The sequence below is a fragment of the Eubalaena glacialis genome, chromosome 19 (assembly GCF_028564815.1).
Source record: "Eubalaena glacialis isolate mEubGla1 chromosome 19, mEubGla1.1.hap2.+ XY, whole genome shotgun sequence".
NCBI classification, from domain to species: Eukaryota; Metazoa; Chordata; class Mammalia; order Artiodactyla; family Balaenidae; genus Eubalaena; species Eubalaena glacialis.
This window is the reverse complement of record NC_083734.1, coordinates 27,045,859-27,333,068: the sequence shown is the minus strand read 5'-3', so window position 1 is coordinate 27,333,068 and position 287,210 is coordinate 27,045,859. Positions and strand designations below refer to the sequence as shown.

The window sequence follows — 287,210 nt, the reverse complement described above, 5'->3', positions numbered from 1 at the left end:
ATAGACTGAGAAATGATGAGCTCCATCACAGACGTCCTGTAGGAGACCAGCTGCCGTATTAACGGGGCTTCTCAGAGGGGGACACAACCCCACCTGCTTCACCGGGAACATACAGATGCCCAGGGAAACAGTGGCACTTCTGTGGCTTCTGATGGGGCTGTCACTTTTTATTAAGTAATCTCTGCCTTTCAAATCACCGCATGTTTTCTTCCCAAAGGTCTGGGTTGCTGTGTGGGCCCAGCACACAGCAGGCTCCCGATAAATATTAAACAGTGGATGCTGGCGATGTCTCCAGATGTCATGGTAGGGAAAAACTTGTCACCCAGACCCCACTCTAGGACTATGGCATGGTCACCATGGCTGGAAAACAGGAAATTTGAGGTATGAAGTTTCAAGCGTTCTTCTAAGGCAGGAAAATGAGGCAGGAGAGATAGTGAATATTAGCAAGAGCCTATTAGAGAGACGAAAATGCTAAAGCTGGAAGATGCACAGTTCTGGTGAAGATGGGAAACAGACATGCTCACACGGAGGCTTTTTCAAAAACAGTGTGTCACTATTGATCAAAATGCTAATATCCATACCCAGCAATGCCTGGAATCCACCCTACAGCAATATGACTGACGTATGCGAGGTGGTAGGCATAGGGTGTTCATGGCAACACCGTTCATAAAACCTGAGAAACAACCTTACCTGTCCATCATTAGAGAAATCAGTGGTTCATCCGTGCAATGGGACACTCTGCAGTTATTTCAAAATAATGAAGGGAATCTATACCTACTGATGTGGAAAGACCTTTAAGACATTGTTTGTTAAGAGGGAAAAAGAACTGGTCAAAAAGTAATACATAAGCATGATAGCATATACATTTTTTTAAAAACCCTAGATACCGAAATATGGGTGCATGAGCAAATATATGTATGTAAATGCAGACAGTGGTTACCTTGGGAGGGTTTAGGCAAAAGGAATGTTGGGGGAGGAGATCTTTAACATGTCACTTTTTAATTTTTATAATGCAAACATCTGTATTACTCACATAGTTTAAAAATTAAAATACAAATTTGACAAACATCAATGTTTTTAAAACATGTTTCAGAGTCCCAGCAATGCCTCTCTCTTGGTGTCTGACTTCAGGCAAAGTACCCCATTTCTCCACTGGGGACTGGAGGTAGTAACAGTACCTACCCCTCGGGGTTGTTGAAAGATTTAGATGAGATACACATAAAGAGCTCAGCTCCTGACACGTACTCAGCCTCAATGGAGAGTAGCCGTTAGCGTCATAAGCCACAGGTTTCTCTGATGGGAGAGAGCAACAGAGGAGCCCAAACTGCCTCTTGAGCAAAGTCTCAAAGTCTCCAGGAGCTGGGGACATCGCCAAGCTGAGGAAAAAGGGTTCACCGACTTCCTCTTTGTCTCCTGGCCAACAGGTCTGAGTGATTCTCCTTAGCCCCCTGTCTTCCAAACTCAAGCGATGCAACAGGAGTTGAAAGGCTGGGTCCCCAGGCCAGTGTTAGCTAAGGGTTCCCATTGGCCTTTGGCAATGATGAAGTAGGTGACAGCCAGGGTACCTCTCTTTTCAAGGGCTTTTAGGGCAACTTAGGTCCACGGCCCTCAAGGGGCTTCACTCTCATTTAGTGTGTCTTCCTGTCCCCGAAAGAATATTATCTTGGAAAAGCCACCATGAGAGCCATCAACTGAGCAGACAGAAGGAGTTGACTCTCATAGTTTGTGCTTATTAGAAGTATGTTGAAGGACTGAGTGAAATACAGAGAGAAAGTCCTACGATTCACCCCTAAGAAAACAGGTGTGGCCCTGGCTCTCCTCACAGCAGGCCCCTCGGAGTGGACGGGGAGAGAGGTGTACGGCAGCCCCTAGGATTGCCACTGTATTCGGAGGCAATGATCCAGAAAAGGCAACAGTTCTTCTAGAGAACTGGCTCGGGCAGAATGTGACTCTGGGTCTCTAGGCCAGCACTGTTCAAGAGAAGTACAGTGAGACCCATACATGTGATTTACAATCATTTAGTCATGATAAAAGAAATGTTCACATATTAAGATACAGGAAAGTCATCCTGGCTTCTGCACTTAACTTGAATTTGATGCTAACTAAAATAGCCTGTTTGTGGCCTATCAAACATACATTGTATATCTGCTTTAATTATTAAAGAAAAATGCACACTGACCAGAAGTAAATAATGTCCACGTTAAAAATACAAATTAAATGCCCCTCTTCCTGGGATGCCCGTGCTGGTCCTCCTTTGATGATAAGACTTCCCTCCCAGGTGCCAAGGCCATACTGACTTGCTCTGTACGTGCTGGTCTGTTTTTTTTGAAACCTTGAAGAAATGTATCACTGACTTGTTTAATGTTCTTTGTTCTGACAAGATACAAAACAGTGCTGAAAATCATGCTTCTCCGGAGCAGTTTCCCAGAGTAATCTGGGAAGCTGCCTTCCAGGCTGTGGTCCTCAATTTGGCTCAGATCAAAGTTTTTTCTAGTCTTATTATTGATTGTTTATCGTAGCCATACTATGAAAAGGAAAAAGATCCAGGTGAAATTAATTTTACTAATATATCTTATTTAGCCCAACATATATAAAATACTATTTCATTGTAGAGTCTATAGATAGTGTCTACTATTAACAATAGTGAACTGTATATTTGAAAGTTGCTAAGAGAATAGATCTTAAAAGTTCTCATCACAAGAAAAAAAATGTGTCACTATGTGTGGTAATGGATGTTAACTAGACTTACTGTGGTGATCATTTCACAATAAATATGTATATCAAATCATTATGTTGTATACCAAAGATTAATACAGTGTTAACGTCGATTATAACTCGATGAAAAAAATGTTTACTAAAAAACGATTGAGATATTTTATATTCTCCTTTTTCATACTAAGTCTGCAAAAATTTGCTGTGTATTTTCTTCTCACAGCACATCTCAACTAGGACTAAGCACAATTCAAGCGCTGGATAGCTGATGGCTGGTGGCTGCCATACCGGACAGCACAGACCCCAGGCCAGTTCAGTGCCCCTCAAGCGTCTGGCTGCACTCTCAGTGTGCGTGTGTGTTGAGGTGCGGGGAGGTGGCGGTATGGACCAGGAAGCTCAGAAAATAAATCCGTGCGATTTGGTGGGTGGAAGGCACCTTCATGTAAGGCCAGCCAGCAACAGAAGGCCAGGCCAGGCACTGGGTGCGCCCATAGCTTTAGAAACGGATGCAAATGAGCCACGAAGAGCTGCAGCCACACCATGGGACAGAGAGAACCCGTGAAGGAGCAGAGAAGCAGCCCAGGGGGTTTGAGGCTGTGTCAGCCCTAAAGAAGGCCTGGCCAGCTCGCTGGGCAAGAGCAACTTCCAAATGCCAGCAAGGGGCTCTTCCTTGAGTCAGAGGACCCAGCCCTGTGAGTCCTTGAGCTTTGCTAGGGAAGGACACTGCTGGGTTTGCTTCTTTTCCTGCGTCTAGGCCACCACCTACAGCACAAGCCTTTATTTGGTCATTCTGAGCCCAAGTGAACACTGCAAGCTTGAGACAGCAATGCAAAGTGAATTGGCATTTAAGAGACAGCCACCACAGGGAGCTTAGCTACAAATCTCTGCCCCGCCACTTACTAGCATGTGACTCAAGGAAAGTTGCTCTCTGAGCCCCTGGTTATAAAACGAGGAGGCTAATTGTGCCTATTGCCAACAGGGCAGTTGTCACATTGTGGGAAATGGCACAAGTCAAGTCTTCCACAAACTGCCTGGCACACAGAATGTCCTCCACCAATGGCAGCTACATGCAGGCAATCTGCAGTTTCCTGCATTATCCACTTGACCTTGGAGCTGCAGGCAGCCTTTGCAGTCAGCTGGCTGAGAAACAGGAAGAAGGGAGGCCCACTGACTTGCCTAAGCTCCCACAGCTAACCCCTGGCTCCCTTTCTCCCAGCCAGTGCGTTTTCCATGACTTGTTAGAGGACATTTCTGTGGCGTGTGTAAGGTGGGATTCTTCTTGCTTTCTCTTTAGTTTTTCAGTCCTGGTTGTTGCTGTTTGTTTTGGCGTCTAGCCAAGAGTTAGGGCAGAGCTTTAAGAAGCTGATATCTCCCCATCATTTCTGTTGGTCAAGGTCACCCTCAGAGGGACCCAGACTGCTCAGGGAGGCCTGAGGGGACCCAGGGTGCTGGCTGAGCAGCTCAAAAGCCAAGACTGTACAAAGAGTACAGTCTCCACAGGTATGTGGAGTGAGGTCTTAGTCGACAGAAAGGTGGGAAGAGATGCCGGGGTGGGGACGTTTGCAGGATGCTGGGCTGGGCTGGGCTGCTCGGCCTCCTGGTCCGGAAGGCCTTGTGGGCCACTGCTTGCTTTGAGGACTCTGTGAGAGCCCAGAAGCCCCGCATCTTCATACCGTCCTGTCCAGAAGAGGGCGGGGTCCTCACTTCCAGGGGCAGGGAGTAGGCAGGCCATAGGCAGTGAGGCCACTACAGCATACCCTTATGAGGCCAGGAAGAACGTGTTATCTTCCCCTGAATCTGTGTCCTGGAAGCAGCCTAGAAAGTCATCTGGTCCAGACATTTTGTTTTGCAGGAGACAAAACCGGGGCAGAAAGAGGCTAAGAAATATGCTCAAAGTCACACAGCCAGAGAGCAGCTGCACAGGTTTTATGCAGCTGATTAAAGAAGGTGGTGGGTGGAGGTGCAGAAGGAAGAGGCCAAGCACAAGGGGGAGGGAAGAAAATGCTTCTTCAGGGGAAGGGGCTGCAGGGGCCTGCTCGTGCCACCAGCACAGGGAAGTGGCCCAAGCTCTTGTCCGGCTCATTCAGAACAGTGGGATTGTCAACAAGATGGATGTCTGACTGGAGAGGATTCTGGAGTCTCTTACACAGACCAGGAGGCCAGATCCCACAGGGCAGACTCCAGAGGTCCATCTTCAGTGAAAACAGTTCAATGATTACTAGTTACATATCAGTTAACTTTGGGGAAACAACAGTCTTAAGTGCTCATACAACTCCCTTCCTTGGAGAGAGGACTTACATCCCCAAGTCATCTGGGGAGGATGGACTCATACAAATTAGATTGCAGTGGGTGGGACTCAGATTGGAAGAGAAGTAGACAGCCTCAGATGTCACAACTGAGATGCCCAGGGGTCCCAAGAATCAGCAGTCTGTTCCTCCAGGGCTTCAAGGACAGGGCAGGCAAGGGTCTTTGGAGAAAGTTTGAAGGCTGCAGACCTTAGGATAGATCTGATGGCCTCTTAGAGTTTCTCTTATCCCGAAGAGTGTTTGTCGAATGGCTGAATGACTCAGTTACTAGAAGACCATCACTGATCCATTCTTCTCAGCCAAGATTCACAGAACCAAGGCCAGGGCCTGCCACTGGGCTGGCAGGTCCCTTCCAGCTTGGAACTTGCCTAGCACTGGGGGCAAGGGAGTGAGGGGGGAGTGGGACTCCACAGCCTCTTCCCAGCACTCTGTCTTCCTCTCCACCTGAAGGGAGAGGGGGTGATGGCTCTGAGCAACCCTCACAGCCGTACAGCGAGAGGGTTAATTAATGTGGCTGACATGCTCAGAGATCTCTAAATGAGGGCGTTAGCCCAGGGCCACCATTATTAGAGTGAATGATGGCTATTAGTATTACACTATTGTTATTATGTTTGCTCTCTCAACCCTTAAATCACACTCCATCTCGCGATCGCTTGCGCATTTTATGTAATTATAGCTTATATAGGTAACAAATGGATATTTCTGCCAGCCTGGGAGAGAGCCTTCTGCATACATTAATTTGCTTGATTAGTTCTCTATTCCGTAGGCTTTGTTCCTCCAAGCCCCCCTTTCCTGCCCAGCTTCGGGAAAAATTAATGAGTTTTAACACCTTGCAAAAGTGGGCTGTACCACGGGAATACCTCCAGTGTACTTTGGCTTTTAAATCCACACATTCAGAGGCTTCCTAAAGGTTAGGCAAAGGTTAACAAACAATTAATATGTTGAAACAGTGTGCTAAGTCTGTTTACCCAATCTTTGCGATCTAAAGGCCATTAGCCATCAGCCTCAACATCTTAGATTGATCTCTCTCTTTCCTAACCCACCCCCACTCTGTCCACTGGATGATCTGGGTGAAAAAGAAAGAAAAAATCTGAACTGAGAGCACCAAATATCTCTGGAAATTTGGAGTTGTGCTGCTACCTAAGGTTCAAATTTTCGGGGGTCCTGATAGACTTGATTAAGTGAGCTGAAATTTTTGAGAAGACAATGCAAGTGGGAGGCACCTCTGCCTTTTTAACAAAGAGCAGAATGTGAGTTAGTCTTATAAACAACGCCATGCTGAGTTCCTGTGTGGATCTCCTCCCTTGTTTACAGGGAGAAGGACGTGGAGGAGAGGTGTGAGGTAGCATCCACGTTGGGAGACTAGTAGGAAAGTGGCCTTCCTGCCACTCTGTCCTCTAAGGAGAAAACACTGCAGAGTAGTCAGGGTCCAGAATGTTCCTTCCTTAGGAGGCAAGAGGAAGAGGGTAAGGGACAGTCAAATGTAATCCAGGTGGTCGCCCTAGGGGTCTCCTAATTCCACAAAGAAACTCATTGCTCCCACGTTTAGGATGCTGTTGTTGATGATGATGATAATGATAACCATGACACCAGTGAAGACAATAACCTTGATCGGCAAGATTTATCATTGGAATCTAGGGTCCATGAGAAAAGCGACATATTGTCCATTCCAGCCTAGCCCCTTGAAAAGAAGCTGTTTTGCCCACACAATCCACCCTTAACCTGGGCTCAACAGAAACAGTCTCCCATGTTGACCTAGACCCCTTCTGCTTTGCCTGTTCCCAGCTTCTCTGCTTGCCAATCACCTTGTCCCCCTACCTAAAACCCCTTTATGGATGCATTCCTACACACAGAGTACCAGCATTGGCCCTTGGGGTGCTTTCTTAGATGTGACATTTGTTCTGGGGATCTGGCCTCTGGGGAGCTGGTGTCTCCAAAGGACCCAAAAAAGAAACACCCAAAGGACACCAGGTTACAACTGTTCCAGTCAATCACGACCTAGCTGGCCCCTTAGCCCTCTCCCCCATTCTTCCTCCACACTGGTGAGGCAGAGGCGGTCCACCAAGTGGGGGAGGAGAAGGGCCAGGAAGAAAACAGAGAAGGGACTGACCCCACTCTGTGCCCACAGGACAAGCTTAGGGAGGGGAGAAGTCACCAGCTGCATGAGAGTTTGCTATAAGCCTGGACTTGACATTTGATTACTGGAAGAAATGAGACTCTTCATTAATACCTGGGAGTATCCAAAAAGCAAAAGAAAAGGAAAAGGAATCCACAGAGCCAGTGCAGGGGCAGTGGGGGAAGAAGAAAGTTGCTTTCTGCTTTCACCCCACCAAGCCCAGCTCATTCCATCACCTGGTGATTCCATATTTTCCATTTTTTTATACTTAACTAGGCTGGACTTAGAGGGTGAAAAATAAATTCTGTGTTTTAAAAGGAAAGAAAAGAACTTTGCCCTCTAAATTTCAAAGTGTTAAGATTGATGAGAAAGTGTCCAGAGAGGAGCCCAGATGGACCAGGAGAGGAAGGAGATGAGATGTGCTCTTGCAGAAGTAGGTTTCTCTGAGGTTTTGTGTCTAAATAAGCCTACAGAATTCAGCAAAGACAAGTAAAGTGGCAAGCTCTGAGTATACGCGAGCCACCCTGAACCGTGGGATCCAGGTGTGTGGTCAGAATAGCCGGCATTTTAGAATACTAAAATACTCTTCTAGCATAAACACATTCTTTCTGGCAAATTCCTTAGAAATGCACACTCAGCCTGCTCCCAGGTTCCTCAGAAGAGAGCTCTCAAGGAGAGAACTCTTCGTAGCCAGAATGACTTGTTCATGAACCCCAAGACGCCCAGGTCTTCTGACTACAAGTCAAGGTCTCCAAGGCCATGTTTCATGTCCAAAGAAAGAAAATAGTTTTATTGTTTAAAGAAATGTCAGGATGATGATGGGAAGGAAAAAAAATAGAGACGCAGTTCCATGCCCTCTGAGTCATTCAAGTGTTTTATGCATTGATTTTATCCTTAAAAATAGAGGGGGGAATTAGGTTACGTTTGAGGGGGAACTACTGAAACCGTAAGCACTGGCTTGCCCAGCCGCCAGCTCCCGATGGAGTGTATGTATTGATCGAGGGGGCGGCAGATGGGGGAAAAGATACTGTGAAGACTGATCCAAGGCCACTGGCTCTGCAGAGGTTGCCCGTGGGGCTCAGTACACGTGTTACCTGGGCCTGTTCATGCAGCGATTGTCCTTGGGAAAGAGCAGGCCAGCTCCAAGCTGCCTGGACCTGGTGGATGGAACCACTCAGCCTCACTCCTGCCCATGAAAGAGACATCCCCCTTGCTGCTGATGGCGAGGAGTGGGCCCATGCTCCGTGGACCTCTACTCCCCTCCTGAGCCTGAAAGCCCAATTCAGGAGACACAGTCCCCCCTGTTGGATGCTGATGGTTTAACTTGAGCTCCTTCCATCCTAGATTTTACTCTCAGTTTGGGAGGATAAGAGAGGGAGACTTTCTGCAAAGGTGATGCTTCCCACTCATAAGTGGAAACGAGCATTTCAGCCTCCTGCACCCCAGGTTGGTGCAAGAAGGAGGGTGGGCAGATCACCTGCAAGGAGATGGGGAAAGATGCCACCACACCTTCGCCAAGAAGTGCTTCTGCCGCCAGACCCTGCCTGTACTGATAGACAGACTACTCACCAGAAGGGTTAGCTGTCACCAGCGCCCCAGCCACTCCCGAGGGGTGCACATCCAAGCCTGAACCTTGGCGTGTGGATGTGCCTTCACTATGCTCTCTTTCCCCTTCCCTGTGGCTGGAACCATGGCAGCCCAGCCTCAACCCTGTAGCCAGAACCAAGGCCTGATGGCAGGAACTTGGGTCCCTCTGACTGTGTGGAAGGCTCACCTCAAACTGTGACATCACAGAGACGTAAACTCCTATCTTATACAAGCCACTCAATTACCACTGGGTCTCTTGGTTACAGCAGCCAAGCCTTGCTTCTAACCAATACACCCCTCACGCTGATCACCCAGGAGTGCGGCAGCTCTTGCCCCCTTCACACATCCTGGGAGGAAGGACAAGAGAAAGGTCTCTTGGAGGCAGAAACCACAACACAGGGAAGCGTTTTCTCTGACACATAACCTAAGTGAGACCAGAGGCGAAGAATCAAACCCCAAACCCCTCTTATTTCTCCTCCGTTCTTAATTATAATCCCATTTGTGAGCCAAACCCTGTCATTCTGTCTCCCTTAATGGCTAGTTTCTATTCTGGGACTCTCTCCACCCTATCATCTTTTGCAATATTCAGGAGCTCAGGCGATGAAGGGGGAAGGCCGCTCCCTGACTGCCGTCCTTCTCTATCTTTTTAAATATTTCAGTTGCTCCCCATCCTTATTTTTGCATTTCGATTTCCTGCGGTACAGGATATTTATCTTGGTCGCTCAATCAAGTTTTGCCCAGCTTTCCTCCCTTATCTTTCCTGCTCCGGGCTGACTGAAAATACCTACATTATCTCTGCAGCTGAGGTGCCAACTGGAGGGAAATCTACAGATGGTCTTGATAGGGAGACATCTGGGGGAATCTGGGAAGTGCTGCACTTGTCAGAGGACAAGGGCAGAGTGTGTGACCTTGGCAGGGACTTTCTCTCAAGGTCAACCAACCTCCCTGCGCAGGCCTCTCCCAAAGGCGTTGCTGAGGATTCCCCTCCCGTGTGGTTCAGTTCGGAACCAAACCTTCCATCGAGTCTTTGTCCTCCCCCGGAATGGGTTTACTGATGCCCTCACCCCCTCACCTAGCCTCAGATGGCCTTGACCATGAGTTCCTTGGCCTTGAGTTCCTGAGCCTCAGAGGTCCCACAGATGATACCAAGCCTCCATTTTTTTTTAATTTTTAATATCTGACAGTTTCTTTTTTTTTTTTCATTTTTGGCTGCACTGGGTCTTCATTGCTGGGCGCGGGCTTTCTCTAGTTGCGGCGAGCAGGGGCTACTCCTCGTTGCGGTGCATGGCTTTCTCATTGCGGTGGCTTCTCTCGTTGCAGAGCACAGGCTCTAGGAGTGCGGGCTTCAGTAGTTGTGGCATGCGTGCTCAGTAGTTGTGGCTCGCAGGCTCTAGAACGCAGGCTCTGTAGCTGTGGCACACAGGCTTTGTTGCTCCGCGGCATGTGGGATCTTCCTGGACCAGGGATCAAACCTGTGTCTCCTGCATTGGCAGGTGGATTCTTAACCACTGCACCACCAGGGAAGTCCCCAAGTCGCCATTTTTACATTAATGGGAGATAAGTAGATCTCTCCCAATGGAATCCTAAAACCATGATTTGAGGGAACAGTTCTATCTTTGCTGTCTGGAATCCCGAGGCTCTTCAACTGGAGAATCTCTCCTTTGACTATGCTGGTCCCCCTCAGGAAGACCAGAGCATAGACGTGATGAAAGATGCAAATCTGTTCTTTTAAAGGTGATAGCCTGATCCCGCAACACATCTCTGAGTAGCCGGCCTTACTGAACCACTCTAAGCCCTCACAGGCTTGGTGACATATGGACTTTGCGTGTTGCTCATGTGATGGGAAAGTGCATGCATGTGCCTCAAGTGGGCCTCAGGCTGGGTCAGATCAGATCAGACTTAATTTCCACCAAACAGTAACCTCGATTTTGGTTGCTGGACAGTGGAAAGGAAGAAGGGTGCAAGTCATTGTCAAGCAGTCTTACTGACGGTCAGTCAACCCAGGTGGATCTGTAACACATAAGCAAAGGTCCTTTGTTTCAGGTTCATGGTGTATCATCTGATCTTTTCAGGGTCTACAGATAATTTTGGGTCCAGCTCCTCAGAGGACACAAGGCCTCCAGCCTCAGCTCTTGGCTTTTTGTGGCCACCCTCTCAAAGCTGATAAGGAAAACCTTTCCATCCCCCTTGAGGCTCTTTCTTCTCCTTTTAGCCCATTGCCCTCCCCCTCCTTCTGGGTTCCACTTCTGTTCAGTCCCTGGCATGTGTTTCAATCACTGGATTCCACTGCATTTGATGACTCTGGGACCGAGAGACAGGGTACGAGACACAAGCTTGGATCCTGGCAGATGGACTCTGCTTAGCAAATCTCTTGTGTGTTATAAGAGCAGCTCTGGTTTCTTCTCCGAGGCTTTAACACTTAGGAACTGCATTTATCTTCCTGTAAGAGAGACCTGATCAATGTGGCCTAAACAAGATAGAGATTTATATTTCTCTCGTGTTATTAAAAAAAAAAAAAAAAAGCATCAAAAATGAGGCAGCCCAGAGCTGATCTGGTAGCTTCCAGGCTCCTTCTAGGCTTCTGTTCCACCATCCTCAGCACATGGCTTCCCCAGGCAGCTTCACTGCGGCTGCTGGAGCTCCAGGCATCATGTTTGCATTCCAGGCACCAGGAAAGAGAAATAGCCAAAGAGCTTCCACTTACATCCCATTGACCACACGTAGCTGTGAGGGAGACTGGAAACTCATTTGTCAGCTGGACATATTGTCCAGGATCCTGATACTAAGGAAGATTAGAATGGAGAGAGAATAGAGGGTCTGCTACAGAGACGGTCAGAGCAGTGGTCAATAGAGGAGGTGCTGGAATCAGATGCCACAAGTTCAAATGCTTTGCTCCAGCTGTGAGAGCCTCGGCAAGTTACCTAATCTCTTTGTCTTTCTCTGTCCTCCTGTATATAATGGGAGTAACCGTAGTACGTTAGTAATACTATTACTGTTTGATTACTCGGAGTCAACAGTGCTCTGGTGCATGGGAAGTGCTGGTTATTATTATTCCTCTGCCTGTAGTTACATTACTGATGCTCCGACTGTTACCCTGCCTGGTATGCACCTTGCCTGTCCGACCACAGAGAAGGAATTGTGCTTGGGGTCAGCTGAGAGTGAGGGGGTAGAAAACTCTGAAATGCATCTCTTTAATTTCTCATTTCCAGGGCCGAAGGAACTCAAGGCACCCTTCACTCGCCTCTCTCTCCTCCCACTAGTAGGGCAGAGGTGCAGGGAATACAAGGAAGTCAGGCAGAAGGATGCCTCCCCACCCTTTCTATGCATCTCGAGCCCTAAGTTCAGTATTAAAAATGTCAGCCCCCCACCTAGTCAGAGTCAAGCCCTTAATCGTGCATAAGCCCATTCTGGGGGCTTGGGGCATCCATCTGACCCTTGCTCCAAGGAATTTACAGTCTAGAACAGGGGTCAGCAAACTACTGCCTGTGGGCCAAATCCAGCCCAACAACTGTTTTGATAAATAAAGTTTTATTGGTACAGAGCCAACATAGCATTTCATCTTCCATATCATCTGTGGCTGCTTTTGCATTACGACAGCAGAGCTGAGTAGCTGCAACAGACACACATACCCCACAAGCCTAAAATTCTTACTATCTGGACTTTTCCAGAAAAAGTTTGCCAACCTCTACCCTAGGAGGAGAAAAGAAACATATTTGTAAAGATACCAGCACGTGTACATAATCAAATATACTTTGAATCAATGTACGTAAAGATACAGAAATGGGCCTGGAAGAACTCAAAGCCAACAGCTAGAACTGGGTACCTACATGGAGACCAGGGCCAGAGCAGAATGAGGATATGGTCCAAGACAACATTAGTCTGATCTGTAACATTTTGTTTTACGAGGAGAATAGACTTGGGTAGTTAAAAACTAATTTTTAACAGAGTACGTTGACGGCTGGAAAGAGTGTGCCATGTTTAACACTCAGAGATTCTTAATAAAGTATAAATTAATATAGCACTTTTGGAAATCAATTTGGCAAAATATATCAAGAGCCGTAAACGTGCTCGTATTCTTGGCCTCATAATTTCACTTCTGGGAATCCATCCTAAGGCTATAAATTAAAATGTCGAAAATCTTTATGCACAAATGTGGGCTGACTTATAGTAGCAAAAGGCTAGAGCCATTTAGTCAGTCATATCAGAGTTAAACAAATTATGATACAGCTGTATGATAGAATATTATATAGTAATTAAAATGATGTTCACAAAGAGTTTATAAGTAACTTGGGGAAATGGGAATTGAATGAATAGGACACAAACTTGAGTATAGTTTCATCACAGCTGTATTAAAAAAAAAATCAACATTACCACCTGGGCATTCCCAAATGGCAGAGTAGTTGTCTTTGGAGGAGTGGATGATTCACGTTTCTCTTCTTTATGCTCACATATATGTCTTTTTATTCTAGAACGTGTTGGTTTTATTTTCATTATGGGGACATGTATATCATCTTAAGCTACTGGGGCTTTTGAAAGGTTCATTGTGAGCCAAGTGGATCAGAGCTTCCATGGGACCAGAGGGGAGGAAGTGGGAGTTAATCACCTCGCTTCTGTAGAGTCAGGAAAGCAAAGGAGAGGAAGGAGAGAGATTTACACTCCACTCCACCAAACGGACAGGTCAAAAGCGCGCCCTGTGGACGCAGCTCAACCAGATGCCACCTTCCCCTGCCCCGTCCTCTGCTGCTGAGGGCCTGGTGGGTGGGGGCTTAAGCCTCTTCCCACTCCATGGGCTGAGGTTTCCATTTCTTCCAGGAAGAGGAGTCAAGCTCATCAGCATCACCTCCATGGGTACCAGCAGAGAGGGAGGCAGAGGATGGACAGAAAACCTCGGTGGGGAAGGGGAGGGCCTATTCGTTTTCCTTCAAGGGGCCTCTACGGCACAGAGATCCCTGCCTTCTGGATGTTTTCCTCTGGTTCAGACCCTCTGCCCAGTTCTGAGACTCCCAGGCACACTCCTCCTAGTGTTCTGTTTTCTCTCAGTGGTAACCACATCTGTTTGGGCCTCCCTGCCCTTATCCTAAAAAAAAGATAGGAAAATAACACCAAAGCTGAGTCCTCAGTCCATGCGCAGTTTTAGGAGGGCTCCAAGGGACAAGGTCTTCTTCTCTTTTTTTTTTAACATCTTTATTGGAGTATAATTGCTTTACTATGGTGTGTTAGTTCTGCTTTTTTTTTTTTTTTTTTTTATTAATTTGTTTTTATTTTTGGCTGTATTGGGTCTTTGTTGCTGCTCATGGGCTTTCTCCAGTAGAGGCAAGCGGGGGCTACTCTTTGCTGCGGTACGCGGGCCTCTCGTTGTCTTGGCTTCTCTTGTTGCAGAGCACAGGCTCTAGAGCGCAGGCTCAGTTGCTCCGCGGCATGTGGGATCTTCCCGGGCCAGGGCTCGAACTGGTGTCCCCTGCATTGGCAGGCGGATTCTTAACCACTGCGCCACCAGGAAAGCCCAGTTTCTGCTTTATAACAAAGTGAATCAGCTACACATATACATATAATCTCCATATCTCCTCCCTCTTGCGTCTCCCTCCCACCCTCCCTATCCCACCCCTCTAGGTGGGACCAGGTCTTCTTGAAGGCAGAAAATTAGGCACCCATACGGGAAACCCCTCAGAAAACACTTATAACCTGGGTCCCTCCTGCAAATTACAATCCCCCTGCTTTGGAATCAGATGAAACAGGCCTCAAATCCTAGCTTTCCCTGACTTAGCTACATGACCTTGGGCAAGAGATCTACACTCTGGGCCCCAATTGCTTTGTCTGTAGATTAGGGTAGGGGATGATCTTCCAATGAGTGTTGTTGTAAACATCACAAATAATTTTTTTTAATGTGTCCCAGGCAATCATTGGCACATAGTGGGTGCTCATAAAAGATCATTCTTATTTATCAAATTACATTTTCTAGGTACCCTGAAGATGTGAGGGGGCAGTTCCCTGGACTTAGGTACTAATCTAGAAAGGATGGTTAGTCCTGTACCTTTTCCAAAGCAAAAAAGAATCATGAATTCGTTTAATAATATCCAATGTACTCAGCCTTCAAGAAGCAACTCGAGGGGCTTCCCTGGTGGCGCAGTGGTTAAGAATCCGCTTGCCAACGCAGGGGACACAGGTTTGATCCCTGGTCTGGGATGATCCCACATGCCGCAGAGCAACTAAGCCCGTGCGCCACAACTACTGAGCCTGCGCTCTAGAGCCCACGAGCCACAACTACTGAGCCCACATGCCACAACTACTGATGCCCACGTGCCACAACTACTGAAGCCTGCACTCTAGAGCCCGTGCTCCGCAACAAGAAAAGCCCGCGCACCACAAGGAAGAGTAGCCCCCGCTCGCCGCAACTAGAGAAAGCCCGCGCACAGCAACAAAGACCCAACGCAGCCAAAAATAAATAAATAAATTTATATATTAAAATAACACATTATTAAAAAAAAAGAAGCAACTCGAATGATGCAGGCCTGCATCCCACCTCCCACCTCCCCCACTGCCCCAGCACAGCCCTTCCTGAGCACAAGGGTCTGAAACACTCCCTCTCTCCCCTGGACCAGGAGAGCAATTACCATCAGAGCCATTCATTTGGTAATTAATCACCTAGGGACCTGTGACATCTACTGTGGCTGGAAGTGTTGCTCACCCCGTTCCCTGGTGCTGCACTTCCCACATGTCTGTATCTCCTCTCTTCAACTAGACTACAAGCCCCTCAAAGACGAGGCTGCTTCCTCTACGTCTTGCTCTGTTTCTCTCTTCAGTCGGAATTGATACTTATCTGTCGCACACTGGATTTTTGTGTTTCTTTAGGTTTAGCCCACAGAAAGTACAGCTGTACTTGGCTGGTGCAGGGTGGAATATTTGCAGCTCTAAACACATAAGAACAGCTCTGCGATGGGCTACTTCCACAGGGGAAACGCCAGGAATCTGCAGGTAGGGGCTTTCTATGCCCCTCCAAGCGTGGCTCCCTGATTCTGAGGCAGAAGGCGAGGGTGAGGTTGGCGGGGCACAAAGCCAGTGCTGCCGGATCAAGGGCTAGATTTGTGTCTGGGGCGATGCCAGGGCACAGCTTGCTTCCTGCCACCCACAGCTGCTTCTGCGGGTCCCGGGGAGCGGCTGCCCCAGGGAAGCCGGACTTAATCAGTAAGCGTGGGGGGAAAGGGGCCACGCGGCCAAGCCAAATCTGGAATCGTTCAGAAAAGGAAGCGTCCGGTTCCTCCTCCTCCTCCCTCTCGTCTCTGCTCCCTGGTCTGGGCTCGTGGGTCCCAGAGGGGGCTGAGGAGTGCCACCCTCAGCGGGAGCAGCTGTGTCACCACCTTCCTCTGCGTCTGGGACGCCTCTGGTCAGGGCAGGAGCTGTCACGTGCAGCTGACAGCTGTGGTCGCACCAGGGCTCAGGCGCCCACCACATGGCTTCCTTTTTCATTCTGGCCCTCCCCTGGTCTGGCTGCTCCTCCCCTGCCACCAGGGCAGCAAATGGCCAGTGGGGTCCTTGGAGACGTGGCGGAGGAGGGTGGGGAAGGGTTAACAGCACCTGCTCCCTGGTCACCCTTCTTCCTGTGACATTCACTTCAAAGTCACAGGAGGGTGTCTCCCTTTCTTTGTTGCATCCCTGCAGATAGGGCAATCTGTCTTTCCCAACTGGGAATTCATACTTCAGCGGTGCTGGTGGTGGGATCTCAGAAAGGAACCTGGGAAAGAAAGGGGGTATTTGTTGAGTGCCAGCCAAGTATCAGAGGGACACCACCCCAGGCTGGACAAGACACCCATTAGCTGGAGTCCAGGGCAGAGCTGAGGACCTCAGCGTGCCGGCCCCCTCCTCTCCGCCCTCACTCCTTTAACATCAACACCGCCCAGCCAAGGGCCAGCACCTCCCACCTCCATCCCACCCCTGCCCCAGGACCCTTCACCGGGGCAGAGGTTTTTCAAGAATCTCCCCAAAGAGGTTCTTCCTGATCCTGTGAAATGGCTTATAGCAGCAGCAGTGAAGGAGCCGCGGAGGAGGAAAGCCCGGCTGGTCGGGGACGGTGGGTTTTCCTCTCCGCAGCTCCGCAGTCTGGAGCGGTGGCCCGTTTTGTTCACCTCTCGTGACGGGAGAGCGCCCCCTGCTGCCCGAGCCCAGCCGGTGTCGCACAGCCCGGAGCGCGTTAGCACCGAGAAGGGCTGCATCCGGGCAGAGCGGGTCATCCGGGGAGCTGCACAGCAGGCCTGGCAGAAGGAGGATGCCAGCTTTTTGTACCAACGTCCGCCTGTAGCGGCCAAGGCCTGGACCAGCCCTTCTTGGGCGGCAGTTCTCTAGGGCAGCGTGATTAAGAGTATGGGATCTGGTTCAGAGCGTGGCGCGGCGACGCACTGCCTGCCGACCCCGGACATGTGGTTTAACCTCTAAAACTTCAGTTCCTTCGTCATTAAACTGAGATAATCAATAGTGTGTATATCACAGAGATGTTTAAGGAGATAATTAATGTAAAGCACATAGTCAGCTTTCAATAACCGTAACTATTATTATTGATTCAGCTGACACCTCTACAACTACGTGATAAGAGAATAACTGACAAGATCCCATGGACAAAAGCCAGGGGATTTGGGGGGGGGGTTTTTTGTTTTGTTTTTTTCAAAGCATTTTCATCATTAAATGGATCTGATCTAGCTCCATGGGCATATTTGAGGGAAACAACTTTGCCTAAAGGGGAAATAAATGCCAGAGACATTCGCAGGAACATCAACCACAAACAATTACTAAACACATTGATCAACGCTCCAAGCTGTGCAATAAAGAAACAGGAAAAAAGTTATGTTTGGGGAGACTCTGACCTGCATTGTCAATTTTTTCCTCCTGGCTGGATTATATCCACTAACTACAAACATGCTAAAACATCTCCCACAGAGAAAAAAAACCTGACTCCACACCCGCCCCGAAGCTAGGCCCCCCCCCCCAAATTTTTCCTTCCTGATATAGACAAACTTCTGGAAGTGCGCTCAGTGGCTCTACTTCCTCTCCTTCTGTTAGCTCTTGAACCCATTCAATCAGGTGTTGTGCCCACCGCTCACTCCACTTTATCTGCCCTTGTCCTGGTCACCAGTGACCCTCATACGGCTCAACAAGTGGCCCATCCTCATCACTCCACCCATTAGTAACATTGCCATAGTTGATGGACCACTCCCTGCCCCTTGGAACACTTCCTTCCTTCCACCACCCCTGGTTCTCCTACCTCCCTAGCCAGTCCTTCTCAGTTGTCTTTGGCTGGATGCTCATCTTCTCAGCCTCTAAATGTTGGGACTTCCTGGGCTCAGTGTCATTATTTACACTTACTCTCTAGGGAACAGCTACCAGCCCCTTGCTTTAACTACTATACACTGGTGATGTCCACCTTTATGTTCCCTCTCCCTGAACTCCAGATCTGCACAGCCAGTGGTCTCTTCACCATCTCCACTTGGAGGTTCTGTAGTCACCTAACTTGCTATGTCCAAGTGGAACTCTTGATCCCCTCTTCTCCCTCTTTCCCATCTGAATAAATGGCAACTTCATGCTTTTAGTTGCTCAGGAGAAACACTGTGGCCATCCTTGTGGTCTCTCTTTCATCCATCAGCAAATGCAGTCCGTTTCACCTCTGAATGTATCCAGATGTATCCAGAATCTGACCCCTTCTTGAATTCTCCCCTGCTAACTCCATTCCAAGCCACAATCATCTCCTGGCTGGTGTCCCAGTTTCTACTCCAAATATTTCCACATAGCAGCGGACAGAGTCTTTTAAAACAAAAGTTAAATCATGTCGCTCCTTTGCTGAAAACTCTCCAAAGTTCTCCCTCCTCACTAAGAATAGAATACAATGGTCCACGGGGCTGCACGTGACCATGCCCCTGGCTTCTCTTCTGACTTCATCTCCTTCCCCGGGTTCACTTCACTTGGACCACACTGGCCTCTTGGCTATTGCTGGAGTATGAGGAGCATGGTTCTGCCTCAAGGCCTTTACACTTACTGTTCTCTCTCCCTGGAAGGCTCTGACCCCAGGCCACCAGAGAGCGCCTTCCCTCACTTCATTCAGCCCCTGCTCATCTTAGCAGAGAGGCCTTCCCCGATGACTCTAAATAAGACAGAAACCCCACCCACCCCTTCCTCCTTACTTTGATGTATTCATTGCCTTTATCACCACTTGACATATAAATTTAATAGCTGTTTTCTGTTTCCTCCAACTAGATGCTAGCTCCATGGAGCAAGGACTTCGTTTTGTTCGCTGCTATATCCCCACTTCCTAGTTCAGTGGCTGGCACATAATACCTGCTCAGTAAATATGTGTTGACTGCAGAAATGAATTCGTCCACACCAGCTACCCCTCCCTGTGATTAGGAGGCAAAAGACCCAAGGTTAACCTCAGCCCTGATTCCAGAGATAGATTCACGGCCCTGGGCTTTGTCTGTCACCAGTAACCTACTAGAGAGGCTTTTATCTAGAACAGGAGCAATAACACCTTGGTCTTCTCAGTCTCAAACATATTGATTATGTAAGGCTCAAAGATTCTAAGACAATATGGCCTCTTTCACTTCTGAGTTGGTCAATTAGATTTCATTTTTTTCCCTTTTTTCCATCCTAAGAACAGGGACAAACGTGTGAAATAATCCACCCCGGATTTTCTTCTGCTGTATCATGTCATCAGGCTCTGTCCTTCATTGTCCCAATGATACACTCAAAGAACTGAACATTTTGGATAATGCCAACTGGCTTACCTTCTCTGGCTTCAAATTTAATTCCTCTCCTTGGCTTTGACCTTATACTTTCATTCAACAAACCTGTGGCCATATAGACAACTATATAAAAGACAATTACCATTAATGTGTGAAACACTAAATATAGAGTTTTACAAGGTGCAAGGAAGCCTAGAGGAAGATTACTGAGGGGGCTGTGGGTGCTGGGGAAGGGGGTGATATAAAAGGTGGATCGGGATGGGGGCTGAAGTGGCTCATCAGTTGGGAAGTCAATGCAATAGTGCAGTCAAGCCACGGGCAGGGCAGGGGTGGGAGGTGGAGCTGCTGCTGCAGGATGGACCGGACGGAAGAGAGATCACAAGAGTAACGGGAGGGGAGGCAGAGGCGCGAGTCCAGGGAGGTTTCCAGGTTTGGGGCCTGGATGACTGGACAGCCAGGAAGATGGTCTGGCAGCCCTTCCTCCTTCCTCTCCCACACCTTCAGGCTCCATTTAATTGTCTTCTGTTTATGCACAGACCCAACTTATAAGCCTCATCACATACCCATTCTGTACCTCAGTTTCCTCATCCATAAGTGGGGAAAATAGTCATTTCCACGTAAGTTTGTAGTGAGGAATAAACAGTTAATCCACGTAAAGGGTTTTGGAAGGATCTGGGACATAATGAGCACTCAGGGAATGTTTGCGACAGTCACCATCATCATCGTTATCATTGCCATCATCACTGTCAACAGCATCACTGTTGCTGGTCTCCCAACCTCCTACCCTGAACCACTGTGCTCTTTTCTATCTCAAGGAGCCATCACTATGTTCTTGGACCTTCTTCTCTAGACCGATGCACAGTCTAACATCTTTTTCCAGCTTCATTTTTCTGGCATTTTCAAGACGCCCAAATTTCTGTCCTGGAGAAACTTTTTGCCACAACTTTCACTCATTCTCAAAGTAAGTTGAATTAAAGTTAAGGATCCCTCCCTCAGCCCCACAGCATTCCCTTCATTCTGCAGCCACGGCCACTCTCCTTCTCCCCTGGGCAGAACGAAACAATATAATCAGGACAGAAACTTCATACCCGGGACAGGCGGGCAGGCGGGTGCTGCCAACCACCTGACGGCTCCGGTTGAAACCTGCCTGTTTGTTTTTCTGCTGTCTAAATGCTCACAGATGTCTGTCTGCTTTCCTCTGTTATGTGCCTTCCAAAAGAGGGGGAAGATCAGATACTTGTAAATATTTTAATCTCTCTTTTTTCTTTCTCTCTTCGTATCAAAAGAAGCAGGGGGTGGTGAGGGGATGTGTTCCTCCTTCCGGGTGGAGTTGAAGTTGGCAAAACCTGAAAACAACTTCATTTCCTATCCTTGGGGGATAGGAATGGTGAATTAGCTGACCAGGGAATTAAGAGTGAGCTCTTAACCCCTTCCTCCTGCTCTATAGACTCTGAGAAGCATTAGAAGAAACGCAAACTAGGGAATCACCAGCATGGACCCAGACTGAAGTAAGGCCCGGGCAGGGTCCAGCATGGGCAGGTGGTTTCTGAATTGCTGCAGGAACTTTAGATAAGGGAATTGCCCTGAGGAGGAAAGGGCAGAATGACCACTGGTGGCCTAAGATGAGACTGGGAGAAGGACAAGGACAGACTACAAGCATATATGCAACACGAGGCTGCTTCACAGCATCTTTCAGAAAGAACCAGAAGGCTTAAAATAGGCAGGGATATTGTCACAGGTGTCAGAACCTTTAAAGTTTATATCTGAGCAGGAAAATATTTATTCTAGAAGGTGTGGTATATGGGACAAAGTCACTCCAGATTTAAAGACTCAAATCAGGACTCCTGTGGGAGTGTAAATTCATGCAAAATCTTCTTTTTTTTTTCATGCAAAATCTTTGGAAAGCAAATTGGCTAAATGATTCAAGAGCCATAAAAATATTCAACATCTTTGACTCAGAAATCCCATTTCTGGGGTTGGATCCTAAGGAAATTGCTCCAAATACAGAAAAAAAAAAAAAAAAGATGTTTGCTATGGTGTTATTTATAATAGCAAAAACAAAACAGCAAAAACGGAAGCATCCCGTCTGCCCATTTACAGGGGAAGAGTGAGAGAAATCTTCTGGAGGAACCATCTGGCAGCATGCCTCTTATGAAAAGCACATGATAACATGGAAGCATTTTATAACAAGGTTGGAAATGACAGTTACATAGAAAATTGTGTAGACTAGACTTTCGACCATCATCACAAAATGATGGGGACTGTGGATTTTTTTTAAAAAACTAGTGGAATAAAATAGACAAAAATGTATTTATGCTTGTGATTTGGTTATGGGACCATGACTAGTTTTTTTCCTTTTTTTTTTTTTTTTTTTTGGTCTGTTTTTTTCCCCAAGAGTTTTTAAAGGAGTGTTTCATTTTTAAAATGGAAAATAATTATTGGTCTTCAAGTGAGAAAACCCATCAAGAGTTTTGGCCTTACCATCTAAATGAAAAGCTTCACATGGAAGCCATCTTTCCAGAATTTTTTTCATTCCATTGTTAGTGATGTTAAATTCTGCCACTCCAGGCATATTAACGCATCTTTACTCCCTCAAAATGCCCACATTGCCTTACCTTCCACCTCCAAGCAGGGAGGATATTGGGTGGGGCAGAAGCAATTATGGTGTACACAGTGCAATATGGACCTGCTTACAAAAAAAGACCCAGAAGAAGTTAAGATAAAATCTTGCACTGGGTGACCTGATTTGCCTGAAACACCGCATTCTCCTGGTCAGATCCTGCAGAAGTACCACCTTCTGTGTTTCAGGCTAGCAGCCTGCAGATATGGGGGAACGGCAGAAATGGAGAAGGAGGAGGGTCTGAGTATGGGAAATCATTCCCTTCAGGCCTGCGGAAACAGTCCAAGACCTGTGTACCAGGAGCAGCAGGAGGAACCTGGGCTGGGCTCCCAACATTACTCAGAAGACCCCTCCCAGCAGCTGCTGCAGAAAAGAGAAACACAGTCAGAAAAGTCTGGCACTCACCACCTTGAATCCTAAAGACACTGAGATGCTGGCAGGGAATCACTCGGCCGTTATGAGACAGGGAGCCCCAGCGGTGCCACGTGAGCCCCTGCTCTGAGTTCCTGTTTGGAACAGGACCAAGGCTGAGACCCTCGGTCAAAGAAGAATCATCAAGTCACCCAGGGGCCCCGGGGTGAGTGGGCTCCTGGCAGGGGGGATTGTTGCTTAAAGGGCACTTTTTTGCATCCTGCTTGAGATAGCCTGTAAGACTTGCCTCTTCATTATGACTGTCCTATTTGTGAAAGTGAAAGGAACTTGTTAATAAATGCATAAGGAAATAAACAAAAAGGGTGCCACCCTCAAAAGGCCCTCACTTTGTCAGAATCACCTCTGGTTTGGCAGCTTCCACATGGCTTGGAGGGTCTTGGGTCTTTGAACTCTCTGACTTTCTCCCTGCCCACATCCCTCCCATCCTGAACACCCATCCCACCTCTGTTCATGTACCTTTTGTTCAGCCAATCAAAGAGCTGGAATTTTTTTTAAAACAAACTTATAAGGAAACATTTCAGAGTATAATCAACCCTATGTACCCTTTTCCCAGATTCAATAGTTATCAACTCATGGCCAATCTTATTTCATCTGCAGTCCCACCATTTCCTCCTTCTCCATCAATTATTTTGAAGCAAATTCAAAATGTGACATCATTTCATCCATAAAGAGTTCATCTCTAAAAGATAAAGTCTTTTCGAAACCATTGTCACTACACCATGCTCAACCTAAAAAAGTTAACAATAATTCTTCAAGATCATCAAATAATCAAGACAGTGTTTAATTTTTCCTGATTATATCATACTTTTTTTGTCTGTTTGAATCAGGATCCAAATAAGGTCCTTATAATTGTGACTGATTGTCATGTCTCAAGACAAGAGCTGAATTCTGAACTCTGAAACCACAAAATCCAAATTTGGGACAGGTAGCAGATGACGTTCTTAAAGGGTGCCAGTCATCAAAGCCAAGCATTCATTCATTAACTCATTCAACAAATATTTATCAAGGACCTCAGGTGTACCAGGCCTGTGCACTCCACTAGGATACAGTGGTGGCTATGATCATTTCTAGAATCTGCACCATAGAGGGAGTCTGGTGAAGAAGGCAGACATTGGTCAAATGTTTGTTAAAATACCACAAGTAAATGTGGTATTGAAAAGGTTGAGAAGTGCTATGAGGAAAGGTCCTACAGGCACCAGTAACCTGGAATTTAAATAATTCTAAAGGACAGAATTAAGATCAACAGATGAAGTGTTGGGGAACCAGATTTGGGCACAGTAGAGGGAAGAATTCAAAAATCACTGAGCACGAAAAGAAGCAAGAATATGCAGTCCAGAGTGAAGAGCAAAACCACGTACCAGAAACAGATCCAGAAATGACACAGATGATAGAATTAGTAGGCAGGGTGCTAAAATAGCTATTACTCAATATGTTCAAGAAGGTAGATGAAAACATGATCATGATAAGGATGGACATGGAAAAAAATTTTTTTTAAAAGACCCAGGTCAAACTTTGCTAACACTAAGCAAAAGAAAGCAGGAGTTGCTATAAAATATCAAAGTGTATTTCAGAGATAAGAGAAGCGTCATTTTATAATGATAAAGGAGTAAATTCATCAAGAGAACATAATATTCATAAAATATTGTATTGGCCAGAAAGTTCGTTCGGGCTTTTCTGGAACACGAAAAATCCGAACGAGCTTTTTGACCAACCCAATATTTATACACCAAATAACAGAGCTTCAAGACACATGAAGCATAATGTCATTATTCACAGGCAACATAATTGGGTACATAGAAAATCCAAAAATATATAGAGAAGAAGTATTAAAATTAATAAACAATTTACCAAAGTCACTGAATAAAGGATCAATATACAATCTTTTCTACTTTAGCCATTCTGATGGGTGTATAGTGATATCACATTGTAGGTTTTTTTGTTTTTTTAATTTATTTATTTTTGGCTGTGCTGGGTCTTCGTTTCTGTGCGAGGGCTTTCTCTAGTTGGGGCGAGCGGGGGCCACTCTTCATCGCGGTGCGCGGGCCTCTCACTGTCGCGGCCTCTCTTGTTGCGGAGCACGGGCTCCAGACGCGCAGGCTCAGTAGCTGTGGCTCACGGGCTTAGTTGCTCCGCGGCATGTGGGATCCTCCCAGACCAGGGCTCGAACCCGTGTCCCCTGCATCGGCAGGCAGATTCTCAACCACTGCGCCACCAGGGAAGCCCCACATTGTAGTTTTCATTTGCATTTCCAGGGTGACATCTTAATATATTTATTGACTATTCAGAAATTTCCTGTACAAGTCCTGTGCCCATTTTTCTACTGGGTTGTCTGTCTTTTTTCTTTATTGATTTGTAGCGTTCCTTATGTATTCTGTATATGAGTCCTTTGATAGATATACATATGGCAAATATTTTCTTCCACTCTCTGTGGTTTGCCTTTTCACTTTTGGTCCAGTTGTAAATTTACTACATCTTTTTGCTTTGCTTTGTGATTCTGGAACTGAACTCTGAAGATGAGATTTCTCCTTTGACAGCTGGTTTGATGATATGCTTTGTCAGTGGAAGAGACTAGAGGCTCGTTGCAAGGCTGGAAGAAGAGGTACTTTATGCCTTCTGTTGTTCTATTTTCACATGGAGCTGCAAATGGAGCAGTGTACATGGGTCCCGGCAGTTAACCACAGCAGTGGGCTGCCCTTGTAGTTCAGGGAGAAGTACTCTCCAGCCATTTCCTTTGCTGCTGCTATAGCAGACAGGGCATTCCCGTGGCAGCCATGCCTCCTCCTCAGAGGTTTGGATCTCACCCTCTCAGGGCTCCCCTTCTAAGTTTTAAGCTCTTTTCTTTTTCACTTTTCCCTTGGACCCAGGTTAGTAGCTGCTTCCTGTAGTTACTACCTTTATTATATCTTAGCATTCTCCTTACCTTTTAAAATAGTGAACCACCCTTTTCCTTTTCTATATATTTTATTTTTATATTAAATTTTCCTGTTCATGTTGTTGGTATAATTTGTCTCCCGACTGGATTCTGACTTACACTCTCCTGATAATAGCATTTGGTGAATAAAAGTTCTTAATCTTAATGTGCTTTGACAGCTTTGTTGACAATCAATTGGTCCAACATGTGTTGGTCTAGTTCTGAACTTTCCATTATGTTCCATTGATCTACATAGCTGTCTTTATACCAGTACTACACTGCCTTGATTCTGGTGGCTATATACTAAGGTGTGAAATCAGATAGTATTAGTTTTACAACTTCATTCTTTTTCAAATTTGTTGTGGCTATTTTAGGTCCTTTGAATTTTCATATAAATTTTAGAAACAGCTTGCCAATTTCTATAAAAATGTCTTCTGGGATTTTAATTGGGATTGTGTTGAATCTATCGATCATTCTGGGTTGAATTAACATCTTAACAATATTGAGTCTTCTGATCCAAGCCCGATGAACTCGGGCTGCCATAAAAAAACACCATACACTGGGTGGCTTAAACAACAGAAATTTCTCACAGTTCTGGAGGCTGGGAAGCCCAAGGTGCCAATTATGTAGTTTCATTCTGAGGCCTTTTCTCTTAGCTTATAGACAGCTGTCATCTGGCTATATGCTTACATGACTTCTTTCTGCATATACCAGAGAGAGAGAGAGAGAGAGTGCGCTCTGGTGTCTCTTCTCATGTGGACACTAATCCTATCAGATCAGGGCTCTCTAAGCTTATGACCTCATTTAATCTTGACTACCTCCTAGGAGGTCCCATCTACAAATACAGTCACATTGGGGGTTAGAGCTTCAACATATGGATTTGGAGGGTGGGGGGTGGGGGGAAACAATTTAGTCCATAGCAAACATCATATATCTTCCATTTATTTAATTCTTCTTTGATCTCTCTCAACAATTTAAAAAATTTTTCAGTGTCTGCACATCTTTTGTTAAATATATCCCTATGTATTTAATAGTTTTGATGCTATTATAGATTATGTTTTTAAAGATTTCAGTTTCCAATTGTTTGTTGCTAGTATATAAACATACAATTTGGGAATTCCCTGGCAGTCCAGTGGTTAGGACTCGACACTTTTACTGCCGTGGCCCTAGGTGCAATCCCTGGTTGGGGAACTAAAATCCTGCAAGTTGCGCACCGCAGACGAAAAAAACCCATACAATTTATAATATTTTTTTATATAATAGACCTCGTATCCTGAAACCTTCCTAAACTCACTTATTAGTTCTCACAGCTTTTCTTAGGATTTTCTATATAAAAATCAGGTCATCTGTGAGCAAGGATGGCTTTATTTCTACTTTTCCATCTGTATGCATGTTTTTCTTTTTGTTTGTTTGGTTTCCCTTATTGCACATGCTAGAACCTCCAGTACAATGTTGAACAGATGTGGTGAGAGAATTCATCCTTGCCTTTTTCCCTATATTAGGGAGAAAGTATTCAATATTTTACCATTAAGTATGATGTTAGCTATAGGTTTTTCTTAGGTGCCTTTTACCATGTTGAGGAAGTTTCCTTCTGTTCATAGTTACTTTTTTTTTCTTCTTTTTCTTTTTAATGATATCGTTTATTGCTACAATAATGCTGTGTAACAAGGAACCACAGAACCTCAGTGATATACAACAATGCTCATTGCTCACCTGTGTGGGGTCAGATGGAGGCCAGCTAGGCAACCCTGCTGGTCTTAGTGAGGCTCATTCACACACTTGGGAGTAGTTGCCTATTGGCTAATCTAGACTGGCCTTGGCTTGTTCCAGACTTTTTTTTTTAATTGAAGTATAGATGATTTACAATGTTGTGTTAGTTTCAGGTGTACAGCAAAGTGATTCACTTTTATATATATATATAAACTGTGTATGTGTGTGTGTGTACTCTTTTTCAGTTTCTTTTACATTATAGGCTATTACAAGATATTGAATATAGTTCCCTGTGCTATACAGTAGGTCCTTTTTGCTTAGTTTATATATAGCAGTGTGTATTTGTTAATCCCAAACTCTAATTTATCCCTCTCTCCTATTCATAGTTTCTTAAGAATATCTATCATAAATGGGGAATTTTTGTCAAATGCATTTTTCTATTGAGATGATTGTATAGTTTTTCTCCTTTACTCTGTTAATAAGGTTAATTACATTAATTGATTTTAAAATATTAAACCAACCATGAGTCCCTGGGATAAACCCCAGTAGGTCATGATGTATTATTCTTTTTATATGTTTCTGGATTTGATTTCTTAAAGTTTTTGTTTTGTTAAGAATTTTTGCATCGATATTCATGAGGGATACTGTTCTATAGTTTTCTTTCCTTGTAATGTCTTTGGTTTGGGTATCAGGTGCTATCTTAAGATGAGTTATGAAGTCTTCTCTATTTTGGAGAAAAATTGTATAACATTGGTATTATTTCTTCCCTACGTTTGATATAATTCACCAATTAAGCCATGTGGGCCTTGAGTTTTCTTTATAGAAAGGTTTCTCAAATTATAACTTAAATTTCTTTAATAGAAATAAGGTTATTTGGATTTTCTATTTCTTTTTGAGTCAGTTTTGGTAATTTGCGTCTTTAAAGAAGTTTGTAAATCTCTCTTTTGTTGTTGAATTTCTTGGTGTAAATCTGTTTATATTATTTCCTTTTTATCCTTTACTGTCTCTAGGCTGTATAGTGATGTCCCCTCTTTCATTCTTGGTATCAGTAACTTGTGTCTTCTCAGTTTTTTTCTTGATCATTCTAGCTAGAGGTTTACCACTTTTATTCATTATTTTTTGAAATAGCTTTTATTTCCATTCATTTTCTCTACCATTTATTTTCTATGGCATTTATTTCTGCACTCATCTTTATAATTTCTTCCTTCCACTTATTTTGAGTTTATTTTGCTTTTCTTTTTCTTCTTCTTAAAGTGGAGACGTAAGTCATTCATTTTAAACCTTTCTTCTTTTCTAATATAAGCCTTTAAAACTCTAAGTTTTTCTCTAAGCTTTGTTACAATTGCATTCCAGATATTCTATATTGCTTTCATTATCATTCACTTCAAAATAGATGTGATTTCTTCTTTGACCTAAAAATTATCTAATTGTTGTTTAATTATCAAATATTGGGGTGATATTTTAGATATCTCCGTATTATTGAAATCTGTTTTTTTGTTTGTTTTTTAATTATTTGTTTTTTTTTTAAATTTTTATTTATTTATTTATTTATGGCTGTGTTGGGTCTTCGTTTCTGTGCGAGGGCTTTCTCTAGTTGCGGCAAGTGGGGACCACTCTTCATCGCGGTGCACGGGCCTCTTACTATCGTGGCCTCTCTTTTTGCGGAGCACAGGCTCCAGACGCGCAGGCTCAGTAGTTGTGGCTCACGGGCCTAGTTGCTCCGCGGCATGTGGGATCTTCCCAGACCAGGGCTCGAACCCGTGTCCCCTGCATTGGCAGGCAGATTCTCAACCACTGCGCCACCAGGGAAGCCCTTGAAATCTGTTTTAATTCCACTGTGGTCGGAGAACACATTCTACATCATGTCAATCCCTTTAAGGGTATTGATTCTTATTTATGGCCCAGTACATGGTCTATCTTGGTGAAGATCCCTGTGCACCTGAAAAGATGATCCATTCTGCCATTGTTCAGGACAGTGTTCTAGAAATATGAATTGACAGTGGTTGGCGGTGTTGCTCAAGTTTCTAGAGCATTACTGATTTTCTATTTTTTCTATCAACTACTGATCATTGCCAATTATTAGTTCTGTAAGTTTTTGGTTCATATATTTTGAAACTGTTATGAGATGCCTTCAGATTTAGAATTGTTAATGTCTTCTGTTTTTAAACTATGTTTTCCCCATACAGCTAAAGCAAAAAACAAAAGACAATAACCAAAAATAGTTGTCACATTTTTTCATAAATTCCAATTTTTAAATAAATAGTCATAGAACTGAGTAAAAACAGAGAAGAATCAAAATCAAGCATAACCCCACCTCTAGAGAGATAAAGCAACATGATCATTTTAGAACATCTTTCAATACATTTTCCATGAATATGATAATATCTTTTTATAACCAAATAATCATGAACATTTTTCTATATCATTATTATTCTTCACTGTTATTTTTAGCAGCTGTATAATATTCCATATGGATGACCATAATGAAATTTACTTCACATTACATTTACATTAATCTCTTTAATTTTAATCTTATAGCTATCCATTCATTGGAATGTCCTTTCCAACTTTTTTCCCTTTGTTCTATTGCCTTTCCTCTCAGTTTAGGGTAATCCACAGATTTACTTGGATAAGTTCACCATCTGCCTGTAAGATATAGATATAAATGTTTCACAACACAGGCTCCAGGTGGAGCCCTGTGGTCTGCCCCTAGAGCTAGTCCTCCAACTAACAGCCATTCATTCCATACTCTTCTGAAATGTTTCTTCAACCAACACTGCATCCACCCAAGTGTACTATCACCTTGTTCCTCCAACACCATTCTAAATACCTTGTTGTGGGAAGCTAATTCATTTCACTGGTTTTTTGTTAAGGTTGTGCCCTTAGAGAGCCGTTTGCATACCACACTTTTTGGCATCTGTTACGGACTCCATTGAAACTGATACCTTTCACCAGCTCCGCATGCCCACCGCCCCCTCCGTGTACTTTGCTGCAAACGGCTTGCACTGATGAATTTCAGAAGATTGACCTTGGGCACTAAAGCAGCTTCATTCTGGGAATTTTACATTTTCCCCTGGGCAGCCTCTAGCCAATAGCTAACTGATCTGAGAACATAAAAGCCCAGCTCTTGGGCTTCCCTGGTGGCACAGTGGTTAAGAATCCGCCTGCCAATGCAGGGGACATGGGTTCAAGCCCTGGTCCAGGAAGATCCCGTATGCCACGGAGCAACTAAGCCCGTGCGCCACAACTACTGAGCCTGTGCTCTAGAGCCCACAAGCCACAACTACTGAACCCACGTGCCACAGCTACTGAAGCCTGTGCGCCTGGAGCCTGTGCTCCACAACAAGAGAAGCCACCGCAATGAGAAGCCTGTGCACCTCAACAAAGAGTAGCCCCTGCTCGCCGCAACTAGAGAAAGCCCGCGCACAGCAATGAAGACCCAACGCAGCCAAAAATAAATAAATTAAATAAATAATTTTTTTTTTAATTCAAAAAAAAAAAAAGCTCAGCTCTTTTGATTCAAGGTGGTAAGCTCTGAGTTCCCCGTGGGATCAGGCTGAGTTTGGGACCTGAAATCTGACTTTCACTTGGTTTCCCCCCCTTTCCTATTCTGCTTCTCCTGTTCCCCTACAGGTTTCTCCTGAGAGCAGTCCCTTTATAAATCACTTGCACCCAAATCTGTGGCTCAGGGTCTTCTTTTAGTAGAACCCAACCAAAGACAGCATGCAAATGCCACCCAAAGCATTACTCGAAGTAAGTTCCCCCCAACCAGCTCTCACCCACACTACTAACCCCCACCTTACAAACCCCAAAAAACTGGTGTGCTGAACTTCAAAACAACTTGACATCTGACATCTATGCTTGTACTAAAAGAATCGTAGGGGGTTTTATTCCCTTTATAGAAGAATTCACAGTGGAGTTCTAAATATAGGGAATTCCACTTGTGTGTTTAAAATAAAATTACAAAATTTTACCAAAAAAATTGACCTAGAGCAACTTTTACGGAAAAAATGTATCCTATATAAAGCAGTGCCCCGTATAGCAACCCAATAATTGAGACTGAAAGCCCTCTCTGTGAAAGTGGCTTTCTCCTGGGGCCCCCCGGTAAGTTTCTGACTCTTTTCCTTAACCCTCTCCGTGGTACACTGAAGGGAGTTGCCATGGTGACCGTAGGCCAGTGACCTCCAGAGTAGCTCAGATTCACAAGAAAGGGCTTCTGCCGGCTTTACTAAGAAGCAGGGATCTGAGATGCAAATGGCATTCTCCTTGATCAATTGGGACAGAGATTTAACGAGTTTAGCCTTGGAGACCTGAGGAAAGTGCTCAAACAACTTCAGAGGTACCTGAGCTGACGCTGGGCTCACCCTGCTACCCAGGGATAGAAGAGTTAGCAATACACATTGTCCAGAGCCTAGTTCAGACAGATGTGTGCACTCAAAGGAAGGCATCCTCAGGGAAGCAGGGCTGGGACTGAATGGTTCTAATTAATTTATTATTGGAGTTCACTGGTACAAAGAGAGGGTCACTACATATGTAAATGATGCTGTTTTAAATCCCAGGATCTAAACGCACTTAACCAAGGAAATGAAAGCTATCTCACGTTTGTTAAATTAGCTCATTTGAATAGAAGAGAAGCCAAGGAGGGACAAATAGGCCCGCACTCAGGAACCTGCCTGCATGAATCATTCCTCACCCCCTTAACAGAGACCCTGCTGATCTCTCTCCTTAGTACTTTAAAAAAAAATGTTATTAATATTTGCAATTACGAAAAGAGTATGTGCTCATTGTAAGGAGGCTTCCATACCTTTCCTGGCGATGATTTAAACAGACACGGCCATTCCCCATTTTCTCCCCAACTCCCCCACAGGCTGTAACACTGCTCCTGCCTCTTAACCTTATTTCACGGTATCATGGGGATGCCTCCATGTCAAATATATGGATCTAATTCATTCTTCAATACCTCCATAATATTCTATACTAGTCTGTCCTATAATTTTCTATAATACTATAATTTATTCAACATTCACCTATTGACGGACAATTCTGATTTTATCCAGCTTTTGTTACTATAAATATAGTAACAATCTTGTACATTTCCCCAACTACAAGTGGAGCATATTTTCAAATGTTTATCAGCCATTGGTGTTCTCTCATCTGTAAAATGCTTGCTCCCGTCCTTTGTCCATTTTTTTTTTAAGTTTTGTCTTTTCCTTATCAGGTATGTATTAAGGATATTATTTATTGTCTGTCATAGGTATTATTATTAGCCTTCTGACTTAGTGAGACTTGATCATTTTTGTCCCTTTCTTGTCAGTTTCACTTGTGAATGTCAGCTTTTACCATTTTTTCCAAGCTCATGGGCAAAGGTGTGGGACTAGGAAAAAGCATGTCATGACTACAGACCAGAGAGGAGACTCAAGCGACCAGAGCAGTGAGCCTGTGCTGGGAGGCTGGGGAAACCAAGCTGGACAACATTTAGCATCTATAATACTCACATCTGATAGAGACAGAGAGATGAGTAGTTTTTCCAGAATTCAATCAATTTCTGTTCTGCTTTAAATATTCCTCCTTCTCTTAGAATAGGACGCTTTTCCCAGATCCCTTTATCTAGCTCACTCCTACTCATCCTTCAAAACTCCACCCAGACATCACCTCCTCTGAAAAGCCTTCCTTGATCCACCCACAAGCTGACCCAGAAGCCCCTCCTATGTGTGATTCTGTTCTAGCTCTTGTCGGACCACATCATAACCTGTCAATCTCCCCCTCTAGACTGAGTGCCCCTTTAGAGCAGGACTCCCTTTGGAGCTCACGTCCATCCCCAGGGTCTGGTACCTTTGTGAGTGCCCCATTTGTTCAAAGAATGGCTTGAACAAATTTAGCAAACTTTTCTTCACTACCACCATTCCAGGTGCTATGGGAGTGACAGAAGAATTATAACACATGATCCCTGATCTCAGAGTGACTGAAATCTAGCTGAGACATAAGAACGCACTAAAATTGAGATAATAGCATGTGAAAGTGATCACACTTAGGTGGAACATTGTGTAATTGAGACTATAAGTGTTTTAGAAGCCCTGGGCTGGGGTGAGAGGGTGCAGGGAAGAGTCAGGGAGGACCTGGCACTTGATCTGGATTTTGACGGGTTGGGGGGATTGGGGTAGGGAGTAAGAAGAAGCAAGGGCAACCAGGTAGGGGCAGCAATGGGCAAAGGTGTAAACTGGGAAAGTGTACTTGGTGATTATGAAACAGTGCAGATGCTAAAGTGACCAGGGCAGAGAGTTTGTGCTGGGAGGAGGAGGAAAACAAGTAGGATAGTATCTAGCTTCCCAGAAAGGAATTTCTGGATTATTATGAATATACATGCTGCCTCCCCCAGTCTTGCTGGCTGATTATGGCTCTCTGCCATGTACTCTAAAGATGTGGTCACGTGTCTCTCTCACTAAATGGTAAGCTCCTGGTTTGGACCATGGTTTGCAGAATAATGGCCCCCCACCAAAAGATGTCCATGTCCTAGACCCCAAACCTATGAATATGGTGCATTACCTGGCAAAGGCGAATTGAGGCGGCAGATGGAATTAAGGTTGCTAATCAGCTGACCTTGAAACAAGGAGAATATCCTAGATTATCACATGAGTCCTTAGAAGAGGTCCAGGGAGGCAGGAGAGGAGGGTCAGAAGGAGCTGGGACCACGGAAGAAGGTCAGAGAGACACAAGGTGAGAAGGATTCAGCCCAGTGTTGCTGGCTTTGAAGATGGAGGAAGGAGGGCAGGCTCTCTAAGGTGGAAAAGGAAAGGAAACTAACTCTCTCTAGTGCTTCCAGAAAGAAACACAACCCTACTGACATCTTGATTCTACTCAGTGAGACCCATTCCAGACTTCCCACTCCAGAACTGTAAGATATGTATTGTTTAAGCCACTAAGTTGGAGATAATTTGTTGCAGCAGCAATAGGAAACTAACTCTAGAGGGACCGTGTCTTATCTGTATTTACATACACACATAACCTGGCTCTGTTTACTGTGGTGCCCAGAAAATGTTTACTTAATGCAACTGCATAAAGAATTCCTCTTGATGCCTGACTCCTGTCCCTCCCAGAAAACACAAAGCAAACTCTATCAACAACACCCCTGGGCTCAGAGCCACTTGCTCTAAGCCCATTTGTTCCTCAGCACAGATTTTGTTTTTGCTATTATAAATAACACCAGAGCAAACATCTTTCTTCTGTTTTGAAATAATTTGCTTATCCTAAGCAGAATTCCTGAGTCAGATGATGGACATTTTTTATGGCTCTTGACCCATTTTTAACCAACTTACTTTCCCGAGAGTTCCAGCTAATTTACACGTCCACTTGTACTTAAACACCACCCTCTACCACAACTGGACCCAGCGGGGCCCTCATGCACAGCCTCCTACCTGCACATTAAACTTGTTCCTGCTCTGATATCAACTGTATAAGTTCTTGCCCCAGAGACTCAAGGGGGCCTCCCACACCGAGCAGAGATCCTGGCCATTTTGCTATGGTGGCAAGAGTGACTTCTCAGCAGCCATGAGAAACACTCCTTAGGGATAATGCTGGTCCAAGAGGGAGGAACTGGACACATCCTTAGCTTATTTTTAGTCAGCAATGACAACAAAAGATTTTTTTAAGAGTTACAAGAAATGATCTGCCTGTGTTTGGGAAGCTGGTAATTTTCCAATGTCCCCAAATAGGTAGACTGGGAATTGCAGCTGACTGACCCAGAGGGAGAAGCTAGTTGATTTAAAGGTCTGGTTCTTTTTTCCCCTTTGCAACCTACTGGGTGTTGTGTTTGGGGTTTGATTTTGTTTTTAACAAGTCTTTTGTTGACTCTGCTAATAAAAGCATCACGGAAGCAAGAACAAAATTAGTCATTTTTCCACCCACTTCCATCCACAGGACAGGAACAGACCTGCAGGCTGCATCTTCCCTTAGGAATGACTATCTCCCAGCTTTAGGGAAGAAAAAAATCCCGTAAAACAAATTTTGCTTGCCTCTGCTTCCTCACTCACAAAAGTCTTCCTGGGCTTGGGTGTGGATATAGCATTCAAGCCTGGGGAGGCCACCAGGGAGGGGCGGGGCCACCAAGGCCTCCTAGAGAGTTTAGAATCAGAGGCTCCCGGGAAGGGGGCCATTCCTGTCTCTGGCTCTATGAGGTGGGCAGGCCACCTGGTGGCTCTCCCCTCCCTTTTCTGTTCGCCCTCTGCTCTTTGCATCCCACTCGGCTGTTATCTCTGGTGTGTCTATGTGAAATAGGGCCCTTGAAGCCTGGCCTACGAAGGCAGATGACTGTCCAACTGCACCAGAGCCACAGCCTGGGACTGTGTCAGGCCCAAAAGTACCTTGGTTTTGCCTGCATGTGCTTGATCCAAAGAATGGGAAAAACCTTTGGAGTCTGGAGATCTCCATTGTAGTCTCGGCCCCTCCCCAGGCTCCCCTCGTGACTTTGGGCCTCAGGTTGCCTCTCTGTGAAATGGCCAGATAACCCTGCTTCCCAGGGAGCAAGCACATGCCCTGGGAGAAAAGAGCAGCAAATGTTTATAAATCCATCACTGTTGTGGCTGCGGAAACAGCTGACAGAGCAAAGCCCGGGGTCCCAGACCCTCCCTGGGGCCTCTTCCTCCCACTGCCCCCAGCCGGCACCCCAACAGAGCGGCCGACCTCCAGCCTCAGGTGGGCCCCAGGCCACTTCCCAGGCCGTGAATTTCCTCTGGCACTTTGAGGCTTCCCCAGGAGGATTCATGAGACCGCAGCAGGAAATGAGGAACATATTTTTAAATCAGAAGGGGAAGCAATGCCTTTGTGTCAGATAAGTGGCCTGGATCCAGGGCTGAGAGACAGTGGCGCATTTCCCCTTGCAGGCAGCAGGTGCTCTTCTAGATGTGGTTATGGCAACAAAATAAATGATGGATAATTGCTTTTGTGACAACTTGCCAATTAAATTAGACTCAGCAGAATAACATAATGACAATTTGTTATGCTCCGGTGGGCACTAACATACCAATCATAATTAAATGCTATGACTGAAATAGAATATCGCTCCACGCAGGAATATATAACCCCAATTCCCTCTCCGCGAAACATTATAGGTTGAGGCTTGATTTTAATTTCGGGAAGATAATGGCATTAGCGCATATCCGAGTGGGTGTGTGGAGAGGCCTGCGGTGAGGAGAGATGGGCCTCAGTGGGAAGACTGGGCCTGTGAGGAGACGCCCTGGGGGCTGCACTCCAAGGTCAAGGGGAAGAGGGGAGGGGCCCCCGGTTGTGAAAACAGTGCTTCAGGGCTGGGGCTGTGCCTGGCTCTGTCGGCCCAGCTGGGGAGGCCACTGCGATGACTCTGCAGTGACAGGGGCTGCGCTGCAGCATCTCCAAGCCCCACTCCAGAATGTTCCAGGGGCGGGTTCTTGAATGAGAAGCCCAAGCTCACAACACTTCGTGATAAAGGCGCGTGGAAGACGTGCCAGGTATGGACCTGGTCCTCTTCATCCATAAGGCATTTTCTCCTTCACAACCCTTAACTAAAATGAGGAGCCAGCCTCAGAGAGGAGGGTTTTACTCAAAATCCCAGTTTGTCCATCCAAACGCAGATTGTCTGCCTTCAAAGCCCCTTCCTCTATGTCTCCAACATGCTCCTCTCTCCACACACTTGCGGGCTGCACAAGGCAGTTAGGTCAAGAAACACAAGGGAAGGAAACTTGGGGGAGAAATAGAAAAGCTGGCTGAGTGGAGATGAGATGTCTGCTCAGCCCACCCACCCTGGCATGTACAGCCCCACCCTCCTCGTTACAGCTGATTGGGCCACGAGGGGACAGCTGACCCAACGTGGGCCAATCACAGTCTCCCTCTGGGAACTTTGCAATTGGACTACTTCAGTTCCATAAAATGGTCATACATGTATACATCTGTCTCACTCCCTTTGAGCACTATAACAGAACACCATAGACCAGTGGCTTATAAACAACAGAAACTTATTTCTCACAGTTCTAGAGGCTGGGAAGTCCAAGATCAAGGTGCTGGTAGATTTGGTGTCTGGTGAGACGCGCTTCCTGGTTCATTGCCATCTTCTGGATCTTCTGCCTCACATGGCAGAAGGGGCAAGGGCGCTCTCTGGGGTCTTTTTTATGAGGGTACTAATCCCATCCAGGAGGGCTCCACCCTCATGACCTAGTCACCTCCCAAACTTCCTGCCTCCAAATAGCACCGTTTTGGGGATTAGGATTTCAACGGATGAATTTTGGGGGACACAAACTTTTTTCAGTCTATAGCAACCTTGACTTTTTTTTTTTTTTTTTTTTTGACTGCGTTGGGTCTTCATTGATGCACGCAGGATTTCTCTAGTTGCGGTAAGCGGGGGCTACTCTTTGTTGCGGTGCGTGGCCTTCTCATTGCAGTGGCTTCTCTTTGTTGTGGAGTATGGGCTCTAGGCACATGTGCTTCAGTAGTTGTGGCACATGGGCTCTAGAGCACAGGCTCAGTAGTTTCGGCACACGGGCTAGGTTGCTCCACGGCATGTGGGATCTTTCCAGGCCAGGGCTCGAACCCGTGTCCCCTGCACTGGCAGGCAGATTCTTAACCACTGTGCCACCAGGGAAGTCCCAGCAACCTTGATTTTTATAAGAGCTTTGCTATATTATAATATACATACAGTTCATGCAGCACTTAAAGGCTATAACTCAACTATCAAAAATTTGACCTAAACTGGATATTCTGATAGTAATAAGTATTAATTATGTATTCCAATTTTAATATCTTTATTGATGTATTAATCCCAAACCATTCCATCAAAGATTGGAGGTGGCTTTTTTAAATCAAGTAACAATGATTTCATTTGCTTTTTTAACTTTTATAAGGGGGTTTTGTAGAGATAAAAAGGATGGTTGAGGTTTCTCTCTTCCTCTCTTAAAAATCTTTACTGAGGTTTCTTTTACCGTAATAATGTAAAAACAAATTATACACTACTGAAATGTTAAAAATCAAAATCCACCCCCATGAAGCCTACTCCTCAAGGATGACCACTGACATCAAGTTAGTGTGTCTCCTTTCTTCCCTGCCTGCACCATCCTTTGAGCGTGAACGTGGACCTGATGTACTGGGTAGACCAAAAATTTCGTTCGGGTTTAAACCGGAACGAACTTTTTGGCCCACCCAATACTTATGGATACAGTGATAGGATATTTGGGATTTGCTTCAAATAACCCATGGGTTGGGGAGGCAAGTGAATGGGATGGAAAAAGAATAACCAAGAGGTGAAAATTGTTGCAACAATGCTTTGGGACTAGAGGCATTCATTACACTCTACTTTCTATGTGCTTGAAAATTTCTACAGTAATAGCTTAAATTTTAAACTATTCTTTTACTTTTTTAACTATTTTAAAAATGGATTCATACTTTATGTAATAATTTTTAATTTGCTTTTTCCTTTAACTAACTACTTGTTGTGGACATTACTCCAAATCTGTACAACATAGATCAGCCCTATTCTTCTTAGTAGTTTTCCACTGTATGGATATTCCACAATTTATCTAACCTCTCTTACCCTGAATGGTTATCTGCAGTGTTTTTCTATAACAATTAATGCTAACTGAACCTACTTAGCCATATATCTTGTCTCTCTTGAAGGAGGGTTTCCGTATGATAAATTTCTAAAAGTGTAGTTTCTGGGTCAAAGGGCAAATGTATTTTATATTTGACTGATATTGCCAAATGCTTCTTTAAAAATGTTACATCAGCAAAAATCGACAAGTAAGACTATATCAAATGTAAACCTTCTGCACAGCAAAAGAAATGATCAGCAAAGGGAAAAAGCAACCTACAGAATGGGGGCAAAATTTTGCAAACCAAGTATCAGATAAGGTGTTAATATCCAAAATCTATAAAGAACTCATACTACTCAATAACAGAAAAACAAACAGTCTGGGACTTCCCTGGTGGTCCAGTGGTTAAGAATCCGCCTTCCAATGCAGGAGACGTGGGTTCGATCCCTGGTTGGGGAACTCAGATCCCACATGCCACGGGGCAACTAAGCCCACGTGCTGCAACTACTGCGCCCGTGTATTCTAGAGCCGGAGTGCCACAACTAGAGAGAAGCCCACGCGCGGCAACGAAGAGCCCACGCGTCACAACAAAAGATTCCACATTCCGAAATTAAGACCTGACACAGCCAAGTAAATAAATACTTTTTTTTTTTAAATCTGGTTTTAAAATGAGGAGAGGAACTAAATAGACATTCTTCTAGAGAAGACATACAAATGGTACAAGAAAAGGTGCTCAACATCACTAATCTTCAGGGAAATAAAAATCAAAACTACAATGAGATATCACCTCACATCTGTGAGAATGGTTATCTTCAAGAAGACAAAAAAATAACAATTGTTGGCAAGGTTGTGGAGAAAAGGGAACCTTTACACTGTTGGTAGGAATGTAAATTGGTTCAGTCACTATGGAAAACAATAGGGATGTTCCTCAAAAAATTAAAAATAAAACTAATGTAAGATCTAGGAATCCCACCTCTGGGTATTTATCCAAAGGAAATGAAAACAGGTCATTGAAGAGACATAAGCACTTCCATGTTTATTGCGGGGGGTGGGGGGAAGTTTTAGCAAGTTTCAATTTCAACTATGTATGCCTTTGTATCTGTATCCTGTCTTGCTAACACAGAGTGTTAGCAATCTCGTTAACTTTTGCCAATTCTGACAGGGAAAATAGACCTTATTTTGCTTTGATTTGTGTTGTTTTCATTGTTTCTGAGGTGCGGCATTTTTTCTTTATGTGCCTCATGTATTCCTTCTTCAGTGAATTGCCAGTTCACAGCGCTAGCTCATTTGTCCATGGTATTTCTCTTTCTTACTGATTTGTAGCAGCTCTTTGTATATGATAGATGTTAACCTTCTGTCTAGCGTATATGTTTAAAATATTTTCTTCCATCCTTTAACTTTTGTTTGTGGTATTTTTCACCTTACAGAAGTTGTTGTCACTGTTTCTTTTATGCAGTCAGAACTGTCACTCTTTCCCTTTTGTCTGCTGAATTTCGTGTCATGTTCAAAAAGGCCCTATATTTTCTTCTAGTACTTTTATAGTTTTAATTTTTATTTTTAGATTTTTAATTCGTGTGGGATCATTTTTGAGTATGGTGCCAGACAGACAACTAAATTAAAATTTTCCCTGAAATTCATAACCTATTCCCAGCACTGTCTATCTAATAATTCACCCTTTACTCATAGATGTGAAATGCTTTGTCATATACTTAATACCCATACACAGGGTTTTTTTCTGAACTCTGTTGTACTCCCTTGGTCTAATTGCTTATTTACACCTGTATCATGCTGTTTTAATTATTGTTGCCCTAATACATTTGATAGTTAGTAGGTATATCACATTCTTATATTTCAAATTTCATTGGCTATTCTCATGCATTTATCCTTCCTGATGAATTTTATTTTCAAGTTGTTAAGTTAATAATAAAAACTGCAATGGTATCTGATTAGAGTTGCCTTAACTATATGATTGGGAAGGATGCTCTAAGAAGCTCTGGGTAAAAAAGAAAAACAAAAACTATCCATCGATGCCCACACATTCCCAGGATGCCATGGCTGGAATCCAGCAGGTTCAGTATCAGTCCCAGAATGATCCTGCCCCATACCCATGTCCTCTTCCACTCAGCCTGCACTGTATTCAACTCTTGCTTTTTTTCCTGTTGGGTTCCAACTCTGATTTCTACTTGTATGTGAGTTATGTGTTTCTCTGGCCTTCCAACCACCTCTTGTTCTCCTAGCATGTTATGGTCGTTCTATAATCTGCATTCTCTTGCAGGTGAGTGGTCCCACCCACTGAAGCTGGCCTGTAGGGTCAGGATTAGACAATGCCATCAATGTCATAATAACGGAAGGAAACTGAAATGTTCTGTTCTTCCTTCCTTTGACTTTGTTTCCATAACGCAGAGATCATGGGGTAATGACCATGGGCTTAGACAAAGAAAGTCATAGAATAATTGGCACGTTGGAAAGGTGCTCTGAATTTTTTAGCAGTAATTACAGGTAACACCTTCTCCTAGTGTCCACCCTTCCCTGTCCCCTGCCGAGAAGTAGAAAGGAAATATTCTAGAATTATGTTGTCCAACATTCCACCAGTTCCAGAAAGAGGCTGACTTCATGGTGACTGGGAATTTTATTCTGATCAACCTGAAATTTTTACCATTTCCTGATATTAGATTTCCATGGGCGTTTGACAGGCCAGGACTAGGGTAAGGCAAGCGCCAAATCTGCGCTTGTATAATCTTGAGAGTGAGTGACTCAAGTCTGGGCCCCATGCGCCTCACTTGCCTCACCCTAGTGCTAGTCCTGGAATTTGATTCCTGGGGTGGATACTGTGGTCCTCTGCCCAGAACCCCCATGCTCACATTCCAGCAGTTGGAGCTATCAGTTGATGAGGGCTCGCAGCTGTATCCCTCACTGGGAATTCCTCTGGCCACACAGAACTGTCTTGCTCAAAATTACATCCCAGGGGATATATGTATAGCTGATATATATATGCATAGCTGATTCACTTTGCTGTACAGTAGAAACTAAGACAATATTGTAAAGCAACTATACTCCAATAAACATTAAAAAAAAAAATTACATCCCTTCCAGGGGGCAGCCTGTGGCCAAGGCCAAGGGATGTGAGCCCTGCCTCCTTGTTCCTGAAGAACTATCCCAGCTGCGGAGCCTCAGTTTCCACCACCTAGCAGGGAGCATAATGCCTGGTAGGCCTCATCGGGTTCTGGAGATACCATAGCCCATGCTTCACCAGGTAACACAGAAGTCTGCCAGCTTAGAGTGGGAACCAGGGCAGGAAAGGGCTCTGATCAAGTTCGGGCAACCCTGCCTCTTGCGCTGTACAACCCGGCAGGCTCCATGGAACCAGAGGATCTGCGGTAGGAAAAGACGCCACGTGGAGTTTCTGGCAAGCCCCAGGAAGAGAATAATATTATAGACGCCTACGGTTCTGAAGCAAGACAGGACATCTGCAGGAAGAACTACACGCCAGTTCAAAAGCAGTTCCCAGATGCTACAGAACCTGGGAGAGATGACTTTCCAACCAAGTGACACCAAGTGATCAGACAGGCAACCAGAGATGCCCATCGTGAACTTGGTTTTGTCAGATCCACCCAGTCACAGGCAGGCCCAGCAGCGATCCATCATAAGATGGAAGTGGTACATTCAGGATCAGCACGAGTGAGCTTCAGGAACTGGTAGCCCAGACCCCATGTCGTGCACCAGTGTCGCCCCAGCTCCAGGCCTAAGGCTGCATGGGGCTCCTGTATGGCCAGCTGACAGAGGAGGAAAAGAGCCGAGCCAAGTTCATACATGGGTCAGCTCAGTGTATGTCAGTGTGAACCACGGCTGCTGGTTCTCAGTGGAGGCAGAGAAGGATACGTTTGACACCAAGATGATCCACCAGGGCACTTCTTGGTGTTATACCCAATTTTAATGATAAATGGCAGCCAAGGCGTGAAATGAGAGTGGTAACCAAAGCCCCTCAGAATCCTCAGGAATGAGAGTCTGGGTCATCCCACCAAGCAAGCCACTTAGACCAGCAGAGATGCTGGCCAAGAGTAAGAAGAATCTAGTACAGGTGGTGGAGAAGGGGGCATTTGAGTATCAGTTAGAGTCTTGAGATCAAATGCAGTATCAGGGGCTGCAGTTTGCCCCATTAAGCCTTCTCTTGTCAGTTTCCCTATGAAACAACCCACAGTCCTAGAGAAACCATCAGAGATGGGGCAAACTTATTATGAAAAGCAAGTGGGTCTGAGCAGCTCAATGGATGATCTGTCACGAATACTGTCCGCCAAGATCCCCCTCTTCAGGGCCACCCGCCCATCTCCCAGCTGCTGAGAATATGGGCTGCTTATGGCTCAGAGCTTCATCCCTCACTGGAAATTGCTTTACCCAAGGTACATCCTCTCCCTGGGATGGCCCTGGCCAATGACTGGCTGATGGGGGGAAGCAAAGGCCCAGCCCCCTTCCCTAGGGACAACTCTGAAGGACAATCTCATTTGCAGAGCTCCCCATACAATTAGCTGAGGTCTCTAAGGCAACCACATTGGGGGCCTGGTCCTGCCTGCCTTGCCCCCTTATAGGTATATCTCCTGAGAACGCGCCTAACTAATATTTCGCATGCAGCTCTCCATCTCAGAGTCTGCTTACAGGGGACCCAACCTAAGACATCACCCAAGTGCATGCTGAGATATTGGAAAACTCAAATGATGCTGACTTAGTTCTTTGAAACAAGGAACCCCAACAGTTTCACAGCGACCTACTGATCAATAGTTAAGCCTTGGATCAATCTTTAGGTTGGTTGTTTGCAACCTGTCCCCTCTCACTGGGGTTTAAGGAAATTATCAAAAATAGGAGAATGCAGCCTGAACCACACTTTATTGGTGACTTCCACTGCTGTGCCCTTCTTCCTCACTTGAAATCATATGACTCGGGAAAAATTTGACTAATAATAGTAAAGCCTTCAACAAGACAAGGACAAACCCAGGGACCTCTGTCAAGGAACACAACCAAGCTTGTCGTTCCAAAGGCAAGGGCAGGGAGATTAGCATTTAGGATGTCTACAGGGGGTTCAGTGCCATACAGGAATATTTTTAGTAAATGACAGAGAAAAAGGTAGAAAACAGGATGATTGACAAACAACTCAATTTTTAATCTGGACATCTTTAATAAATTTCTGCAATGCAGGATTATCAATCTTATCTCACCTGGATTTCTACCCTTCACAAGGAGATGGCCTTGATTTTAGAGGCCAGAATAAGTGGTTCTTTATCAAAAGGTTCCCTGTAAACGGCCAAGCCTGAGCAGCCCTGAGCCGGTCCCCAGGAGCCAAGTCTCATCAGCTTTTCATGGTAAGAGAGTTTTTCTGAGTAGTTACACATAGGGAATCAGTCTCTTTACGTAAAGCCTTCCTAGATTTAAATGCAAGCAAAATGCAAATGCCAGCTTCCCCTGGTGTGGTAGTGCTATTCCAGGAAGTTAAAGTCACAATGGCAAGTTTCCTGGGTCAGCAGAGTACAAAGCTCTTTCCATCCTGGATCTCTTGACTCTTTAAACACCTTGAAGCAGATGCAGTGCTATTATTATCCCCATTTTGCAGATGAGCAAACTGAGGCTCTGGGAAATTAACTAATTTGCCCAAGATTACAAAATGTTGTTAATTGTCAGAACTGGAGCTTCAACCCAGTCTGTCTGAGGTGGAGCCCATGTTTTTAACTCTGATTCCTAAGGATTTTTAGCAATGTCATCTATACATCATAGCCACTTACATTTCAGATTTTAACACTTACATATCAAATTTAATAGTATATTTTCTATGATAATTTTAAAAGGTGAGGTTGTATACCCCCCTTTATTGTGGGAGAGGGCTGTGGTATATTGTTGGTTGTCTATTTTCAAGATTTTTCAGTTAATTTGTCTGTAAGTATTTCTTACTTCCAAACAAATAAAAATTCAAATTATATATTTTTTAAGTCACAAATAAGAGCCAAAGCGAAGTTCTATATTTGACATTCTTTATTGAAAATAAACATACTGAGAATAAGACAATGTCCTTCCTAGTTTTCCTGGTACCAAGCTAAGTGAGATCTCCATACTGAATTCTGCTGCCCAGAATTTCAAGACTTCTTTGAGGGACGAGGGTTGAGGGTGGAATGGGAGGGGAGAGCGGTGGATAGACAGCTGAGTATTTGTCCTATAACAACTTCTCATTTATTTTCTTCTGTTCTCTAAGAGATCTTCAAGCTCATGTTTTATTTATTTAAACATAATAAGGAAGAAAAGTCATTTATTGTCTGTAGTCTGATGGTTTCAATAACTAAAGTCTTTATAGATCTGTTTCTATTGTCTGTTTTTGCTGGGTCTCACGGGGTCGAGTTTCCTTGTGTGCCTGGTTCTCATCGACCATAGTCCAGTATTTTTTAAATTATTTATAGGAGTAATATGAGGCCAGATGTCCAGAGATCTGCTTCTGTAATGTGTTGGAGCCATAGCACTCTGGGCCCACCTTTTTTTTTTTTGATGTGGACCTTTTTTTTTTTTTTTGTCTTTGTTGAATCTGTTACAATATTGCTTCTGTTTTTTATGGTTTTGGTATTTTTTCTTTTGGCCACGAGGCATGTGGGATCTTAGCTCCCGGACCAGGGATTGAACCTGCACCCCCTGCATTGGAAGGCGAAGTCTTAACCCCTGGACATCCAGGGAAGTCCCAAGGGCCCACCTTAAACCACATCCAAGGCTGAGATTTCCTGGACCTGGACAATCTGGGTAATTGGAACCTGGGTTGTAATTCTGCGTGAAGGCTGCTCCACTTCCAGGTCACCTCCCCCAGGGGTATAGCCCTGGGGGTGCCCACATACTGTGGAGAGGGCTGCCTTCCGGCCTCCATCGCCCTCTCTCTTCCAGTAGCTGTAGGGCCATCAGGATCAGTAACCCTCAGGGTGAAAGCAGCGTCTGTGCTCATTCACCTCTCTGGTTCCTATTCTTCCATCTCTGTCAACCTAGTCATTCTTACTCTCCTATCAGCAATTTAATACTATTTAAGAATATTTCAAAAAATATTTTATGCATCTATTGTAGTTGTCTCCTGGGAGAGCTGGGCCAAATAGTTTCACCTACTATTGCTAGAAGTCTCATCCTACAAGCTTTTCAAGAAATAACCAACTCAGACCAAATTTGAGGCCCTACTAATACCGAATGTTTGATTTGTGTCTTAAAATAAAATAATTACTTTTTCAACAAATGCATCTTGAATTGTGCTCACTGAGGTCTGTGGTCCACAGAGCGCTGGTTTAGGGTTCTCAAAGGAAGCGGGGGGGGGGGTCTAGAAGTGGGAGGGGAGAGGGTAAGAGTCACCTGCAGCACCAGGCCCACCGGCTCTGCCCCCGAGCAGCTGTACAACCTTGGCCGGTAATGCCGGCTCTTGGCTGGTTTCCTCATCTGGAAAATGAGAAGAAGAAGAATAATGCCTGTCTCACAATGTTGTCGTATGGATTAAATGAGATTAAATAACACATGCAAAGCCTTTAGCACAATGTTAAGTGTCCGATAAACATGATTATTATTATTATCCCTGAGATGCTAATGTTCTCAGACACATGCACACACATACTCGCCAGACTGCCCTCTTCCCCACACGTGCACACAGACTGAGTCGAGAACCACTGCCTTAATGATGATTTGAATAAATCACTCAATTCCAACGGACTGCTTGCTAAGAACGTCATTCTGAAGGCCTTAAAGGCAGGCCTCCTGGATTTTATCTCCCCTTAACTCATTCTGTGGCCTACAAATTGAAAGGACGACAGTAACTCAGATGTGGAAAGGGCCTGGAGATTCCCCCCAATAAAAGGTACCCCTGCAGCCACGTGGCAAGTTGTGCTGTTGTGATAAAGCGGAGGGCTGTTTGAAAATAATCAAAAATTCTCTCAGGAAGCCCAATTATATTTTTACATCAAGAATCAAAATGCTGGTGCTGTAGACTTCAACCTATCATTCACAAACCTTTTATCCTGTAATTAAGCCAGATCTGCTGCTGGGCTAATTCTTCCCTGAATGACACCACCCTTTGAGCCAGGCCGTATGTCGGCAGAAGACTTCACTCTGATGATCTATTACACCAATACATCACCGCGGTGAGCTGCCTCCTTAATGATTTATCTATAACACATCATCAAAGTGAGGCACGCTCATAATATATTGCTCAATAAGTCTGCGGTGGCCAAGGGGGGAAGCCACAAACAGCGGCCGAGTCCATGGCCTTACATGGTTGGTGTCAGTGCACGGGGCCCACGCTGGGCACTCCCTTCCTAAACAAATGTTTATGTAGGTGGGAGGGCTTCCACACCAATAGGCTTTTAAAACATGAAGAACCATGACCTTAAGAAAGTCCTATAAATCCAAAACAGAAAAGCCCCTCAGTGGGTAGTGAGATCTACCCTCCTAAGCCTGTCAAATAAGTAGAAAGCATTTTCCTTAAGCTCTTACTTAGTAGAAGGCCAGGGCCACTGCACTGCACAACTCCAGGGGGCGCCGTTCACAAGGCAGTCTGTGCAAATGGTGTCCCCTGGGGTTGTGCGACGTGCAGCCTGAGCCACCCTACGCAGCAGCCCTGTTGGAGGCCTTGGTTAAGAGCAGAGACTCTGGCATCACTGCCTCCTTTGAATCAAGGGTCTGGGAATAATGGTTGTATTTCATGGGGTTGCTATGAGATTGAACAAGATAATGTAACCAGGGCACCTATTATGTAGTGAGCACTGAACATATATTAGCCACAACTGATAGCAACCTTAACAAATCCCGAGAGCCAGGACACCTGCAGGACCAGGGCTGGGATAGCAGGCAGCCCCTGTGTATTGTGACCTCCATTCTGTGGGGTCCTGTCTAATTCTTATGTATTTAGATCCTGCTTCATTCAAAAGAAAAAAGGAGGGCGAATGGACAAAAGAATGCTTACGGAAAGTATGCGAGGATAAAAATGAGCAGATGGGGACATTTGGACAAAGGGAAAGAAAGATCAAGCAAAGTTTAAGCAAAAGTAGTACACAAAACACCAGCAAGAATGGGCCAGGGTGGGAGAAATGGGCACACTCGCCTACTCAGCACAACTGTTCTAGAAGAGCAATTTGGCAAGATGGTTAAGGACATTCCTACAGAAAAAAGTGGGGGAACATCATGCAATCATTTGCTAGCATCCCCCAACGCGTGCCAGTGTTTCATGTCAAAACAGGACTCAGAAGAAGCTGCTCTGTGAGGACCCATCTTCATAGCCGGCGTCTGGAACCTTTCCAGAGAAACAGGTCTGTGATAAGCAAGAGGGAAGCAGGCAGACTCTGGGGGCTGGTGCCTGGAGGCACATGAGATAGCATCAACTCTGGGCAGGGCCCTCCCTCACGCTCCTGCTGCCGGCGGCGCTGGGACCCTCTACAGCCTTCGAGCTGGAGCAGCTGTGGCCCCGGATCAGAAGCATCCGCCCTTTGCCTGGCGCAGCTCAGGATCCCTCCGACTTCTCGTACCCTGGGTCCATTCAGCTGTCTGTTGAAACCTTTGGTTCTTATCCCCATTTCACAAAGTAGAGAATCGAGGTAGTTGACGGAACAAGAAATACAGACATAAGCATTTTACGTAATTGTGATATTGTGATTTGTAACAAGAAATATGTATTGGTCTCTGCCCCCGGCTCCTGACACAGGGCTCTTGAAACCCCTGTAAGTTCCAGGGTGATAGGAGTGTTTTTTGTTCCAATGAGGTGACTCTAGGTGGGCTCTTAGACAGCTGCTGGATGAGGGCTGGTCACCAGAAAGACCAAGCCAAGATTAGACGCTTGGAATTTTTAGCCCCGCCCCCCATTCTCCTGAGGAGGGAGAAGAGCTGAAAATGGAGTTAATGATTGATAATGCCTATATGATGAAGCTTCTGTAAAATCCCAAAAGTATGGTGTTCGGAATGCTTCCAGGTTGGTGAACATGTGGAGGTGCTGGGAGTGTGGCGCCCTGGGGAGGGTATGGAAGATCCACGTCCCTTCCCCATACCGTGTCCTAGGCATCTCCTCCATCTGGCCGTTCATCTGATCCTTTGTCACATATAAACTGGTAAGTGTTAAGTAAGTGTTTCCCTGAGTTCTGTGAGTCTCCCTAGCAAATTAATGAAACCCAAGGAGGGGGCCGTTGGAAGCTCTGATCTACAGCTGGTTGGTCCGAAGCACAGATGATGACCTGGGCTTGTGACTGGCATCCGAAGTATGTGTGTGTGTATGCGGGGTGAGGGTGGGCAGTCTTATAAGACTGGGAGGCTGGGCTCTTAACCTGTGGGATCTGATGCTACCTCTGGGTAGATAGTGTCAGAACTGAATTAAATTGTAGGATACTCAGCTGGTGTCTCAGAGAATCGCTTGTTGTGGGGGGAAACCTCCACCTATTTGGTGACCAGAAGTGAAGTGTTTTATGTGAGTAGTGAAGTAGTGAAGGAAAACTGTTTTATGTGAATAGTGAAGAAGAAACACCCAGGGGGGAAGAACTGGGTTTTTCCCTACATAGGAATGTGGAAAACTGAGTTTTTCCCCTACAGTAATGCTCCAAAGATAGAGGAACCATATTAGTTTCCTAGGGCTGCCATAACAAACTGCCACAAATTGAGTGGCCTAGAACACCAGGAATTTATTCTTTCACAGTTCTGGAGGCCAGAAGTCTGAGATCAAGTTGCCTGCAGGGCCATGCTCCCTCTGAGGGCTGGAAGGGAGAATCCCTCCTTGCCTCTTCCAGCTCCTGGTGGTTGCCGGCAAAACTCAGCACTCTTTGGCTTGTGGTTGCATCTCTCCAATCTCTGCCTCCGTCCTCACATGGCTGTCTTCCCTCTTTGTGTGTGTCTGTTTCCAAATATCCCTCTCCTTACAAGGGTGCCAGCCATTGGGTTTAGGGCTCACTCTAATGCAGTATAACCGCATGTTAATTTGATTACATCTGCAAAGACCTTATTGCCAAATAAGGTCACATTCACAGGCACCGGAAATTAGGACTTCAACATACCTTTTTGTGGGGGGAACACAATTCAACCCAAAGTAGAACCTTAGTAGGTGTTACTATACAGAAGAACTAGGTGGAAATACACCCCAACGGAAGGAAGAGAGAATCTAAGTTAGCTCAACCCTCATCTATCATAGCAGGAAGCCCAGACACTGTGACTGCAGTTGGTAAACAAGAAGTGGTGGTATAAACTATGATTTCTGGGAAGGTAATCACCAGAGGCACTAAAGCCGGAAGTAGTTAACAGTGGTTGGCCCCAGGGACAGACCTGGGGTAGGAGGAGGCTAAGAGCCTATTCAGGGAACTCTGGGGAAATCTGAATATGGACTGGGTATTAGGTGATATTAAATTAATTTTTTTGGCTGCACCGCGTGGCATGTGGGATCTTAGTTCCCCGACCGGGGATCGAACCCGCACCACCTCCAGTGGAAGCGCAGAGTCTTAACCACTGGACCACCAGGGAAGTCCCTAAATTACTTTCAATTACCATCTTATTAGGCTTAATGATGGTATTGTGTTGATGTAAGAAAAGGTCTTTTTTTCAGAGAAGCAGGCTGAAGCCTTGGGTGAGGGAGGTCATGTCTGGACTTGCTTTAAAATACTTCAGAAAAAATATCGGCACGCAAATATGGCAAAATATTAATAAGGGTTAAGTCTACACGATGAACATATGGAGGATCATTACACTATTTTCTCTACCTTTACGAGTGCTTCCATAATCAAAATTGAAAAAGTGAAAAGATTTTAAATAAGTATTTAGTAAGTCTTGGAATGTGCTTGCTCGCCCCATCTTTGTGGCTCTTCTCGGACCCACAGACCCAAAGAATAGGCCTTCTGAGGTCTTGTAGTTCAACCCCTTATTTTCCAGATGGCTGAAAAGGTTTAATGACTTTCCAAAGTCACAGACAATTAGTGGATGAGCGGGGGCCGGGCCGGGGTCTCCAGGAGCCTCAGCCTGTGCTCCATCTACTGTCTCAAGTCTTCTCCTGTGTCGGTTTTGGGCTTAAGGGAGCTATTTTTAAATGTCAGTAAGAAGTGGCAGCACACTCAGTTCTTTCTGTTTCGTCTTGTGTTGTGTTGTTAAGGCAGACATCGCCTGTGAGTTCTCATACATACGAAATTTTGACTATACCCTGAAAGTTTTATTCTCTTCAACGTGACAGTAAAGTACATTCAAGTCCTTTAGATCTTAAAGTAACCCCTTTGGGGTTTGGCAACGCATGCTAGTTGAGCAGTAAGCATCTGTCATCTATCTTTCATTAGTATTAATTATAAGTGGCCAACAGCTCAGGGGAACAAAGTCCTGTGGATGTCAGTTTCCTAAATTCGACCTTCTTGACTTTACAGGTTTTCAAAGTGGTTCTTTTCAGAAGCCAGTCTGAATTTGATTTTGATTACTTCAGCAATCAAAAGGGAAGGAATAAACAGGTCCAACCTTAAGAACATGCTGGATTGGAGGTTAGGTTGCCCAGGCCAGGAGAGACCCGGCTGGAATGCTGTAGGACTATGGAATATTCTGGTGCCCTTTATCTGCCTGGAGCTCAGGTTACCAGACCATTCCTAGTCACCTGGCCTGTCTCCCAGGGCCCCTTCCTCTTCTCACACATCGAAAATTGGGAAAGTGAGGGATGGGGCAATGTTGCCAAAGACAAGTTTGCTTTCTTAGGATTTAATTTGGAATTTTTCTGACATTAAGCCTCTTGTTCTAACCTCAGGGGCCCCATGAGTGTGGCTGGACAGCGAAACCGGGAGCCAGGGCTCAGGCACAGTCACTGAGGTAAGCCAGGCACTGGGCTTGGACCCTTCCTCTGCCCGGTCTGAACTGGAGACCCTGCTTCGCTGTGAGAGGTGACAGCCCAAGGCTGGCAGCAGTGACAGCACAAGCCCACTGTTCCTTGAATGATACCCTCAGGGGGCTGCTGGAAGCCTTGAGGAGCCAAAGTGACACATATGCCATGGCAGGGGGATGGATCCCAGCAGGAAGCCGGGCCTTGGGAAGAGGATGAGCTCCAGCAGGGCGAGGAGGCCGTGACCCTGCCATGAGCTGGAGCAGGGCCGTTTCACCTCACTTGGCAGGAGCCGGGGGAAGCTGGTGATAAAGCCCAGGATCCTCCTCTCCCCGTGTTTAATATTCTAGAGATAATCCTGAGCACGTCTAGAGTTTAAACTGAGCACCCTGGGAGGGGGTTTGAGGAACAGTGGGCATTTCCTGCAGAATTCTTTAGCAGGAGAGACGGGACCATCATCCTCTCCGGCTGCTCTGCACCTTTCCTGAGGCCACAGTCTCCGGCTCTGCTCTCCTGGGAGAAGCCCAGCCCTGCGGCTCCACACCCATTTCCATCTTCCCACACCTTTATCTCGCGTAACTGTAGAAGGCTTGAGAGTTTACAAAGTTCTGCCACACCAGCATCTTGTTGGCATTCTGCCCCCCAAAGCATCCTTGGTGCCAATACGATTATCCCCACGATAGAGATGGGGAAGCATTCCTTTGTTCATTCGTTCACTCAACAAATACGCTTTCAAGGACCTATTAGGCTCGACCCTGTGCTGGGACTGAATGTGGCTTAGAAGGGTTAAGTGACCTGCCCAAAGCCGCAGTCACACAGGGAGCCATCAGGATTTGAACACAATTCTTTTGACTGAGACCTCGAGAGGAAAGAAGGCAGAGAGCTCTTCCTCCCAATGCACCTGGGTGGCACCCTAAGCCCTGTGCTCCTCTGACCTAGCATCCCGGGTGACCAGAGGCAGAGGGGTCCCACGACCCACCTGCAGACCAGCCAGGGTCAAATGGAGGGAGAGGGGCACTGGACAGGGGGAAGGACAATGAACAGATCTTTCTGGCTCTCCGGACCGCACTCCCATCCGACCCACCATTTCAGCCCTGGCACCCACGACCTCCTGCCCTTCACTGGGAGGAGGACCAGAGGGAGTTCCAGAAACTCCTGCCCCAGTTGCTGAGCAGCCCCGGGTCCCAGAAACAATGTCTCTGAGGTTTCCTTCTGCTGGGCCTCTAGGTGTGACCCTCTGGCTTCCCTCCGCAATCTGGGGTGCAGGGGGGAGAAAGAAAGGAGAAAAGTTTAACACAAGGAGGGCAGGGGAGCAATAATGAAGAAGGAAAGAAGGGACAGAATGAATGCTATTAAGACACCGGTTTCTACACACACACACACAAACACACACACACGTACACACACACTATCTGCCGAAGAAATAACTAAAGAAAAGCAAGTTTTTCAGTGAAACCTACCAGCATTGGGTAAGTTCCAATAGTGGACAAGTTCGCAGGATGGTGTTTGGTTTCCTCCTTTGTCTTTTTTGATTGATTGATTGATTGGGTGCTAGAAGGCTGGAAGACGATAAAGGAGATGGTAGCTATTAGGGGGGAAGGGTTGAGAAAAGATAAATGGTTAAACAAGCGGCTGGTGAAAAGGTACACGACACCATTGTTTGGTTTCTTCTGCATTTTGGTCTAAAGCACATTCGTCTTCACCCAGTGGGAATCAACAGTTGCTGAGGCCTTCAAGCAGGGAGAGCGAAGACACATCTGATTTGTTCACGCTCATTTGCTCACAACTCCAAGACGTAGATGTGAGTATTCCTGTTTTACAGATAAGGAAATTGAGGCACAAGCTATTCATTCACTCACTCCCCTAATGTCACAAGACAAAGCGATCTATCTGGGTTTCAAACCTGGGTCTGTCTCTCCAAAGGCCTGGGTTTTTTCCACTGCTCCGCGCTGCCCCCCTGCCTGCACCGTTCTCTCCCTCCATCCTCCGCAGCAAATTCGCAGATGTGTCACTGACTGGAGAAGGTTAGAGAACACTGCTCTGGGCAGGGTCCCCAGGGGCTCAGCACCAGTTAGGTCCTTCCCCTTCTGCTATGATGCAGAGTGCTGGGTCCCCCGCCCCCTACGCGGTAAGTCTGTCATTTGCCCTGAGCCCCATCCGCAACCATCTCTACCCTATCCCAGGCACCCCAGGACCTCAGCTTCCTAAATCTCAGGCAGAACACCATTTTACAAGGACACTCGCCAACCTTGAAAGGCAAGGTACCCCGAGGCAAGGAAATGAAATGATTGTGGCCGATCAGCATGAGAGTGCAGCGCCATCTAGCGGTGCTGGGGCCAAGGTCCCAGGCGGTGACATTTTCAAACAATCAATATCTCATTATTAACCATAATCACAACCTGATGTTTACTTTTGGAGAAATGTTCAGCAGCAAGGGATGCAAGTGCACTTTTCTGCATGTTTCAAGAGGTCTTCGATCCTAAATGCCACAATGACTATTAAACAGTGTCCTGCCCATGAGCAAACAGGAGGGAGCCGAGATTGATTGTACATCTTTTCATCTAAGCTGCTCACCAAAAACAAAGCATCCATTGAAGCGACTGACCTTTCACTAACTGCTGGAAAGAAAATGCTTGATAAATAATAAATAGACCACTACTGGATGTTACTTAGAATCATCTTTTAATTAAAAGAACTGAGCAACTAGAAGGTCAGGTGACTGACATTTAAGTTCCAGTCCAGGAAACGCATCAATCAAGGGTAAAACTATACCCCAAATGTAATTTCATTGTCAGCTAACATTTAACGAAAATCCCTTCTCTGTAATCTGCCCCGATGGTGGGGGGTAGGGGGTGGGCCATGGAGGCGGCATTTGTAGGGAACATAGCACTTAACTTCCGGCCTCCTTTGCCTTCCCCTAGCAACCTTTTCATTTCCATGCTGCAGCAATAAACACTTGTCTGGTTCAGCGCCTCCACAGAAACTGCTCCAGTGCTGGCCTCATCCAATCGGAGACCCACTTGCCACACTGAGCGCTACCCTAGGAGTGACAGGAAAACCATTTCCTGCCTTTTCCACAGGAGGGCATGTGCCCTTCCTCCATCAGCTAAGGTGACCTCAACCAAGCTGCTCACTGAACATGCTCAGGCATCCATCTCATCGAGCACCATCAAAGGCTCAAAACGCATGATTAACCCAGCCAGCCGGTCCTCCACCTTGTGGCTGTTCTGGAATAGCACGCAGGAACACAGGGACCAGGAACAAAGTAATAACCTTGCCCCCTCCCACCCCCACCCCCCAAACACACACGACTCACCTTTCCTTGTTCCTAGCTCCACAGTGTCAGCCTGCTTCCATTATCGGAACCACACCATGTCACATGCCCCAGGTCCCAGGTAGTCAGGGAAACAGACAGCCTGGTTCTGAGCAAGGCTTGGTCAGAGCTGAGAGCCTAGAAGGATGGATAAGGCCGCACAAGGCTAGCGTGCCTCATCTGGATGCCCAAGAACAGAGGCAGGCACCAGTGCTAGCCTCAGAGAAAATCTTATCATCCCACCTGAATGACTTTGTTTAAAAAAAGAATCTGTTGAATGTTTTCAAGTGGCAAGCCATCATTGATTTAGGGGGAAGGGTATCATTCTACCAAAATCAGGAATCCTTTGGAGGCACAGGTTTTCTGTAATACCACTTTCACTATCAGGAAAACAGGACATTAAATATTATATAGACAGTCCCCGACTTAACGATGGTTTGACTGACGATTTTTAGGCTTTACAATGGTGCGAAAACACGCATTCAGTAGACACCGCACTTTGATTTTGGAATTTTGATCTTCTCCCAACCTAGCAATATGCACTGTGATACTCTTTTGTGATGCTGGGCAGGGCAGCTCCCAGTCAACCATGAAATCACGAGGGTAAACAACTGATACACTGACAACCATTCCGTCTTTCACTTTCAGTACAGTACTCAAAAAATTACATGAGATATTTGATACTTTATATAAAAATAGGCTTTGTGTTAGATGATTTTGCCCAAGTGTAGGCTAATGGAAGTGTTCTGAGCATGTTTAAGGTAGGTTGGGCTAAGCTCTTATGTTCAGTAGCTTAGGTGCATTAAATGCATTTTTAACTTATGATATTTTCAACTTATGATGTGTTTATTGGGACTTAACCCCATCGTTAAGTTGAGGAAGACTACACAAAATTACAAAAAGACTTGTGCTTGCCTTTTAAGGACACACAATCAAGGATCGGTTCTACCCAACAAAAGCAAAAGGAGAACTCTGTAAAACCTGGTGAATCTGGGACCACTTAAACAAGCCTCTCTATTTAAATGATGGATGATGCAGGACCTGTTTCATCTGCTGACTTTCTTGTTCCCCCGTCCTGGCTCAGTCACCACACCCTGTGTCTCTCTACCCTCCCCCTGGAGAGCTCATTCATTCTCCTGGCTCCAACCCTTACCTGTGCTAAGGTTTCCTCCGCATCTCCCAGACACCCAACCCATCTCTGTCTGCCACTTGAACATTGAACCATGACCTCTAACTCAGTATGTTGAGAACTGAAGTTCTCTTCCCCACCTTGCTGTCTGTTAGTGATACCGCTATTCTTCTGGTCACTCAGGTTTGCAACCTTGAAATCCCTGCCTTCAAGTGGGATGGCTACAGAGACCAAAGTCTTTCTGACATGTCTCTTCTTCCCTCCCTCCCTGCCCACTCCCCCAACCCTATTCTTTATGTCACATCTGGGTGAACCTTCCTCTGACCTGACAGTTTTCACTATGCGTTACTTCCTTGCTCAAACTTCCTTATACCCACTCAAGTCCTCTGTGTAGTTATCGAGGCCACCATGATCTGATCCCATCCTATCTGCTCAAACCTGTTTTCCACTGCTCCTCAAGAGAGTAATAAAGGCACCTGTCACATGCTACAAGTGAGTTTTGCATTCATTATCTCAAGTAATTCTCACAGTACTAACTGGAAGCCAAAGAGGCAAACGTCATCCCTATTTTGTAGTCAGAGAGACGGTGACAGGCACAAGGTCACACCAGTAAAACCTGGAACAACCAGAACTAGAACCCAGACCTTCAGACTTGTCTGGTGCAAACTTCACTGTCACCTGGACACATGCCTTCCTTGGCTTCAGCTCAGCAAACCCACATGGAGGGTCTACTCCTGGTTTAATGATTTAGTGCATACAAATAAGAATTTCTGCTGTTGTTCACACTCTCAACAGGGAGAGGATAGCTACCTCTGGCACGGAAGACCAGGGTCAACCAGGCAGGAGTACAAATAGTGGACCCAGGGTGCCGACTGCAGTGAGCGCAGCCTGGAAGTGTCTCGACAGGGACTTGAGACTCAATTTGGATGTTGGGAAATCTTGTGAGCAGAGACAGCTTTTGAAAGGGCTGTGAAGGTATGGTTTCTAAAGACTGCGGTGGCAGGGAGGTGCTCCGGGCAAAAGAAACAGCACGCACACTTCACGTCCCACCTGCCCTTCAAGGCTCTCCAGGCAGTGGTCCTAGGCTAGTCCAGGGCTGATCCCTCTCCCCGACTCTCTACACTTCCGTAATTTAAAAGGATTCCTGTTCATCTTGTTTTGAAAGTCACTCGTATCTTCCCAACTAGATTTTAAGTTCCTTAAAGCCAAGAATGAGGTCACACTTCCGTTCTCTCCAAACACTATAGGGACCTGGTGATGGCTTTTGCCCACACTGACCATGGGAAGAGTTCTGAATTCCCCAAGGAAGCTTCACACCTTTGACAATGTTTTTTTTCTTTTGAAAGATTTCCCATCCTGGCTTTCTCAGAAGCCTAGACTTTGGTCACCCACCCCCCTAGCAGCTGCCAGCGGGGAGGGGGGTGGCTGTTCAGGGATCCTTCTATTTGAGGCGCTGGGGCTCCTGGGTTCTCTCTCTGGCTCGGGGTGGGGGACAGGGAAGGCGGGAGCACGCTCCCAACCCAGCCGCAGCACACAGACCTCTCCTCGTATCGTGCAGCCCAACCCAGCTCTGTGTGAACTGGCACCCGCCACCCAGCCGCTCACAATGACGTTCCCTTTGACTATGTTTTGATCACTGAGGTTCAGCCTCAAGGTTTGCTACGCATCCATATGAAGGATCTCTGAGACATTAACTGGAAAACAAGGTACAGAACAGTATACATTGTGTCCCCCTGTACACACTCAAAATTATTTCTGCAAAGAAAGGTGACAGTGGTGGCCTCAGGGAAGGGAAAATGGGAGGGCCAGGGGACAGGAGTGGAAAGGAGATTGATTCTTTCACCTTTAAATTTTGAACCATGAGCATGTATAACTTCTTCTTTAATTATGCAACAAATAATTTTTTTAAACGTCTTCATTACTCTGACAAAGAAACCACCTTTTAAATCCCAGAAAGATAAGGTTTCTGAGAATGAGGGAGCCACGATCGTTCCTCTGAGACAGAGCCAACTCTACCACCTGCCGAAGTCTTCCTCCCAAGGCCAGGCCCGGTATCCGGCACCCAGTGGTTGCCTAATGTCGAATGGATGTAATTTACTTCCCCATCTAAATGTAAAGCATTCCCTAAACAAGAGGAATTGTACAACAGTGATAAAGGTGGGGGGGAGAAGCAGCATGGCTGAGAATGGCTTTTGCCTCATGTACTCACTGACCTTCCATTACCTGAGCACCATGTGCAAGGTGTACAGTCTGTGGGGTGTGGGCCCCACCCTTGACATGCCAGGAGACAGAAGAGACTGCACACAGGAACAGGGGGGAAAAGTTACACAAGTTTTAAAGTAAGAAGTTTCTGGAGCAGCAAATTACTGATAGCTGAAAACTAATAGCTGAAGGGTGTTTTATTTATTCAGTAAAAGATAAGGAAATGAAGAAAGCAGGAGAGTCGGTAAAAACTCGTAAACACACCCTGACACCAGGGAGGAAGGTGGACGCCGGTGAAGAGCGTCATCCCTCTTGGCAACCCAGTTACCTACAGAGAAGTCATCTGAATTCAGTCTTCAGCGGGATGTAATCATTCACTCGACAAATCTTTCCTGAGCAGCCTACCACCTGCAGGTCTACGCTAACCACCTCCAGCACTCAATCCATGAGATTAAAGTTATAGTTTTGGCCTTGGTCCATCATCAAGGATAGGTCCTCATTCTCACTGCAAAGCACAAGTCAGCCTGGCCTCTCAAGCAAAAAGTACAAAGATTAGCTGCAGACACAGCTGGCCAGGGAACCACACCTGATGTGCAGGTAAAAGTCTGATGGATCAAGGAAGAGAAACATACCAGAGAATCAAATGTGAACACAAAACTCCAAGCAAACCTACTCAGAATGGGTCCCATTCAAACAATACTTCCAAAGGCGTCCTCATGCTATTTACAATTTTAAAGTAAATTTACTTTATAAGCACCAAGGAATTCTTTGTTTAATACCGCCCTAACATAAAAGTTCACATAACTGCTTCTTCAAACCATGATACAGAGCTTTATGACAACCTAGAAGTGGGAACCAAAAGAAGGCAAACATGATGCCTTAGAGATCAAGAAACATTTACACAGTTCAACTGTTAAAAATAGTACAACATTCATGTAGTGAATCCAGTTTGGATGTCAGTATACACAGCATACAAGTTCTTCAGGGAGGTGAGAGGCCTGTCGACTGTTCTCCAGATGCCCCCAAATGCTGGGCCTGTGGATCTTCTTTCAGAGACTGGTTCTCCAACGCAGTCTGGGGCTCGACACCCATGGGTTCAGATTTCCAGGAAATGTGACTACCATCCTGTTGCTTAAAAGACCAGATATAAGTACGTCACACAGATGTTATGACTTTCACTCAATTAATCAGCTGAAGCTATATGACTAGCACATTCTATCACTGACTCAAAAATCTAACATTAATATCTCAGGTCAAATTTGATTACAACAAATAATAAACATGATAAAAGTCTCTACAGAACCACGATTTTAAAAGCCCTCATGACAACTCACTTGTTCCAAGCAACAATCCTTACCACAAAATTCTAGTCTATTCAATCTAACAGTATTTGACCTGGAGCCACGGTTGGGGAAAGAAAACCAAGCCTTCCTTTAACCTCTGACAAACAGACAACCAATCCTAGTAACAGTTTTGCTAATAAAATACTCACAGTCCTTGCTTCTCCTACTCGTCTTAAAATGACACCTTCTGCCAATAAAGCCTTCCCTGCTTCCACAAATAACTTCTCTTCATCTGTTTCTCCAAGTTTCTGTAGCTCAATGTACTTCTCCACAAACCTAGAATTCCAAGCAGTCACATCTTCAGTCTGTATATTGAGAGTTGTCAAGACATGCTATTACACAGTCCCGAGCATTCCCTTAAGAGAACTTCCTGGGGAGTCTGGGATTGACACGTACACACTGCTCTATTTAAAACAGATAACCAACAAGGACCTATGGTTTAAAAAAAGAAAAAAGAGTTAATTTTAAAAAAAAAGAGATCTTCCTATAGGAACATCTTTTTCCTCAAGTGGAATGCAATAAAACTCCTCAAATTGACAATTAAATCCTAAAAAAAGAAAGGTAACCAAAGACTTGTGGAATGGCTTACCGTTGACAGGTAGACTTGAAGTTTGGATTGAACAGATCAAAAGCTTTTTGACCAGATCCATAGGTTGAATAAAATTTCCTAGAAAGTACAAAACAACACAATATAAATCTCCAGTTATAGATCATGGCCAAGAATGGAGGGAAGAATAACTGCTGGGCCCTGAGGAATTGAGTATAACGTGACCTACAGACCTTTTTTGTTCGTTTTAAATAAGCAATGCATGCACATGGTAAATACATCAAATGTTACAGAAAGGTATCCAGTGAAAAGTAACACTCCTCCTCACCTCTTTACCCTAAACTCCCAGTTCCCCTCCCCTGAAGCAACACTAACCCGTTTCTTGTGTATCCACCCAGGAATGTTCTATCACTATACAACCAAACACGCATCTATCATTCCCTGTCCCCAGCCACACTGTTTAACCCCAAGGATAGTAAACACATCTTGCCTTTTTACTTAATATTTCTCAGAGATCATTTCAAATCAGGGCACGTAGATTGTTTCTAGTCCTTTGCTACTTTAGACAGTGTTGCAATGATTACCTTTATCTATATTTCTTAGTGTACTGTGCAAACATGCCTGTGGAATAATTTCATAAAAATGGTATTGCTGGGTCCAGGTATGTGCCTTTGTAATCTGGCCTTGCAAATTGCCAGAATGCTTGCCAAAGGGGCTGTGCCAACTTACACCCACACCGGGAAGGCAGGAGAACGCCTATTTCTCCATACCCGCACCTAATTACATCTTCCGACTTTTTGATCTTTGTCCATTTGACAGGTGAAATATTATAATTCACTGTAGTTTCCCTTTTCTTATGAAACAGGTTGAACATCTTTTCATGTTTAAAAGCAAATGAATTTCCTTTTCTGTGACCTGTCCACGTTCTTTGCCTATTTTTCCTTTTGGTCTTTCTCTTATTGACTCATAAGCAAACTTTATAGCAATATAAACAGGAAATTAGCCCTCTGTCATACATGTTGCAAAATTTTTTCCCAGTATGTCACCTGACTTTTGATTTTGCTTATGGCAGTTTTTGTGTGCTGAAATTTTAATATTTTCTTCTATGGCTTCTGGGTTTTTATATCATGCTTAGGTAGGCTTTTATCACTGAGATTATTTTTTAAATTATCCCATAGTTTCTTCTAGAACTTTTACGACTTCACTGTTTACATTTAGGTTTTGATAAACCTGAAATTTATTTTGTTGTTGTAAGTTCTTAAAAGTATCAAAAACACCAAAAAAAAAAAAAAAAGGCCAAAAAGATAAAGGTTCAAAAAACTATTTAAGTATAAGGTATTATTATTTTGGCCTTAACAGCAATAAAAGAGGAAGCAGTAAAATATTCCACATTCTCCAGTGACCATCACCCAGTTCCACTGCTACGCACACAGTAGAAGCACAAATGATTTTAATGTGTAAATGACCTTGAAAGCCGAGAGCATGCAATGGACCTGAGCAGAAAAGTACTGAAAAAGTATTTACTGCCCCAAAGATCTCTGAAAATTTACAAGTAGAGCCAGAACATACTCGTTCTCCTACCTCAAAGGAGTGTTGTAGGAGAAAAAAAAAGATTCCTCAAGTGAGAGGTGCCTGGACCTCAATAGAGAAAATGACTTTATAAATTGTTTTCTTACATCCAGGAATAGGGGTAAGAATAAGGTATATGTATTAATTTCAATTAGGCACAATCTCTGATCTTAACATTTAAAGAGAAAAGAAACTGTACACACTCTGGATACTAAAAACTAACTGACATCCGTATTTGAGGGAAAGGGCTTTGTCAGTGAATTCCCAGTAAGTTGACCTTGAGCCTCATTGTTCTCATGACTAAAATGGAGACGAGGATACCGACCTTGCTTGAAGGGTTGAAGTACGACCTAAATGAGATAACGTTGGTTAAGGGCTTAGCACGCTGCCAGCCACCAAACAGATGTGCAGAAACAGGTAGCTATCATTGCAATGATCAGTCAGTTGCTGGGCTCCAGATTCTACTTCTCCGAACTTCTGCTTCTCTCACATGGGGGAGGGGCTCTGATTCCCTAATCCGGCTAGATAGACAAGACCGGCTCCACAGAGCAAGCCCAGACTCAATTCCTACTTAAGTTGCCAGACTGCTGGCTAAACCTTTCCTTCTCAAGTTCTGCAGCCTCCAGTCCACCATACGGGCCCGGCACTCACGCTCTAATCCGATCCTCGTGGTAGAAGATGTCCTGGATGTGAGCTTTAGCTTTGCCGTATCGCAAGCGGGGCCTTCGGAAGACCGGCTCCCTCAGTGGGGGGAAGGCATTATATATGTCAAACCAGAGGGGCTTCTCCTTCAACACACCAGCCCGAATCAGGTCCCGCGTCCTGAAGGAAGGGTAAAGAACGAAGGTCAGAGGGCTTCCCTGGTGGCACAGTGGTTAAGAATCCGCCTGCCAATGCAGGAGACACCGGTTCGAGCCCTGGTCCGGGAAGATCCCACATGCCACGGAGCAACTAAGCCCGTGTGCCACAACTACTGAGCCTGCGAGCCACAACTACTGAGCCCACATGCCACACTACTGAAGCCCGGGCGCCTAGAGCCCGTGCTCCGCCAACAAGAGAAGCCATCGCAATGAGAAGCCCGCGCACCACAACGAAGAGTAGCCCCCGCTCGCTGCAACTAGAAAAAAACCAGCGCACAGCAAGAAGACCCACTGCAGCCAAAAATAAATAAACTAATTAATTTTTAAAAAAAGAACCAAGGTCAGTCAGAGAATCAGTGTAGCCGCAGCATGGGACACCGGCGGGGTCACAGAGTCCGGAAGACAACCGGAAGGAGGGCAGAGCAGGAGGTCCCCTACCTACAGGTAAGATGTTTCCATACTCCAAACCAACCTAACAGTGCTCGGGAGTTAATCCTTCCACCTTCTTATGTGCGTCCCACCCCCCTCGCCCTATCCCCGTCCCGTCAAGGAAAATGCAAAGACGGTCCCGCCAGGCCCATCAGCCCCTTCCTCCCATCCTCTTCCTAGAGACCTCCACTCGGGGAGCGGAGAGGTGCGATCTTGAACGTGAGAGCTAAGAAATTCAAGGGGTGACGCAGTCAAGCACAATTCTTCAGAAACAGGAGAGAGCACAAGAGAGGCCTGGCCGGACTCAGACCCACCCAAGAAAGGGCATAAAAAGGGGAGGCGCCCTCGGCCCACCCCGGCTCCGAGCACGCACCGCGAAAAAATGCTCCCCACGGTTTCCAGGCGGCTCCCCGCCATGCCTGGCGCCTCGGATCCCGTGCGGCTCCTCGTACCGGAACCGGAAGCGCCCGCAACAGGAAAAGTGACTGTAAGTCGCGGGCCGAGCCGCGGATCTCTGGGCTACCGCCCCGGCCCCAACGGGAGGGCGGAGCCAGGCAGAAGCAAAGGATGGCCGCATCGGCACGCCATAGGCTACATGCCATGTTCAGACAGGAGCACTCGATAGCCGAGCCTCCAGGGAGAGAGCGAGCCAAAGCCCGGCAGAAGCAATAAATGACCGATCCAGGGGAGGGGTTAATTGTGGTGGTTGCTTTACCCTTTCTAGCCTTACTGAGCCCACTCCGCCCGAGAAGACCGGGCCGTGCGGAGGGAAGATGATGGGGAGGGAGGAGGGAGGCGCAGCCTACGTCCTGGGAGAGCCAACTAGTCTAGGAATTCGTAAGGCAGAGATAAGAGGTCACCAGCTCTAGGTCCGGGCTGCACCTAATTTTGGTTGGAGTCAAAGACTGCGCGGAAGGAAACTGAGGCCCGGGGAGGAACGTCACCTGCCCAGGGTCACCCTAGAGCCCAAGCCTCCGTCCTCCGTCTCCTACTGTTTAGCGCTCCCCACTAAACCCTTTGGCCCTGGAGCGCCACCTGCATGCGCTCTAATAGGGATGCTGCGGGCAGCTAGTGTTTTCTCCCCGGGAGGCGTCGCTAGCTAGCTGTTCCTTAGAGCTTGAAAAGTGAAAGTGTCCGGAACAAACAAATTCCGGGAAGGAAACTCAAAAATCTGGGGAAGTATCCTCTCAGGATAACCTTTTGGCCCAACAGTCATACTTTGGGTAAAGTACCCCATAGAAATTAAAACACAATTTCATGAGGATATTTGTGCAGAGATCGTCATTGCAGCATTGTTTGTAATGCACCCTCCCATCCATCGAATGGGGAGATGGCTGGAAAATTATGCTTCATATAATCTATGGAGTCCTATGCAGCTATTGAAATGAACGAGCTAGATCCATACGTATTGACCTAGATGAATGCCCACGACTTATTGTTAAATGAAAAAGGAAATTGCAGAGAAGCGTCTGTAATCGAAAGAAAAAAGAAATCTTTTAGACGTGTTTGTATGAGGATAGAAACTATGTGGAAAGGCACCCACGGCTGTGAACATTGATCATCTCCAGTGAGATTACAGGAGGGGAAGGGAGAATTTTTTTTCTTTATGTATCCCTCAGAGTTTGACCTGTGAAGAGTTTGTATTCATTTTTGAACTGTTTAATCCAGTGAAATGTTCTGAATCACATACACACACAATATCTTCCGGGAGCCCATTATCTTTGTCATCAAGAAAGAGTGTCAAGTCATCCCAGAGTCCTTCCTGCTCTCTGGGAGGCTGGTGAGGTGGAGGGGGGGATGTCTGATGAGCAGTTAACGCTTGCTTGTGTTCTCTCACCGAATCCACACACACACCCACAACTGGCTGTTGTTATCCCCATTATAGATGAGAATGTGAGGCCACAGGAGGTTAAGTAACTTGTCTGATAGGTAACTGACAGAGCCAGGCTTCCAGCCCCACCTAGGCACTTTCTAAGACCCCCACAATGCCTCCTCAGCCACGCCTCCGGCTGGAGACTGATGGGCTGAGAAGTCAGGCAGAACTGGCCCCAGGGGCAGGGGACAGGGTGATCTGAGGCCAAGGGCTGAGAGGTGGGTTTCACTGCTGCCTCAGGACCCTCTGGAGCAGGGAAGAGAGAGCACAGCTCCGGCCGCTGGGCCGAGCGTGGAGTCCTAGGCAGGTCTACAAGACTTTGCTCTAGGGAGAGCAAACATACTCGCAGCTAAATATAGTCTTCCCAGGCTTCAAAACAAGTTTCTAATTCCGTCCAAGTAAGAGCTAGCTGCCAGCCCAGACCACAGACACACTTCCCTTCTCCCACTCGGGCCTGCCCTGTAGGCCACTGCTGTTACCCAGTTACCGCTGCTAAAGAATTAGAAGGGCTTATTCCAAGTTCAGGGAGGGGAGCCAAAGACCCAAACGCTCGATGGGGGAGGAATTGCAAGGTGGCAGTTTTCTCTCTAGATCTTCTTGGGGAAGTCCCTTCCTCTTCTGAGCCTTTCAAGTTTCCCCTCCAGCATCCTATTTCATGCTTCTGTGACTGAGAACGGAACGTTGGTGGGTAGTGTAAGGAACCATGGAGATGTGGGAGCAAAGATGGATTGGGAACCCTCAACCTGCAACAGGACGTTGCATCCCAGGGAGCATTCATTCATCACGTAGGAGGGAGCTGGGGGCCGGCAGAATGGACAGTAGCGGTTTTCTGTCTTCTCACCCGGGCCTCTCAAAGCTGCAAGAAGCTGATGCACTCATGCCATGCACCGCACCAGGGACCTGGATTATCTCCTTCAATAGTTCAGCTACCTGAGGCCATAGATCATGTCCTGACAATCTTACAGATAAAGGAATAGAGCTTGTAAACTCTCCAGAAGGTCATATTCCTTCCACAATACCGCTTGGCCCCATTTTGTCCCACTGCATCACACTGTAGATGTGCCCACTAATCCTGTCATCTTGGGCACTTACGTAACTTTTCAAGCCTCTCTTTCCCCATGTAACATCTGGCGGTGTCTGCTCATTGCCAGAGTAAAAGCGATCATTCATGTAAAGCACGCATCACAGTGCCTATCACATAGTAAGTGCTTGTAACAGGCAAGTCTAGTGGCTGTTACAGCATCACTTCTGCTGTTGTGTCCTGTAATCCACTGATTGCCACCTGAGACTGCAACATTTTGATGATATTTCATAGATCGCCTTAATGTTTTATTTTCTTGCTAAATGATCCATTCATCCCACAAACATTTCGGCACCTACCTGACCCTGTGCTGAGTCCTGGAGAAGCTGGCTGTCCAGAGGGGGAGACAGAGAGGCAAATGCATATGTGATAAGTTACATGCTGAATAGCTTATTGACTATTGGGTAGCTAGGGCTGCCGTAACAAAATACCACAGACTGAATGGCTTAAACAACAGAAATCTATTGTCTCACAGTTCTGGAGGCTGGAAGTCAGACAGAGATCAAGGTGTTGGCAGGGCTAGTTTCTTCAGAGGCCTCTCTCCCCGGTTTGTAGATGGCTGTCTTCTCCCTGTGTCTTCACACGGTCTTCCCTCTGTGTGTGTCCATGTCCTCTTCTTATGACTCCAGTCATATTGGATTTGGGCCCAAACTAATGACCTCATTTTTACTTAAATACCTCTTTAAAGATGCTATCTCCAAACACAGTCACGTCCTGAGGTACTGGGGGTTAGGACCTCAATGTATGGATTTTGGAGGGACACCATTCAACCCACAACATTGATCAATAAGAACTGGCAGTGAATAGCTTCCATTTGCCTGCCCAGAGCCACACCCACTCTGTGCCCTTCTTCACCCAGCTCTGCTTCCGCCCCCGGAGGCTGACTTCTAGGACTGCATCCTCCAGCCCCTTGCCCTCTGTTTCACCAATGGGAGGCATTGGCCGGGGACTGGGAAGAAGGAGGAGACAGAAGTCATTCCCACCCCTCCTCCCTATACAATCCAGGACCGTAAAGTCTTAGATCCGCAGAGCGGCCTCTTCACACCCAGCTCTCTCCCCAGGTTCCAGTCTCCTCCCTTCTCTTCAGGCCTAGAGACGGCCAACTGTGCCTCTCTGTACCACCCGTAGGGTCTAGGCCAACCCTTGCGGCTTCCCTACAGTCTGCCCACATCTTTGTAATTAGTGCCCAGGAGTTTGTCTGACAAAAAGAACAAGAGCATCTCCAATAGCAGAAGAGCTTTGGCAAGTGAACCCCCCAGCATGCTGATGAAATCACGAATACTGCTACTCACCTTTGGCAGAGAGCCAGGATCAGAGAGCAGTTAGATGTTGCTTTAAAAGGGGAGGAAAGCAGTAATGTATATTCAATCGACAGGACAGGGCCCAGGAAGAGGAAGGGCACGGAGGGGGGGTCTTCAAGGAAGAGGCAGGAGTGCCCCCTCTCACCTCCATGCTGTTTGTCCCCTGGCCCAGACCCTCCCTCCTTGGAGGCCCACACCTCCACTTCCTTTCAACAGTCAGTCGGGAGGGCGCTTCAGCCCCGGCACACACTCAGCCAGACTGCACGCATGTGCCCCTGGGACCTGCTCGCTCCCTCAGCTTCTCTCTCTCACTTTGCGGGCCTGCTGTTGTAACTGTCTGCTTGTCCGAGTCTGTCTAGCTGGGCCTCTTTGAGGCAGCAACCAGGACTCTTATCTCTGCCTCCCCACACCCAGCCTGGTGCTTGGCCCAGAGCTGGCTCATAGAAAGAATTTTCTAGTGGAACAGCATGGAGAAATAAAACCAAGTTAGAGCAAATGAGGATGCAGTGACCTCAGCCCTCCTTTGCTGCCTTCCTTCCTGGAGGCCTTCCCTGGATACACCCATACGGAGAAAGCTGTGGTTGAATGGAAGCAATCCTCCACCCCATCAGGCCCCTGGTCACTTCCCGTTCTGGCTGTCCTCTGTGCCTCACTGATAGGATAGATCCCTTTTATAAACCTCTGAGCCTCAGCTTGTCTTCTGTGAAATGGGCATCATCATAGCACCCACCACATAGCCTTGTTAATACCTATAGTTAACCAGTGAGTTAACCAGTGTAGTTAATACCAGTGGGTTAATACTTGTAGAGTGCTCAGAACTGTGCCTGGTGTATAGTAATTGCTCAATAAATAGGAGTAATGATGATAACAATTTCTGACCATTCCATGCCTAAGAGCAACAGATCACAATGTATTCAATCACACCTACAATTAAATCTCATCTAACAATTTTCAAGGCATTTTCTTTCTTTCTTTCTTTCTTTTTTCAGGGATTGAACGCAGGCCCTCAGCAGCGAAAATGTGGAGTCCTATCCACTGGACCACCAGGGAATTCCCTCAAGGCATTTTCACATGGCTGCCCATTCATTTCTTCAGCAAACAGCAGCCTTGCCCCCAAGGAGAATCCAGTTCAGGCAGAGGAGAGAGAAGCACTTTGTGCCTACCTGCCCTGGGTGGTCTGTATCACTGTGGCTCCTGTTGTAGCCAAGGAAACAGCTAGGTCTGGCCTTTTGTTATCAGAATTAAAGTCCAGTGGGAACCACGCTGTGGAGTTTTCCCAGCAGAAGATGAGACCCTTGCAGGCACACATTTCAGGGCTGGGGTAGGCCCTTCTTTTCTTGGGGGAGGCAGAGCCCTCCATCTTTAATGTGTACCTGAAGCTCATGGGGTTCTTGGAAAATGCAGATTCTGACCCAGTAGTTCTGGGGTGAGGGCTGAAACTGCATTCTAAAAAAACTTCCAGGCTGACGCCAACACTGCTGGTCTGCAGATAGAGTAATTGACTCACCCAAGCTTGCCACGGGCTTTCCTGGTTTTAGCATTGAAAGTTCCACATCCGAGGAAACCACTCAGTCCTGGAAAACCAGAACAGTTGGTCACCGTATCCACAGACCACGCTTTGAATGGCAAGGTCAGAGCAAGGCAGGCTCGTGCTGAGTTTGTACTGAGCTTCACAACTCCTCCCTGCAGAGTCCCTGGAATAATCCTCCTGGCCTGATAAAGAACTGTGACTCTTTATAGAAATGACAGGCCAGGTAGATGCTGGTTTTGTGGGGCCTGAAGCTTATGTAATCTCAATGGCCCTTTTAAGAAAAAAGGTACAAAAATATCCTTGCTTTGCAAATTTTACCAAACAGAAGACCATGTGAACAGAGTGAACTTCCTCTGTCTGGCTTCAGGCCACACAGGTGCTCGGGTCTTCCTTCGGGGAACATGGTGTTTGGGCCTCTCGTTGACCAGCAACTGCCGCTTCTGAGAGATCACCACCAGGTGGCAGTAGATCTACACAGCCCCCTTCAACACCCCACCCCCCCCCACCCCACCCCACCATCAACTCCAGAAACTTCCAAATATTTCTCCAGCTGGTCTAGCCAACTAATCCAATGAATATTAATCTATGCTGTGATAATGGGCAAAAGGGGTTCATGTGCGTCTCTCAGTAGCATATTTGCCATTTAATGGAAACGCTAAGAGATTGTTTTTAAAATCAGATAAAGTATGCTAATAGGTGACTTCCGGGCATGCTGTTGAAGATGTTGTTAAGCAGGTGGACCTTTCCGTGCTCTACAAATTGCATTTATGCAGGGGTTCTAAGTCTTATCACCTGTTCCCCCCACCCCAATATATAGCTTAGTGTTTAGGCACCAGCTCTGGAGTTCAGCTGCCTGGGTTCAAATTCAGGTACTACTGCTTACTGACGGTGATACTGAGTAAGGACCTTAACATCTCTGGGCCTCAGTTTCCTGATCTGGGAAATGGAAGTATAAATACTGATTTCATATAATAGTTGTGGGATAAAATAATGTTTGTAAAGCACCCCAGAAAAGTGACTGACATACAGTAAGCACTGATAAGCAGCTCTCAGCATCATCATCCCACACCTTACCTGCCTGCTTCAAACCAAGTTCTCCTGTGTTTCCTCCAACCTCAACCCCTTACCAGTTGCTTCAGGAGAACAGAGGGAGGGTTGAGACCCCAGCATGGTAATAACCAGGCCAGTTCTTCTGGGCACAGCATTCCCCAGACCCATGAGCTCCTCTCAAGCTGGGACTGAGCCCTGAGGTCACTAAAGCATACAAAGGGGGAGGGGCATTGGCTGGACCAGACTTCAGTTAGCCCAGCTCAGCATTTTTGCAGAAGATAAATCTGCAAGTATCACCTCGTGGATACCAAGAGCCCAGGACTTGCAGATGAGCATGGTGTGAGGGTGGATGGCTGAGGCAGTCACCTGACCCAGCCTGACTCCTTCCTGGGTCCTCTACACACTGTTCAACTGGGAGGGACTCATCATGGAGCAGGGGCTTCATCTTCTGCACTCCGGTTGCACCTGGTAAGCTTTCTTTGCCTTCTTTCCCCACACCCACCTCTCTGGTTCCAGTCACCTTCAGCCTCATCTACACTAATAGGCATAATAGTGAGTGGTGCTCAAACTTTGCCGCATATTAGAATCACCTGAGGAGCTTTTAATAAATTTTATTTATTTATGTATATATGTATGTATGTATTGGCTGCGTCGGGTCTTCCTTGCTGTGCGCGGGCTTTCTCTAGTTGTGGCGAGCGGGGGCTACTCTTCGTTGTGGTGCGCAGGCTTCTCATTGCGGTGGCTTCTTTTGTTGCGGAGCACGTGCTCTAGACGCACAGGCTTCAGTAGTTGTGGCGCGTGGGCTCAGTAGTTGTGGCTTGTGGGCTCTAGAGTGCAGGCTCAGTAGTTGTGGCGCACGGGCTTAGTTGCTCCGTGGCATGTGGGATCTTCCCAGACCAGGGCTCGAACCCGTGTCTCCTGCATTGGCAGGCGGATTCTTAACCACTGCGCCATCAGGGAAGCCCACCTGAGGAGCTTTTACAATCTGATTCCCAGGCTAAATCCCAAATCAATTAAACCAGAATCTCTGGGAATGGGACCCAAGCATCAGAGATGATTCCAGTGTGCAGCAAGTTTGAGAACCAGTGTTTCTCAAGCCTTACTGTGCATACAAGACAACTGAGGAGTTTTTTTTAATGCATATTCTGGTTCAGTAGGTCTGGAGCAGAGCCGGAAATTCTGTTTCTAACAAGCTCCCGGATGATATAGATGCTGCTGGTCTGCAGACCAAACTTTGAGTAGCAAGGTAGTAGAACTGTGGTTCTCAAACGTATCTGAATCATCTGGAAGGCTTGTTCAAATACACCCCAGGTTCGGATTCAGGAGGTCTGGAGTAGGGCCTGGTAACATGCATTTCTAATAAGCTCACGAGTGATGCCAATGCTGCTGGTCTCCCTAGAGCACACTTTGAGCAGCAGGGGTATAGAGGATGGAGCACAGGTTTTGAAGTCAGGCAGCCCTGGCCCCTTTTCTGACTTCACACCTTGCTAGCTGTTAGGTAAGTTACTTAACCTTTCTGAATTGTCATTTCATCACCTGTAAAGTGGCCATTATTGGGCAAGATTAATTGGGCTAATATGAAACACCTAACAGACTGCTTAGTGTATTGGTCCTCAAACTTGATTGCAAACTTGAGTGTGAACTTGAATTACCTGAGGCGCTTTCAAAGAAACCAACCTATAACTGCTGATTCAATTGGTGTAGGGTACTGAGCATCAAGACTTTTTATAAACTACTCTGGTCATTCTACTCTGCAGCCAGTACTAGGTACTGACCTAGCACCATGGCTCCCGAACTTCAGTGCATAGCAGAAGCACAGACTGCTGGGCTGCACCCCCAGAGTTTCTGACTCAGTTTGGGGTGGGGTTGAGAATTGGCATTTCTAACAAGGTCCCAGGTGCTGGTGCTATGCTGGCGGTGGGGGGATTTACACTGATCAACAGCTATCAGTAAAGAATGCACAGAGCAGGGGTGAGAGGATAATCTTGGGTTGCTGAGGTCCAAACACCAGGTCTGGAGCATCACCAGCTGTCCAGGTATGTCAATTTACAAGCCCACCTCGGTCTACCTGGGCTGGGGGCAGGGCAGGGGTGGGGGCAGAACATTTTTGTAGGGGAGGCAGGAAGAACCTGCATTGTTTATCCAGAAGGAGAAAGGCCACTGAACTCAAACATAGCATGGGGAGGGGGGGGACTTCCCTGGCGGTCCAGTGGCTAAGACTCCATGCTCCCAATGCAAGGGGCCCAGCTTCGATCCCTGGTCAGGGAACTAGATCCCACATGCTGCAACTAAGAGTTCACATGCCGCAACTAAAGATCCCTCATGCCACCACGAAGATCCCGCGTGCCGTGACTAAGACCCGGTGCAGCCAAATAAATGATAAAATAAATAAATAAATAAATATTCAAAACAAAAACAAACAAAAAAACATGGCATCAGGGGAAGAGCAGTGACTTGGCCTGGGTGACTGGAGCCCAGAAACAAGTTGTGTGGGTTGAAGCCACAAGGAGGCCCACAGCTCAACACCAGGAAGAACTTTTTAACCTTGAAAACCGCCCTGTCTGAAAAGGGCACCAGCCTCCTCCTTTGGCAGTGAGCTCCCTGGCGCGGGAGGTAGTTCACCGAAGCCTGGGAGTAGGGAAAGCGAGAGAGGTTTGAACTGGAAGATGTCTGCGGGCCCTTTGAAGCCTGAGACTGCACATCCCCGCAGCTCCAGGCGAGACGTTATTCCGGCAGCTTTCTGTTTATTTAGGAAGGTGACCGGCTGGAGCTCTCGCAACAGACTGGTGTTTCCCTGGCCTGTCAGCAAGCGGTTTACTTTCCCCGGCAAACAGGAAGGCGGGCAGCGCCAGCAGGTGGGCGAGGCTGCGGTGCGACACAGGTGCCACCTGAGGGGCGCTGCGGGGATGCCGAGCCCCGGGGCCCCGCGTGCACTGCGGCTGGGCCAGGCAGGCGGCCCGCGGGCGCGGGGTGCCGGGGGAAGGGGGAGGAGAAGAGGAGGGTCAGCCCACGCGCCGCCACGTCAGAGCACCAAGAGAACACCAAGTCTTTATTACACGAATTCCTATGAAACTGCTCCAAGAAAAAACCCACACGTAGGAGAAAAAACAAAAACAAGAAAACTGACAAAGCCACACACACGGACGGGGGGTGGGTGGGGGGGGCGACTGGCGCTCCCCCTCTTCTGTGCCCGGTCATCAGGGGCCCTTGGGGGGGGGCGGTGGGGATGGGAGGGCGGCAGCACTTCCGCACTCGCTCGGGATGCTGAGCCGGGCCAGGGTCCCCCTCCGGCACCGCGGGGAGCCCGCCACCCCCTCATTATCTCGAGGTGGCCCGCCAGGCTTGGCGCCTGCTCCCAACGCCCCACCGCTGTGCCGCTGGGCTGGCTCCCCGCTCGGGCCCTAGCCTCGTGCCTGCCCAGGCTCCCCGGTTCTCCCGAGGTCAGCGCCTTCCCATCTCCAGCTGGGCCACAGAAGCCGGGCTGCCCCTCCCTTCCTCCCTCCCTCCCGTTGGCAGTGGTTGGTGCCGGGTCAGGTTCGTAGGACCCTTGTTTTCCTCCTGGCCATTTGCCTTCTCACTCTTGGCAAGGGGCACCCAGCAAGCCCTTCTGCCCCAGGGGCTCTGGCCCGGCTGGCAGCCTCTCCTTCTTGTCCCTCAGCCCTGCACCTGCTCAGGGTTACTAAAGAACTGGCCGCTGCCCACCCTTAATGACAGCAGAACTTCTAGGCCAACTGGGGAGTCAGAGCCCCTGGAGCCCCCAGTGTCGTGGAACTACAGGATCCCATCCAGAACTGACTTTTGTCTTCTGTCAGAGTAAAGACTACCCCTGCCTAGCTAGAATCCGCCAGCTCTGGGGTGGCCAGCCTCCCCATCCCTGCTGGGGGCCCTTGCCAGCCCCTAACAGAGGCAGCCCGAGGGGCCCAGGCAGGGTACTCAGCAGATACCTCTCTGCCGTGGCCCATCACTCCTCAGAGCGGGCCCGAGTGACTGCCCAGGGCTCTCTCACCCAGAGCTCCGTGCAGGGGTGTGCCAAGGACCAGCACCCCTGGGGAAAGACTGAGATGCAGAAGGCCATGGGAATAAAGGACCCTAGGTGCCCGAAGGGAGCTGGGGATGGGGTAGGGGATCAGGCAGTGTCTGTGGCCCAACAGGAGAGACCAGGGCAAGACGGGGGCAGGGGCTCCACCTTCAGGCCAACGAGCCTCTGGTAGGATCACCCTCCCCTTTTGGGTACTCCAACGTTTGACAGTTTTCTGGGTGGTTTTTTTTTTTTTTAAGAAGAGGGGTTAGATCCTACATTTCCACTCGTTCCCCATAGAACAGCCTGGCTACAAAAGGGACTGTGGTTGGCTGTTGCCTCCACCCTCAGGCCCTTCCTCCAATGACAGCATGCAACTCCGAAGTTCTAAGTCCCTTGGGAAGTGGCAGTGGCAGTGGCTGGGCTGGACTGTGGCCGGAGAACCACTGGGCCTCAGAACTCAAGCACCATCCATCCGGCTGCAGCTGGGCTCTTCAGCGGAGGGCCGGTTTGCTCTCTGGCTGCCTCTACCGGGTCAGATGGTCTCCGGCGAGGAGAAACTGCTGCATCTGGCAGGAAAAAGGGATGGGAGAAGTCTTTTTCAGTGGAGCCCAGGGGTCTTTCCTCACCACTGGTTCCTGGAGAGATGGTTCTGGGCAGAAGCTTCTAAAGACAGGAGCCTTCTCCTTCCCCCAGGGACTCTATGTCAGCCTTGGAACTCTGCCTGCGGTCACACCCACCAGTCCAAGCTCCTAGAAACATTCCAACTTGCAAAACACCAGGGACTGTGGCAGCTAGAGATGGAGTGGGGGGGTGAAGCAGCTGTCTGTGAAGGGCTGAGAGGTGTGCCTGGGTGCCTGGCCTGTTCTGTGATACAGCGGTAGCCCAGCTGAGCTACACCAAGGGCACCTGTAGGGGCAGAAAAGTAAAATGGGATCAGAATTTGGTGGGATCCCCACACCAAGCTGAGGAGCCTTCACTTGGAAGACCCATTCAGAGAGCAAGGGAGAAATGGAACTGGTGTGGTGTCCTGGTGATGGGTGAACAGAGCAGGGGCAGTGAAGAGACCAGCAGCTGTTAACCAGGTGATGAGAGTCTGCCAGGGCAGTGATGCAAGGAATAAGGAAGAGAAATGAACTGGGGAAATCAGAAGTGGGACTGTCTAGCTTTCAGTGAGTTGACAGCCAGGGCTAGAAAGACCATCGTGGGCACAGCTGGGGCTATGGAGTGGATCTGGAGAACTAAGATGGAGATTCAGATTTGGGAGCCAACTGCGCATAAGTATTGCTGATGCTGTAAGAGAGGCTGGTGGCACCGCTAGGGAGAGGGAGTAAGGAGACTTTGAAGAGGGTCAAGCCCAGACCTACGGGGAGAGCGGGGATTGAGGGAGTGGAAGGAGCAACGGGAGCCCAAAAGCGCACAGAGAATCCACGGCAGAGCGAAAGGGGAGCCAGGATTCCTGGGGCCACAGGAGCCAAGGGAGGGCAGTTTCAGGGGAGGCGATGGGCATGGCGTGCAGAGATAGCACCAGAGGGTGCGGAACAGGAAAAGGCCCAGGACCTGGCAGGTGATCTTGAGTCAATCTGGGGGTGGGGGGGCGGCCAGCTGGCAATGGGTGAAGGAGGATGCACTTTTCTGCAAACTGGGTGATGATGGAAAATATTGAGGACTCTTGGTTTTTAAGATGAGACGAGGAGGATGTAGACTTGAGGAAGGAGCTGGAAAGGGAAAAGCTGGAAGATTCAGGAAAGAAAGAAATGATGGGGAAGGTCCCGATAAGGGGTGGCTTTGGGCCAGCACGTTTCCCGGGGGACCAGTGGGAAGGAGGTGGCAGAGACACTGCATGGGAGGCGGGGGTCCTCCCCCCGGCTGGCTTTATTTCAGCATTCCGGATACCTGGGAAGCATGGGTGCAGCAACATGGGTGAGGAGAGCCTGAGAGAACAGAAGAGGTCTGGAAGGGCCTGGTGGAGGGTGGCGAGTCAACCAGAGGTGACGTGAAGGCCAGCCGCCCAGGCTGAGGGGAGAGGGCGCCTGTACTCCTCCTGGCTGTGTCCTCCCCACCCTGGTTTCTCCCCTCCACTACAGCTACCCTGAGGGTAGCAAGTATCTCTCCATAGCCTGAAACAGGGCCATACCTGCCACACCGTGAGCTCAAGAAAGCCCTGTAGATAGCTGACCACTGGGACCAGGACAGCGGCTGGGGGCAGGGTAGGCAGGCAGCTTCCTGATGGGGGAGGGGCTGGAAGAGGGGCAGGTTCCCCTGAGCCCTGGAGGAGGTGTTGACATTCCCTGTTTCTTCCCCAGGGATGCACAGGGAAAGAGGAGGAAAAGCAGCCTGGAGGCCCATGGCTCCAGCCAGAAACAGAGCTGTCTTGAGAGGGGCCATTCCCTCATCTTCCCCACCACCAAAACCCAAGAGGCAATGGCAGAGTTCTGTGTGGACATGGCCGGGTGAGGCCATCTCAGTTTTTCTTAAATTGTTCTTAGTGTGCTGTGCGTATCCTGGACTCTCTTCTCAACTGTGCTGTAAACTATTCAAGGTCAAAGCTGATTTTTCTTTTCCTGTTCCTAGCATCTGGCATAGGCAGGTGTGATTATCTTTTGTCAAATGAATAAATAATGCAAAACACGAGTTGCCCCATGCACACGTCCCCCGCCATAACAACAAGGGAAAAAACCCCGGACCTGCGCCATCTAGTTGCCTGAGCCTGATGCCTCTGGACCACGGGGAAGACAGCTGGGGTGTGGGGCAGGGCAGTCCTGCGCCTTACCTCTTACTGTCCTTCCCTTAGTGCTTCCTCCACCTTGGGCACCTCCTGTCGCCTTCCCCGGAAGTCTTCGTCTGAAAAGCAGAGGAAAGCACCTCACCCTCCACCCTGCAGGGCCTCACTCAGGCACTCCCCCAGGCTGAGCAAGGCAGCTGACCCAACTCTCTCCACCCTTGTTCGCCGGGGCACAAGCTGATCCCCGGGGGCGATGCGTGGGTCTGGGGAGGGGCAACTGGGCCTGGTGCGGGGTTAGGACCCCTGGCTGCTGCTGTCTCTATCGATGAGCTCTGAGGCCTTGGACAAGTTCTTCCCTCAGTTTCCTCATCTATAAAATGAGATGGGGAAGTTGGACTGTCCAGATGACCTCCAAGGCCCTTCTAGCCCTTGTTTCTGGATGTCTCCTGACCATCAAAGGGCTCCTCTGCTCTGAGGCCTGAGGATGAGGGTTCAGCTGTGGGCCTGGGAAGGTCTGAGGCAGTGTCTGCTGGCCCACATGCCTTTGGGAGGGACTGAATGAACGCTGAAAGGCCTCTGGGCCCCAGACACTGAAACTGTCCAGCGCTTGGTTCTCAAGGGGAGGCCCTTCCATGTGGATGGGCCTGTCTGTCCCCTCACACCCCAGAGAATATTCCCCAGAAACAGCACTCGGCACTTTGTGCTCCAGGTAAAGATTTAGGTGGAGGTGTGGCTGGGCCCCTTTTCAGGAGTGGAAGGGAGAGGCAATATGGACCAAGTCGGGGGGGGGGAACCCATTTCCTTGGGTCACCTGCCCACCAACCCTGATATGTCCCCCAGGTTGGGTGTCCCCTCCTTTACAGTCTGGGCTCACCTGTGAAATACCCAAGCCCTCCTCTTGGAGGACCACCCATCACAGGCAACTCAGAGCCCCGACTTCCCTGCCCTCCCCGCCTCACCACAAGTGTGGCCCTCCACGTCATCCAGGAGATTGGCTGTTGATGCCGCAGCCCCCAGTCTGCCGGGCCATTCAGGAAAACTGTCCCAGGGATGGGTGGGCACTCCCTGTCCCTGGACTTCTACCCCCGCTCCAAGCTCAGGAGGCCTTCACCGCACCAGCCTTATCCCCCCAACCTCCCCAATACCTCCCGCAGGCTCCTTTTCTTGGGGTCAGCTGAGCAGCCAGGCCCTGACTCTCTCACTCAGCTCCCATCTCTGGGGACAGAGAAGGAACTTTCTCCCTGTTCTCCTTTGGCTGCTCAGCTTCTATAATAATATCCTGGGCCCTGTTTGACAAGCATGGATGGAAGTCTGGGTAAAATTGTGGAAAACCATATTTTTACTGGAGGAACTAAGAGTGAGAAGGCAGGGCCAACACATGAAATGAGGAGGTGGAAAGGTCTGTGGATCAATTCAACTTAAGAAATTAGGGGTGCTTCCCTGGTGGCACAGTGGTTAAGAATCCGCCTGCCAAAGCAGGGGACACAGGTTCGGGCCCTGGTCCAGGAAGATCCCACATGCCGTGGGGCAGCTAAGCCCGTGCGCCATAACTGCTGAGCCTGCGCTCTGGAGCCCGCAAGCCACAACTACTGAAGCCCCCATGCCTAAAGCCCATGCTCCGCAACGAGAGAAGCCACCGCAGTGAGAAGCCTGCGCACCACAACGAAGAGTGGCCCCCGCTCTCCGCGACTAGACAAAAACCCGCGTGCAGCAGCGAAGACCCAACGCAGCCAAAAATGAATAAAATAAAATAAATAAATTTATAAAAAAAAAAAAAAGAAAGAAATTAGGAAAAGGTTTGCTGATTTCCATGGAAGGACGAAGTTTTCTCTCAAGATGCAGATTACCCCAAACAAAAAGTTAAAAAGTGGTAGGACAACTTCTGAGCCTACAGGGGGCCTACACTGGCCTGTTCCCCATGCCTGGTGATGGGGGTCAACATTGGCGTCAAGAGATAGGGCAGCGCCAGGCTGGCAGCAGGGCCCACGGCAGGAGAGGGGAGAGTCACACGGCCCGGTCCCACTCCGGGGGAGGATGCAGCCTCAGGGAGTCCAGCCCAGGGTTTTCAGCACCCTTAGCATCCACCGCTGCCACCCAGTGCCAGGCTGGAAAGGATACGACTGATGCTTCAACAAGTGTTTCCTCTTTGACTTCCTCATCTTGGTCTTCTCCGAGAAGGCCCTGGCCAGTTCAAACAGCTTCCTCCGGGTGGCTAGGGGCAGAGAGACCTGTGAGCCGGCAGCCAGAGCAGCAGGTAGCTGCCCCCCAGGACTGGGGCAGGTGGGCAGGCTGGTGGGGGAGGGGAAGAGGTGACAGCAATCGCAGACCGGGGTCAGGCTGGTGCCCTGGCAGAGTGAGGCTGCCACCCTGGGTCGGCCAGCAGAGGCAGCACAGGCCACCGAGAGCCTGGCCAGGGACCGCAGCCAGCAGCTGAGATCCGGGTATTCCTCCTTCCCCAGCTGTGACAGACGGCTTCGCATCTCGGCTTTCTTCCTGCCACCTCCCCTTCTCCCCTCTCCACCTCCAGGGTTGGTTCTGGGATTTCCATGACTAATCCGAGATTTTCTCTGAAATGGAGCCTGAAAGGATGGCAGCCTCATTCATGCATGGTTGTGTGTCTGGGGGGTGGGGTGGAGGGGAAGGCGCGACCCGGCTGGCAGGACTTTGTGGGAAGGGGCCACTGACCCGGTGGACCGCCCACCCACAGAACGTGGACTTAGCTTGGGCCTCCCCACTCAGGCCCGGCCCGGCCAAGCCCCCTCAAGCCACAGAGAATGTGAACTCTAAAACGGCGGGGGGCAGGGGGGCGCGGTGTCCGGCACATTATTATTTTTCTGCAGACAGATGGCTCAAGAGGATTTAAAACTTAATTTGTATCCAGACTCAGCTGCACAGGGAAGTGAGGCAGGAAAGCTGAGGGAGCCAGCCCGTGATTAAAATGTCACTTTGGTTCACCAAGAGTCAGCTGCATTAAAATTCCGGGTGGCTCCCTCCCTCCCAGGAGGCCACAGGCCTGTCTTAGAAGAGCTGGGGAGGGGGCGTGGGCTGGACTCACATTTTCCCATGTGTTTCAACTTGTCCCTGAATAAGGCATCTTCAGACACAGCGGGGTTGTTGTCGCTGGTTCCTGGAAGGGGGAAGACACCTCTGAGGGCCAGTGGCTGCCCAAGGCCCGGGGAGGTGGGTCAGGGCTGCCCCCACAGGACAGGGGCTCAGCCCCACCCTTCCACTTGAGGAAGGGAGCAAAGAGAAGGCTTCTGCCCTAACCGGGAGGGAGCTTAACGCAAGGAGGACACCGGGGTTCAAGGAGCATTTCTTTCCCCACCCAAGCCTCACTCTCCCCTTTTCTGTAAAAAGGGTCAGCAGTGGTCTGGTCTGTACGTGTGGAGGGCCAGCTCCCGCAGGCTCCCAACTGTCCGCTCCTCTGACCACTCTGCATTCCGGGAAGGCCCTTTGGTGGCTTGAAATCAGCCATGATGGGAGTGTTTACACCGCGGAAGCTACCAAATGCTAAGCACTGGGGCTCCCCCTGCACCCCGACAGGCTGTTAAACATTCACCAGCACGTGGCCAGCCTGCCTGCGCCCTGACGTGGTGCGCCGAGTCTCCCCGTTCACTCAGCACCCACTTGGGTCCCTCACTGCCCTTCTAAAGCTCCCACGCTAATCCCGAGTCACCTTGCCTGCTAAGTCCCTGTGAGTCACTCTGATCCACCTCAGCGGTCCCGGGTGTCTATGGTTAATTTGGGATCAAGGACAAGAGGCTGCTGTTAAACCCCCAGATGCATATCTGGTGGGACCTAAGCTCCCAGCCTGTCGCTTATGAATCAGTTTGACAGGATTTTCTCTCTTCAAGCTGGGATCAGCTGAGCTCCCCATCCTTCTGCCCCCCTCCCCCATTCTACCACGCGATGTAAGATCTGTTTCGGGCAAGAGCTGCGGATTCTTCCTCTGAGGCGGGCAGCCTGTGTGTGTGTGGCAGGCACTGGCTGACCAGGGGCCACTGTGCACACACACAGGCAGAGTCCAGATGTCGAGCAGGGAACCGGGGCCTTCAGGGTGTCCCCAGCTCCAGCTTGACCCTCGTCCGTGCAGCCCAGCAGCCTGCTGTCCACCCCTGGCCCTCCTTCAGCCACTGACGCAATTCTTGCTTCTCACCACCTTGGACGTGAAGCTTCCAATTCTATTCCTCCAACACTAAGGCAGAACCTGACCCGTGGCAGATATTCCCCAGCTACTGAATGAATGAATGAATGAATGAACTCTTCCCAGATTGATCCTGCCCTTCCCCGCCAACACGTTTTTGCCATAATTAACAAGTGTGTCCTCAGCCTTGCTGCTTCATTCTGCCTGTTTCTTGGATGCATCTCCAGTGTTCGTTCCCAGTAAAACCATAAGCTCCCCCGGGGCAGTGACCCAGTCTCTGAGTCCCTTGCCACCCCACCTCCGACACCCCGTGGGACATTACGTGGTGTGGTGTGTCCCCTTCTTGCCTGTGCTCCAGGCACCTCCAAGGAGTTCAGCCAGCCCGTTGGCCAATCCCGGGTGTGGGCTGCAGCAGCTGCTGGGTTGGTAAGAACCCGGGGCTGCTGAGTGGAGGGGCCATCTCCCTCTTGGCGAGTATGGAGAAGAAGGAGAAACCTCCCCACCAGCCTGTTTCCTCAGCCTACCCCCAAACTCCAAATATGCAAACCACAGCTGGGGTGTGAGCCCCCTACACCCTCCAGGCCTCTCTCTTAGGAAGGTAAGGTTACCTGGGACAGGAGCGGGAAAGTCAAAGTCATTTCCCACAGCTACGCTGCTGGATGTAGATTTCTGGGACTCGTATTTCAGTCGATCTGGAAAAGGACCACATTCTGGTCGGGGAAGTTAGCTCCCACCCAGGGGCAGCCTGCGCTGAGATGCAGGAGGTTGCTAGAGGCCAAACCCCCAGAATCACACACACACACATGCACACACACGCACACACGAAATATGTGCACACACGACGCCTACGGCCTCTCAAAGAACCAGAACCCTCAAAGATACAGAAACTATTGCCCTGACAACCACGTGCAGTGTCAGAATGCTAAAATTAGAAGGTCCCTGGGAAATCGGATAGTCCAGCCCTTCATTTAAAAGGAAAGACCCCGAGACCCCCAGCACCTTTAATGCAGAGCTGGGACCAGCCTTGGGCCTCCTGTGTCTCAGGCCAGACTTTTCCCTGCACACTGTGCTCCCTCCCCCAAAACACAGTCAGACACACACACGCACACACACACACACCCCTCTCCCACAGGCCCCTCGCTGTACCCCCATCAAACACTCCCACCCTGAAGGGGGAAGGCAGCCAGGCTGGGGGGGAGTAGAGTGCTGGGCCCAAGGACAACTCAAACACCCAAAAAACTCAAGAGCCCCTGCTCTAACGTCCTCTGCTCAGGGAGGCACCCTCTCTGGCACCCACGGACCCAATCACTCTATTCCTGGAGCTCCAGACACATGGTGCCGAAGCCAGTGCCTGGCACAGAGCAGACAGGCAGGGGAGCAAGGGAAGGGCACCCCTCTCTCTCTCTGAGTTCCAGAAGAGGGAAGGGGTGGCTGGGGACTCAGGTCCCTGTTGGCAGAATTCTGGGGCTCCCACCAGAATAACTCAACAGCACAGAGGCCACCCCGACCTCCAGATCAGTGCCTCTCCTGAGCCCCAAGGCTAAAGCCCACATCAGCCCCTCCTTAGCCACGGAGCAGCGGCCGCGACGCCCCACCCGGGGCACCACCTCTCTCCAGGGCGAGGAGGAAATCGCGGTTGCGCTGCAGCTCCTTCATGAACTCCTCGTTCTGCAGGAAGAGCGCGATCCTCTCGTCCTCCAGGTATTGCTTCCAGCGGTTCTCCTGGTCCCGGGGTCCGGGCCCGGCCGTGAGGGGCCGGCCTCCCTCTGTGCTCGCAGGCTTGGAGCCCCCGGAGTTAGCCTGAGGAAGGGAGCGAGCATGTGGACCGCCTACTCACAAGGACGCGCGCTGCACAAACATCCACGCGCACCTGGGGGTACACGTGTCCTTCCCAGGATGCTGTGGCCACACCCTGCGGCCAGCACCTCCTATCTAACTTAACAGGCCAGAGCCCTCTCTGCTGAGGAAGCAGCAAGGGCTTAAAAACTACTCCCCACCGCCTCCACCTTGGACCCCCCGCCTTCCTTCATCAAAACCTGAATAGTCCTGAAGAGTGATCTGCGAACTGCTCAGGGACCCCAAACTCAAAGCTCTCCCTGTCTAAGCTGTCTCAGGGGAGACCGCTTGCAAAGGGCCAGCCTCTGGGGAGAAGCACCCTGGCCCTTTCCCAGGGGAGGGAAGGAAGGTGCTCTGGTCCTCTGTCGTTAACAGCTCCCCACCCCCCGCCCCTGCCCACCTCCTTCCAGCCTGGGGTGATGGCTGCAGCCAGGGAGCGTCCTCAGGGCTGTCACCTCCCCGGGTGGAAGAGGAAACCTCCAGGCCCAGACAGGAAATGAGGCTTTTGGTTCAGTGTTCTTTTCCTACAAACCTGGCCAGGGCAACAGAAATAGCTCCACCTGGGCTTAAACAGCGGGGAGTGACGCTGGCTGGCATGAACGGTGTGGGCAAGCAGAGCTGCTGCACAGGCCAGGGGCGGGGGAACCCTCCGTTACCTGTATGCTGTCCAGCTGCTGGGGCAGGATGCGGAGAAAGTCTTCAGGGAGGTTGCCTAGCAGTGGGGGGTTCCAGTTCCGATAGCGCCTCTGGCCGGAAGGGGGCGCGGAGCCCAGCACGTCGATGCTGCAGGGTGAGAGGTGACGATGAGGAGGGAACAGTCAGGCCCAAACACAGGCGTCCTGGCCCATCACACCAAGATCCCGCTCAGACTGGCACTCCTGCTGCAGAGCCTCCTGTGGCCTCCGCCGCCTCTGGCACAAAGCCCCAGCACGCTAGCTCCCCTTCTCAACCAGGCTTCGGCTGAGCCCCAGCCTCGGGGCCTGGGCTCCGCTGCACTGGATGTTCAACTACTCAGCGCCTTCAAGGCCTCTGGGCCTAGAGAGCTCTGTGTTGCCGGCGCTCATGTTCAGCGTTGCGGATTTTGACATGGATGGCGGTCATGGCCCTTCATGCTTCCATCCCTAGCACCTAGCATGACGCGAGCTCCTCCTGGCTGCTGAGTGCCAGGCGTGCTCCGAGTGAACAGACACAGAGCTGCCAGCAGCCCAGCCCGCCCCAGTGCTGGTTTGCTAGGGTTGGAGGACATGGGGACACCAGGATCCCCAGAAGGTAAGCGGATCTAGGCTCCAGTTCTGGCGCAGCCACAAGCCAGCCACGCGGTCCTGGGTGAGACCCTGTCCCCTCTGGGGCTCAGTCTCCTACAAGCTGCTGTCTCCCTGCCCAGGTGCGTGGGAGCCCCTCGGGAGGCTGTCTTGAACAACGTGCTGAAAAGGCACATGGAGGTGTGGGATTGGAAGGGTCCTTGTTCCAAGTGGCTCTGGGGAACCGCTCTCCTGGGCCAAGGCAGAGGCCAACGGCGAGGCGGAGAGGAAAGGAAGCAGACCATGGCACGTGGCCTCCCTGACCCCCAGCCTCCCGCCCTGCCGTCCTGGCCTGAGGGCGGCCTGGGGCCTGGCCAGGAGCTCCCCACAGCTCCTCGGCAGCCTGCAGCGTGGCAACCGCAGGACACGTGTTCTGCTGAATCAGGGAAATGACACACAGAGAAGGCAGCCGAGGGCCGGGAGCCACTCTCTCTCGGGCCTGGCTCTGATTTGGTCTCAAGCTCCAGGAATCCCGCCCGCCCCCTCACTGGAGGGGAGCTTTTCCGGGCTGCCCCTGACTATGGAAATAACTTCCTTTCCTTTTCTATTTTGGGCGGGTGGCCTGGCGGCCGAGGGGGAAGGGGGGGGGGCGGCAGCAGACAGGATAACAAGCCGCTAAATGCCTGGTGGGAGCTCAGCGCTCAGACAGGAGCCAAGGAACCCCAGGGCCCCTCTCGCTGTACAGATGCAGGAATGGTCCAGAGAAGAGCCTGCATTAGAGCCCGGGACTCCCATTCCTGGGCGCCTTTCCTTCTCCATCACTCATCCACCTCCTATCACTGTTGGCGGCTTCATTTTTCTCCAAGGGCCAGAGAGTCAAGGGGGTGGATACCCCATCCCTCTGGAACCAGAGGACCTTCTTTGGTCGACCCCGGCACCCTTCCTCCAGCTTCAGGGTCTTCATCTGGGACATGGGTGCCCACCCCAACTCAATCACACCCACAGCTACCCAGGAAAGCCATGGAGAGAGAGCCCCGGAGTTGCAGCTGGACCCCTCTAGCCATTTGTTACTGAGAACCCAAGTCGGGAGGGGGACGAGGAGCAGGAGGCTGAGTGTCCCTCGCTGCTGGGCCCACGGTCCTGGAGGCGGGGCAGGCCAGCCCCCTGCCCTGGCACCGGCTGAGATGAGGTCAGCCCACAGCTGTGAGAGCCAGGGGGACCCTGAGCACAGGCGGCCCAGGCAACTCCACTGTGGTCAGAAAGGAATGTCAGAAATGAGCTGAGAGGCAAATAAAAAACTTCCAAGGCTGTAATTTCAACGGAAGAACAGCAGGTGGCCTGTGAGGAGGGGCGCCTCTGGGCTTCAGAGCCTGTCTTTCATTCAGGAAAGGACAGGCTGGGCGAGGGGAAGGAGAGAGAAGGCTGGGGAGGCTCTCCTGGCCCAGAGCCTCTGCCTCTGGACCCCAGAACTAGAACTGCATGCCCCATCAGACCCACAGGTTTACCCAAAGAATATCAGAGCCCAGAAGGATTTCAGCAACAAGCCTTCCAGGCAAGATTTTTGGTAAAGACTAGACATGGAGGCCCAGATGGGGTCAGGCCTGTCCTGGAACACACAGATCATCCTGCGAAAACCTGGGCCCAGGAATCCTGGCATTCCAGGCACGCTCCCCTGGGATCAGCCTGCCTCTCTGTGCCCCGGCAGGGCCAGCTCCCCAACCCGCTTCCATCTTCACTCTCAAAGGCACCCCAGGGACTGGAGGTGGCAGAAGGGAGCCAGGCCATTCCTGCCCCCAACCCCCCCACTCAAATCTGATTGCCCCCAGCAGCCAGAGAGAGATTCCTCAAGCACTAACCTTACCCCGTCACTCTCCAGCTTAAACCCCTGGCTGGAGGATAAGGTCAAAGCTCCTTGGAGGACCCTCAAGGGCTTCCATGATCTTCTCACCCCTCCAGCCTCACCCAGCCATTCCATACTTCCTGGAGTTCCCTCAGATGGTGGCCTCTTTCCTGCCTCCAGGCCCTTGCACATGCTGTTTCCTCTGCCTGGAACGCCCTACTGTCCTCCGCTTTACCAGGTCACTGCTTGGACATCAGTTCCTCTAGGCTGCCTTCCCTGTACCCTGCCGCGCGTCTGTGCCTCCCCCAGACCCTGATCTCCTTGGGAGGTCAAGGCGGGGCTGTATTCATCTCTGTATCACACATGGTTCAGCACCTGCATGCTTCAGGTGACTCCATAAACACTGGAAATGCATGCCCTGGATGGAGAGACTGAATGAGGCCCTGGAAATGGGCTGGGGGTGGATCTGGGCCTAGCAGGGCCATCCCGGGGCAAAGGGGCATGTGCTCAGAGGCTGGCCCTGCCTCTTCTGAGCACTGGCCTCTGAGGGCAGCCTTACCCCTGGTCTCAATGTTCACTGTCAGAGCTGACCCCAGAGGCCCACTGTGCAGCCAGGGGCAGGAGGGAGCAGTAAAGCACTGGTGACAGGTCTGGTTCATACCCGGCATTGTGCTAAGGGCCCCCCACACAATATCTCATTCAACCCTCACAAGAGTGCTGAGGCGGGGATTAGTATTCCCATTTCACAGATGAGGCAAATGAAGCTCAGAGAAGTTAAGCAGTGAGCCAAAGGCACCTCAAGAATCAGAAGTTAGGCAGCTAAAGGAGGCGGGGTGGGGAGAACACTCTGCCTCTGTCCGACTTCACAACTAAGTTCTCTTCCCTGTATCCACCCCCAGGCCAGCAAAGCCTTCATTTCCGGGTCAGGCCCCTGAACCTGAGGCAAGGGCAGTAACTTGTCCAAAGGTGTGAGCAAGACCTCCTGAGCCTTGGTCTAGTGCTGAGGTCATTTTGCCCCCAACTGGGGCTCCCATCACTGGGCTACACTACCCCTGCCCTACTTCACCCCACCATACCCAGAGGAGGGGAGGGAGGATGCAGCCAGGATATCCATGCCAGGTTTACAATGGGATTCTGTCTCTTATGGGCTTAGTTTTCCCTTCTGAAAAAATAGGTAGAACTATTCTGCCTAATAGAAACTGAACTTTTTGCAAAAGCATCTTGGGATATTAAAAAAATGTCAAAGGAAAATCATTTAGCCCTGGGCATCATGACCCATCCTGGCTGCAAGTCCTGCCAAGATCTCACCCAGACCTATCCACTTACCCCCTGCTTTGCCCCATTACAGCCTCTGGTATCACTTGTGATGGAGGACCTCAGCTCTGCTCCTGTCCCTGACTCGAAACAATGCTTCCTCCTCCCCCTGAGCTGCAATCACAGAGGTTTTCTCATTAGGGGGATGACAGGACACAGCAGGGAAGAGCATTTGTTGGCTTTGGAGTCAGAAATGACCTGGCTTCAAATCCCAGCTCTGTAGTCTTAGGGAAGTTATGAAACCTCTCTGAGGCTCAGTTTCCTCATCTGTAAAATGAGGATGACAACAGTGCCTACCTCACAAATTGTTGGACGGTTTGAATGCGACAGCGTAGGTAAAGAACCTTGTCAGTTTCAGGCATTTGAAGGGCACTTAGTAAATGGTAGGTGTTATTATTATCTATACCTGTATGATCACAGAGTTCTCCACCACCACTGTCTGGGGCTCCCAAGATCCCCAGAAGGGAAGGTCCACTGGAACAAGTTCCCCATCCTATCCTGTCCCCCCACCCCTCCCCACCCCAGGCCTGAGATATTCTCAGGACCAGCAGCTCCAGGACAAAGAGGCACCTGGGCTCCAACGGCCCTCCTCAAACACAGAGCCCAGAAAAACAAGCACTTCAGAGACCCAGGGACCCAGCTGGCAACCAGCTTCATTTTAAACTTCCAAATTACAGAGTCCCTGATCTGGACGAAGTCTCCAGGGACCTAACTCTTCTGCTTCCAATTATCGAATTACCCCAGAAAAAGAGACTTACTTGCTCCCATTGCTTAAAAATCCCCACAACATCCCTAGAACAGGGATAGCAAATAGATATCCATTCCATCAATTACTGATGACTGTCTGGGAGTGCTGTTTTGAGGAGGATTCTGGGGTTGTCTCAACTTAGCAGGAAAGAGCACCGTGATCAATTAGTAATGTTTGCCATGGGCTCAGGAGGGGAAGTGTCAGTACACATTACATGTGCTTGTCATCCCCCACTCTACATCTCCCTTGACTATAAACTACCAGAAAGCAAAGGCTGAGCGTCGTTTATCTCTATGTCCTGTCCGGTGTTCAGCATAGCACCTAGTCTGGAGCAGGAATTTAGTGGATGTCTGCTCTTGCAATCCTTACAGTTTGAAAGTTCTCTTTGGTATCTAGCTAAAATGCCTCTTGCTGCAGTAGAAGCCTGTTCTTGGTGGAATAGAATACTGAAGGGTCCAGTCAAGTTTCCCACTGTGTTTGTACACAATCCCAACCCCTGATCCCCTTCCCCATTGCCTTGCGTTCTGAGAGGAGACGGATTCTTACCGGGGAGGTGGAGTCGGGGGAGCCAGAGGGTAAGGCCTGTCGAACATGTGCATGTGGTAGGCTGGAGGGGAGTACACAGGCGGGGGCTCCTCATCAGAGCTATCAGGTTCCAAGGTCCTCTCCAAAATCTGTATCAGAGACGACAAAGAAGGAATATTAACAATCCTTCCTTGAATTTAAATAACATTTAGACAAAATCAAGTGTGGGCGAGGATGTGTAGTAAGGGAACTCTGCTGCTGCTGGTGGGAGTGTAAAGTGATATAACCAGCACTCTGCAAAACCATTTGGTTTCCTGTACTAACGCTCAGCACATGGGCTACTCCTGAGCCCACGATTCCAACATACACAGCAGACGTGAAAGCACTTCTCCCCAGAGGAACACTCCATGCAGCATTAGCCATCCAAGTAAGGTTCAAAACCAGGCAAAACATGGGACTTCCCTGGTGACACAGTGGTCAGGACTCCACGCTCCCAATGCAGGGGGCCTGGGTTCGATCTAGATCCCACATGCATGCCGCAACTAAGAGCTCACAGGCAACAACTAAGGAGCCCAAGTGTCTCAACTAAGGAGCAGGCGAGCCGCAACTAAGGAGCCTGCCTGTCGTGACTAAGACCCGGCGCAACCAAATAAATAAATAAATAAATAAATATTTGGGGGGAAAACCAGGCAAAACAAATTCACTGGGATTGCAGTTGGAGCAGTGTGACCTTTGCGGGTGGGGAAGGCTGAGAAGGGGCACAAGGGGGATTCCAGGCTCTGTTGATGTTTCTTGATCCAGGTGCTGATGAAACTTCACCAAGCTGCGTATTTGTGACTCATGGACTCTTCTGTCCCTGTGTTACTTCTGATAAATAACTTTAACATCGTTCCTACCCTCTCTCAAAGTACTTCCACATCGATTATCTCACCTTAAGCTCAAACAACTTGGCAAAGTAGGCTATGGATCATTACCCCCATTTTACAGATGAGGAAACTGAGGCCCAGGCTGACTGATTAACATGGCAAGAGCCACACAGTTTCTAGAACTGAGTCTTTAACTTAGATGTGGTCTCTACAGCAAGAGTGCCTCCTTCAGACACAATGCCTGCACACCCAGGTGAGATTCTCAGGGCAGACAGCAGCAAAGGGAGAGCCCAGGCTCTTTCTTGGCCTCCTCTCCTCATCCAGGAGCCAGAAAAAGGGGCAGGAGAGGCCAAGGCTGGGCAAAGGCCAGGCTTCCTGCCATATGGACTGACCTGAACCCTTCTGCAAAGGCGTCTGGAGCAGGAGGAAGCCATCAACCTGGAGAGCCCAGGTCACACAACCCCACCCCCACACCCTCCTCTCCAGCTCTGTGCCCATCTCCTCCAAGACCAAAGAACGTGGGAAGGGCTCAGAGGCTGTCAACTGGCCCAAAAATTGAACCCCAAGTGAATTTGCAGAAATCACTGCTAAGATGCCTCTGCACATCTCTGCCCGAGCCCAGCCATGCCCAGGCAGGCACCCAGTCTCAAAGGGACACCACAGCGGGTGGGCAGGTGGGTGAGTGAGCGCACACACACACACACACACACACACACACACACACACACACACTGCCGTGCTTTGGAAGGCAGCTGTGCTCTCCACTATACCACCAGCACACACACACTGCCATGCTTTGTACACACACAGCCAGCCTGACCCAAGGAGGCCTCCTGCTCTGGAATGCACTAACGTTCTTTCCTTTGAGGCAGAAAGTACTTAAACAGATGCTTTTGCAGAAAAAGAAGAATGCAGCTGCTTCTCGGGCCACTGCTCTCCTTACCCCAGATTTCCACAAGAAAAAGAGAGAGAGAACAGAGTCAACTCCAGCCCTGCTCACTGGCACACACCTGCACAACCTCCGGTGCCCGGCACACAACCGCTCTAAGGGACAGGGTTCCACGCTGGGGCCTGTAGGCCGAGACCCTCCCCCTCAGTGGCTGGCCTGGACCGTCCCCCTCACCGAAGCCGGTCTGCGCGAGACGGGCGAGGAGGGGAAGGCTCAGGAGGAATTGCTCCCAGAAGGAAGCCGCTTGGGGATGCTCTGACTGGGGCCCATAGCAGCCGCCCCTCGGGCTCAGAGAGATCGGGCCTCCACAGCCACGCAGGGGGACTTTCCTCCCCTCTCAGCCGCTCCTGGTCCTCAGCGCGGCCTCCTGGGGCTACAGGAGCCAGACGCTCATCAGAGGCTCCTGGAGCAGAATGAGGAAACACCAAGGAGGCAGACAGCAGGCCAGGCACGCTCCGGAAAGGCTGATCCCCAGTCTCCAGGGAGAAGTAACCCCAGCCATGTTTCTGGTCTCCCCACCCCGCCCGCCCCGCCCCGCCCCCTCCCCCACCAGCCACAGTGAGGCTGTTCTTCTGGCTCTAAAGGTGCTGAAGTTTTTGGTTCTGTGGCTTCCTGGCTTAACTCCATGTGGGTGATGGATGCCTGCCAGGTGCTCTGGGGGCCAAGGTCTGGGCCATTTATCTGACAGGAGATATTTCTCTGTGGCAAGGATACCCCTCGGGCCAGCCCACCATCCATCAGCCCCCAGAGAGGGGTCTTTCTCCAGTCAGCAGTTATTGTCATCCCAGCTGCTACTCATAAATTTTCCACAGCACTTTCCGCGGGCTCAGGAACCGCCTGCCGATGGGCCCACGCAGAGCTCCAAAGATGGGGGGTTGGGGAAACAGCCAAGGAGGGGTGCTGAGAAGGGGCTCAATCTGGAAAGCAAGATTCTTGGGAAAACAGAAGCGCACACAGTGCAGGCCCATCTAGGGCATCAGGCAAGCTTTGCGGAGGGTCACAGGGCTGTGGGTGCCACGAACAGAGAAGGAAATATGATCCTACCTGCCAGACGGTCAGAACAAATGAGACTGTGGAAGGGGTCAGCGTTTGCAGAGAACTTTCCTTCCAGCTCACGCTTAAAGGATGTATCTGCACACACATACACACACCTCCCTTTCACAAAGAAGATCTGGTTTTTCCAAAACTCCCTCCACTGGCTAATCCAGGCAGAGCCAAGGAGTGCTCTCCCAGGGAAAGAGACTAAAGAAAGCCGTGCAAAGACAGCAGCAACATTTATTCATTCAACAAATACTCCCCGAGTGCCTGCTATGTGCAGTGACTGTCCTGGGTGCTGCACGTGACACAGGGATGAGCCAGATGCCATTGCCCACAGAACTTCTCCTCCATCCGGAGGGAGAACTCCCAGGCAGCAGCCCTATAGGAGGAAGAGCAAGCGGGCTTTGCCCTACAGGATGACTCTGACTAACGGAGAATGGCCACCTGCAGGGCTGTGTTGAGAAGGACTCTGAGACCACATCTGGGTCTAGGTTTCCCACTGTAAATGGGGGTAATAATAACGCCACCTCACAAAGTTTATGAAGATTTGAAGAGATGATACACCTAAAGCATGTAGGATGGTGCCTGGCCCAGGCTGGGACTCAGTGAAGAACAGAGCTGAATCCGATCTGCTGGGTCCTTCTGTCCTGTCCGTGGCTGCATGTCCCAGATGCCCCTGTGGGCAGTGACCCTCTCGTTGAAAGACTCTGAGTGCCCCTTCTGCACCCAGCACTGCAGGTCCTGCTGAGACTGGGGGCTCAGACATCTACTGAGCTCTTGGAGGGGCCGAGGAGGCCTGGCCACACCCAGCAAGTGGGCCTTGATGCAGTGGGGTGGTCCCTTCGCCCTCAGCCACCTTCCTGGAGAGAGGAGGGAACTGCTTGGGTATCGCTCGCGCCTCGGTCAGAGGAATTGAACTCGCAAGCTCTCTTGCACGGGTCCCTGTGCTCCAGAACACACCACACTCTTTCTCAGCCGCAAGGCCTCCTGGTCTCTGCTCACTCTAGGATCCTGACAGAAGGTCCCGCTGCCAGTTCCCTAACGACTCCTGCTCTATTTCACCTCTGAGCCTTTGCACAAGCCGTTCCCTCTGCCCACACACCTTTCCCTCACTCTTCACTCTTCCTCTGGGAAGCCATCCCTTCCTCTCTGCTGCGGTTCAGAAAATACAGACCAGACAGCTCCAGCCCGTAAGTGGGGTTCGGGACGTTGGGGTGGGGGCCAGGTGTCTACATTGTGAACAGGCTCCTTCATTCTGATGACCCCTGACCCAGGGTCTAGTACCGTGCCTGGCACAGCCCCGGCGTAGTGCTCAGTGTTGTTTAGTGACCGCATGATTTTTGCCCATAAAATAAGGCCACGGGCTGACTTGGGTACGTTTCCCTGGGAGAAATAAGGCTGCTTGCTAGGTAGAACCCAGACAGGAGTATAACCCAAGTCCTCTAAGAGGTTCAAACAGTTGTTGGAGCTCCTGGGGGCCGTGCCCCTACCTCCGGGGGGATGCTGTCCTCCGAGTCCGAGCTGTCCTCGTAGACGCTGCCGCCACCCGCCTCCAGGTTCATCTGCAGCAGCTGGTCGATGGTGGCGTCCACGGCGCCGCTGTTGGCACGCAGCACGCACTCGATGATGTCGTAATCCATGTTGGGGAACATGGTCTTGAAGTCGTCCATGGCCTGGTTGAACTCGAGGCGGCGCACCTGGCGGGCGGGCCGGCTGTTGTTGAGCTCCTGCGAGGCGGCCGCGCTGCCCCCAGCCCCGCGCGCCGCCGCCGCCGAGCCGCCCCCGCCGCCGCCGCCGCCGCCGCCGCCGCCGCTGCTCCGGCGGAACAGGCTGGTCATCTTGCCGAGCCGCTGGGGTAAAATGTTTCCCGCCGGCGCCGAGCCCCTTCCCCCGGGTCCCTGTGCCGTCGCCGCTCGCTCGGCGTCTTCGGGAAGCTCAGTCCCGCGACGGGCGGGGTCCCCGGGTCAGGCGACAAGGGCGCGGCATCCGGGCCTGGGCCGTGCGGGGTTGGGCGGCTGGTCATCCACACCCCGGGAGCATCCTGGGTCCGGCTCCACGGACCATCCCACCTGAAACCGAGGGAGACAAGAGTCAGGGGCAGAATGCAACGAACTCGGGCGACCCCTGCCAAGCCCACGGGAGAACAGCTTCTTTCTGCTTTCTCTCCAGCTGCGGTCACAGCTCTTTACCAGTTAGCAAGGGGCTTACATCCTGACACCACGATGAGGTAGGTGCTATTATCCCCCTTATGCAGAGGCACAGACCTGAGAAAGTGGATGAGGCGGGGATTTGAACCCAGCACGATGACCCCTGAGCCACTGGTCTCGACCACTACGCACACTGCCAAGGACTCCTAGAGACTTGACTGGGGCAGGAGGGGCTCTGTATAGGCAATGTCCTCCCCCTCTGGTCTCCAGCCCCATCCAGTCTCTGCTTTCCTTAGCTCCCTCACCTCAGGGCGCCACCATCATGGCATCCACTTGTGCAGAGCTCCAGTAAATGTGCAACAGAACACAGTGCAGCCCACTCAGAACCAGGCCTGTAAATCACTTCCAAGGTAGCACTTCTGCTAGTGCAGGTAACTGAGAGTTGAATGTGTCTAAAAACATCAAGTTCTGACTTTCTCATGCTTATCCCAGGATGTACGGTAATTTTGCTAATTGTAGAAAAGCGGCGGCTTTATTTTAAGGGACTGTTCCAGCAAAGGATATTCTTAAGTCCTTTTCTAGTACTCGGGGTCATCATCTTAACAGATGATAGAGAAAAGCTGGTGTGAGCAAATCAGCATGATGATCTTCCTTGCCATGATCTCCACAGTTAACTGATGATGAAAGGAAGACCAGACCAGAGGGTGTGGAAGGTGCAGTGGAAGCGCCCTCCCTCACCCTGAGGCCAGAAGACACATCACTACCACCGATTCCTTCTGTCCCTAAAGGTTAGTCCCCTCACAGGTAAAAATGGGGCTTCATACTGTCCCCCAGTGCCTTCCAGTGTCACCATGCTGAGATTCTTATCTCCTTCAAACCTCCACCTCCTTCGAGGGATGTGGAAATTGTCCGGGGTTCATGCTCTGGAGCTTGCTGGGTGGGTGTCTGCCTAGTCCCAGGGAGGCGGGCTGTGTTCAAGGGCAGGAAACTAGGAGCACATGGGCCCCATGCAGCCTCCGGACACTGATGTTACAAAACTATAATCCCCTCCCACCCCCAGAGAAAACCTCTTAACACTGGAATATCTACATGCAGATACATTTTTCTATGCACATACTACCATATGTATGAATTCATTTTACTGAAATGTGATCAGACCATAAATTCTACTATGCAACTTCCTTTCTTCCACTTAATGATTGATTGTAGCCATCGTCTCATGTCAGAACATAGAGATCTCCTTCGTGGTCTTTAATGCCTGAGTAGTATTCTGATGACTGGGTGAAGTATGATTTATTATCCAACCTCCTCCACCCCATCGCTTCCCAGATGAGCGAGTCACAGCTCAGAGAGGCCAAAGCCAGTGCACAAGGAAGCACAGAGGAGTGACCTCAAATGATCAGTCCAAGAAATGTGTTATGAGGATGAACACGGGAGGGGAGTCAAGTGTGACGTGGCCTCCCACAGCTGGCTTTAGACACCCCAACTCCCCTCACCCACACCTTCCACCCGCCCTTACACACTGTAAGGTCAGAGGATGCTGCCAAAACACCCTCCAAAGTGGGGCTCCACCCTGGTGTCTGCCTTTGTCCTGCATTCTGGAAACTTGCCCTGAGGCTTCTAACAAGGACCTCAGGGCCAGGAGGCCCCAGAAGCCGGGCCCTGGGCTGCAATCTGCTGTCCTGGTGTCGTCACACATGGGGGTCAGTGCCTTGTGCTAACGCCTCTGGAGTCGGCCACCTTCACCACCTTCGCCCTCCCCCTCGAGTAATTTCGTAAGAGAGATTGAGGGACCTGGCCCTCACTTTGCCAAGGGCAGCCCCTTGGAGAAAGAGGCCAGGACCTGATCCACCCCTGACAGAGGAAGAAGGAAGATGATGGGATCCACGTTTTCCCCATTAACAGCCCTCTTTACAGGTCCCTCGGGCTCCGGGCCTGAGTGTCGGGAAGCCCCCAAGAAACCTTCTTGCCCTCCTACGATTTAAGTAAGTGCCTGATTCAGCCCCAGGCTGCAACTCCCGCTCTACCACTCCAGCTGTGGGACCTGGTACCCGTCCCCTGTCCTCTCTGTGCCCAATCCCTCACCTATACGAATGGGGCTTCCATGAGAATTAAACAGGATAATCCTCAGCACAGTGCCTGGAACGTGGTTAGCTGCGTGACTGTTGTTCCCACTGCCCCACAAGGCCGGCAGAGAGCCAGGGGCAGTTGGTATGCCAGCCAAGCTGCTCCTGGAGTGGATGGGGCGGGGGATTCTAGGCAATCCTTCCCCAGCATCTGGATATCAACCCCCGAAATTCTGTCAGCCCTCGGCACGGTGATACTGATCCTCACAGCCCCAGGGGAGGCTGGGCCGCAGCAGCTGCTTCCATTTACCCCAGGTGCAAAGCCTTGAAAAAGAGCACGTTGTGTGTCTGCCGCGACATGAAAACGGCCGACAACTCTACAGCCTGCTCCACATTACAGATGAAGAGACGAGACCCAGGACCAGAGGAGATGCCCAGGACACAGAGCAGGAGCGGTAAAGCCTTGACTTTTCCATCAGGGAGCGTTTCTGTGGATGAGGAGAAAGTGGCTCAGAAACGGTAATGGGAAACAGGATTCAGTGTAGAGAAATGCCATTTTCATAGGACTCTGCAAGGACCCACGGACTCCCAAAGCCAGGCTGCCTACAATTAACACCAGGAGGGGCCGCTGTGAGGGCCCCCACTTCTCAGAGGACCATCTCCCCAGCCCTCGCTGAGCTCAAGTGCAGTGGCTGAGGCCAGGGCTGAGGTTTGGCCAGCGTGGCTGGGAGCAGGGAGAAGGACTGTCCTCAGGGTCAGAGTCATCCGTGCCAGGCTGCCTTCTACAACCGGCACAGCTCGAATGAAAAAAAATTTAAAACACATGAAAAAATGAAGCAGGCAGCTTAGGTGTACGAGCTTGTGCCAGGCGCTTTCACATTTAATCTTTTTTTACAACTCCAGAGATAGATGTTATTGTCCCTACTTTATAGCTGTGGAAACCAGTTCAGAGAAGTTAGGTAACTTGTACAAAGTCACACAGCCAGTGTGTAGAGAAGCCACAATTAGGAACCCATTTCCTAAGAGCCAAAAATGCCAAGTCAGGTTTGCAGGGCTAGGAGCCGGGGAACCTCAGAAAGGCTCAGGAGACGGCACAGCCTGGCTGACATTCCAGCAGAGGAAATGTGACCCAGATGGCACTGGGGGAGGGAGGGCAGGGAGGGGGTCTGTTGGCTCTGCCCCAGAACTGGCTCTGTGACCTTGGGGAAATCACTCCTCTGCCTCTCTGAACCCTGGCTGCTGGGCACTGGCAGGGAAACAGAGGGAGATAACCCCTGACTTCTGAAAAAGGAAGTGAATCGAACCTGCTGAGCCCATTAGACATCTTGGAGGCAGACTCAGAGGCTCTCCTGAACTCACAGGTTGTGAGCAACCTGGGGATTGGGAAGCAGAAACCCCACACCTGTCCTCCCCCAGGTCCCAGGGAGCCAGGCCTTCCGCCTCCCCAGAAAGGAATCCAGGCCTGGCAGGGGCGGCAGACAGCCAAGCTTCCCTCCAAGCGTGCGTAGACAGCCAAGGCCTGAGTCACTCCCGGCCTGGCCCAGGGAGGTGGGCCAGCTGCCCGAGAGTTGGAGAGTCATTCTCCCGGCTTTGCCCAAGGTCATCCCAGCCAGTCTCCTGCAGAGCCAGGTAGGGCCCACATGGGGGATGTGAGAGCCCAGGAGTCAGAATGGATTCCCATTCTGCCTGGGCCTGGTAAGGCTGTGTGACTTGGAGAAATTATTTCATTTCTCTGAACCTCAGCTTCCTTGTCTGTCAAAGTTGGGATCATACCTACGTGGAAGAGGTGTTGTGATAGAATTTATACGGGTGCCTCAGCATAGGAAGCACCCAACGAGACAGGTTGGTGCGGTCTCCGGCCCAGGTCTTGGCCCTTTTCCTGAGCTATACTCAAACCTTGAGTGATCTTATCCAGTCCCACGGCTTTAATACTGTCTACACGCCGAATATTGGCTCCCACATGTCTCTCGCCCTGAGGTCTCCCGGGAACACGCCCTTCAACTCCACACTTGCACAGCCGACCTGCTGCCCCCACGTGGATGTCCAACAGCAGCTCCAACGTAACTTATCAGGCGGATAAGTAAAGAAAGGAAGGAAAGAAGCTGGAGCGCAGCAACTGTGGGTTCCCTTCCCCTCTCTTCCTTCTCCGGCTCATATTAACGGTGGGGACGGGGTGCTTTCTTCATTTCCAAAGCCCTGTCTTCTCTGCATTCTCATTTAGTCCTCACAACAAACCTATCATTTATACAGGGTGTGCATTATTACCCCGCTTCACAGACGAAGCGACCAAGGCCAAGGCTGCTCAGTGACACGGTTAAGGTGCCTGAGCCCCCTGCCACCTGGCCTGAGGGCCTCCTCCCTGGCACACAAGGCTGGTCTGCTGGTCTTCTTTCCAAGCCAGCGACAGCTCCAGCGGGCAGGAGGTCGACCCCCTCCAACACCTGAATTGATACTCTGCTGCCTCCCAAGAGGACCAGGACTCAACCCCAAAAGGTGGGGATTAGAAGAGGAGGCCTCAGGAGGAGGTATGGGGCTGGGAGGCCAGAGGTCCCAATTGCCAGCACTTTTCTGCACGCCCCCCCCATCCCCATTCTTCTGGAGTGACTACCCGAGGCCAGCTCTGTCCCTGCACACCCCAGGCTCCCTCCTCTGAAAACTCCCAGGGACAGGGACAGACCGGGTCTTGTGATCTATCTGTAATTGCTGTGATCACAGCCTGCAGAGGGACTCGCTGTTCCTTCTTGCATAATAAGATCTGGGCCCAGCCCAATGGCACTACCATTCCAGGCCACTAGGTGGTGTCCCAGGGCTCAGGCCACAGCTGCTCCCAGGAAAGGGCATACAGATCAGCTTCTCTCCAAGAACTCAGAAATCAGCCCCACCCCCACTCTCGGGCTGACTAAAAGGAAGAGGAGCCACCCAGCCACTCCAGGGATCTTAGAATCCAAGACTGGAAGAGTTTCAAAATAATTTATTCCCAAGGTGCGAAATACAAGGCACACACGCCACTAATTTATATCCTGTGTCCTTGGCAGGCATCACTAATCCATCTAGGTATTGTCCTATGGAACCCACACAGCCTCAGAAGCCTTTTCAACCCAGCGCTCTGGGCAAGCCACTACCAAGTGATTAGAACTGGCAAGCAAGATACACCCTGCTTGCCAGCCCTTTCATTTCCCGTATGAGAAGACCAGGCCCAGGCTTATTTTGTCTCATTAGGAATCCAGGCTGCAAAAGCCAGCAGGGCCAGAATGAGGTCATATGACCCCTGGGATGCTTGTGTAACCATGGTTAAGTCCTGGGGAAACCTCAAGTGGGTAATGGCAGTGTTAATGGAGAGGCTGCTGGGCCTGGGGCAGCTGCATCCTTGTCCAATTGTCACCTCAGACGCGATGGGGGCAGGGCACAGGGAAGTCTGCCTGAGCTTCTTGGCTTCTGAGCTGGAGGAGGCCCCACAAGGGGAGAAAGGAGGGCGGGACAAGAGACAGAGAGAGGCTGTCAGGGTCTGTGTGTGTGTGTGTGTCCGAGTGTGTAAGTGTGTGTGTATGCGCGTGAGCACCCAGCGGGGGAGGGGGGGCGGGGGGCAGCCCTGACAGAGGCGCCTTGTCCTCTGGTCCCCGCACAGTCTTGTTTTCTTCCCAAGCTATTAATGTCACTGCAGCTTCAAAAGCCGGGTGACCTTTAAATGCCGAGCCTCCTGCTCCAGACCAAGGCGAGGAAACGGCTTAATGGAAACTCAAACGGCCACAGCTGCTGGGGCCGCAACAAAGCCAGCCTCATTCCCGAGGCACCGGGAGCTGCTGGGCAGCCACACCTGTGCCCACTCCCGGGGAGGTGGGTGTCAGGAAGGGCAGAGAGGACCCTCGGGCACGGCCATTGGGAAAAGGAGGCCTTATTGGACCTAAGAGAAGAGGAGGAGGAGGAAGAGAGGGAGAGGCAGACTCAGTTCTGCCATGCCCGGCTGTGTGACCTTGGGTTAGCCACTTACCTCTCTGGGCCATCCCCCATCAATTAGTCCAATCTAAGGCTGGGGCAGAAAAGAAATCCACCTACCCCAGTAATATCTTTTAGAAATCTACAGAAGAAAAAAACTGAAAAAAGATATTTTCTTTCCTAATTTTTCTCTCTCTTGCTTCAACTTCTGTGGGCAGGTCTATAGCTGATGGGGGCTGTTGGGTGTGGATTAGGGCAAGAAGTTTCAAAGGAAGTTAATAAGGTCCCCACCCTATGAAAGGACTGGCCCCAGAGCTTCAGTTCTAAGGACACCATTGTTCATCTTTGTTCCTGAGGCCCAGACATTGGGCTTGGCTGCTGTAAAAGGGCTGAGAAGTCAACTCTGCCTTCCAGTTGAAAAGAGCCAAGATGAAGCTCCTCAGGCATGAGTAACATGTCATTTGTTCGGCTCATCTTGGTAGAATGATGGTAATAATAGCAATAGTGATAACATAACACTTATCGCCTGCTTCTTTATGTACCAACCACTATTCCAAGTGCCTTATGCATGTTAATAACTCTTTTCATCCTCTCTACAGCCCTAAGCGGTACATATTACCAATGCTATTTCCACTTTATAGATAGAAAAATGAGGCACAGAGGAGTCGAGGAATTTGTTCAAGGTCACACAGCTAAGCGGCCAAACTGATCTGACTCCAGATCTGACACTCTTAATCCGTCAGGCCTGACCCCCTTTCTGCATTCCCGAAGCTGAGCACAGAGCCAGGCACACAGCAAGAACTCAGTAACTGTGAACTGAATTGACTCCTAACGGGGCAGAGTTGCCCCTGGAGAGGCTGTGGGTGCCTGGTGCTCATGTCCAGGGAAGAAGGGAGGAGGAAGGAGTCTAGGCAAAGCCTACCAGAAGAAAAGACAGAACCATGGCAGTTTCCTTACAAATACCTTTTCTCTACTCCGCCAAGGTTGTCAGTTGCCTGGGCAACCAACTGTTTTCCATCTCTACCTGAACTGGTTGGGACTATTTCCACAACAATCCCTCTGTCCATCAACAAGCGTTACCAGCTCAGCCAAGACACTCAACCCAGGCGCCTGGGAGGAGATCAGACCTCAGATGACAGAGGGGAAGCTGCTCCCCGCTGCCCCACCCAGGGGCTGCAGCCTTGAGGAGCCCCTCTGGGCTGGCAGGAATGTGTTTGTACCTGGGACCAAGCGCAATGGCCCAAACTGGGAGAAGGGGGCACTGGCAGCTCAGGTGCAAGGCAGTGAGGCTGGGCTGGCTCCAGGCATGAGCTCTTGCTGGCCCAGGTCCAGCTCCTTGGGAAAGAGGGGCAAGCTGCCCCTCCCCGGGCATGTCCTTCAGGCAGTTAAGCTGAAGGCCCCTCCACAGGCTGGGCCTGCATGGTCTGGTGCTGAGCCCTGAAGTCTGGGCAGAAACAGGAGATTTCTCTGGGCCCCTGGGACAGGTGGTCAGTCAGTGATGCCACATAATTCAGTATCTGAGCATGCCCAGGGAGTCCAGGCCAAGGAACCAAGATTAGGGAGGGGTGCTCAGAGCAGAGGAGGGTCCTGGGAACAGAAGTCCCAACTCCTGTCCCCTTACCCCACACTAGCACACACTTTGCACCCACCCACTGATCCATGAATTCCACTTCTATGGAATTCATATAACATATTTAATGGAACACTATACGATGGTAAACAAAAATGAGGCATCTCTGTATGTCTCTATGCCCAAGACCTATTGCTTAGGGGAACAATGCAAGGCGCAGAAAAGTAAGTATAGTCTCTATACTATAGTGCATTATGGTATGTGTATGTCTACATATGGAGAGGGTGAGGGAAAGGGCTCTGAAAGGATTCATAAGAAACTGATAATATAGGCTTCCCCTGGGGAGAATTAGGTCATAAGAGACAGATCAAGGAAACTTTTCTCTGTAAATCCTTTTGTATCTTTTAAATTTTGATTCATGTTCATTAATTTAAAAATTATAAAATAAGCAGATAACCTATAAAGAATATCAAAATCATAGCTCTGCCAGTGATTTTCTATGTTCTCTTTGCATATGCATATTATCTACAATTGACATGAATTACTTTTTAATAATAGTCATAGCAAATATCTATGAGCACATACTATGTGCCACACACTTTCTAAGCACGTGGCATGATCTCATCAAAGCCCCACAGTAAAGCAAGTATCATACTCATTTTGCAGACGAGGAAACTAAGACTCAGAGAGTTTAAATAACTTATGTAGGGTCACACAGTCAGTGACAGAGCCAAAACGTGAATCCAAACAATCTGTCCCCAGAGTCCATGCTCTTCTTAACCTCCGTCTTATACTGTTCTCTGATTTTAAAAAACCAAATCAAACCAAACCAAAAAAAACTGAATGATGATAGAAAAGAATCTTAAAAGCACAGAGCCTCCAGGGCTTTAAAACTTTTGTAATCCTTCGAATCCCAACTCCATCCTTCCTACCCGGACTATTTGGCAAGCCCTCCCCAGTCCTGCCTCGCATGTGCTTCCAGAGCCTCAGCCTCAGGGCCAGGGCCCCGCCTAGCTCCTGGTAGGGTTGCAGGGTACACAAAGGTTCCCGGTGGGCAAGGTGATGGCTGATGCCACAGCTGTTTCAGAGGTCAGACCACAGTGTGGAGGGCCCACCGGAGCCGCGCAGTGGGGCGGGGGTCTAGCCAGGAAGCTCCCCGTGGAGGGGAAACCACAAGTTGGTTTTTACCAGCGCTGTGTCTGGGGTAAGAGCGCAGCGGTTAAGGGTGGGCTTGAGCTCCGGGCTAACCCCGGCTTCCATCCTGATCACTGCTGCTTGGGTGAGTGGAACATCTCTGAGTGCGTTTCCTCATGTGTAGAACGGGGACACCTGTATCTCCTCAGACAGGTTCCTGAGGGGGATCACGTTCTCTCAGTCGGGGCAGCTGTCAGTAAGACTGCCTGTGTCTAGAGCCTGGCCCAGGAGTCAGGCCTGGGGTTATGATCTTTTTTTTTTTTTTTTTGGCTGCGTTGGGTCTTCGTTGCTGCGCGTGGGCTTTCTCTAGTTGCAGCGAGCGGAGGCTACTCTTCGTTGCAGTGCGCGGGCTTCTCATTGCGGTGGCTTCTCTTGTTGCGGAGCACGGGCTCTAGGCGCGCAGGCTTCAGTAGTTGTGGCACGTGGGCTCAGTAGTTGTGGCTCGCGGGCTCTAGAGCGCAGGCTCAGTAGTTGTGGCGCACGGGCTTAGTTGCTGTGTGGCATGTGGATCTTCCCGGACCAGGGCTCGAACCCATGTCCCCTGCATTGGCAGGCGGATTCTTAACCACTGCGCCACCAGGGAAGCCCCTCGGGTTATGATCTTGAATCTGGCCCTGAGCGGGGAGAGTGTGCAGCATGAAGGCTCTTCTCAGGGGCCTCCAGGACCTCAGGCTGTCGTGCTCTGGGACCCCTGCGTGGAGCTCCCGCTGCTGCTGGGGGCTGGGCTTGTATGACAGGGGCCTGCCCCCGGGGAGGGGCTCCGGGCTGGGCAGCAGGAGCACAGGCTCACCGAGTGCCCTTCTCAGAAGTGCTTCCTATAGCAGCTGGGGAATGCAGGCCCCAGGCTGGGGAGCAGGGGCTTGGGGAGGGGCCCAGCTTCAAACAGCAGGAGGCAGCTGCAGCCCAAGGGCCATCACCCCCCTCAGGCAGGCAGCCGGGACACCATCAGAAATTCCACCCGGCCCAGACAGCAGATGGGATTGTTTAGAGCCACTTACCAGGCCCGCTACTCTCCCCAGCCACAGGCTGCTCCCTCCCCCGCGCCCCTCCTCTGCCACCGCTGGGCTAGGCATCCCTCCCCACCTGTGGCCCTCCCTCACCCACGCTGCTCAACTCCAGTACCCACGTGCCCACACATGCCCTCAGGAAGAAACCCCATGCTCTCCCTGCCAGATGGTGTGTGTTGCCTGAGGTCAGAGCTCAGTGGCCACAGAGCTGGGATCTGAACCCAGATTGGGGCCTCCTGGGCCAGTGCCCTGCCCCCGTGTGGGCGTGCACCCCAGCGCAGCGACTCACAGCTCATGCGCCTGCGTGTGCCACATACACCAGCTCCCTCAAGGCCTTCACCGCACGGCGGGTGCCACAGATGCCGCAGGCCCTCACAGCCAGGGGCCACGCTCCCCTCCTTTAGATTTTCCTGAACCCTTCCGCCCAGCCCAGGCACTCAGTCCACTCCTCTCTTCACCCAACTTGGAAGCTGTGTTCTTCCAGCCAGACTGTCCTACACACACGCTAACGTGCACTAACCGCACCCTCAGCCTTCCCACGGCCCACCCTGCAAGCCCCTCCCTTCGCTAGGCTGACAGCAGGGCCAGATGAGGCCCTGATCCCTCTCTCTCTTCCCCAAATGTGCCCAGAATGGTTTTTACAGCGTCAGGTGCATCAGTGGTGAGGGGTGAGGTCAGGCTGACCTGATTTGCAGCAAATCTGGCCAGAACCAGAACCGGGAAGCGGCACACCCTGGCCAAGGCATCAGCTTCCTGGTTCCCTGCAGAACCAACTCCCGGAAGGGAGTGCAAGGAGGGCTGCAGGCCCGCTGGGGCTGGTAGCCCTGGCCCTCAAATCTGACAGTCAGGGGAAGGGGCAGGAGCTCCTGGCGGTCCCAGAACCAGCCTTCTTTGCCTCCAGGGGGCCTCAGTCTCCATCCCTAGAAAATGGAGAGAAAGAGTCCCTATTCAGTCTGAAATTCCCCATCACTGAAACCTCCCAGAGATGCAAGGACATAAGTTGGGGTGGGGGACGGATCAGAGCCAGAGAAAGGCACCACCAAGCTAGGTACAAACCATGATGACACCTCTGCAGAAGGGGGTGGCTGCATCCCAGTCCCACAGGGCTGGAAGGACCTGTACCCTTTCTTTAGCTACAGAACCAGAACCCTTGTCCTCAAATGACATCCTCAGCAGAAATCCATTCCATAAAGACATTAAGCAGAGGCCTGCCCTCCCCTCCCTCCCCCAGCAATTAGTAATCAGAGAACCTGCCATTTACTGAGTGCTGGGCTGTGTTTCCCGTGCATTGTGTTAATCCTCACGATAATCTAGTACTGCAGATTATTACCTTCTACCATTATCAGAGCCATTTTACAGATAGGGACAAGGAGTCGTCGTGTGTGACCTAAAGGTCGTCCAGGGCTGCACCACATCCAAATTGCATGGCCTCACAGGAAAGAAACCAGCGTGCTGTCAAGTCTTCTGACACACCAGTTTCTTGCAACCTGCTTTAAAGCCTAGGTTTAACCAGAGCCGTTTGCATCTCTGCCTGTTCCCCGCACTGCTACCGGCCTGCTCACGTGGCTTTGGGAAGTGCAAATGTGCTTTTCTATCAGTCTAAAAGCAAGTGCCCTTTGCATTATAGCAGTGTATCTCAGAGGATGGTGGAGACCACCTTCACCAGACTCCTCTGAGGGGTTTGCTAAGGACACATATTCTTCACCCCACTATGAAATCAGAATTTCTGGGGATACAGCCTGGGAATCTGTATGTTAACAAGTTCCCCAGATCTTTTGAATGTCCAGTAAAGTGTGAGGACCACTACCTTACAGAGCGATGCAGTTTGGAGCCCCAGATTCTGACTTTAGCTCCATCACTGACCAGCCAAGTGACCTTGAGCAAGTCATTTTGCTGCCTGAGCCTTCAGGTACCCATCTGAAAAATGGGCAAGGAGGACTAAATGATCTTCAAGATCCCTTTCATTCTTGGCATCCTCTGTGTCTGCCCTGAGTCCCCAGATGGTCCACAGCTGTCTGAGCTGAGTTTCATGGACTGTTCAGTCCCTGGAGCATCCGATGTACACCGTAGGCACACATTAAAAAGAATTCCTAGCTGGCTGATTTAGGGAGATCGGCAAAAATACCTTTTCTCTGGCTCCAAGCCCTGAACAAATGGCTTTTGGATTATCCATGACACCTCCCTACTCCCCTGAATATCCATTTTTTTCATTCCAGCCTGAGCCAATCAGGATTCTGTAAACATTAGGCCCACACACCTGGGCTTAATCAACAGTCATCAAACAAATGCTCTGCCAAATCACCCCACAAGCCCAAACTTGTAGCCGCTCTGTCCCTCCCGGGGAAGCCGCCAGCCGGGGATGTGTGGACCCTGCACTCCCTTCCTTCCAGTGTGGGATGGGCACGAGGGCTGGGTCGGAGAGAGGCTGTAGCCGGAATGGCCCCAGCCTACAAGTGGGTTGCAAGTCACCCAGACTTAAGGGGTATGAGGCAACAATGGGGACAGTCCAGCAATTGCTGGGACCTTTCCAAAGCAGCTGGACACTCCTTAGTCCCACGGCTCCTTGATGAGCACCGTTAAAACATGAGGTATTCAGCTAGTGCTCAAGCACTTCTTGCTGGTGGCAAACAGGACTGACTCGTCCTTCAAGGTTTATGAATCTTTGCCAGAGGAGCCGTGGTGCTTTTCAGACCCACAGCCCACAGACACGGGGTGAATTCGGATTCATGCTCCCTTTGTGTGGCACAAAGGGGGGAACCCGTGTGCATGTGCAAAATAACCAAAGAGGAAAGACCGACAGGAAAGGCAGGAGTGAAGACCCAGCTTCCACAGTGGGAAACATCTGTGAATTGTAGCCAAGGTCTGCTGATCCCAGCCGTTTAAAAATCCTGAAATAGATCATTCTCTCACTCTGAACGTGATGACTTTCCTCAAATGACTGTGCTTTACATGTGCACAGCACTTGACAGTTTCCAGTGCCGGGGGCGAGTTCCACAAGCCAGGCTCTAGGCTGGGCCTGTTCCCCGAGAGCAGGGGCTCAGCTGGCACCATGCTGGGCACTTCACCTCCATGGAATCCTAGCAACAACCCTATGAGGTAGGAGGTGTTATCTTGCAGATGGGGAAACTAAGGCACAGAGGAATTAAATAACAAGCGGCTAAGTCAGGATTCTACCCCAAAGCCCATGTTCCCAACCACTCACTGCACTGTCACCCCACTTGTAATGGGGAGCCTCTGATCTCTGCATGGGGCACAGAGGGAAACTGAGGCTCCAGAAGGGTTGGGAACGTGGGGTCACCCTGGGGCAGGAGAGAAGCGGCTGCATGGATTGGCCAGGAGCAGGGAGATAGAAAAGAAGGGGGTGCACCCCAGCTCAGAGCTGAGCAGGCCGGTCCTGCCATCCGCCTCCTCTGCCACAGGGGTCCCAGGGCCAACAGGACCCTGCCAGGGTCCAGCTCCCACCCCCAGCAGGGTCCCCCTGTCCGTCCCTGGGCTCTTCAAGTTGGGTTTCCATCCCAACTACAGCGGGCAGCAGCTGAGTGAGTCAGGCCCAGCAGGAGGAAGTGGCCACACTTGAAAATCATTAACATGCAGGGCTGAGCTCAAGCCTTTGTTCTTGAGCAAGGACTGTAGCATTTCACTTTCAGGAAGGAGCTGGGAGGGTGGGGCAGGATCAGAATTGCATAACCAAATGCACAGGCTCAGACACACAGAGGTCCCACGTGGAAAGTCTGCTTAGACAGCCCCTGCGGAAAAGTACAAGCAGACCCACGACCCTCACATACGGCAGGTCCACACAGAGAGCACAGGCCAACTCATCCCCTCTGCTTTTTAAATCAGAGAGGCCTTTCAACAGGGGTAAATCAGGGCTATGTGGTCAATCGGCTTCTAAGTCAGGGACGCCAAGCAAAGGGAGGATGCAGACAGGCAGCAGAGGGACGGTGGGAACTCAGGCCTCCGACCCCGGCCCGACCACAGCAGGAGCCCCAGGTCGGAGAGGGACAGTTCGCCCTACGTCTGGCTGGCAGGGGCAGCCCCAGCTCTGGGCGACTGCCTTCCTACATGTCCCTCTTCCCAAAACACAGCATCCCTCTTCCAACCATGTGCCCCCCACACCCACCCTGCCCATGTCTCCCAGATGCAAGGAAAGCACAGCAAACAGCCCTCATGGGCACCCCCAGCCGTGAGTGTCCAGGTGAACGTTTCAGGGCTGTAGCTCTTCCGTGAAAGAGTCACATCTCAGCCACCAGCAGTGGTGGGAAAGGCTGTGAAGTGAATTAGTTAATTCTGGAACAGGGTGGATGAAGGTTGGGGAGGTGAGAGGGAGGGAAGGGAGAAAAGTCAGTCAACAAGGAGAAACCTGTTTTTAAAAATGTAATACAGGGGCTTCCCTGGTGGTGCAGTGGTTGAGAATCCACCTGCCAAGGCAGGGGACACGGGTTCGAGCCCTGGTCCGGGAAGATCCCATATGCCATGGAGCAACTAAGCCCGTGCGCCACAACTACTGAGCCTGTGCTCTAGAGCCCGTGAGCCACAGCTACTGAGCCCGAGTGCCACAACTACTGAAGCCCGCATGCCTAGAGCCTGTGCTCCGCCACAAGAGAAGCCGCCGCAGTGAGAAGCCCGCGCACAGCAACGAAGACCCAACACAGCCAAAAATAAATAAATAAAAAATAAATTTATTAAAAAAAAATGTAATACAGGGAATTCCCTGGCGGTCCAGTGGTTAGGACTCTGAACTCTCACTGCCAAGGACGCGGGTTCAGTTCCTGGTTGGGGAACTAAGATCCCGCAAGTCGCGCAGCATGGCCAAAAAGAAAAAAAATGTAATACAAACAAGAAAACAGCTTTGAGCGAGTCCCACGGCCCTTGGAACAGGACCGTCCCTAGATCCCAGGGAACAGACCCCCTGCTCCCCTCCCCACCTCACAGGGGTCAGTCAGAGGCTAAGGTTTTACCCTGCTCCCCTCCTGCACCTCATTAGAGCTTAACCTCCAGGCCTTCAAGGAAATTGGTAGAAATGAGACCCTTGTCCTTTGTCAGTTAGGGCCCTCTCACACTCTTGGACAACCCCCTGTTCCCTTTGGGGGTGGCAGAGAGAAGTGGAAAGGAAAGTGGACTTATTTAGGGAAGCTGCCGGGGCTCCCAGAGTTGTGGGACGTCTGGCAGGGGCAGGCCACCCACCAGGTCCAGCTCACCCCCCTCAAAGCCTCTCTGTTTGTAAAGGGCTTTCGGGGACAGGAAGCAATAAACAGAGTCAAGCGTCCAAGATGCAGGGGCTGATTATGCAGTTTGTGGATTTTCCAGGCCTCTTTGTACTCTCCCACCAGCTGCCTGGGGCTCTGCAGAAAAAGGTGCTGGCAAAAGATAGGCTGGTCCTTGGCTTGAAAGGTGGCCTCTTGCCAGGCCTAAGCTGGGTCTTTCCAAGTGTGTGAGGGCACAGCACGCCTTGATGGTCCCACAGGCTCCTTCTCAGAGCCCCGAAAGAGAAACCCCGCCCGCCCCATGCTGCGAGAGTCTGGACTCTCTCTCCAGCAGCAGCTCACCTCTCTGCCCAGCTCTAAGTTACTTCCTCACTTCAAAGGAGGCTGATTCCCAGAATTCCCAGAGGGGAGGGTGTACCACGCCAGGCTGCAGCTCAATAAGGCCAGGTGGGTGGCCCTCCTTCACAAAACACAGCTCAGCTAGTTTAGCTGCCCCAAGCGTAGAGCAACTTGGGAAAAGCTGAGACTGATGGGGAAGGTGGTTCTGGGCTGCATGGCCTCCCAAGTGCCAAGGTCAGCTCTGGCAGCCAACGTGTGCGAAGCTGTGAGTGCATAGGGTTTGTGAGAATTGTCTCTCACTACCCAGGAACCGATACATGACACAAGGTGCATCCACAGAACAGAGAGGCACACAGTTGAGAACTTCAGGTGCAACATGGGATGACATGGAAGAAAACCAAGTGGCAGGGCCAGGTGTCCCGTCCACTACTTTTGCTGAAATGTCTGAGTGTATGCTTGTATATTTGGAGATGTACAGGGAGGGGTCCAAGTGGATACACACCAAACACTAAGTAGCAGTTGTCTAAAAGGGAGGGTTGCATCGTTACTTCATGTACCTCTGCATCCTTTGAAGTTTTTATAACAAACATGCATTGTTTTTGTAGTTAAAAATTAAGAATTATTTTAAAAGGTACACTGCGACATAAAATGTATGGCTGCTGTGGAAAACAGTTTGGTAGTTCCTTGAAAAGTTAAACACAGAATTACCATACGATCCAGTAGTTCCACTCCCAGGTATATTCCCAAAAGAATTGAAGGCAGAGATGCAGATATTTGAACACCAGTGTTCATAGCAACATTATCACTATAGGGACTTCCCTGGTGGCACAGTGGTTAAGAATCCGCCTGCCAATGCAGAGGACATAGGTTCGAGCCCTGGCCCAGGAAGATCCCACATGCCACGGAGCAACTAAGCCCGTGTGCCACAACTACTGAGCCTGTGCTCTAGAGCCCGTGAGCCACAACTACTGAGCCAGCGGGCCACAGCTACTGAAGCCCGCGTGCCTAGAGCCCGTGCTCCGCAACAAGAGAAGCCACCGCAAGGAGAAGCCCGCGCACCGCAATGAAGGGTAGCTCCCGCTCACCGCAACTAGAGAAAGCCCCCGCGCGGCAACAAAGACCCAACACAGCCAAAAATAAATAAAATAAAAAAAACAAAACAAAAACAAAAAACATTATCACTATAGCCCAAAGGTAGAAACAACCCAAGTGTCTGTCACCGGATGAATGGATGAACAAAAAGTAGTCTACACATATGGAACCATGGAATATTATTCAGCCCCAAAAAGGAATGAAATTCTGATACATGCTATAACGTGGATGAACCCTGAAAACATGCTAAGTGATATAAGCCGGACACAAAAGGACAGACACTGTATGATTCCACTTTTATGAGGTACCTAGAATAGGCAAATTCTTAGAGACAGAAATTACAGCAGTTTCCCAGGGACTGAGGGGACAGGGGAATGGAGAGAGATTGTTTCATGGGCACAGAGTTCCTGTTTGGGATGATGAACAAGTTCTGGAAATGGACAGTGGCTGCATGACACTGTATGTATACTTAATGCCACTGAATTGCCACTTAAAAATAGTTAAAATGGTCAATTTTATGTTATGTTCATTTTATCACAGTGAAAATAAAGACACAAATCAGGCAGGATGAGGCACTGGGTTGTAGAAGAGACTGCGACTCACCGGGCAGAAGGGGGCTCTCCTTGGGCTATGCAGAGAGAGGGCCACCAGCACACAGGAAAACCTGCCTGCACAGAGGGGCTCTTTCCCATCTGCATGGAGTGGGCCAGGGGACAATGGCAGCCCTGTTGATGAGGAATGTTCACATGGTCTGCAGAGTCACACATGCCACGGGGATGGCCGTGCAGGGATACTTTGTGGGACATTTGTAATGGTTGAGTTATGATACACTAGGAAACAGCTATTAGAAAAGGTTAGTGTGCCAGAACACGCAGCGTACATCTTGAGAGCCTCAGATAGAAGGAGCCGGGAGAGGAGAGATGGCTGGCCTGCACTGCAGGGCGAAAGGAAGAGGAGGAGAGAGACAGGATGGGCAGAGGTCTGTCCTGGAGGGCGCTCCGGCAGGCAGAAACCACTTCTTCATTCGTTCATTCAACAAACATCACAGAGCACCCCCAGGTGCTAGCCAGTGGGCAAGTGAGGGCGAGAGGGGGATGAGAGGACCGACTCAGCTGGTGAAGACCTTAATGCACCTTCACCCCACCACCCACCTGGCTCAAAAAATATACCCATATATAAAACAAGAAATTAAAAGCTGTTCCTCGTCCCCACCTTCTTGAAAAAGGCAAAAATCCCTCTTACCTGAGCTGTTCAATCCAGAACAGGAAATAAGATCAAAACTGCCAGCGTGGGCTCCCCCCCAACCCCCCGCCGCCCCCCGGGGCCTGGGCCTTATTCACAGGAGAGGGCCTGTCCGCCAGTTACCAGGCATCCACCCTTACCGGATTCTTTCTTCCTAAAGGGGAGGAGCAGAGAGGAGCACGGGCACGCCGGGGCGGGAGACCAGAGTTTGCGTCCTGTGACCGATGAATCCAGACTCAGATGCACGGTTTCCTGAGGTCTCACACCCCTTACCTCCACGTGTGCAAGGACACAGAGAAGCCACGCATGGGGGCACGTTCACGGTCAATGACAGCTCTGCCTCACTCGAGATAAGAATATTTAAACAGCGGACTTTGTTATAAAAGGACATTGGGACTTCCCTGGTGGCGCAGTGGTTAAGAATCCGCCTGCCAATACAGGGGACACGGGTTCGAGTCCTGGTCCGGGAAGATCCCACATGCCGCGGAGCTACTAAGCCCGTGAGCCACAACTACTGAGCCTGCGAGCCACAACTACTGAAGCCCGTGCGCCTAGAGCCCGTGCTCCTCAACAAGAGAAGCCACCACGATGAGAAGCCTGCACACCGCAATGAAGAGTAGCCCCCACTCGCCACAACTAGAGAAAGCCCGCGCGCAGCAACGAAGACCCAACGCAGCCAAAAATTAATTAATTAATTAATTATTTTAAAAAAGGACATTGTATCCAGGGCCTTCCTGAAATGTGTAATGTGTGTATGTGTGCGCAGAGGCAAGAGGGGAGCAGGCAGTATAGCCTTCTCAGACACCCGCTCCTTCCAGAACTGTACTGCCCAAGAAGGTAGCCACTAGTCACGTGTGGCCAGATAAATTTAAATTTTAATTATTTAAAATTAAATAAAATTTAAAATCGGTTCCTCGGTCACGCGACCACATTTCAAGTGTTCAATGGCCATCACGTTGAACAGCACATATATTAGAACATTTCCAACATCACAGGAAGATCTATCAGACAGTGCTGTTCCAGAACCTAAGGGGAGCCCTCCTCCTCAGCAGCATGAAGTCCTGGTGTACCGTAATTGGGGGGCTTCGTTACAATGATCTGGGGGGGACCAAGGACTGTGGACAATTGATCCCCAACAGAAAAGTCCTTCCACAACCTTCTGGGAAGGGCAGGTAAGTGCAAAGACCCCCTTCTCCTGGGCAGGCAGAGCTAGGGTGAGTACTAGGCCCACTCCCCACTGGTGTCCTTGGCCTCATCCAAGATCAAAGCTTTGGCCCGGTTCCCATGGTGAAACTTGACACCCAGGCAGGGAGAAGCAGGAATCCAGCTAGGAGCCCAAGTCTGGTTTCAGAACCAGCAGGGCCCTGGGCTCAAGGACCTGATTCAGAAAAGTCTCTCCCGCTTGCCCTGCCAGGACGAAGGGGGTGCTTAGCATCGGCAGGGCTCATCCATTGTCCCCTCTCCTGGGTGTGCCCCATGGTGGCCCTTGCATTGCCTCCTTGGGCTTCTGGGAAGGAGTCAGAGGAAAAGGGCAGCTGAGGCAGGGTGTGTGGTGATGGGGTATGGGAGGGATAGTGCTTATTAAAGAAAAAAAAAACATTTGTTTCCAGGAACCCAATGCACCAGACTAAGGAAATGAATGAAAAGGGAGTCTGAAAGCACACAGAAGCCTGGGTGCTTGAGCCTGTATCTTTGAACTAACCAGAGAGAGAGAAATTGTCAAGGCACCTCCTGCCCCTGCAACACACACACCACACACAATGATAGAAATGGCTGAGACAGCTTCACTCCTGACTTAACTGATCTCCTCAAGAATTTCCCCATTTGAGTCAAAGGGGAATCCCTGTTCTCCCCCCAGGCTGTCTCAGCTTGGCCCTGAAAGTCAACCAAAATGAGCTGTAAATCTGCAGTTTTTCCTGCAAGCTGCAGATGGGGGGCTAGGGGCTGGGAGGTGGGTGAGCAGACAACCCACAAAGGGTGGGAACAGTTGGAAATGAAGCCCAAGGGAGGACCGGTGAACAGGGGTTCTGGTCCTGACTCTGCCACACAGATCCTTGAGCAAGCTTTTTCCTTTCAACCTTTTTTAAAAAATAAAACAGATACAGAAAACTGCACAAAATACATGTAAGTTTAATGAATTATCATAAGGCAAACACCTTTCAACCACTCATGTCAAGAAATGAAACTCTGCCAGGTGCTCCAAAACCCTCTCCACGTGCCACAAACTGTTTGCATGGTAATCACTTCCTTGCATTTCTTAACCCTCAAATGTGCATGCCTGAACACTATACTTAAGTCTTGCACATTGTCTTTAAAGTCTATTTTAATCTACAGGTTCCCCCTTCATCCCTTTTTTTCCTTGTAATTTATGAGCTGAACAACCCAGGCTGTTTAACTTCTGACTTCCCTACTATCTGAAGTTCATGGAACAAGTTTCCTTTTCTCCCTGAGCCTTAGTTACTGCTTCCTTACCAGTGCCACCCTGCCCATCTTATGGCGCTCCTGTCAACAACAGAAAGAGCCAGCCTCAAAGCACATCAGGAAATGCTTATGATATTTTGTTAAGCAAAGGATGCAGGATGCAAACGGATACATATGGTATGCTTTCAACTACATAAAGGAAAGATGCATAGGAAAAAGGAGCACAAGGAAATACTCCAATATATCAATAGTTGTCCTGGATGGTGGTGGAATTCTGTACCCCCCTTTTTCTTTCTTGTATTTTCCACAATTAGCATATAACAGTGTGATAGGCGACAAATCATTTTTAAACATTTTCAAGAAACGAGTGCTCTGAAAGTGTGGCACGAGATCAAATGTGTCACCAGGCTTGTCTTCTCTCCTGTCATAGGACCACTTGGCTTTGCTCTCTGCTCCCACGGCCACCACCAACCCAGCTGGGATCCTCAGCATCCCAAGCCTGCTTCCCTTGATGCCTCCTGGCTGGTCAGCCTGTCTCCTTCCTGTCTCTTCTCTGTGCTGCCAACAGAAGAACTCATCTAAAACGCGCCAGGTCACTTCCCAGCTCCTCAGTCTCTTGTGTAAAGATCAGACCCCTTCCTTTTTCTGCCTCAGCTGTCACCACACTCAGTGAGCATCAGGGTCACCTGCAGGGCTTGTCAAACACACACTGCTGGGCTCTACCCCCAATGCCACTGGTTCAGGGACCACAGAGCACAGCCGTCTGCACCTCTCCTCTGTCCTCATAAACAAGGCCTGTCCCGCTTTCAAGAGCCTCTCGGGTTCCCCTTTTCCATGAGGCAGTCTCTGGAAACTTCGGCCAGTATTGATCCCCCTCTGCTCTTCCAGATCGGCCACAGCACTCAAAGCGGTCTGGTGGCCTGGAAGAAGGGAGAGAGCACTGAGTGGCCGTAATGACGGGCAAGGTGGCACCTCATCATTTGCTGTCTCCCTCTATCAGACCAGCTCCTCAGGGCAGACTCAGGGAGGGACGCTTCTTCAGCGCCCCCATGCCACCCAGGGGGTGTTCTGCATGTACCAGGCAAACTGGGTCTGTTTCATTCACAGACACCCCAGTGACATTTACACATGGGCTTCTAATTATTCACTCATTCATTCACTGGCAGGCAAAAAACACTTAGGGAGGACCTACTGTATGCCAGGATACACAAGATAAAAATCTCTTTTCACAAAGAACAAGATTTACAATAGCGTGGGTTACAGCAGAAAGGGCTCTGTGAGGAGCCCTTCCAACTGCAGCCCCGGAGACCACTGCACACACACAACCCTGGCCTGAGAGGCAGGTGTTGGTGCCGCCAGTAAGCACACACAGGTGTGGACGCGCCCTTGTGCAGCCACGGGAAAGGCTTGGCTGCCGGTCACAGGCTTCGTTGTCCCCCAGCTAAGCCACCCTGGAGTCGGGGACAGGATTTATGGGTAGATATTGTTAGGAGAACAGATGTCCAGGCAGGCGGGCAGAGCAACTGGGAACAATGGTCGTGATTGTGCCAGCCTGGAACCCAGCGGAGGGAGGCAAGAAGACACTACAGTGTCTGAGGAGCAGACTCCCTACCCCGCTTCTTCAAACACCCGGGGCTCGGGACCCTTAGGCCCTCTGCCCAGCAAGACATTCAGCAGGCTGAAGACACCGTGGACTCTGTAAGGCAGGTTCTGGCTTCTCCATGACCTTGGACAACGTTTACTTCCTTGTGCCCCAGTTTCACTATCTAATAATACCTTTTTAAAAAGTAGTAAAGCCGGGCTTCCCTGGTGGCGCAGTGGTTGAGAATCTGCCTGCCAATGCAGGAGACACGGCTTCGAGCCCTGGTCTGGGAAGATCCCACATGCCGCGGAGCAACTGAGCCCGTGCGCCACAACTACTGAGCCTGCGCGTCTGGAGCCTGTGCTCAGCAACAGGAGAGGCCGCGACAGTGAGAGGCCCGCGCACCGCGATGAAGAGCGGCCCCCACTCGTCGCAACTAGAGAAAGCTCTTGCACAGAAACGAAGACCCAACACAGCCAAAAATAAATATAAATAAATAAATAAATTTATTTAAAAAAAAAAAAAAAAAAAGTAGTAAAGCCAAAAAACAAGATGATAGAGATCACCGGAAGAATAAAAGGAGAGATTAAAAACAAACAACAACAATGCCACTTTGTAAAAGTAAGAGGAAGTGCAAGGAGATCGGGCAGGGAAGATCCATCAGCACCTCAGTGTGGAAACCCTAAAGGTACTCGGGCATCCCTGAAGCCAGGATTCTCAGGTGGAGGGGTGCAGCAGGATCTCAGGGAGCTTCTGAAAGGCAAAGGTCCAGAGCCCTCTACTGAACCAGAATCTCCTGAGGTGCACACAATCCTCGTCCCCCAAACCCCAAGCAAGTCAAAGAGGCTCAGGGGTATTCTGGGCCCCTCCCAGTGTATCTGGGATAGATACACTATCTCAGAGGTGAGTGGCAAATCATTATCTCAAAGGGGGGGGGGAGGGACAGTGGCTGCAGGGAAAACATCAAGGGAGCTCAGAGACAAGCTGGAGGCGAGAAGGAATGTCAATATTGAGGTGCCCTTCCTTTCTGCTCCCCACTCCAGAAATCTGGTCCTGGAGAGGAGATAACCTCCTCTTCGCACAGGTTGACCAGTCCTCCAGGGACCTGCTGCTTCAGCCACGCGTGGCCAAGTCCTGGGCTGCTCCTTCCTCTGGCCACCATACCATCCCAGCACTTTTCCCTAGTCCTGCACTCTTAACGCCTCGGCCCTAACAGCCTCACCCTGACCAACTGCAATTTTAGGATTCAGAACACAGACCTCCTCCTCCAGGAAGCCTTCCCAGATGCACTCCTTGGCTCTCCCCCACATGGCCTGGGCCTGTTAGATTCTTGCTGCACCATCAAAATGGCAGCACTAGTCACATGATATCAAAGTTACCAATGTGCCAGTTGGTGGCCCTGACAGAGCAGGCATTTTTTGGTCTCATTCAGCTCTCTGTCCCCAATGCCTAGTTCAGTGCCCAGCATAAAGCAGGTAAGCAATATGTACAGGCAGACCTCGTTTCATTGCCATTCACGTTATTGCACTTCACAGATGCTGAGTTTTTTACAAATTGAAGGTTTGTGGCAACCCTGCAACGAGCAAGTCTATTGGTGCCATTTTTCCAACAGCACTTGCTCAGTTTGTGTCTCGGTGTCACATTTTGGTAATTCTCACCATATTTCAAACTTTTTCATTATTATTATATTTGAGATGGTGATCTGTGATCAGTGATCTTTGATGTTACTACTGTGACTGGCTGAAGGCTCAGATGATGGTTAGCATTTTTTTCTCAGTGAAGTATTTTTTAATTAGGGCACGTACATTGTTTTTTTTTAAGACATAATGCTATTACAGACTTAATAGACCACAGTATAGTGTAAACATAATTTTTATATGCACTAGGAAACCAAAAAACGTGTGTGACTCACTTTGCTGCAATATTCACTTTATTGCGGCGGTCTGGAACCGAACCTACAACATCTCCGAGGTCTGCCTGTATATTTATGCTGATCAGGAGAAAGGGAGGGGAGGAAATTTTAAATCAAACAACGGCACACTTTTCAAAACTCTAGGGAAATTATAGCAAATATTTTCTTTAGCGCTGCCTATGTGCCACAGAGAAGCCTGAGACACAGGGAGGGAAGGGCGGCCACGGTGGCAGAGCTGGGTGAGAACCCAGGCAGTTTGGCTCCAGAGTCGCTGCTCTCAACCACTCTGCCGTGGTACCTGTGGTTCAAAGGGAAAAGAAAAAAGAGTAAAACCTGGAAAAAATAGCTCCCTCTGCAGTCCTTGCTCCTGTGGCTTGGGGGGTCACCCTTCGGACAAAGCAGAGATTCAGGCTGCTGTCCACGGGCCAATTGGTGAAGGCCTCTCTCTGTGAGGTACCAGGGACCCTGCTGCAGCCCCTGGGAGAGCCCGGGAGTTAGCAGTCCCAACTGGGAGCTCCCGGAGGTCAGTTTAGAAACAGGGACAGGGATGGTGCCATCCAGGGCCTTTTTGCTCTGGGCCGGTGAGAGGATGTCCCACCAGCCCAGGGGGCTTCATTCAGGAGCGGCTATGAGGAAAAGCAGGGACCCTGGGTGGTATAAAAGTAGGCAGGAAAGAAAATGCATTCAGAGTTAACCGGAATGATGGAAAATGGACCATATGCCAGGCACTTGGTGACGTGTGTCCCCACGGGATTTAATTTTCACACCAACCCAGTGAGGCAGCTGCCACTCTCCCTGTCCTACCAACAGGAAACTCGGGCATTGTTCTGCTGGAACAAGAGAGAGCAGGGAGGCGACCCTCCCAAATCAGGTGTGTTTGGCCAAGGCTGAGTAGAGCTGTATGGGTCTTTGGGTAAAGCATTAACGCTACTTGCTCTCTGTTCTCTTTCTTAAAGACAGGCCAAATAAAATGGGATTTAGGTGAGACTCCAGAAGAAACTTTCTTGACTGTAAAGAGGTGTTAGAAAGAGCACTTCCCAGGAGAGACCCCCGAACAGTGCATCACTCCAGCCAGTGCCTGTTCTGCAGCAGGAGACTGGACCGCCTGACCTCTATCACCACGAGAGCATCACCTGACACACTCGGAGTTCCCCGCAGACATCTCGGCTCCAGCTCCAGTCTCAAGGGAGGCTTTTGGACAACACAAATCTGAGGTTAAACACATCCTTTGCTAAATTTGACAAGCAGATGGGTGGAGAGTTCCGTATTGAAATGAAGCGTGGAGGTGGCGTATTTGATCAGTGAGTAAAGCTGGCACGAGCGTGGTACTGAGTGATAAAAGCCTACTGTTTCGCCTGTTGGATAACATAGCTTGTCAAGCCAGCAGTGACCGAGATGACCACAGGAAGTGTGGCTGGCAGCCCGCTCAGGCAGAAAACTGCTCAGGAAGCCGGGTCCTGCATGGGCCATCCTCGCCTACTCGCTACTGAGCTGCTGGGAGGTCCGTGAGGACACAGAGCAGATCTGCTGTTGCCCTGCCCTGGGCTGCTCGGGCCAACACTTTTGCCTTGGCCTGGAACAGCAGTCTCCCTGCCGTGATCAGCCCGGGAATGCAGGACACCCTGGGCAGGAGGAGGGGGCACCTGGGGGCCTGGATCACATGCAAAATGCTCAGTCTAGTCTAAAGAGAGGCTCCCAATTCTGAAGTTTCATTTCAAACCAGGCAACTCACTGGTTTGAGTCAAACACAGAATTTACTATTTACCACAGAACAATCATATGACAATGATTTTGCAGTTTACCCAGATGTGGGGCTTCCTTAAGGTAAAAGGGGTCACAGTATCAAAGAGGTTCAAAATGTCTCCACCCTCCCCGGAGAAACCGAGGCCTGGAAAGGTTAAAGGCCTCGTGCAAAGTTCCTGCCAGAGGATCAGCAGGTGCCAGCTCTCCCACCAGCCTCCCGCCCCAAGTGGTCAGCAGCTGCCTCTGCGAGTACAGGGTGGGGGGGCCTGAGGGGGCTGAGTGTCTATAAACCATGGCGCACTCGCTCCACCCATGGCCTCATGACGCACAAGGCTCCACCACACAGGCCGGGCCCAGGCACGGGTCCCCAGCTGGAGGACTGACTATGGCTCCCCCAACCTGGGAGCTCCAGGCCACTGCAAGTCTTCCTGTGCGGTCCCCACCTTCCCCTTTGATCCCAAAGAGGGGAAGAGGGTGGAGAGCAAAGAAAAATCCCCAGTCGGCAGGCATCAATTTGCCCAAAGCAAAGGCAACATAAAGGCTGCGCCTGTTTCCATGGAGACGCGATGGGCGAAGCAAGGGAACAAAACAGAGCGAGAAACACAAACCATCACCACCTTCTGGGCCAGTGTGATCCATGTTGTCAGGCCAGAGCCCTGACAGGAAGACATCGGAAGGATTACAGGTAACCAGAACAGCAGCAGCCAAACCGGGAGCCCTTTCCGTAGGTAGAGAGGGAGGCAGCGCCCACCCCCCCAGCTCCCAGCCTACAAATTAGCCTGGCCCCCACTCTTGAGAAAGACCCTGAACAAAAAAAACCCAAACCGAAGTCCAAAGTGAATCATTATTCACTTTACAAAAGGATTCTTTGCTTGACAAAGGGATTCCTTGAAAGGGCCAGAGCCCAAGGTAGACTGGAGCTTTGCTTTGTTTCATTGTTTACTTCTGTGGGCTAGAGGAGGAGGAGGAGAAGGGAGTAACTTCCAGCTGAAAGTTTGTTAGAAAAGATGACAAAATTCCTAAGGGGAAGGCATAGAGGGGTGGAGACAAGACTGTGCTTCTAAAACATTAGCCGGGAGAGGCCCTCGAGAAATCGAGCCAGGGCAGCTTTCAAACAGAAGGCAAGAGAGCCGAGTGCCTGTGGCCCGTCCCCCAGGAAGGGCACAGCACAGGAGGCGGGCAGCAGAGTTTCCAACAGGTCCCCACGGGGTGGACCCCAGAGCCATCAGGCTGCGAGGAAAAGCAGGGAGCAGTAAGGGGCAGCCTTGTGCCCTGGGGCAGCAGGAAGGCAGGAGGCCAGCAGCAGGCTCAGCAGGTGGCAGGGGTGTCACCCTTTATCAGGTGACATTTATGAAGCATCTCTTTGCATGTGCTTGCCATCCTGGGGAGGGATGCCCTGCCCTTGGAGAGTCTCAACCAGGCCTTCACTCCACTCGGTCTTTTTCATAATTCCTACGAGGAACAAGAAACAAGCGTAGCAACAGCAAGAATATTTCCTGAGCATGCTAACTAGCCATTGTCTCCTGTATCCCCTCAACCACCCCATGAGGGAGACATTATTCTCATTCCCATTTACCCATGTGGAGACAGGCACAGAGAGGTAAGTAACTTGCCCAAGGTCACACAGCTAGTAAGTAGCAAAGCCAGGATTCAGATACAAGTCTGCCCAACTTCAAAGCCTGTGAACACTAGGCTAAATGCCTGCCACATCAGCCCATTTCACAGACAGAGATGCCGAGGAGGAGAGAATGCAAGCGAGTTGCACTGAAGCGGGGGATGGACTCTGAGGACCAGCTCTCCTGACACACCCAAGGCTTGTTTGACTTGTGATACCTCCGCTGGGAAGGCCAGCCAGCTTTCTTGGTGGGGTACGTGGACCGCTCTGTGGCCATTAAGTCACTCACCGGGTCTGGGCCTCAGTTTACCTCTCTGCCATTCATCAGTATAGTGTAAGTCCCCCACTACCTCGCTGAGAGAGAGGAATGGGGAAGAAACGTGGGGCAAGGTCCAGGGTTGTCACCAGGGAGCCCACGGGAGGAACAGGCTCAGTCCCAGCTCCAAAGATTCACAGAGGTCCACAGGCTCTGGGTTGAGCAATGTGACGTTCACAGAGCAAAAGCCTAGGCAGCATCTCCAGGAGGCATCTGGTTCAATGGTCTGCCCACCAAGGTACACCTGGGAAACTCGGGGACTTCCTGACATGGTTGGCCTTCAGGGAATCAATTTCCAAAACCTCCACTTCCCCATGGTGTCCTTCCACATACCAATGTGCTGGGAACGATCAGAGCCCACCAGCTCTCTTTCGAGGTGGCCCTCCTCAACACTTCCCCAAAGAAAGGCCCATTCCCCCAGCCACCCAACTTTACCCTGGTGCTTTGCCCTGGTAAAAGCCACCAAACAAAGGGACAACTCAAGAATGCAGCACTCCTGGGAGGAGTCTCCTGAGGATGGACATTGAGAAGGGAGCTGGCCTTATTTTACCAAGACCTTCTCTAGCTTATCTACCCATCTGTTTATTTTAGAATTAGGAAGGAAGGAAGCTGACACAGGGACACCTGTTTAACACATTTATTTGAATCAAAAAATGGAGTCAGAGTTTTTCCAACACAAAGCATGATTTGGCTGACGGTCTAACAACGAGGTCCAGCTTTGCCAGTTAGGAATTACGGCAGATATTTTCCATAACTGTGTGGGCTGAGTTTGCCGTTCTAGGCTTTGACAAAATAAGCCTGGAAATACGCTCTGCTTAAAGTTATGAGAAAAAAATTTTATATGTGAATTTTTAAATGTGTAAGGAGATACAGTTTTTCAAAATTCTTTTGGCAGGTGTGGGAGCAAAAAAAGTTTGAAGCCTGTGTCTTTACTTCCCTGGAGCCACACTCAGAGGCTGTAGCTTCCACACCACCCACTGGGCCATGAGGGTAATAGGTTCTCAAGAGAAGGCAGCTGCAGTGCATATGACAAGCATTCGACCTGGACCCAGGGTGTAAGTTTATTTCTGCTACTTCTTAGCTGTGTGGATCTGGTTAAGTCACCCAAACTCCCTGAGACTCAGCTTCCCCATAAGCAAATGGGAATAATACCATATGAGACATATTAAAAATCCTGATGTGGGGCTTCCCTGGTGGCGCAGTAGTTAAGAATCCACCTGCCAATGCAGGGGACATGGGTTCGAGCCCTGGTCCGGGAAGATCCCACATGCTGCAGAGCAACTAAGCCCATGCGCCACAACTACTGAGCCTGCGCTCTAGAGCCCGCGAGCCACAACTACTGAAGCCCGTGCGCCTAGAGCCTGTGCTCCGCAACAAGAGAAGCCACTGCAATGAGAAGCTCGCGCACCACAATGAAGAGTAGCCCCCGCTCTCCGCAACTAGAGAAAAGCCCGCGCGCAGCAACGAAGACCCAACACAGCCAAAAAAACCTGATGTGATGATGATAACATTAAGTGAATAACGGAGAAGTGCACGGCACGGACAGCACCAAATAGCAGCCAACCAGCAAGTGTTTTCTGTTTGGCTTGGACAACTTGATGGTCTCTGTCTCCAGATGATACTAATAACTGATATTTACTGAGCACTTACTATGTGCCAGGCACTGGACTAGGTGCTTCACAGGCCCCAGTTCATTTTGTCTTCACATCAATCCTATCAGTAAGGTGTCATTCTTATTCCTCGATTTATAAGCACAGAAAGCTTACACACTTGCCCAGCTCAGTCGGCTAGAGATTAAAGGCCCAGTGGGTCTGTTCAGTTCCAGAGCCCATGCTCTAAACCCTCCCTATTCAAAGTGCGGCCTCCGACTAGCAGCATCTGCACCAACTGGGACCTTATTAGAAATGCAGGATCCCAGGGCCTACTCCATACCTACTGAATCAGAATCTGCATTCTAGCAAAATCTAGGTTGATTCCCATGCACATCCCCGTTGAAGAACCCCTGCTCCAGACCACCAGTCCAGCTGATTTACAACCTGGTTTTATCTTGCTGAAGGTAATAATAGAATGTTTGCTTTCTCCACACGTGCACACACACAGCTGGCAAGTAAAGCAAGCAAGGTGGTTAGGGGTTACAATAATCCATCAGTGACACATGCAAAAGGCATATTTTAAAAAGGGCTGGGAGGACTCACGTCAAACACTCATCAGTGGTTACCTCTGAGGAGTGGTATGGGATGGGGAGAAGGGGTGGTGGAAGGGGGGGGCCATTTGTTTATTTTTTTCGTTTTTAATATTTATTTATTTATTTGGCAGCACCGAGTCTTAGTTGCGGCACGCGGGATCTTTAGTTACGGCATGTGGACTCTTAGTCGCAGCATGTGGGATCTAGCTCCCTGACCAGGGATCGAACCCGGGCCCCCTGCCTTGGGAGCATGGAGTCTTAGCCTCTGGACCACCAGGGAAGTCCCAGGCCATTTGTATTATTTGAAATTTTTAATAAAAAGAATGGAGTTGTTTATTGGTTACACAATTTTTCAAAAAAAGCATGACAGTTCCCCGGAAGGCCAGGAAGGGGGTCCCTAGGGAAGTGTTGGTAGAAGAAAAGGGTTGCTGGGCTTGTAGTCATAAGACCTGGATTCAAGGCCAGGCTCTGCCCCTAATTTGCCTCGGGACAGCAGGGCTCTCACTTGGCATCTGTGGGCCTGTGTTTCCCCCACTATAAAGGGGGGTTGCCCCACGCACCCTTCCAAGCCCCACAGCATGGGTGCAGGGACCAACCGCACAGCGAAATGCACCAGAGGCCCGTGTGAAGGGCAGGGTGCTGTGTTTCTTGAAAGGAAAAGCGACGAAAGAAAGCAGTGAAACATTCCCCCTCACTCATTCCATTCCCCAAACACAGACAGTCCATGACTTTATAAGGAAGACACACACAGCAACCTGGATTTAGAGTCCGTGGGAGCCCCAGGCTGATTTTCAAATCCTTATTCGAACTTAAAAGTTAGGTTTGGACGTGGTTCAAAGCACAGAAAGAAAGGGCTGTTTCTCAGCATCTTGCCCATTCTCTTTGCTCCTCTCCGGGTTTCTCTGCAGGCTCAGGACTCGGGGATGCTGTGTTGGGGCACAGATGCTCCCCTCTGCTGTGCTTTCCATGCCTCCCCACACACGGCCCCGGCCCCGGCGCTGCCTCCCAGCTGCTCTGAGGGTCCACAGTTCGGCTCACTCTGGCCGATGCCTTAGGTTCCCCACTTTTATCTTAGAACTGGAAAGAGCAGCAAGTCCTCCCCTAGCTTGTCTCGGGGGAGGGGTGGAGTCTGGGTCCACAGGGATAAAGGCACTCGCTCAAACCCACAAAGCTAGCTTAAAATAAATAGAGCTGGGTCGGGTTCTCTATGACCTTTGGAAATACCTCCTTTTCCTTAAGATTTTTCCATCATTCCTTTGCAACTTGTCCCCTCATTCTGAGAGACGCACAAATCTGAAGACTAAAAGCTGCTGTGCTTTTCCTCAAACTGAATGATCCTAAAACCACACAGTCTGAAGGTATCATTGAAACTGAGCCAGAAAAGAATCCCGTCAGATTTTCCAATGAGAACCAGGCCCTTCGAAACCATTATGAGCTTCAGCTACAGTGAAGTAATGGCAAAAGAAGCCTCCAGGCAGGCAGTTCCAGCCCCAACATACTTACGTGGCCTTAGGCACCTAACTTCACCACTCCGAGCCTCAGTTTTCTCATATGCAAGACAGTGAGAGAACCGGCACCTTTCGGGTTTAAAAAGAAGATTCTAGATAAGAATAAAGCCTTTCATGCAGAGTAGGAGCTCAGTAAATAGCAACTATTACCATCATGATCATCTCGTTCAGGAACATCCATTCCAAAGACAGGGATCTGTCTAAATCAGTTCTCCACTCCAGTCACACATTAGAATCACCTAAGGGAAGTTTTTTCCTTTTATAAAAATACCCGTGCCCAGATCTTATCCCCAGTGATTCTGATTCAGTGGAGTGGATTAGGCCTGAGGGAGTCCGTACATTTTTTCCAGCTCTCCAGGTGATTGTAATGTGCACCTGTGATTGAGAACTGTGCTCTAAATCCTTGCTTCTCAACCTTTAATGTGCACACGAATCTCCTAGGGGTCTTGCTAAAATGCAAGTTCTGTCTCAGCAGGGTTAGCATAAGGCCTGAGATTCTGCATTTTCAACTAGCCCCCAGGTGATGCCAGTGCTATGGTTCATGGCCTCAGGAGGAATGGCACCCAAAACTCAAGGTCTTGGGCAGATGGCTGGCAAGTTTGTAAGATTCTTCTCTGGAAGTCTCAAAGGCCGGCTCTGTCTAGCCAGGCTAGAGCTCACTGCCTCCTGGAAGTAGACAGCCAACTATATGCCCTCAGACTGGGGCACAAGGACCCAGAACCAGAGCTTGTCCTCTGATGACTCTCTCTTTGGCTTCATGTTGTTGTTTTTTGGCGGTGGTGGGTGAGGGGGAGGGGTGGTCTAGCAAGAGCCTGCAGACAAGCGTGGCCACAAAGGCACACTAGCAAGTTAATCATGACACCGCACCCTGCATTCCCGTGGAGTTGCCTTCTCAACACCGTCTAAGACAAAAAAGCCAGAAGGAAAGGGTCCTAGTTACTTTCACTCAGATTGGCGGGGTGTAGGAGGGAGGGCATGGCCCGACCTGGCACCATGTCCCATCCAGGAGGAGCTGAAAACAACTGCACCTCTGGTCAGCCTGCCTCCTCTGATCAGCCAAGCAGGAAAGCTTCCTGCCTGGAGCTGGCTAGGTAAGTGCACAGCTGAAGGGACTCCAGGGAAACATGAGCTGGGAAGGGGCTGGACGGGCAAGTCCCTCCGGCTTTGAGGGTGGTGCATTTTGTGACCCTAAACAACATCAACAACACTGACTGGGCACCTATTATGTGCCAAAGAATTTTACAGAAATACGCTAATTTGATCCTCACATCAACTTTGCAAGTCAGGCATCACTGCTTTCATTGTACAGATGAGGAGACTGAGGCTCAGTGGATAAGTAATGGAACTTACAGAGGACAGAGTCAGGATCGGAAGCCACGCTCAAAACTCTTAAATCTCTCGATGCCTCAACTTACCCTTTCACAAGAAAGGGAAAAGGGTATAAATCAACAGAACTGAAAGTGGCTTTGGGTCTCCAAGAACAAAGGCTGATGCTTGTTAGCATTGTTATTAATCATTATCCTCAACAGAAGTGTAGTTAAGAGATACTGGGAGAAAAGGTTGGTGTCTGTCCTGACGTTCAGGTGGCTAAGCCCAGACCCCTGTAGTCCCCAGGCTCTCGAGGGGAGGATGAAATGCACCTGACGACTCCAGGGTGAGTACAGGAGCCTTCAGGGGAAGGCCCAGCTGTGGGATACAGCTAGGGTCCAAAAACCCAACAGCTCAAGGAAGGAGACAGAGCTGAGTCACAGCTGCATGTTCCTGGCACCTGGGCCACCATGCCAGGCCCAAGGCTGGAAATGAAACTCAACTTATGCGCCCATGGGTCCTGAGGACCAACCTGAACCTGTGCCCCATCGCCTCACGCCTGCGTAAGTCACGGAGGCTTCCTGAAACAGCCAGGGGCCGTTCAAGGACTACGGCACCAAGGGCCAAAGAGGCCATGCTGGGAGCCTCTGTCCCATCGGGCCCCAGGCCCCTCCTCCCAGGACCCTGGCAGCTCTGGATTAATATTACACCCATACAACCCCGACAGTGGCTCCTGACCATCCAGCTCCGTGAAGTTCTGAGGCTTAAAGTAAAGACAAGCTGGAGGTGGGGGGGAACAACAACAGGGAATGCACAAGGAAGTAACAGTGTAGCCACTGAAAATGTTTTAAAACCACACCATTTCATTAAGAATGTTCATTCTACAGTGTTACATGAAAAAGCCACACACAGAAGTATGTAATCAGTAAGATTACAACTAATTTTTTTAAGAATCTATGCATATTAAAATAAAGAACAGAGGGAAATACAATCAAGTGTTATTGGAGGCACTATTTAAATGATCAGAATGATCATTTTTGTTGGAAATTGAGCATTTTCCAGTTTTTCTGGAATGTAATATAGAATGTAAACTACACAGGGGCCAAAGGAGCACATTCTTTTTTTTTTTTTTTTAATTGAAGGACAGTTGATTTACAAGAGGAGCACATTCTGACTAAAGTCCGTGTGTCTGAGGAGTCAGGATGAAGACGTGCGGAGAAGGCATAGCCCAGGCGAGGCAGCTCACAGCAATGAGACAGAACAGGCACGTCTGCAGTCCAAGGCCACGGGGCTATGGTGCTCAGACCTGGGCCAGTGGGGGACCCTTCCCAAGGGGCTGGAATTCTCCAGGGAACATAACAAAAAGCCCCTTAACCCTTAAAGTGCTCTAAAGGACTGGTGAAAGGTGCCTACTGAAATAGTGCAGTCAGGTGCTCTGCCCCAGGGTGGGGGCAGCAGACAGCTGCCACTGCAGGCTCCAGTGTCCCTCGAGACTCCCGGCCGACGAGGATTCCTGCCTGTGCTGCAAAGCCCCACCAGCACAAGGACAGAAGAGAGCCAAGCTTCACCATACGGGGCTCAGGAGCCTCCTGGGAATGCCAGCGGGAAGGGGAATGGCAGGTCCCTAAGCCCTGTGCAAATGTGAAGGAGGGAAGAGGTTTAAAGTGAAGGAACGGCACCAGCTGTCGCCAAAACAACACTAATTACAAGGGCTGTGCCGCCTGAACCAGGCCGGGTTCTGCAAGCAAAGACCCTTCCAGGGGCCCGGCAGTCACCCAGCCGCCTGTGCTTTGCTGCCTTGTGACTGGGCTGCAGGCCTGTCACCCAACTGGGCAGGGAAGCCCAGGTCCAGAAAGCGGCTTCCACAGGTCCTGCTTACTGAGACGTCCCAATCACAGGGTCAGTTGCCTGGGCTGCGGGCCAGGGCCAGGAGACACTGGAATGTGGACAGGACTAGAGAAGCTCCTTCTCTGGAGATTTTTTTTTTTTTTAATTTTTGGCTGCGTTGGGTCTTCGTTGCTGCTCGCGGGCTTTCTCTAGTTGCAGCGAGCAGGGGTTACTCTTCATTGCAGTGTGCGGGCTTTTCATTGCGGTGGCTTCTCTTGCTGCAGAGCACGGGCTCTAGGCGCGCAGGCTTCAGTAGTTGTGGCTCGCGGGCTCTAGAGCGCAGGCTCAGTAGTTGTGGCGCATGGGCTTAGCTGCTCCGTGGCATGTGGGATCTTCCCGGACCAGGGCTCGAACCCATGTCCCCTGCATTGGCAGGAGGATTCTTAACCACTGCGCCACCAGGGAAGCCCTCTGGAGCTTTTAAAGACCTAAGTATCTGGAATAGCAACAGTAAAATAGGAAAAAATTGATGTCCTTGTCCCTTGAAGCTGGGGAAGGGGCAGAGTCAAGTGGAGAGACCAGAAATGCCAGTTCTCAGGGGGCCCTCACTCGCAGCTCACAGCTCATCACAGCAAGGAGCTCAAGTTCACCATCACTGACGGGGGAGGCGGGGGGGCGGGGGGGCGGGGGGGGCGGGCCCTGGATGTCCTCCTGCTCAAGCCGTTTCTGCTGAGACCCTGGGGTGGACTGAAAAAGGCCCACACTCAGGAAGCCAAGGAGGTAGGAAGGGCCCGGGTCCAGACCCGGGTTTTGTCCCTGTTCTGTGGCTTCCTAGCCATGGGGCTGGTGCCAAGCCACTTCACTCCCCTAAATTAGGTGTAAGCGGTACCCATCCTCGCTACTGCATCAAAACGTGTGCGGATCCACGAGAAACGCATGCGATGGTATTTCTAAGACTATCAAATTCTAAACAAATGGAAGGTGTCATTATGACTAGTGGGGCGTCATTATAAAGTGGGGGCGTTTTGCTCCTCTCTCATGACAACATGCAAATTCGAAGCAAAAACAGACACATGCATTTTTTTTCACACCCTTCACCCACACACCCTAAAACAGGACTGGATGGGGCTGCCTCAGGAACATAGGAGGGGAAAGGGAAAGGGAGAAAAGAGTAAACAAAACCAGCGAGACTAGGGAAGAAGTAAGAAGGTTAGAACCCAGATTCTGGCCTCCTGGGAACAAGCCCCGCGTCCCTGGGAAAGAGGCCGAGATGAAAGAGAGGCGCAGCTGGGGGAAAACAGGCCGTGAGAACAGGATGCGATTGTTCACCAGGACAGGCTGAGCAGCCACCCCGGCTTTGTGCGTTGATGTAATTAAGGCCCGGTAGGTGGGGGCCGAGGTTTGGAATCCTTTAGCTCCTCGCTATTCTCCCGGGACAGCTGAGCCCGAATTTGGGGCTGGAACTGGGGGTGGCTCCGCTAAAAGGAGGCAGCGGCCCAGGCGGCCAGAGGCGAAGCCCTCATTCCTGCCTGAGAGGCACTTCCTTCTCCCCAGTACTGTCCCCGGGAGTTCCCTGAAGGCCGGCCTCTGCCCTGACCCCAGTTAACACTCCCACTAATTGCTGGGGCTGCAAGAGCCCAAAAGCCCAGGGAGCAAAAGAGCCAGAGTTAATTAAGGAGAGAAAAAAAAGTCTGCTTCTCTGTTCTTCCTTCCCCTCCTCCCTGCTCCTCTGGGTCAGGCGTCTAGTTTCAGGGAAGCTCCAGAGGCAGGGATCTTCAGCCTGGAGCCAAAACCAACAATGGCACATGGAAATTACTGAACGGGAGCAGCTGGGCCGCGAGGGCTTCTAGGAGCCTTGCTCCAAAGCTGTCCAACTTTCCAAATTTCTCAGAGGTATGTCAGGGGGCCACTCCCCACCCATCCAAAGGAAAGCCTCATGGTCTCAGTCCAAATACTGTTTGCTCTCAAATAAGCACAGCACAAGTTCTTGCTACTAAGGTGGGATTCCTCCAGAGGGCAACGGGGCATTCTGTAAGCTAAACAGTAATAATGCAACACAGGCATTTGACAAATATTACCTCATCTAATTTCACAACTACCCTATGAGGTAAGTAATATCCTTGTCCCGACTTTAGAGATGGGGAAACTGAGGCTTAGAGGAGATAATTAATTTACCCAAGTTCAACAAGCCAGCAAGCAGCAGAGGAACGATTCAGACCCCCGCACTCTGACTCCAAAACCTGCCACTTGGATATTCTAGTACACTAGTAACAAGCCTTGTGGAGCTTCTTAGCCAAGGGTCCTTGAGGTTTCGATGAGGTCCAGGGATCTCCCCCCGGCGACATCAAATGCACAGTTTAATGTGTTTGGGTGTGCATACACTCTTCAGGGTGAAGGAGGATGTCAAAGTTCTCTTTAGATTATCAGAGGGGTCTGGAACCCAAAAAGAGGTTAACAAACATGGGCCAGTGAGGTGATACCCCAATCAATGCTTGCTAAATTGACTCCAGAACACAGATCTTCTAACTTGAGTCCTCTACTTTTTCACTTCACCTCCTTGTTCTGATGAAACATCCAAGAGGGAAGCTGAATTTCTCCACAAAGAGACGATGCACTGGCAGTTTAGAATTAGGCAACTTAGCACTGAAAATCCACCCGGCCTGCTTGGGAGAGGGTATCCAAGAGATACACTGTCGGGGAGGAGAGGGAAGAGTTAACAGTCCGGCCCTGCGGGTGAAAGGGATTTCCTACCCACTGCTTATTACTTCTTTCCACTGCTGCAAAACAAGTTCCAACATTGTCCCAATTCTGATCCTTGGTTTTGCCTGGATTCACATAGAGGAAAATACATTACCAGCGGCCCCAAACTATCAGAACTTCACAGGGGGAAGAAAGTCTCTGTTCCAAACTAATTTGCTACACTTTTAAAGACAGTTGTCTATCTAAAAGCAATGGTATTCCTTAACTGGAGCCAATGTCCTCATTTTCAGATGCTCCAAGACAGCAAACAGTAACAATGCTGCTGCTACCCACAGCTGACAGCCAGTATTATCAAGCACGCATTCTGTGCTTCACCCACGCTTACCTCATTTAACCCTAACTCCAACCCTATGAGGCAGAGGCATTATTATTTCTGACTTACAGATGACAAAATTAAGACTCAGAGAGGCTAAACAGCTGCCCAAGAACACACAGCAAGTTAAGTGACAGAACCAGGATTCAAACCCAAGTCTATCTGACCCAAGGATGGGGCCCTAGACCAGGGCCACTTAAAGCAGGTCTGCAGACCATTCAGAAACTGTTAGTCATGGGTCCTTGGCAAGATAAGCACAGGAAAAGAGAGTAAGGATTTAGAGACGTTTCTAGCAATTTGATATTGCTACCACATTCAAGCATGCGACGGCAGACTTGCCTCTTTGAACAGGGAAAGCATATAGACCAGTTAAGACTTGTGCAGAGGGTCATGCTCATCGGGCCACATATCCGTCCCCAAAAGAATGAAATAAACCACCTGTCCTTCACCTCAGAGTTTGAGAAGCACTGTCCTAAAGCGCTCTGCAAAGACGGGCATCTATGCCACTCAAATGAGGCCACCCCCTCAGCTGCCCCCCTCAGCGAGCAGTCTTCTAGCAAGGCACTCCTCAGGCTTTTACGTGCCCACAAACCACCTGGGCATCTTGTTAAAATGCAGACTGACTTGGGCAGCCCAAGGTGGGGCCCAAGACTCTCCATTTCTAACCAGGTGCCGTGGGTGCTGCTGGTCTGGGGACCCGACTTCGAGGAGCAAGTTTCTAACTGCACATCATACAGGGGCAGATAAGGCTGTTTCCAGAAACTCCACCGGACAAAGCCAGCCAGAGCCCAGCAAAGGGCCCAAGAACAGGCCCTCACCACGGGACTGGCTGTGAGGGGGCAGAAGGCCCTGCATGGGACCGGGTTCCCATCACAGGCAGCCCTAGCAACACACCTTTCCCACCCCAACCTGAGCCTGGGACACCAGGGGCCCTTTTTTCCGGAGTTGCAGAAACAAGGCCTTAAGGGCAGAGAAGAGCGGCTCTGAAGCATTTGCTACCTATAACCAGACCCGAGAAGAGGAGGTATTCTGATTAAACTGTGCTTCCTGCCTCAGCTCTGCTCATGCCACCCTGCAGCTGGATCTCGGACAGTGATGCCCTGGGAGGATTACCACACACGTGTGTTTGGGTCATCCCAGGAGGGCAGAAATGGCTCCTCAGTGGCCACTCCCGTGGCCAGAAAGGGCCACGAGCAGGGGAACTCCAAGGGGAAATGGTTCCCACTTCCTTCAGGTTACCTGTCCTATTCCCTGGAAGTTCTTGACCGTAGAGACTTTCCTCCTTATTACCAATCTCTCTCTCCTAATTTAACTTATGGCCCAAGGACTGAAGGACTATGTACTTATTAAAGGGGCAATTCACAGTAAAATGCTCAGATCTCCCACTCATTCAGGGATTCACTCTTTCATTCAAAAATATTTATGGGGCAACTGCCACGTGTCAGGTACCATGATGGACGCGAAAGACGAGGGACACTTCCTCACTCTTCTCTAAGAAGTAGGGAATAAATGACCGAAGGGGCCATGAAGCCAAGCCATTAACTAAGGCAAGGGGCACTGCGTCTTCCTGGAGCCAGAGGGAAGGCGAGCTTCTGCACAGTAGCTTTCACATACGCATGGACTTAGGGAAAGTCAGTGCGAGCGTGGGGCTGGGCACTTGAGGCCGATGGTACCTGACAGGGGCTCCTTGACTTGACTCACAACAGGGTGCGGAAAGGCCTGAGGGTTACTGACACACACAGCAAACACAGTCAGAGGGGCTTGACATCCGAACCAAAAGTGTCTGGACAAGACACAGACCCAACTCTGGGGAAAATCAGGCTGAAAAACCAACTCCGGATCTCAGCTGACTCTCATGAAACCACGAGGCTCCTTCTTTTTTGCGAAAGCAAACAACATTCTTCTACCTCCAAACCCTGCCATGTGCTATTTCCCTACAAGATGCTCTCACCAGTGTCAGTAGTACTACCACCCCTAAATGTGATAGCCAAAAACGTCCCCAGACACTGCCAATGTCTCCCAGGGGACAAAATCATCCCCATTTGCGAACACTGTACTGGAGGAATGGCCGGAAACCCTGGCTGTGCATGAGAAACACCTGGGGAGCTTCTAAAACTCACCCATGCCTGGGTCCCACCCCATACACATTCTGATTCTGGTCTAAGATTCTATACGTAAACAAGAATGTCTGTCAGTCTACAGGCCCTAATGTTGCTTTAATGTGCTGGCTGACTCATCCATTAGACTGACTCTCTCCAGAAGCATGAACCACATCTTTTCTTCCCCTCTCTCCACAAAGCTCCAGACAATGCTCCATGCAGTGTCTATTTTATGCTAATCAGAAGAGTCTGGAAAGTTCTTGAGCCCTCTCCACCCCCACTTCAAAGAAAGAAGCCACTTCAAATGGCACCATCTCCCCCAGATGCAATAGTAGATGACAAGAAGAATCTACAACCTCCAAACCTCAAAAGCAGGAGGGGACAGAGGAGATGGGGACCGATGAGAACGCAGCCACCTGATTTTGGTCTCAGTGTCCAACCTCTGAATGAGTCCCCCTTCATGCTTTCCTGTGGATGTGAGGACCATTTGCTAAATGGCCAAGGCGCCCACTTATTGATCCCCCACTTTTCTTGACCAGAATGGGGGCAGCAGCAGCAGTAGAAGCTCCAGTCTACCTGATTGAACGCTGTTTTCCTCAGGCTGACGGTGACTTGAAAATAAATGCAGGCCCAGAATCAGCTACTTTCTGAGCTGGAAAGGTTAGGATCTTTCCCCACACCTCGCTCAAGGATCCCCAGGGGGATCTGGAGAGCTGATTGACAGAGGCCTGGCCAGTGTTAACAGTTAACTGATGTAGTCAAGTTCATGTCCTGCCTCCCCATCTCCCCACACCTGAGGCTGCCCCTGCTGGCCACCTCTTCGGACAAGGCCAAAGAGGGATGGAGTGTCAAGGGAGAAGATCTGGCTATTAACCCCTAGCCGCCCAAAGTGGAAATGCATTCATCATTCACACATTCATTAACAAATGTATAGAGAATACCTTAAAAGTGATATAGGTGCTTAGAGAGCAGACATGCCATTCTTCCCAATTTTTATACTTGAGTTAAAGACAAAATGAAGGGAGGGAAATCCAGCGGCCAAGCTCCCCCAAAGACAGCAAAGGCTATTCAAGCTCCCAAGATCAGCTTTCTCACTAAAATTCACTGGCTAATACATAAGAATATAAATTGCCATTTGGTTACATTACACTTAATGAATGACTTAGTATTTTCTCTGATATTTTCTCATTTGGTATTCATTGCCCAAAGGATGAGTGAGTCTTAAAGATCTGCTTCAGGTAGCCCTAGCTAGCTTGCTAAAATCCGTCTAGGGCAGGGGTCCGCAACCCCTGGGCCGCGGATCGGTAGCCATCCGCGACCTGTTAGGCACCAGGCGGCACAGCAGGAGGTGAGCGGCGGGCGAGACGGCGGAGCTTCATCTGCGGCTCCCCATCGCTCGCACGACCGCCTGAACCATCCCCCAACCGTCTGTGGAAAAACTGCCTTCCACGAAACTGGTCCCTGGTGCCAAAAAGGTTGGGGACCGCTGGTCTAGGACACCGAGGCCTTCCATTCTAGGAGGCCAGCAGGATAGTGATTTTTTTTTTTTTCCAAGCTTCCTTCCCTCCCCTCAATTACACACAGACACACACACCCTGTTGCCTGGAGACTGAACACATTCCTCATGCTTACGTTTCTTTTCATTCTCCAGAAGCAGGAGCTGTGGAAACTGGGGCCTCCAGGAAACAAGCCTGGGGCGGGGGAGGGGGGGACCCGGAGTGACACTTCCTCACCAACAGGCCACCCCCTCCCCGCTGCCCCCCTTTCCTCCCCGGGTCTGAAAAGCCCGCTGGCTGGAACTGAAGGGCTCCCACAGGGAACAAGGCCCCCTTTGAAAGCCCGTGTTGACCGCAGCCCGGCCGGGGTTGCCATGGCCACGGTCCTCCTGGCAGCCCGGAGCCGGCGCAGCACCAGGACACCCGTCCTGACCCCCTCCCCGGGGACCCCGCGGGACCCCGACATTCCCTCTCCTGCACCCCGCAGCTGCTGGAAGCGCCGATTTTCCTCAAATCAGAAAACATCCTCCTAAAGGGGACGAAAGGGGATTAAGGCTCCACTCGGAGCAGGCCGGCGGCGCCTCCCTCCGGGCCCTGCCTCCCCGCCCGGCCGTCCGCTCACGGGGACAGGGACCCGCACGACCTCTTTCTGTCATTCATTCTCGCCGTGCCCGGGGCCCAGCGGCCGGGGAGGTCGGGAGGGGCCGGCTCGGGCTCGGCCTCGGCCTGAAGCCGCGGGCCGCCGGGACCCCGGGCCTGACGGCGGCAGCCGGGCAGCTCCAGCCTCGCCAGGCCCACGTTCCTCCCGGTCCCTCCCACCACCACCCCCCGCCCCGCCTCCGAGAAGCCAGAGGGAGCGGGGCCTCTGAATAATTCAGCCCTCAAATTGCTCTGTGGTCGGAAGGGTTTCTTCATTTATTTTTTAACTCTCCAGGATCTGCAGTTTCACCACGGGAAGCACTTTAATCCCAAACCTGGATCTGGTTTGAGACCCAGGGCCTCCCAGGACTGCAGGGAAGGGGTCACTGAACTTCCAGAATCCAGCCAACCGCCCACGCAGCGCCAGGGCTGGGAAGCGGCTTCAGGTCGGGAGGAGGGCGCAGGCCTCCAGGGAGGAACTGAATTACTAGAAAGCCCTGAGCATCAGCCCCCTAGACTGCCCCTAGTGGGCGATGCCCAGCCCCCTCCAGCTTCCCACCCTCCCTCCCCACAGTCCTCTTGTTCACTCTGACTCAAGAGACCTGGAGCACACAGTGTTACCACACGGCCACAGGTCCCTGGCATCGGCCAGCTTTGGCTTCTGTTAATCATATTAGCTAATATTTTACTGAGCTTTCATTTCATATAACCCTCACAATAACCTAATGAGGTAGGTACTATGCATATCCTCATTTCACAAGTGAGGACACAGACTGGAGGAGGTTAGGAAATGTCCCCGGGTCATATAGCTAGCAAGTGAAGAAGGCAGATTCACACACCCAGCTGTCTCATTCCAGACTCCAAGCCTGAATCCCCATGTTACATGGCCTATGCATATGCTGCACACAGCATCCTCAAGGAGCAGAACTAACTCAGCCCAAAGAGGTGAAGAGCCTTGCTCATGGTCACACAGCCCACTGGGGCAGTGTCGGACGAGGACTGAAATGCCATAATCTGGGCTAACATCCTTTTCACAATCACAGTTTCAACTACCGAGGCATCCATATTTACACAGGTGAAAGCACACTCAAAGTACTCCCTCTTTTACAATGTTACGGTCTAATGGCCTATAAACGTAGCTTGACCCCTGGCAATGCCCCATGCTAGTCCTGTCCACTCCCTCCAGTCTCTGCTCCATGACCTTCCAACAAACAGCTCCCCTGCCTCCACCAAAACTTAAATCCTCTCTCACAGCATTATAATCTCTCCCATCCCCCTTCAGGGCAGTGCGATCTCCAAGATTCCTAACGAGAAATCCCACACCACCCCGCCAGCTCATATTTATGCAGCACTTTATGGTTCTCAAAGCTCTCTTACAGACATTATCCAATCAACTCGACAACCCTTGAACTAGGTAAGCACCAGCACCTTTCTGAGGACTGCCCCCACCCCCATTCACAGGGGAAAGCCCCCCAGCCAGGTGGTACCATATGACCATGTGTTCCTGATCACTGCTTGGACCAGCAGGAGACAGCTGACACAAAGGAACAATCAGATTCTTTCCTCAGGAATTTGAATCAAGGTTCTGAGATACAATTCAGTCTGATGGTTACTGGAAGGAGGATGGGTATATTTGGGGGCCGAGGACCCATGACATCTGGCACACATCCACAGACGCAGTGGCATCCTGCAGTTCCAGGCACTTGGGAGGCCAGCCATATTTGCTGCCCTTGATTCCTCCATTCCCCTGTGGCTTCAAATAGCTCAAGCTGGTTTCTGTTACTTGCAATCAGTAGAGTCTGAACTAACAGATGGGTGGATAATTATCCTCCTTTTGCAGATGAGGAAAGAGGCTCACAAAGGTGGAGTGACTAAATGAATATCACATGACCAAAATGTAGTAAAGGAGAGGTTAAAATCCCTGTGATGTGACGCTCCTTCAGTGCCATCTCTTGCCTCCTTCCCTGGATTAAAGAAAGTGGCAGGTGCTCCCTTCTCGTTAGTGTTAAAAAAAAAAAAAAAATGATAACTGAGGATAAGTGATTAGGCTGGAGGCACTCCAGTGGATTAAAGCCAGAGACAAGAAATACAAAATCCTCTCCTTTGAAACCATGAAGACAACCCTTTGCCCCTCTACATTTCCCAGCCTCCTTTGCAGTTAGGTTGGAGCCATGTGACTAGTTCTGGCCAAATTAAATGCACACAGAAGTAACAGGTGTCAGTTCCTTGCTAAGGCAGTTAAAAGCCAGGGGCTGGGGAACTGTGATGGCCCCATATTCCAGATGGTGTGGCTACAGGTGGGGGAGGGCTGTCTAACCCACGTCAGACTTTCCATGAGCACAAATGAACCCTAGATGGTGTCAAGCCACTGGGATGTCAGGGTTTGATTATTACTGCAGCACAGTCTAGCTTCTCTCCTGGCTGAAACACACGAATCATTCAACTGGGGACCTTCAGCACATTTCTCTGGTCTGCAGGATGCTGTATTTGTTTGTCTAACATTCATTTGTTCAACAAATATTTCTAGAACACCAAGACTAGATGCTGTAACATGTACATACAGCCAAGAGCACAGTAGTGAAAAAGACCCAATCCCTCTCCTCAAGATGCTCCCTATCTGGTGACCCACAGGCCCTACCTTGGGACTAAAAGGCACAGTCCTACAGGTGTGAAAGCAGGACCTCCCACCCAGCCACTGGCTAAACTGAGCCCCAAGAAAAGGTAAGCTTCCAGGAGGCAAAGACAGCTTGTCCCAGCGACTCCAGGAGGGTAGCAGCCAAGACTGAGTTCGCACCAGGTTTTCATACCCTGGGCTCTACCAGCTCCCCTCCTGCCAGCCATGCGGCCACACACAAGTGCCTCCCTTGCCCTGGGCACAGAACAGAGGGGAGAAGGCATCAAGGAGCAGTCATCAAGAGAGCAAGTGGCTGGTAGAAAACAGCAGCAAAAGACACAGCTCATCTGCCCTCACCCTCCTCGGCAGCAAGAGTTATCTCCTCTGCGAATTACACCCCTGCTTAATTTATTTTAGCCCCCAAAGTCCCCAACAGCTGAGCTTTTTTCCCCTGACCCCATGTAGTTGAGGGCCAACCAGAGAAATCATCACTCTGTCTCTTTCTGCCAAAAGCTAGATGAGGAGAGCAGTGAGGCAGGTAGGGCCACCACATACAGTTGTGCAGGCTGTTCACTGCACAAGGTGCCCATCCAAAGGGGCAAATGGGGCTGGAATCCAGCCTATGCTCTGCTTACCAAGCTGCATACACTGGAGAAAGGGTCCCTTCTTCTAATTCACACAAAGGTGTCTGCTCTATGCCACGGCCCCAGAAGCACTGGAGCAGGGGCTTCTCCACACGGAGCGAAGAAGTTTGGTGATGGGTCGGTGGGAATGTACTGTACTAGCCTAAGTTTGGAGTATATTTGAAAATTTTTACTATAAAGTTTAAAAAAAAAACCACATCCCACTCAGTAAGTGGCTGTATTACTTAGGCATGTTACTTTACCCCGTAGCCCTCAGCCTTGGTTCCCACATCTAAAAAGACAATAATCCCTGGCTCATAGTTTGGTACAGGACTAAATTAAATGACTGAAGTGAAATGCTTGAAACGAGTGAGTCCTCTTACACATGGGAGCTGTTAACAGTAGCTACTGCTGATGGCTGGGGCAAGAAGGAAAACGAGGCAAAATGGGGGCAGCGGGGCCTTGCGGAGAAAAGCAACCGCTCTGGGGAAAGTTCGCCATGAAGCCAGAGGGTGTCTGAAAACACAGTCGCCTATTACCATTCCTAAACTGGGCTTCCAGGGGGCTGATCTGAGGGAGTTTTCTTGCAATCCCTCCCTCCCAGGTAGACTTCGAATTCCTCTGGGGACTCCAGCCTCCGCTCACAATCCAAATGACAGTCCACAGAAAGGTCACAAAGAGTGGCTCAGAAAAGGATGTGCCCCCCAGCTTCCTCGCAAACTCAGAGACAAACAGGGCAGCTTCCGGGTGAGGCGGGGCAGGCAGGGAGTACTCACACCTGGAAAGCTCCTATCTGAGTTCTAAAGAGAACAAGAGGTCCCCAAAGATGTCCCAGGGGAGTCAGGCGTTAGCACAGGGAGGGCTCCACCCCCCTTCATGGGGTGGAGTCCAAGTGGCCATTCACGTCCCTAAAGGTCAAAAACTATGTTTGCACTGTCTAGTTGTATGTGATGAATTTTTACATTATTATCTTCAAAATTATCACTGCTATGTATGAATTTCACCAGTGGTTTGCCATTTAAAAATGACACACCCCCCAATTTACTTCCCCTTAAGGCCTATTCCTTCCCCAGAGCCTCATGGGGATGGAGAGGGCTGGAGGTGGCAGTGGCACAAAGCTGGGAGCCCTTCCCAAAGCCCCTGGAGGGATCTCACCCTTGGCTCGAGCCACCAAGACCCTGTGTGTCGGCCCGGCCTCTACCTTGGGATACCCACACAGAAGGCCTCTGGTTTCAGTCAAATGCCATCTCACTCACTCGTGCTTTCTTTTCTTTCTTCTTTTGCAAGATGAAAGCTAATAGGATGATTCATTCTCTTAAGTCAACTCATGAGAAGAAAGGAAGTCACCCAAGTTCCCAATTCTCTCTCCTTTGAACACCAGCCACTCCATGGCTCACCCCCATATGCATTTCACAGAAATGCAATAACAAAGAAGAATTTCCACTAAAAAGCCCATCCTTCACCTTGCCTTTCATGTCTCAAGAATTTGCTATCTGTATCCATGGCAGTTAATTCTAAGTTTCTGAAGCTGTCACAGCTGAGGGCTGAGTTGGGATGTAAAGACAGGCTTCCAAATAAAATGTGATAGGAGAGCAAAGAGACACATGGCCCTTAAATCCACAGCGCAGCCCCTCACGGCAGAGAGTAAAAATCCACCCAGAAAATGTCCTTCTCTGTCCCTGTCGGCTCTCTTCAGCTCTGTCCCAAACTTAGAAACAGCTGTTTCCCTATAACTCCAAAAAAAGCTCTCATATGCTCCATCTCCTCATTCTTTCCAACACTGTGATCTGTACACTTAATCTACCTCTAGGCTCAGCTTATCCCTCCCTCAGCTTGTCAAATAAGAAGAGGAACAGTCAAGGAGTAAGAAGTATAACATGACAGCAAAGCCCTCTTGGAAACACCGTCTACAGACTCAGCAGCCTGGCTTTCTGAGTTCAGATCCCAGCTCCTCAGTTACCTAATTGTGTGACCTTGGGCACGCTGACTTAACCCTCTGAGCCTCCGTCTCCTCATATGGAAAGTGGTAAATAATACTATACTCATACGGGGCTGAGTAAATAAATATATACTCTTAAAATGTATAGGAAGGTGATTGGCATGCAATAAATACGTAATAAAAATGTTGTCATTATTAGACCATCACAACCATCTAGTGCAATAGGGATTATTATTAAGAGCTCTAGTTAACAGATGTGTTCAAAAGCCATTTGTTGCCAGGGTACAATAATAGATTAACCTCAAGAAAAGTACAAATTAAGAAATTAAGTGATCTGCTCAGAACAACACAGATGACACAGTCCATACATGGCAGAGCTCAGCCTGGATCTCTCATCTTGGACTCCAAATCGCACACTCAGAAATTTCACACTTTAACACGCTCCCTTCCTCAGGCGTGGAAATTTGAGAAGTCCCATGGATCAGCATGAAAAACAGATTTCAATTCTATAAGCCCCAGAGAGTGGCAGGATCTCAAGGGAATGTTGCAGGATTTGCCAAACGAAATTAATTTCCATTTGTTTTCATATTCCAAGAAAATATACCAAAACGGCCTTATACCACCTCACCAAAGGTGTCAAAAGACCCCTCAAGGCCAAGGATCACAACCATCTCAACAATAGTTCAGGCTCCCTCGGGAGGCTCCCAGGCTGTCAGCAATTTGCAAAAAAGGTCAGCGCAAATCATTTGGGAAGGCATTTGTGCAGGCCTGGCCTAAGACATGTAGACTTCCACCAAGCCCGTAGTTTTTCAAAACATGCACTGTCTTCACCCTTGATAAATAGCAGCCAGGCTACAGAAATATTTCCATTACACCCAAAAGCCTGCTTGCCACCACAACTCATTGAAATGGATGTTTCCAATTTGAGGAGAGCTCAACAAAAATATCGAGAAACACCCCAACCTTTCCAGCAGAGGTAACCATTCTGGCATTTAGGAAACCTCTGAACACTAGTAAAGGATGTTTGTGGACACAGATTATTTGGGAAACATATGCCCTCATGCCCAAAGTCTAACTATATCTAATACATGGATTGAGCCCATTTCTTCCAGCTCTATTATGAACGTTCATTCATTAGAAGATTTCTACACAAGTACTTTCATCAGTGCTCTTTGTGTATTTCAAGACTGTGATGAAATCATCTTATGGCCATGCTGGAGAGAACTAGGAATAAAAAGAGTTTAGCACTGGAGCCCTGGCTCTACCACTAACTAGCCACGTGATTTCATGAAATGATGATAATAACAATAATAACAACAATAACAGCAGTAGCAGCAGCTAACATTTATTGAGAACTTACGATCTGCCAAGCACGTGCTAAGGGCTTAATAAGTGATCCTCATTAGCAACCATTAGGGGATATTATTAGTCCCATCGTATGGGTCAGGAAACTAAGACTCAGAGAGCTTGAGTAACTTGCCCCAAGAACACAGCAGCAACTAGCAAGGGTGGATTCAAACACAGGCAGTCTGACTTGCAGTTCTTAACTACATACCATAGTTCTTTTCAAGGTGCTTAATGACCCAGGACCACAAATTCCTCTAGGAGCCATCTGGATGATCTTCGAAATCCTTTCTGGCTTTGAAATTCAGTGATTCTCTCTTTTAGAAATAAAATGTATTTATAACTTCGAGGAATAAAATGCAATGATGCTCTAGCACTGCTAAGGTGGGATGAAACATCTGTGTCTGCCTCACCCAGATCCGGTCAGGGGAGGAAAAGTGCTGATTTTCTAGGATAATGATGCCCTGTGAAACCACCAGACTGGCCCCAAACCGTCTCAGGAAAAATGACAGCTTGAAGACAGCGTCTTAGAAGACGCTCCAACTTGCAAAGGTCTGCAAGTTCTCAACTATCGGCTCTCAAACCTTCATTTGTCTTTTTTTTTTTTTTAAGGAAACTCAAATGCAAGAAGATGCAAGTTTTAAGGATACTGGTACAAGGTGTGTGTAGGCCTCGTGGCACACTTACACCTGGCTTACCTCTCAGCTCTGCACCTGCTCATGGAAAACCCACCTCATCCAGGTAATCCGTGTTTTACAGCTTCCCTACAACCTCCCAGCTCAGTAGTCCTGTAATTGTGCGGGGTTTTGCCCTGTGCACACCTGCTGATATCTTCCTTCATACGCTGTCTCCCAGCCCATAGACACATACATGCTCAATGGCCGCCTTCCCCGACTCCATCTCTGATTCATCTTCCTCCTCTCCCTGCTAAGCACAGGAGTTCCCTGCCCACCCACCTTGCCACTAGTGGCAGCCAATGGTGAGACTCTCCCAGCTCACTTCTCTCACTCGCCCTAGCTCCCGCGCGCGTGCTCCCTCTCTCTCTCTCACTCAGCTCCTGGTACAGCCTGAAACCGAAACTAATCTCAGACCTGTACGAAGGGAAATCATTTCCTACGCCTGATCACCCTACACGACCACAAAGAATCTTCTCCTCAGAGCTCCAGATCTAGCGTGTTGGTCGCCGGGAAAAACAGAGTTCTGCAGGTGCCTGCTAAAACTCGATGCTTCCTTAACGAACACGCAGGAGGAAGCAAGAGATCCTCCACAGGGTTTTCTGCTGCTGCTGCTTTTCTTTAATTTGCACAAGTTAATTTATATTCACCCCAGGAAGTAAAGTTCACCACCCAGTATTTTAAATTCATTTTCCAGCATCGGTTCATGTTTGGCTCATTCTTAAGCAGACTCTCTTCTGAGAGCAAGCCTTGCTCCCTTTGGAGATCTCTGCAGCCATCTTGCTTGCTATGCAGCTTAGATGGCTAGACCACATGCTTTTCCTAAATTCGAAAAATGCAGCCTTCACTTTCATGCTGGGAACAAAAACAACAACTACAACAAACAAACAACAAGAGCAAGTCATCATAAATGAACATAATGTCTGCCCTTGAAACCCTTTCAAAGAATTATACATTTTGAGAAAAATCCCAAACTGTTCTGTTCATCATTCTTGCCCCCAGCATGCTTTTGGATGCCTTTCTCTGTTGCTGGGGGCATCGTGTAATGATTCAGTTGTTGGCTTGGGCAAAACAGAATTGAAATGGTAAATGCACTGGCCCAACGAGTGTTTTGGTAAAAGAGTAATAACTTGTGGATCGTCTGCTATTTACTCTTCATTCAACAAAGTTTACTGAAGGCCCCGTAGGTATGCCTGAAGCTCATCTAGGTGCTGGGCCAGGAGGGTGAATAAGACGACCGCTAGCTCCGACTGGGCCATTCTCAGAAACATCTTGTGAGTAGGAGCTGAAGCTTTTCTCTAGTGCCAACAGCCAGACAAGCGGTCAACTACTGGCAGGTCTCCTGCAGCCCTCTTCACGAGGCGTGGACTCCATCCAGTAGGGCTGCGGAGTGCCCCCAGAATGCATCCCCTCTGACAGGGATTGACACAGGGCAGCACACAGCTGTTGGGCAGATGTGGTTTGTGTCTTGGCTCATTAATTAATGAATGAGCCACTTAGGGTGATGGGCATTCTTCAGTCACTTCAATGGTAAAATGAGGGGTGAGGCCAGATTTGAGCAACATTCTAGCTCAAAAATGCCAGCTCCTTTTCCCGTCCCGCTGCTGAGCTGACACAGATCTCGAGGGGCCGCTACTTCATCTTCCCGTCTCCAGATGAAACCTCTTAAACCACAAAGACAAATGGAACTTGTTCCCATTTCTAAAGACCTTCGGGGATGGCCATTCCCCTCTGCTCCTGTGAGTCACTTGTTCTCACATCTCACATCCTATCTGCAACACTGTCCTGAGACCTTACTCGAGTCCTTCCTCTGCAGTTTACATTCATTTGCCTCTGGTTCTGCTTCTAAGTACGGAGAGACAAGAGCGAATCACTGTATTCTGAGCAACAACTCTTACAAGATTTTTATTTCTTCTTCAGCATGTTCACTGCAGGCAGTATAGGAGGTGACTTTAAAAACCACAAAAGCATCAAGGTAGCCAAATTAGGCAAGGGTGTTGCAGGATCCAGAAAATTCGACCCTCGGTTTTACTCAGAATTCACAGAGTGGGAGAGCGATATATTCTGTGGTCAGATCAAAAGCCCATGGGGCAGCAGCCACCTTTACCCTCACTCAGCTCAAGTGCCCCCTCCTGCAGGAAGCCCTCCCTGTCCCAGCTCCTCTTCTGGCTGGAAAAGCATCCCCTTCTTCAGCGCTTCGCCTCAGTGCAGCATTTGCCATGGCAGCTGGAGTTCTAGGCTGACATGTTTATCCCCCCAACTAGACTATAGCCATCTCCCAGGCAGGGGTCATGTCTTAGTGACCTTTGTACTCAGGGTCAGGCCCCAGGAGAGTGTCTGGCACTTAGCCAGTGGTTCTCAGCAGGCTGTGCTAGGCTGAACCCTCCAGGCACGTCCCAATGATACTTGAATGTTGCATTATCATCCCTTCACCAAGAGCACGTAACCCCTCCAATCCCCCCACCCAGCATCCCCACCTCTCAGCCCTTGGCTCAGTAGGGGTCTCTCTGAGACTTTCTCTAAAGATGTAAGCTCTCTAGCCAGGCCTCTTGGGTTCAAATCCTGGCTCTGCCAGTCTCTAGCCATGTGACCTTGGTCAAGTTATTTAACCTCTTTATATCTCCGTTTCTTCACTGAAAAATAGATATAATATCTCATAGGATCTTGTGAGGATGAAATGAGCTGATCCACGAGAAGCACTTGGAACAGGGTCTGACCCACAGCAAGTGCTCAGTGAGAGCTGGAATTATTATTTCCCAAACCTATGGCTTCACAGAACCCCTGACCTGCCCCTGGCAGCTTCCACTCTTGACTGACATTGGGCCTGCCCTCCCCCCACTAGACCCCTTCCTCCAGGCCCCTTCTGCCCGTTCCTCCAGGACCAATATTAGCATTAATATAAAAAGCCATTCGGGCTTCCCTCGTGGTGCAGTGGTTAAGAATCCACCTGCCAATGCAGGGGACATGGGTTCGAGCCCTGGTCCGGGAAGATCCCACATGCTGCGGAGCAACTAAGCCCGTGCACCACAACTACTGAAGCCGGTGTGCCTAGAGCCCGTGCTCCGCAACAAGAGAAGCCATGGCAATGAGAAGCCCGTGCACCTCAACGAAGAGTAGCCCCCACTCGCCACAACTAGAGAAAGCCCACACGCAGCAATGAAGACCCAATGCAGCCAAAAATAAATAAATAAAATAAAGAAAGAAAAGAAAAAAAGTTAAAAAAAAGAAAAGACTTTTAAAAAATAAATAAATAAATAAATAAATAATAAAAAGCCATTCAACCCTTTTTACTGATTATGATCCTCCCCCCACCCCACCCTCACCAGCTTAGAGGGCAAATTCTCCAAAGAGAAGGGAGAAGAGTTGGTTCCACAGCAGGGCTACGAACGCCGAGTCATTCTGCCCCCAACTATGTTTCTCTGTCATCCCTTGACATTTCAGCTCCTCATCTCCCCTCTGCTCAAAATTTAAGCCTCACCCTACCCCATCCCACCCCTCCAAAAGCCAGCCTCAGCCTCTAGTTCTTACCAAAGATCTTCCTTAGCAATAAGAAACCTCAGAACATTAGCACCCAAGTGAAGAAATAATGATAATAATAATAATAGCAGCTTCTGTCTGGCATAGATCTCCTTTCATTTTTTCCAAAGCTGAGAAACCGAAGCATCTACAAAGTCATAGAGTAAGATGGAGAGCTGGAATTGCAACTGGGAATATGTATGTAACTTCAGATCCTGCATTCTAAACCACTAAGCTATTATGGAAATGGGCACAGAGTGGCTGGATTGCCTCCTGGGGGTGGAGGTTAGAGGGATTTGGAAAGTTTTCATCCCACCGATCATTCCTCAGTGCATTTCATATTTTATGAAAAGGGAGTTTATGTTGACAGGCATTGTTACTCTATTTATCATTTATGACCTGTTTTAAAGATAAGAGCTATAGCTGCATTATTAGGAGTCCATTATATTACTCTGACACATCAGAGATGCCTACTGGGAGGTTAAAAGCAGAGAGCATCAGAGAAGAACTGAGTGAGCCGACACAACCAGCATCCTAAACTCACCAACCTGTGGCAGCCGGTGTAGCGGCCAACAGACAAGCCCTGGCCACCGATGAATGTGAATCTCTAGTCACCACAATGGGACCCTTACATCCCACCAACACAACTTCCAAGTTCCAAGTCAGGGACCACTGGACCACAGTGTCTCCAAAGCCCTTCATGGTTCTCGCTTCCTGTTAAGTCTAAGAGCCAACAAAATGGAGACATCACCTCCTCCAGGCCACCTTGTATAGTCAGAGGTGATCCCTGTCTGACTCCCAGCTTCTTGCCCCCAAGGATCCAGAATACACCTGCCTATGTTGCTTATCGCCAGGATCGGGGAAATCCATCAGGGCAAAGTAAATGTAGGAAGCTCTGAAGGAACAAACTAGTCTGAGTGCTACTACATGCTCAACACTGCTTGCTAGGCAAAGAAAAATCTGAACTACCATTGTCTGGGGGCACTTGAACCTAAGAAGGGCTTCTCAATACCAAGCAGAGAAGTCACAGACAGCAGACCCTACTAAAGGCTCTTCCAGATCCCCAACAAGTATAAATGCTACCAACACCTGAGCAGCAGCCCAGGGCCCAGTGAGCTTTGGCTAAGAAAGAAAAGGCAGACCAGGTCTCCTTGGGGGTGCACTGGGGATGGTGACAGCCATTCCCTCTGGCCCCGACTTGCCTAGTCCAGAAGGATCTACAGAACCTACAATACCTCGATCCTGGCCTTGAACAACTCTGCCCAAAGACCTCCTCAAAAGGAGGATTGTCTTTCACACTTACACTCTCCACTGAAGCACCTTCTCCCACCTCAACCCCGTGGCCCCAAGAATGAGCTGGGGCTATTAAAGCACCTGGCTCCTATTCCGTTGAAACACCAGAATATCCATCCCTCACCCTAGTCCCTGTATTTACCTCTAATTCAACAGTTCTGTGGCCCTGGCCCAGTTAGTGCCCAGAGCCTTCTCACCACATAGACAGCAAAATCAGCCCCTGGAGAAGGGCCACCCCATCGGCCCCCATCCTCTGGCTAGCTGTAGGGAGCTGGGATCTGGTCCAGAGTTTCCAGGTCTCCATGGCCACAGCCCAAAGTAGCATCGGAACGTCATGAGAAAAGCCCTCTTGAGAGGTCTGCTCTCCGTACCCTGGAACTATTCACTGGCCCGACACAAAGGAGGGAACTGTTCTGAATGGCCTAGGCTGGACCACAGACTCTAGATCAGGGGTCTCAACAGGGGCCCCAGTTCCACGGGGCACAGTGACCTTCTGACACCGCATACAAAATGTGTCCTTACACACATGCACGTGTCAGAGGGAGGGAGGGGGGAGTTAGAGTTGTCACCAGATTCTCAAAGGGACCCATAACCCCAACTCTGGCCCCAAGCCCCTCCCCCCCCCACCCCATCATATCATCATCCCTAGACCATCCTAGCTGCCCAAGGTCTCTCTCCTATTTAAGGATGTGCCCAGGCCCGAGGCCCCACTCCTGATCCCCTGTCTCCTGCTCTTTCCAGCTGCAGAAAGTGAACTGGGGTGGGGTCCCACACACACCCTCCAGCTTCCTGGTGACCTGAGCCAGGTTTCTCTCTCCAGCCCAGGGATGCCATCCTCCATTCAAACTGAGGTTCCAAAGGCCTCGACTGCCAACAACAGAGAGGGACCCATTTCACACTTGATCCCAAGGGGGCCAAATCTCATGGTGAGACAACTTCCTTCATGAGAGAATTCCTGGTGTCCCTCACCTCCTTCAGGCACACCTGGCCAGCTCCACCCAGGCTGTAAAGATGAGCATGCCTGGCAAAGAAAAGGAATGAGAGGCCCAAGCACCTCCCTGAGTCCCTTCTCCCGAGCCGGGTGGCTCAGGGTGCTGCAGGATAACTAACAGGAAGGGTTCCTCCCCGTGCTCAGCGATGCTCCTGCCTGAGGGTCAGGTGGGGAGTGAGAAGGTCTTGTATCCTATATCACCTCTAGGACGACTTAATAAATTCCCAGTCACCCTCCACTCTCACCACAAAAAGGAAAATCTAAAACCTCCCTCCGCTTAAATCAAATTCCTCTCCAGGAATTTCATTTCAGTATAAATTTCTTGGAACTAAAACTTCTTTTAACGGGAAAAGAAACGGACAAGCCCGTGCTAGGTGTAAGACAACAATGCAACCAGAAAATGAAGAGGAAATAAAGAATTAGCGCCGACACCAACCCCCTGGAGCTTAGCGCCCCGGGCATTTAGGACCGGAGGTGGGGGGGGGGGGAGCAGGGGCGGGGACAGTGCCTGGTGAACTTTCCCTGGCCGAGCCACGAGAGATGCAGCTCCCAGGGGACCGGGTGGAACCAGAAAAAGCTGAGCCGACCTGTGACATCGGCGGGGACAGGAAGCGAACCTCCCCTTTTCCTAAAAGGAGCTCTGGCCCCGGCAGGCGCCCCCCGCACCACCCCCCCCTCCAGCCAGCCGTCGCCGAGCAGCCAGCGCCCCACCAACCCCGGCCCGGGCCAAGCGGGGAGGGGCGCCCACACACACAAGGGGGAGCGGCCGTGGAAGGGGCTCCGGGCGGCGCCGGCTCGCCGAGGCCTCGCTCGCTTTCCCCGCGCTGCCCGCCCGCGACCACCCCTCTCCCCGCGCGCCCCGCTCCCAGCCCCCAGGTGCCCGCTCGCCCCGCGCGCCCGCGGCCCGGGAGGAGGCGGCGGCTCGGGAAGGATGCGGGGCCGGACCCGCCGCACGAGGCTGGGGCGGCGCGGGCTCCCGGCAGCCGCGGCGGCCGCCCAGGGAATCAAACTCGCGCCCGCCAGGCCCTCCCGGCGGCGCCTCGGCGACCGGGCCCGGGAAGGTGGGGCCGGGCCGGGTGGGGGCCGCGCGCGGGCCGGGCGGCGCCGGCGGGGAGCGAAGGGAGGTCTTACCGAGCAGCCGCGCGCGCGTCCGCTCCCCGCGGGGCGGAGGGGCCGGGGGCTGGGGGAGGGGCGCGATCCCGCGGCGGCGGCGGCGGCGGCGGCGGGCCGGGCGCGGCGGCGCGGCTGGGGCGCGGGAGGCGGGGAAAGCGAGGCGCGGCCGGCTTCCTAGCGGCGGGCGGCGCGAAATGCAGCTGTCCCTGCGCGGCCGCCGCGGGGCCGCAAGTGGGGCTGCGCGGGGAGGAGCGGGACTGCGGGCCGAGCGCGGGCCGGGCGGCGGCCCCCAGACCCTCTCCGATGCAGACCCCTCGGAGACAGGAGGGAAGCGGTATCGGGGTCCGCCAGTAACGCAGTCGCGGGGGCCGGGGGCTGCCAGGCCAAGACGAGGCGGATCCCCGCCGGACCCCCGCAGCAGCCGCGGGGACTCCCGGGTGGCGGGCCGGAAGGCGTGAGCGGGGAGTCTCGGTCCCGGGCAGAGTGGGTGCGGGGCGTCCTGCCCCACCCTGATCAGGGAGCGACGCCAGGAGGGAGACCAGAGACCCCGGCTGGGGGCGGGGGAGACCTAAGAGCCGGACTGCCCGAGAGGGTGCAGAATTTGGACGCGCATCTGGGACCTGGGACAGCTGTAGTGGAGGGGAGGGAGGCCCCCCGGGAGTAAGGGCTCAGGAAAGTAAACAAAATAAAAGGCTGAGGTCAAAGGAGATGGTGGGGAGGAGGTCAAGAAATCAAAGTAGTACCCATTCACACCATCAGATACCACCTGCCATCTCCCCATCTCCTCTCAAACATACCAGGTCACTTCAGGGGCGTCTGAGTCCTGAGATCTCCCACAGAAGAGCTTGTTTAATAAATGGGAAATCAACTTTGGCTCTTCTTTTCCACATGGTTTAGTTTCAGACTCCAACTGGGGGCTGGGTAGGGTGGGTCAGGTGGTGGGCGACCTGCCAAGCATCCAGCTTTGAAGAGGAGCTACCTAAGGAAGGGATCTGAGGCTGACGAAGGCCAGAATGCAGTTCCAGCACTGCCCCCAGACAGCTTGCCAAGGCCTGCACCCTCCTCCTGGATAAGCGTGCCTTAGAGACCCACTTGCCCATCTGGGTACAGATCTTAGGGAACAGCTCCCTCTCCCCTCCTCCCCTGAGGGCTTGCAGTCCCTTAGCCGGCTGAGACAAATCAACGTGCTCAGCCACAGAGACATCTGAAGGTAAAACCCACAAGCCAGAGTGCCCCAGACACCCATGTGTTTCCATCATTTGCATGTAGAGGGTAAGCTTCTTCAGCAGGTTGGGAACCTGGGAGAGGGAGAAACCTCAGAACCACACCATCTGCGGAGGCCCAGCAGTAACTAGCGTGCGGAGTTGAGCTCCAGGGCCAGTTTCCCAACCCCCTCCCGGGGATCTCCTCTCTCCCACCCACCCGTCCCCAGGCCCCTTCACTTGGTGGTACATTCAGTTTTGGGGGCCCTTGAAACTCCAGGAGGTGGTCCCTAGACCCCAGGTTAAAGACCCTTAATCTGGAGGGACTGACCCATGCCTCCGTGCTGACTCCTGTCTCCTTTCCCAAAGTGGTAACCGAGAGCTCAGGATTTATCCTCCTCACTTGATTATGTTACACTTGCCCACAGTGCAGTTCATCTGTCACTTTTCTGCTTACTTGCAAGATCCCTCTGCAGTTCCTCTCCCTGTCACCTTGGCATTTTGGAGCTGGGAGAATGCACCTGCAAACTTGGAGATTTCGCTGTTTACACTGGGAGGCCAGTGCTCACAAAATCTTTTCATGTATTACTCATATAGTCATCAAATGAAACCGATCACCGTAATGGACGCTCTTTCTTGACGAACACTTCTTAGGCGTTGGTAATATTCTCTTCCTCTCCGGGCTGTCTTCCTGGAAGCTTTTCCTCAGACTCCTTCCCTGCCTCTCACACCCCACTGGGTAACCTCGCTTGCTCCCACCACTGCATCTGAGCTGAATGCTCCCCAGGACCCCAGGCCAGCCCACCCTTCTGGGCTCCAGCCCCTCACACCCAGCTGCCTACAGAGGCTTTCCACCTGCAGGTCCCTTGGACACCCCAAATGCAAGGAGGCAAGAGGTCCGGAGCATTTCCTTCCCAAGCCTCCCCCACCCCAACCCAGGCTTCATAGCTGCAAACCTCAGTCCGAAGTGTCCCTTCCCCTGCAATCTATTGGTTATAGAGTCCTGTTCCTTCCTCCTCACTCTCCCCATCCTTTGTTTCCCTGGCTCTACCCTGGTTCGGGCCCCTCTTGTCTCTGCTCATCTCAGAGCTTGAGATGTCCCTTTGCTTTCAAGCCCAACGCTCCTGCCTGCCTCAGGAAACTCTACCAGTCCTTTCTTTCCTGCCCCCCACCCCCGCAGCCCGCCCCGCTTCATACCCACAAACACTACAGAATGTGCCCTGGTAAGACACCCTTACCCCAACCCTGCCCTACCCTCAGGCCATTGCCCTATTTCTCTCTTGCCCACTGATCAGGAGGCTTCCTCTAAGAAGAAACCAACCTTATATCCTCTCTCTGCTTCCTCAGTCCCCATTCAATCCTCGAAATCCAGCTTTCTTCCCCATCATAACAGAGACACCTTTCCATAGGAGGCACCAGCAGCTCCCAGTCATTTCAACCCACCGGCCTCCTCCCCACCTCACCCTTGGGCCTGCTTGTCACCTGGCATGCCGTTAACTCCTCCTTGAGGGGACTCTCACCCCCAAGGCCTCCTATCCTCTTGATTTTCCTACAAACTCCTTCATTTTTTTCTCCTTTTGGCCACGCCACACGGCTTGTGGGATTTTAGTTCCCCAACCAGGGATTGAACCCGGGCCCTCGGCAGTGAGAGCGCCGAGTCCTAACCACTGGACTGCCAGGGAATTCCCACCAACTCCTTCATTACTTCAGCTCTGCCTGCCTCAGGGGCTTTGCCAGGGCACAGTCCTCTTCACTTTTCCATAAATCCTGCAATTCCCAGGGTGCTCTCACGGAGGGAAGAGAGCAGAGTGGGTACCAAGCCCTGACCGCGCCACCTGCTGCTGCGTGACTCTGGGCAGGTTACTTAACTCCCTCTGTGCCTGTTTCCTGATTTGTATTTGGAGCTCACAACAGTGCCTACTTCAAAAGATTGTGCTGAGAATTAAACAAATTCACACGCGAAGTGCCCAGAACAGTGCCTTGCACCTTAAATGTTCAATAAGTGCTGGTATTGGTATAATAGTGTATTGATGGCCCATTCCTGCACCCGCCCCCTCTCTTGAACTCCTGATTGGACAAGCTGCACCACAACTGCCTCGCCTTCAGCATGGCTGGTCTGGAGCCCTTCATCTCTGCATCTCCTGTGCCAGAATTCTCTGTCCTGGGAGAGGGCACATCCCCTTCACTCAAGCCACCAACTTCACACACTGCCTTTCTCCTCTCCCACGTTCACACCCCTAAGTAAACTTGGGCTTACTACTTCCTGAATTTCTCTGGACTCTTTCCCCTCTGCATTCCCAGTGCTCAGGCCACCAAGTCCCCTGCCTTTCAATCCGTCCTCCTCAATGCTTGCAGTTATTTTCTAAAGCATAGACTGGTGATGTCTCTGCCTTGTTGAAAAGATGTGGGTGACTCCCCAGGGCTGGGAGAATGAAATTTAAATGCCTTAGGGAGGCCCTTCCCCCAACAGGACGTTTCCCTTGGGGGGTTCCCCAGCCCAGGACAAATGGCAGGCCTGAATGGTGACAAGAACGTGTGGCTGAGGTTTTGGAAGCAACCACATGGTCCCAGCCATCAGGGGACCCCTCCCCTCCTCGAACCACCAAAGGCAGTTTAACAAGGCCCAAAGTGGGAAAGAAAGTGGGGTAAACATCCAGATAATCTGCGTCATCCTATCCCTTTCTCCATCTTCACTGATTTGACTAAGAAACTCAGAGGAAACTTTTAAAGAATTGGTAATTTCACTTTGGGGTTTTGAAAGAACACATGGGTGAAGCGTGGAAACAGTGGCCCCCCAAAATGAGTAAATGACTCCCTTCTAGGACAGTAACTAAATGGATGCCTGTGGGATTGCCAGTCTGACTCCCACCTGAGAGAAGGATTCCCTGGGACCCTTACCCTTTCCCAGAATGCCCCTGCCAATGTCACGCCTGTGGCACTTCCTTTGAACCCCCTTGCCCTTGCGTAACAAACTGTTCCCATGCCGTCCCTTTGTCCATCCTGCCAGCCTCTATAAAGCGCATGGTATTGTAGTTGGTCTCTGAACGAGCTCCTGGGAGGTAGGGGGTGTCTTCTGTCTCAGTGCCCGCACCTCGCAGCCCGAGGCCTGGCTGGCCCCGTGAGTGAGTAAATATTTGCCAAAGAACTGACTTCTGACAGGTGGTGAGACATGCCTGGTTTTGCCCTTACAAAAACCATGTGTCTTCCCTTCATTGGTAACTGTTTGTAAGGCTCCAGGGGTCCTGCCTTTCTGTTCAGAGGCTGTCAGCTTGTCCTGTACAAGGTGGTGGGGTGGAGATTAGGTGTAGATAAATGGAACTCTGTGCAACCATTAAAGTTGTTTTTAAAGCATATTAAATGTCTATTAAAATATTCAAAATATGTTATGGGAAAGGAAGGCTACAAAACAGTATATGCAATGTGAGGCTATTTTAGTAATTTTTATTTAGTTAGTTATAAACATAGAAAAAAACATGCCAACATGTTAACAACTGTTGGATGAGGGTTTTATAGATAACTTTTACTGTTAGTGTTTTTCATATTTTCCCAGATTTTCCAAACTTCCTACACTGAACATACATTCCTTTATAATCATATATACACACACACACACACACACACACACACACACACACACATATATATATATATATATATATATATATATATATATATATATATATAGCTTTCAAGATCATTATGTGTGAGGACTTCCCTGGCAGGCCAGTGGTTAAGACTCCACACTTCCAACTGCAGCTGGCACGGGTTCGATCCCTGGCAGAACCCTGGCGGGGGAACTCAGATCCCATGTGCTTAGCAGTGTGGCCCCCCCCAAAAAAAAAAATCATTATATATGACTGCAAAGAGGAAAGTTAAATATAAGTAACTTTCCTCCATAACTTTGTCTAACTTAGATTATTTCAATCCAGTTGCATGACCATTTTTGTTGACTTCCCGTGTACTCATACTGAGACCCCAAAGATGAACAATATGTAGCCCCTCTTCACCCCCCCTCCAGATCTAAGGGCAAGGTGGATATAGAGCAGCTAGCAAAATAATACAAGGCAGAGTGTGACACTTACTAAAATCAAGGTGTAAGCAGAGGGCTCTGGGGCTGCCCAGGAAGGAAAAGGTTAATTCTCATGGAGGACCGGTCAGAGAGAGCACCTTTGAAGAGTTGGCTTTTGCGCTGTGCAAAAGAGGCAGGAGATGAAAAAGATTTTAACTGGGGATAAGGGCATTCCCATCTGGGGGCACAGCATAAGCAAAGGCACGGAGGAGGGAATGTTGAGGCATATTTGGATGTGGGTAAATATCCACTGTGGCCAGAGTGCTGGGTGGGTGGTGGGTAACATAGCAAAATGAGGCTGGAAAGGTGAGGAGGGCGTGACAGTGGATGGTCCGGAACACCACACTAAAGAATCTGCGGAGCAGGCACAAGCTTGAATTTAAAAATAGAATATTAACATTTATTTTTATTTTCTTGACAATACCAAGAGTTTGAGGCAGTGAGGTCCCCTGGTCCCGCACCAGACCAGCTCCTGGGGAAAGCCAGCCTGGAGTTAAACATTCACAGAGGTTAAATGTTCAATCCCAGCTTGAAGCAGCAGATTCCTTCTTCCTCCTAAACTCCCTCTAAACCCCCTAAGTATAGCATAGTGGCTAAGCGCCCAGACCTTCGTGCCAGTCAGACCAGGGTACAAATAAATCTCAGCTGTATCCGTTTACAAGCTGGGTGACCTTGGGCGAATTACTTAACCTCTCTGAGTCCCTCATCTCTAAAATGATGATAAGAATATCACCTTTCTCCCCACTAGGTTAAAAATAATAATAATAAATGATAAATTTTCTTGAACGTTTACAATGTCTAGCCCTGTTTTAAGTATTTTTGCACATTTTAGCTCATTTAGCCTTCAGAAAAACACCAAGGGGCAGGCGTTATTACCATTTCTATTTTACAGATGTGGAAACTGAGACACAGGGAGGTCAAAAGTGTTCCCAAGGTCCAGCAATAAGTGATAGAACCAAGACACAGACCCAGCCTGTGACTCCAGAGCCCATGCACTTCACTATACCCCTGGAGATAACAATTATAATAATTATAAATTAAACCCATAATACCAGTTAACATTTACATTGTTAACTCATTTACTCCTCAACGGCCCTGTGCTAGGTACTACCATTAGGCCCTGTTTACAGACTAGGAAACTGAGGCACAGAGAGATTAAGTAACTTGCCCAAGTTTCTTCGCAGAGGCAGAAGAGGAATTCAGGTGGTCTGGCTGCAAAGTCTGTTCCTTGTCACTCTAATACACTTAATGAATGGTGCCTGTTTTACTTATTGTCATTCTTTTAATTCCAAGGAGGTCTGCCTGCGATCAGTTTCATCCAGATGTTCAGATCTGATTCTCTCCAGTGATGAAGATCCATGGAGGAGGTTGGGGGTGGGGCAGGATGCATATTCCTGGGGGACTTGGGAAGCAGGGCCACAGGTGGAGAAGGAGCCTTTGGACCTTGCAGTTCTGGGGAGGGCTCCTTCGTGCTTCGGGCGAGGGAACCTCTGTTGCACCAGTAAATGGCCAGGAAAGGAAGGAGAGGGAGCTGGCACTACTTCCTCAGCCCCTGAGCCAGGCTCTGGGCACTAGGAGAAATGGCAAAAATGTCTTATTCTTCAGCGGAAGAGCCTCCCTGGGGTTATACCACAGCTAGTTCCAGGGTGGTGGGTGGAGGACCCTAAAGGGCTGAGTGACATCTTTGAGGGAGATTTCACTCACCAGGTGTCTCTTTTTTTTTTTTTTTTTAAGGAATTCCTTTATTTTTATTATTTATTTATTTATTTATTTATTTATTTATGGCTGTGTTGGATCTTCGTTTCTGTGCAAGGGCTTTCTCTAGTTGTGGCGAGCGGGGGCCACTCTTCATCACGGTGCGCGGGCCTCTCACTATCGCGGCCTCTCTTGTTGCGGAGCACAGGCTCCAGACGCGCAAACTCAGTAACTGTGGCTCACAGACCCAGCTGTTCCGCGGCATGTGGGATCTTCGCAGACCAGGGCTCGAACCCGTGTCCTCTGCATTGGCAGGCAGATTCTCAACCACTGCGCCACCAGGGAAGCCCGCAGATGTCTCTTTAAAAAGGAAGATAGAAACCTCTCCCCAAGGGGCAGGACTGAGCCCCTTGGGGCAAGACAACCCTAACAGGACTGGGTTCCTAGGGTCCAGACCTTCAGCCCAGGTCCCACACTTGAGGCTGCAAGGCCTGCTCCCTTTGGGGTAGGGGGAGGTAGAGCCCAGGGCTCAGTTCAGCTCCATTCCCTAGTCAGGGAACTGTCACCTGGTGGTGGCTGGTCAAAGGAGCAGCACAGCTGGTGTGACAGCATTAAGGGGCACAGCTGCCACTGCAGGGCTGCTTCCCCAGAAAGCGGAGCTGAGAATTAAAGGAGCAGCAGGATACACTAATTCATTTACTTATGTCTTCATGGATTCTTCCTTTCCTTCAAGAGCTTATAATTTTTTTTTTTTTTTTTTTTTTTTTGGCTGCGCTGCACAGCTTGCAGGATCTTAGTTCCCGGACCAGGGTTTGAACCCGGGCCATGGCAGTGAAAGCGCCAAGTCCTAGCCACTGGACCACCAGGGAATTCCCAAGAGCTTATAATTTATTATTATCATTATTTATTTTTATGCTTAGATTGTTCCAGATTTGGCCATTTGCTGGCTCCTGTGTTCTTTTGATACATTCCCATCTTCTTTGACACATTCCCATCCTGACTTTCTTGTGCAGAGATGCTTCCACCATCACCATAAAGACTGGATCAGACCTTCAATAGATGCTAAATCTAGAGGGAAATTTTGATGAGGAGCAGGATATTTGAATGGTCTTAAAGTGTTTCCCCACAGACTTCTTATTAGTTGCAAGGGGGAAAACAGTGATTATATGATGGAGAAACTAGGCAATGTCTTGACTGAGTGATCTAAAGTAACATCACCTATGAGGCACAGAGGGCCGTCATGTGCCTCTAGATATGACATCCTGAGGACACATTGCCTCAGCAGTATTCCAGCTGAGAATGCATAATCTCAATTTAATCACGGAGAACATCAAACACAAAATGAAGAATGTTATATTTAAAAAAAAAAAGCAGGGGTCTGTAATTCTTTTAAAAAAGCCAGCTATATAAATGGTCCAGATTTAGGGAGACTAAAGAAACACAGCAACTAAACGCAACAAACACCTGACCCTAGACTAGGCCTTGTCCTGGGCGTGAAGATGCTCTCAAGGACATAATCAGATCATAATTGGAATATGGATGGTAAATTAAATAAAAGTATTATATAAGTGTAAATGTAGAAAGTTAATAACTCGACTGTGGTGTAAGAGCTTATCTTTATTTTTAGGAAATATACACAGAAGTACTTAAGGGTAAGGTCCATGATGTATAAAAAAACCATGGAATGGTTCAGAAAAAAAAAATTATATAGAAAGAGAGAGCCCATATGTGATTAAGCAAGGGATAAAACGTTAGCAATAGGTGAATGTGGGTAAAGAGTATACGGATGTCTCTTGCACTATTTTCATTTTTGCAACTTTTTGTAAGTTTGAAATTATTTCCAAATAAAAAGTTTTTCGTAACTCTTCCAGGTTCACTTTCCCTGTTTTCCCTGCCCAAGCCCTGCAATCAGCTTTTTCTCCAGAGGAGCTAGTGAGCAGGAATATTTAACCACATTAAAAAAAAAAAAAAAAAAAGTGAATGAGAAGGAAAAGCATTCCTACCATATGGAACAGCATGACAGAAGGCAAGGAAATGTGAAATATAAGTGTAGATGATAGAAAGGATCGGTGCTGGGAAAATGGCTCTTCTGTAAAGCTAACCCAGCAAACGGCATCCCGGGATAAGCCGCATCCCACGATAAGCCGTAGCCTCACCCCGAGAGGCAAAACACAGCTCTCCTGCAGCTTCTGTCCATTCACCGGCACGTGTGTGATTTGGAAATGGAATACAATAAACTGACAGATTCGGCCATCCTTCAGGGGGCCAACACTATATTGGGAAGCACATCATAGAACTTAATTTTATCTATTTACATAGAATGTGCACGACTATTGTGCAGAGTGTAGAAAGTGAAGCAGCATTGGAGTAAACTTCAGCGGGAGTGGAGCAATGCTCCCTGTGAATGAGCACCCGCACTCGACCAATCAGAACGCAGGAGACATCAACCAATCTCGGCTCCGCAATGCTCTAGTCGGGGCGGGGCTGACACGCCCAGAGTTGTTTGTTTGCTTCCGCTCTAACCCTAGTCTACCCTGGGCGGGGTCGGGGGCGCGGACCGCGGAGACGAGGCAGGCGAAGTAGATTTGGCCAAACGGTGGAGGGCATCGGATGTTAGGCCTGGCAGTTTGGGCACCGTAGTAAGTTGACTGACCCAGCGCTGACAAAACCCACATTTGTCGCGCGCTCTGCGGGGCTCCTCTCTCAGAGCGCCGAGTCCAGGACGCCTTCGGGAAAACAGGTGGAGCTGATGAGGGCTGATTTCGGAGCGAGCAGGTCTGAGAAGTATGTCAGGCTTCTCTCCCACATCCTGCCTGGGTAGGTGGTGGCGCTCCCTTTCCTCTTGGGAAGGAAGGAGGTCAGGTCCGTGCCAGGCTAGCAGCAAGCTATAAGAACTAACTCTGTCAGGATGGTGAGATTGCAGAGGGAAACTGTACAGGCGACTTCTCTGGATATAGTGCATGTTGGGGAATGCTGTGAGATGGAACGACTTCTCTGATAGGCACATATCCTGACATTTTCCATGTCTCCCAACCTGGTGACTATTACCTCGGTGTAACTTGAGCCCTCCCTGCCACATATTGGGCAGCCTTCAATTAGCTGCTGGTCAGATGTGTCTCCCATCTGAATTTCTCCTTCCCGAGATGAGGTTCTGGCTCCCATGCTGGATGCCGATCCTCAGAATCTCAGCGTCTGAGATGGGGAAGCCATGAAGGAAGGCAATCAGCTCCTTTGCTCTTTTGGAGAACGCAGTTGGTGCCTCTGAGGGAATTGATGTTGCTGTTACTACATAGGGTATAGGAGGACCAGGTAGAGGGGGGTGGGTATATTGAATCTGAGGCTCCTTCGTCTATATCAGGCTCTGTACTAAGCACTTTACATGAATTAGATCTTCAAAAACTTTACTAGGTTGGAACTATTATCATCCTTGCTTTACAGCTGAGGAAACTGAGGCCAGAGAGTTTACGTATCTTGCCGGAGGACACACAGTTCCAACTGGCATAGCCTGGATTTACACCCCAGCCTGTCAGATTCCAAGCCCCTGCTCTTAATTGCAACCCTGTATTACAGCACCTCCCAGCTGTCCCTTATGCCAGGTCTTGCCCTGCTCTGGATCTTCTGGGGGCCTCACTTACCTGTTGCTGCTGTTTCTGGCCTTGGTACTTGGTGCCTTGTGTTTCGGGCTTCCTGAACATTGGGACTCATTGATACAAGGGCAAGTCAGCAGCAGGTTGCCGTGGTCCCACTAATTTGGAACCAGAGATTTAGGGGATGTGGCAAAACATTTGGAATATACAGTCCGACTTAGGAACTAGCCTCCCTTCTGCGGGGCCCTGGACTACCTCCACGTTATTTGGGTATCTCCCAATTCTGCCTGTATACCAAGGAGGAATGAACCAACTGCCTAAAAGTTACAGGGAAGGCTTCGGAGGGAACAACATTTTAATTAGACTTTGAAGGATATCTAGTGGTTCACAACAGAGAAAATGTGTTGGAGGGTTGCTTGGGGGAGGACATTCTAGGCCTAAGGGACAGAACATACAAAGGTTCTATCTCCTTCCTCTTTCCACAACTCCACCCTCTCCCCAGTCTTCTCCCTCAGACATCCTTGACAGCCACAGTTTTCTGGTGTTGGCAAAGTGGCAGAACTTCAGTTGTGTGGGACAGGCCACCCTGGAGTCTAGGCCTACTCTCTTGGGATGAAGCGCTAGGATTTCAGGAAGGGGGAACCCCTACCTCCTCAGCTGGAAGTGGCTCCTGGGTCCCCACCACAGGTGGGGATTCCCTACTAATCACCTGAATCTTGCCTGTTTCTTCAGCTACTGGTTTTGTTCTTTTTCTGGCTAAGAAGAGCATGTCTTCTTTTCTGCCCATTGACTGGAGCTGAAATCATCACAGCTGGCTTAGACTAGCAGCCTGTCTCAGGGTCCTCTGAGTAATCATGTCCAGCGCGGGGCAGATGCATGGAAAGGGGAGGGGGACAGGGTGGAGATGACACCACAGGAAGCACAAAGACAATTTCTCCAAAGTCTCTCTCTCTCCCCCTTCCCTGGGCCTCTTTCTAACCTCCAAATTCCCCCTTTCCCTTCTCTCCCTCACCTCATAAGCAAAGCTGATTTCTCTCTGGCTCCTTTCCCACCATTAACAAAGCTAGGAATTTCTTGGCTCACGACCAAGGGCCTTGGGGATCCAGGCTCCTTCAAGCCTGATCTCTGAGTGGATTTAGGCTGACTCTGTAAGAACCGTGGCTTTGGTGGCCCCCAATTGCCCCTGAGCTTGACAAAGACTTAGCTTCCTGTCCCCGTCTCTGAGGCTGGCTCCCCTCTCCATGAGCAGCCTCTGGAATTGGCACATTACTCCTCCCAGCCTTGGACCTGGGCACTGACTGCCAGACAGAGCTGCTGGACCAGTCACTAGAAGGGCATGTCCCTTCCATTTCCCTTGGTCTCCTCGTCCTCTCTAGCTGCTGTGCCAAAGGAATCGCTCACTGGCAGAATGAGAAGTTGTCCTCAAATGTCCATCGTTAGCCTATTAGTTCTTGCCCAGGCTCTTTATAGGTGTATTTAGGAAAAAATGACATTCAGGTGAAAGGGCTGACACAGCCAAATGCAGGTGGACCTCACTTTGAGAAAACTCCATAAACAATATAAATTTACCAAAACACCCAAGAGAATTCTTCTTGCATGGTTGGCAGTTATATACATCAGAAAGGATTTACTCCAATAAGAAGAGTGACTTTAAGTTCTTCTTCTTCTATGTACTCTTCAAAGAGATATTTAAAAGTTGGGAAGGAGGTGGGATGTCAACTTAAAGATCATCAAGAATGAAGAAAATTTCTGAAACTATGATGCAAGTCAGTGGTGATACGGAATCTGAAGTGTGAAACTCCATTCCCTTACCATGACAGGGCAGTTTTTGTAAAGGAAAGAATACTTGACCCTCATGGTCCAAGGCCAAGATGTGGGTCAAGTGCCTGTCTTGGGAAGAAGAGAGCTAACTAGTCAACCCCTGATGGGCTGGTCCAAGGGGAGGGCTAGATCACACAAAGATCCAAAGCAGAGCCCTTGACCCTCCCTCCATTCCTTTCTTGGGAACTACATGGGCCTTTGATTGCCCAAAAGTGAGCAGCCAAGAGAAGCTGGAGTCTAGATCAATGCACAAACTCAGTCAGTATTCAGCCGTGAACCATAATGCACTGATCTGCCTGGCCCCTACTTTTACAAGACAGGGAGAGATTATCCAGTAATCTGCCAGGGTCAGATCAGTTGTGGGGGAGATTTATAGGCCCAAATGGGGACAGATGGCATTCTTTCAGGCTACAAGACTCTTTAGAGAGGAAAGAGTGCAGGACTGAAGGCCAGATTTATTAAGCCTGGGAGGGGAAAGTGATTACCATTCCATGCAACGATACTTGAGGATACTACAGGGAAAACCGCCACCATCCCCTCTACATCCCGAACCCAGGTCTCTCCAGAGAGGACCAAACAGCAGGGCCCCTTGAGAAGAGTGGAAACACCTGGACAGCCAGGACTGTTAACTAGCAACTCAGTGAAATAACACTTCCCATTCCAGACAAAAGCAACCTAAGGAACTCTTCCTCCAGCTGTTTTCACTGAGTCAATAAAGAGACGAAAGCAATTATCAGAGGAAGTTTAGAAAGCCTCAATTATATATGAAACAGATGGAGGTATCCAAAACTTTTAAAACTGGTGTCAGATCCATCTTGATGTGCTGTCTGGTGGTACTGTCACTCGGGTACTTGTCATCTCTTAGCCTCCTTGGAGGCAGCAACCACGTCTTAATCACCTTTGTGTGCCCTTCAGTGCCTAACAGTGCCTGGCACATTGTTGGTACTCAGTAGACATCTGATGAATCTAGTTGAACATAAATGGGTAGGCAACCTGGCCTAAAACCCTTTTCAAGTAAAGAAACTGGATTTAGAGCATGCAAAGAAATGTTTGAAACCCACCTGCTCTGGGCTTTACTCAAGCTGACTGGCGGAGGTTACTTCTCTTACTGCAGCCAGTCTGGTGCATTTCCACTCTCCCTTCTCAGTGGTCAAACCGGCCTGACGTTAGTCCTTCCCTCTCTCTCCAGCCCAATATCAAGACGTGTACACCTGGAGAAGCAGTGCTTCAAAAATGTCTCTATCATCATGGTGAAATGGTGAAGCTTCTGAGGTATTAAGCAATCCATCATAACATTTGTGACCGGTTAACTTTAATTTGTCAAAATAAATCTGCAGTTTTTGCATGTTAGTAATACAGTGCTGGTATTGACAGGAAAAATCATCCATCTGCTTACATAGAAACCTTCGTTTAGGAGCACACCTTAGGAGGGAAATGGATACACAATAAAAGGCAAATGTAGGCCAAGCAGCGAGCCCTAGAGCGTAACAGGCTGGATGTCAGATTTGACAATGATCTAATACAACTGTTTAGCTGCCAATCTGATAAAGGGGAAGCTCTCAACCAGGTTACAACCAGAAGAGAAAAACAAACTCTCTGCTTTTCTCGTGAGCGGTGGCCGTCGTGCCTTCAACACTTGGTTGAATCAGTTCATCAGCATCAAAACTCAATTCCAGTTCCAAGACAGGAGAATTTCACCACACAACCTACTCGGCCCCTGCTTTCAGTGGCCCACTGCCACCCCCAGCCTGCCAACTCTCTCCCTCCCAAAAGAAGACACGACATGGGTTTATTATTGCAGACAAGCTTAAGTGAATAAAGAATGCATACAAAATATCATTTTAACTGAAGTCATACAATGAAGTCTCACTCCTGTTTATTATACAATGAATTGATAAAGCAATCATTCCTAGTATATATCTTTTTTTTTTTTTTTTAAAGAACTAATACTTTCAGGGTTCTGACGACCACACTCTAGCCTGGGGGTAGGGTCCACACCTGCCCCCACTGAGGACTGCTCCTTGGGCCATTGTGGAGGAAGCCGGGGCCATCTCAATCATAGAGGATTGTGATTGCCAGCCCAGCCACAGAGAGATGGCAGGTCCCAGCAGGCAGAGCCAGAACCCGGTCCTGGGGCTGCATGCCAGGAAACGTTGGCTTCCTCCAAATGTGGCCACGACCTGCCCAATCGAGGCCTCAGCAGGGCCACGCATGGGCCTTCCCTACACGAGTCCTTCCAGTAGTCCACACATAATGCTCTACATATTAAAAACAAACCATTTTGGTACTGTGGATAGGAACAGTTGTAACAAAGTCATAGCTACATATTTTTCTCTACATTTTGTTTATTGAGACAAACTAATTAAAAGGCACAAACATAGGGCATGTTTACATGGACATTATAACAAACATATACATTAAAAGTGTAGGAATGTGTTGCCTTCCTGCTAAACAGAAAGTTCCTAAGCTTTTATATATACAAAAGTTGTACAATTTAATGTCCTAAAGTACAAAAGATCATTTATAAAATTATTTTACACTAAGTACTATTTATTTCATTTTTTTACTACGTAGTTCAACCCCCTCGAACTGTTTTGTATAATGACACACAGATACCTGTCCCTGATGTAGGAAGTCTGCCTCAGATGCAAGGTATTTTGATGCCTGAACTGACACAGTGGGGTATAAATGGAAGTCATCCAGTTTGATAGTCAGTCCTGCAAACATTCTGCAAGATTAACACAACTAATGTCCATTTCTCTTAACTTCAAGATTAAAAAAAGGAAAAAAAACCAAAAACATATTGCAACTTAAAAAAAAATAAATCACAGCATCTTGGTTTTAGTAACTTTTTTTCAAAACACAATGTTTTAAAAACATTAATGTGTGGCATGATGGTGTAAAGAGTATCTGTCTCCCTAGCTTTTGGTTTCTACTTTATGTACAGAGATAAAACATCCTGCTAAGAAATAAAAAGCACATGTCTTAACGTGCACAATCATTGCTGGATTTCTGCAGGGAGTGCAGACAGCTGTCTCCCTGAAAACCCGACAAAGCTGATACAAGTGTTTTCTCAAAGGAAAAAAAGTGATGTCCATATTTACAAAGTTGAACAAATCTGCACAATACTTGATTAAGAAACAGAAGGAGAAATTAAAAAAAAGATACACTCTGCTTGTTCTGAAGGGGCATACTACCTAGTTAGTGGTTAGAATAAAAACTGTATACAATTTAATATAAGACATAAACTCTAGTGAGCAACTAACACATCTTTCCCTGTTGAAATATCAACAGACTCTGATTGGGAGAGAGAGGGGCATATCACATCCCAGTGCCTCCAGCGTCTTCCAATTAAAGCAATATATTTTAACTGTTCCAAAGTACTCCTTGACCCCTAGATAGGAGTCCCATTGGCCTCCGTTTGTTAGGAGTCTGCCAGTCCGCACACTTGACTTCTCCTCTGTCAGCTGCGGCCTTTTCTTACCAAAACACAATGTGTATATTTTGTTTGTTTTTTTTTTAAAATTTTTTTAAAAAAGTCAACTACAATGCTATATTCCATCAGGATTAGTATGCTGAGCAATATTTACATCTCCAAATATCAGGTCACAATCCCTATTATATGTTGAAGATAGAATGATAAATTATCATATGCTTTGCATATCAGAGCTGGTATCACCTTTCCCATAGGGAATGCTGCCTGAAATTAACATATTCCCAAAGGTAAAATGCATATTCTCTGAAATGCATTTTATTATGACAATGCATGTATTTACTCATAAAAACAATAAACACAGACAATTTTACACTAGCTCTCAATCCATGGATTTAGAACAGGTTAAGATCAGCCATCCACCTTGTATATATGGGGAGAAGAGTTCTGCTAGTGTTCAGAATAAAATGATTTCTTGGGATCAGAAACAGTAATGCTGCTTTTTAATTTTGAAATGGGTTTTGTTTTTTTATGATTGGTTTTAATTCCGGCGTTTCATCTTGCCAACTACTATCCTGTTTAAGCAATGCTGTCAGCTAAAAGGAATTTCTGATTAAACTAAAGTGGTCCAGTGATAAGTGACATACACACCCTACTTTGAACAATCCCAGCCAAATTGGAGAATAATGCTACTACACTATTATTAACTAATGTAATAAATCTCCCAATTTCATGGTTTACTTTTTGCTTTAATAAACTAAAAGTTGCTGGTAAATATTTACTTTAACCCATATTTTGATTTTATAATACTGTTTACCAAGGTGGTGATGTAGGCAAAGCTTGGGGTAAGAAAGGCATGCTCTCTACAGGCCTCATTGCTATATTGAGAGGGGCAGCTAGAGTCATAGGCGTGGGCAGGTTCATTGGAGACGTGATGGTGACAGGGTGTGCTATATTCACTGGGGCAGTGACGGGGGTGGGGAGGTTGACTGGGGTAGTGAGTGTTAATGGAGAGGTCATGGATAATGGACTGGTTATAGTCACAGGGTGCCCTATGTTCATTGGGCTGGTTATGTTAACTGCACTTGAAACATTTACTGGACTTCTCATGCTCATTGCAGCTGCCACTGTGACTGGGTTTGACATAGTCCCAGACGACACAGAGGACGTTATATTGAATGGAGTAGTGAGAGTCACAGGTGTCGTAGCAGCCGTGGAGGTTTGGCACAGGTTAGCAGCTTCTAAAATAAGAAGACAAAATGGCCTTTAGATTCTCAAAACAGTGAACACAGTTCAGTTTCTGAATCAACTTCTTTTAATTAAAAAGGACAAACATTTAATAAATTAAATTATAGTTTTCTACCCTGTGGTCAACAGGAAGGGAGGATCCTTCTGAGCACAAGACTGGGGGCCAGGAATCCCAGCATGACAGCAGATCTCTTTTCTGATGCTGTGCCTTTCACAAGACTGAGGCAACTGGCTTAGCCTTGGTGCTTTTGGTTTGGAGTTTAGATTTACTTACCTACCTCACAGTGATGCTTGAAGATCAGGTAATTTCTGCAAGGCACTCTGAGGGGCAGAGATATCAAGTAGGGCTAAGTATTCTCACTACCACTTCCATGTAGTTCCTCTGAATTCTAAAGACTTTCCCGGGAAGAACCAAGCACCCACAGGCCAGGCTAGAAGAGCTTGTTTACACAGAGCTGGGCAGATGGTTACACAATAACAGATCATCAGAAAAATCTTCTCACAAGGCACACTGTAACTAGCAGACAGAGGTGTGTGTCCTCGATGCTATGTACTCTAAAGCCTTCTCACAGGTGAAGCCACATTCTGTTAAGGTTTTAAAAATCCATTAAGTAGGGATGGATAAACAAGCTGTTTTAATATCATCTGTTTATTTTGGTCTTAGGAAAATCATTTTAGTTAAATAATCCTGTTGTTTCTGGTTGTTTCTTAACGCTGTTTAGAATGAACAAGTATCCCTCAGTAGGTTTATGTTCTCCTCCCCGCTCCCGTTTCTTCTTCTCTTTCTGAGGCTAACATAACCACCTACTTTATGCCTGGTGTCATTTAACTGTACGTATTCCACACACCACCAGCCATACCAAGGGGGACTAGCCAGGCTAGGAGACCCTGCAGTGAGTTGGGGGACCGTGGTCCTTGTTATCAGCAAAGCCTGGGCACTTCTTAAGGAAAACTTCCCTCAGAGGTGACACCCCTTACACCACCCCTCAACAAAATTCAGCACCACCTGCTGGTGTGTCAGAAAAGTGCAGTAAGAAGACAGACGGGGGTGCTGGCTGTGACTTGGCTGTCAAAACGGAGAAATGCATTTGAGACTGAAGATGGAGGTCTGCCCGCATGCCACGCATGGTCAAATCACCTCAGGTGGACCCCTGAGTCAATGAGCAGCCCTTCCTTGATCAGCATAATGTAACCTTGGCATTGTTCCATACTCTATATCAGGGATTCCCAAACCTGGCTGATGATCAAAATCATTTTTATCTAGGGAGGTTTTTTGAAAAAAACTGCTTCCCAGGAAATTCAATTGTGAGATTTAGATGGAACCTGGGAAATTTATCTATCTAAAAAGCTCCGGAGATGATGATCTGATTGTCATCCAGGTTTGGAAACTTATATTACCTTATTTAAGCCCAATATTTAAAAGGGACGTGCTGATTCAAGTTCAGGTTTTCAGGTCAGGAGTCTCTTCTCCCCCCAGACGTGACATTTACTAACATGAACACAGAAGTTTCTAACAACAGTGGTCGTTTCCAAAGAGATTCATGCAACAAATGGGAATACAATAGCATTTTGTTTCATGCAGATCAGAAGATGAGCTAAACAACTGAGTCTTATTGTGCAAGCACACTGAAATACAATACCAAACAGAAGAGTGCAGAAGAAAAGAATGAGGGAGAAAACCAACTCACTTCTGAGGTGATGGTAGCATGCTAAAAATATTCTCCTCCTGTTTTCACCAAGTAAGCTTTCACTTACTTGGTGGGTGTGCCATCTCCCCACCTCCCCTTCGTTTTCTTTTTAATCTAACCCTATCCCTTTCTGTAACTTAAACACTTTTACTTCTTCTCTGAGCAAAACATCCTTCATAATATGCTTTCAACCCACTACGCAATTATCACGGCACATACACACATATAAATTTTTCTCCCCTACCCGCCATTCTCCACCCCTTCTCTTATCACAAAACATTTTATCAAAATAATGACAAATATTCATCTGGAAGACAGGAATAAGCAGCACCTGAGGCAAAGTGGAAAGCCTATCTGAGCTGCTCCATTCTTTTCCTCCAATGCCAGTAGATACATGGAAAAGCTATTCCTTTTATCTTTTTCCAAGTACAGGATGTTTAGAAGGGATCTGAGGAAGGGAATAGCTGCACTACATGAACGCAAAGGATGGAAGAAACTACACAGCAAAGGAATTACAGCAGAGCCTACATGCAGGGGATTCCTTATGAATTTAAAATAAAACAGTAAGACATGACAAGGGTGGGGAAGGAAAAACGGAATTTAGGAATCTGCCCTGTGGCTGATGATACACTGACAAAATGATTTAACTGAAATGGCTGCACAGTAGTCCAGAAGCCAAAGCTACAACTACTAAGTTAAAAAACGGTGCTGAAAACTGATACTCCAACCGCTTCTTTATAAGATATATATGAGAGAAAAGCAAACCATTCCCAGTTTTAGTAACAATTACAGCAAAGTCACTAACAACTGAAGTACATACATGTTAAGCTAATGCCAGCCCCAGTGACAGACTGAATTAGATTAAGGGTGAGACCGAGAAAAAAAAGACATCAGCATTACAGAGTCTGAAATATGTAATAAATAATACAATTCAGAAAGAACACTAAAGAGCAGAAAATAACACAGTTGTAAGAAAATGAACTTATATACACATGAGGATATTTCATCTACCTTTAAGAGTGGGACTATTTTAGAAACACAAAAAGGAGCCTTTAATGCACGGAGGTTGACATAAAAATGAACATAAAAAGGAACTCTGAGCGTACATAGCAAAGGACCAAATTTGGCTACAAATGTGTAACAAAATTAAGTCAAAAGAAAGAACCTGACAAGAAGTACTAAGAATTTTTATTTCCTAGTAAAAAAAACTTATTTGGAAGCTTGGAAGCTTTGTTGCTAATAACTTTACCAGGTATTTCCTAGCATAAAAGCATTTCCACGAAGCTGAATTCTCTAAGCTGTGGCTGTTTTACTTTGTTACTTGCACACTAGATAAAAACACTAGCCAGGCTGTGAGCACTGGACGCCTCGTCTTACCTTTCTTTCTTGCTTTGACAGCTTCTTCCCACAGTCTCAGCGTCTCTACCTGCTTCCCTGGCCAGCTCGTCACATGCTGCTGCTGCTGCTGCTGCTGCTTCTGGCTGCTGGTCTCTTCACTCATGCACGCTGCTCCAAAGACAAAGACAGAAACGCTAGATTTACCTGGAAAAAGTGTGGCTATTTTTTCAAAATCCGAACTTAGATACTTTGACTCCTCATGCCTCTATGATCTTTATCATTTGACCGGATAGTTTTTTACTACAGTACATCTTTTGTGCTGCTGTGTCTCTACGGGTCAAAATAGATAAATTTTAAAAATCCAGAGAGTTAGGGAAAACCAACATAAAAGAATTCTTTGCTACATTAAAAAGCAAGTATCTTTTAGAATGGAACTTGGGTAATATTAGCATGGAATAATTAATGCTCATCAAAATATGTAACATACTTAGTTACCTGACCACAAGGATGTACATTAAAAGTAAATTTCTGTAAAGTTAACAAAGTTTGACATGCTAGATAATAAACCCAATGTACTTACAAAGAAGCAAAAACGAATGAGATTGAAACACATTAACCGAATGAGATTGAAACACATTAACCGTTCTTTCCCATTCACTTTTGGCCACCTATTCTGAGAATCTCATGTTTCTGCTGCATGAAGTACATATATAATAGAATACAGAATTAGGAAAACACTTTCTTCTGGTGGTTAGGGAGAACTTAGAAAAAAGCCTGGGTAAATGCAAGTATTGAATTTTATCCACAAGTCCCTGGAACATTCTATCTTTTCAACTCTGAATTTAAGGTAAGCAAAGCATTTAAACATTCAAATGGGTACGTTATCCCTTTTCTCTATAGATTTGGGTTTGAGAAGTAAAATTATGTAACACTGCTTTTATCTTTAGGTTGTGAAGGACATGTTATTAATACTATCCGGAGTTAGGGGGCACTCGTGCCTGAGAATCTTCCTAACATTAAATAACAACAGTTAAAACTGCCTGGCATAAGATGCAGCTTCCTAGTATGGCTTCTGCTGCCACAATCCTAACACACTAAAGCTTTTTATTCAAACCCCATAGAAGAAGGGACACACTGAAAAATAGCTGCAGGGAAACTGCGCTCTTCTAACATGGATGTTATTAGTAGACAGTACAGGATTAAAAGCAAAATTAGTGGAGAGTTTATCATTGTTGCCTGTATACATGTACGTAAAGTGTATTTCCAACACTAATATACACCGTCCATTGATGCGTGTTTGCATACTTTAGCAACAGGAGGAAACAAGTAAGGTGAACATTAATATAGTCCTGAGAACACATGTGAAAATATCTTCAATATATTATAAAAAAAAATCTAGATTCCATCAATCTGAAACACAAAAGAAATACAATTTGAAGTGTCACCTACTTTTACTGATGCCTTGTTTACATGTATTACAGTTGATACTTTGGCTCTGCCCGTGTGTCTTTAAGTGGCTGGTGATGTATGCTGCGCTCAGGAGCTTCCCACAGATGTTACAGGATACCTTGCCTTCGTGGCGTACCATGTGTGTCCGCAGTCTGTCTTTGGTGGCAAAGGCAGCAGTGCACGTCTGCATGAGGGAGGAAAACTTTTTTTAAATATAGACTATCCTGTTCTACTCATTTTAAAGTACGTTATATTCTAGGTATTACCCTACTCATGTCAGCAAGCAGACTGAGTTAGCTGAATTTTAATTGCATGTGTTACCTAGAATTGTACTCACAATAAAACACCTGGTGAATTTTGGATGCTTACATTTTGAGGAGAAGAAAAAAAATATCAAGAGTAGTGAAAAGATGTGAGCTGTAGAGTCAGTTAAACCCGGATTTAAATCCAGCTCCCTGACTCACTAAACAATGTAATATTCAGCAAGTTAGCTAACCTATCTGAACTTATTTCATCTGTAAAATGAAAATAATACCTACCTCACAAAATTACTGGTGAATTAAGAGCCTGGCCCAAGGCCTCATGGCAGGTAATCACTCAATGGCACTAGCTTCCTTCCTCCAATTGGATTTTTCTTAGAATTCAAATCACTTACTTAATAAAATCAGTCATTAACAAATTTAACTAAAAGGAGCACAAAAAGACTTCCAGCAAAAAACCAGAATTACTGACGCCTAACACGGTCATTTCATTTAGCAAGATTCTTAACCTTTTCATTACCACAACTTATGTCATTAGAGAATGCTCCAATCTGGCGATAGCAGACAAAAATCCAGTAAGTGGGTAACATTTGGGAGAAAATTCATATTTTCTTTGATTACGGTTAAAACAACCTCAATCATCAGCCCAGAAGTTAATTTAAAACACTTCATTCATTTATTCATTTCAAATAAACAACGACCTTTGCAAGACAATAAATTTTTTTTCTTATAACAATAAATACTGTTGCCCAAGGAAAATGAAATGTAGCTTAACAAAAACAACATTTACATTTTTAAATGATCTTGCCTCACAGAAACAGAAGCTGTCATTTATATTTTATAAAACCAGAATTCAAATGAACCACATTTACTCAAGTCAGTGATTTTAAGACTATTCAAGAAAGGTGAGATTTGACTGGCTCAGACCTTCTGGATAATGTGCATTAAGTGCTACACTAAGGATAAGTCATTTTAACTCTTACTTGGCATTTGAAGGGTCTTTCTGTTGAATGGACATGTTTTACGTGACAGCTTAAGTGGTCAGGCCTGTGAAAGAGAGAGTTTCAACAGAAGATGTAATGGAACACACATAGAGAAATGCTACTTACTGTGATGTTTACATGCTTGACAGATATGGGTGGGGGACATTTTAAAGAAAGCTAGCAGAATTACCAACTCCCCCACCCCCCAGTGCAAGCCTCCTTACCTCTCTTACCATAAACAAAAGTCTTAGTCCTTTACCTGTTAATTTTCTCTCCTAGTCAACATCAAATCATATTAGGTCTCGATTCTTTACAATTACAAAATACCCAAAGTTTAGTCCTAACACTTGCCAGAGACAACTGCTACTACATTAACTTTAAAAGCCTTTAAAAATGAAAATTAGTGAAATGTTAGTAACCACAGAAAAATGGAAAAAAACGTTCTTAAAAGTTTTAAGAGATTCCAAGGTCATCCCAACTTCCAGGATATGTTTCTTTGATTTGTGCAGTGAATCTCATGTCCAGCCACCCAAATGAATTGAAAACTAATGGTTTTGCAGTGATAAGAAGTACTGATGTGCCGAAAGAAGGCCTGAGTCCACCAAGGCACTTCTTAAATGAAATAATAAGTTAATCACTATGTCACCACTTGTCAGCCACACCAAACTGGGGTTAGACCTGGAGGTGTAATACTTTATCTGTCACCAATCTCCTCTAATAACACAGGCCTGCAAATATCTATTCTCACATAAACCTTCTAGATCACACAGAGATCGTACTGACACCATAATGAAAAAAAAGCAAAGCAAAATGCAGTACCTCGAGAAGCCTTTCCCACAAACACTGCAAGTATAGGGTTTGGTGATGCCTCCTTCGTGAGACCTCACATGGTAAGTCATCCGGTCCTTCCTCTTGAAGCGCTGATTACAAATAGGACACTCGAAGGGCTTTTCGTCCGAATGGGAGAGCTTGTGCCGATTGAGGTGGTACACATCTCGGAAGGCCTTCCCACACATCTCACAAGCATGGTTCTTCTTGACAGGCTTACTGGGTTTCTTGACAGACTGCGTCACGGGCATAGCTGTGGTGCTGGCACTGCTGCTGGGGTTGGTGCCCGAGGAAGATGTAGTGACTGTTGACAAGATGCCTGCAATGGTTGAGACCAACGAAGTTCGGCTGCTGTCCCCAGCGATGGTGGAGATAAGGGGAACCACCGTGGTGGGGGTTTTCTTTGGCCGGGACACCAACTTGATGCCTGTGTGGCAGGACTCGTGGCGCCTCAGGTGATAGCTGTCCCTGAAAGCTTTACTGCAGTAAGTGCACACAAAGGAAGTTTTGGGTTTTTCTTTTTTAATCCCAATGGCATCCTTTAATGTTTCTGGAGCAGCCTGAGGTTTCTGAGTTATTGGTATTGGAAGCAATGGTTTCTGATCAGGGGGCTCCACAGCAGAGCTCAGGAGGGGCAGCAAGCTGTTCTGTGCTGCCTGCTGTTGGTGATGGGAGGCTTCGTGGGCCTAAAACCAAACATTTACACTTCAGAAATTCAGCCTCTCACAATGACCTTCAAAATTCAACATGCTTCAGACAATAGAGACCAGACAATAGAGACCAGAAGAAACAATCAAGGAGCCTGTAAGCTACTCTCTGCAGCAGAGATCCAGCAACCACCTAGCTACTCTCAGAGCTCCCAATACAAAGCATTAAAATCAATGCACAGACACAAAACTTCTGCGAGTAAGTTGCTGACAGTGATCTTGCTTTCAAACAGCTGACTAAACTACACACCACCCTGGTTCATAAGGGACATACCAGCTGATGAAATGAGTCTGCATTAGTCTGTCAGTGCTGAAACCAAGTTTAAATAACTTGTCAAAAAAATTACACTCCAGACTTAACTATTTAACAGTACCTTACTGCAGTAATGCACAAGCCACACACTCACACACATACACATATAAACATGTAATCATCTACTTGTCTATTTTACCTAGGAAAATAGATGTCTCTCCCCTTCCATCAGAAACTCTCAGTGACCGAGGAAAGAGGCTGTTGCTAAGTAATACAAGGAATCTAGGTCTCTGAATACATATGCTAGTGGTTAAGTTTACTTTTAAAGTTTTCACTTAACTCTACTAAAAGATTTGGTTGAAATGGAATCTGCTATTAATCATCCTGGAAGGCATCTGTGAAGGCAGCCCCCAGCAAACACCTGTCAATTGTTTCTCAGTTCATTTAATCTTACACTAGAAGTCTGCATCCTTTAGCAACACTAGTTGTTCAAACCCTAAACTCAGACTAATAAGAGAAAACAAACAAACTATAAATAATTTAAATTCCTTTCATTTTCATCTTCTTCTAGCAGTTGTAGGGCTAGTTAAAGTATTGGACATTTGCTGTTATAAAGTGCTTTTCCACTCCAAAACTGGGAGCTGGACACTTTGGAAATTTTCTTTAGCTGCACTGAAACCAAAATTTCATTGTGGGTCAGGTTCTTGGTATTTATGAGTAGCTACTCACTTGGTTTTGATTCTTCCAAAATTCTCCATACCTCTATACTGATAAACATTTAGAAAATTATGGGAAAAAATTCCTGAAATAGTTCTTCCTAATATGTTGTATTTGATCAACATTATTTTTGAAACTCTTGACAGTGAGCTCGAGCCCCTATGCTTGAGTTTTGTCATCCTAAAAGGATACATGCACTCAGAGGTAAGAGTTCTAAATATTTTAAGCATACACTGTCCTAGGAATGGCCCATCCCATCATCTCAGACACTCTAGACACTTATTTACCCTTTTCACTCTATAATCTAAGTTCTACATTACACTCCATTAAGTTAAAAAATACGGAGACAGACACACACACACAGAGCTCCTCTCCTGACAAATAAGAACATTACCACACACAGCTCCATGTTTACTTGATAGCAGCACAACAGCTAAGCCTAGAACCAGACTTCCCTAAATCATCAGGAGGTGTCATATCCAGAGTTAACCACTTTTAATTTAATAATTTTGACTGAATCTTCCTTTGAGTCCTGGAAGTACTCATAGAAATTGTGTGCTTACTTATGAGTATCTTTCTGGACTTAGGGCTCATACTGAATTAAAGTCCACTTTTAATTTAATTTATGGAGCTCCTGTAATTGTCAGGGTCTACCCAAGTGACTTTAGTAAAACTTTATAGAATTTGGACTCTAATCTTACCCCCTTTCCAACCTGGCTGTAGGATGCCCAAGCTTCCGTATAGTATACAAACGGTTAATAGCTGAAGATAGCTCAAGATATACAATTTCAAAGGCTAACAGATCAGATAATAGGGAAAGCAAATCTTCTGGACAAAGTTCAGACTTATAGTGTTTAGAGGCATTTTTCAATTCTAAACAACCATTAGTTCGATGGAGTACTAAAAGCACTTACTGCCATTTTACCAATTCAGATGTCTGTGGCAACATAAAGTATTTTTACAGCATTGCTGAAGCTCACTCTCACAGGAGGGTCACACCAGGTCCCTGCTTCTCGGGTGAAATGCTGTAGAATGCCTCGCCCACTACGGGAATCACTCTCTGAGGATTCCTAGGATCCCCACACTTCTATATGAAGCCTTCTAAGAGGGGAACTGGGTTTCCCCAACTTGTTCTCTGGGGGAGAGACAGAGTAAAATAACAACCATGGCCTGCCTTCCTTCAGTTAAGTGATTTTTAAAAATATATAACTTCTGGGTAGACTTTTATTTGACTAGCATCACCAAACCAAACTTTTAATTTTATCTCCCATCTCTTTCAACTGCAAGGCTTTTTTAACCCTGCCCAAGCTTTCCTCTTCTGGGGCTGGCAAAAAACAAAACAGAAATGTTATTTCATCACCCAGGGTGGTAGAATATGGCACCATGAAATCTCCAGTGCCAGAGGGTAAAAGATTTTGTACTGAAGGAAACTGGCATCAGTGAGTCATATCTTGAATGTCCTGTTAGGAGAATCATCCATCAAACATTTTAACAGATATGGCTTTCACTTTCCACCAGGTTATTTGGAAAGCAAGCAGGTATTAAATTGTTTTAAAATATAAATTCAACAGGATGATCCAGGAAACAAATGAGAGAGTTTAACTCTCCATTTCCCCAGTGAAAATTACTTAAAACTGGAACTGAGTAAGTCTATTCATACCTTTCCAGAGAAAAGACTGAAATATTCTCTTTACCCATTCAACTGTCCTCGGCTCTAAATTATAAGTTTTCCAACAATTTTCACTGCACACATTGCCAAGCCCAGGATCAAATATTAGCTTTCACACTTCTCCATCAGGTGGGAAAAAAGATTTTAATAGCTGAAAAAAATTAAATAATATAAAATCTAATTAAACAGTTGATCATTAAATGCTTGGCATTTGCTTTCCCCAGGAAAAGAATAATAAAAGTATTCCAAAAGATTTTTCAACTAGTTTTCCAAAAATTAGTTACAGGGTTTTCCTTTACATAAAGAACTCTCATTTTTTTTCAATCTCCATTGAGAGCACGTTTAATATGGTAAGTCTAAATCATTCCTCATGTGAAAAATCACTGCAGTGGCCCATTAATCCTATATTTTAAAATGACCATTTGAAAGCTTTTTCTACAGAGGGCATTTGCCACCTTTACACCAACCTGGATGCAAGCTAGTTATATATCATTTTTTTCCAATGCATTTTTAAGTTGACTTATCACATTATCACGCTCATCAAAGCACTTGTTAAAACAATACTAGATCACAATAAGGGCCAAGTTAGTGAATTCCGTAATTTTGGGTATGTTCAATTTTAAGAAGCCCGAATATATTTCAATTGCTTAAAAATCAAATTACCACATTCGAAAGAATATGTCTTAAAACAATAAACCATCTCTAAACAGTAGGCACTGTTTGAATTATCCAGTTCCTTATATTAACTCCACTGGGATGGGTCCAGTGGCTGGGAGGATTTTTTTTGAAAATTCTGCATCCGTTCCTGGTTAGTTCCAAAAGGTCTCAAGCGCCCAAGCTACGCATTTGGGATTTCACGAAGTTATTCAAAGAAGGAAAATAACTCAGAGAGGCGGGAAGAACGCACTTAAAGTGACGAGCTTCCTAACCTCCGGTTCCTAAGTTTCCCCGTGAGCTCATTACTACTGCTCACTAAGTGCTTCGTTTGCAAACAGAAACGAAGTGGGGAAAAAATAAGTTCTAGGTCTTCCAAATAGGGGTCCCCACCTCAGATGGGCGGGCAAGAGGACTGCCAACGCATCGGCTACAGTCACCTTCAAGTTTCTTGCAAAAAGTGAAGACCAACACCCCACGAATGACTCATCTGGGGGCTCTGTAAGCGGACTTTGTTTGCTCTCTCCACTGGCCGTCTCCCCCACTTGGTTGGAGGAAACGCTAGAGGTGGGACGAGAGAGAAACGCGCCCCAGGAGAAGGTGGGGCCTCGCGGAGTCCCGGCCCCCCCGCCGCCCCCCCACCCCGGCCGGGGGATTCCCCGGGCTGAATGGGACGGCGGGAGAGCTGGACAGAGGGAGAGGGTGTCAGCTGCCAAGGCTCGGCACAGGCTTGGGAATGAAAACACGTAAATCCAACGAAAAAGTTTGGGGAGGGGATACACGTTTACAACACCCCCCAACTGGGTAAACATGAGGGGGGCGGCGGGAAGGGGGAGTGGCGGGGAGCCCAAGGATACCCGCTATTCGCGGGGACTCTGGGGGGGGCTTGTCATAAAGTCAACACACACACACAAAAAGAGGACAGGGAGGTGAAAAGAACGGAGAGCGAGCGAAAAGATGGATGAAGTGGGGGGGAAGTGAGCAGGACCCGGGGACCCCCCTCACCCCACGGTGCGGGCCCGGGCCCGGCGCGCCGTGGCCGAGCGCACCGCGCTATCCAGCGGCCCGGCGCCCTCCTTTCTCTGGGCCGCGGGTGGTGACAGCGACCGGCCTCCTCCCTTCCCCTTCAGGGCGGGAGGGAAGGGTGTGTGTGTGTGTGTGTGTGTGTGTGTGTGTGCTAGGGGGGCCCGGGGGTCACCCCGAGGCCTGCTCTCTTCCCCGCACCCCGTGAGGCCGCCTCCTTTCACCTCAGCAGCCCCGCTCCGCCGAGGCGGGCGGGCGGAAAAACAAAGGGGGATTAAGGCCGGGCCGGAGAGCGGAGCCGGGAGGGAGGGGAGGAGGAGCGCCCGCCCGCCCGCCCGCCAGCCCCGGGCCCGGCCCCCCTGTCCCCCCCGTGTCCCCCCCGGGGGGGCCCCCCGTACCTGGAACAGGAACGCGGTCCAGTTGGCCTCCATGGCTGCAGCGGCCGACCCCCCTCCTCCCCACTCCCCCCGCTCGGGGAGCCTCCTCAGGCGGAGGAGGCGACAACAAAGCGGCGGCGGCGGCGGCGGCAGCGGCAGCGGCGGCTCCTCAACATGGCAGCGCCGAGCGCGGCCACTTCCGGTAACCTCCGGGACGCACCACCGCCGCGGCGAGCGCGGGCGGGGGGGGAGCCCCGACCCGGCCGCCGCCGCCCCCAGTGGCCCGGACCCCTCCCGGGCGTCCCCGCGGCCCGCTCGCCGCCTCGGAGCTCAGCCAGTGCCCGCGGGCGGTGGGGTCAGGGCCCCCGCGGGGGGGCTGGGGTGGGGCCGGGGGCGGGGATGGGGCGCGGCGTCCCCCCCCGCGGGGGTGTGTGGTGCTGCGGTCCGTGGCTCAGGCAGCTGGAACAGGGGGAGCTCAGGAGAGAAGATGGAGGACGCCAGGGTCTGGCGCTGGCTCGCTGGGCACGGCCGGGCCGGCTCCCGTGACTCAGACCCGGTGCCCGGCAGCATCGCGTCCCTCTCAGGCCCTCACCGGAAGGCACAGGCCACGGTGGCACCCGGGCTCTTCAGTCCCTTTCGCGCAGCACAGCCCCTACCTCCAAACTGGGGGAAGCCCCTTCGACTTGGCGTGTCTTTCCCCTCTGGTATTTCATCCCAGCGAAACCTTCCGCACTCTTGCTGGATACGCATCTACCTCTGAGTGGCCTTCCAACTCAAGCAGGGAATCCCACTGGGGTGCAGCCTCAGATCCTCCCTGTGCGGAGGGAAACACTTCCCACGCGTAGAGGTGTCATTACTGGGTTATTCTTGGGTGAAGGGCTGAGCTTCCCCATCCTCTTAACTCCAGATATGATGTGAAATTCTACCGAACACCCCCCTCCCCGCCAAAAAAAATATATTTTTTTTAATTAAAGAGAAAGTACAGACAAAAAATTGTTTTAGTGCTTTAGTACAGTCTACTTCCTCACCCCCCAAAACAAGAATCGAACTTCTGGTTGGACAGCGTCAGTTGTCACTGAGGTGACCCCAGCCTCTGTTTGCAGTTCCAAGTCTTCCGTGTAGGCGTCACTGCTACTGGAACTTTGTATGATGATGCCCTGAACATTTTCTATCAAAGACAAGCTGTTATTAAACAAGTGCCTCCAGTCCAAGAAGTCTCCTGTGGCGGGAAATGAGGAGGCAGCCTCTATCAGTGATATTTTTGCAAACTCTGGCTTTAAAAAATTCCACAGATGGTCACATTATTTCAAGACTTCAACCTCTTTCATAACCGACTGTCTTTTATCTCTTTCCCTCCATTTATTCCTCTTAAATCACATTCTAATCAAGGTCACCATCTCCAACTTCCCCCATACATACACAATAAAAAATAATATGGTTGAAGAATTCTATTGGTAAAAGAAACTGAAGAGGTATAGTAATTTGACAGTCTGTGTTTCCTTTCCATCGACTACACATATATACCCCCTTCCCACACTTTCCTTCCCTCAGTCACCAGAATGAAGGGGCTGGCAAACGTTGGTCTGGTTCCTTTTAGAGTTGATTCCCTACTGGACACTGCCTGGAGGCCTTGGGAACGAATGAGAAGTTCTGCAGTTTGGATCAGTGGCAGAAGCAGGTAACACATCAGGGAACCAGTCAGCCTAAGACAGGAGGGGACAGAAAATGATGAATAGTTTCTGATTACATTCCTCAGCTAAACTGCTACAGTGGCCCCTATGTCTCCTATAAATGTCCATTAGTCTCTTTTGGAAAGAGAAATAAAATGGTTCAGGAAGCCTAAGTTTATATATACATACAAGATAAGGAGAGAACTAAGATGTAAACCTAAGGAATCAACTAGGTAAACTAAAACCTTTTTGCTCTGACCTCGGACACTGCGTATTCTTTTGTTTTCATTCAGTGAATGCACGTCTCTGCTTCTTTCCTGTTTTAACACATTCACTTCCAGGTCTCTGTAATACATCTCCTCAGTCTTTCCCCTTCCCTGTATAGCCTCTCCTGCTTTGCTGCCTTTCAAACTGTGGTGAAAATGAAGTTTCAGGATTTTAAGACTAGTACTTGATGAAGACCATTTTTCTACTGACAATATTGCCGCACTCTCTTGAACTTCTTTTCCCGGGATCTAGAAAACCTTTCTCTAGCAATCCTTCTCACAACCTCTGGAGAGGGGTTTCCCCACTACCACAAAGTAGAGGTCAAGTAAAAACAGGGCAGTTCTCATTACTGAAGAGCTGGGATTCAGAAGTATCACTTTTCTTGAGGTAAATGGCTAATTTTTATCTCTATCCATGAGATGAAACCAGAATTCCTGATTGCTCCGATTTTTCTTTCCCCTTAAAAAGAAAAATTAACAACCTTTTAAATTCAGATGAAATTTTAAATCTTAGGATATTTTCCAGAGAAAATATCCAAAAGTTTGGAATGAGTACTCAAAAACAATCAGCTCCAACTGTTTTGAGGAATACAATGAAATTAGGAAGATCAAAGATTCCATTCTTAGGACAGAAAAAATCCTTAACCACAAACAAAATGAACCCCTCCTCAAGCCTGCTTCCACAGACTACACCAGGGTCCAATCAAAACACTAGCAATGTCTGAAGACAATAAATTCATATTGATTATTGTAAACAACTTTCAGTGAATGAATCAATGGTGTTACCTCCAGATATGATGTATAACTGAAATGTCTGGTGTCTAACCCAAAAAATATATGTGCCTACATCCATCCAAATAAAATTCAGATTCCCTCCCCACCTGGTTCAGTTTCTTCTTTCCCATCTCCCCTGCCCCAGTGTGTATAACCTGTCACTTAATCTTTTAGGGCCTCAGTTTCCTCATCTGGAGAATGAGGACAAAATAAATACCTATCTCACAGAGACAGGACTGTGGATTAAATGAGAAATGTGTATAAAAAGCTTAGAACATTTCCTGGAATATAACAGGTGCTAAGTAGATGTTTTTATTGGTGCTACTGAGTCAGGTTCTAGATTAATTCTGGGGCTAGGAACTCTGCATAAGAGCTCTGAGCCAGTTCTTCTTACTTTCTCTCAAAGTAACAGGTTTTCCCCATGCCCCATCCCCCTCTCCTTTGAAGAGCCCTAAGGTAAACGGCCAAAAGGCTAAGGACACATGACAAAGGAAGAAACCTACCAAGATCAGCATTTACAAGGACAACTTTTAGCAAACATTAGAAAGTAACAGGATATTTCCTTCCCATTTTGGAAAGGATTTTAAAATCCTGTGAGTACCTTAAGGATTAAGATTAGATTCAGAATCCTAGGCATAGAAACCATCTCTGCTATTGTCAATTACCCTTCCCAAGAAAGACTAATCAACAAACCAAAACCAAATCAAATCCAAAACTGTCCATAGAGACTATCTAGTTAGAAGCAGCTTCAAATTGGCAGTTAATGAACGAACTCTTCATGCAAGAAAGCTGGAACTGACAATGAACAGATCTACTAGTAAAAAGCAAGACTGCAATATTTAGAAATACCAAAAACATTGGCCAGAGAGAAATGTTACCCTGCATTACCAGCCTCAGTGTAATCGGGGAGAATGGACACACACTCTACCAGACCAAAAGCAACAACCCACCCCACCCCCCCCCACCCAAAAAAGAGACAAAAACAAGCCTCTCTGGGAGGAAAGCAGAAGTAATCTCCCCACCCCACCTCCCCACACTAAGGGCTTAAGCCACTTGCCTGTGGCCCATGTGGTCAGAAGCTGGGTTTGTGTTTCAATTCTACCACCTAAAGTGTCATCACTAGTTTATTTCTGTTTTAACTGGTAAGGTGAGGAAGGGGAAACAACGAAGAAATTTTTTTTTCCTAAATACCTATTTAAGTTCCTTGACAGCTGGAACATAGTCACAGAGAACAAAGGGACAGGGAACAAACCTACCCATTTTCCTAGTAGACATTTAGTTTAACTGGTAGTTGAGGGTCCTTAAACACTCTATTGTTTGTAAGAAGGGCCATATACCCAAGACGCCCAAAACATATCCAAAGCCATGGAAACACATTTATCACCTTAACTCTTTTTGAAAGAAGCTGCCAGAAATCAATGCTTAACCTATCAGTTTCTTCCACAAAGCATCTGAGTAGAAATACCTTCCGTTTTACAACTTGTGAATGGCTGACAGAGGACATCCAACAAATAGCAAGCAAAACAGCATAGGACACAAGAAGGAAAGAAACTAAGATAGGTCAAAAATACACCAAGTAAGAAATTCAATACAACTGGAAAACATACTCTCAGGCACCAACATTTCTCCTTTGGACACCTGTTCCTCCCTGCCCTCAGATGCCCCAAGTCCAGGGTAATGGCTGAGCTTGAAAAAAAGTTGCCACTTAACAGGTCACGCAAACTTCATGGGCCTGAACCAACAACTACAAAGCTTAGTTCAGTTACATTATGCTAATAGTCAAAAACATAAATTAAATACTTACATAAGCAGTTATTTTGGTACAAAGGAAAAGCTCTTTTCAGTGGTTATAGCCTCCACCCCAAATATATTCCACTGGTTAAAAAGAGGGATGTAATGACACTAAACAGCATTGTGCTAGTAGCCATCTGCACTACCAGAAAAATGATTCATTTGCAAAAAAAAAATAAAAAAATAAAAATTAGTACTTGTTAATGCCTGTCCAAATGTTCTTGTGAAGAGTGGGGCAGGGCAAAAACATACATATATCAAGTGAATACTCTTTACCCAAACTCCCAACAGAAACATCTCTTCTATTTCTTCTTCATTATCAGACTTGAGGATAGTCCAGAGTTCAAATAGGATTCTGTTTCTCAGAAGTCTCCAAAGAGTTACCATATTAATACATGCAGATCTTATGGCTCCCTCTTTCTGAGTTGGTGCTCCTTCCTCGCCCTTTCATTGGCCTAGATAAAAAAAAAGCCTCATTGGGTCAATATGATCTTCGACTGAGGATCCCTCCATTCCTTGTAGTGAAGGAAACAGGAAATAATGAAACAAGTGTTGAGGAACCTATGTAGTATGTTCCTTGAGTGAGGGACGTGAACAGTGGTGACCTAAGACACTGATGTGACATCACAAGACTAGTTAGACTAAGCTTTAGGTAGGCTGCTCCATTCTAGGCAGCAATGCCAAGAGATGGCAACACAAGGTCAGAACAGCATAAAATCTGGCTAAGGCTCCAGGAGAGAGATTTGCTTCTTTAAGGATGTTTCTTGACTCCAAAGTCTCTGAACTAGAAGCTGCCTAAAGTTCTACAGTCAGTTATCTGATCCAGGCATATAAGCAGGTGCAGGGAACCTGGCAAGCTGGTTGTTAAAGCTCTACACAGGGACAACAGCTGTACTCAGCATTTACTCCTTAAGCTGGGGAATAAAACATCAAGCTTACCAGCTATCCACAAATACTACTTGAAGCATTTCACCCTTGGTTGCCTGAGCAGTGGCAGTAAGCTCTTTGCTAGACCTGAAGAAAGAGGACCACAATTCCTAGATTTTGACTTGATGAACAATTTACTATGGTACACAGGAAGATGGGTCAGATTCAGAGAATCTAGATTTTTCTCTTAAGTAACTTTAGTCTCTTAAACAAAGCACACATGGCTCTACTCAACTAGTTGACAGAATTAGCCCTTTACCCTCAAGGCCTGACACTGTCCTCTGCTAGCTTTCTGTTTTACTGACCTTACATAAGTCCCCCCCAACTCCCCAGCTCCCACCTCTTATTTTTCCAGCTTCCTTGCCCCCCCACTGAACCTCTCATTTCACTTTCTCTCCCCTTTCATTCAGCAGCGAATGCTCAGAGAGCAGATGGCAAGTACTCAATTCAAGCCAGTGAAAATGCTCCCTGAGCATCAGGTACAAGGCAATCCCAGAAACAGGAATCCTGGGGGTTGTGATACACACTATCTCTGCCTTTTAGTGATTTACACTTTAGATGGAAAAGGCATAATATGCTTATTCTTCACATATGGAAGAATATCTTCAGACCAATTTATTAAAACTAAATTTATTAAATAACTAGTTTATTATTTAAATGACTAGTTATACTTAGTTATGTTTCTCAGGGACAAGAGGATTTTTTTTGTTTGCATCAGAATTGACAACTTTTATTCCTAAAGTAATTTGTCCAGGACCTAAATAGTACCTTTAGCAAAACTCATGAAGCCTTAGGAATCCCCCATATATGTCCTATACAAAAGTTCATTTCGCTAAAGATCAGTTACTCTGATCACTTAAGCAAAGCATATGGAAGGATCCAAGTTGGTACTACAATCTGTGTTTAGCCATCTCCCCAGAGAAGAGCTGCAAAAACTGAAAGGAAACCTTGACTACTAGAGGTAGGATTGGGATTTGTTCCACAGTGACCTTAAAACTGCAGGAATTTTGGGATGGAAACTTACCTAGGGAAACAGGGAAGGGAGAGGGAAAAGGGCACCCCCAAGTCCAAGAGCTCCAATCAGTAAAGTTGAATTTAGTCTCTCCTGGTGGCTCTAAGAGCCCTGGTAAACACCTGGTCCTAAAGATATTGCAAGGATGATACCTAAAGAGAATCAGCAGATACAGCCCAAATTCAGGCTGTGCTAATTCCAACCTAGAATGACATATTCAAGGTTTTGAAAGGCCAGCCGGGACACCCCAGGGACTAACTTCCTAGTTCATAATGGATTCTAATCAATTTGAAGACAAAACAAAGACCTCCTAATGTGGATTCTCTCCTTAGAAAAATGGCTCATGAGTAGAACTGTGCCATAACTATTATCCTATTTCGGTAAACAAATATTTATCAAGCATCTATTAAACGCCAGGAACTGTACTAGTCAGTCACTGGAATACTTTTAAGAATCTCCTCCAGTAGAAAAATCAAAATTTGAAAAGAAATAATTATAGAACAGTTAGACTTTTATACAAAGTGCTTATAAGAGCACTGGGAAGGAAAATTTTAAAGGGGCTACTTGCTCTAATACTAAATGAGACTGCACCTCATTGGTTCTCACGTAACTGATACCTTTGACACTGAAGATTGTCATCTAGGGTTGCTGAATATCAAAACTAATGCTTAAGAGGCTGTATGCTCAGGGCTAAGTATAATCTAGACTGTTACTGCAAACTGGAAAGTGGGAAGTCACCATGCACTGGTTTTTAAAACTGGTAAAGTAATTCAAACCAGTTTTGTGTATCGGATCTATTTTGCTAATACAAATTTGTGTAAGTGTATACTCAGCTAACAAAACAAATGCATGTTTATAAACATTTACCCATTCTCAGAATCTTTTTTATGCTACTGTCTGTGGGGCTGCAGCCTAGTAAGAGTGACTGGCTAGGCTCTGGCCACTGTCTGACCTGCTATCCTTCTGTGGGGCCAGCCTGACCAGAGGGGGTCAAAAGTTTCTCTGATGCTAGCTGTGCCCTGCACACTGGAAAGACCCACTTTCTTGCTGCTGGGCTCTGGGCCACGGCCACTCTGACAAGATTAACACCAGCTTTGAAACAGCCCCCATCAACTCGGATAAGAACATGGATCAAAGACAGCACCATGGGACACCCTGGTGGCATCAGGTGGACATTACAGGTGGTGATCACTTGGGTCAAAGACTTATCTTCCCCCCAACAACCTCCCCACTGGAAAAAGGCTGTCTTTAAAAAAAAAAAAAAGAAAAGCAATGTAGTAATAAAATAAACAGGAGTTTGTCACTAGAAAACATAGATTCAATTTCTGGGCCTGTCACTTTAACATCTCTGAGCCTATTTCCTCAAACCCCAAAATAAGGCTAATAACATTTGAGAATTAAAAGGAGTCAAAGCACTTCATAAAACAACTACTTCCATTAAGAATGATGAAGTATTTGTCCTATGTCCTTGCATTTTTCCCTCCAAATTTTCCATTAAGAAGGTAGAAAGGGCATGAACCCTTGAAGTCACTACTTTGGAAATAAGCCCAATCTGACTGGAGGACCACACTGCATATCAGATCTAAGCTATGCAGTCCACCTGCCAAGGATTTCATGAACGTACTTATTTATCCATAAACATTTATTAAGGTGTGTATGTACTAACATACTGAGTATCTTGGAAAAAGTGTCAAAAAGTTATTAACATAGTCTTCGCTCTCTAAGAGTTTACCATGTAGCTGGGGGAAATAAAACATACATGAGACAACTAGACAACAACTTAATGGCAACATGCAAGTGTATGCATTATGTGACACTTAGTATGTTGAAGAAAAGCAAAGCAAAAATACAATGCAATTAGTCCAAGAATGCTTTTGTCTTTAGCTGATCATGAAGGGGTGGAAGAATTTTTAATGGCACAAGAAATGTGGGTGCTTGTAAGACTTGTGGGTGTCTGCTAAATGTTTGCTGAGTCTCTTGGCTTTGAGAGAACTGCTTATGCTAGCTGATCCTCGATCAGCCTAAAGACCAGGGTCAGGGTCCTGGAGTAATGTTAAGATTCCCAAACCAAGGAAATGCTATCCAGTTTTTTCACTCTGTACGTGAATGCCTTTATAGATAACTACTAATAAAAAAGAACCAAAATAATTCAATCCCAACAAGAAATCTGTAGAAGTTCTCACTGATACAGGACCACTAAATTCAGAGAGGATTTAAGGCTTCTTCTTTAAGAATCACGCTTAAGTAAGAAAGATGGAAAAAGGAGACCCAGGAGAAAGCAGCAAGAGAGGGAACTCCTCTGCTCTTTTAGGAGACAATGGCATCAATTCTTGAGATCTGTACTGAGAAGTGTGGCACATCTTGCAACAGAACAACTTTCTTTTTGACTTCGCAAGCTTGATTTTGGGGGCAACATTTACTTTTCCAATTATACTTGGCTTAGGCTCGCATTTAAGTTACAGTTGACCCTTGAACAGAGGCTTGAACTGCACAGGTCCACTTATACGTGTTTGTTTTTTTCAGTACATATTACAGTACTACACAACCCGCGGTTGTTTGAATCTACAGATGTGTAACTGCACATACAGAGGGCTGACTGTAGTTATTTGGAAATTTTACACTGCGTGGAGGGATCAGCACCCCTAACCCTGGCATTAAGGGTCAACAGTAATTTGCATTTCCTAGCTTCACATCTGAGGAATTATTTGATGCAATGTTAGGATTATTACTTTCTTCAGTAATCTACCCAGTTAACCAACAGTTCGTAAAATAGGTTTCTATAGCACTTTGCTTTTAAGGAGTACTAAGTTCTTTCTCTTGTCAATCAACGTTTATTAAACTTGGCCAAATGGAGGTGGGAGACAAATCCAAATAGCATTTTGAAGAACTCTATCTGGCAAGTAAACATTTGGCTCCCTGGGAAATACAAATACGACAAAAATTCCACTGGGTAGAAAAAGTTAACAAAAATTTCAACAGTAATAAGATAAAATTGGGAGGAGACTAAATGCATCACAGAGAAGAGAGCTATTATATGGGTTTAGAAGCTTGCTTTTTATAGTTTCAGAAATTAAATTTAACTTGATAGTGATAAGGATTTGAAGCTGCAGGGTGACTGCTAATAAGAGGGAAGGAGAAAAGTCTGAAAACATAAAATACAGAAGTAAAAACAAGCATGGTCAGTAAAATATTTACCAGATCAGCCAGAGCAGGGGAAGATGTGATTGAAAATGGTGATAAATTGTAGACTATAACCCATTGTTTCATACTAGGGAGTGACACTGTTTTAGGAAGATCAGATTTGATGGCCAGGATGGAGACGGGTCGGCAAAACCAGTTAACTAGTTTTTCATTACTTTAGTAATGAATTTGGGTGCACAGACAAGGATGTCAGTATGGCAAATGAAGATGGGACACAAATCCAAACAGCATTTTGAATAACTCTATCTGGCAAGTAAACAGAATCTCTTTATCTAGCTCAAGTCGTAGATACAATGGTACTGTGGCTGAGAACTGGTTATATTAAGTTGCAGAACTTGACTATCACCTTGCTGCATGTTTACTACCTAGTTTTAGAGGACAAATGAGTCATTTTAGATTTTTTTTGTAGTGTGCTTGCTGTACTGCTAACCAACATTTTACATTCCTAGTCTTACGCTATGGACGTCACTCTTATTTTGTAATTAAAGTTAAGAAAAAAAGTCTCCAAAAATTGTTAGAAACATACCAGGAGGTAAAAGGATGGAAAATGTCTTAATGTTACTTAGCTTCTTCTATAAGTATCAACTGAATAAGGACTTATTTCCAACTTGGAAATAGAAGAAACTGAGACTCTAGTAACTGGTTACTTATTCAAGATACTCAGAAAGGGAAGTAAAGTAATGTGAATTTCTAGGTTTCTCTTCAAAAGCAATTGAACTGAGTGCCTCCTCAGTGCACAGCATTGTGCTATGTACCTGGGAAGAAAGGGGATGAGGTTATGACCTGTTAGAAAGGAGATATATATAAACAACTCACTGATAAAGGCAGATTGGCTTAAGTTTTAAGATACAGTAGAACAATACTCTTCAGGAAAAATGATGAAGGACCAATAGTGTTTATTCAGTGACTATCATGTGCCAGACACTGTGTTGGTTCCTTAGAAAGTAAAAACTCATCAATCAAGTAGGATGAGGTAGATAAGTGGATAGAGCAAGCAAGGTAGGTTGATAAATGCTATACTAGACATACACAAAGTCTGTGCCAACACAGTATGATGGATGTTAGTTTTCAGAGAGGTGACTCTTGAGATTATTCAAGGTACGTTGCACTTCTCCGAATGAAGAAGAGATGGACAGCACTGCAGAAGGAAGAAACAGAAGGACCAAATACAAGAAATGCTGGACAATGCCAAGTCCTGGGTTAGAGTATATCAGGGGGAAGGCTAGAGATCAGACTAAAAGGTAGGCCAGAGGCCAGGTTACCAATGGCCTCAGATTCAGTCCAGGACTTCCAAGTCCTAGTTAAAGGCAGTAGGTTGTCTTTTGTTCAACTGATGTAGCAGCCCATTCCTAAGGATTAAACCTTAATAAACACCACAACCTGAAAGCTTATCCCAAACTTACGAAGGCTCTCCTAATACCCAGCACTTCAGGGTACAATTCTGCCATGCCATCTGGCACTTAAAACAATCTCCAAGTTTAGTCTTTTTATTTTACAAAGAGAATTCTAGATTTTCATTTGAGCAGTTTAGGATTTATGGTCTCTCTTCACAAGTTAAATTAGGAAGATATCAGAGCTAACATTTTTAGAATTAAGGAAAGGCATAATCTAGTGCACTTTTAGTACTCTCAATCCAATTTGCAGCAAGGCTGCTAGTCAGCAACTACCTTCTGTAGCCTCATTTGCTACATAAAATGTGAGTTTAGCAGGCAAAGTAATCTCTACTTTGTAAACTTGATTCTATTTTCTCTTCTAAAATACCTTTATTTGTCCTCTTTTAGTGTCTTATTCTTCAAAGTAGACAAGTTCCTAACATTTGTGTTTTAAGGCAAGTGCTCCCATATTGGTGCTGACTAAATTGGATCATCAAGGGGGCCTAAAAAACTTTAATACAATATTCTTAGTGACAATAAACAGGAAGCCTGTGTCCTTTACATTTTTGCAATGTAAAGTTGAAGGGGGGGGTGGGAATGACAAATGCTGAAGTGTTAGTTCCTAATAATTTTTGGCTTTCTTAAAATAAAATGGCATTAAATAAACATGTCAAGAGAAGTCTGTACTGACTTTGTGATCACAAGATACTCTGCCTACTGAAACAAGGCCTGCAGAACAAAAAAATAAGGCTAACCAACCTGATGAATAAACAGGGTTTTAAGGCACACTAACAATCACTGAAAGTCTCAGTAATGCCAAGAAATAAAGATTGGTATCACTCCCCAAAGTGTTTCACACCATAAAAACAAATGATAAAGGTTTCTGAAAGCATACTGCATTTTTATATCATATGACCAATTTTTGGGCTAGATTGGTGGGGGAGGCACGCACACATCTACTCCTGTACCCAATTCTTACACTCTGGCCTTACTATTCCATACCTCGAGATATACAAGGTAGGCAGAAAAACAAGCAGATTCACATCTTTAGCATTTTCTCCTAAGTCCCAGAACCTAGACAGTTTTCTGATTTACAGATTTACTCATCAAGTACTATTCAAAACCTAAATGAAAAGGGAAAGAATTCTGCCCAACAGATGGGGAGGCAAAGGTAAAGTTTCAGGAAAAAAACTTAGACCAAAAAAACCTAACTTTGGCGCTGATATAGAGGATTAATATAGTTTCCACCTCGCTGTATGGATTCTTTACTCTAGGGTATTTCCTGGTTGATTTTGTATCATAGCTCCCTCTAGTGGCTAAGTGAATTTCCCTAGCGTTTACTCAAATAGGGAGCAGAATAGACCATTGTAAAAACACCCAAACAACTCATTAGGCATTTGGCATCCCTACAAAATTAATGTTTGTTCAAAGTATATTTGGTGAGGATGAATATAGCATTCTAGAAAAGCTCTGTTTCTACTATCTTCACATTGATCATTCTATTAATAATTGTAAAAGGAGTTAAAGATACTTTAACCTGATGGTTGAATGTTAACTCCTTTGAACTTTTTCTAAGAGATGAAGATGAAACACCCAGGATCTACTTAACTCTAAGTGTTTATTCTGTTTCATTTGTGTTTTGCGTACCTACCTAACCGGGAACGTCCTTATGCAAAGGCATGCTTGACTTTTCTCTCCCATAACCCAGTGAGGCATCTATTTTGAAATGTTTATTATGAGATTATTTCTGCCTAAATTAACTTGTATTTGATAGAGACTACAGAAGCACCAAGCGACTTTTGTAATAAAAAAAAAAATCCTTCTCTCCTTCTATCCCTACAAAATCACAACCACATTCAAGGTTGTCGGGTATAGCTTTCAAAGTTAGCAAGAAGCACCGCCCCCCACCCCCCAAGTTCTCAACCGTAAGAATAAGCCGGTTTAAGTATACCGTAACTTCTTGGATCTATATTTAAAGCAAAAGTTTTTGCCAGGATTACTATTTATTCAATAGACAATCACGAGAGACACAATGAACAGATGTTTCCTTATAATCTCTTTACTTCATGCCAATCCCACCTTTTCCTATAGGATATTGATCAATGTTCCTGTAAAAAAAAAAAGTACTGGAAAAAATTACCCCCAAATAAGAGTATTCCACCACATAGGATGGGATGGCAGAATATTTCCTTCAATGGAGTACAACTGATGAGAGTCCACCATAGCAACAGAACATAAAGAAATGTGAGTCATACCTTTTCTTGTGGCTGCTTCAGTCTAAAAAGACGGGGAACTTACAGCTCAATCAATAAAGGATCCACAGTAACCGGTTTGTTTTCATTCACATGCTCAAAACTACACAGAAACTTTCGCTCTGTGTATCCTGTAACAGTTCTACAATCCCTTATCCGGAACTCTTTGGGGCAGATGTATTTGAAATTCAGAGCTTTTTGCACTTTATAAAGGTATCATATTATAGACCCTTTATCACATAACACTCTCAGCAAAACCTATGGCAACTGACACATCAATATTTCTGCAGGAAGACAATTCAGTCACAGTTAAGTGCAAAACAAAGGCATCGATTTTGGTCACATTTTATATTCAATTTGCTCCACAACAAAAAACTTTGTTTTTGGAGTTTTGGAATAAGAGATTGTGAACCTGTTTTCTGCCTCTGCATTCTTCATACCATGACAGAAATAAGCTAAACCAAAGGATGGTTATAACAGAACTTCAGTCTAATAGAGTGTCTCTCCTTTTAATACCATTTATGGTAAATACAGACATATAACTTATTTTGTTTGCAATTTCATCACAACTTCATGTACAAAGTAAGCAAAAAGGCACACAAGAAATTCATCTTCACAGAAACTTGAAAAAAAGAACACTAGCCCTAATGAGCAAATATATTTCAAAGACAAAACTGAAAAAGTTAAAATTCTAGAATCATATGGAACTTAAGCACTATGAGTGGATACACGAATAATGGAATATATTATTAAACTATAAAATTTAGGGGAAAAAAACATTTTAAATGAGGGAAACCTGTTCATATTCCAAAGAGTATCTTTTTTAAATTAATAAAATTCAGATCCCAAACAATTAGGAATCAGAAAATGGGTTTCTTACCTTTTGTTTCCAGAAGGATGTGGGCTGAACAGCAAGGTGGGTTACTCAATCTGACGTTATGAAAAATAATTGCTTCTTAGAGACTTAAGTTTTTCCTTGGTTAGAAAATAATAAACTAATTATAGGCTCCCTACAATATCTAAGGGGACATAAATAGGGAGAAAAGGCGAAAATCCAAGACAGCTTTTTTAGTTCCAAAAGGGTGTGACTTTCTTCTAATAGCTGCTAATCTAGGTAGAGATTTAAGGTCCATTTCCTAAGACTGAAAAACAGCAAGTCTGCCTCTCCCCTTACAGCATTTAGCTGTCTGGTCTTACTGAACTGGAAAACCTGCATCCCCCTACCTTTCATACACAGTTAAGTCCTCTCTAATCTTAAACAGCCTATATACTAGGGAAGTAATATTTTCTATCTCACTTCAGTCAGGGGTTGGAACTACTTTTAGTAGAACACATCTTTCAGCGTAGCTTAAATGCAATTTAAGTGATGGCAACTTAACTTTGCCAACTTTGAGCAATGGCAATTTTCATTTTGGTCCTGTTTCCAAAATATTCAATGAACACAAATGAACCCAGGCTTGCTTAAGTCTAGCTCACATTAATCTTTCCAAAGTTAGTCATTAAAAAATACCAATTGTATATTCTACAGATGAAACAGAACTTAATTGTTTTACGTCCCTAAGTCTGCTCTTGAATAGTTTTGAATTCTCACATAATAACTAGAGTTACTCCCTTAATGAATCTATACCAAGTGTTTTGCTTAAATACTTAAAATGGAATCCTAATTTTGAACTTCCTATCCCTCCTCTTCCTCCTGACATTCCATAAGGTTCATTTAAATGTATTGGTTGGGTGACCTTATGCAAATCTCTTTGGGCCCATTTTCTGTACTGCCAAGATTATTTCTAGTGTTTCCTAGGTTTGAAATTACATCAACTGAATAGCAATCTTAAATTCTGCTCCCAAGTATAATTAACACCCAATGGGAATGTTACGACTTAGCTATCTTTTGGGTGTAGAAAAAGAATGGTTTGATGGTTCTGGCTAGCTATCAGGAAATCAGAAGATTAGGAATTCTAAGTAAAAACCCCTCCCCAACTCTAAATTGAAAATTTAGCACCAAGGGGCTATCAGATAAAGATACAAAAACCAGCAGACTACAAGATGTAATCACTGCTTTGGTATGTTCTGGATACAGAATAACTTTATGGTTGAGAAGACTTCCAAGGCAAAATTCTAAAGAATGCCCAGCTTTTTATTAGCAATGATTTACTCAAATAAGCAGTTAATCTTCTAGTGTGCTATTCACACTTCAAACAGAAAATGTAATTTACGTTAAAAATCCTAATCTGTGAATACTTACCAATTTTTTAGATGAGTTTACTTTTATTGAGAAACTCAAAGGCTAACACCAACATTAATTTACTAGTCCTCACCCGATTTTGCACAAAACCCTATGCTCTCTAGATGATCACCAAAAATAAGCAGCATCTATAAGCTTTTCACCATTTTTAAATCAAAGCTCTGAAGCTTATCCTTCAGAGACTAGATCACCCCCTCACTTACCATATTACATACACAATTGCCTTATTCTCATTTTTTATCTTCCCCTGAAGACTTTTTACAACAATTAACAGATGGCTAATACCATTTATTAGAAAAGTCCTTTCAAGAACCTTTAATTTACTAACACATAAACACAAGAATCGGAATCTTATCAATTTAAAGTATTAACTGAGACTAGTCAACCAGTAAAAAATCTTACAAGAGGAAAAAGGACAACCATGCATAGTTTTTTTAAAAAAATGTTTATTTTTTTCAAAGAAAAACGGCAATAGCCAATTGGAAACCTACTTAGTCTTCAACTCCAATTTTGTTTTCTTTAAATTTAGAAGTGACTTACTGATTTACTATTTTAAACAAACCCCCCCTTTCCCCTTTAAATGTTTACCATCTACTCGTGCTGAATCCTTCCAAGGAGATTGCTCCAGCGTATATCTCCAGGTCCTCGCTTTGCTCCTTTTACCAAAAAATGCAAAACACAATTCCATCGTGCATCTTAAGGGCTCCAATCGTCAAAAATAGGAAAAAAAAAAATCTTTGGAATAGCCAATTAAGTTGAATAAAAAAAAAAAAAAAAAATCCACACGAATGCGGTTTGGTTGGGGCAGGAATCCACTCCTATGTTCCTGGTAATCTGATCCCGCTCCATGAATCCTTGTAATTCATCCTCCCTATCCTATCCACATTATGATTTGAATCCAATGATCCAGCTCCAAGGATTGGGATCCAGTGAGCCCTCTCCAATCCAAACCTTTATAACCAGCAAAACCAAAAAAGAGGAGGCAAAATGTTAGATACTGTAATCAAAAAAGGTTTCTGGGGAATGATGAGTTATGTCTGTCATCAGTTTAACAGATGTACATCAATAACTATCAAATTCCCCAAAACAAGTTTCTGAATGGTGTTCAGATAAATTTTAGAAACTTAATCATCATAGAGACTAATTGGAAGAAGCATTTTATATTTACAGTTCAACTGATAATGCCAACACTTGTTACTGTACAGCGTATTACAGGTTTTGTGGTTGCAAAAAGTTATGTAGTTGAGAAGTTTACTGGTATTGCTACCCACCTAAGTCTAAACTAAATCTAATGCTCCCATCTGTAATTTAATTTGTAAATTAAAGTGTTTTAAACATGAGTCAATTATGAATATTAGTTTAAAGGGGAAGGTGAGACTTAAAAGTATTCCCAACTAGATTATCTACACCAATACGTTGGAACTCTATATTTTGCTTTCATTTTGTCTTAAAAAAAAAATGAAGTAGCAACGCTATATCAGTCACACAGAGGACATGCAGATTTAGCAGTATTGATATTATACTCTATCCGGTTGGAATTAAAGACACCCTGTACCCACATGTACACCAACAGCAGGTCACACATTAACAGTTGTAACTAAGCATTGTGACAAATTAGCCAGTTCTTCCCACATTAGTCCCTATTAAAACAAAAAAGGGAAGGGAGCAAAATAAATTGTTACAAAATGGGCAACGTAATTTTGCCACAATTGCCAAGGTTTAAAGAGCAAAGCAATTGTAGCTAAAGGTAACTGCATAAGATGTTTGCAAGTGTTTTAAGGTAGATGTATAATCATTTTAAACCCTTGCCTTTTAGTATAAGGTCAATACTGCCAATTTCATCTGTGACAATAGCACTTGGAGTCATACCATTGCCTCCATTATTGATCTGATCCTCCTCAATCCTCCTTTTGACAATCCTAAAATGATTGAAATGTGCTCCACAATCCTTAATCCAAAGCATTCTTAATCCATCTCTTCAGATATGTCTACAGAAAGACACATGAAAAGCAAGATAAACATAAGAACTTCCCCAGGTAAGATAACCACAAACACCCCCAACAACCCAGTTCACACAAACCAGAGCAGAATAGACATTTACATAATATCACAGTCTGAAGAGCATGGAGAGTTAACTAAATTTAAACAATCCTGTCTATGACATCACTTAAAATACAATTTACCAGAGATGAGGGGAATGTAGATGTTAGGAGCAAGGGGATATTACACAAGAATGCAATTCAACACTTTAGCCCATTCTGAACAAAACAGTTTGAATTAAAAAATGAAAAGATTGTACTGAATAAAGGAAAACTGTATACAACATGGGTTCTACAAAAAGTGTCACCAATCATCTTATGTACGAGAGCGAGATCTGCTATGACGGGGAGAATAGCGTGGTGATCCTCTGCTTCTCCTTGGGGAATAACTGCGACTCCTGCTGTTGCTTCTGCTACGGCTTCTGCTACGACTACGGCTTCGAGATCGAGATCTTCCATAACTTGGACTTCTGGGCCCATCAACTTTAACCCGGATGTAGGCAGTTTCTCCCTATTGAATAGACAGAACTTTCGATTGAAAGATCTAAGCTTTCACCTGTCTTCAGGCATGCTGAATACAATGTAACTTAAACCAGAGGCACTTTACTGGGTTTACTCGGACACCCTTGCCTGAATCTTACCTTCAAATTCCACTGTTAAGACCACTGTATCCAATTCTGGCCAAACAAAAGAATAAATGTATAACCTACCTCATGAGATCTAAACTTAGTGTTATCCAGTTTTCGAACTGCATAGGTCATATCTTCTTTCCGTACAAACTCCACGACACCAGTGCCATCTCGGTAAACATCAGCATAACATACATCACCTGCTTCACGCATGTGATCCTTCAAATCCTGCCAGCTTCCACTTGGAGGCAGTCCTGAAAAAGTTATTTTTTTTCAATACCAATTATCCTAAATTTCACATTAAACTTAAAATTTACATTACAACAAAGATTACTTTAAAATTAACGATGATTTTTAACATCCTAGGTTAAGGAGCTGTTAAGATTCTGGAATCAAGAGCCCAAAATTATTTGCAAAGTAAGGATCTTCATATTCTAGGTACTGCAACCTAATTTGGTAAATCTCAAATACAGTAATCCTTGTTTACTAAATTCACCCATGGGACTAAAATAATTTAAGACCTGGCATGAAAACTTGCATTTGTCAAACTGGTCATGCAAGGAAAACTTTAAAATGGTTTCTGCCCCCTTTCATCAACTCGCACGGAACGGTCAACTCACCGGAGACAACCACTCTGTTTTCAGAACGCCTGGACGGGGGGCCATAGCGGCCTCGAGGAGCCCCGCCACCTCCACCCCCGCCGCCGCCTCGGCCTGTACCACGGCCGCTTCGAGGAAACTCCACCCGCAGACGGTATCCATCGTAATCATAGCCGTCGCGACCATACACCGCGTCTTCCGCATCCCTGCATGATCACAGAAGAGCAAAGGCGTAAGGAAAAGGACCGGGAGGGGCGGCTAACTCGGTCGGAGAGCTAGCGGCCCCCCGCACATGCGCACCTGGGGTGGAAGAGCCCACATGCGCTGCATAATAGGAATGGCCCCTCCCCCACCCAGAAGCACGCCAGGCTGCCGACCACTACGGCAGCCCTCGGCGCCTCAGTTTCCCGCTCCGAGCCTGCGAGTCGGCTCTGGGGACGTCCGGAGGGCCCAGCCACCAGAGAAGCCTCGCCGACTCGGCTCCTCATTCCACTCCTGCATGGGCGATTCGTCTTGCTCCCAACCTCGGAGCCCACCTCCCCATTCTCTATGTGAAGGCCTTGGAGCCTTCCCCAACTACTCCAACCTATTTCCTCAAGGCAGGAAGACCCTGACCGCCTCACCGCGGGTCCTCGAACTCAACGAAGGCGAAGGGCGGTCCTCCGCGGCGGTTCTTCAGATCGATGTCGCGGATAGCACCGTATTTGTAGAACACGTCCTCAATGTCCTTGGTTCGGATGTCTGGAGGTAAGTTCCCCACGTAGATGCGGCAGTCGTTGTTCCCTGCCGGCCCACGAATCACACCACCTCCCGACATGGCGGCGACGAAAGGCGCGGACTCGAGAACAGGTCTTCCCACCAAGCCTAGCCAACGGCAGAGCGAACTCACAGCTACACCACGTCTCCCGCGGCCCCTCCAAAATGGCGCCTTTATCAGCTCGGCGCACGGATATGGGGGGGAGGGAGGAAGAGAAGCGGGAGGAAGCAGCTATTCGATCTCACTACGCACGCGCAGAAGCGTAACGGGTGCTGCGAAAGGGACGCTGGCGCACGCGCGACGTCACCCTCCGCGCGAAGGGAAAAAAAGTTCCCGCGTTCCCGATTTTGTGGAGAGGTTCGCGAATGAAGTGACCGGCTGAGTGGTAAAGATTAAATACAGAGTCCTCATAAAAGGGGTTATTAATCTCTGTCGAGTCCTAAAGAATAATCAGTTTCCCCAGGAATGGGTCTCTTAAAGCAACGGCGCCCTGAAAGGATTTGGTGAAGCCTAGTCGAGAGCTTTGTCCCACCATGCTCTGCGGTGTTAACGGCCTTTGGCGGGAAAGACTCACGGGGGCGGAGTCTAAGGGGGCGGGACCGGGCGGTTGCTCCGGAAACGGGGGCGTCCTTGGAGAGTGCGCCTAGTTCAGGAGTTGCGTTGTCTGTGATTCAATGCAGAGCCAAGCCGTGACTTGGTCTGACCGCCCCATCTCCTGCGAACTGGCCGTGGGCTGCTTACCTAAGTGTCTCATGGAGGGGAACCCAGCTTAGATTCCCTAGTGAATAGTCTACACTAAGTACCGTACCACCTTCGGTTCAGAACCGAGCTTTGTATATAGCTCAATTAAACACTCCTTGTGCTAGTGGCGGTGATTCGTGCTCTGACCAGTCATTGGTGGTACCTGCCACCCAGGACCCAGACCTCTGCTTCTCTCTTCAACAGCGTATCGCTAGGCCCAACGCAGCGGAAAGGTCCAGTGAAGGTTGCAGAATGAATTGTGCCTGTTATTTCTCCAACCGCTTTAAAAGAACGAGAAAAAGCGCTCCTGCCTCTGTGTATTGCAGAATCCTGAAATTCCTTCCTTTTTTTGAATTCATTACCAGGCCTCTCAAGTAATATGAATGAGCACAATGAATGTGTGAGGACTCCTGTGACCACTGGAGACCACAGTTGCTGCTCAGCACTGATCCTGGTAGCATGCTGGTCCAGGGAGATAAGAACTTTTTACATTTTTTCCTCAGAGGCATCTGAAATCTAGATTTTTATATGAAATGCTGGGGGTTTTAAATATTAGTGATGAATTCAAATTTAAAAACAACAACAACAACAACAACCCTGCAGTCATAAATATGCTAAAACAGATCTGCACCCTAAGTGTAAGGATGATTTTTTTCATATTATGTATTTATTTGCAACTCCCTCTCCCCAGGGATGTGAGGCAGTTTACAGAGATACCATAAAACATTACTAAAACTGGATGGAGAAATCATGGGGAAAATAAGGGAGGAGGATTAAAATGAAGGCATCGAGAAGGTTAGTACACAAAATGCCTGCAGTAGTAATTTGGTGAGTTCCTAGAGATGGACTGCAAATTTGCCTTTGGCCATTCCGGAAGTCACAGTAAAGAAGGGAACACAGTATGTTCAAAATCCAAAGTGCCTTTGAAATTTTAAAAAAATAGATTGTTTAGGAGAAGGGCATGTTTTCAGTTCTGAAAGTTGATTGAATGTATTTTACAAATGTTTCTAGTAATCCCAAAATACAAATTTAATTTGCTCCTCAACAGATCCATAGAGGATCTTTGGTAGTCCTTGAAATCTCTTTGGTGGTTTCCAAAATTATGAGTATATGTGCATGTACTTTTTTGTCTGTCCTTTAGCTCAGGAGTCCCCAACCCCTGGGCCGAGGACCGATACTGTTCGTGACCAGGCCGCACAGCAGGAGATGAACAGCAGGCGAGTGAGCAAAGCTTCATCTGCGGCTCCCCATCGCTCGCATTACCGCCTGAACCTTCCCACCCGCCCCCCCGCCCCCCTTCCGCAGAAAAATTGTCTTCCACGAAACTGGTCCCTGGTGCCAAAAAGGTTGGGGACCGCTGCTTTAGCTCATCCTTCAATGACATATTTTTAAACTGAGCTTTCAATTTAAAGAGAGAAGACCCTGGGAATTTCCTGGAGGTCCAGTGGTTAGGACTTCTTCCTTCCACTTCAGGGAGCACGGTTTCCATCGTTCCATCCCTGGTCAGGGAATCCCACATGCGCGGTGCCGCCAAAAGAAAAAAAAAAGAGAAGACCCTGATAATTTTTCAATGAGAAGCTGACCAAAAGGGACACTATTTCAACAGATTTATTCAGTTTCTAGCACTGTCCTACTTGGTTAGCAGCAGAAGAGATGAGAGTTTTTAAAGAATTCCAGGCACATCATGTATTGGTTCTTACATTCAATATTTATTTACTGAGCACATTTTCTCTCTAACTTTATCCATCCGTTTATGATTATTCAGATTCATCTTCTGTTGATTAATGTTAAGTCAGTAATAACTGAAGTGATTTAAACATAGGTGCTTTTAATTTCAAGGCATTTTCATTCCAGAAAAATAAGAAAACCATGAATTTGCTTTGATTTATTCTTGTCCAATTTAATGCAGTCATTTCTGATTCTGTTCAGTTCAGAAGAATACAGGGTAAAATTTAATAGAGAGTGAATAGGACATTCTTGTTTCTCTCTTGGCCTATTTTACTGTGTTTGAGTGTAACCAAATTGTAGGTTCTGGGGTCTCTTGTAACCGAAAGTGGGGTTCAGCTGCTCGCCGCTCAAAAGCCAATAAAGAGGCCAGGTTAGTGGAAAGGAAAGTTCACTTTATTTTGGATGCCGGTGACTGTGCGGGAGGGTAGACGCCTGTCCAAAAGGCCGACTCCTCCCCCCGCCCACCCCTGACAATGGGGGCAAGAGCTTTTATAGACAGAGGGAGGGGGCTACATGCAGAAATAATACAGTCAGCTCTGACAGTCATCTTGAAATTGGTCATCAGTGGTCTTACCAGTGTCATCGTGATTGTTTTAGGTACAGTTAATCTTCAGTTCCAGGTTCGGTTTGTTTCCATTTCTTTGAGGCCAGTTCTCGGAATTGTGGCAGCTTATGTCATGGCTACAGCCTGGTCGTCATGTAGTTAACTTCTTCCACCTGGTGGGGGCTTCAGTATCTATAAGACAGCTCACAGGATGTGGCTCAGAATATTATCTATAGCCCTTAAGGAGTAACTAAAGGTCCTTGACTATGCTTAATGACTGAACTATTATTATTTGGTCTCCTCTGTTTTCCTTTGTTTCTGCATTTTCTCACTTCTCTGATTAAACTTATCCTTTGGCTAAAGTTTTTCCCCAGACAAAAGGCAGGCTGGGACTTCCTTGGTGGTGCAGTGGTTAAGAATCCGCCTGCCAATGCAGGGGACACGGGTTTGAGCCCAGGCCCGGGAAGATCCCACATGCCGCGGAGCAACTAAGCCCGTGCGCCATAACTACTGAGCCTGTGCTCTAGAGCCTGTGAGCCACAACTACTGAGCCCGCGCGCCTATAGCCTGTGCTCCACAGCAGGAGAAGCCACCGCAATAAGAGAAACCTGCGCACCGCAACGAAGAGTAGCCCCCACTCACCGCAAGAAGAGAAAGCCCGCACGCAGCAATGAAGACCCAACGCAGCCAATAAATAAATAAATAAATATTTTTTAAAAAGGCAGGCTAAGGACATGGGTGCGGGAGGGGCAAGGACCATAGGGTCCTGCTCTATTTCACTATGACAAGGTCAGGGTGTAGCAAGAAAAGTCTGGATGGCTGTTTATCAAGGTCTCCTTGGGTGACATTAGCTTGGAAATTGTTACATTTAAGGGTATGATCTTATACTATCAGTGTCCCAGAGTAGATTGGCATGTTTTAGTCCACAAGAGTGAAAAAGAAGAAAGCAAATAAACCAAACCATTTGTTCATTTGTTGGGGGGTGAAGCAGATTCATTTTTGATAACCATGATGTTCAAATTGTACACACCAAGAAAACTTTTTGTCAGGTCTGGAAAGCAAATCAGGGAGTTTCTTAGTAAATAAGGAATCAAAACAAAATGAGGTGAATCGCTTTGAGAGATGTCTCATTCAGATCCTGGTGCAACCTGATAAATGATCCCTGCCCCACAGCAGAGTGTACCTCTTCAAAGACAGGAAGATTCATACCCTCTGGATTTTGCATCTCTGTTCCCTGAATAGTGCTGGGTAAAGAATGGCAATTCTCTTTCTGTAGGCTAATCTTCATGCAAACTTTTCTCTGAACAGTGTACTATACAATTGATTAGATCTTTGCTGACCAGATTACAGCCACTTCATTTTGCCTCCTGAGATTACCTCCTCATCTTAATTAGGGCTTTAGAGTGTTTCTAAACTCCTCAGTTACGCAGTCACAGACAGTTTTAAGGATTGCTCTCACAACCAGCTAATTCATTAAGTATGGATTTTACCAGTTTAATTCTTAGAAGCTGCCTATTTCAACACTGTTGCTGTGTATGTAAAGTTACTTCCGCAGAAAGAAACTTTTTAAATGCTTTCGATTCAATCCAGTAAGTATAAACTAGTGTAAGCACTATACTGTACCCTGGAAATAATTACTTGGGGAAAAAAGGAAACTCAAAGAGTTAGTTACCGTAAGGGTTGAAATCACAAGACCCAGTTTTTCAGTGATTTTCCTAACACTTAAATCTATGCCTGTGGTGATGGTTACACAAATCTGTAAATATACCAAAAACCATTGAATTGTACAAGTAAAGCAAGTGAATTGTATGGTATGTAAATTATAACTCAATAAAAAATTTTTTAAATGACTGGGGAAAAAAATATCTCCACAATCAGCAAAATCACTCTCCAGTACCATTCCTCTAAAGGTGTTATTAAGGCTTGGAGGTGTTCTAGACCTCCAGGCACTGAAATATGCCTTCCCTAATCTGGAAATTCTGTTTTCAGTATTTGTGTATCAATCCCTACTGTCATTTCTGGGGATAACTGTTAGTTTTACTAGGTAAAGAGACACAAAGATTAGGAGTACTTAATTCAGCCGTGAATAGCAGTTACTTCCAGAAAGAGTTCACTTGCATAGTTCTCTATTCCCTTGTTCCACCTGTTTAGTGATTAATATTCTCTGAAAAAGGAAGAAATATTAATAGTATATCCTTTTATTTCATTTATATTTGTCTCATCTTCCCTAGTAAACTAGGTTGAGGACAGATTTTTGCTGTAACTCCCTTTATTACCAGTACATTTTCTGTTAAAATGAATATTATTGACTATTTCCTGAGTGCTCTTTGAAAATAATGGGACTTTAGATGAGCAGAATGTTGTTTCTATGGAAACTGTATCATGTTTCTGTCAGTGGATAGACACAATGGGTACAAGGATTGTTTTTCATTTCACAGTGTAATAATGATAGCCACTTTTCAAGCCCAAGTAAATCATCTAATAATATAGTCTTGGTAATCTTATTTTAGGACTGGCCTCTCTCATTCTTTGATTCTTGTTTTGTTTTTGGCTAATTCTGCCCATCTTTACTGTCCCATTACGGGTAACAATAACATATGATTTTGCCAGAAAACAGCTCTCAAAATGATCTATTACAAAGAGATATATCTTTTCCATGTCTCCCTATTAATATTATTACTCCCTCTCTCCCTCTTCTTGCTTAAGTTCTTTCTATTAAAAATTAAAACACCAAATCATCATATTGTACATTTCTTAATTGGAGTAAATGGCTGTTTAAAGAATTATAATAAAAATATGGCAGATATCCTTTATTTGCTAAAAATGCTACCTTTTTTGGCAATTTTATCTTATACTATGAGTCCTATATAAGTGTTAGCTATTAGTAGTAGTAGTAATAATGGTATTATATGTTAATGCGGCTGTCAAGTATGTTAGAAATAATTTCAGTAAAAAATTTTTTATTTGAAATTCTGAGAGTGTGACTGTATTTTCCCCCCTTTATTGTTTTAAAAGTTAGATTTGCTGAAAACTCAGAATTACTTTTCTAAATTTGCTTGCGGAGTTGAGTAGTTGCAACATAGAATACATGGCCCACAAGCTTAAAATATCTGGCCCTTTACAGAAGAAGTTTGCCAACCTCTGGCCAAGATGGAAAAACCTGCTTTTGTAATTTTTGCCTAAACCTAATTTATAAATTCAGTTTTGTCATGTTCTTTCTCTAGTAGGTGTTTTTGATGGGTAATATCTTATATTGTTAATAGTTGTAAACATAAGTCATACACTCTTTCAAGTGATACTTTGCTTACACATGCTTCAGCAGCCATTACTACAGTGTAATGCTAAGGTAATCTGCCAGCCTGCCCAGCCCAGAAGGGAAGGTGCTGCTCTGTTCCAACCGGTTGCATTTTTTTGTAGTCTCGTTGACTCAAAATTGCTTGTTGTAAGAGTGCAGGTTTCTGTAATTGTTCTTGCATTGATGCAATGTCGTATGCAAAGAGTCCATACAGGTTCTGTTCTAAGTAAGTATCTGTTAATGTCCACTCACTGTGGAATTTGTAGATAAATTTCCAAAATTTTCAGATTGTGTTCCACAGTTCTGGGAGCCCAGCAGCTTTCAGGCTGGTGCTAGTACCACCACTCTGGCCCCAGAGGACTACTAGATGTGGGTACCTGTGTAGTCTACAATCTAGACCCATGCCCATGGGATCCTTCCTTGTCTGGCTCCCACCTGCCTCCATGTGGTCAGGAGCTCACCAGCTGCAATTCCTTCCAAGTTAATTTCTACTCTTAGTAGAAGCCAGACTCCAGGGGAGGAAAAGTTCTTTCCCTTAATTTAGAGTCTCCATTTCCTGTCTTGGGATCTATCTTTATATAAGACAATTGAGAATGAGAATATTTGCTTCTAAAGGAATTTCCCCTCTTTTCTGCAGGAATGTAACCTCTCCCTCTGCCTCCTTATGGGCCATCATTGATATATTTTCCAAAGTCTGGATTGTTCACAATTAATACCACATGTAGGACCTTCTCACTGCATAGTCAAGGTTGAACCTCATCAGCCAAACATGGTCCAGTACATTTTTCTTTTTCCAGTTTCAGTTCTTCTAGTAGCGATGAAAAACAAGTTTGAACATCCTTTATGTGGTCTTCTGGATCTCAATTTCTGATATAGTGCAAGACACAGCTTAAACAGGAACACACATCCCCACAAAAACATATCTACATCCATATAGAGATAAGTGTTTCTGTCTATACATTCCTAATCCCCCATAATAATTTTGCAGTGGTATAGCCTGTGTTTGCCAGAAACAATGATTTATATGCCCAAGTATTGATAATATATTCAGCTTCTCAGTCTAAAATATCTGCGGTCAGAAAGGAGCTTTCTTTATAATTTTTCCCAAGGTAAGTGGGTGTTATTTTAAATTTGTGCAACTGGAGAGCCCCATTAGGTAGGCTTCCTAACACAAAAGAAAAGAAACAGTCTAAAGGATTATTCATATCTTCCACCTTTATAGATACAGTAACTGCTTATCACCTTAAAATGTGTTTTCCTAGCTTCAACTAAATCCAGGTTTTAAAAAAAACTATAGATATTTCTGTTAATGTTTTATCAAGTCACAATTCTAGAACGTTTCTTATAAATTCTTAGTTTGCAAGTAAATATATAAATATTTGGGACTCTAGTTACAGTTCCCATCTGACAATGTACTTTTTTTTAAAATTAATTAATTTATTTATTTTTGACTGCATTGGGTCTTCGTTGCTGCGCGCGGGCTTTCTCTAGTTGTGGCGAGCAGGGGCTACGCTTCGTTGCGGTGCGCAGGTTTCTCTCATTGTGGTGACTTCCCTTGTTGCGGAGCACCGGCTCTAAAGTACATGCCCAGTAGTTGTGGCACACGGGCTTAGTTGCTCCGCGGCACGTGGGATCTTCCCGGACCAGGCCTTGAACCCGTGCCCCTGCACTGGCAGGCGGATTCTTAACCACTGCGCCACCAGGGAAGCTCCCTGACAGTGTGCTCTTAAAGTTCTCTAATTGCCCTTAAGAGAATATAATTGTCTCTCCCCAGTCAAGGAGACTGTCTCTCAACCTCTGTGACTTTGAAATTCCACCAAAAATAGCCCCCTTTTGATATAAGCTGTATAAGTAGGGCTAGACCAAGCTATTTGCCCCCTCCCTCCATGATGACTTGTAATTTGGTGTCCCTTCAAACTGATATTCTTTAGCTTCTCAACTATAATTTAAATAGGAGATTTAAAAGATTTTCTCAATTAAAAAAAAGAACAACAACAAAAAAGAATATATTTCTTTAGACGTTTATGCACCAATTTGTATGCAACTATTTGAATGCCAAAGCCATGCCCTGACCAAACTCATTGTCTTTCCTGCAGAGCTTCAAGCACTTTTGAGCCTTTGTCTTAAATAAAAGTAAGTACTTGTCGGGGATGGTATAAAGTAATAGAGACTCTCACTAAGCATGATTTGCACTGTACCATGTTATTAAAGTGGTTTTCAAAGTTTACGACACTGTATTTAAAGACACCTATACCAACCAACTTCTGTTAGGTAATGCTTCAATAATAAAACAACCCCCCATATCTCAGTGGCTTAGCAAAATAGCCAAGGTTTACTGCTTGCTTATGTTACTTATTGGCAACTAGGGATAGGCAGAGGCACTTCTCTGCGTATCTTATTCTGGAATCCAGAAATCTGGTATGGGTATGGTGGAAAGATGTGCTTTGAACAAGACGGGATTTTGTTTAAATCTCCTATACCATTTACTACCTGTGTGATCTTGCATAACTCCCTTAACCTACTTAAGACTCTGTTTCTTCATCTATAAAATGGGGGATAATAATAATACTTCTGGGGTTGTTGTGACGATTAAATGAAATAACGTGGAAATCAACTAGCGGTACAGTGCTCTGCGCACAGGTTTTCAGTAATTAACAGTCATTCTTATTCAGACTCTAAACACCTATGTGCTTGGATTTTCAATGTTTTTGGCTCAGATATTGGTCCACTTTACTCCTCTTTGGAAGAAGGAAGAAGTGAAACTCAAGTGAGTCTGTCTTGTGACTAATTTGATGTTGTGGATAGACAGCTTAGTAGAAAATAAGGTTGGAGGGCTTGCCTAAATTGATTTTGTTTGTTTTTGTTTTTGAAAGGGAAGATATGACCTATGCTGAAAAGAAGTTGAGAAATCCTCTCCATGTATTACATAGAGAAACAAAAGTGCCCCTGGCCACACAGGATGCAGCCTCTAGTGCTATCCAAATATGTAACTAGAGGAAATGTGATGTAGCTCTTTTGTCTTTCTATGTTTCTGAAGGATGTCTCCCTTGTGGAAAAGCTGACTGGATGATTAAAAACCTCCTGATCAATGTAATGCTTTTTTTTGTTGCTCAGTGTTTATCTATGTGTTCTTTTTTTAACCAACTAGTTGCAAATACATCTCAGGTTCCCCTTTGCTAATCTGGTGTGCTGAGCAGGAGCTTGTTCTTGGAAAAGTACAGACTTTGGAGCTAAACAGATCTGAATTTGAATCCTGACATCTCTACTTACTAGTTGTGTTATCTGGGACACCTCCACTTACTAGTTGTATTACCTGGGGCATCTTCTTTTATTCACTGATTCGTCTATTTGTGTATTCATTCTCATTCAGAACGTTTCTCGAGCACTCTCACTATGCCACGGGTACAAACATAAAGCCACGTGACACCTGCCAAGGACAATTTGCCCTCGGTCTACCCCAGTAGCCTACAAACTTTCCTGACCACTCACACCATCAATAAAACATTTTTGAGCACAAGCCCTTCATATATGTACATTTTAATGTATTGTGTATGTGACTTCTACACAATCGTGCACATAATAAGACATTTGATTTTAAAATGTATAGTATTGTATCACATACCACCTGGGTGCATACACCCAATTTTAGGGGCTACTGGCCTAGTGGTAAGCTTATCTGAACTTCACTTTCCTCATCATTAAAATTGTGATGATGAAATCTGTTTCATGGTATTGTTGCTCATTCATTCACTTAACAAATTTCATTGAACACTCTCCAGTGCTAGATTCTGTCTGAGGGACTGCAGATAGAGTGTTAACTGTCCATTGTGTTTTTTACTAAGGGGAAACTTCCATTGGGGGGGATACTATTATACTTACTTATGTTTTAATTGATATTCAATGCAGCTGGCCTTCTGTATCTGCAGGTTCCATATCTGCGCATTCAACCAACAGCGGATTGAAAATACTTGAAAAAAAAATTCCCAGAAAGTTTCAAAAAGCAAAACTTGAGTTTGCTGTATGCTAACAACTAGTTACATAGCATTTACATTGGGTTTACAACTATTTACATAGTATTTACATTGTATTAGGTATTATAAGTGATGGAATAAGATTATTTTAAGGCAGTACAAGAAAAATTAAACATAAAATTCTCTCTCTGCCTGTTTGAGCCACTATCCCACTCCCCTTTAGCATGCATTGTGCATCTTCATTATACATTAACTAGATCCCCTTAGAAGACGCCTACTCACCAAAAAAAGCAATTTCCTCCTGGTGCCCTCAAGGTAACTACTTAGGAGATAACATTCCTGTCTCAACCCTGTAAGGTGTCACAATAACCCACTACTCACCTTGTTGGACTATGCAAACTGTCAATATGTTACTTTGATGTACAACCCTTTGTCTCAAAAACTTATATAACTGTGCCTTGACCTCCAACAGGTGGAACAGTCCTCAGAGCTTTCAGAAAGACTGTCTCCCAGGTTATAATCCTCAGGTGGCTTGAATAAAATTTTCCATTTCTCTCTTAGATTGACTATTGATTAATTTTTTGTTGACATAAGCAATCCAGAGATGATTTAAAGTATATGGGAGGATGTGTTTAGATTATATGCAAATACTATGCCATTTTATATAAGGAATTGAGCATCCACAGATTTTGGTATCCACAGGGAATCCTGGAAACAATCCCCTGCGGATACTGAGGGATAACTATATTAAAATTCTTAAGTTTTAAAATCTAGTTTTTCTTAAACTTAAAAATCTTGATAATTATTAATCTAATCATACGTTGTATAAAGGTAAGATCCATTATTTATTCTATGATTAATATTCAGTTAATACCGACATTTAAAAGATTAAATCCTCAAACATTTAGCATATTATGTAAGTAGTTCATCAAAATTTATTAAACATTTGAAGTACACATTTAATATATCTGATTCTCTCAAACACTTCGAATTCTTAACATCAGTTCTACATTAGTCAGGGTTCAATGCAGGAAACAGAAACACTCTAGGTGTTTTAAGCAGAAAGGGATTAAATACAGGAGATTAGGTACTTACAAAATTGTTGGAAGAAATGGAGGAGTGGGCTCAAGGCATACCTCTAGGTGTGACTCCCTGAACATTGCAGAACTGACCTCTCAAGAATGCTGCTTCCTCTGCCACAATCAGGAAAGTGGAGATCAGGAGGCCAGAACCTGAACAGTTGAGCCAAAAAAAAAAAAAAAAATATTGGCACACTGCCTAAAACGCTATTCAGGGGTCACAGAGCTGCAGTAGCCACTACCACAATTGCCTCATCATTGAATTGTGCTTTCTGCCACTGCTGCAATTGCTTCTCAACACCCAAGAGGCTGGGGACTGGACACTGGCAACTCCAAATTTTACCAGCACTACACACAGCAAAGTGTCAGGAAGATGGACCTTGCCACACTCCTATCTTCTGACTTATTTGATCATTGTGACTCATGTGTATAATGTGATTCCTCTAAGTGAATTGAAACCTCCATGAGGAAAGGTGTCATGATTTCTTTTTATTTTTCAGCCTGTAGCACAGGCACACAGAATTTGTTCAGTAAACATACATTGATGCTTGAGTATTCAGTACTCAAGGTATTTGATACTGTCATTTTGATGCCTTGGTTTTGATTGATTATTCTAATCCCCCATCTCCTTCAGCTCAACTTCCAGTGTGCCAACCATAAGCAACTGAGCATGCACAGTAAGTACTGTTGAAGAACTGGATCACTTCCATTGGCAATTGGTCAGAGACATCCATTGTAGACATTATTATGTGGTTAAAAACATCTGTTGATGAACACGGGGAAGGGGAAGGGGAAGGGGAAGCTGAGATAAAGTGAGAGAGTAGCATTGACATATATACACTACCAAATGTAAAATCGTTAGTGGTTAACAGCTGCGTAGCTCAGGGAGATCAGCTTGGTGCTTTGTGACCACCTAGAGGGGTGAGATAGGGAGGGTGGGAGGGAGACGCAAGACGGAGGGGATATGGGGATATATGTATACATATAGCTGATTCACTTTGTTATACAGCAGAAACTAACACAACACTGTACAGCAATTATACTCCAATAAAGATGTTAAAAATAAATAAACAAATAAATAAATACCCCCCCCCAAAACATATCTGCTGGTAATAGATGGTTCGTAGTGGTTGTCTACAAAAGAAAGTTTTATAGTTTGTTATATTAGGGCACCAGTACATCTAACTTCATTTATACCCAGAGCCCTAACTGTACAAACATGTTGGGAATGGTACCTGTATGTAACACTCATGGCCATCATGTGAATCTAACATAAAGAAAAATTTCCTAGTGTAACACTACTAGCCAACCCAATGATTATAAAATTTGGGACTTCCCTAGTGGTCCAGCAGTTAAGACTCCGTGCTCCCAATGCAGGGGGCCCAGGCTCGATCCCTGGTCAGGGAACTAGATCCCGCACGCTGCAACTAAAGACCTGGCACAGCCAAATAAATAAATAAATATTTTTTTAATTATAAAATTCTATTTAGAAAATTAACCAAATTCTCTTCAACTTTCAGATTAAAATCACAAATATGAATCAAAACTTTTCAAACAAATCATGATTCTAGAAGACTTCTTATTTTAAGATGGCAGAGTATAGACATTTCTGTCCCATTCTCAAATGAAAAAATACAAGTACAGAAATCAGAAATGCAAACCCAGTCTTTGACGAAACTAGAAGACATCTGAGGCCTTAAATCATACAGGAAAGTAGAAAGTGGAAGTAGAAAGTACATGGGTGACTTGGCAGATTAGCAGAGTTACAGAAGGGCAAAACTGGACACCCTAAGCAATAAGCTGAATTCTCACAAAACCCATGAAAGGCTCAGAAACAGGGGTTCCAGGTATCTGGGTGGGTGAGACTGACACAGGAGATAGACTCTCTGGAAAAGTTCAATTTGACCAAAAGCAAAAGAATTGTAGCCAGTTCTCCCTACAGTGAAGTTCTGCCCATAAATGGTGCTTCCAATTAAGTTTTTAGTTCTGGGGCTTCCCTGGTGGCGCAGTGGTTAAGAATCCGCCTGCCAATGCAGGGGACACGGGTTCAAGCCCTGGTCCGGGAAGATCCCGCATGCCACGGAGCAACTAAGCCCCTGCGCCACAACTACTGAAGCCTGCACGCCTAGAGCACGTGCTCTGCAACAAGGGAAGTCACCACACTGAGAAGCCCACGCACCGCAACGAAGAGCAGCCCCCGCTCAACACAACTAGAGAAAGCCCGCATGCAGCAACGAAGACCCAACACAGCCAAAAATAAAATAAATAAATAAATAAAAAGTTTTTAGTGCCTTACTCCTGTATATGAATGGCCAGTCAAGGGCTGCCAGACATTTAAAGAAAATATCTAACAAGAGAGAGAGACTTGTAAGTGAATAAATAGGAAAAAGAGATTGGACATGTACACGTGGTGTATATATAAAATAATCATGGAATAAGAAAGAAGTACTCTTGAAAATTCAAGATATGATAGTAAAAATTAAAGAAAAAACTAAACAGAGGAGTAAAAAGATAAAATCAAGGAGACCTCAAAACATAAATAAATAAATAAATAAATAAATTAGACCTCTCAGAAATTAGAACAGAAAAACAAATAGATGACAATAAGGAGAGAAAGGATAAGAAAATTAGAGGATTAATTCAAGAAGTTTAAAAACTACTGGTGAGCATTCCAAAAAGGCAGAATGGTAAGAAGAATATCATCAAAGAGACGTATTTCCCAGAACTAAAGGATATGAATCTTCAAATTGATAGAGACCACCAGAATGCCCAGCACCATGAACAAAAAGAATACCCTCGCCAAATTACATCACTGTAAAAATTTAGAATACCATAGATAAAGTATTCTAAGAGCTTCTAAAGAAAAAAAATAGATCATATACAAACCTCCCCCCCCACCCCCGAAATCAGAATATCGTTAGATTTCTTAGTAACAACACTGGAAGCTAAAACAACAACAATAACAATAATGGAGCAAATCCCTTGACATTTTCTGAGTGAAAATTTATTTTCAGTGTTCAACCCTATACTGAGCCAAACTCTCAATCATGAATGAAGCCAAAATTTTCAGTGATGTTATCTTCCATTCACTATTTCTCAGGATGCTGCTGGGGAACTAGAAGAAAGAAGTAAACCAATTTCATTTATTGTGTTGTTCATCATTGCTTGTTTCCTCTTTAGTTCTTCTAGGTCCTTGTTAAATGTTTCTTGCATTTTCTCTATTCTATTTCCAAGATTTTGGATCATCTTTACTATCATTATTCTGAATTATTTTTCAGGTAGACTGCCTATTTCCTCTTCATTTGTTAGGTCTGGTGGGTTTTTACCTTGCTCCTTCATCTGCTGTGTGTTTTTCTGTCTTCTCATTTTGCTTATCTTACTGTGTTTGGGGTCTCCTTTTCACAGGCTGCAGGTTCGTAGTTCCCGTTGTTTTTGGTGTCTGTGCCCAGTGGCTAAGGTTGGTTCAGTGAGTTGTGTAGGCTTCCTGGTGGAGGGGACTAGTGCCTGTGTTCTGGTGGATGAGGCTGGATCTTGTCTTTCTGGTGGGCAGGTCCACGTCTGGTGGTGTGTTTTGGGGTGTCTGTGGCCTTATTATGATTTTAGGCAGCCTCTCTGCTAATGGATGGGGCTGTGTTCCTGTCTTGCTAGTTGTTTGGCATAGGATGTCCAGCACTGTAGCTTGCTGGTCGTTGAGTGAAGCTGGGTCTTGGTGTTGAGATGGAGATCTCTGGGAGATTTTTGCCGTTTGATATTACATGGAGCTGGGAGGTCTCTTGTGGACCAGTGTCCTTAAGTTGGCTCTCCCACCTCAAAGGCACAGCACTGACTCCTGGCTGGAGTACCAAGGGCCTTTCATCCACGCGGCTCAGAATAAAAGGGAGAAAAAAAAGAAAGCAAGAAAGAAAGAGGATAAAATAAAATAAAGTAAGATAAAATAAAATAAAGTTATTAAAATAAAAAATAATTATTAAGAAAAAAGTTTTTAAAAGTAAAAAAAAAAAAAAAAATGTCATGAAGAACCTAGGGGTAACACGGGAATGAAGACGCAGACCTACTAAAGAATGGACTTGAGGATATGGGGAGGGGGAAGGGTAAGCTGTGACAAGGTGAGAGAGTGGCATGGACATATATACACTACCAAACATAAAATAGATAGCTAGTGGGAAGCAGCCACATAGCACAGGGAGATCAGCTCGGTGGTTTGTGACCACCTAGAGGGGTGGGATAGGGAGAGTGGGAGGGAGGGAGACGCAAGAGGGAAGAGATATGGGAACATATGTATATGTATAACTGATTCACTTTGTTATAAAGCAGAAACTAACACACCATTGTAAAGCAATTATACTACAATAAAGATTTAAAAAAAAAAAAAAAGAAGTAAACCAAGAAAAAGGAAGACATTGGATGCAGGGAACAAGAGGTTTATATATAGAGAGAGAAAGGAAATTTCCAGCATGATGTCAAAGGATAGACCCAAGAGGATAATTCTGTAGCTTCTTTAGAGGACAGCTAGTCTAGATTGGAGCTGGCCAATGAAAAAGTACAGGTGTGGTGCCTCTAGCAGGGGAAAAAGTAACAAATACATCATTGAAAAAATTGATCATGTAAAGCTTGTAATGAAACATTTCCATACTGGGGAGTATTGCAAGATTTAACTCAAGTTCAAAGAAATTTAGGTACATAAAAAATGAGGTTGGTATATCCATACAATGGAATATTACTCAACAATTGAAATAAATAAGTTATAAAAAGACATGGATGAATCTTAAATGCATGTTGCTAAGTAAAAGAAGCCAGTCTGAAAAAACTACATACTGTATATATTCCAATTATATGACATTCTGGGAAAGACAAAACTATAGAGATGGTTAACAGATTAGTGGTTGTCAGGGGCTCAGGAGGAGGGGAGTAGAATAGATGAAACAAATGGGATTTTTTTTAAGGTGGTGAAACTATTCTGTATGATACTATGAGTACAAGACCTAAAACCCGTAAAACTTTACAGCACAAAGAGTATAAAGTTTAATGCATACAAGTTTTAAAAAAATTTTATTGAAGTATAGTTGATTTACAATGTTGTGTTAATTTTGGCTATACAGCAAAGTGATTGTTATACATATATATTCTTTTTCGTATTCGTTTCCATTACGGTTTATCACAGGATATTGAATATAGTTCCCTGTGCTATACAGCAGGATCTTGTTGTTTATCCATTCTGTATATACTAGTTCTCATCTGCTCATCCCAAACTCCCAATCCATCCCTCCCGCACCTCCCTTCCCCTTGGCAACCACAAGTCTCTTCTCTATGTCTGTGAGTCTATTTCTGTTTCATTCATTTGTGTCATATTTTAGATTCCACATATAAGTGATATCATATGGTATTTGTCTTTCTCTTTCGGACCTACTTCACTTAGTATAATAATCGCTAGTCACGTCCATGTTGCTGCAAATGGCATTATTTCATTCTTTTTAATGGCTGAGTAGTATTCCATTGTGTATATATACCACATCGTCTTTGTCCATTCATCTGTCGATGGACATTTAGGTTGTTTCCATGTCTTGGCTATTGTAAATAGTGCTAATGTATACAAGTTTTAATTATCATTCAGGAGGTTTGGGGAACCCAGCATGAAATACAAAGTGTGATAAAAGAATCTAAATATATTGCAAATATGTGAAGCAACCTCTCTGAAGCAGGTAGGGGAATAAAGGAAATGAGTGGAGTCTATAAAACTAAAGGCAAAAGGAACTGTACATAAGCACTGTGCACTAGTTAATAAAAAACAAGTTGCTTCTGGGACTTCCCTGGTGGTCCAGTGGTAAAGAATCTGCCTTCAAATGCAGGGAACACAGGTTCAATCCCTGGTCAGGGAACTAAGATCCCACATGCCACAGGGCAACTAAGCCTGCGCGCCACAACTACTGAGCTCTCGGGCCTCAACTAGAGAGGCTGTGTGCCATGAACTACAGAGCCCACGTGCCCTAGAGCCTGCGCGCCACAACTGGAGAGAAGCCTGCATGCCACAACGAAGAGCCCGCATGCCACAACTAAGACCCAATGCAGCCAAAAATAAATAAATAAAAATAAATAAATCTTAAAAAAAAAGTTGCTTCTTATTTTAACAAATCTGAAATCACTACATGTGTATACTGGAATTGAACAATTAAATAGATGGATGGCTGATGGTGGGAGCTAAATTCTCATTGGAATGGTTGGAATTGTTTTATGGAATAAAGATATAATCATTTATTAACTAAATATATTTATTTTATAGCTCATCCAAAATTGCCACACATCAGCAGAACACCCAGAGAAGCAAATAATTATCTTTATGCCCTTGGATTAGGCAATGGTTTCTTAGATGTTGACACCAAAAGCTCAAGTGACAAGAGAAAAAAAATAGATAAATTGGACTTCATGAAAAGTAAAAACATCTTGTGCTTCCAAGGATAACATCAAGAAGGTGAAAAAAACCCACAGAATAGGAGAAAATATTTCCAAATCATTTCTCTGATAAAGGAACTTGTATCTAGAATATAGAAAGAACTCTTACAAATCAATAATAAAATGACAAAATCTAATTAAAAATGGACAAAAGATCTGCATAGACATTTCTCCAAAGAAGATATACAAATTGCCAATAAGCACCTGAGAAGATGCTCAACATTATCAGCATCAGGGCAATGCAAATTAAAACCGTGAGATACCACTTCACACTTGCTAGGGTGGCTATAATCAAAAAGTCAAATAACAAGTATTGGCAAGGATGTGGAGAAATTAGCACCCTCATATACTGCTGGTAGGAATGTATAATGGTGCAGCCACTTTGGAAAACAGTATGACAGTTCACCACATAGTTAAACATAGGCTACCATGTGACCCAACCCTTCCATTCCCAGGTATATATTCTAGAAAAACATATGTCCACATAAAAACTTGTATATGAATGTTTATAGCAGCATTATTCATAATATCCAAAAGGTAGAGCAACCCAAATGTCCATCAACTGATAAATAGATAAACAAAATGTAAATCCATACAATGGAATATTATCTGGCAATAAAAAGAAATGAAGTACTGAAATATACTACAACATGGATGAACCTTGAAAACATTATACTAAGTGAAAAAAGCCAGTCACAAAAGACCGCTTAATATATAATTCCGTTTATATGAAATGTCCAGAATAGACAAAGTAGATTAGTGGTTGCCTAGGGTGAAAGTTGGGAGAAAATGGTGATGGGGGTATGTGACTGCCAGTGGGCATGGAGTTTCTTTTGGGGGTGATGAAAATGTTCTGGAATTAGATACTGGTGATGGTTGCACAACTCTGAGAATATACTAAAAACCATTGAATTGTGCATTTTTAATTGTACATTTAAACATTGAATTGTACATCTTAATGGGTAAATTGTATGATATGTAAAATATATCTCATTAAAATTGATATTTAAAAAAATGCCACCTAGCACTGTGCCTGGCCCATGGCAGAGACTGAAATAAAAGTTCTTTTTCCCTTTCCTCTTCCCCAAATTTCCCTACCCAGGACACCTCTGAAAGACTTCCTAGATTTTTTCACCTCTGACAGGATTTTACCTACCACTATCTTAGCAATCAAGATTTTCTCTTTTCACACAAATACCACACCCTTTAGATCTTACCCTTCTGCTGCCTGCTGTCACCCTCAAAGTAACTTCCTAAGATAGGACAGCCTTAGATGACACTCATTTGATTGCTGAGGGGCCAGTGACTAGCTTGAAGCAGCTTGATAACCCAGGCTCTGCACAGGCTGTATCTGGGCCCTCCACCTCTGAGGTCACTACACAGCTCTAGCTGGAGGTTTCCAAGACTCACGCCTGCCTCTCCTGCCCCTCTCTTCTTTCTCTGGTCCAAGCCAGACCATTTCTTCCCTCAGCTACCTTAATCAATGACAAAATGCTCTTTCTCTCCGGACGTCAGGTCTAGCCTTTAGTAAAAACTTACTTAAAATTTAAAAAAAAGCAAAACCCACCAACAAAACCCAGTAAATATTAATTTCTTCACAACTCCCTAAAACTTGATGGAGAAATATTTTCCCAAGTCTCCAATTTACCAAAATCTCCCTGAATTAGTCCTACTGTTGGCTTGATGTTACTCTTTGGGCTTTCTTTGCTTATCTATAAAGAAAGAAGAGTTCAAGAGTGAATGGAGTCCAGATTATCTGAGGCTGCTCCAGTTCTTATTACCTTTACCTTCACATAAGACTTTCCTTTCTTTCTTCTTCTTTTTTTTTATACAGCAGGTTCTTATTAGTTATCTATTTTATACATGTTAGTGCATATATGTCAATCCCAATCTCCTAATTCATCCCACCATCACCATCCCCCACTTTCCCCCCTTGGTGTCCATACGTTTGTTCTCTACATCTTTGTCTCTATTTCTGCCTTGCAAACCGGTTCACCTGTACCATTTTTCTAGATTCCACATATATGCGTTAATATATGATATTTGTTTTTCTCTTTCTGACTTACTTCACTCTGTATGACAGTCTCTAGCTCCATCCACGTCTCTACAAATGACCCAGTTTCGTTCCTTTTTATGGCTGATTAATATTCCATTGTATATATGTACCACATCTTCTTTATCCATTCGTCTGTCGATGGACATTTAGGTTGCTTCCATGACCTGGCTATTGTAACTAGTGCTGCAGTGAACACTGGGGTTCATGTGTCTTTTTTTTCTTTTTGACTTTTATTTTATGTATTTTTTTTATACAGCAGGTTCTTATTAGTTATCCATTTTATACATATTAGTGTATATTTGTCAATCCCAATCTCCCAATTCATCACACCACCCCCTCACCACCACTTTCCCCCCTTGGTGTCCATACGTTTGTTCTCTGCATCTGTGTCTCTATTTCTGCCCTGCAAACTGGTTCACATGTACCATTTTTCTAGGTTCCACATATATGCATTAATATACGATATTTGTTTTTCTCTTTCTGACTTATTTCACTCTGTATGACAGTCTCTAGATCCATCCACGTCTCTACAAATGACCCAATTTCGTTCCTTTTTATGGCTGAGTAATATTCCATTGTATATATGTACCACATCTTCTTTATCCATCGTCTGTCATTGGGCATTTAGGTTGCTTCCATGACCTGGCTATTGTAAATAGTGCTGCAATGAACACTGGGGTGCATGTGTCTTTTTGAATTATGGTTTTCTCAGGGTATATGCCCAGTAGTGGGCTTGCTGGGTCATATGGTAATTCTATTTAGTTTTTTAAGGAACCTCCATACAGTTCTCCATAGTGGCTGTATCAATTTACATTCCCACCAACAGTGCAAGAGGGTTCCCTTTTCTCCACACTCTCTCCAGAATTTGTTGTTTGTAGATTTTCTGATGATACCCATTCTAACTGGTGTGAGGTGATACCTCATTGTAGTTTTGATTTACATTCCTCTAATAATTAGTGATGTTGAGCAGCTTTTCATGTGCCTCTTGGCCATCTGTATGTCTTCTTTGGAGAAATGTCTATTTAGGTCTTCTGCCCATTTTTGGATTGGGTTGTTTGTTTTTTTAATATTGAGCTGCATGAGCTATTTATATATTTTGGAGATTAATCCTTTGTCCATTGCTTCGTTTCCAAATATTTTCTCCCATTCTGAGTGTTGTCTTTTTGTCTTGTTTATAGTTTCCTTTGCTGTGCAAATCTTTTACGTTTCATTAGGTCCCATTTGTTTATTTTTGTTTTTATTTCTATTACTCTAGGAGGTGGGTCAGAAAAGATCTTGCTGTGATTTATGTCAAAGAGTGCTCTTCCTATGTTTTCCTCTAAGAGTTTTATGGTGTCCGGTCTTACATTTAGGTCTTTAATCCATTTTGAGATTATTTTTGTGTATGGTGTTAGGGAGTGTTCTAATTTCATTCTTTTACATGTAGCTGTCCAGTTTTCCCAGCACCACTTATTGAAGAGACTGTCTTTTCTCCATTGTATATCCTTGCCTCCTTTGTCATAGATTAGGTGACCATAGGTGTGTGGGTTTATCTATGGGCTTTCTATCCTGTTCCATTGATCTATATTTCTGTTTCTGTGCTAGTACCATATTGTCGTGATAACTGTAGCTTTGTAGTATAGTCTGAAGCCGGGGAGTCTGAGTCCTCCAGCTCCGTTTTTTTCCGTCAAGATTGCTTTGGCTATTCGGGGTCTTTTGTGTTTCCATACAAACTGTGAAATTTTTTGTTCTAGTTCTGTGAAAAATGCCATTGGTAGTTTGATAGGGATTGCATTGAATCTGTAGATTGCTTTGGGTAGTATAGTCATTTTCATGATATTGATTCTTCCAATCCAAAAACATGGTATATTTCTCCATCTGTTTGTGTCAGCTTTGATTTCTTTCATCAGTGTCTTATAGTTTTCTGATACAGGTGTTTTACCTCCTTAGGTAGGTTTATTCCTAGGTATTTTATTCTTTTTGTTGCAAAGGTGAATGGGATTGTTTCCTTAATTTCTCTTTCTGATCTTTCATTGTTAGTGTATAGGAATGCAAGAGATTTCTGTGTGTTAATTTTGTATCCTGCAAATTTACCAAATTCACTGATTAGCTCTAGTTTTCTGGTGGCATCTTTAGGATTATCTATGTATAGTATCATGTCATCTGCAAACAGTGACTGTTTTACTTCTTCTTTTCCAATTTGGATTCCTTTTGCTTCTTTTTCTTCTCTGATTGCCATGGCTAGGACTTCCAAAACTATGTTGAATAATAGTGGCGAGAGTGGACATCCTTGTCTCGTTCCTGATCTTAGAGGAAATGTTTTCAGTTTTTCACCATTGAGAATGATGTTTACTGTGGGTTTTTGTACATGGCCTTTGTTATGTTGAGGTAGGTAGGTTCTCTCTATGTCCACTTTCTGGAGAGTTTTTATCATAAATGTGTGTTGAATTTTGTCAAAAGTTTTTTCTGCATCTATTGAGATGATCATATGGTTTTTATTCTTCTGTTTGTTAATATGGTGTATCACATTGACTGATTTGCATATATTGAAGAATCCTTGCATCCCTGGGATAAATCCCACTTGATCATGGTGTATGATCCTTTTAATGTGTTGTTGGATTCTATTTGCTAGTATTTTGTTGAGGATTTTTGCATCTATATCCATCAGTGATACTGGTCTGTAATTTTCTTTTTTAGTAGTATCTTTGTCTCGTTTTGGTATCAGGGTGATAGTGGCCTTGTAGAATGAGTTTGGGAGTGTTCCTCCCTCTGCAGTTTTTTGGAAGAGTTTGAGAAGGATGGGTGTTAGCTCTTCTCTAAATGTTTGATAGAATTCACCTGTGAAGCCATCTGGTCCTGGACTTTTGTTTGTTGGAAGATTTTTAATCACAGTTCCAATTTCATTACTTGTGATTGGTCTGTTCATATTTTCTATTTCTTCCTGGTTCAGTCTTGGAAGGTTATACCTTTCTAAGAATTTGTTAATTTCTTCCAGATTGTCCATTTTATTGGCATAGAGTTGCTTGTAGTAGTCTCTTATGATGCTTTGTATTTCTGCGGTGTCTGTTGTAACTTCTCCTTTTTCATTTCTAATGTTATTGATTTGAGTCCTCTCCCTCTTTTTCTTGATGAGTCTGGCTAAAGGTTTATCAATCTTTTAAAACAATAAATTTATTTATTTATTTATTTTTGGCTGCATTGGGTCTTTGTCACTGTGCGTGGGCTCCCTCAGTTGCAGCGAGTGGGCGCCACTCCTCGCCATGGTGTGCGGACTTCTCACCATGGTGGCCTCTCCTGCTGTGGAGCACGGGCTCCAGGTGCACGGGCCTCAGCAGTTGTGGCACACAGGCTTCAGTAGCTGTGGCTAGCGGGCTCCAGAGCACAGGTTCAGCAGTGGTGGTGCACAGGCTGAGCTGCTCCGTGGCATGTGGGATCCTCCCGGACCAGGGCTCGAATCCGTGTCCCCTGCATCAGCAAGCAGACTCCCAACCACTGCGCCACCAGGCAAGTCCCAAGGTTTATCAATTTTGTTTATCTTCTCAAAGAATCAGCTTTTAGTTTTATTGATCTTTGCTATTGTTTTCTTTGTTTCTATTTCATTTATTTCTGCTCTGGTCTTTATGATTTCTTTCCTTCTACTAACTTTGGGTTTTGTTTGCTCTTCTTTCTCTAGTTGCTTTAGGTGTAAGGTTAGATTGTTTGAGATTTCTTGTTTCTTGAGGTAAGATTGTATTGCTATAAACTTCCCTCTTAGAATTGCTTTTGCTGCATCCCATAGGTTTTGGATCGTCGTGTTTTCATTGTCATTTGTCTCTAGGTATTTTTTGATTTCCTCTTTGATTTCTTCAGTCATTTCTTGGTTAGTTAGTAACATATTGTTTAGCCTCCATGTGTTTGTGTTTTTTACGTTTTTTTTCTCTGTAATTTATTTCTAGTCTCATAGCATTGTGGTCAGAAAAGATGCTTGATATGATATCAATTTTCTTAAATTTACCAAGGCTTGATTTCTGACCCAAGATGTGATCTATCCTGGGGAATGTTCCATGTGCACTTGAGAAGAAAGTGTAACCTGCTGTTTTTGGATGGAATGTCCTATAAATATCAATTAAATCTATCTGGTCTATTGTGTCATTTAAAGCTTGTGTTTCCTTATTAATTTTCTGTCTGGATGATCTGTCCATTGGTGTAAGTGAGGTGTTAAAATACCCCCCACTATTATTGTGTTACTGTTGATTTCGTCTTTTTTTTTTTTAAATTATTTTTTAAATTTATTTATGGCTGTGTTGGGTCTTCGTTTCTGTGCGAGGGCTTTCTTTAGTTGTGGCGAGCGGGGGCCACTCTTCATCGCGGCGCGCGGGCCTCTCACTATCGCGGCCTCTCTTGTTGCGGAGCACAGGCTCCAGACGCGCAGACTTAGTAGTTGTGGCTCACGGGCCCAGTTGCTCCGCGGCATGTGGGATCTTCCTAGACCAGGGCTCGAACCCGTGTCCCCTGCATTAGCAGGCAGACTCTCAACCACTGCGCCACCAGGGAAGCCCTCGATTTCCTCTTTTATAGCTGTTAGCAGTTGCCTTATGTATTGAGGTGCTCCTATGTTGGCTGCATATATATTTATAATTGTTATATCTTCTTCTTGGATTGATCCCTTGATCATTATGTAGTGTCCTTCCTTGTCACTTGTAACATTCTTTATTTTAAAGTCTATTTTATCTGATATGAATATTGCTACTCCAGCTTTCTTTTGATTTCCATTTGCATGGAATATCTTTTTCCATCCCCTCACTTTCAGTCTGTATGTGTCCCTAGGTCTGAAGTGGGTCTCTTGTAGGCAGCATATATATGGGTCTTGTTTTTATATCCATTCAGCGAGCCTGTGTCTTTTGGTTGGAGCATTTAATCCATTCACATTTAAGGTAATTTTGTTGATATGTATGTTCCTATGACCATTTTCTTAATTGTTTTGGGTTTGTTTTTGTAGGTCCTTTATTTCTCTTGTGTTTCCCACTTAGAGAAGTTCCTTTAGCATTTGTTGTAGAGCTGGTTTGGTGGTGCTGAATTCTCTTAGCTTTTGCTTGTCTGTAAAGCTTTTGACATTTCCATCAAATCTGAATGATATCCTTTCCGGGTAGAATAATCTTGGTTGTAGGTTCTTCCCTTTCATCACTTTAAATATACTGTGCCACTCCCTTCTGGCTTGTAGAGTTACTGCTGAAAGATCAGCTGTTAACCATATGGGAGTTCCCTTGTATGTTATTTATTGTTTTTCCCTTGTCGCTTTTAAAAAATTTTCTTTGTCTTTAATTTTTGTCAGTTTGACTACTATGTGTCTCGGTGTGTTTCTCCTGCGTTTATCCTGCCTGGGACTCTTGTGCTTCCTGGACTTGGGTGGCTATTTCCTTTCCCATGTTAGGAAAATTTTTGACTATAATCTCTTCAAATATTTTCTCAGGTCCTTTCTCTCTTCTCCTTCTGGGACGCCTATAATGCGAATGTTGGTGCGTTTAACGTTGTCCCAGATGTCTCTTAGGCTGTCTTCATTTCTTTTTATTCTTTTTTCTTTATTCTGTTCCATGGCAGTGAATTCCACCATTCTGTCTTCCAGGTCACTTATCCGTTCTTCTGCCTCAGTTATTCTGCTATTGGTTCCTTCTAGTGTATTTTTCATTTCAGTTATTGTATCGTTCATCTCTGTTTGTTTGTTCTTTAATTTTACTAAGTGTTTGTTCTTTAATTCTTCTAGGTCTTTGTTAAACATTTCTTGCATTTTCTCGATCTTTGCCTCCATTCTTTTTCCGAGGTCCTGGATCATCTTCACTATCATTATTCTGAATTCTTTTTCTGGAAGGTTGCCTATCTCCACTTCATTTAGTTATTTTTCTGGGGTTTTATCTTGTTCCTTCATTTGGTACATAGTCCTCTGCCTTTTCATTTTGTCTATCTTTCTGTGAATGTGGTTATCATTCCACAGGCTTCAGGACTGTAGTTCTTCTTACTTCTGCTGTCTGCCTCTGGTGGATGAGGCTATCTAAGAGGCTTGTGCAAGCTTCCTGATGGGAGGGACTGGTGGTGGGTAGAACTGGGTGTTGCTTTGGTGGGCAGAGCTCAGTAAAACTTTAATCTGCTTGTCTGCTGATGGGCGGGGCTGAGTTCCCTCCCTGTTGGTAGTTTGGCCTGAGGTGACCCAGCACTGGAGCCTACAGGCTCTTTGGTGGGGCTAATGGCAGACTCTGGGAAGGATCACGCCAAGGAGTACTTCCCAGAACTTCTGCTGCCAGTGTCCTTGTCCCCGTGGTGAGCCACAGCCATCCTCCACCTCAGCAGGATACCCTCCAACACTAGCAGGTAGGTCTGGTTCAGCCTCCTATGGGCTCACTGCTCCTTCCCTCTGGGTCCTGTTGCACACACTACTTTGTGTGTGACCTCCAAGAGTGCAGTCTCTGTGTCACCCAGTCCTGTCGAAGTCCTGCAATCAAATCCTGCTAGCTTTCAAAGTCTGATTCTCTGGGAATTCCTCCTGCCATTGCCAGACCCCCAGGTTGGGAAGCCTGAGGTGGGGCTCAGAACCTTCACTCCAGTGGGTCGACTTCTGTGGTATAATTTTTGTCCAGTTTGTGAGTCACCCAACCAGGGGTTATGGGATTTGATTTTATTGTGATTGCGCCCCTCCTACCATCCCATTGCGGCTTCTCCTTTGTCTTTGGGTGTGGGGTATTTTTTTTTGGTAAGTCCCAGTGTCTTCCTGTTGATGACTGTTCAGCAGTTAGCTGTGATTCTGGTGCTCTCGCAAGAGGGAGTGAGTGCACATCCTTCTACTCCGCCATCTTGATCCCACGTAAACCTTTTCGAATGGCTGCTCATGATAACTGATCATACTGCCCCCTGTATGTTACTTTTGATTTTTATAGCATTGGTGCTGGAGGGGGTGCTTTGGGACTCATGTTGAAAGCAAGGAAATGAGAGCAAGGATTAGAACCTGGGTCTCTGTGTTCTCTGTCTATGTCCTCTCATTACCCAACCCTACTCTCAAGGGCACAGAGCCAGGTGACCTTGAACCCTTGGTATGTTGATTAATCTTACTGTAATGTGAACCACAAGGGCCAAGCTCAGTGCTAACAGCTTCACATGAATTATTTTATTTAATTCTCATAACCCTATTGTTACTTCCTCTCTTATAGACAATAAACTGAGGCACTGCGAAGGTAAGACTCTAGTCCAACACCCATCAGCAAGTAAAATAGCTGTCTAGCATTGGTACCCAGAGATGCCCAGTCCTTAATGCAAATGTTGCATTTCTGAGGACTAATGTCCATTCTGATGATCCTACGTCCATCTGAATAGGGTTCTCAAATGGGAGAGGAAGGAGGATAGGCCCTGTGACCCTTGATACCCAGAGTGGGACCAAAACAGTCACCTAGTAGCAGATAAGCAGGCAATCCTAACATCTCTTGGCCAGGTTCTTGGAATGTGGGAGTCTCCAGCCTTTCCTGAGTGATGAAATTTCAGTCTGGTTTGGGTTTTGAAAATATCATTGCAACTAACCCTTTGCCCTTCTCTCCTTTAGAAACCTGTTCCTGTGGCCCCAAATGAACTTAGAGCCTTTTGTGATGTTACAGCTTGGCTAGCAGAAAATTTAAAATGCTTGAACCATTTGAAAGGGCTTCAAGTCAAGTTGTTGCCATAAAAACACAAGTACTGAGACCCAGAAGATACTAAGAAAAAAAAAAAAAAAAAAGACAAAATTTCCTTTTCTGGTAGAGCTGCTCATAAAAGGAAAGCAAGCTCTTTGCTGCCCAGGAGAGAAAAATGTGTATAAAGAGTAACAGAAGAGATGAAGTGATTGTCATGGGATTTATGTCACTTGGGCCTGGAAATCACCTGAGAGGCAGAGGTTTGCTTAAAAGCAGAAGAATCACTAACTTTGGACTAGAAACAAACAAACAAAAAAGTCAAAATCATTCAGTCTAATAATTTAAGACAGAAATAAGGAGACCTAGACAGTGAGGTGGCTTCCTGAAGGTCACCTGTCTGAAGAGAGGCAGTGGCAGAGCCAGAGGCGGTGGCCGGGCCTCAGTTCCAGTCCGCTGCTGGCAGCTCTGCCAGCCTGGCTGAGGCCCGGGGAAGCACGTGAACCAGAGAGGCGGGAAGCACAAAGCATCTTTGGGGGTAAGCAGAGAAGCAAAGCTACCGAAGATAGTTTGTTTGGAAGAAAGCACCACTGAAGGTTGAGAAAGTGGGTGATTTGAAACCCTCCTAGGACTTGGGCTACAGCCTGAAGGCAATGGGGAATCTGGGAGCACACCTGAGGAGGGGATGAGTAAAAATGGGACTGAGGGATGTTAATCTGGTTGCGGTGTGCATGATGCATTTGAGGAGGGATATTTTAAGGCAGAGAGGCCAGTGAGGACACGATAGGGAAGGCGTGTGCTAGAAATCCTGCGGTTTTATGTTTTACTTCCTAATGCTGCATGTATGAGAGAGAGAGAGAATGTGTGTGTGTGTGTGTGTGTGTGTGTGTGTGAGAAAGAGAGAGAGAGGTCTCAGCCTGATGCTCAGCTAGAACTCAGACTTGTCGGGACTTGACTAGGGAACAGGTTGGGCTGCCATCCAGAAGCACGACCTCTAAACTTCAGTAATTTCCAGCAGGTCTATTTCCATCTTCCCTTGCCCACCTGCGGGCCTCAGCTGAAATCGGTCTGCTTCCACCCAGGCACTTACGTACAAAGAGGCCTATTGATGATACATTGTGAACAAAGAAGCAAGTGGCACCAACATCTCAACAGGCCCTCGCACTCAGCCCAGAGTAGAATTCCTCCCATCCTGACAACTGGAGCAGATTCTGTGCTCCTGGCTCCTCCTGCACCAGAGTCAGCTCACAATTCTCCATCCTTCCTGTCACAGGAGAGCCGGCGGACACTCAGGGCATCTCAGAACAGGCCAGTGGTGTTCCACCAGCTGCAGACCGTGCTCGGGGCGACCTTGGGTACCGGTTCCCCCAGCTCGACCCTATAGAGGCAGGCAGCTCCCGGCCAGACACTCCCCTCCGGTCCCTTAGTGAGAGTGGAGGTTGCTCTCTCATTGGCTTCTCTCTCCCCAGTAGTCAGTCTGAGGAGTGAGGTCTATTTATGAATGGCATCACTGTTTCTAGGTTTCTTAGGACAGCAATTTAACAAATCAGTATTTTTTTTAATTGAAGTGTTGATTTACAATATTGTGTTAGCTTCAGGTGTACCGCAAAGTGATTCAGTTATACATACATATCTATCTCTTTTCAGATCCTTTTCCCTTATAGGCTATTACAAAATATTGAATATAGTTCCCAATCAGTATATTTTTTGAACAACTGTTACATTAAACAAGCACAACTCATGGGAAGTAATTATAAAGAAACTTAAGTTTTCTCTCTTGTTAAGCCTTTGAATTCGGTAGGGCTGCTGTGTCAGCTGCACCTGAATAAAAATTCAGGCAGGCCCTGTGACTTCCTTGATCTTTCTTAGGCTGTATTCACCTTAAGCCTGAATATAGACACAACTCAGTGTCTAAAATGTTCATATAATCATTAAAATTCCAAATATGATGTAAAATTAAGGCTTTTCCCCTCTCCTTCAGCCCAGGCTGAACACTCACAGTCGACAACACTTCTGTCTCTCCTCTTCCATCCTTTTAACTGTGGTTTTTGATGCTTACGGTGTTGGAGTGGGAACAAGCAGGAAAGTTCCCCCTTGACTGGTGCAGGGGTGGGAATCTGACGTTGGTGTTTTCTGGGCTTGCAGGTGTTTATAGCTGACTTTTGTGGATACTTTATATCCCCTCCTTAGTTCAGGTTGCTATAGCAAAATACCATAGGCTGGGTGGTTTATGAAAACAGAATTTTATTTCTCACAGTTCTGGAGGTTGTAGTCTGAGGTCCGGTGGCCAGCATGGGTGGGCTCTAGTGAGAGCTCTCTTCTGGGTTGCGGAATGCTGACCGGTCTCATTGTATCCTCAAGTGGCAGAAAGAGAGCAAGATAGCTCTTTGGCTTCTTCTTCTACAAACACTAAATCCCATTCATAAGAGCTCCACCCTCGTGATTAATTACCTCCCAGAGGTCCCACCTCCTAACACCATCACATTGGGGTTAGGATTTCTACATATGAATTTTGAGGGGACACAGACATTCAGCCCATTAACACCTCCATTGCTGGGGACCTGTCATATGCAGTCCTTTAGTCTGGGTGATGTACTTTCCTCAGGCTCATCGTTTACTCCTTCCTCCATCCCTAGGAATCTGGCCATACCTCCAGCTTGTCCTGGCTGAGATCTCTTTGCCCCTCTAGGCTGTCCTCTTGGATAGGATCTTTGACTAACCTAGGCAACCCTCTCTCTCTCCCACTCACAGCTCTCACCTTTGTCCCAACAACTCGGCTTGCGGGATCTCAGTTCCCCGACCAGGGATTGAACCCAGACCATGTCAGTGAAAGCGCTGAATCCTAACCACCAGACCACAAGGGAACTCCCCTGGTTTCTCAGTCTTGACACCTCTGAGATAGGGGGTGGAGTGGAACTCATAACACAGCTTTCTCCAAAGAAATTCTCATCCAAAATCTTACCCTCAACTCTTTTGTACCTTAAATAGTCTTTGCCAATTACTTTGTAAATCCTGGTGTAGCACTTCACTTTGGAATTTGGTATTTATTGTGATTCAGCTGAAACTTCTATTTTAATATCTACTTTCATTTGATTTAGGATACATCTTGAACAAAAATGCTTCTATTATCTGAATCCTGAGTGTTGATATGACATTTACTTCTATTTTTTAGCATAAGATACTGTCTACCATTTGGATGTATTTTCGACACCCTGCCTTTATAGATCCAAATCTGGACTGTATTAAGAGAGGAGGCTCTAATTAAAAAGAAAGAGAGGCAGCGTTTCAAGTAAACTCTGTAAGGCCGTGGGGGCATCCTTGTGTGGTACTCTAACTCTGGAGGGGAGTTGCTGTCCCTCCCTGCTTTCCAGCATCTGCAGGGTGTGGTGTGAGGTGGTGGAGCAGTGACAAGGGCGGACTTCTTCAACGGCAGATTGAGACATCGCTGGGGACTCCCTGCAGGAAGAGGCAAGAGCCGAAGAAATTGGGAAACTTGGGCAATACATGACCTTGAGCAATTTACTTCTCTGAGCCTTGGTTTCTACATCTGTAGAATGAGAACAGCAATCCCTATGTTCTTCACAGCTGAGAGCCTATGAAATGCTTTCTAATTTGAGAAATGGGTCATGAGGGTCAGGAATAGGGACTTGTCAGTAGACACACTATTTAGTCCCCCATCTTGGACTGTGTGGACCTTGACATCAGGGTCCGTGTCATGTTGGTTTTCTTCTGTCTCAACGTGAGTACAATTTATTGGATGGAATGATGGTGCTGTTGGCCTGTGTCTCTTTGGAACGTTTGTGGTGTGGATTTACCTTGCGGAGCTGCCTATTTATTTCACACGTGCTCTCCATCAGGCTTAACCCGCAGAAAGTGAGTGAAGGACCAGTGCTTCTTCAACTTCATCACATCCCAGAAAACCCAAGCCAAAGCTCTTTAGTGATTTATGTGATTACTTCAGTTCATTTTCCAAGGTATTGAACCCGGTTCTCTTTGCTTCTACTTTTGCTGTGATGCCAATTCTCATTTCTAAAAGAGTTTTCTTGCTTTCTCCCTGATTCTTGCAATAAAGCTGTTTTCATCTTCACTCATCTCTGGGTTTTTGGTGTGCCCTGTGAACCATATTGACTCGCTCAGACAGGGGTGTGGAGGAAGCCAGACCAGGAAACCCCAGCCACCTCCAGCTAATGCCTTTCTTTTTGTGATTACTACAATTGTTGCCTAGTGGAACAGGGAGCCATTAGCTGGGTTTTCACCCCCCTATTAGTATTACCCTGTAATTTAATCCCAATTAGACTCCCAGAAACATAGGCATAGGAAACAAGTAGGCAAAGGAGGTAGATGGCCGAAAGTAACAGCAGTCAGGGCTTTTCATCAAACACACTGTTTTCCAAAGGTGCAGGGCCAAGGAAGAGTGAGGTCGGAGCTTGGAACAAAGTAATTGGGTAAATGATTAAAAGGACTTGAGTTTTACTTTCTGGCCTTGAGGTTGGGGTCTGTGAGCATTGATCTCATGGGCTGGGCTGAGCCAATTTGTTTAATAGCAGTAGGGACTGAAAGAGGTCTTGAGAGATGACTCCCTGTCCCTTCACCTTCTCTCCTTGGGGTCTATGGGAGGAAGGTCTCAGAGGAGGTTTTTTTTTTTTTAATCTCACCTGGTTTCCTCCCTTGTGTCCCTAAGCAAATCCTTATGTGTATGTTGGAATCAACCTCCTTTCCGAGGGACTCACCGAGGCCCAGACCTGGAGATGACCATTCCCGTTGACTATGTGTCCTACTGGAAAGTGTAGTTGCAGGCAGTGTATACAGCTAGGGCTGGAAGTAGAGGATTGTGAGGTAGAGATGTCCTTGGGAGGAAGAGTGTCCTTAGATCCTTACAAGGGACTGTTGTCCTACTCAAGCTTCAGAATCCTAGGTTGCAGTACAGAAGGGAGGAGTCCCAGCGTTTGAGGGCCCAAATGACAAGGAAACGATTATATCGCTCTCCTCCATGGGACTGATCCAAGAAGAGCCAAGTGTGAAAGTTCAACCCAGCCCGGTCCTTCTTCGTTCTTCAGTAACAACAGCCACCTTCGGCCAAAGTCAAGTTGTTAAGGGCAGAGATGGTTGAGAGAGCTGTGGGGATGCGGCACGCAGGACGGGGAGATTGGAGCAGAGCAGGGCGAGCAAGAAGCCGTGAGCCCAAGCAGCTGTAAGCAAACTCACGACACACTCCGGAAGCCTTCTACTTCCCTTTACTCTCTCTACTTCTCTTCTTCCCAATCAGGAGCCAGTCCTCCTATAAATCCACTCATGTATTTAATTACTGAGCACCCTCAAGGGTATTAGGAGAAGTTTCTGTTATTCCAGAAGGTTCTGGAAGCCCAAGGCTCCTTTCCTCCAACCAGAAGACAAGACCTAGGTGCATGGGAAGAAGGACTTCTCCCTTCTTCTGACTCCCTTGGCATCAAATTCTTCACTTCTTATGGTAACCTTGTGATCCTATGTTGGGGGTTTCCAGGACAGTTCCAGTTTTAAACATTTTATCCTATTGTCCTCGTAAGTACCTGTGAGGCCACATGCCCTGAATTTGTTATGGAAAAAAAACTGTGAGTACAATCTTAGCTCAGAGTATTTCCTGTCCAGCTGAATCTGTATAAACCCTGCCCTTCCCTGGCACCTAGGCATAGTGGCATTTGGAAGATTTGCTGGAATCCCAGCTAAGGAAAAGTTAGCTTGTGGTTTGGTGTAGGAGCAAAGGATAGGTGATCTCCTGTATCTTGAAGCTTGATTCTGAAGTCCCCAAAACTTACGCAAAAACCCATCCTCATGGGCTTCCCTGGTGGCACAGTGGTTGAGAATCTGCCTGCCAATGCAGGGGACACGGGTTCGAGCCCTGGTCTGGGAAGAGCCCACATGCCGCGGAGCAACTAGGCCCGTGAGCCACAACTACTGAGCCTGTGCGTCTGGAGCCTGTGCTCCGCAACAAGAAAGGCCGCGATAGTGAGAGGCCCGTGCACCGCGATGAAGAGTGGCCCCCGCTTGCCACAACTGGAGAAAGCCCTCGCACGGAAACGAAGACCCAACACAGCCAAAAATAAATAATAAAAACAACAACAACAACAAAAAAACCCATCCTCATAATGAACAGAGATTCAAACTTGCTTTTACTTTTAAGTCTCAGATGTGGCTATGTGGCTTCAGCTTTTCAGAATTTTCTTTTCCACTAATTCCCCGACAGAAATCCATTTAAGAGGGAACAGAATCTTTTACTCCATAATGAGAAATGAGAGTTAACTGGCCTCTTCCACCTGGGGCACTGTTTTTCACAGGAAAGATCTCAACCCACTGTTGGGTCATGAAATCAATTTATCAAGAGAACATATCAGAATACATTACACTTGATTTGGATAAGTATTGTTTCATGAAACTTTTGTGTCTTCTGTTTTATCTACCTATATGTATGTGTGTCTTGGGTCGCTATGTAAAATGTTTTTTTTTTTTCCTGTGGGTCCCAGGAAAAAAAAGTTCAAGACTACCCTCCTAGGAGAGGTCACAGAGTTCACACTGAGACTGAAACTGCTAAGGCAGACCCTCCCCCAGAGCTGGTTCCTTAGGGAAGGAGAAAGAGTAGGCTGCAGGGGGTGGGGCGGGGGGGATGGAGCCTGACCAAGGATGTGAGGACAAACAGTGCAGAAAGGAAGAAGGGGCTTGAGTAGAAGCCCACTTCCTATCCCCTCTACCACGGCAGCCACAACGCACTGAGGGCCAACAGCACACCAGGCACTCTGCTGAGTACCTTAAATGAGTTACTCCTTTCAAGTCTCACCACACCCCATAAGGAAGATGAGTACTATTATTACTGTCCCATTTTATAGATGGGGAAACTGCGGCTTGTCAACTACAAATTGGCATTTTCCACTGACACTTGCCATCTACCTCTACAAGGATTGAATCATATGCTGCTGCAGCTGCTGACTTTCAACATCCCCTGAAAGGAGTTCAGGTGGAGAGCAGAAATGAGGCCCTCTGTGCTCTGGGAAAAACTGGCAGAACAGGTCTTCAGATAGTTAGATGTTTTCAGGAGCCAATTTTATGAGCCCAATTCTTGTATCTCCTCATATCTAGAAAAGCACTAAAGTCCTTCATGGTGACGTCTGCTCCTCCTGAGTAGCACTAACCCACACGAGACTAGCAGAAACCTTCTGTAAAAAAATATGTGCTCGATTGCATGTACTCCCCCTTCACCAAAATCACATATATACTGAGCTTCTCCCCTGCCTCTTTGGAGCGATTTCTCAGAGCTATCTGGGATGCTGTCTCCCGGGCTGTAGTCCTCATTTTGCCCCAAATAAAACTTACCTCACGGGCTTCCCTGGTGGCGCAGTGGTTATGAATCCGCCTGCCAATGCAGGGGACACGGGTTTGAGCCCTGGTCTGGGAAGATCCCACATGCCGCGGAGCAACTAAGTCCGTGCTCCGCAACTACTGAGCCTGCACTCTAGAGCCCGCGAGCCACAGCTACTGAGCCCACGTGCTGCAACTACTGAAGCCCGTGCACCTTAGAGCCTGCGCTCCGCAACGAGAAGGCCACACACTGCAATGAAGAGTAGCCCCTGCTCGCCACAACTAGAGAAAGCCTGCGCGCAGCAACGAAGACCCAACGCAGACAAAAAGAAGTAAATAAAATAAATTAAAAAAAAAACCTTACAACTCTCACGTTATGCATTTTTTTTTTAAGTCTACAGGCTCAAGAGGTTAAATAACCTGCCTGAGGTCACACAGCTTGTAGTTGCAGACAACTTGGTCTCACACTCAGGCGTGCCTGATTTTTCAGCTCACGCTCTCATGCAGCCACAGTAAGGAGTTCCTCTTTGGCCCAGTATCAATGATCTAGGTAGGCCAGCCACGGGCCTTGCCCCTGGGTGCAGGGCAGGCAGGGCCAGGAAGCAATGGAGTCCAGGTTTTGGAGCCCAGGGCCAAAGCTGGTGGCTGTGAGGGTGGCAGCCCTCCCCCAGCCCTGCTCCTGCTTGAGGCAGGCTGCAGCTTTGCCATCGCAGAATATGCAGCTAATTATAACCAAACAATGAGCAATCACAGCCTGCTGGTGGTTTAGCTCTCGTTAGAGGCCTGGCAGGCTTTTCATCAGGACTTCCCTGCCTCTTGAAGGCAGTGGCAGGAGCTCTGGGCTCCAGCTCCCTCTCCACTTTCTGCTCCCTCCTCTCCGAGCTAGGTGAGCTAGGTCTGTCTAATTCGGTGAGTGTTTCCTTAGCTTCTGAGGTGTGCAGGCTGTGTTCAGTGCTGCAGGGGGGGTATCTGAGGCAGAACTTTGTTCCTGCCTTCAGTGAGCTCACCATTCTCCCAGCAGTCTATTGATCAGAATCAAAAAAACCAGACCCATTTGAGCCTGGCAGAGAGGAGAGAGGTTTTGGACAGCTCTGTGTCCTTGGCTGCGTCTCTCTGAGGCCCTTTCTTGGGCATGGTGAGAATTTATTTCTGACCTTTAATAATGTGGGGTACAAAAGCGCTTGCTCTGTATAAATGACCTCCAATGGTGCTCATTTTTACAGGATGTCACAGGGAGAGGAACTCTTTCCAAATCTTGGGACATGTAAATCTGGGCCAACAAGAGAGACGCATAAAGTCACTATAAACCTTGGAACCCAGGAGAGTTTCTCAAATGCCTTTTTTTTTTTTGGGGGGGCTGCTTGCGCAGCTTGCAGGATCCTAGTTCCCCGACCAGGGATTGAGCCCCGGCCCTTGGTAGTGAGGAGTCCTAACCACCAGGGAATTCCCTCAAATGCCTATTTTAAGGGCTTTGGGAAGGGTATCAGGAAATAGCCTCAGATTGTAGAGAATCTGCCTCTGAGAAAAGGTACACTGGTTATTGTTCCTGGGCCAAACTTCAAAGTCCTTCAGGTTTATCTTTTGCCTCTTCAGCCCTCTTCACCCTTCCTGACATCTAACTTCCTTCAGGTGTACTCTGGGGACCATTCTTCCTGCTTCCATATTAGGGCTTCCTTATCTGCTATCAACCAATCACATTAAGGCCTTAGTTGAAAATCCGTCAAGATAGTATCCCTCCAGGAACCATCATAAACATGAGGGATACTTGGGTCTGGATCACTGAGGAATCCCTAATGCCTCCCTAGCAGAGTGCCTGCTCAGAGGAGTAGAACATGGTCCATAGTTGCGGGGTGAACGAGTGAGAAGCTGGGAGGGACATGAAAGGGCATCTGGTCTTCATTTTCCAGGTGAAGGCCTAAGGCCCAGAGGTAGAGTGACAAACTGTCTCAGTTTGCCCAGGAATGAGGGATTTCCATGACATGGGACTTTCAGTTTTAAAACCAGACAGGTTGATCACCCTATAAGGGGTGGTGATGAGTAAACCCATGTGGGCAAAGTAGGAAGGAAAGATGACTTGGTCAGATTTTGTTCAGCAGAAAGATGGGAAGTATCTTTCCAGAGGCCTGTGGGAAGGCAATTCTTAAAAGAAGAAATAGATATGGCCAATAAACACATTTAAGCAGTTTGAAATTACTGGTAATATCAAAATACAAACTAAAGCAATTTTCACCTATTTGTCAAAGATTTAAAAATACATAGGGAATTCCCTGGCGGTCCAGTGGTTAGGACTCTGCGCTTTCACTATGGAGGGCTCGGGTTCAATTCCTGGTCGGGGAACTAAGATCCTGCAAGCTGCGCAGCGCGGCCAAAACCGCCCCCCCCCCTGCCCCCGCCACACACACACTGGGAAGCCAACTCTCATTCACTGTTGGTGGAAATACAAACTGTTTCAGTCTTTCTGGAGGGCAATTTGTTAAAAAATGTTTTTAAGATATCCATGCCCTTAGACCAAATAATTGCATTTCTTAGAATCTGGTCTTAAGGAAATAATTAGAGATATGATCAAGGTTTGAGTACTTATTTGTTCATGACAGTTTCATAACAAAGTCAGGTTGAAGACAACCTAAAATTTCTCCTTGGGAGGCCAAATGAAAAAAACAAATTCCTTTGATTTTTATTTATTTATATTTTAATATTTATTTATTTATTTGGTTGCTTCGGGTCTTAGTTGCGGCAGGCGGGATCCTCAGTTGCGACTCACCAGCTCCTTAGTTGCAGCATGCATGTGGGATCTAGTTCCCGGACCAGGGATCAAACCCGGGCCCCCTGCATGGGGAGTGCGTAGTCTTAACCACTGCGACGCCAGGGAAGTCCCTCCTTTTGATTTTTAAGCAAAGTAATTCGACTCTCCTTTCGTTCTGCCCTCTACTTTCAGATTATGCCTAAAAGCCTATATTTTAGACTCAAACAATTCTTTCCAAAAAGGAATTTTGCCATTGGCCCTTTAAATATTGTTTCCAGCCACTCTTGGCTTTCACTGGTCACATAGTCTATCCCAGAACGTTTTTGGTTCTAAATAACAGAAACCAACTCATATTGTCTCAAGAAGAAGGAGAAGAAAAGAATGGTAGCAGATATTGTTAGATGTGGGGGACCCAGGCAAAACTGACCAATGGAGCCTCAGGGAGGGTTCATTTAAGATCTTCTGAGACTGGCTCTTTCTCTCATTTAACACGACTCTGAATCTGAGTCCCTCACCCTGGCCCTTACTAGCTGTGTGCCCATAAGCAAGTTACTTAACCTCTCTGTACCTCAGTGGCTTCATCTATAACAAGGGATTATTAATACCTTACATAGCACTTATTATGAGGCGGGTTGTGGTATAATAAAATATATTTGGTCTTTGTCCTTGGTTCTGGCACAGAGCTCCTAAAACTCATGGAATTTCCGGAGTGGTAGTAGTGTCTTTTGTTGTCCATAATGAGCTCTTTTTGACCACACCAGAGTTTATGCTAATGAGATGACTCAGGGTGAAGCCCCTAGATAGCTTTAGGATGGAGGTTGGCCACAAGAAAGACCTAACAGGTAAATTTAGAGGATGGGAACTTTCAGTCCCATCCCCCAATTTCTGGAGAAAGAGGAGGGCCCAAGACTGTTCAAGATAAAAACTCTTGAACAGCAAGATTTGAAGAGCTTCTGGGTTGGTGAATAATACATCCACATGCAGGAAGGGTGATGCATCCCAACTCCACAGGAAAGAGGCTCTTGTATCAGGACCCTTCCTGACCTACCCTGTGTACCTCTTCATCCAGCTGTTCATTTGTGTTCTTTACTCAATAAATGTAAGTACAGTGTTGTCCTGAGTTCTGTGAGTCACTCTAGCATCCGTACACTTGGCATCATTCCTGCGCCCTTCAATGCCTATTAGATGATCTGCCTTTCCATTAATTAATCTCCTCCCACCTCAGTCACCTACTTCTGTCATCTTATCCTAGATCTTGTCAACAGCGCCAACTGTGCCAAGTCCAAAAATCTTCATTTCAAGCAGCTCTCTCTGGCCACTACCTCATATCTGTTCAATTTGCTTCCTGCTCCGAGATTCTTCCACCCCTTCAGTGACCTTTCTTCCATTCAGTGATTCTCTAGTCCATTCATTCATCCCTCTAGACCATCAGTTCTCTCCCTTCTCAGTTCATGGTCCATCACAAGAAACTCACTTGCATATATCTTTGTCCTTTGCAATGACATTAAAATATGTCTGCAAGTTCTTTGACACTTGTGTTAGTCTTCTTGGGCTGCCATAACAAAATATCATAGAGTGAGTGGCTTAAACAACAGAAATTAATTTATTCACTGTTCTGGAGGCTAGAAATCTAAGATCAAAGTTCTGGCCAATTCAGTTCCTGGTAAGGCCTCTCTTCTCGGCTTGAAGAAGCAGTGAGCTGAGTCTCTTCTTCTTTTTTCTTCTTTTTTTTAATCACTAAGAAAATGTTAAACCTTTTTTTTTTTCATTGTTAATTTAGTTCTAAATATATTTCTTTTTAAAAAATTTTTTTATTTTATACTGGAGTATAGTTGATTAACAATGTTGTGTTAGTTTCAGGTGTACAGCAGAGTCATTCAGTTATACATATATGTGTATCTACTCTTTTTCAAATTCTTTTCCCATTTAGGTTATTATACAGTATTGAGCAGCTGTGTCTCTTCTTATAAAGACATAATCCTGGGGGGTTTCCCTGGTGGTGCAGTGGTTGAGAGTCTGCCTGCCAATGCAGGGGACACGGGTTCAAGCCCTGGTTTGGGAAGATCCCACATGCCGCGGAGCAACTGGGCCCGTGAGCCACAATTACTGAGCCTGCGCGTCTGGAGCCTGTGCTCCGCAACAAGAGAGGCCGCGATAGCGAGAGGCCCGCGCACCGCGATGAAGAGTGGCCCCCACTTGCCGCAACTAGAGAAAGCCCTCGCACAGAAACGAAGACTCAATGCAACCAAAAATAAAAATAAATAAATAAAGACATAATCCTATCAGATCACAGTCCCATCTTCATGATCTCATATAACCTTAATAACTTCCTTCAAGGCCCCATCTCCTAATATAGCTATACTGGAGGTTTAAAGCTTCAACATATAAATTTTGGGGGGACACAAATGTTCAGTTCATAACAACACTTCTCCCTTCATAAGGTGGAGTCTAATTCCCCTCCCCTTGAACATGGGCTGAATTTGGTGACTTGCTTCTAACAAATAGAATGTGGCCAAGCAATCCATTGTGACCTGAGTCTAGGTCAGAAAAAGATAGCTTCAGCTTAGTTCTCCCTCTTGGATTGCTATCTCTGTGAGAAGCCGTATGTCATGTTGTGAGGATGCATGAACACCCTGTGCAGAGGCTCACATGGAGAGGAACTGAGTCCGTTTGCCAACAACCACCTCTGGTTTGCCAGTCACGTACGTGAGCCATGGTGGAAGCAGAGTCTCCAGCCCCAGTCAAGCTTTCAGATGACCGTCGCCCCGATAACATCTTGACTGCATCCTCATGACAGACCCCAGAACTGCCCAGCCATGCTGCTTCCAAATTCTAAGTTCTATCTCTCAAAAACTGTGAGATAATAAATGTCTATTGTTTTAAGCCACTAAGTGTTGGGAACATTTTTTTAACAGCAATTGATAACTAATACAACCACCTTGACCTTCTTCCCTCCCAATCTGTGGGCCTAGCAAAGCCCCAACACTAGTCAAATCTAACTTTCACCTATTCCGCGCCTGTACTCCAGCTGCCGAAAGTGGCTGGAGAAAAACACATGACCGTGCTGAAAGGTCTCCCTTTAAAATCATGGCCTTTAACCTCAGGAGGACCATATTGTTGTCCAGCAATCCTACAATCTCTTCCCAGGCAAGTCACCCTCCTACTTTTTGTGATAACTGTATCACACTCCTCTGTTCCCAGGCCTTCACACAACTATCCCTGCTTCTCACTTTCAGCCAATGATAGCATTTTTTTTTCCTCACTGAGAAAATAGAAGAAATCAGAAAAAAAAAAAAATCCTTACCATCCCACCACCAAAAATACCAACCTCCAGTATCCAGGTCTTTTTACTCTGCCTCCATCCTCTTATGATGAATGGACCATCCATGCATCTATCTGAGGCCAGGCCCTCCCCTTGTGCACTGGATCCCTTCCGTTCCTGCTTATTCAAAGGTATCACTCCAGCAATTATCTGCTCTCTTATATGCATTGTCAAATTTTCTCTCTCTAGTGCACCATACCCATTAGCATACTAAATGGGATATAACTCTCATCTTTAAAAAAAGAATCCTAGACCCTACTTTCCCCTCCAGTTACTTCACCATTTGTCTGCTAATCATTCAGAGCAAAGTTTAAAAACATTATCTGGACTGTTTCTATTTCCTCACCTCCTATTCTTTGTCACACACCCTCCAATCAGGCTTGTGTCCCTATCATGACAGTAAAACCACATTTATCAAGGTTTCCAGGGACTTCTATGATGACAGATTCAATGGTCAATTCTCCGTTCTTATTTGACCCATCAGCAACAATTTAAGTCGTTTGGTCACTCACTTCATGAAACAATTTCTCAGTTGCTTCCAAACACCAGAGTTTTCCAATCTTCCTCCTACGTCACCAACTGTTCCTTTTCCATGTTCTTTCCTGGATTCACTTTTCCCTCTTTAACAAGCTCTTAGATTGGAGTGTCCCTGGGCTCAGTTCTTATCTATCCTCACCCCTCCTCTCTTTCCTGCCCTTTCCTCTTCTCCTCTCAGTCCTTCCTCCTGGGTGTCTTATCTAGCCCATGGCTTTAAGCACCATCCATAATGCTGCAGACTCCTTGTTTATATCTCTAATCCAGAGCCTCTCCCCTGAGCCCAGGATGAATAAAGGCAACATGTGTCTTCAACTCCCTCGATTTTTGGCATGTTTCTCCCCACCTCTCTGTGGTTTCACTTTCTTCTCCTCATATTCACTTTATTCCTACTCCAGGGTAACTGGTAGGATTAAAACATTAACTAGTGTTCAGCAGTGCCTTGCACATGATGGAAATATTCATCAAATGTAACTAAATGTCTCCCTTCAGGGCAATATTTACATTTGGCCTAAAGGCGAAGTTATACCTCTTTACTGATGAAATTTCAGATACGGGCAGATATGGTTTCATCCTAATCAGGGCTGGGATGGAAATGGGGGATGTGTGTGGATTTTTTGGAGTGAGAGGCTTTTTCAGAGTAGCTCAGATCATGTTGATCCCTGACTCAGTCTTTCTGTGGCATGTACTTGGCATTCTTCTATCTTTTTTGGTCTTGTTGTGGTCAGGATAAGGTAAACTGGCTGGGGAGTGCAGCAAAGTCCCACCCGAATTTTAGTGGTTCCTGTCTGGTTAGGGTAGTCCCATAGTTAGATCACGATAGTGACAAGCTGTGGATTCATTTTCCACTGAGCTTTTCAGAGAGACACTGTTCTTCAGCCACTGACTAAATCCTTAACTTGGCCGAAAATGGTAGATATTCCAGACCAAAGATGCAAGTTAGACCTTGACATTTGGCTGAATCATTGTTGAAAGTTTTACATGTCAGAACCTCCATAAATAAGAATGTAATCCTTCCTCCCTCCCCTCTCTACTTCACAACGATAAGGTGACACTCCAGGAGGTAACAAGTCTGTGAAAGTCAGGGGCACTGAATCAGTCCACATCCTGTCACTCCAGGCAGTGAGGAGAGCTGGATGAAGGAGCTGTTTACAGGGTTCAGACAAGCGACAAGGGTGAGGAAGCCAGGGAAGGTGGTAACGAGTCCCAGGGACCAACAACTACAGGGACTCGCTACTGCCTCCACGTTGAAGGGGAAAGTGGGAGTAGTGACCAGAGCCCAGGGGCAGCTGCAGCTAGGAGAGGGCCTGGGATGGGAGTCTGGGCCAACCCTCAGCCCAGCAGCTGGGGAGCTGGCAGAATAAACATCCCAACCTCCTCCGTCCCATCTCTCGTCAATGCCTCCCATTGGCCAAACCCAATCAGGAGCCAGACAGCGAGGGAGCCTCTAGGTGTAGACCACACAGGTCGGCCTCCTGGATCTCAGGGCAGGGTCAAGAAGGCTGGAGAGTGGAGCTGGAGGAACCAGTGGAGAATATCCTTGGACTTGTTCCAAGTAACAACCACAGGAGGAGAAGGTATGAGAAGACAATGTTCTCCAGGTGGATGGTTCATGACCGCCCCCCCATCCCCTACAGCCAAAACCACTAAAGCTGATGTCCTACTTCCAGATGGGGTATGTGATGTTGATTTTGTGTCAACTTGACTGGGATAAGGGATGCCCAGATAGCCAGTAAAACATTATTTCTGGGTGTGTCTGTGAGGATGTTTCTGGAAGAGATTAGTATTTAGAATCAGTAGACCGAGTAAAGAAGATCTGCCCTCATCAGTGTGGGTGGGCATCATCCAACCCAAGGAGGGCCCTAATAAAGCAAAAAGGTGGAGGAAAGGTGAATTCCCCCTCTCTTCTTGAGCTGGGACGTCCATCTTCTCCTGCTCTCAGACATAGGAATTCCTGGTTCTTGGGTCTTCGGACTCCAGGACTTATACCAGTGGCTCCCTGGATTCTCTGGCCTTTGGACTTGGACTGAATTATACCAGCATCTAGCCTTCCTGGTTTTTGAGCTTGCAGACGGCAGATCATGCAACTTCTTGGCCTCCATAACCATGTGAGCCAATTCCTACAATAAATCTCACATATATATATATAAATCCTAGTAAATCCTATGGGCTCTTTCTCTGGAATACATAGCACTAGAATAATTTATATGTATATGAGACTGGAAGTCTGTTTCCCCATTGATGCTTATGTGACAGGGACAAGGTTTATTGAAGTGTGTGAGTACTCTAAGAAGAGTTTTGGCTCAACTTTGATAAAGATCTTTTGGGATGTAGAACTGGGAGAATGAGTGGGAAGAGAGCCCAGAGGAAATGGAACAGGACCTGACACAAGAGATTAAATCACCCTCCATAATAAAAAGCTCCAGGGACTTACCTGTTGGTGCAGTGTTTAAGAATCCGCCTGCCAATGCAGGGGACACAGGTTCGAGCCTTGGTCCAGGAAGATCCCACATGCCACGGAGCAACTAAGCCCGTGCGCCACAACTACTGAGCCTGCGCTCTAGAGCCCGCGAGCCACAACTACTGAAGCCCACGCTCCTAGAGCCCGTGCTCCGCAGCAAGAGAAGCCACCGCAATGAGAAGCCCGCGCACCGCAACGAAGCGTAGCCCCCGCTCCGGCCGCAACCAGAGAAAGCCCGCGGACAGCAACGAAGACCCAACGCAGCCAAAAATTAATAAATAAATAAATAAAAATCAATTAAAACAAAATAATAAAGAGCTCCAAAAGAGGGGAGACATTTGGGTGCTGGAGAGAGCATGGGAGCTTTTGACACACAAAATGCCCTTGAGTAGCTAGGGATGTGAGAGAATTAGGGAGGAGAAAAGAGGGCTTTAGAAAAACGTTGCAAAGTGTTTATATCTCTTCAAAAGATTTAAATAAATAATTGGATTTTTAAAAAAAAATCACTTTGAGTTGCTGAGCCATGTTACTTTCTTCTTTTTTTTTTTCCTAATATTTTTATTTATGTATTTATTTGGCTGTGCCGGGTCTTAGTTGCGGCATGCGAACTCTTAGTTGCAGCATGTGGGATCTAGTTCACTGACCAGGGATCGAACCCAGGCCCCCTGCATTGGGAGCGTGGAGTCTTAGCCACTGGACCACCAGGGAAGTCCCCATGTTTCTTTATATGAGCTCCAAACAGTGCCAGAGCCACATGGGACCTGAAGTTTTGGAGTTACACTAACAGACCTTCTGGATGGTCTGGCAATTGAGGACTGGCCAAAAACCACTCCACATACCACATTCTCGATCCTCTGTGATGTAGCACAGAATCCTGGAAACTTCTGAGGACTCAGCTTCATTCCAAGCTGTCGTACCTTACACAGGATCACTGTAAAAGTGAAGGGATGACCATTTCACTCTTTTTGTAGAGGCCAGAGAGGATAAACACGTCGTTCATGATCATCCAAGCCTTCTAAGGAGGAAAGAGGCATACCCCAGCTCTCTGACTCCCTGCGTGGCCCACATTCCACTCAGCTGACTGGCTGCAGATTCTGTTGCCTTCCCTTTCTAGAAAGTGAAAATCCATCTCCTCTTTCCTTCCTGAGAAGGCCCAGGCTTTTGCCCAGGGCCTGTGTGGGACAAAACCAGAGCCTGAGTTTTTATAAAATCATTTCCTTTGAGTCCTTCATTCCTTTCTTGAAAGCAGTTTAAATTGCAGAGGAGGCTAAACCCAAGGACTTGGAGGTCTGAGCACTGAGGCAAGCCATCTGTACCATGTTCTGAATTTCCAGGCCAGGCAGCACTCCAAGGACAGGGGGTCTGATCAGGAAGGGATGTTTCCCAACGTGGGCTAATGAGATGTGGGGACACATTGACTGAGGGGTTCTGGAAAGAAGCTTCCACTTTCATTCATGGGAACTATCAAAAAAGCAGCTTGCTCTCTCTCCCGAGAATGAATGAAGGTGCATAGAGTTTTGGTTGCTGCTGGCGACCATGTTGCAACCTTGAAGGCTGAGAGTCTTAGGATGAAGTTGACACCGTGGAGGAGGGTGGAGAGACAAAAGGAAACAACACAGAGCAAATGAATCAGACCTTGCATAAAGACCAGCCACCTCAAACTTTTTTTACTGTCACGGACCGGTAGATTCCTTTTATTGTTTAAGTCAGTTTGAGCTGTGTCTTCTGTTATTGAGATAAAGGTCATCCATCCTCCTGATACCTAATGGCAGCCCAGACTTTGTACTGCAGGCTCAGGAATGGGAAGGCAGTCTGGTGTGAGATCCTGTCCTGACGCAGTGATGTGTCACTGCATCACTGGGTTTTGACCCTGTTTCTTGGGGAGGGAGGGAAGGTCAGGCAAGTTCATCTTGCAGCTCGGGGGGAGGGGGTAATGTGTTAGTCACTCAGCAAAGACACGGCTGAAAGGAAGCCTCATGTACTTGAACGTGACCCTCTGGAAGCTCAGAGGGCAGATCCAGGTGGGGCAGATGTTCTTTGCCTGGGGTTACTGGACTCCTAGGAAAGGCGCCAGAAAGTCCATGAAACCCTGAAACTGTATGGGAAATGTTGTGTGTGTACGTGTTCACCACGTTTTCAAAAGGAAAGTATCACTGCTCTATGTTTAAATGGTATAAAGCCCTCTAACCGCCCCCTGCCTGGGTTTCCCCTTGTTGTAAAGCAGGAGTGACTACTTCTCTTCCTTCTTACTCTCCAGGAGGGATCATAGATGATAGATAAACCTATTAGATAGAAATTAAAAAAAAAAAAACGACCAGGGACTGTGCCACGCTATTGGGAGAGGAGAGCAGGGGGCAAGTCCTGAAGAGAGAAAGTCTATTCGGATGTGAAGACAGCCACGAGCTTAGGTGAAGGAGGGCAATGAAGATCAGTCCTGCCCTCTCGATAGGAAATCCAGGTACATGGATATACGTGACACGTACCCACACATGTCACACACCACGTGTGTGTATGTGATAACAGCATTTGCATTGTCTGATGGCTTTCAACGGGCATTTCCATAACACTTGCCTCAGACAGATCATGGCACCTAGGTCTCACATGTTTCCTCCGGGGTTTAGAGAGTGCAGTGCCCAGGGTTCTTCAATAAATGGTGATGCTGCAACCCAAATTCAGGTGTTCCGTCTCCTCTCCTGGGGCTCTGTCCTCTACAGCAGTGGTTTCTAAACCTGACCAATCAGCAACAGCACCTGGATGCTCCCCTACAATGTCCAATGTCTTGGGCTTGGCTCCAGCCCTAGAAACTCTGATTCAGTGTGAATGGGGCAGGGCCTGTGCACCTGCATTTTTGGAAGCATCCCAGGTGAATCTGAACATGACTTAGGTTTTTGGACTAATTGCTCTCTATAAAGAGCACTGTGTGTGTGCATGTGTGCAGGCATGTATGTGTGTGTATGTGTGTACACACATGTGTCCTCCCACAAGCAGGCCTTGCAAACCTGTAAAGTAGGTAATATGTCTTGGATGCCTCTCATCTCCTCTTTTAGGGCTCTTCTACCAACCCTTTGGTCATCCTCCCCGATGTCTCACGGTTCTTTTGCTAACCCCTCATCCGATGGTTACTTAGTCCCTTTTAGGGGTTGGCACATTGTCACAGTAGACTCTTAGGGATGAATAATCACTCAAGTTCAAAAGTGGTAAATCTCTAGTGGTGGCATTTCAGGCTTTGGGACGGGCCAATGGATGTGGGAGATGTTTTAGGAGGAGAGATGTCTTATCACGCTGTGCGGTGGTTGTGTATTTGCCACGACAGCCCTCCACCACAGAACTCCCACGTGTATATCATATGCTTGCATGTATCCTGTACAAATATAGTACTCACAAAACTCTCAAAATAAAAAGCAAACACATGTAACAAGCAGGTGGATTTTTAGAACATGCAACCTTTTTTAGGGAAAAAAATTATGAAGGCATTTTCAGTGTTGAGTCTCATCATAAGGCATCCTCTCGAAGCTGGAAGAGAGGCATGCAGAAACACGAGTTTGTCATGGAAACGCCGACAGGGCTTCGGCAGAAGGATGCTCACAAGTGCAGCTTGGAATGGCACAGCCTCTCGTGGCTTATTTACAACCCTGCACACTGAATGAATTCTCTTTTCCTGGTTCCTGGTCCCTGGAAAGTCAGCTGGCCTTCAGGGACCTGGGGGCTTCTTACCAGAAAGGTGGCTGTGTTTCTCTGGGTGGTGGTATTCAGACTTCTGGAGCAGGGAATTGAGGGGGTCTTAGGATCAGGTTCACATCTGGGAGAAGGGCTCCTGGAGGGAGTAGAGAAAGGAAGGAGGGGAGGAAGGAGGGAAGGGAAACATACTGATTCTAAATGCTAAGCACTTCCAGTCTCAGAAGCTTATAGCATCATCTTCATGTCTTTATCACCACCAGCTGTAACCCAGTCAGTTAAAAAATGTTATTTCCGTGTAACAGGGAAGGAAACAGGCTGGCAGCTCCCAGAGTGGGAGCTTACACCTGCATCCTTGGGGAGACTAGGTGTAAGGATTAGGAAGCTGACCCTGAACCCACCACTTCTGTTGACGCCAAAGCCCTCAAGCAGGGCACAAAGGCCCTCCCTTGACAGCAGAGAGAAAGCTGGGAAGGCAATTCCTCCTGGGAGAGGCTGTGTAGCGACCATCCTTGGGTCTGTCAAGGGGTAGATGACTGACCACAGACCCTGTGCTGTGGGCACTGGGTCCCTGAAGATAAGGGCTCTCTCTTCTTTTAGGCTGGGCCCCAGGAGTCCTGGCAGGAGCCAGAGAAAGCCATCAGCTGCTTTAGGGAGCCCATGGGCAGGACCTGAGAGGCTGTGGTGAGGATGGTTGGGAAAGGGAAAAGGTGGCTTCTGCCTAGGGGAAGTTTCCATTCAGTGGGGAAAGTGTCGTTCCTCAGGGGTTCCCAATCCAATACAACAAGAGCTCTGCACACGAGGAGTCCAAGGGAGACAGAGGAAAGAAGGCACAGTCCATGCATTCCAAGGGCTCACAGTCTGGAGAAAGAAAGACCAGTGTCTTCCATCCTGGCCACAGCCTGCCCCACCCTGGACTGCAGCAAGAGCTGGGGTAAGATAGACCCCCCAGCCCTCTCCTGCGCACCTGCATGGCCTCAAAGCATCCTCCTGCAGCCCTTTCTGTCAGAGCTGCCGCTCCCCACGCCCCCCAACCCCCCAGGCCTGCAGCTTTGGCCAGGCCCAGCAGCTCTGCTGGGAGGCCGGTTTGCAATCAGGGCTGCTCCGATCGGCCCACCTTCCCTTCCCCACCAGGAGCCTTGGGAGCTTGGGAGACATTCCAGCGCTGGCTCTGACATGAATTTGCTGCTCCGTGCGCCAGGCGATCAGAGCTGAGTCCTCTCCCTTTTCCTTTGGAGGTGTTGATAGTAACAGCAGAGCCGAGCTGCCAAGTTGGCAGGAGAGCAGAGCGACTGTGCACTGCAGATGGAGGGGGCGGGGAGCAGCAAGCCGGCGGAGGGCTGGGCCAGAGAGACAGTTTGTTTATCCTGAGATCGAAAGGGGTCCCTCCAGTCTGGCAGCCAGCACCTTGCACGAGGAGGGGAGACTGTAGATGAAGGTGGAGGCCCCAGGGGAGGCCTGGGACAGTGGTGCGGGGTGAGGCATCTGGGAGGCTCCCAGGAGTGGGTGCTGCCAGAGTCTCTGGGAGGGACCTTCTGGCTGGGCCCGAAGCCACCAGCCAGCCTGGCCCCCAGAGGGAGGATAGAGATCCACCTTTGTTCCCGCTGTGATGAAGCAGCTGTGGAGTTTCCAAACAGAAATGGACCTGGGGTGGGGAGCTGGGGAGCTGAAGTTGCTTCCTACCAAAGAGGACCTTAGGAGGGTACCCATGCTGTCAATCAAATGGACGTGGGGCAAGTCATCTGACTTCTTTGAGCCTCAGAGATGAGTATCTACATACTTCAGAGCTTTGTGTGAGGCTTCAACACAGCAGTAATAGCAATAACTTACCTACAGCTTACTGTATGGCAGACACTGTTTGAAGAGCTGTATGTCTGTGAATGTACTTAATCTTCCAATGACTTCATCAGGTGGGTGCTATTATTTTTCCCATTTTATTAATGAAGTAACTGAGGCCCAGAGAGGTTAAGTGACTTGCCCAAGGTCACAGAGCTGGTGAGTATCAAAGTTGGGCTTCAGCCCAGTCTTGTGTCGCTTAGGCCATGTTCCCAGCCCTTACACAAAACTGCCTTCATAGTGCAACAGAATTCTCAGCGCGGTGCCTGGCACAGAGCAAGTGTTTGTAAATGTGAGCTCTCACTGTGACTCCCCGAGAGCCGTTCCAGACAGGGGATCCAGGCTCCTGACATCCTCCACAGGGACTCCATGGGGTGCTAAGGTTGTCTTCCCTTCCATCTTTGGTCCTTACTACCTCGCTTATCCAAGGGGGGAAGATTCCTCCTTTGGCGTGAGAGCCGCTGGCCTTCCGTCTCCCCTCCTTCTGCCTGCCTGCCGCCTGCCCGCCCGACGCTGAGCGGAGCGGAGCGTAGCAGAGGAATTCTCAGCTCTCTCTAGTTACCCTCAGCCTGCAAAGAAAACATAGTCTGCTGTGTCTGCTGCCAGCTCAGCTCTGGTGACAGCCATAACCCATTTGCTCAGCGCCAGCCCCAGCCTGTGCTGTGAGTAGAGCCGGGAGCTGGACCCCAGTCTCCTGCAGGAGATCCTGGGCCAATCACTTCAAGGCTGGGCCTTGGGGGCAGGTCAAAGGGAAAGGCAGACCAAATGATTTCTTGAGGCCCTCTTGGCTCTAAGAGCTATGCCTGAGGGTTGGTGTGCTGCGTTCACAGCCTCTTCCTAGGGTAGGAAGTCCATTGTATAAACATGTTTCCCATACTTGACTGGTGGTGGGGAGGAGCGTCATTAGCGCCGCCTTGCAAATTAGTAACCAGCTTTCCAAGACAACTAAACTGTGCTACCGGCCACCCTTGCCTCTGAGGAGATACCAGGGAATGAAACCCTTGCCACTTCCTGGGCAGCCAAATCCGCCTCCAGTCAGTCAGCTGTGACGTAGTCAAACCAGAGCCAGGAGCCTGGACTACTGACTGCTTCCCTGGCCTGAGTTCCCCCCTGGGACAATTAAAACCCAGCCATCATGGGGGAAAAGAACTGCAGAGCAGATGTCTCAGAACAACACTCTTCGGCTTATGCGTGCTGGGAAGCGTTGTGGGTACGTTGGCTACAGATTCACATCCTAATTGTTTCCTTCACGTAATGACTGCTGACAGGAGGAGACCAGGTGGGGTTGGGAAGCTGGGGCTGAAATTTTGCCATGGATAATTCAGGAGGAAATGAGATAGTCTACATTTTATACTTAGAACAGAGAAAGCAGGGATATGGTGTCTGCTAGTTGGAAACCTTTAATTAAAGGAATGTTCAGTCCCCAGGAATCAGCTGGAGCACCGTGGCCAAGAATTATGAACAGAGAGGCTGTCACAACCCTATAACTCCCTCCTCTGCACTAACTACCCCAGCAGCCCTTAGGCACCTTTAGGCCTGGGCCAGGGAGCTGGAGGGGAGACCAAGGCTCCGAAGCAGAAGACAGGTCCTGAGGTGTTGCAAGGTGCACCCAGAAGGCAGTCGCCCATCATCACACAGGGCTGACCACTGTCTTGGTCTTTGAGGTCCAAAATATTGAACTTGCTTTATTGGAGATTTGCTTCTTCCTAGGAGAAGAATATCCGTCTGTTGTAACAGAAGTCAGAGAGAGAAAGGGCTGCCTTGCAGTCAGCTTGCTGACATATATCTGCTCTGTAAAGTTACAAAGGTCTTTATCCATTGCTTCCAGAGATGCATTTACTCCGTCCGACCCTGAGGGGCTCATATACAGTGGATGACAAAGAGTCTGGCGGGGCGTGGTGTAGAGGGGAGACCCCAGAGGAGTGGGGAGCCACTCCCTTCCTCCTGCTGCTGATTCCATTTGGTGACAAGCAGTAGTCAGAAGAATGGTAGGAAGTCAGGAGAGGTGAGAAGCAAAGAGCTGGAGGTGAAAGAGAGGCAGAGTTTACTGGGGGTGAGAGAATGAAGGTAAGAGCCCCAGGGAGCTGGGAGGAGGGAGACTACGGCCAGGAGAGGGAGGGCCTCCCCCCCGCCCGGTGGGGATGGCAGGCAGAGGGCACAGGCCCCAGCCTTGACCTTCTTGGATGGGGTACGTGGCAGGCCAGCCTGGAGGCAGGGAGATGCCCAAGATGGCCTGTAAGGTTTCCTTCCCTCTGGAGGCCTCTGTAGAAATCCAGAATGGGTGAGCAGAAGTGGGTTGAGGTTCGATTTTCCTGAAGAAGCCCTGAGCTGGAGACAGGATGCATTGACTCTTTATTTATTTATGAGGCTATTGATTTGAATGCAGCTTTTCCACGGGATCCCGAGGTCGCTGGAGTTGGGAGAAGAAACCTCTCACCAGTTAGCTTCCTTTGCCCTCTAGATACCAGGCGCTCAGATAGGCTGCCCCCACCCTCCCTTCATTCCTCCTCCTCTCTACACCCCTTCTGCCCTTCACCCCTGTGCACCCTGAGGGTTGGGGGCCCCAGACAGCCCCTCTAGTTTCCTCTTTTTCTCAGGTCTGGCTCTTCTGGGTTCCTTCCAATATTTAGGGCACACTCCAGCACCCCAAATCCTAACAGCAGGGCATTGCTTCACTCAAGCATAGATGTTAAATTTCCAAGCTGTAAAAGACCTCTGATATCCTCCCAGCAAAAACCTTTTGTTTTACTGAGAAGGAACAGAGGCCAAGGGGAAGTAATTTCCCCAAAGTTGCACAGAGAGGGTGGCACGACCTGGACAAGAACGGGGCCAGGCCTCCTGATTCCCCTGACGAGAGCCCTTTGAGCTGTGCCACGCTGCCTCCCAGTCTGGCCCCTCAACCCAGAGGTGGGGATGCCCCTGAGCTGGGACTCACTCTCTGAGACCTTTGCCCCCTTTTGCAGTCTCCCAGCAGGGCCTCTCCTGAGTTTGTTTTGCACTTGATGAATCTTTGCTCTCAGTCTGCCCCACTCCAAAATAGGATTGAAAAACTTCTATGTAACCACAGAGGAAAGTAGAGGCTGGTGATAATGACTCGGATTCTGCTCAGCCTCACCTGGCCTTAAACACCCTACATTCCCACCTCCCTCCCTACTGGCCACCTTTCATGAGGCCTCTCCCAGCCTTTGTGCCCCAACATCAGCCTTCAGGTGGGCCGAGATGCCCACGTCTACTCATGCTTGTGAAAGAAGATGGTTCTTCTCCCTCAGCCTTGATTCCAGAGCTCAGTCTGCCAGAGAGGCAGAAATAAGCCTTTCTAGGTGGGTAGAATACAGGAGACAGGCCAACACTGCACCAAGCCCCAGGGGCTGCCTCCCCATCTTTGGACACCCTGAAGTTTGGCCCAACCGAACATAGCTCTAAAGATGAGCACCAGGTCTTCCCTGGTGGCGCAGTGGTTAAGAATCTGCCTGCCAGTGCAGGGGACACGGGTTTGAGCCCTGGTCCGGGAAGCAACTAAGCCCATGCGCCACAACTACTGAGCCTGCGAGCCACAACTACTGAGCCCACGTGCCACAACTACTGAAGCCCAGGAGCCTAGAGCCTGTGCTCCGCAACAAGAGAAGACACTGCAATGAGAAGCCCACGCACCGCAACGAAAAGTAGCCCCTGCTCGCCACAACTAGAGAAAGCCAACGCGCAGCAACAAAGACCCAACGCAGCCAAAAATAAATAAATAAAATAAATAAATTTTAAAAATAAATAAATAAGTAAAGATGAGGACCATTGCTCGAGGCAAGGTGGGCGCTCTGCCTTCTTAAGGTTGTCTATGTTATTGTACTTTTCCTTAGGTTCATTCTGGCGTTCAGTGTTCCAAGGTTTAACCCCAACACGATTTACTGGCTTCATCTCTTCTTTCTTCCCTTCTCACAGGCTGCAGCCAAAAGGAATTCCATACAAGCACCACATTTTCTTCCTGTGGCCTGACTGTTCTGGAATGCCCTACCCTCCTGCTCCACACGTGCAGAAAACCCGTGTTCTAAGCCACTTTCCCTGATTCTAGCAGCTGACATCCATTGAGCTCTACCAGGTGCTGGACCCTGCACTTTATCTTCGCAATAACCTCAAAATTCTCCCCATTTCTCCGTAACTTACACAGCAAGTGGCAAAGTCAGGATCTGAACCCAGGCCTGTGGTCTCCAGGGTCTATACTTTCAGCCACTATACTTTATTACCTCTCAAGAAACAGCGACCCTTTCCAAAATTATCTTTCTCTTATCTAGGATTTTATCTGCATTTTCCTTTTCTCGCATCGCTTTTTGATTTTTGACTGCAACTACTTAGATCATATGCTTTCACTCTCTCACTAGACTGTGAGTCTTCAAAAGTAGGGCCTGGGTCACATTTGGTGTGTCCCCAGCATCAGGCTCAGTGCTAGCACATGGCAGGGGGCCATTCAATCTGTTTCCAATGAAAGAATGAATAAACGACCAAATGGATTTGAATCATAGTGAGGGCTAATGTCTGCCCATGGTGGAGCAGGGTGTTGGAACTAACTTTTCTAAAGGCCCCAGCTTCACATTTCCTTTTTAAAGGCACCATGGGAAATGAAGGGAACGGAAGCTTTTCATAGATGAGTGAGAACAGGAACGCAAACCCCTGCATGTCTGTAATTACAGAACCCCTTCATGCCGGCTGCCGCTGGCAGCACGTTGGGGAACGTGTTTTCAGTTAGTTCTCCAGGTTGAGAACTGCAGGTACTACCAATTGCTTTGTGTGAGCTGACATGGCTGTGAAAGGAAAAGAGAGAAGAGGATAATAAAACCTGGGAGCGATGGCTTTGCCAGGTGCAGGGTCTGCCCCGAGAGAAAGGGCCTCCAGTGTGCATCCCACCTTCAAGACCCACTGGGCAGGGCGGAGGGGACTCTAGTCACCCTTTCTGTGCCAGACTCTTTTGGGATCAGGGACTCCACATGGAACAGCCCAAGGCAGGGTGGTCTCTGGCTGGGTTAAGGGCAGGGTCAATCCACTGGGAGTCCTTCTAAGTTGAGAAGGGGTAACTAGAGGCTCTTGGGTGCAAGGCACTGAGCAGGAGACCTGGAGTGTGGGCGTCATCTACACAGGGTGTGTGTTTGTGTGTGCCTGTGTGTTCATACTCTCCTGAGTGTGTCAGAAGCAGCAAGGGAACCCAAAATCGGACTGTGCTTCTTTCAGGCCCCAAGGTTAGGGAACCACCTGGGCAAACTTTCTCCAAGGTTCTGCTCAGGACTCAACTTTTCTGGTCCAAGTTTAGAACAGGCAGATCAGGCTGCTGGGCCATGGCTTGGGAGGGTGGTTTCCACTCTGCCTTCATGTAAACCCACTTTTGTCTTAAGCTCTGGGTCCCCATCCCCCATCTCCTTCACCTCTCGGAAATCTCCTGAGAGGCTCACACTTCATTAGCAACATGCACATGGATTCTCCTGGTGTTGGGTAAACAGACACCTTCCTCACTGCCTCCCCCTATTCCTACCCACCTCACCCCCACCCAGGAGGAAGCTCATCTCTGTGAGAATCCTCAGCATAGCTCCTTCTGAAAATGCTGGGGACATGCCAGGGAGCTTTCCTGGGAGGAGAGTCAGTGCTGTTTGCCCTTGCTGGGATGGAGGACGGGACAGTGGTGGCCTGGGTTTCCACAAATGGGCCTGTGCAGGCCTGGAACAGAACCGAAGACCAGGCCACATGTTACAAGTTTCCCTTTGCCTCTCCTCCCAAACTGGGAGCTTAATGGTCACTGGGTGGTGAGACTTAGAAGTCATCTAGTCTGGCCCTACCTTGAAACTTTGTTTATCTGGCTTTGGAGTGAGTCATTCATTGATTCAGCACATGCTTGTTGCCTACTGACCACGTGCCAGCTCTAGGTGCTGGGGATACTACAGTGAACATGACAGGCACATTTCTGATCAGTCTGGAAAAGGACACAGTTAGCGGGCACAGTCATTGGGGGGTGGGTGGGGTGAGGTCAGGATAGAGAAGTAATGGGAGCTCAGAGAATCAGGGTAGCTGGGAAGAGATGCATCTAAGCCAAGGCTGGAGAGATGAGTGGAGCATTAAGCCACCCAAGAGGGGAGAGAGCATACCAGACACAGGGCCCAGAGGCTAGAGAGCACCTGGTACGTTTAAGAAACTGAAAGGAGTGCAAGGGGAAGGTGGAGGGAAGGAGGAGGTGGTGAAAGATGAGGCTGGAGGGCAAGGCAGGGACTGGGCCGTGGAGGGCTTGAAAGCCATATTGAGTGGAAGGAGCTTTAGCCTAAAGACAATGAAAGGTTTTCAGAATATGCGTGACATGTTCAGATTTGTGTTTCAGAAAGATGCTTTTTGCTTTTGTGTGGAGCAGTGTTATTTGATAGATATATAATGAGAGCCACAAATGTAGTTTTATTTTTTATTTTATTTTTTTTTAATGAAATTTATTTATTTATTTTTGGCTGTGTTGGGTCTTTGTTGCTGCGCATGGGCTTTCTCTAGCTGCAGAGAGCAGGGGTTACTCTTCGTTGCGGTGCGCAGGCTTCTCATTGTGGTGGCTTCTCTGGCTTCAGCGGTTGTGGCGCACGGGCTCAGTAGTTGTGGCACGCAGGCTCAGTTGCTCTGCGGCATGTGGGATCTTCCCGGACCAGGGACTGAACCCGTGTCCCCTGCCTTGGCAGGTGGATTCTTAACCACTGTGCCACCAGGGAAGTCCCACAAATGTAGTTTAAAATTTTCTAGTAGCCACATTAAAAATGTGAAAAGACAAGTGAAATTAATTTTAAATAATACATTTTATTTAATCCTATATATCAAAGCTATTATCATTTAACAGAAAACTTAAGATATTTTACATTTTTTTCATATTAAGCCTTTGAAATCCAGTGTGTATTTTGCACTTACATTGCACCTCAGTTTGGACTAGCCGCCTTTTGAGTACTCAGTGGCCACATGTGTTTGGTGGCTAACATGTCGGACAGTGTAGATATAGAGAGTGCATTTGAGAGGAGCAGGAATGGTGAAGTTGTTGCAGGTGACCAGGAGGAGGATGGTGGCCTGGGGATAGAGACAAAGTGACAGATTTCAGAGATATGAGCCCCAGGTTGTCATCCCAGGCTTGGACTTAATACCTCTGAACTCCTTTTATCTGAAAGAGAAATCTTGTTTGGGCCATTTTACTTGGGGTTTCCCCTCTACTCGCGGCTGGACCTAATTTTAATGAAAATAGCACCTAAATGGAGATGTCCAATGGACAGTTAGATCTGATAGGTCTAAATAAGCAGAGAGGTCTGAGAAAGCCACAGAGAGATTTGGGAGTTCCCAATCCATATTTGGTCCTTGAAGCCATGGCAACATATGAGATCTCCAAAGGAGAATGTTCTAGTGAGGAGAGGAAGGCTCTAGAACAGAACTCTGGGGAACACCAACACGTAGGATGGGCAGAGGAAGAGGAGCCTGCTGAGGAGCAGCCAGAGAGGTAGGAAGGAAGTCAGGGAAGTGCTGCTCCACGGAGGCATAGGGAGGAGAGAGTCTCAAGGACGTGGTGATCAACAGCGGTAAAGACTGCTGTCTCTGCTTGCTTCTAAGCATGAGGAGGCCACCAGGGAGCCTGAATAAATCAACCTAGGCTTCTGTTGTGGCCCCAAACTCCAGCAAAGGCTGGTCATGTCATCCTCCAGCTCAGTGCCCTTCAGTGGGCTCCAAGTGTTTTAAGGACAAAGTTCTAGTTCCTTAGCACATCCTTTAGGCTCCTCCAAAGTCTGGCCCTAGCTCTTCTGTCCAGCTGGTCTTTTCCCCAGCACACTCTATCCCTGCCAGGCCTGGCTTCCTACCATTCCCTGCCTTGGCTTGTGTGCTTCTCTCTGACTGAAGAACCTTCCCTCCTTCCCTTTTTCTCCCCCAATCCTGCCATGCTTCAAGACTTACCTCAAATGCCAGCTCTTCTGTTCCCTGACTCTTCCAGACAGAAGACCCCCCAACCCCAGCCCCCCACGAGCATTTTTCTCACTCTCAATCACAGCCCTCATTGTAATCCAGCCTGTGTTAAAGTTGGCTGTGTACCTGTGTGCCTCCCCAGCTAGACCGTGAGGTTGGACAGTCTGAGGCTGCTTCTGGCTACTCAGCCCTGTCCTTGGTGCCTTCCACATAGCTTGTAACAGATGTTTAAGAAATGTTTATGGATTTAATGGAACTGTTGTCCCTCACAGCCCCCAAGTAACAATGTGGTCTCTGTCTTTTTTGTCATATTACTCCGGGGGGATGAGGGAGACACTAAAATAGAGAGAACCCTGTTTTAGAGGGAAATAGACAAGGAGGTGAGTTTGAATCTAGCTGCTCAAAGGAATAGTCCCAGTCTGAGCTTCCCCTGACCTAAGCAGCTTGTATCATCTGGGTGCTCAAGAAACACCTTATTAACAGAAAGGCAATAGAAAACAGTTAGTGAAATTAAAAGTTGGTTCTTGGAAGAGATGAACAGAATTGACAAATCTTTTAGCTAGACAGACTAAGAAACAAGAGAAGACTCAAATTACTAAAATCAGGAATGAAAGAAGGGATCTTAAAGAAATAAAAAGGATTATACAGGAATACTATGAACAAGTATATGCTATGAAATTAGAAAACCTAGATAAAATGGACAAATTCACAGAAAGACACAAACTACTGAAACTACTGCAATAGATAATCTGAATAGATCTAAAAGAAGTAAAGAGATTGCACTAGTATTTTCAAAACCTCCCACAAAGAAAAATCCAGGCCTAGATGGCTTCACTGGTGAATTCTACCAAATGTTTAAAGAATTAATGTCAATCCTTCACACTCTTCCAAAAAATAGATTAGGAGGGAACACTTCCAACTTATTCCATGAGTCCAATATTACTCAGATACCAAAACCAGACAAAGACACCACCAGAAAACTATATATCAATATCACTTACGAATATAGATACAAAAATCCTCAACAAAATACTAGCAAAATGAACCCAGCAACATATAAAAAGGATTATACATCATGGCCAAGTGGGATTTATCCCAGGAATGAAATATTGGTTTAATATTTGAAAACCAATGTAATGCACCATATTGATAGGTTAAAGGAACCAAGCCATATGATCCTCTCAATAGATGCAGAACAAGTATTTGAAAAAACTCAATACCTTTTCATGATAAAAACACTCAACAACCTAGGAATAGAAGTGAACTTCCTCAACTTGATAAAGAGCATCTACGAAAACTCCACATCTAACATTAGAGTTAATGGTGAAAGACTGAAAGCTTTGCCCCTGAGATCAGGAACAAGACAAGGATGTCTGCTCTCACCAATTCTATTCAACACTGTACTGAAAGTTCCAGCTAGGACAATTGGCAAGAAAAAGGAAAAAAAGGCACTCAGGTTGGACAGAAAGAAGTAATACTATCTCTATTCATAGATAATATGGTCTTGCATATAGAAAATTCTAAAGAATACACACACATACACACACACACACACGCAAACTATTAGGGGTTAATGAATGAGATCAGCAAGGTTGCAGAATACAAAATATAATATACAGAAATCAATTGTATTTCTATACACTAGCAATGAACAACCTGAACATGAAATTAAGAGAATAATTCAATTTACAATAACATCAAAAAGAATGAAATACTTAACAATATATTTACAAAAAGAAGTGCAAGACATGTACACTGAAAATTATTTCATATTATTGAAAGAAACTAAAGAAGACATAATAAATGGAAAGAAATTCCATGTTCATCGACCAGAAAACTTAATACTGTTAAGATAGCAATACTTCCCAAATTGATCTATGATACAACATAATCTCTATCAAAATCCCAGCTGATTTTTTTATTTTAACAGAAATTGGTAATCTGGTCCTAAAAGCCATATGGAAATGGAAGGGACCCAGATTAGACAAAGAATCTTGAAAAAGACAAAGTTGGAAGACTCACACTTCCAGATTTCACAACTTACTGCTAAGGTACAGTAATGAAGACAATGTGGTACTGGCATAAGGATATATAGACCGGTGGAAAAGAATTGACAGTCCAGAAATAAGCTCTTCTATTTATGGTCAACTGATCTTTGACCATTTAGTGATGAAAAAATAGTCTTTTCAACAAAAGACGTAGGACAATTGGATATCTACATGCAAAACAATGAAGTCAGACCCAAACACAAAAATTAACACAAAATGGAGCACTTAGCAAGAGCTAAAACTCTTAGAAGAAAACATAGGACACACCTTTGTGATCTTGGGTTAGGCAATGATTTCTTGGATGTGACATCACAAGCACAAGGGACAAAAGGAAAAATAGGCAAATTGGTCTTCATCAAAATTGAAAACTTTAGTGCTTCAAAGGTCACTATCAAGAAAGTGAAAATACAATCCATAGTGTGGAAGAAAATACTTCTGAACCATGCCTCTGATGAGGGTCTGTTATCCAGAATATATAAAGAACTCTTACAACTCAATAATAAAAAGACAACTTAATTTTAAAAATGAAAAGATCTGAATAGACATTTCTCCAAAGAAAATACACAAATTGGGACTTCCCTGGTGGTCCAGTGTTAAAGAATCCGCCTTCCAATGCAGGTGACCTGGGTTCGATCCTTGGTCAGGGAACTAAGATCCCACATGCCACAGGGCAACTAAGCCAGCGTGCCACAACTACTGAGCCCATGTGCTGCAAACTACAGAGCCCACGTGCTCTGGAGCCCATGTGCCACAACTAGAGAGAGAAAACCCACACGCCGCAACTAGAGAGAAGCTCACGTGCCACAATGAAGAGCCGCCGCAACGAAAGATCCCGCACGCCTCAACAAAGACCCCGTGTGCCACAGCTAAGACTCGACGCAGGCAAAAAAAAAAATAATAATAAATAAATCTTAAAAAAAGAAAATACACAAATTGCCAATAAACACATGAAAAGATGCTCAACATCATTAGCTACCAACGAAATACAAATGAAAACCACAGTGAGATACCACTTCACACACACTAGGCTGGCTGTAATCAAAAAGACAGATAATAACAGGTGTTGGTGAATACGTGGAGAAATCGCAACCCTCACGCACTGCTGGTAGGAATGTAGAATGGTGCAGCTGCTTTGGAAAACAGTCTGACCATTCCTCAAAAAGTTAAGCATAGAGTTACCATAAATCCCAGCAATTCCACACCTAGGTGTATATCTAAGAGAATTGAAAGTATATATCCATACAAAACTTGTACGTGAATGTTTATAGAGGCATTATCCATAATAGCTAAAAAGCGGAAACAACCCAAATGTTCACCAGCTGATGAATGGATAAACAAAATATGGTATGCTCATACAGTGAAATATTAACCAGCCATACAAAGGAATGAAGTACAGAGTCATGCTACACCATGGATGAATCTTGAAAATATTATATGTAGTGCAATAAGACAGTTGCAAAAGACCATAACCATATATTTTATGATTCCATATATATGAAATGTCCAGAATAGGCAAATACATAGAGACAGAAAGTAAATTAGTGGGGTTTGGGGGGAAATGGAAGAATGACTGACAATGAGTATGGAGTTTATTTTTGGGGTGGTGAAGATGCTCTAAAAGTAGATGGTGGTGATGGTTGCACAGCTCTGTGAATATACTAAAAACCACTAAATTGTGTGCTTTAAAACGGTGAAATTTATATGTGAACAATATCTCAATAAAGTAGTTATATATGTGTATAAATATATATAATTATGTTGAAATGTAAGGTGGGCCTCCATTTCCTAGTGGGAAGATAATTCTTTTTTTTGGCCAACTGGAGTATATCACAATATACCTGACAAGGCAAGGTTTTCCTCCAAAATTTTCCTCTGAAAGGACGGCAAAGTTGTGCAGACCTCATTTTTTAGAGCTCCTCTCATCATTTCCCACCTCACCTTAAGGGACTGAGGGTGAGACAGCAGAGTGTTTTTATAACCGTGGGGATGAGGATCTCCCTCATAAATAACCTTGGCTCCCACTCCTGAGGCTCTCCAAGGTAGATATCTGTGGTTTCTGCCCGCCCAGTACCCACTCTCTGGCTTCTTGTAACTGCATGTAGATTTTCCTTCTGTCAGCTATCACCCCCCTCCATCTCAGAAGGTCTACCAGCCTGGCTGCCCTTTATTTCCATGGCCAAAATGTGGACTTATGACCCAGTTTGTCCAATCAGATGCCCTTCTTTGGGAATTTGAATTGAGAGTGGGGTGACTCAAAGAAAAAGCCAGTGATTTGCCACACTGGGATGCCCTGTGGAAACTGTTCCATGGTTCCTGCTCCCTGGAGTCAGGGGAGCTATTCAGGTCCTGTTTTCTTCTTCAGGTGTTTCTTGCACCCAAGAACTTAACTTCGTCTTTTGGATATTCAAGGGCTGACACATTCCATGTCATTGTCTTGGTTCTCCTGCAGCAGGAGCAGGGTTCCTCAAAACTGTCCATACAACGCAGGAGGAAGACTCCTAAATCCTGAGGAGTCATGACCTAGAAACCACTAGCTCCACTGGAACATCTTTTCTTTGGCTCCTTCTTGGTGACCATTTGCTTTATAAATTTATGTATTTATTTATTTTGGGCTGCATTGGGTCTTCGTTGTTGCACGTGGGCTTTCTCTAGTTGCGCTGAGCGGGGGCTACTCTTTCATTGCGGTGCGTGCGCTTCTCACTGCGGTGGCTTCTCTTGTTGCTGAGCACGGGCGCTAGGCGCGCAGGCTTCAGTAGTTGTGGCATGTGGGCTCAGTAGTTGTGGCTCGCGGGCTCTAGGGCGCAGGCTCAGGAGTTGTGGCGCACGGGCTTAGTTGCTCCGAGGCATGTGGGATCTTCCTGGACTAGGGCTGGAACCCACGTCCCCTGCACTGGCAGGCGGATTCTTAACCACTGAGCCACCAGGAAGTCCCATGACCATTTGCTTTAATATTTTAATTGAAGCTCTAAACATTAATTGAATCTTAACTATGTCAAGTTGCTGTGTTAGTTGAGGGAATAAAAGATGAACAGAATTATCTCCCAACTTCGGTGAGTGGTGTGAGTGTAGAGAAATGCTCTTTGAATTCTGACCGCATGGACAGACAGAAAGAACAGAAAAGGGGCATTTAAAGTTGGCCTGAGGTAGAGGCTCCTAGCCTGAAAAATTTCTCCCATCCACATGGAATGTGCCCTTTGGGATGGGGTATTGAAATAAGAGAATCATAGACTTTGGGGCTGACAGGGACCTTATAGAAATGACTTGACTAGAGCCAAATTGGGCTTAAGACTTCTCCTTTGAGGCTTCCCTGGTGGCGCAGTGGTTGAGAGTCTGCCTGCCAATGCAGGGGACACGGGTTCGAGCCCTGGTCTGGGAAGATCCCACATGCCGCGGAGCCCGTGTGCCACAACTACTGAGCCTGCGCGTCTGGAGCCTGTGCCCCGCAACAAGAGAGGCCGCGATAGTGAGAGGCCTGCGCACCACGATGAAGAGTGACGCCCGCTTGCCACAACTAGAGAAAGCCCTCGCACAGAAACGAAGACCCAGCACAGCCATAAATAAATAAATAAATAAATAAATAAATAAATAAATAAAAATAATTAAAAAAAAAAAGACTTCTCCTTTGACTCCCAGTCCAGTGCTCACCTCAGTAGCTCCCAGTCATGTGGTTGACCTTGGCTGTTTCCTCTAAGTTTCAGGGGATTGGGGAGGAGGAGGGGCAATATTTGGGGCTTGGTAAATGGTTGCCTAGAGAAGTATGTCTTGCAAGGCCACCCAAGAAATCAGCAATGAAGTGGAGCAAATTCCAGTAGATCTAGTCACACTGTTTCTTCCTTAAGTTTTCCCAGTGGGGACTTGGCAGAAGGGACTGATACCAGGGTTTGCACTGCAGTGTGTCAATGTGTGTGTTTCCCACCCTTTTCCATCCTCCTGGAGCTCTTGAAGCAAGTCAATAGCCAAAGGGCTTGGTGAAATGACCTCTGTCACTGCCATGGTCTCTTTTCTGTAGGTGACCTAGTCAGCTGGGGTGGGAGAGCCTTGCTAGTCTTTACCTGTAAGGTGTAAGGATATCAGGCAAATAACCAGAGAGTGTGAGAAGGAAATCAATTCAGAAATCAGGCCTGGACTTTCCCCAGGGCTGACAATGATTTACCTTAGTTAGCAACTTGCACTGGGCAGGAAGGGCCCAGTGTAAATAGTGTGCATTGCTGGTTCTAGGGAAAGAGACAGAAGAGCCTAGACAAGGTTCTTTGGGTGGAGAAGAGATGAAGTGTGTCCTTCCAAAATGTATTTTTCAGCCATTAATGGGCATGATCAGTTTAACGAATACTTACAGAGAATTTCCCATGTTCCAAGAACTGTGTCAGGTTCTGCAGCCCACATATAAATAAGATGTGATCCCTGTATGCAAGGAACTACAGACAAACATAAGACCAACAAGTTTAATAAAATGTGGTGGGTGAAAAGCTCTGGATGTTACCAAAACATAGAGGCGGGATATGCTTCCCACCTGGGATTCAGGGAAGGCTTTCTAGAGGACAAAGAGCCAGGAAAGAAAGCCACAAGCCTCACAGGCAAGAGAACCACATAAACAAAGGTGTGGAATCTGGGTGGGGGGGGGGGCGGGGGTGGGTGGGTGGGGAAACCACAGGCAACAGCTGATGGTGTTACTAGAGCCTGAAGAGGGAGATGGGAAGTGTGGGGAGATAAGGCAGAGAGGCTGGTGTGTGTGTGGCTGAGAGGGGAAGTAAGTTATGGGAAAGAGCATGGGTCTTTTTTCTGAGCAGGGAAGAGGGAAGTGCCTGGGAGGTTTGCATTTTAGATAGATCACAGCAGTGTGGATTTGGGGAGGAGGAGTTAAGAATGGGGAAGGGAGCCTACTGGAAGTGATGATGAGTACTAGATGCAAGGTATTCACAATGAGGATGAGGCACTCCTAATGAAAGGGGTATGGACTGGAGACATGGCCAGGAGGTGAGTGATGATAGAAATGTGGTAGGGAAGGGAGAGACACAAATCCAGAGGGGACCGCAGGTTTCTGACTTGGTACCTGGGTGGATAATGGGGCGAGGAACTGAGGTAAGAAATGCAGGTAAGGAAAATAAGTCTGGAAGAGAGATGTTGATGATAGCTAACATTTATTAATCACTTATATGGACCACACATTTTGCCAAGAGTTTTTCGTGCATTTTTCTCATAACTCTATAAAGTAGATGTTATTAGTCTCAACTTATAGATGAGGAAAATGAAACTTTGAGATGTTGAATAGGTTGGCCAGATCTGCACAGCTGGTTGAGTGGTGGAAAGAGGTTAAAATCCAGGCATTCTGGCTCCCGGGCCACCTCCACAGTGGAGGTCTGGAATTTAGGGAGGCCATCAAGGCTCAGATCATGGTACAAACTACTTAAGTTGACCACAGTGCCCTGGGGAACCCTTAAGTTAAAGAAGTAGCCAGTGGGTAAGGGGCTCACAGATGAGACGAAAACAAAAGTTCCATCGGATTTTTAAATCTGAAGACATGGCTCTGCTATCCGGGCAACAGAAAACTGGACAATCCTGAACATGTAGTGGCATCAAATAGAAATGTCCACCAAGTTAAGCAGACATATTAATTATAACAGTTACTATGTTGCATAGTAATTATCCTAAACAGTAAGCAGTTTACATAAATAGTAGTAATTAGCATAGCACAAGTTTCCCAAACTGTGTCCTGTGGAATAGTAGTTCCTGGAGATGTTAATAAATGTTTGGATAAAAAAGGTCTTTGGAGTCAGATAAGCTTAGGAAATGCTGGTATAATTTAGATAGGGCACCCAACACCTAGTTTACAGTTTTATCTTTTCTCTGTCAGGAGGATAGTGGAAAGGCTAAAAGTGTAGGCGCTGGGAATTAAATACTGCTGCTGACAAGCTGGGGAATTTGGGGCAAGTTACTGAAATTCTCTAAGAGGTAGTTTCCTCCTCCCCACACGTGCCCCGCCCCCCATTCATTCACACTGAGGCTGACATCAGAATACCCTTGGTGTGAGGGGATACCACAGGCCTTGCCTGTTTCTTTCACATCTCCTGATTGAGGGTGAAGATGATAGAGCAGGTTGGGAAAGCATAAGTGGGAGGGGATGATTTTCTAGGTTTCCCCTGACTCATAACGAACACTAAATTACGATGCTCCAAATCAGAGCAGGTCAGGGCCAGAACAAGCCTGACTTCCTGACCATGGTTTGGGGCAATGAAGGGTTAGGGTTAGGGTTATAGGATGAATGGAAGCTTCTTAATCCTTACTGTGTGGCCCAAATGCTTGGCTCCCCATAAAGACCCTCACCACCCCTTTAGGTAGACACTTCCTTTGGAAAGAATAGAGCAGCTTCTTCCTGTTCTCCTTAGGAGGTGGGTGGTGTGGCATGGAGGGCAGACACTCCCCCAGTGTGCACAGGCATTTACACACACACCCACAAACCCCAGGGGGACTGCTGCCTAGAAGCACCTCTTTTCAGCCTAGCAGCCAGGTCCAGGCCTGACCTGTGGTGGTCTGGCAAGGGCTCCCCGCTCTCTGTTCCTTGTTTCTCTCCTTTATAAGGTGAGGAATATGGATGGGGTGAATTTTAAGGCTCCTGGCTGTACAGACATGCTTTGGTTTGTACCTCTAGGGGATTCTATTCACTCCCCCTCTAGTCCTGTCTAACCAGGCGGGTAGACTGACTGGAAATGGCTTACTCTCGTCTCTCTTCCAGGGGCCTGTGTATCGAAGACAAACCTCCCCTCTCACAATCGTGCTTAGGGTTTGCCTCCATTGCTCTTGAAGATAAACAGCATCTGGGGCCCCAGCTGGGAGTTTAGGTCCTGTGGCCTTGAGACTCCGAACAAAGGCAGAGCAGGAAGGGGAAGGGGCCTTCCCAGAAAGTGAGAGGAGGGGAGCACTGGGGCTGTTTATGGCTTTACCTCTCCGTAGGGCTGGCTGTCCTCTCCTTCCCACAGTTTTGGGGGGATGGAAGGGGTCCTGTCTTTTCCTCTAAAGCTGATGACTTCACCTCCTTCCCCTTCCTCTTTCTAAGGTTAGGATCTCTACCCCTTCCCCATGGGTTCCCAGGATCTGAAATCTCCATCCCACTCTCTTCCTTTATTCTTCTTCGAATTGGGGTCTTTACGCCCCTCCCTCTTTTTCTCTCTCATTGAACCCGGCCTCTTTATTCCTTTTTAGGCCTGGCCTCTCCAGCCCTGGATTGAGGGGGTCTATATACTTTTTTTTTCTCTTCTGAAGGCCACGTCTCCCTCCCCCAACCTTTTCCAGCTCCCCCTCCCCACCCCCCCTCCCTCCGCCCCGAGGCATTGTGGGAGGAAACAAGATGTGGGGCGAGAGCGGCGCGGGGAGAAGCCCGCAGTGCGGGGCCGAACGGGCCCAGCCAATGGGGAGCGCGGACGGCGGCGCGCGCGGCGCGGGGGGGGGGCGGGGCGGGGCGCTATTTCAGTTGGGGGGTCGTGCGTCTGCCGAGCTCGAGGCAGAGCGGAGCAGAGCTGCGACGTGCCAGCGCGGAGCTGGCTAGCTGGCAGGCGGGCCGGCGGGCGCGAAGCGGAGCGCGGGCGGCGGGAGAAGCTCGAGGGCGGAGGGCGGCGGCGCGAGTGCTCGGCCCGGGCCTGCGGGAGCCGGAGACCGCGGCGGCGGCGGCGGTGGCTGCTGCCAGAGGAGCCGAGGGGACACCGCCCTGCCCGCGCTCTGCCTCAAGCCATCCCTGCTCCCCCGGGACCCCGCGCGGACTCGCCTCCGTAAAGGTGAGCGGTGGGTGGAGGCTGCCCCGGGGCGGCGGCCCGGAGCAGTGCTGGCCTCGGCATGACGCCCCCGGCGCCTCTCCTGCTCAGGGCTGCGCCACCCTGTGCCCTCCCGACCCCGGGGCCCACGGCTGCAGAGGTGAGGCCTCCCGCCCCCCGGAATCTCCCTGCGCGCTCGGAGGCCCTTGCTGTCTGGGCCGAGGGAGAGCCGCGGAGCGGGCTCCGCCGTCGCCACCCTCTGGGGCGTCCTTCCTGCAGCGAGGACGCCCAGTCACTCCGGCGCTGCTCTAGGCCGGACGGGGGAGGGCGGCCGGCCGGGCGGAGGTGCGGGGGGAGGAGGCTTTCTCCTGGCCCAGGTGCCGGCCTTTGGGATCGCAGCCCACTGGAGGATGGGGTGGTGGAGGGAGACGGCCCCTTGGGGATCCGAAGGGAGGAAATACAAGCGTTTGTGCGTGTTGGGGGCTGGGGAGGGCGGGCCGTGTCGTTCGGAGGCTTGGTCTTTTTGTCGCAGGGCCGGGGATAGAGGAGAGTGAGCTGTCCTGGAGTGCCCTCTTCGCTTTTCAGAGGAGCCCCTGGCTCGTGACCGAGGCAGCTGGCCTGGGGCCCTGTGGTCATCCTTCAATCTGGAGGCCCAGGTCCCTTGCTTTTTTTTCTTTTTTTTTTCCCTTCCCCGGGGGGGAGGGGCTACGTTGGCCCCTCCCTTTCCTTTTCTCATTGGCACCTTGGACAGGGGAGACTGGGGCTAGGCCTCACCTCTCAGACGCCTGGGGGGTCCGGGGTGAAGAATCGTGGCATTGTAGTCACAAGACGAACGTTATGTAACTGCAGGCTCTCCTGGAGGGTGAGGTGGTTTTAATTACTGTGACAAAGTTGTTTCTTTGGACTTTGGGAATGAGGCAGTGGGGCAGGTGAGCTTGCTGGGAAAACGGGTGCTGATTTCATACTTTAATCAGTCCCCACCCCACCCTTGGATTTGTAAACAGTGCCCCCTTCCGAGTGGTAACCTGGGATAGGCCACCAGGTGACACTAGTTTTCTTCACACTTAGCGAGCCTTGTAATAGAACATTCTCCCTGTGCTGCTGCTGTTGTACCTTTGCGCAAACCCATTGAAGTTGCCACATTTATCTTATTTCAGCCATTGTTTTTTACAAAGATGTTGGTTTGCCCTAGGTCCTATAGACAACTAGGCCTTGAACAGGGTGTTCCTGACCCTTTGCTCAGCCCCAGCTGGTGCTCGCAGACTCCTCTTGAGGCTCTGATTTTCCCTCTCGGGTGTACGGGAGCACAGGGTGCTGGGGCACTAACCCTTTGCTCTGCCAGCCTTTGCAGAAGTGGAACCAGCTCTGCTTAATTTGCCAGTGTGAGACAAAGGTGCCCCGGATGCAGTAAAGGGTTGCCTGGCTAGCAGCTGGCACGCATGCATCCTTTGCATCTAGTGCAGGCTGAAGAAGTAGTCATGAATTCTGCTTCCCTTTTCAGCCCACCCAGCCCACAGGCTAGTGTGGACTCAGATCAGGGTGGCCTGGAATGATACCAGGGATCTCTCCTTGAGCAGTCAGGTCCCTGTGTAGCTTTGTATCAGACAGGGCTGCAACGACAACATCTTTTATCCACTGGGCAGGCCACAGAGTGGCGCTTTGGGGGAGTAGCACATGGGGTGGGGGGTGGATTGTTACTGCTTTCTGTGATGGGACTGTGGTCAAGGACAGAGGGTAGGATTTTGCAGCTCATCTCTTTTCCTGCAAAGCACCTCACATGCCATAGACTGCTAGGCAGGCCGTGGCCAGCCCTCTTGGAATTCCTGTCATCCTAGGAGGGGACCATGCAAGGTGAGCCCTGGAACTCTGGTTGCTATAGGATGAATACAGTGTCTTAGATAGTGGGGATATGAAACAGTGCTATTAAAATAATAATTCTTTACCTTTTGTTGTCTCTGTCACCACTGGGCATTGGTAGCCTAGGGTTTGGCAGTCTTTTTCTGTGAAGGGCCAGATAGTAAATATTTTAGGCTTTACAGGCCATATAGTTTCTTACAACTATTCAACTCTGCCATTGTAGTGTGTTCCTATGAAACTGTTTACAAAAGCAGGCTGAATCTGGCTAACGGGCGAGACCATTGTATAGACTGTCCTTGTTTGCAGTGTTCTCATATAACCTTAATCAATCCTTACAACAACTCTTGATAGAGATATCCTCATTGCTAAAATAGAGGTAATCAAATGCAGAAAGGCTAAGTAACTTGTCCACGGACCAGAAGTCAGGCCTAATTCATCTTTCCACTTTGATACCAATGATATAATAATGGTCATTAAATCAAGCACTTATTATATTCAGGTGTTGCACCACCGGGTTTACCCTGAGGTTAACTCAAGTCCGCATTTTAAGATGATGAATGAGAGCACAAAGTTTAAGCAACTTGCCCAAGGACACAGCTGGTAGATGGTATATTGTAACATCTTGGCTATTGGTGCTATTCAAAATATTGGAAATAGATAAATTTAGAGTTGGAAAAGCCTCATTTTACATGTGATAAAAACTGATGGCTTATTATGTTTTTTTAATTATTTACCTTGTGTTTCCCAGACTTGGCGACCATGTCTCTGCTAAAATCTTAGGAGCTCCCTTTTCTAATGCCTCATATCTGTGTTTTCTATTGGCCTCATCTTCTGTGCTCTCCTCTCCCAGCCCCACACCCAGCTGTTAGTGTTCATTGCCCAGAGCATGGGATTGCAGCCTCACCTCTCTGCTTCTTCTGCAGTGTCACGATGTCTGACCGGAAGGCAGTGATCAAGAACGCAGACATGTCTGAGGACATGCAACAAGATGCCGTTGACTGCGCCACGCAGGCTATGGAGAAGTACAACATAGAGAAGGACATTGCTGCCTATATCAAGAAGGTGTGCTGGGAGAGCTGTGGTTGGTGGTCAGGGGTAGGGATGGATAGCTGAGCTATGCCCCAGGGAGGGCTGGAGCTGGGGGCATAGGAAAGTAGGTATATTCCATGCAAACAGAACCCTACGAACTTGCAAAGGAGATAAATTAGGGGATGATTCTTATTTATTAAAGCATTTACCTTAAGAGTTCTTAATAGGAACTCTGCTGGGGTTGTGTGTATGTTTACAGATAGTTATGTGACTGCAAAAGCAATGGGGAGTGAAGCTTCAGGATTAAATATAACTGTCCCAATTCAGAACTATTTAAAATGAAGATCAAGGATGTTTGAATGGATAACATAAGATCATATACAAATTTTCAGGGAGCTGCATCATTTAAAGTGGGATAGCCCTATAAGTAATTCTCATTACGTAGGAGGTTTCCTTTTCTTTAAAAGGACTCAGGTGGGGAGTTCCCTGGCCGTCCAGTGGTTAAGACTCGGTGCTTCCACTGTCATGGCCCGGGTTCAGTCCCTGGTCAGGGAACTAAGATCCCACAAGCCGAGCTGCGCGGCCAAAAAAAAAGGGACTCACATACTAAATCGTCCCCTTCTCCCTACCTTCTTGAGGAAAGGGTGGGCTTGAATATATATATATATTTTTAATAGATGAGCATTACTGGGGCAATAGGTTTAGTCCCTGAAGAATTCCTGGGTGAATGGATATAGTTAACATATATATAGTGAGGAAGCTGCTGAGCTAGAGGTGAAAGGTGGTCCCCAGGGTCCCTGATTCCCAGTCAGGGTCCATGTCCATTGGTGGCATAGTCCCAGTCTTTGATATTCTTAATTCTGGTATCCCAAGGATGCCTAAGAGCCATGGCATTCTGGTCCATACAGGTGGTAGAGTGTCCTTGAGTTTTACAGAAGTCTTTCCTTTCTGTATGGGTGGTATGAGAAGAGGAAACTGGGGTCCTGAGAGACTTTTTCTTTCTGTGTGTGTAGCCAGGGGGTGCAGAGCTGGCAAGGCTGCTAGGCGTGCTGGTTCCTTGTTGAGTGATGGTTTTGCTGTTCTATTCAGGGAGAGAATGTAGAATCATGGACTCTTAGGGCCAGAAGAATCGCTTTCTTGTTTTGCTGATGGGGGAAATGGGGAAGCAACTATGGCTCTCCTATGTTACACAGGGTCTTCAGTCAGGAATAAAGCTGAGTGTGGTGACCCATGCCCTTTCCACTGTTTCCTAATACCTTTTGGAGTTACGTGGTATGGGGGCTGTGAGGAGGCTAAACAAGTTGCAGGTTGAGCCCCTAGGGGCCAGAGCCCCAAGGTTGGCAGCATTGCTGGGCCCATGGTGGAAGGCTGCTGTCCTTTCACAGCCATGGCAGGATGCATCTAGAACTGAGCCATCTGTTTCCTGCTGGGTCCACAGAGTGGGAAGGTCTGTCTGATAAGGTCGTGAGGATTTCCGAGCTGGCTTTGATGCTGAACTTGTTCTACCCCTGAGAGAAGTGAGGGAATTGCCTTGATCTCATGGTTGAGGTCCTTTTTCTGGTGCTTACAGCCCACATAGTGCCTGGCACCCTGGGGTGTCTTTAATGTTGGCTTACACAGAATTGCTTCCTGGTACTCCTGCAAGTACTCCGGGTACTTTTGTTCCCCATTTTGCTCTAGTGTCTTGGTTTTTGGCATTTGGAAAATGCTGGTCTAGTAACGTGAGAGGTGGCAAGTGGCAAGGCAGGGAGGCTTGCTCCTCTTTTGCTCAATGCTGCGTGACACTGGAGTGGTCCTTTATTCCACTGGCTTTTCTGATGCCCTTGCTGAAGAATTGCGGGGTGGGCTTTTGAAAAGCAGGGTAGCTAGAGGAACGAGAGATGATCAGGGTGTAAAGTGCTAGAGAGAAATAATGGAGCCTTTGTGGTGTTCCATTATTAATGAAGGCGTGTCCTAGCCAACCTTAGAACCTGAGCTCCTGAGGTTAAGAGGACCGAGGCCGTGGACTTGGGGGCGGGGTGGGGCTGACAGCTAAACTAATCAGACTCTCATTCTGATTTCTCATCCTCCAGCTGTCCTAATCACCTTTTTTCTCTTTGTTATTCTTCTTTTAGGAATTTGACAAGAAATATAACCCTACCTGGCATTGTATTGTGGGCCGAAATTTTGGCAGCTACGTTACACACGAGACAAAGCACTTCATCTATTTTTACTTGGGTCAAGTTGCAATCCTCCTCTTCAAGTCAGGCTAGGTGGCCGCAGTGAAGGTGTCAGTGGCGGCGGCAGTGATGGCAAGCAGGCGGCGTTGCTGGGACTGTTTTGCACTGGGGCCAGCATCAGGATGTCCTCTCCAATGGCTGTGCTACTGCATGGACTGTATACTCGATTTCATGTGTATGTCGCAGTAAACAAAACCAAACTTCTTTCTGTTTAGTTGCCTGGGGAAGAAGGCTGCTTTATGTTTATTTTTCAAGACTTAATTTTTTTTTTTTTTTTTTTTGGATGTATTGCACTAGGAAATCTCTCCCACCCCTCTCTTTTCTCTTTCTCTCCCTATACAAATAAAAAGCCCTCAACAAAGCCTGTAAGACTAGGAGGGCTGGGGAAAAGAAATAGGTTTCTGGAGGTGGAACTAAAACTGTGCAGCTGCCTCTTCCTGGTGGTGGATGCTGCTTTGGGAGGGCCAAGGAGGCTGCAGGGGGGACAGTGTTAGGATTGACAAGGAGCGAGGGATAGGAAGGAGGGTAGGGGGATTGATCTAGTACCAGGGAGAATATTCCACTGAACTGTGATTCCACGGCTTGGGGCAGAGGGTGGGGCAGGGGCTGGATTCTTTAAGGGGCCCTGAGACGTGTTTGTCTGTGGTGTGTGGGAGTGGGGAGCAGACTTATCTTGCTGTCTTTGTCAGAAGAGTTTCTAAGTGAGGGCTGTGTCTTTTATTCTTTTATTCTTCCTGCCAGAGCTCATGCTAGGAGGATGTTGAGGGTGGGATTAGCTTGATTTTTTTTCTTTTCATTCTTCTCTCCTTCTGTCTGCTCCCTGCTTAGCTCTCTGTTTTCTCATTCCTCCAGAGTTCTCTTAGAGCAGCCCCTGGTAGTTGGCTGGCAAGGGAATTTCTGGTGACTAGTTCTTAGTTAGGTCTTAGCAATCAAACCAAATCAATGTGTCCCTTGATTTTCCTCTGTGTATATGTGTGTGAGTGTGTGTATATCTTGGTTTGGGGTAGAGGGGAGGGAGGGGCAGGACTGTGGAATCTCTAGGGTGTATGGGTAGACAAGTAGGCCTTTATGTTAAAAACCTCTGGGGGCCTCTGTTTTGGGGGTGAAGACGGGTATCACCCTACCCCCCCTCAGCCATCTGGCCTAGACACTGCTTGCCCTATGGCTGTCTGCTCCCAGGAAGGCTTTAGGAGGATAGTCCAGGATGAGGTCATGCTACCATCCATCCTGGAGCTGGGTCTCAGTGGAGAGGGAAAGTGACTTTGTGAATGGTGGCAGCCTCTTGTGGGAGGCAGGGGTGGAAGTGTGATAAAGGGCTGTTGAGGGGCTTTGGGGGAACTTTGGAGGAGGTCAGTCTTGCAGTGGTGAAGCCAGGGATTAGGGGATGGAGCAGGACTGCTAGTGGGAGGAGATTCCAAGGGGAGTGCTCGGGAAATCTTGTCTGTGGATCAAACAGGGATGGGGTGGGGGATGGGGTGGGGGGAGTCATTACTGATTGAGCTGTTGATTCTTGTAAATTGCATTAAAAACTCTCATGTGTAGGGTTGATGCTGTGGAGGGGGTTTGGGATCCAGCTCATTCTCTTTTTTTTTCCCAAGTCCATCCTAGAGGTTGGTGGGGAGGCAGGAGAATGCCCCCTTCTCAAGCCTTTAGTGTGTGCTGAGCTTTCTTTTTGATGCTGACAGGGGAGGGTGGGGACTGGGATGGTGAGTGAGTTCCCTGTATCAAACCCTTTGGTGGGCATGAGACTGAGTGCTTGAGTTTAGGTTTATTTTTTTATGAATGTCCAGATCCGTTTCCCCCTGCCCTCCCAGACTTGTGTGGCCAGTTGGAAATGTCTGGTTTGTGTTCCTCTCTCCCTCATTTCTGGAGCAGGGGCTGAGACCCCGCCACATCTCCTGTGCTCTGCATCCACGCCTCTTTTGGACATTAAAGGTCGATTGATGCACTTCTGAGCTGTTTGGGTTTCTTTGGGGGTAAAGGGGATGGCCTGGTGGCGGTGGTGCCACACATGGGTGGGGTGGGTATCTAGGGTGGAGTAGAATGGGGGCCAAAGAGATACTGAATCAGGTCTTAGTTAGAGGGCCTAGGCTTGGGCCCCTTAAGTGGAGGAAAATAACCAGCAGCACTCACCCACAAGATTTCTTGGGTCATTGGTGGAGGTGGTCTGGTGAGCCGCATTATGAGTCTTCCATATAATAGATGCTGAGACCTGGAGACTGTTTCTCTTAGCTCTAGCCACTCAGGAACGGAGAAGCTGAGGGTCTTCAGAAAGGTGGAACCTGAGTGGTTCTCTGACTCTTGGGTTATCCTGGTTGTCCCACTTGGGGCTCCTGCCCACACACACCTGGAGAAGTCAGCAGTACCGAGACGCTTCTGAGAGTATCTGCCCACCCGTGTGACCCTAAGCCACTGGTGTCTGGGCTTATGGCTACAATTCTTGTGGAGGGTGTTTGGGAGCAGAGGTGCTTTATACTCATTTCTGTTGTCAGTTATTCACTGAAAAACATTTCTGAGTTTTATACTTGGGCCTAGGATGCTGTTCACATAGGAGAACAGGACAGGGAAGTTCTGTTCTTTCATGGCACGTACATTCTAGTGGACAGAGCAGACGTACACATTAAAAAGCCAGCAGTGACAAATACTATCAAGGAAATAAACTGGGCAATGAGCTATTGATGTTGGAGGTAAGTGGATCCGGTTCCTCCACATAGTTGAAAGTTGGTGGGCTGAATCCTGGGGAGAAAAACCTCCAGGGCCGTGAGGTCCTAAGGGAGTAAGACGAGGGGCTCTAGAACCTCAACTTCTGTTCCCACCTTTGCTGGTATGAATGATTTGACAGAGCTGGAGCTTTGGAGGAGGAGAGGGGGCCACGGTCCACATTTTATCTGCGATGGGTGCCTCTAGGGTCAAAACTCATCCTGTCCTGATGGGAGAGGCAGTCCAGGTAGCATCTGTGGACAGCACACTCCTGCACAGGTAGGTACATGGTGCTCATCTAGGAGGTTAATCCTGCAAGGCTTCCTGATGAGCCCCCACCCCATGGGGCCCAGGAGGGGCACCACGGGAGGACTGACTACAGAAGGGGCTGTGGAAGGCAGATGGGAACTGTGGCAAAGAGGAACGCAGCCACTGTTGGAACTGTGGCCAGGCAGAGGAAGCAGGAGCTTCAGTATCCCACCTCTCTTTCATCCTGTTCTCCAGTTGTCTGGGGACCTCCTTTTGGCTGAACCTAACAAAAGTCAGGCAGAGGACAAGGCTGACCCAGGGATGCAGTCTGTAGGGGTCAGCCCCCCTCCCCCCAGGGAACATAGCAGGAGAATGAATCTAAGAGGGGCAAACCAAACCAGCATGGTAGGAAATTCTCTGTTGCCGTGGACAACGTCTGTCTCTCCCCAGAACTCTAGTGACCTCTAGCCTAGACGGAAGGTGTGGCTGTCTCCTAAACTATCCCCTTACTTCCTTCAGGTCTTTCCTCAAACATCCTCTTATCAGAGGGGCCTGCTGACATCCTACAGAAAATAGTACCACTCCCCCATCACTGTTAACCTTACCCAGTTTAATTCAGCATAGCGCCTGCCAATGCTTGACATTCGTTTACTTATTGATCTTTCATAAGTAGAACATAAGCTTGAGAGCAGAGCCATTTTCTCTTTTCTTCACTGCTTTATCTTCAAGCCCCCAGAACAGCATCTGTGCTGTAGGGAATGCTTGATAAATGTTGATTGGCCAAATGAAAAAAGAGTGCAAGCAAGCATGGGCAACCTGGCTTTTCCTGAAGACACTTTTGCTTTTGGCTTGACTCCCGCTTGCTGGCCAAGCCCTGGAAAGGCGTCAGTGGGTCACTCCCCAAGTGTGTTCATGCCTCAGCCCTTCTTCATTATCAGCTAAGGGAGAATGAAAGAGTGTGTTCACAAAGTACATTTTATTTTTAAAGCATTTCAGTTTATGTCCCTGAAACCTCCAAGCACCCCTCTGAGCTAGACCCCAGGCAGTCATTAGCCATGTTTTTGGATAAGCAAACTGAATCAGAGAGGGTGGGTGACTTGCCAAAGCACACATAGCTGGTAGCGTTACTAGTGCCCAGGCACTGTGACTTATAAGGGCTGACCTGGGTTTGACAGCAGTGGTCTCGCTGATAGTCCTTGAGATTTAGGCCCAGCTCTCTGAGCTTGGGAGTGAATGCCCTGTTCACTGATGTTCCCTTTCCTGGGCTCTGCTTCAGCAAAGGCAATGAGGATAATTCCCAGGCCTTCTCTTCTTCTCACTACTCTTGTCTACTAAGCATTGAGGAAGTGCCTCTTCCTTCTTGAAGCTTCATGAAAGGGGTAATGAGTCTTCTGGATTTAGGAGAGAGCAGACTCCCAGAGTTCTGACTCAGGACTCCCCTGAACTAAAGGCATAGCTTCCCCACCACTCTGGTAACAAGGAGTGACCTCTCATCTGTTGAGGTCATGTGTACCGGTATGTGTATCTTTGTGACACAATGGGCTTGGTGTCCATACCAGTGTACGTGCATACTCCTATGCACAGACTGCTGCTGTACCAGTATAGAAGGGTTCATAGAAAAGGTCAAGGAGGACCCAAGTCCTTGTGCCTCTCCTCCCTTGCTTTGTCCAAACAAAGATGTGTTTATAGTGAGGCTGCTGGACATTGCTGTCTTGGGCTTTAGAGAGAGGCCAAACATGCAAAAAGAGTGTGGTGTTGTGGACAGAACTGGGGTTGAGTCCCAGCTCCTACACTTAACCACTGTATGAACGTGGGCAAGTCATTTGACTCTGAGGTTTAATTTCTTCATCTGTAAAATGGGGATAATACCTATCTACCCTAAAGGGTGGTTATGAGGATCAAATGACATCATGTATGTGAAAGTGCTTTGAAATTGGAACATGATGATGATGATGAAGATGCTGGTTATTAGGGTCAGTGATGATAAATCTTGGGGAAAGAATAAAGGATTCTGGGAAGTCAGGCCTCCCTGAATCTCCCCTCATGTCTCCTTGTACTGGCCTTCTCCCGCGTTGTCCAATTGTATCATATTATAGAGAAGGAAATTAAGAACTGGACAGGGAAAGAAACTTACCTAAGATCTCATGGATGTTTGGGATAATTGGGATGTAGAACTTGGCCCCCTAACTCCCTGGCTGGTCTGATCCTGAGGTGGTAGAGGGGACTAACTTATCACTCGGTGCTAAGCCCCCTACTGAACTCTGAAATGCCTTGTACTTGGTGATGGCGTACAATTCAGTGGTTTTTAGTATATTCAAAGAGTTGTGCAACCATCACCACTATCTAATTCCAGAACATTTTCATCACTCCTCAAAGAAACCTTGCACCCATTTGCAGTCACTCCTCATTCTTCCTTCTCTCTAGCCCCTGTAAACCACTAATGTATTTTCTATCACTGTGAATTTGCCTAGTCTGGACATTTCACATAAATGGAATCATACAATATGTGGCCTTTTGTGTCTGGCTTCTTTCACTTAGCATAATGTTTTCAAGGTTCATCTGTGTTGTAATATTTGTCAGTACTTCATTCCTTTTTCTGGCCAAGTAATGTTCCACTGTATGGATATATCACATTTTATCATTCTGTTTATGTATCAGTTGAGTGACTTTTGGGTTGGTTCCACTTTTTGCCTATTGTGACTAGTGCTGCTATGAACATTAATGTATAAGTTTTTGTGTGGACAGATGTTTTCAATTCTCTTGGGTCTTTTTTTTTTTAATGTCAGCTTACTTTTCTATTTTTAAAAAATCTAGATTGATATCGGCAAATTTTTTCTGTAAAGGGTCTGATAGTAAATATTTTAGGCTTTGTGGGCCATATGACATTGTGTATGTTGTGTATGTAGTTGTTCCAATTACTGAACTCTGCCATTGCAGCTTGAAAGCAGCCATAGCCAGTATGTAAACAAATAAGCATGAATATGTTCCAGTAAAACTTTAAACAGGCAGTGGGTTAGATTTGGCCTGTGGATTACAGTTTGCCAATCCCTAATTTAGATGATAGACTCACATAATCCAACATTCCAAAAGTACAAACAGTGAAAATCCTCCCTCCCACTTCTGTCCCAGAGCCCCAGGGCTCCCCTCCTTAGAAGCAATTAATATTATGAGATTTTGTATCCCCTTTCAGGGGCAGTTGATAAAGAGCATATTTTTTTAAATTAATTAATTAATTTATTTATTTTTGTCTGCATTGGGTCTTTGCTGATGCGCGCAGCTCTCTCCAGTTGCAGCGAGCGGGGGCCACTCCTTGTTGTGGTGCGCAGGCCTCTCATTGCGGTGGCTTCTCTTGTTGCGGAGCTCGGGCTCTATGCGCGTGGGCTTCAGTGGTTGTGGCACACGGGCTCAGTAGTTGTGGCTCGCGGGCTCTAGAGCACAGGCTCAGTAGTTATGGCGCATGGGCCCAGTTGCTCCTTGGCATGTGGGATCTTCCCGGACCAGGGCTCGAACCCGTGTCCCCTGCATTGGCAGGTGGATTCTTAACCACTGCGCCACCAGGGAAGCCCTATAAAGAGCATATTTTTAAGTGGTCGTGTAGCATTCCACTGCGTTACAGATAGTTTAATAAATATGAAAGGACTAACATATCCGAAGGCATGCCCTGAAAGACAGAACACTATTCTAGGAGTGTCGCCCTGACCTGCCCAGTTGATTCCTCCATTAGAATAATCCTTTGAACTCCTGGGATTTGCCCAGGAGTTTTGGGGGGCATGCCTGATGAATATGTTGAGTGATCCCTTTTGGATCAAAAACAAGCTCTGACTCTGAAGGGATGCAAGATTTTCTTAGGTGGTATTTGTGGCAGTCAGTTCCACCACAGAGATAGAGAGATGCAAGCTGTGAATATCTATCCTACCTATTCCATCTATCCATCCATCCTCTATCTTTCAATTATCTATCAATCAATTTATCTATTTATATCTATCTATATCTATCTATCTATCCATCTATATTTATTGCGAGGAATTGGCTTTTGCAACTCTAGGGATCAGGTAGGCAAGACTGGAATCTGTAGTGCATGCCATGAGGAAGGTCAGGCTGGAAACTCTCAGGCAGGCGCTGACGCTGCAGTACACAGGTGGAATTTCTTGAGGGAAACCTCAGACCTTTCAATTGGTTGGATCAGGTCCACCCAGATTACCCAGGAAATTTCCTTTACGTAAAGTTAACTGATTGTAGATGTTATCACATTTACAAAATACCTTCACAGCAACACCTAGGTTAGTGTTTGATTGAATATCTAGGTACTAGAGCCTAGCCAACTTGACACATAAAACTGATCATCACAGACCACATCTGGTCAACCTGGCACCAATACACATCTCCTAAACCATACTTGATCTCTAAATAAAGACAATAACAAAGTCATATTTCCACCTAACGTGATACAATTATCCTGTGTACAATTGAAAATGTGCTAACCCTTTCCCCAGAAGAGGAGGCAAAGTCTTTGGATGATGTTCACTCCCCTCCTTGATAATCCTATAACTTCAATAAGGTAAACTTAGTTTTTATTGATACATTTTATGTTAGATGACAAGGGGATAAGAGAGGGAAGAAAAAATACACAAACGTTTTCACAATAAAATAAGGAATAAATACTCATAATAATACAGCCTTCAGTTCTGAAATTGGTCAGGTGGTTGTAGCTGGTATTTATAACTACCTTCTTCTACTACTCATTCCATATTTCCTTTACCCTCAGCAAGCACCTCAGTGCTGGTTGTGGTTCTTTTCCTGGTGCGATGCCCCCAAACATCCATTCTTGAAGGGTCTGTGCCATTAGAAGTCTTGCCTGAATTGTGTTGTTATAGTATTTCATTGGCTTTAGTCACGGGCTATGATAGTACTAAGAGATGCCCTAAGGGATCTCCTGTATTCCAGACATACTTTTCCTTACCTCCATTATGTAGTAGCAGCCCACTTTCCCCTTGGCAGGCAGAATCAATCACCCCAGCCAGTCCAGTAACTCCCATCTTTGTTTATTTAGAAGGATGAGGAGTCCAAAATGGAGGTAGCAGTCTTAACTTCCAATTCAATGGAATCATTGTTGTGTTTCCAGGTGGAAGCGTTCCTCCCTTTGGAATGAAGATGTCTAATCAGCAAGCATAAGGTTGCAGACAGGAAGCAAAATTTTTCTTATCAATCACTAGGGTTAATATTGAATGCTGCCATGCCATTCCCACTCCTTGATTCCTGGAACCATGAATCCTAGCTGTGGGAGAAATAACACCATGCATGGAATGCTGATTTGACATTGCCCCAGCCCTGCAAGGTGTTGCCACCTAGCTAGTTCTGTAACTGGATCTTCAAAAGGCCATTCAACCTTTCTATCGAGCCAGCTACTTCAGGATGGCGGGCAATATAGTAAGACCAGTAAAGTCCACGAACATGAGCCCATTACTGCACTTCATTTGCTGTGAAGTGAGTTCCTTGACTAGAAGCAATGCTGTGTGGAATACCGTGATGGTGGATAAGGCATTCTGGAAGTCCACAGATGGCAGTTTTTGCAGAAGCATTACATGCAGGGAAAGCAAATCCATATCCAGAGTAAGAACAAAGCACTATCCCTTCCATGATGGAAGCAATCCAATGTAATCGATCTGCCATGAGGCAGCGGGCTGATCACCCCAGGGAATGGTGCCGGGTCTCGGGGTTGGTCTCTGCTGCTGGCAGACTGGGCCCTCAGCACTGGCTGTAGCCAGCTAGGCCTCGGTGAGTGGACGCCCACGTGGCTGAGCCCATGCATAGCCTCCATCCCTGCCATCTGGCTACTTTGCTTATAAGCCAATGGGCAATGATGGGGTGGCTGGTCACCCTATCCCCCTGATTACTAAAGTCCTCCTCTGTGGAGGTCACCCTTTGGTGAGCATTCACATGGGACATAAATATCTTCACATTCCTTGCCCATTCAGAGAGGCCTATGACCTAGATTCCTTGTCACCAATTTTCCAATCACGTTCCTTCCAAGTCCCTGGCTATCTAGTCAAACCATTGGCCACAGCTCATGAACCAAACTTATGCCTCTGGCCATTTCTTTTCAAAATGAACAACCAGGTGCCCTGATCAGAGTTCTGCCCACTGGGAAGATTTACCTTCACCGCTGTCCTATAGGATGCACTAGAAAGGGCTGCAGTGCTGTAGCTATCCACTTTTGGGGGACGCCTACATATCGTGCAGAACCATCTGTAAACCAGTCCTGAGTTTTCTCTTCCTCAGTCAGCTGGTTATAGGGAACTCCCCATGAGGCCATAGGGGCAGGCTGGGAGAGAAAAGGCAATGTGGCAGGAGTAGCGACTATGGGTGTTTGGGCCACTTCGTACCAAAGAAAAAGAACTGAGATATAGATATTTATATATATGTGTATAAATCCCCAAACCATATATAATATATATTCATACATATATTATACTATTGATAATATATGAGCAATAAGATAATGTCAGTATATGATTCTAATAGGTATGTTAGGATATATAATATATTAATATATGATATATTCTCTCTGTGTAAAGAGATTTACTGTAAGTACTTGGCTTATGTGTCTGTGGAGGCTGGCTAGGCAAGTGTGAAATCTGTAAGCTGGCAGGCTGGGACTCTGATAGGAGCTGAAGCTCCAGTCCACAAGCAGAATTTCTTCTTCCTCAGGGAAACCTCAATTCTGTTCTTATTTATTTATTTATTTGGCTGCGTTGGGTCTTCTTTGCTGCACACGGGCTTTTCTCTGGTTGCAGAGAGTGGGGGCCACTCTTCGTTGCGGTGCGCAGGCTTCTCATTGCGGTGGCTTCTCTTGTTGTAGAGCACAGGCTCTAGGCTCGCGGGCTTCAGTAGTTGTGGCATATGGACTCAGTAGTTGTGGCTTGCGGGCTCAAGAGCACAGGCTCTTGAGCCTCATGCACCAGAAAACGTTTAAAGCATTTTGATAAGTCTAATTTCTTTTTCTTTTTTCCATAGTGCTTTTGGTATATCTAAGGACACTTTGCATAACCCGAGGTAACAAAGGTTTTCTCCTATTTATTTTTTCTAGAAGTTTTAGAGTTTTACATATAGATCTATAATCCATTTGGAATTAACTTTGTATATGATATGAGGTATGTATAGATCATGGTTTATTTCTCTTCTCATCTCTTCCTCCCTCCCTTCCTCCCCTCCCTTTGCATATTGTTTCCCTTCCAATGGTTTCATCATCATTTTTGAAAGGACTCTCCATTCTCCATTAAATTGCCTTTGCACCTTTGTAAAGATTCAATTGGCCATATCTTTATTTCTGGACTTTGTGTTCTGTCCCATCCATCTACTTGTCTATCTGTCTGCCAACATTGTACTGTAGTTTTATAGTAAGTCTTGAACTTGGGTAATGTAAATCCTCCAAGGTTATTCTTTGTCAAAATTAATTTGGGTATTCTAGTCTCTTTGCCTTTGCATATAAATTTACAAATCATGCTATCAATATTTGTAAAATATCTTTCTGGGATTTTTGTTTGGATTGCACTGAATTTATAGATCAATTTGGAGACAACTGACATCTTAACAATATTGAGTTTTCTGATCCATGAACCTGGTATTTCTCTTTTTTTTGGTCTTCTTTGATTGTTTCCCATAACTGTTCTGTAATTTTCAGTGTACAGATTCTGCACCTATTTTATTAGTTTATATCTAAGTGTTTCCTTTTTCTGTGCTATGGTAATAGTACTGTTTTTTTATGGAAATAATGTAGAATTTTTATTCTGTTGCATTTATATATTTATTTAATGTGTCAACATTATTATCATAGATTTTTAAAAATGTTTTATTATCTAGTAGAGATAGTTACCTGCCATTATCCTTTTTCAGAATATTTTTAGGTGTTTTGCTTGTTTAAATTTTTCTTTTCTTTTTCTTTTTTTAAATTTAATTTTTATTATATATTGGGGTATAGTTGATTTACAATGTTGTGTTAGTTTCAGGTGTACAGCAAAGTGGTTCAGTTATACATATACATATATCCATCCTTTTTCAGATTCTTTTCCCATATAGGTTATTACAGAATACTGAGTAGAGTTCCCTGTGCTGTACAGTAGGTCCTTGTTGATTATCTATTTTATATATAGTAGTGTGTATATGTTAATCCCAAACTACTAATTTATCCCTCTCCTCCACCTTTCCCCTTCGGTAACCATAAGTTTGTTTTCTATGTTTGTGAGTCTGTTTCTGTTTTGTAAATAAGTTCATTTGTATCATTTTTTTAGATTCCACATATAAATGATATTATATGATATTTGTCTTTGTCTGACTTACTTCACTTAGTATGATAATCTCTAAGGCAACTTTAAAAGAATGTCCATTAACTGATGTATAGACGAAGGAAAGTGGTATATTCATACCATGGAATTTTTTGGGCCATGAAGAGGAATGGAGTGTGGATTCATGTATATAACGTGGATGAACCTTGAAAATGTTATGCTAAGCGAAAGAAGTCGGACACAAAAGGCCACATAAAACCTGTGAGATAACAGAAGTTTATTGTTTTAGGCCACTAAATTTGGGGGTAATTTGCTACATAGCAATAGATAATGAATTCAGTGGGTTTGTAAGGATTAGTGTGAATTAGGGAATATATATGAGATGTTTAACATATAGAAGGCCACCATGGACTTCCCTGGTGGTGCGGTGGTTAAGAATCCACCTGCCAATGCAGGGGATACGGGTTCGAGCCCTGGTCCGGGAAGATCCCACATGCCGTGGAGCAACTAAGCCCATGCGCCACAACTACTGAGCCTGCGCTCTAGAGCCCGCGAGCCACAACTACTGAGCCCACGTGCCACAACTACTGAAGCCCGCGTGCCTAGAGCCTGTGCTCCGCAACAAGAGAAGCCACCGCAATGAGAAGCCCGTGCACCACAACGGAGAGTAGCCCCCGCTCGCCGCAACTAGAGAAAGCTCACGCCCAGCAACGAAGACCCAACACAACCAAAAATAAATAAATAAAATAAATAAATTTATTAAAAAAAAAAAATTCACCTGCCAATGTAGGGGACACGGGTTCAATCCCTGGTCCGGGAAGATCCCACATGCCGCGGAACAACTAAGCCCGTGCGTCACAACTACTGAAGCCCGGCTGCCCTAGAGCCCATGCACTGTAACTACTGAAGCCTGCATGCTCTAGGGCCCACGTGCTGCAACTACTGAGCCTGCATGCTGCAACTACTGAAGCCCACGCGCCTAGAGCTCGTGCTCTGCAACAAGAGAAGCCACTGCAATGAGAAGCCTGAGCACCGCAAGGAAGAGTAGCCCCCACTCGCTGCAACTAGAGAAAAGCCTGTGCGTGGCAACAAAGACCCAACGCAGCCAAAAGAAAAAGAAAAAAGAAAAAGGCCACCATGATGAATGGTGGCTAGTACGAGTGGGAAAAATGCCATCCACTTCCAGAGGTTGTCTCTTGTGGGCAACCAGGGATGAGGAGAAGGGTGGGCCCAGGGGCAGGGCCTCAGCACTGGCCCCAGCTGGGCAGAGCCTCCTCAGGTCACTCTCTGCCTGCCCTGGAGGAAAAGGACATGGATACACATACACTCCTTCACGCCTTAATCTATATCTACCTCCCTTAGGGTGCTATCACTTTGTCTGTTGAATAGAGTTCTATAAATACTAGTTATACACTCTATAACTAGCATATAACTAATAATTACCTATATAACTAATATATACCAGCTATGTAAATAATCTTTAGTATTCATGTGCCTGAGGGCAAAGCCTTGCCTCATTTACTTCTGCACATCCAACACAGTGCTCTGCACACAGCAGACACTCAGTGCAGATCTGTGAAAAGAACACATGAATAATAACGTGGCGAATAGCTATTGAACTAAAAAAGAATGACCCACATATATTGACCTAGCTCACTTCCAGTATCCATTAGAAAGGGGTGTGAGGAAGGAAGCCATATGTCCAAGGATGGGTATTGCAACCTTGCTTGAAACGGTCAGGAAGGAAAACTTGGAAACAACCTGACTGTCCATCCTTAGGAGAGTGGGTGAGTAAATTGTGTCCCATCCGTATTCTGCAATGTCATGCAGCTCTTCAGAAAGAATGAGTTGAGGGTCTACCCACTGACCTGAAAAGTTAAGATGATGTTAGTTGAGATAAGCAAGTGGAATTATCCTCTGTTGTCAAGGGATGACCAAAGCACCCTCTAAATAGGATGTGTGTGTTTGGACACGGCTGTGTGAGTATGGAGACTTGGGTAGAGAGTCACATCCGAGCAGCTAATATTGAGGGGGTGGGGAAGAGATTAATCACATTCCGTTTTGGGGGGTTATTATACATACAATTGTCTCATTGGAAGCAATAAACATAAGTTATTTTTGTGATTTTTGAAAAGTTTAGTAAAATTCTAAAGGAAACCAATGGCAAGATCTTGGACCTAACTGTTGCCACTCTCATGTGCCTGGAGGTGGATCCTGGATGTTCTATTAATGAGTCAAGTGAGAGGAAAATGGATCCACTTCACCCTCAATTTTAAGGTGCACCGCCCTCTTGCCTTTCTGACTGAACCAGGCGAGAGTTGCCCCTCTTCTACAGGGCACCTCCTCTTAGCCTCAAAACAAACTCTCTAGGTTCTTCATGACCTTTTTTTCCCTTAGATTCCATATATATGTATTAGCATACGGTATTTGTTTTTCTCTTTCTGACTTACTTCACTCTGTATGACAGACTCTAGGTCCATCCACCTCACTGCAAATAACTCAATTTCATTTCTTTTTATGGCTGAGTAATATTCCATTGTATATATGTGCCACATCTTCTTTATCCATTCGTCTGTTGATGGACACTTAGATAGATAGCTAGTGGGAAGCAGCCGCATAGCACAGGGAGATCAGCTCGGTGGTTTGTGACTACCTAGAGGGGTGGGATAGGGAGGGTGGGAGGGAGGGAGACGCAAGAGGGAAGAGATATGGGAACATATGTATATGTATAACTGATTCACTTTGTTATAAAGCAGAAACTAACACACCATTGTAAAGCAATTATACTCCAATAAAGATGAAAAAAAAACAAAAACAAAAAACTCTCCCTGTCCGGTCAGGACTGGGGATGAGCGAAGGGATTGCCTCCCCACGGCCCTGCATCTGGCCTGGGAGTGAACTCTTTCTTGTTCTCTAGAGAGACACCTCCTTCCCAGCCAGAGAAAAAAATATCTGTGGCTACAGCCCCTTCTTTGAGGGGAGGAAGTATGGTCAGGTTAGGAAGTGTTTCTCTAACCTGACTGTGTGCACAATCCTTTTAAAGGGAAAAACATTCCCAGGGTGTCTCGGTGTTGACAAATTAATTTCATTATAATATTACTTAAGTATGTAGAAGCTAGGTATAAAACTAGGTATACATGTATGCTTATAGCTCTTATGTGACTATGAAACCAGAAACAAGTTTACAAATTAAATACAAGCAAAATTACGAAATTTCTAAAATTCAAATGAATGACACTAATGCTATTTTTTCTTTCTGTATCTAAGTCACACTTCCCGCCGGGAAGGAGTGCCCACCAGCCACAGCACAGGTTCGCCTGGCATGCTGCCCTGGGTGTGCCAGGCAGATCACTCACTTCTCCTCCTTGATTTAAACCCCTATAAATCTTCCCTTCTAACAATGCATCTTGGGGTCATTTGACTTTCACGTGGTATGAGTGCATCATTTAGGTATTAGGTCTAACTCTCATTGGCGCTGAATAATTAAAGTAGCCGAAGCTACCGGAAAATACAAAAGAGGACACTGAAATTGGGAGGCAGCTGTTAGTTTTAAAGCGGCCATTCATTAAAAAAAAAAAAAAGTTATCATTTTGACAATATGAATAGCCCTTGAGGGCATTCTGCTAAGTGAAATGTCAGACAGAGAAAAACAAATACTTTATGAGCTCACTTACGTGTGGAATCTAAATACACTGAACTCATGGGAACAGTGAGTAGGGTGAAGGTGGCCAGGGGCTTGGGGGGTGGGGGAAATGGGGAGATGTTGGTCAGAGGGTACAAACTTCCAATTATAAGATGAGTAAGTTCTGGGGGTCTAAGGTACAGCTTAGTGACTACAGTTTACAACACTGTATTGCATACTTGAAAGTTGCTATGACGGTAAAGCTTTAATGTTCTCACCATAACAACAACAACAACAAACTTGTAACTATGAGAGGTGGAGGATGTGGTAACTAACCTTACTGTGGTAAACGTTTCACAATATATACTGGTGTCAAATCATCACATTGTGCACCTTAAACTCACACAATGTTATGTGTCAATTATATCTCAGTAAAGCTGGGGAAAAAGTGAACAATGAAAACACAAAGTGAAAAATTATTCTAGTGAGTTCTTGTACCCCCATAAACACTCGAGTTAAAAATGCACTGGTGTAGGGGATGAGGGGCAGACTCAGAGGCTCGGGACCTCATCTTCAGATCTGCCCCTCAGCAGTTGTGTGTACTTGGGCAGACAACCTTGCTAAGCCTCAGTTTCCTCATCTGCAAAATAGAAATTGTAATACATACTCTTCACGGTTCCTATGAGTATTAAAATAAATGAAAGAGTGCATATGAAAGTGCTTGACAACTTATCAAGATCAATAGAAATAGCTTACAAATATTATTCTTAGGGGCAGGACTCAATGTGCTTTGAAGTCACCTTGTGACTTCGCCAGGTCCCTTGTGACAGCCTCAGTTTTTCCATCTGTAAAGTGGGGATAAAAACTATTGCCTAATGGAACAAGGGATGATGTGGGCAAAAGCACTTCATCTACTAATTCAGCAGATGTTTGGTGAGAACCTGCTTTGTGCCAGGTACATAGTTTTCTTTCTGTTTCTCTCTGGCCTTCATTTTATATCTAGAAATTGTAGTTTTAGACTGAATACTCTCTTTGGTCCTGCTATACTAGCTCAGCCTTTGGTTTTCTATCTGCAGTTACAACTCAATCAATCAGTCAATCAATACTTATTGATCATCAATCAAATGCCCTATGCTATGAAGGCTACAAAGATGGGGAAATCAAATCAACATTTACTAAGCACCTACTTCTTCCTTTTATCATCTCTGAGCATTAGCGGACCTGGTTTTTAAAAGAAGGGTTGTAAAGTAGCTGGCACAGTACCTGGCACGTTCCGGTAATATTTAGTTTCTTTCCAGAAAAGTCTCAATTCCCTTCTAATTTCGAATTGTGTTTGATGCTTGTGATTCGAGTGTTCTGGAAAGGAAGGGACACACCGTTACCCTCTGCACTCGCTCTGTGCCCAGCTCGGTTTGCGCACAAACCGGTTGAACGCACACGGAGAAGCAACACCACCTTCTGGCCTAAGGCGGTAATGCTGCACTAGGGCGGGTGAGGGAGAGCTAGTTCGATGTGCAAGAAACCTTTGGAGAGAGGCTCAACAAGAGGCTCCGCGCGCGTGCGTGCGTGCGTGTGTGCATTCCAACTGTGGTAGATACCACTCTGCTTTTCCAACTCTGCCATCCGTCACATCAGAACATTAGCCAAAGTATGATTGAGGCATCCTGGCTTCTGGAATGAGAGGGTTGCTTTGAGGAATCACCTCCTCCCCCTATCACAGGTGGGTGAATCAGGATCAGAGAGGTGAAGGCTGGCTCAAGGTCACCTTGAAAGAGAGTGGCAGTACCCAGACTGGAACTAGCACTCCTAACTCTTCATTCAGGACTTTCCCCAGGACCCCAGCCAGAGAACACTTTCCTCCTGAAGTCTGGAGGATTTGGGTTTTAAAAGCCATAATTTCTTTGAAGTACATGTGCAATTTGGGAAAAAACATTTGGTTGCTCATGGTTGCAGGCAGGGAGTGAGGGTGAGGAGTTAAGAGAAATAGCATTTCATTGAACGTGTCAGCACTTTATATGTGTTATCTTAGACTTTACCATCTGTACAATGGGGATAAAAACCTATTTGAAAGGGTTTTAATAAATAAAGTAATAGCAATGTAGTAATATATGTAAAATGTTTACGTATATGTAAAGTTGCTGGAACATGATAAACACTCCTTAAGTTTTAGGTTTCGTATCAGTTAGATTTTCTGAGATGCCGTGAAGTTACTTAGACACAGTCTGATCATTTGAGATCTTGTTTTTATTGGGCAGGTCTGGAGGAGTGTTCTGTTTAGGACTAGTTATCCCCCCACTACTGAAGCATGACCTTCCTGAGTATTCCACTCAATGCCCTGTAGATTGAGTTTTTACAGTCTGGCTGGAGACAGCAGCCCCCATTTCTGGCTCTGGGTGAGTATGGGGCACTGTTCTCTCATCCTTTCAAATGGGTCTTTCCCTGGCCTCAGGTAGTTTACTGACACGCATGTGTTGATAAGTACCCTGCTGAATACTCAAGGTGGGGACTTGCAGGTCTCCAGGGTTCTCTCTGGGAGCAGCTCTCTCCTCTCCAGCACTCTGTCCTGAGAACACCACCCACCTTGGTCTCCCCAGGGTCTCAGCTACGTCTTGTCAGCTCAGACTCCATCTGGGTCCCCTCATCTGCACTGAAGCCTGGACAGTCAGCTGGGGTGATCTTAGGGCTCACATCATTTGTTTTCCTGTCTTTTGGGGATCGCCATCCTTCAGTACCCACCCAATGTCCAGAGTCTTGCTTGAGTATTTTGGTTTTTTCGGGCAGGAAGATAAATCTGATCCCTGTTACTTCATCTTGGGCAGGAACATAAGTCTATCAATTAGATTTTACTGCATAACAAACCACCCAAGACATAGTGGCTTAAAACAAGAATTTATTTGCTCATGATTTGGCAGCTTGGCAATTTGGGCTGGGCAGTTCTGCTGTCTTGGCTGGGCTAACCCATGGGCCTGCAGTCAGCTGTGAGTCAGCCAGGTGACTCTGTTTCCTGGGCATTTGCTGGCTGTTGACTGGAGTGATGGGGTCAACTGGGCCACGTGTCTC

General features: G+C 47.0%; 5 protein-coding genes and 1 long non-coding RNA gene across 12 annotated transcripts; 2 read left to right on the top strand and 4 right to left on the bottom strand.

Moving 5' to 3' along the window:
• Positions 1–58,292: 58,292 nt before the first annotated feature.
• On the bottom strand, positions 58,293–63,386 carry MRPS23 (mitochondrial ribosomal protein S23). The gene is made up of 5 exons (XM_061175596.1): positions 63,235–63,386; positions 62,224–62,394; positions 60,046–60,123; positions 59,606–59,732; positions 58,293–59,244 (listed from the first exon to the last, which is right to left on the bottom strand). The coding sequence occupies exons 1-5, from the start codon at positions 63,276–63,278 to the stop codon at positions 59,095–59,097; spliced, it is 570 nt and encodes a 189-aa protein (XP_061031579.1). The 5' UTR covers positions 63,279–63,386; the 3' UTR covers positions 58,293–59,094.
• A 9,340-nt stretch (positions 63,387–72,726) lies between these two features.
• On the bottom strand, positions 72,727–148,661 carry CUEDC1 (CUE domain containing 1). 2 transcript variants are annotated; one of them, XM_061175671.1, is made up of 12 exons: positions 148,585–148,649; positions 124,013–124,086; positions 92,432–93,010; positions 88,110–88,237; positions 83,077–83,203; positions 82,192–82,384; positions 81,193–81,276; positions 79,496–79,567; positions 78,559–78,652; positions 77,400–77,458; positions 76,489–76,559; positions 72,727–74,284 (listed from the first exon to the last, which is right to left on the bottom strand). In XM_061175671.1, exons 3-11 carry the CDS (start codon positions 92,777–92,779, stop codon positions 76,492–76,494), a joined length of 1,173 nt encoding a protein of 390 aa, XP_061031654.1. In that variant the 5' UTR covers positions 92,780–93,010; positions 124,013–124,086; positions 148,585–148,649; the 3' UTR covers positions 72,727–74,284; positions 76,489–76,491. The 2 variants fall into 2 exon arrangements, with proteins under 2 accessions (XP_061031654.1, XP_061031653.1); XM_061175670.1 differs by lacking the exon at positions 124,013–124,086 and having other exon boundaries at positions 148,585–148,661.
• Positions 148,662–162,230: 13,569 nt separating this feature from the next.
• VEZF1 (vascular endothelial zinc finger 1) lies at positions 162,231–177,826 on the bottom strand. Of its 6 annotated transcripts, none has more exons than XM_061175526.1 (7): positions 177,589–177,826; positions 174,759–174,979; positions 172,159–172,853; positions 171,340–171,403; positions 170,097–170,298; positions 168,687–168,818; positions 162,231–165,614 (listed from the first exon to the last, which is right to left on the bottom strand). In XM_061175526.1, exons 2-7 carry the CDS (start codon positions 174,762–174,764, stop codon positions 165,187–165,189), a joined length of 1,527 nt encoding a protein of 508 aa, XP_061031509.1. In that variant the 5' UTR covers positions 174,765–174,979; positions 177,589–177,826; the 3' UTR covers positions 162,231–165,186. The 6 variants fall into 6 exon arrangements, with proteins under 6 accessions (XP_061031509.1, XP_061031510.1, XP_061031505.1 ...); XM_061175527.1 differs by lacking the exon at positions 177,589–177,826 and adding an exon at positions 177,173–177,232; XM_061175522.1 differs by lacking the exon at positions 174,759–174,979 and having other exon boundaries at positions 177,589–177,824.
• Positions 177,827–195,340: 17,514 nt separating this feature from the next.
• On the bottom strand, positions 195,341–197,293 carry SRSF1 (serine and arginine rich splicing factor 1). The gene is made up of 4 exons (XM_061176089.1): positions 196,966–197,293; positions 196,364–196,548; positions 195,825–195,997; positions 195,341–195,625 (listed from the first exon to the last, which is right to left on the bottom strand). Exons 1-4 carry the CDS (start codon positions 197,157–197,159, stop codon positions 195,431–195,433), a joined length of 747 nt encoding a protein of 248 aa, XP_061032072.1. The 5' UTR covers positions 197,160–197,293; the 3' UTR covers positions 195,341–195,430.
• An 8,206-nt stretch (positions 197,294–205,499) lies between these two features.
• Positions 205,500–206,467, top strand: LOC133080511 (uncharacterized). Its single transcript, XR_009698518.1, has 3 exons — positions 205,500–205,540; positions 206,125–206,174; positions 206,281–206,467. It is a non-coding gene; the product is annotated as an uncharacterized LOC133080511 (long non-coding RNA).
• Positions 206,468–263,924: 57,457 nt separating this feature from the next.
• DYNLL2 (dynein light chain LC8-type 2) lies at positions 263,925–271,249 on the top strand. Its single transcript, XM_061175557.1, has 3 exons — positions 263,925–264,216; positions 266,973–267,111; positions 269,193–271,249. Exons 2-3 carry the CDS (start codon positions 266,980–266,982, stop codon positions 269,328–269,330), a joined length of 270 nt encoding a protein of 89 aa, XP_061031540.1. The 5' UTR covers positions 263,925–264,216; positions 266,973–266,979; the 3' UTR covers positions 269,331–271,249.
• The last annotated feature ends 15,961 nt before the right edge of the window (positions 271,250–287,210 follow it).

Excerpts from the sequence above, each read along its gene's own strand:
- MRPS23 (XM_061175596.1), bottom strand. The coding sequence starts at position 63,278 with ATGGCGGGGAGCCGCCTGGAAACCGTGGGGAGCATTTTTTCGCG. Across the intron at positions 60,124-62,223 it reads CACGAGGATCGGATTAGAGC|GAAATTTTATTCAACCTATG; the intron begins GTGAGTGCCGGG and ends TGTACTTTCTAG. Across the intron at positions 59,245-59,605 it reads GAGTAGGAGAAGCAAGGACT|CAACAGGATGGTAGTCACAT; the intron begins GTGAGTATTTTA and ends TGGTCTTTTAAG.
- CUEDC1 (XM_061175670.1), bottom strand. The coding sequence starts at position 92,779 with ATGACCAGCCTGTTCCGCCGGAGCAGCGGCGGCGGCGGCGGCGGCGGC. Across the intron at positions 81,277-82,191 it reads CCTCCTCGCCCTGGAGAGAG|ATCGACTGAAATACGAGTCC; the intron begins GTGGTGCCCCGG and ends GTCCTTTTCCAG. Across the intron at positions 78,653-79,495 it reads GTTGAAACACATGGGAAAAT|CCACCCGGAGGAAGCTGTTT; the intron begins GTGAGTCCAGCC and ends CTCTGCCCCTAG.
- VEZF1 (XM_061175522.1), bottom strand. The coding sequence starts at position 177,621 with ATGGAGGCCAACTGGACCGCGTTCCTGTTCCAG. Across the intron at positions 170,299-171,339 it reads AAAGACCCTTCAAATGCCAA|TTTTCCTCCCTCATGCAGAC; the intron begins GTAAGAGTTAAA and ends ATTTAAAAAAAG. Across the intron at positions 165,615-168,686 it reads TGTCAAAGCAAGAAAGAAAG|AAGCTGCTAACCTGTGCCAA; the intron begins GTAAGACGAGGC and ends TTCTTATTTTAG.
- SRSF1 (XM_061176089.1), bottom strand. The coding sequence starts at position 197,159 with ATGTCGGGAGGTGGTGTGATTCGTGGGCCGGCAGGGAACAACGACTGC. Across the intron at positions 196,549-196,965 it reads GTTGAGTTCGAGGACCCGCG|GGATGCGGAAGACGCGGTGT; the intron begins GTGAGGCGGTCA and ends GTGATCATGCAG. Across the intron at positions 195,626-195,824 it reads CTAAGTTTAGATCTCATGAG|GGAGAAACTGCCTACATCCG; the intron begins GTAGGTTATACA and ends TCTATTCAATAG.
- DYNLL2 (XM_061175557.1), top strand. The coding sequence starts at position 266,980 with ATGTCTGACCGGAAGGCAGTGATCAAGAACGCAGACATGTCTGAGGAC. Across the intron at positions 267,112-269,192 it reads TTGCTGCCTATATCAAGAAG|GAATTTGACAAGAAATATAA; the intron begins GTGTGCTGGGAG and ends TTCTTCTTTTAG.